General features: G+C 31.1%; 3 protein-coding genes across 4 annotated transcripts; 1 reads left to right on the top strand and 2 right to left on the bottom strand.

Annotated features, from left to right (window-relative positions):
- Window positions 1–68590: 68590 nt before the first annotated feature.
- On the bottom strand, window positions 68591–266937 carry LOC142328285 (uncharacterized). Its single transcript, XM_075371989.1, has 4 exons — window positions 266919–266937; window positions 264758–265066; window positions 71137–71211; window positions 68591–68622 (listed from the first exon to the last, which is right to left on the bottom strand). The coding sequence occupies exons 1-4, from the start codon at window positions 266935–266937 to the stop codon at window positions 68591–68593; spliced, it is 435 nt and encodes a 144-aa protein (XP_075228104.1).
- LOC142327608 (uncharacterized) lies at window positions 117647–131153 on the top strand. 2 transcript variants are annotated; one of them, XM_075370808.1, is made up of 6 exons: window positions 117653–117739; window positions 121595–121661; window positions 122823–122972; window positions 124326–124475; window positions 128533–128581; window positions 130045–131153. In XM_075370808.1, exons 3-6 carry the CDS (start codon window positions 122826–122828, stop codon window positions 130074–130076), a joined length of 378 nt encoding a protein of 125 aa, XP_075226923.1. In that variant the 5' UTR covers window positions 117653–117739; window positions 121595–121661; window positions 122823–122825; the 3' UTR covers window positions 130077–131153. The 2 variants fall into 2 exon arrangements, with proteins under 2 accessions (XP_075226921.1, XP_075226923.1); XM_075370806.1 differs by lacking the exon at window positions 121595–121661 and having other exon boundaries at window positions 117647–117739; window positions 128533–131153.
- On the bottom strand, window positions 154615–257608 carry LOC142327807 (uncharacterized). The gene is made up of 19 exons (XM_075371144.1): window positions 257470–257608; window positions 256287–256522; window positions 247708–247878; window positions 241563–241737; window positions 239539–239581; window positions 233197–233337; window positions 230251–230413; window positions 228498–228614; window positions 228080–228228; window positions 224315–224496; window positions 215502–215605; window positions 211705–211825; window positions 188329–188335; window positions 182364–182448; window positions 174893–175828; window positions 174415–174548; window positions 169068–169177; window positions 165195–165295; window positions 154615–154933 (listed from the first exon to the last, which is right to left on the bottom strand). The coding sequence occupies exons 1-19, from the start codon at window positions 257606–257608 to the stop codon at window positions 154802–154804; spliced, it is 3246 nt and encodes a 1081-aa protein (XP_075227259.1). The 3' UTR covers window positions 154615–154801.
- Window positions 266938–288358: the final 21421 nt, after the last annotated feature.

The following is a 288358-nucleotide window of genomic DNA, read 5'->3' as shown; positions in this document are numbered from 1 at the left end:
ATGAAGGGTGGAGTTAGTTTTTTATATTGGTTAATATATTGGACAATGAACCATTATCCAATATAATTTTAATTTTATAAATGTAATGTTGCAACATATAATTTTTACTCTTTGAACATATTTAAGATTTATTTAAGCCAATGCAATCTAACCTTTTTCAAAGGGGAGTGCATTAACTGTACGCTCGCCTATTTACCTTCTGCTGTGTTCATTTACTAAAACACGAGTTCCGCTCTGACTCTTGCCATAAATCATTAACTGAAAAATTTTATTTTCATAAAATGAAATTCCCATCCTTTCCTTAGCAGTCAATATTTCTTATTTAATAATATTTTAATCATTAGATTCTAACTGACTGAATAAGTGTGTTGGAAACAGTCTTTGAACTAAGTGACCGAGGCTGCGATTTATTAATTTTGAAAGGCGGGAAATTTACTTTTAATAAAGTGTTAAATGAATTTCGCCTCTACAATATTAAAATATGTAAATCGCGCCAATTTGTGGATACCGGGATCAGAAAAAATTGGATCCATGAGCTAATTACAGCACATGAACATAGATAAGTGTGCATTTTCATAAATTTAATTGTTCCTTTTTTTTGTTTCTAAATATTTTTTCACAGCTACTTAATTGGGCACTTTTCTATGCTTATTTAAAAAAAAAGTTATGTTTTATTATTTTAATAAAAAATAACTAATGATCAACAAAACCTTGTGCGTTTTTTTGAAATTTTCGATGCAACTGTCCAATTTATATTACTTTGAGTGTTATTCTTCCCGATAAAGTGGCTTTACTGTAACTAAAAATTTGAATTTGGATGTAATTTTGATTTTTTGACTTGTCTTTTAATGTTTAGTATTTCTTCTATTCTTTTAAAGAACCGGGATCGAAAACGATTAAGTGTGAGTAAAAGACGGGAAAAACGTAAAATTCTTCGTAAATTAAAAATAAAGTGTACAAACTCTGTTACTTATATGACAGGTAAAAATTAGAATCATTAAATTTATAGATAAGCATTTTTTTCTTGTCGTACCAAAGAGAAATGTAATATATAGTGTATTTACCGAGCCCAACCTGCAAATTCCTGACCTACGAACTATCTCAATTATTCGCATTTATATGTTTATTATGGTTTTAAACGATAGATTTATCACCGGTCAACAGATTTCAATGTATCATTACGAGAGTTTGTAGAATGTTGGTTCACTGGTGTCTTAGCGGAAGGGCTGGATAAGGTATAGCGTGGTAACGGCCTGTTTTTTTAGGTTATGAATGACTTAAGAAAACATTCTTTATGCATATTAAGAACTCATTTGTATTTTCAAATTCAAATTAACAAAAATTATAATAAATAGATAAAAAAAAAAGTCAAAGTTTGGGATATCGGTAAGCGTACCGAACATAGGACAAAATAGTTCCATAGTTAATGTATTACTATAAATTAAAAATAATATTTATTAGATAAAACAATATTTATTTACAAAATAAATTTTTATTTTATTTATTCCGTCGATCTCCGTGAAGAGATGTAGCATCTCAGCTTTTCATCCGGAGGTCCTGGGTTTGAATCCCGATCAGACATGACATCTTTCAATCGCTACAAAATTTCCATTTGTATATTCCTACGTGCAAGCTTTTCGCAAACTTCCGTTGTGAATTAATTCATCAGTTCATTATAGAAAAGGTTGGTTATAGATTATTTTATATGATAACTATAAACTTTTTACAAATACCTTAATTAGGAATAATGAGATTCTCAGCACGTGGTAGAATTTCGTTTGAAATTAACCCTGACATTTTTAATTAATGATTTGATTTCTTTAGTAAACTGAAATAATGTTATACATTGACGTGTCAACCCCATTTTTATATAACTGATATCCGGCGTTTTACCAGTTAATAAAAGTGATTTTTTTTATCTGATGTCAATTTTTAATATATATTTTTCCATTGTTTTGTTATACAAGTAATATTTTCAAGGTATAATTTTATCTTCAGCGTCAAATTCTTAAAAATACAGTTGCCCGAATGCAACTTGGCCAACATTTAGAAATTGGCCGTTACCTGAGAATAATACGAATATACTGGTAATACATAAATCATCTGGTTAATAAGTGAATGTACATATATCAGATGAACTTGGAAATAAACCTAACTTACATGGTAGATTATTTTTTAAATTATGTTTGAAAATTAAAAATTAAAATTTATTTAAATATCATGGTCGAGACTATTTGTTTTTAAATAGTTTTAGAATATTAAAATAAAATTATACGTTAGTAAAGTTGCATAGAAGAATTTTTTACATTAAAGAAACTGCAACTGGAATTATGCAGTTTCATTTAAAACTAAAGGACGTTTATTTATTGAAATTTAAAAATAATTTCACAGATAGAAATTACTTTTTATGTGTACATAAAAAAAATATTTATTAAAATAATAACACTAATTACAGTTTATATTTGTTATAATTATTTTTCGTCTCATGTTTAAAATATTACTTAGAGAAGTACCGTTAAACCAGTTTAAGTCGTGTCATCAATTCTTCGATAATAAATCATTTCATTTCAATAAATAAATGTAACTCGTTACCTCAAATATATTAACTAATAATTACTAGCTATGACTGTCTTTATGTTATATATTATAAAGTTGAGATAGGTCAGGTTTTTTATAATTAGTTATTTTAGTTGTGCAATAAAGAATTGTTATTCAACACTACTTTTAATGGGAGGGAAGAATATTTTTCGCATTCAATATCTTAGTTCAGATTTTAGTATTATTTGTCAGTTACTTTAATAAACAATTTATTATGCTTTCTTTGTTATAAAAAGAAAGGAAAATACTCTTTTACTATTAAAAGTAAAATATGAAAGCTGATTTTTTTATTTACCTATGTAATTCTAAGTACAACATTATTACAATAAGTTGAACATTTTTGGATTTTTGCCTGTAATCGCAAAATTATTAAATCTGTTTTAAATTGAAAAGTCGAGAATCGAATATCATGTATTGGTCTACGATATAGATATATAAATGGGCGTTTTTTAAAACAGAAATGTATAAAAGAGTCTGCAATAATTTTTAAATCTGAAATTTCTTAAAAATGTACGATAGAAGTTCAATGAAAAAAATATATAGCTGAAATAATGTAGGTAAACCTGCAGTATTCCACTGATAAAATTTTCCAGTACCGGAACGTTTGATTTTGTTTTATAGCAGATTGGAAGAATGTAGTCCACAGCCATAAGCAGCTGGTTATATGACATTGTTATGAAAAATGGACGTTCATTTCGATGCTTACATTGGTAAGATGCAAAACTTATCTTTTTTATGTCAAATGTAGGAAGTAACTTTTTACTTCCTTGTACGAAGTAAAGGAAACATTGTTATAGCGAAAAATTTAGGTTTTCAGATTTCAACGTAAATATCCATTTTGATCATCCCTGAATCCATTTTGACTAGTTTCGGCGTGACGTCTACACTATGTATCTCGCATAACTCAAAAACGATTAGCCGCAGTGGATTGAAATTCTGGATTTAGAACTTTTGTAACATCTAGTTGTGCACCTCCTCTTTTGATTGTAATCGACTGAACCAAAAGTTTCCAAAAAAGCCTAAAATAAAAAAAATAAAAAATTGGATTTTGGACTTTTTTCAACTATACTATTAAGCTCTCATTGAAAGCTTTTCAACGATATCATAAATTGTACGTATTTTCATTAGTTTCAGAGTTATAGCAAAATAACATTTTAATTAACGAAATATTTGGATCTTAGGGGAAGGCACATCGGTTCGAGTCAGACTTCATCTCCCTTTCTTTTAACATTTTTTTTTAAAATTTAAATATATTGAGTTATTAATTATTAACCTCCGATTGTAAAATAATTTTTACAAAAAAATATAATTCAATAATAAAAAAAAAAATATGAAAAAATATCAGAAATTATTAGTGAAATAAAATTGTATGTACTTATCATTTTTTTTAAATGTGTATATGTAATTTATTAGGCGTACAAGGAAGTATATGGCATCCACATCAGATTTGGTGAAACATCTGATTATTTAATATTAATTGAAAATTATAATTTAGAGTCTTATTAGAATCTTATGTGCATTTTTATTTAAAAAATGTGTATATGTAACTAAACAGGAGGTACAAGGAAATCATGTGTTATACACATCAGATTTCTTTTCGTGAATTAGATTTTTACGTCTTGATATCCAAAAACAGAACAGAATTTATAAGTACGTTATATTTTTTAACGGCAAAGCTGAAACAAATTTTATGTGAATAGATTTATTTTTATTTCTCACAAAATGCAGTACCGAAACAGCGTACCGGCACGTTTCGGCACCAGAGCACCCCTAATGACCGGCTGTGATTGTCATAAGCTGCTGAAAATTGAAGGACTACATATAAATTAAAGCGATAAAAACAAAACGGAGTGAAAGGTTTAATAATAATATACTTTTCTCATTTGTTCAGTCTAAATTTTTTTTTATATTAGATAGTCGTTATAATGAAATTCATACCATTTTATGGAAATAAATTTCTTAAAAATAGAATTTTATTTTCGCGCGTACGTCATCCACCGACTAAACTAAACTATTCCAACTATACTTGTAGGACACTAAAAATTTGAAAATGAATACACCAGTCTGTGTGGACTACATATTTTTAATCTGTAAAATGTACACATATTTTATAATAAAAAACCATTAAATTCATTTAAATGTTTTTAATTTGTTTGCAAATAGAAACGGTAAAATTACAAGTACATTTTCTAAAATGTGTTAGTAAAAAAAGTATTTCAAAAGTTTTACGATAAAACAATTTTGCTTTATTTACAACGAATCATGGGAACTTATAAATTATAAGACTGTGGAATAAAACAGAATGCAAGGTTAAGAATAAGGTATCAAATCCATTGAGTATACCCATATTTATTGCGTTACGTATTACAGCAATCATGACACCAACGTTTATGCCAGTTAAGCTGGCAATTAATAGAATAATTTATTTTGAAATAAATCTAAAACTCCTTTTAATTATTAAATAATATAATAAAGTTATTTCGTTTCTTATAAAACTATTAATTTTCTTTTACATTCTAGACATAATTTCTATTTAATGAAAATACGATTGGTTTATAAAAAAAGGATGTGTTTATAAGGGTATAAAACTACGTAATTTTAATTATATGTATTGCAATTATTCGTATGGTTTTTAAACTGTTTAAAAAAAGTATAGATCGTAGCAGATCTTAAAACAGAACTATTTTCGACACAAATTAATCGATACTGAAAATACTATCGATTATCCATTTAGAATCGTATATATGACTTTTTTTGGTCTTTCAGATAAATTAACATGCATATATACATACGAGGTCTGAAAATAAAATAATGGGATTATTTTTTTTTTGTTGGCAACTGAAGTTGCAACACTGTAAAGTTACTAGTAAATATATGGTTATATCCACAACTAATTTATATTAGGTATTAATATTTTTAGTCTTTGCTGCCACGTGAGACGTAATAAAACTTTTCGTTAAACGAATTTTTGTTGTGGGTTACAAAAATGAGTGATACTGATTTTGAGCAACGTTGTGCAATCAAGTTTTGTGTTAAACTGTGTGAGAATGCTACTGAAACATTTTAAAGATTGAAAAGAGCGTGTGGAGATGACGTTCTGTCACGAGCTCGAGTTTTTAGTTGGTTTAAAGCATTTTCAGATGGCCGGGAATCAGTTGCGGACGATTAACATCAAAAAGTGACGACAATGTTGAGCGAATCTAAGACTTATACGGTACGACTGTATTGAATTTGAACCATATCTCGTCCATCAAATTTTGACAAACAATTCGGACATGAAAAAATTTGTCCCAAAAAACCTCACTGTTAAACAGAAAAACAACAGGGTGGATGTGCACTGCGATCTTCTATGGCGAATTGAAACTGATTCTGATTTTCTATAAATGTTATTACTGGTGAGGAGTCTTGGTTATTTGAATCGACCCAGAAACAAAACGCCAGAGCAAGGAGGGACACACTTCAAACTCATCACATCCCGAAAAAGCAAAAATGAGGAAATCAAAACTCAAAACCATGTTAATTTGTTTCTTCAATAGGAATGACATTGTCCATAAGAAGTTTCTGCCTACAGGACAGACTGTAAATCAATATGTTTACCGCGAAATTCTTGAAAGACTGCGGAAAAGAGTTGCCCGCGTGAGATCAGCCATCAAAGACAAGTGGTTGCTGCACTTGTGACAAGGTGGTTGCACCTTGTCATACTGCACTCTCAGTTAATGAGTTTTTGGAAAAAGATAAACATTCCTGTACTTCCTGAACCACTTCATTCACCTGACTTGAGTCCCTGGGACATTTTCTTGTTCCCAACTTTAAAAAACACCTCAAAGGACACCATTTTGAAACAGTAGAAAACAGTAAAAAAATGTAACCCACCATCAGAAGGATATTCCGGTTTCTGAGTTCCAACACTGCTATAAAAAGGGAAACCCGTTTGAAGCGTTGCGAGGCTTCCCAAAGGACTATTTCGATGGTGTAGAATCCTTGTATATTTGGTTTGTAAATAAAACTCTTTTCTGAACCATTCTCATTACTTTATTTATAGATCTCGTATGACACTCCCACTGACGTAAGGATTCTAACGCGGGGTCATACATAAATAAATCGGTTGAGCTGCTACGGTGGAATAAACATACATACATACAAACTAAAAACATTACACTCCTTTTTGGGCAGTCGTATAAAAAAGTATATTATAATATCCTATGTATTAATTTTAAAAGATATAAAACCTTTGCTCTTATCGCATTAAACCTTTAATAAAATCTATTTTAAAATGGCTGTGTTATAATCACAAAATATGTTTTCAACTGAAAACATATGGTATTACATATTTGTAACATTTTAATAGTTAAATTAACAAAGATTTAAGAAATCATTCTTTTACATTCCTTACATTAATGTACAATTGTAAATATAAAAATCCTTTTTTGTATTTTTTCTTTTACAAAACTGATGATACATACATCCATCCAGTTTACATATTGACATTTCAGAACATTTTTGATGACAAATTGAACATTAACAGATTATTAAATATAAGTTAACTAGCCGGTCAGGAGCTCTGTCTCTTTGACGCACCAGTGTTCATTAAACTCTTGCTTGTGAGAATAATAATGATAAACAAAAATTTTAAAGCCTGTTCAATTTATAAAAAAATGTAAGTCTTTTGTAATTTCTTCAGAGCAACAATTTGGTCAGTACAGCATCCGAAATTTTGAAGATATGTTAACTATTCTATAAGGTGGGCAATATATAAAATATGATAAAGATACAGAAGTATGAGCGATTGCACATGAGAATATCAATTTTTTTTTAAACTGAACATCAAAAAAATTCCTCATACATAATGATTACAAAAGAAAAAACTAAAGTTCAAATGAAATAGTTTGAAGTTCAAAAATTTTAGGATGGGTACAAATACGACAAAATACTGCACACAACACATAATGAGAAACAACCTATTTTCATTCACATTCCATTTAATACAAAACCAAAATTTGGTATGAAGATTTTTTTTCAACACAAAAAAATAACTGGTAACCGTAATTTCTTCCCTTTGCGTTAAACGTTTTCCGCTGTTTATATAACTGAAGTTTTGTTTTTGTATTGTGCACAATAAATTTTCTATTTTGTATAAATTTGAAACATAATTAGCCCGTTTTGTTTGTTAACTTATATTTTCTATTTTGCTGTCTATTTGACCGCTATCAGTTATGAATGTTTGAACTGATTTTTGGCGTAACATAACAAGATAACTATATTTTTCTAAGTACGTAAGTGCACTTTATCTTTTTTATATAAGTGGACTTTATTCGTAACATTTTAATCAAAAACAAATTCTCTACAATTTTTGTTAATAATGACATTTTTATTATCAGTTTAACAAAATTATCTTACACAAAAATAAATTAATGTGTTTTTCGATTCCAATCTTTTGTTTTACCCCAAATTTCTCAAAAAGCACTAAAAGTTCTGGAACTTATCTTTTTCAGTTTTACAGATCAGATTTCATATAAAAAATCAATAAATTTACCCCTTCATTTGGTTCCCAAGAATTACAGTTAGTTTCAATTTTATCGTAGGGGCAGAAGTCAGGGCGAAATCTACCCTAGCCGACACTCACTAACGAAGCGTTTCCTAACTTAGGTTTATATGATTTTTTTTTTCTTTATTTTCAGTAGTAGGAAGTTAATTTCATTCTTCGTGAATTACCTGCTTATATATAAATATATTAGCATCTGCGTCTCGGCTTCAACCGCACTATATGGTTACTAGCGTTTTCCGTCGCGGTCAGGTGATATTTAACAGGTCAGGGCTCACTTCATTCAACTTTCTTGTCTAGCCAGGACTCCTCTGAGTTCATTAAACTCACGCTAGTGAGAATAATAATGACAAATAAAAATGAAAGATTATTCAATTTATAAAAAATATCATTGTATTGTAATTTCTTCAGAGTAGCAGTTTTGGCAGTACAGACCCAAAACTCTGAGTATTCTGAAGAATGCAGCTTTCAAAACAGTAGCCCTCTATCTTAAAAATATTAGTTATAACTGACTACCCATCCTTGTACGAGTAAAAAAGTATATTGCGCGGTTCTTAGCGTTATCCGACAAGCATCACTAGGAGGTGACCGTACTTCGTTTCTTATATTTAAAAAAAATTTTAACTGCAGAATTATCAGTTTAATAACTAGTAACTGAATAACATAAAGGTTGATTCTCTTTATTTTCCTGTTGTTCAGAAATTTTCAAGCACAGTAGATAACAAAGAATTTTGTTTAACAATAATGTAATATAAGAGAGAAGTAAGAAATATGCAATCGGAGACATGTGTCAATAATTCATGGGTGCTTCACCCATAAATCAGTAACTTCATGATGTTGTGCCACCACCATGTGTTGGTCAAAATACCTGCAATTATTGTTCTTAAACCTACTTTCTAAAATTTGCTCATGAAGTTTTTTTTATTACTACTATTTTCTTATTTTTTTTACAAATTTATAATTAATTTGAAATGTTTTAAAATAACTGAAGAGAACAAAGACAATTTGCTACGGGATCATACTCTTTCACACCAACAGAATTCCACCAAGTTTACAAAGAGAAAATAAAATATTGAGATCAGTGCACTAACAGTATGAAGTATTTTTGAAGGTATATAAGCTAAAATAATATTTAAATTACCAAATTAATCTTTTTTTAAAAATATTTCGTTATATCCAACCCTTAAAGAGATCAAAATCTATATTTGAAGACAAAGAAAGACTATATTTGATATATGCTTAGAAATGTAAGGATGAAACGACCGATTGTAAATATATGAGAGAGAGAGAGAGAGAGAGAGAGAGAGAGAGAGAGAGAGAGAGAGAGGTTGCTTTACTAAATGCATTGCTTCAAGCTTTGTACAAATTTTAAAATTTTATTTCTTCATACGCTTTTAAAATCAAAAATAATTGTATAAATGATATTATTTTACTATAGTAAATTAATTTTTTTCGTTCACCAAGTATCATGTAAGGTCATTTAAACATGTATAAGTAATTCATCATTAATTTCCTAACAACTGTTAAAATAGTTTTACTGCTATTTCCAAACAAAATTTATAATTAATTTAATGTACCAATTTAAAAAAATTACGTTTATTATGTTTTTTTATAGGTCACACTTTATTCATGAATTACATTTTATAATAAGATTAACGTGCTTCTTAACTTAATAAAGTGTGATTTAAAAAAATATGTTTAAATGCAGGTAAATTTTACACACACACACGCACAAACATTATATATATAGTTTTTTGTATGTAGGATTAAGAACCGCATATTTTTTGTGGTTTTGGAAAAAATTTCATAATCTTTTTATTAAATGTTTACGTTAGTTTCCTCTAGTTATTTTTTGTACTTTAGTGCGTATTTTTTCTCTTATTTACTAAAATACTTACCTAATCATTTGCAATATTGTTACAAGAGTAATTATGGTTTTATAAAAAATTTTGCAAATTAAATAAGAGCATATGATATTAAAATTTCAATGGAAAAGAAAAAAGTAACCACATTTATGACATAATGTCTATATAGTTCATCTACGTTTAATAAACTGTAAATTATTACGTTTAACAGAAATACAAATAAATGTTCATCCGAGTCTGTTTAGTAAAGGAATTTTGTAAACTTTATTTTTAATTGTATATATATATATATATATATATACGCGCGCGCGCACCCACACAAAAGAAGGTTTTAGTTTAAAATTAATTTTTTCTTCTTAAATTCGTTTCATTTAAATTAAATGTGGTTTAATGATGAAATACTTTTATTTTTTGTTTTTATTTTTTAAGTAAATTTTTGGTAACTTTATATTCTTATATGTCGACAGTTAAAATGAAAATAAAAAATACTACAACAATTAAATATATTTTTCCTTAATGTTATATGATTCTTTACTTTTTTTTAAAATGATTTTTATCTTTTTTATTTATGTATATTATTGCTGTTTTATTATGTAAACACATTATAAAAATAACAAATATGAAAACTGATAGTAGAAAAAAAATATATATATATAAATTAAAATTCGCTATTAACGATATAAATGGTAAATGAATGTTATTTATGATAAAAAAAAACAACAAGAAACAAACAAACAAAGATTGTTACAATAAAATAATTATATAAACATGTAGTTTACATAATTTTCATATCTGTAAAATAAAATATATTTTTTATTATTATATTTCTATTTCTCAGCTTTCTTCCTACTATCAGTTATAATAGCCGGAAGGGAATTCTCAGTTAAAATTGCGAAAAATATTTCCTGTAGAAGGTGTTTTCGAGTTTTATTTACTTTGAATTTTATCTAAATATATTTTCATTGTTTGTGTAATTAACACAATTTTACTTAAATATGTATGAAGAACTTCCCTTTAAAATAACAAAAATTGTTTTTCCTCAAATCTTTAAATAAAAATTTTGCCGGCTTTTGTTTTATCCTGTTATTATGTATTTTTTTTTATTTTGTAACTGGTTGAGCTCGTAATTTATCGCACCTACCTGCTATTGACCATATGAACTTTTTTTTTAAGCTCCGGGACTACCGGTACGTATTACTTCAGAGGATGACATGAATGATATTTTTTGTAACGTGTGAAAATGCCATGTCTGACCGGGATTCGAACCCGGGACCCCCGGAAGAAAGGCCGAGACCCTACACTTCGCGTCACAGAGGTCGGTGACCATATGAACATAGGAGTAGCACAGTTCACTGTATCCTTTATAGTTAATGTACCTTACAGAATGATTGATAACACTAATAGAGTTTGCACATCGATCAGCTGTAGTTATTTTATTGCCAATTTTTCAAGTAATTTATTATATTTTTGTCATTAATAAAAAAAAATTATTATTTAAGTAATTTTATTTTACAGTTGTGTAATTTCAGGGTTTTTTTTAAATTTTTAATAGCAATTTTTAACAGTAAATTTTACTGTAAAAAATTGTTCGCATCACCAGAAAATAAATTGGTTTTTGTTTATATTAAATAAATACTTTTCTGACTGCTTACTTTTCTTAGCTTCATTCTTTTATCACTTGTTGACGCGTTTCGGAATCACTCCATTCTCAAAACTTATTGTACTCTAGTAGTAATATACAATAAGTTTTGACAACGGGTTCCTTACGGGTCAACAAGTGATAAAAGAACCACCGGATTGGTCTAGTGGTGAACACGTCTTCGCAAATCAGCTGTATCGAAGTCGAGAGTTTCTACGTTTAAATCCTAGTAAAGGCAGTTACTTTTATACGGATTTGAATACTAGATCGTGGATAACGGTGTTCTTTGGTGGTTGGGTTTCAATTAACCACACATCTCAGAAACCACACGACCTGAGACTGTACAAGACTACACTTCACTTACACTCATACATATCATCCTCATTCATCCTCTGAAGTAATACCTGACGGTGATTCCTAGAGGGTAAACGGGAAAAAAGTGATAAAGAATGAAGCTAAGAAAGGAGATCAGTACCTAAATATGATCTTAGCAGAAAAGATAATAGTAATTAACTAATTATCTTAACAATTTTTACTTTGCTGACATACGTAATAATATATAAATCGTAAATAAAGCATTTTAGGTTATGTGTTTATACAAATTTTTTTTATTATTTTCAGGAGTACAATAGGTTATGAAAGTCCCAGGAGAACTTCGTGATACAGTCTCTATAACTTGGGTAAAGCACGTCCCACAACAGAGTCATATTGGGCTGCTACTGTAGTTCTTTTTACGTATGTCTCATCGCAGAAAAAGTAATAGAAAAATCACACAAAAAGATATATAAACCGTTTTTTTTTTTTTAAATATATATGTAGTTGTCATTCAAATTGTATGAGGAAATTTATTATAAGAATTAATTTAATGAAAAGAAGTGTTTTAAAAGAAATATTTCATAAATAAAATTAGGAAGCGGTCAGATTAAATATACCTACAGAACTAACGTGTATTTCCTATATATATATATATATATATATATATATATATATATATATATATAGGGAATGTCAAGGAATATGGAAAAAAGCACAAATACATAAGGATTGATGAGAATGTTAAGGTTTATTTGTGGTGTTACCCGGAAGGACAGATTTAGAGTTGTTGTAATAAGGAAAAGAATGGATATGGACATGATAAACGTTGCGATGTTAATGACAGATTGAAAAACCGAACATAGAAAATTAAGAGTAGTAAAGAAAGAAAATTGGTTGTTTAATCTATTGGTTTAATAGAAATGTGCTCAATGTGGTAGAGTTTAGTAACATCAAGTAGTTTTAAAATATTTTAAATTTTATATCATATTGTTAATTGTATAGGTCAGTTAGATAAAGTAAAAGTAATATATGAATTTAATTAGAATGAATTATTACCGGTGGGTACTTTAGATATTGACCTAGCTGTTAGAGGGAACAATTAGCGGTCGGCTGTTGCGAAGTAGGGCGTGTAAAAAGCGGTTTGATTTAGCTATTTACTTCGGTAAACATTTAACGAATAATAAACCACAGACCTTTTTAATAGCAGGTTGCTTCGGTAGAAATTCAAAACCATGACCTTTATAAATTATAATCCATTGCAACATATTTATTTTATTTTCGTAATGTATTATTTATCATAAATTTGTATTATTAATAATATAGGTTATTTAACGTAGTATTGAATATGTATGTACCTTTTTTTGCTTTAAGGTTAAGGATAAACGACGAAACCAATTATTTTACAGTCGTATTTCTTTTATTGGATTTATAGGATGTAAATTTATAATTTATACAAGAAATGAATCATAAAGTGATTCAGTTTATTCTTAAAAGTAATAAATTTGAAACCCAGTTACTTAATATTCGGTTTGGTTTACACGTATTTATTAATTTAGGATTAAGCTACCTTACCATAATCAAAAGAATTTGTCCTGATCTTTTTAACGCATGTCATCTCCTTATGTAATTATAGTTACGATATTAGGAAGAGTTTGCATTTTACATATAACGTTTTATATTGGGGATCCTTAAAAAAATTAAAGGAATCTTTCGGTCAGCCTATTATTTGGTGCCTGTAAACATTATTCGTAATAAAGAATTTTTAATAAATTAAAAATTGTTATTTACTTGCATTTATATTTATGACTGTGCTATCTTAACCTCAAAAAGGTAATTTATTCCTAAAAAAAATAAATATAAAATCAGAAAACAGAATTATCTAAAATATATTTCAAATTACATAAAAATGTAATTTGAAATATATTGATCTTCTCATTTAAGAATATCAATATTAATTTGTGAATGTAGTTTCAGTTTTCTTTTAATCTAAACTGAGGTATCTGTTCAAATGTTTTTTAATCAAGGCCGTCAGAAGTCATTTTTTGCTCTGAATTGATTTTATATTTTTACACGACTGCCCAAAAAGGAGTGTAATGAATTTAGGGTGTACGTATATATGTCTGTTCCAGCGTAGCAGCTAAACGGCTGAATCAATTTATTTGTGTGACATCGCGTTGGAATCCTTAAATTACCTGGATTATCATAGGCTACATATGTGTGTGTTTAAATAAATTTAAAAAAAAATTACTATACACAAATATCGCAGTAAAATCAAAGCAACAGCATTTATACGATATGTTCCATCCTGAGGACAAATATAATTTTGAGGAGCAACAGTAATTACAATCCTAATTTCAGCTACCCCACATGTAGGAGAAATAATTGTTCAGTGAACCTGAGGTGGATTCTCCTCAACATTAAAATACCCAACATATGCCGAACGAAATGAACAATGTCATTTCCAAGAAATAGGCTTTTCTTTTTCCAGTTTAGCCTCCGGTAATTACCGTTCAGATAGTACTTCAGAGGATGATATGTACGAGTGTAAATGAAGTGTAGTCTTGTACAGTTTCAGTTCGACCATTCCTGAGATGTGTGGTTAATTTAAATCCAACCACCAAAGAACACCGGTATCCACTATCTGGTATTCAAATCCGTATAAAAATAACTGACTTTACTAGGACTTGAATGCTGGAACTCTCGACTTCCAAATCAGCTGATTTGGGATGACGCGTTCACCATTAAACTAACCCGGTAGGTTCCAAGAAATAGGCTACGGGAAGTTACAGTACATGGGCATTTTAACAAAGTTAAATATTTTAACAAAGTCACTGGCCTCAAGCCTTCATAGATCTTATGGCAATGGTCCGAAATTTAGGGACTCCGCACTTGTACATTACAGTGTCTTCTAATGATCTGCACTGGCCGGATATCCAACTTTTCGTAGTTTTTTTTTTGGCAGTCGTGTTTTAATTTTTAACAGATCAAAAAAGTATCTTATCATATTATAATGTTATTACGTAAAATTATGTGTTTTTTTTTGTGTGTTTTTAATAAACATCAAAATTCTTATGTTCGTATTTAGTTTTTGTAACTTTATTTATACCGTTTTACTCAGAATCAAATTCTCTACAAGTTTTATTTATAATTTTGTTTTTTATTTCCCATTTAACAAAATTATTTTACGCCAAACATAAAATAGTGCATTTTTGATCCACACTCTTTTGCCTTGTACCCCCAGATTTCTCGAAAACTACCAAAACCCAGTTCTGGAATCTGTTTTTTTTTCAATTCAGATTTCATATAAAACCACTGAATTTATCACTAAATTTGAGTACGGATTAAGAATTACAGTCTGGCTTAATTTTACCGAAGGCACAAAAATCAGAGGGAAATATTTTGCCAGCCAGCTAACAAAGTGTTACCGAACCTATATTTAATGTAATTTTTTCTTAATTTCCATCAGTGAAACATGTTTTGAAAGTTATATTCTTCCTGAATCACTATATATAATAATAATAATTGTGTTTTTCGACAAATAATTCTTCTAATAATTGTTTTCTCCGATATTTTTTAACAAATAGTAGAAGTTCCTTTCGATATCGGTATACTATTCGATAATCAGGGTTTCTCCTACTAAATACTAGTGGAGTCGAGCCTTGGCTGGCTCAGGTCACATAAATTTTAATGTAGAACTGAATACACTTAAAAAGAGAAAGAATGGATTAGAATCGTATAGGCCAGAGGGCAACATGTATTAAAGTGGACTCTGCAAGAAGAATTATATATATGAAATGTCACTCACTCTTACATAACGTAAAATATTCATATACTGAAACTGTTGTCAAATCTATCATATATAATGCATCTTTATACGAACAGTTTACTGTTTAAAAATAACTGGTTATAGAATTAATATTATAAGCATATTCCATCACGGGTAGGTTTTCTTATGAGGTATAAAATTGCTGGAAAACTCTGGAGAAGAAGTTTGGTTCAAAGTAGAATACAAAAGAATAGATTTTTAAGCATAATTTATCGATACTAGAAATTTAGACATTCAGAAGTATCCGATTTGTTATCAAATGAAAGATTTGAAATGAAAATCATAGAAGAAACCGGTATAAGTATTACGCAAAACAGTTAATTGAAAATTTACGATGTAGAAATCTAATATATATCTAAAAATTATTTTAAGTTTGGCGTAGAACTTAAAAGATAGAATAATTAACTTCATTCAGCGTGGTGGTGACGGATGAAAAAATGTTAACAAACCAGAATCCAATAATTATGTTTGTTACTTTCTTAAAACGAAATTTAATGATTTTTTTTTAATATTAAAAAATTTTTCAAACAATAATTGGTGGAATAGTTTTAACTTATAATTCGTGAAAATAATTTACCAATATTAAGGATTTTTTTTAACTATAATTATTTGTCAATTCCTATTAGTAAATAATGAGCTGTATCCCAATGCATATTTAGGTCAAGTATTTAGGTTATATCAACATTCTATTTTGTGCACCTGACATCCTTGGATCTTGTTATGCGTGTCCTTGTTTTTCTAATATGGTTCATCGTCGCATAATCGTGACGCTATGGTACAGATGATAACAGATGCATCAAGAGAATCCTACGTCATCATTATGATATTCTGTTTCGACTATTATGTTATCTCCTTGCAAATCTTATTCGTGGTTTACCAATAAAAATAGAATTATTTCATTTAAATTTTTTAAATATTTTAAAAGTTACTCAAGAAAATTCAGTGGCGTAGATTAAATCATATGTATTATTATTATTTTAATATTATTACATGTATATATCGTTTTAGAAATGTTATATTACTACTTTCTATAAATTTTTCTTTGCGAAAAGAACAGTATTACATCTGGTCGCACGGTGCGAGTGTGAGAGGGATGAAAATGAATTTTCTTTACGTTTTGAGTTATGCGGAATACAAAAATACCATTCACTTAAATTTGATTTCCTTTTATATATGTAGGGGTTATGTATAAAATTTTGTGGCTCAAAAATCTCCAAAAGTACTACATAAGTTTCATTGAAATTCAGATACACTACTATAGTGTATCTGAAGTTGTGCATATGAAAATTTGATGGAGATTGGTTGAGTTACTCTCAATTTAAGGTCGAACAAATTTGAGCGTGAAAAGTTAGAAGCTTAGTTCGTTATGATACTGCATGTTGGAACGTTGATCTTTCTTTATCTCCGGTATCTGTTGTTAGCAATATTACACCAGATTAAAAAAATACTAAAACCAAATTAAATTAACGAAGAGTCGGTCTCCGCAAGATTTTTTTAAGTCATCGCCAAAATAAAAATGATACAGTTAGCAACAACATACCGAACCATAATTTAGTCCCGATTTCAAAAATATGAAATTTAATGGATTGAAAACATTAGCTCGCTTTTTTTGTTTTATTTTTAAAAAAAGTCTTGCGCAATACTTTTTAGCGCAAGAAACCAAGTTTTGTTATTTTATTTTGTATAATTGTTTGCGCAAGAAATATCAAAAATAATTTAAATGATAAAAGTAAAAGATACAGAAGAATTGAGAGGAGAGTGGAAGAAGTGTTAGGAGAAGACCAATTTGGTTTCAGGAAAAGTATAGGGACAAGGGAAGCAATTTTAGGCCTCAGATTAATAGTAGAAGGAAGATTAAAGAAAAACAAACCAACATACTTGGCGTTTATAGACCTAGAAAAGGCTTTCGATAACGTAGATTGGAATAAAATGTTCAGCATTTTAAAAAAATTAGGGTTCAAATACAGAGATAGAAGAACAATTGCTAACATGTACAGGAACCAAACAGCAACAATAACAATTGAAGAACATAAGAAAGAAGCCCTAATAAGAAAGGGAGTCCGACAAGGATGTTCCCTATCTCCGTTACTTTTTAATCTTTACATGGAACTAGCAGTTAATGATGTTAAAGAACAATTTAGATTCGGAGTAACAGTACAAGGTGAAAAGATAAAGATGCTACGATTTGCTGATGATATAGTAATTCTAGCCGAGAGTAAAAAGGATTTAGAAGAAACAATGAACGGCATAGATGAAGTCCTACGCAAGAACTATCGCGTGAAAATAAACAAGAACAAAACAAAAGTAATGAAATGTAGTAGAAATAACAAAGATGGACCACTGAATGTGAAAATAGGAGGAGAAAAGATTATGGAGGTAGAAGAATTTTGTTATTTGGGAAGTAAAATTACTAAAGATGGACGAAGCAGGAGCGATATAAAATGCCGAATAGCACAAGCTAAACGAGCCTTCAGTAAGAAATATAATTTGTTTACATCAAAAATTAATTTAAATCTCAGGAAAAGATTTTTGAAAGTGTATGTTTGGAGTGTCGCTTTATATGGAAGTGAAACTTGGACAATCGGAGTATCTGAGAAGAAAAGATTAGAAGCTTTTGAAATGTGGTGCTATAGGAGAATGTTAAAAATCAGATGGGTGGATAAAGTGACAAATGAAGAGGTATTGCGGCAAATAGATGAAGAAAGAAGCATTTGGAAGAATATAGTTAAAAGAAGAGACAGACTTATAGGCCACATACTAAGGCATCCTGGAATAGTCGCTTTAATATTGGAAGGACAGGTAGAAGGGAAAAATTGTGTAGGCAGGCCACGTTTGGAGTATGTAAAACAAATTGTTGGGGATGTAGGATGTAGAGGGTATACTGAAATGAAACGACTAGCACTAGATAGGGAATCTTGGAGAGCTGCATCAAACCAGTCAAATGACTGAAGACAAAAAAAAAAAAAAAAAAAAAAAAAAGTAAAAGATGAATAATTTTTTATCTATTTAACGTAAAAATATATTTTCTGTTTATAAGAAAATTAAATTATTATACCGTAATTTGATGAAATAATTAAAAATGACGTAGTTTTTGTAGATGCACAACGTTTGTTTCGACGCCACTTTAATAATCATCAAAGTGATGCGGTGCAGTCAGCCCGTGCCCGTGAAATGTAGATGCAGAATTTTGAAGAAACTGGTTTTTACCTTTGAATAAGAAACCTTGTGGTAAATAATGGAATTAACGAACTTCTGAAAAATAATATAGATGTTAGATCTGCTATTTTATGAAGACCCAAATGGTCTGTCCGAGTTCATTTAGATTTACTCGAGTTGTAAAACGTCAAGGTTTGAAAGAATTTTCATAAGAATGCATCTGAATAAAATTCAATTAATACAGACAGGTATTAAATGACTTTAATTAAGTTAATGCCGATCTCCGTAGCGGAATGGTAACTTCTCGGGCTTTCATCCGGATATCCTTGGTTCGAATCCTAGTCAGGCATGGAATTTTTCATTTGCTAAAAGTTTCCATTAGGACTAAAATAACCAAAGCAGTCGATGCCAGTAAATCATCAAAAAAAAAGAAAAGTTAAGTTAATCTTTTAGCCTCCAATTTTTATATCTTATAAATATTAATAAATACGTTGTTTATGATAATGATGGAATATATTTCTACTTATGGGAAATGTAAAAATGTTCGATATCCGATAAAAACAACCCAATTATTTTTTCAATCTAAAGTTATTACCATAGGTATGTAGTAGCATATTCTAGAATTGTCTGTCCATGTTTCTTTGATGACACTGTTGCGAAATGCTATTACCGTTTCATCAGAACGATATCTTTGAATCATTACATACGTTTAGCTTCATAGATAATGGAAAACCCGAAATCAATAAGACATGTTGTCAACAGGACAGAGTGACCAATAATATATCTAGGTAATCAGTGATTCCAGTTAAATGATTGTTTCCAGACCGCTTGATCTTCGGCGATCTCGCCTCTGAAGATCACCGGATCTCAAAGCACAGGGTTTTTTTCTTGCGGGATTATTTGAAAAATGTGGTATTCATTTATTCACAGCACAAAACGTTTAAAAAGTTAAAGAAAAATAAAAATGGTCCGAAGTTAATTTATATTTAAGAGTGTAAATAAATTTTTTTATTCATTATTAAATCGGAGGGTTTTATGGCTAACCGTTATAAAATTACCAAACATTTTCAGATCTTTTCCGATAAGTGGTAGCATTTGCGTTTTTGTTAGAATAATGTAAACGCGCCTCGCTATAAGCTAGAATGACATCATTATTGCATATTGCAACATAGGAGAGACTGGCCCGCTGGCCGTGACAGATTATTATCAAAACAATACAGTACTGGATTGATTATAAATGTTATTGATTACAATAATGGGAAGAATCGTGAACGAGGCGTTCCTTCGATTCGATTCTTTGTACTGAACGAAAGAATCGAGAATCGGTTTGCGGGAGAAACCGATTCAGTTTACGATTCTCAACAATGAATTCGATTGGCGATAGGAGACCAAATCTTTCTCGGTTACAATTCGATTCGATTCATAGCAATCTATCTTAAGGAGTTGAATAAGAGTTGAAAAGAGAAGAATCGAAGACATTTAGTAGGTATGCATCAGTTGAGTCGAACAGGAGTATGAAGAGAGATGAATCGCTAAACATGGGTGAAGAAGAGAAAGAGAACATGCGCATTAGAGTTTACATTACTACTAGTGTGGTGGGGCAAGTAAAACAATCGTTGAATCGGACGAACGATTCTTTTTTACGAAACCTTTCTGAGAATCGAATCGAAAGAATCGATTCCTGAAAAAGAATCGTTTATCCCACCACTAATTGGTTATTTTAATCTTTTAATTGTTGGTTTTTTTAAAATTGATATTTAACTATATTTCTTAATAAACGTACACTATACAAAAATAAACATACATAAAAGAAATATAAAAAAAGGAACGAAACTAAGAATATTATATTATGGGCCGATAATACAGAACGATAATAGTGTAAAATAATACAAAATATGAAGGATAATCTATTTGTGCTGCATAAATTCTACCTGAAGTTTCGTCAATTTCGATGTGCATGTTAGTTCCACCAATCACCAACGGATTTTTAGTACGAGTAAACTGCCTCCGTACACCTCATGCATATAACTGTTCAAATTGAAGCAAGTTCATTTCCAGATCTTCTCAATGGTATTTGACCAAAGTGTATTCTTTACTCCAGCAGTAAATGAATAACACGACAGTGCGAAAATCTAACCGTGATTTGATGAGCCACCTTCCACGTCTCAATTGTTTAGACTCACGACAGTCTTTTCTGGAACAAACCCAACGCCCTTCATTCGAGTATATGATTCCATTTCATGCCCATTATCATATAAGCGTAGATTGTATAAAATTACCGTAAATTCATTTTAGTAAATTAAAAATTACGTTTTTCTGAAAATAATGAATGAAGGCTGCAATTAGTGTGAATGATTTCTCAGTAATGGAATATTGTAAATAAATTAATTACGGCGCGGTGGCGGCGGTAGTGCGTTAAGATGGCTTCCATCCAATACCTAGGAGCGTTTACAGTATTCTCTACAAAATACAAATGCTGCCACTTAACGGAAAATATCCATGTTTTCTTTACTAAAACGTTTTTATTACTTTCTTATACGCTGCAGAATTGCAATTTTAGTATTAAAATACAGCTGTCTCATGAAAAATTCTAATGTTGAAGAAAATATTATTATTTTATCCTCAAAAGATATCCAAAAATAATAATTCATTGTTAAATACATTTTATATGATTAAACTAGAAAAAAAGGTGGGCCTATAGCCCGCCTTAAAAATATTTCATGGTTTAAGTTTTATTACACATGATTTTGTTAAATGTTTTCGCCGACTGTAACTAAATAACGTTCATGAATTGCGTACTAACAAAAAAAACCTTTACAACGAAAACCTTCAATATCCTGAACATTATTAGCTGTTTCTTGAATTGTGATTTCTTAATTCAGCTCTAATCCCAATGTTTTCCCTTTTTTATCCCCAGAACATAAATATAATTTTACATAAATAATTCGTATAAAGAAGTATAAATCGTTCGAACGAATGAATCGTTTGTGCGCTGCACGCAGCGCCTGGCGCACCACTTGGTCGGCTGTGCGTCAATAACAGCTAAAATAAAAATGTGAGCACGTACATCAAACTAATGAACAAACGAACCCACGCCACGCACAGTATTTTTTTATTTGAAAGAATTATTAAAAAAATTACATGATTTGTGTAAATTATTAACATTTTTTAACGTCCTTAAAATGGTTATAAATATGATAAAAACTTTTACGATAAAAGTTTTTTTTTATAACTTCTGTAGTAAAATTTTCAGTGTATTATTCTTCTAAATCTAATGATTAAAGTAAGAATCAAAGACAGTAGACAATAGATTAGAATAAGGAAACATACGACTGATGTTAAAAATAGACTTGATGATGTAAAAATTATTTGGAAATTAAAAAAAGAATTTACCAGGTACCACTATAAAAATAAAGTGTAAATTATAAGTTTGGAAGAATAGTTTAAGAGGTGACGTAGTTATTATTTATGCTACGGAGTATGTTAAACAGTTAGGGTGTCCGTAATTATGTCATATTACACTGATGAGAGTGGGTTTCGTTATTTATAACAGTTTTTGTTAGGTTAGGTGAGTGTGACATCACGAACAACAATATTAGAATTGTTAATTATTTTCAAACAAATCATAAATTATTTTTTTGATTATAGTCATTAATAAAATAACTTTTTTTTGTTGCCTATTGTAATAATGAATTAAATTTGGAGTATTGCGTACAAATATATGATGTAAATACATGGTTTGGCTTAATGATTGAGAAAATGTTTTATTATGTTATTATTTAAAATAATTTAGGGGTTTATAACATATATTTTTTGGCTAAGTACATATATATATATATACACGCACGTGCGAACGCACAGATTCACACTTATTTTTCTTACGACAGTCCTTATATTTTAGTAAAATTTGTAAATTTGTAATGAAAGATATTAGAATGGTTCATACGTTTGCGAAGATTTATAACAAGAAACAAGAAGCAGTTAAGAATTTTCAAAATCCAGTATAATTTATTGGCAGCGCTTTAGGTTTGCCGATGAGTTGAAAAGATAAAAAAGGTTTCCTGTGAGAATTGAGCTAAAAACGATGTTAAGGAATAACCGTGGTTTGAATACGTTTGTTACCATTTTATCTTTTAAGTATCAAGTCGTCTACTTAACTAATAAGCTTTTTATTATCCGTTTAAAATACTTTAGAAGAATAATATGATTGGCATATTACACATATTTACAATATTAAGAGATAAGATCTTATAATGGTGGATATTTCATTTAACAGAATTATAAAGGGATAGCTTCTATATAGATTACAGCAAAGTTTGGTGTACAGAAGACGAACCGAACGAACGAACGTGAGCGACAACTACTTAAAAGGTTGAACCGTTCTTCTGAAGAAAAAAACTGATACGATAATTTTAAAAAGTTAAGAATGTATTAGGGTTGCTTAAATTTAAATTTACTTATATAGCGCGTTTCTAAAGTTCGTAGAATTTTGTAAATTCGTGAAGTTGCTGTGCAGTGGAACTATGAAAGTGTATTGACGAACTTTCTTAATTATTATATATATATATTTCATTATTATATAGCAACAGGTATTACAATAACTGGAGTAGTCTATAAAAGGTGTTGAAAATGACCTCCTCCAATATCAATACAACACTGCACACGATTAAATTTGTTTTCAAACACGTTAACCAGCTGATGTACTGGAATGTCTCGTACGTTTGCCGTTGTTGCGGTTTTTAGTTCGGGAGTTGTGCGTTCTGTTGGGACACACTGCTTGTTTCACTGTCCCTCCATAGAAAGTAATCTGGGGGAGTCGGATCGGGCGATCGTACAGACTACAAACCTCTCGAATTGATTCGTTCAACAAAGACATTCTTAAAAAACTAATTGACTCATATTAGCTGTGTTGACCCGCTTCTGTTAACTGACTAATGAAGTTTGTTAAAACAGCACAGTAATGTTCACTGTTAATTGTATTTTCAAAAAATGATTGGACCCCCATTGCTTGTTCTACTCACACCGACCCAGACTCCGATTTCCCCTTCGTGTAAAGATTGTTCGTTTAATTCAAGGGGGCTAATTGCCGACATCAGTGGTGTATTTTGTGAATTAATATATCCTCCCAGATGAAACCGCGCCTCATCTGTAAAAAACGTAATGTTAAGGATACTTACAATAAAACGTGGTCAATAAAACGTTTAAACCGTTGAAAATAGTAGTCTTTTGGCACTACATGTATGTAGGTTTCAGTTCTTGAACACAGATTACTTTGCAGAGGAAAAGTTTTAGTTCTTTTCTTACAGTAGAAAGATTTTTCGTTGTGGCAGCAAGTATCTTGCTGCTGTGCTAACTTACGCGTTAACTTTGATGAACTTTCGACCACAGCATCCGAAATATCAAGCAGCTTCTATTCATTTAATTCAGGTGGACTTCCACTTCGATCAGCATCTTCAACCGAGTCTGTTGCCCGAAATCTTTCGATAAGAGTTCGTACTACGAGTACATTGTGGTGAGGAATTGGAGAATTTGGAAGCTTTTCAGAAAACTTGCAACTTCACTAAATCAGTATACTTGTCACCTTCACGAAAGACGTGTTCATCAAGAAAAATGGTTTCCTCTACCGAAAGAACTATTACGTTTCTCGCAACCATTGATTCCGATAAACGAAACGGAGTTGGTTTATGACCAAGCAACGCCTAACTAGCCCACAGGGCAGTTAACCTAACGCCGAAAGAAGAGAATGCACCACGTAATTCTAAAGCATTACTGCTCGGCGACTTTCGGAACTTATTGTATTTGCCAAAAATAAAGATGTATTATCTTTTTATTTTGTTAATAATTTTATGCCTAAAGATTCTTGCATCAGAAATCACACGGTTTCCTTTTATTTCTCTTTCATATCATTATTAACAAATAGATCTTTAAATTAGTTGTAATCTAATGTTTATAAATACGTTTAAAAATTTAATCCAATGATTAGATCTTTAAATTACATTTAATATTACATATATAATAAAAATTAAAAGGAAACTCCTTTATTATCTGTATATTATACTATCTTCTCACCTTGTCGTCAAATCTAGAGAGCTGCCAAATTTATACCTTTATGTACTACTGCTGGTAAATATTTTCATTTCTTTTTGTCCCAACGTTTTTGGCTTATTAATTGCCTCTTCAGGAATATGTCGCGTATTTTAAATTAAAATAATATAAATATGTAACGAACATAAAAGAGCTCAAAAATATGAGAATCTTAAGTCTAAATAATAAAATAATTGGAAATTTTAGAAAACTGTAATAATCAAATATAAATTAAATTAGAATCATATAAATTAAATTATTAATTAGGAACAACCAGGTACTATTGGATGAAAAGCAACTACCACTTCTTCAGGAAGATCGGCGTAATTCGTGAGAAAAATTTAATTTAAATTTCCACAAATTAAACTTAAAATTTATTAAAAGAACAAGTGTGATTTGAAGGTAATAAGACATTTAAAATACACTAAAATAAACAAATTAATTTATAGTTGTATTGAAATTATCATTTGTTTTATAACATCGATTAAAGATGATCATCCAGCTTTATTTTTCTTTAGAGGTTTAGTCGGTAGTGCGCAGGTATACACACGCCTTTGGTTATAATTGGCGGAACCTGTTAGCGAGCCCGACACTGCTTAGGCGCCCATAAATGGGGTTCCTCCACCTCTTTAAAGCTTTACTTTCCTGGCATCATAGCTCTGGCGGGTTTTGATTTCGCATTTCTCGACGTTTCATGACAGGGACCCCTAAAAACAAAACAAAAAGTGTTTCCTACGTATGTACGTATATTGGCATAAAGCTTAATAAATTTTGACTGGATTAACCGAATTTTACGAAATTGTGTACACTCGTATATACGAGGAAATTTGTTAGAAAAAATGTGGAGTCATTATCGCCAGTGAGTTGGGTAGATAATTTTTTGCGGTCAATATTCTAAAAAGTTTTCAAACATAACTCCACTTTATATTAAGTTCAGTACCCGCGTGCACGCTTATCATACCATTTTTAAAAAAGACTTTGCCACAAAATTCTCTCTTTCTCCGATAATCGGAAAGAAATATCTTTTTGTTTGTTGCATATTTTCTAACCGAATTATTTTGTCTTCCTAGGCATAGTAGTAATACCCCCGAAAAAATTCTTTGTGGGAGATAATGAAAGTGGAAGAACCGATCAAAGTGTATTTTTTTTCAATACCATTTTAATATTATTAAAAGTTAAACTTTTAGTACTAAATTACAATAAAAGTTCATTCTCCCACCATCAAAAAAAAAAACTTAGGCAACTTTTTATTGGTTGTACATATTTTAGTGGAAATGTTTTTTAGTTTCTTCCATTTAAGATAGTAAACGTAGAAAAATCAAACAACTTTCTTGGAAGATGATTTTGAAGGTGAGGTAGCAGAAAAAATCGTCTTTTTAAAATTTTTATAACTTATTTTGGTTTATTTAATCACAATAATATATTTACAATAAAACTTCATCATAAATTACACCCACCCTAAAAAAGAAATCTTAGGTAATTATTTCATGTGTCATTATTCTTCACTATTTAAGTATAAATAACCAATGCCAGTAAAGTATTAAAACTTTTTTTTAGTTTTTTTAAATATTACTTTTGTTTTATTTTTAATTTAAGTACGTTATATGTCTAAGGAAGATAGTTAATTAGCCGAAAAAGTTTCAGTAAAATAATAATCACCATTGTAAACAATAAATAAATATATATATATGTAACATTGATTATTATTTCTAGATCTGTGAAATAAAGACTTGAAAGAGGGGTATGGAGAAATTATCTTCTTTAACAACGGTACATAAGGAGGTGAAATGGATTACACCAACCTCGATTGCCTTTAATATGTTTTCTACTTTCCTAATATCAATTTATTAATTATTTTAGTTTAATTCACTCATAATAAAGATCGCTTTAAGTTTAATGTGGTGTTTCTTTCGTACGGTTTTAGGTAGGAATGAGGATGATATGTATGATATGTAGGAATGAGTGTAAATGAAGTGTAGTTTTGTACAGTCTTAGTTCAGCCATTCGTGAGATGTGTGGTTAATTGAAATCCAACCACCAAAGAACACCGGTATCCACGATCTAGTATTCAAATCCGTGTAAAAATAACTCACTTTACTAGGAATTGAACGCTGGAACTCTCGACTTTCAAATCAACTGATTTGGGAAGACGCGTTCACTGCTAGACCAACCCGGTGTGTTTTTATCCCCTACTTAGCACCGGTGATATCTCCGCCTTCCGGCGTGCCAGAGGGGATTTTTTTTTAATGCTATTTTGTCTCAAATTTTTATTAGAGATTTAAAGAGATTTATCTTGTTCGAGATTTTTTTTAATTGTAAATAAAAAGGACGAAATTTTTGAAAATATTTTATGAACATTAATTTTATTATTACAGCATTCAATTATTAATTATGTTATTTTTTATTTATTTTAAATTTAATTTTATGAATAAAGTAAGAAATTGTTGTATGACATAAAATAAATAACAGTGTTTATAATTTTATCTGTAAAGGAATGCAGTAAATAAATATTTCCTGAATATGAGTTTATAATAAATTCATAAAGAAAGAAAAAAATAAATGCATACAAACTAATTGAAGGAAATACTTATTTTATTTGTCAATTGTATAATAAAGCAGTAATCTTCGTCGTTGTTATTATTATTATTTAACTAAAGTAAAAAGTAAAGCAGGGTTAAGAAATTGCATGACTAAACTGTACCTTCAATTAACCTGAATCCCACGCTTTGTTTTTACTTTACTCTCATTAGTTTACATCTGCTTAGTTTGTTGGCGTCTTGAAAAATAAATTTATTAACTAATTTTGTTGAGATGATTGCAAATTTTAGGATGAGCTCTAGATTATTGCAATGCAATTTATGTTGCATCTTGCATTAAAAATTTTGATGAATTAATATACAAATATTCGTTATTACCTGGTCTTAAAACCACTTGTGTAAGAAATAAAACCTCAGTTCTTGGATAAAAAAATATGCATGATACTAATTTTATTTATAACGCTTTTACTTATTAAAAGCGTAATATTATCTCATTTGTGCGGTTGAATTTTGTAAGAAAATAATGAAAAGAAGTTCATGATTATTTTTAAAGAACAGCATACAATTTATAATCTGTTAAGAAAATGCATTTAGCTTAGATGAAGGAAATAGATAATTTGTTTGCCAAGTATATAATAATAATGTATCAAATATAATCTGTGTAATAAATAAAATAAAATATTTATTTATGTAATAAATAAATTGTCAGATTGTCTTTTTTTTCACTTTTGACAATTTTAAATCAATTTTTGTATTATATTTACGTTATGAAAAAAAAATTAAATTTACAGTTTTTGTAGAGACCAATTCGCGGTTACACTTGCGAGTATTCGTTGTAAAATGTCACTTTTCTGCCCTTGGTACTTCATGAATTTAACCAAATACGAACTCATGCAAAAAGACCGAATCCCAGCTGCCTGTGCGGGGCCTTGCGTCCTTCTGAGTTAGTTTGAGGCGAAGGCATCCCCTGGAGCTGAGTTTATGCTTAATTGTGTGTCCGACTCCGGGAAACTACAGATGTATAAAAAAATAATAAACACACGAATCCAGAAGTGCCCTATTAGTGTCGCTTTCCATCTTATTACAGTATCTGGCAAAACGCAAAGTAATCACGGTAGACTGCGACAGGTTTTCATTTATTTATATATTTACAAAAATATACAAATGGTTCACTGTTCTATAAAAATATTCCCATTGATCATTTTGTATCCCCCCTGTACGACCGCCATTCATCAGGTATTATAGTAGATCGAAATTATACTCAACTAAATCGGATTTATTTTTGTCTTCATTCATTTGACTGGTTTGATGCAGCTCTCAAAGATTCCTTATCTAGTGCTAGTCGTTTCATTTCGGTACACCCCCTACATCCTACATCCCTAACAATTTGTTTTACATATTCCAAACGTTACCTGCCTACACAAGTTTTTCCTTCTACCTGTCCCTCCAATATTAAGGCGACTATTCCAGGATGCCTTAAGATGTGGCCTATAAGTCTGTCTCTTGTTTTAGCTATATTTTTCAAAATGCTTCTTTCTTCATCTATTTGCCGCATCACCTCTTCATTTCATATCACTTTATCTACCCATTTGATTTTTAACGTTCTCCTATAGCACCACATTTCAAAAGCTTCTAATCTTTTCTTCTCATATACTCCGATCGTCCAAGTTTCACTTCCATATAAAGCTACACTCCAAACATATACTTTCAAAAATCTTTTCCTGGCATTTAAATTAATTTTAGATGTAAACAAATTATATTTCTGACTGAAGGCTCGTTTCCCTGTGCTATTCGGCATTTTATGTCGCTCCTGCTTCGTCCATCTTTAGTAATTTTACTTTCCAAATAACAAAATTCTTCTACCTCCATAATCTTTTCTCCTTCTATTTTGACATTCAGTGGTCCATCTTCGTTATTTCTACTCCATTTCATTACTTTCGTTTTATTCTTGTTTATTTTCACGCGGTAGTTCTTGCGTAGGATTTCATCCATGCCATTCATTATTTCTTCTAAACCCTTCTTACTCTCAGCTAGAATTACTATATCATCAGCAAAACGTAGTATCTTTATGTTTTCACCCTGTAATGTTACTCCGAATCTAAATTGTTCTTTTACATCAACAACTGCTAGTTCTATGTAAAGATTTTAAAGTAACAGGGATAGGGAACATCCTTGTCGGACCCCATTTCTTATTACGGCTTCTTTCTTATGTTCTTCAATTATTACTGTTGCTGTTTGGTTCCTGTAAATGTTAGCAATCGTTCTTCTATCTCTGTATTTGAACCCTAATTTTTTTTTAATTCTGAACATTTTATTCCAGTCTACGTTATCGAAGGCCTTTTATTATCTGACACCTTTTCTTCAGGCTTTTAAACCCCAATCTACATTTCATTATCACCAAATTATGGTCGCTATCAATGTCTGCTCCAGAGTAAGTTTTGCACTCAACGAGTTGATTTCTAAATCTTTGCTTAACCATGATATAATCTACCTGATACCTTGCAGTATCGCCTGGCTTTTTCCATGTGTATATTCTTCTATTATGATTTTTAAACTGGGTGTTGACAATTACTAAGTTATACTTCGCGCAAAACTCTATAAAACTATCTTTCATTCCTTTTGCCCAGCCCGTATTCATCCACTATATTTCCATCCTTGCCTTTTCCAATGCTTGCATTCCAATCTCCAACTATTATTAAATTTTCATCTCCTTTTATGTGTTTAATTGCTTCGACAATTTCTTCGTACACGCACTCTACCTCATCATCATCATCATGGGCGCTTGTAGGCATATAGACGTTAACAATCGTTGTCGGTTTAGGTTTTGATTTTATCCTTATTACAATGATTCTATCGCTATGCATTTTGAAATACTCTACTCTCTTCCCTATCTTCTTGTTCATTACGAAACCTCCTCCTGCCTGCCCGTTATTTGAAGCTGAGTTAATTATTCTAAAATCACCTGACCAAAATTCGTTTCCCTCTTCCCACCGATCCTCACTAATTCCTACTACATCTACATTTATCCTATCCATTTCCCTCTTTAAATTTTCCTACCTACCAACCTTTTTTAAACTTCTAACATTTCACGCTCCGACTCGTAGAATATTATTTTTTAATTTTCTGGTGACCCCTTCCTTAGTAGTTCCCACCCGGAGATCTGAACGAGGGACTAGTTTACCTCCGGAATATTTTACCAAGGAAGGCGCCTCCATCATTGCTATATGAAAATGCAGAGAGCTACATTTTCTTGGAAAAAAAGCAGGTGTAGTTTTCCATTGCTTTCAGCTGCGCAGTATTCAGAGGACTGAGTGATGATATGGCCATTTAAGTCGTCCTGACTTAAAAACTACTAAAAGAGCTGCTACCCTCTTTCAGGAATCATTTCTTAGTCTGGCTCTCAACAGATACCTCTCCGATATGGCTGCACCTTATATTATTATGTAAAGAAATTCTCCTTTGATAAGTAAATAATAGAGAAATTCTTATTTTTCTACTTTTTTTTGTTTTGCTTAATTTAGTTTTTGAATATTTGATATCCTCGCAGTTATTCCTAATTTCGTTTTTTTTTCTTGAAACAAAAACTTATTGTTTCTTTGTTTCTTTTTATGTTATGGACTTGATCAATGTTCTTTGGACGCATCAGCATATTTAATTGTTTATCTTTATTACGTACTTGAGTGTACTGTATAATATATACAATACACATGCGCATACATGTATAATTGCATATATAAATGCATACGCATACATGTGCATTTACAATTCTTGAAGGGTTTTAATGGAGACCTCTCTTTGCACGCATTTGTAATCAGATTTATTTATGCTTCCGGTTTATTAGGACCGATTGTAAATAAAGATAACTTTGCTGGGAAGAAAATCGATATTTTTAAACTCTGATCGGCTCTCCTCTCAATACTACCCGCAAAGTATTTTTTGGGCCACTTTCACACTACTATGCTTAGGAAGTCATAAAAAATTGGCTAAAAAATATACAATAAATAAAGATATAGCTTTTTTAAATTTTTGGGGGAGGGGAGAATTTGGGGGCAATTTAAAAAAAAATTGTAAGATAAGGATGTACGGATGTACTGACCTTAATAAATAGCGGGGTTATGTTTTCAAAATTCAGTGAAAATTGACCCCAAAGAAATTCTCTACCCCATCCCTAGGAAATATTGTATCCAAATTTTTATCAACAAATTGTCTCATATACATGAGTCTCCGTGCCAAATTTCATCAAAATCGGTTTATCCAGTCAAAATGTATTAAGCTTCAAACATGCCAACATACGTAGGAATATTATTTTTATACCTGTTTTTTTCTTGTCTTCAGTCATTTGACTTGTTTGTTGCAGCTCTCCAAGATTCCCTATCTAGTGCCAGTCGTCCCATTTCGGTATACCCCCTACATCCTACATTCCTAACAGTTTGTTTTACACATTCCAAACTTTGCCTGCCTGCACAATTTTTCCATCTATTTACACCTGTAAAAAAATAATATTATTTACTCCACCTGTATGGCATTTTTTTTTGTTTTTTTTTTTTGGGTCCCTGGGTTATCAAACATCGAGAAATAAAAAAACCATACCCCAGTTTTTGACTGATTACCTTTCTTCTTGCAGCCATATCCTTCTGATACTTTTCTTCTTACAGCGTTGTTCTAGCTAGAACTATGATGCCAGGACAGTAAATGTAAGTTGGTAACTACAACGTGAGCGACATAAAACTGAACCCATAATGAAACCGCTACCCAACACTATTTATGAAAGACTCTCACATAACTAGCGCGACTAGTGGATGTATCAGACAAGGCGTGGTTTCATTTATCCAGCCATGTTAATTCGCAGAACACCAGGTATTAGATGGCGAGGAATCCTCACGAGATATTCGATAGTCCACGATGAGAAAATTAATGTTTGCTGTACCGATTCCGGTAATCGTATACAGGACCAATATTTTTTGACCGGACTGTCAATACACAAGTTTACGTCAAAATTTTTGAAGAATTCTATGCACAGTTAACTGATAATGAAAACTACAGCTTCTTCCAACAAGACGGAGCAACGTGTCCCACATCAAACGTTTCACTGAATCGCGTTCATGCAGCTTTCACAAATGAACGAGCTGTCAGCAAAGGACGATGACCTCCACCTTAGGAGTTGTTTAGTTGCGATTTTTTCCTTTGGGGCTACTTAAAGGAGAGAGTTTATGCATAATATCCCCCATATTATTATTGAACCATAATATTAATATCCCCCATATTATTTATGCATAATATTATCCCCATAATATTGATGAACTGAAGGTGAACATTCAACGAGAAATCAATGATCATATTGACTCTCAATATGATCAGTCGAGCACAAAAAAAGTTCATCGATAACCAGGGTGGTTATTTTGAACGTCTTTGAACATTAAGGTAAATAAATGTAACAACATTTAAATTACGTTTGATGTTTTTCTTATTTTATTTATCCGTATCATTCATAAAATTTCATTCCAACATAATCTACCGATTTGTAGCAGTTACATTATGGGTTCGGTTTTATGTTGCTCACTGTGTGTAATATTGTGGTTTTTATTCATCTATTTGGGAGAAAATGTTTATATGTTTTACTTTTGTTTCTACTCTTTCTTTTATAAAATTTTCATTTATTGTTTATTCTAAGCGCTTCTCAACCTTTTTCAAATTTCAGTAATATTTTAAGTTTTTCTGAGAATAGAATTGTAAAATTTTTAAATATTACTATTATAGCGTATCAAAGTCAAAGTAATTCTTATTTAGTTAAGGCATAATCTAATCATTTACCAATTCCCATGTATAATTTTTATGAATAAAAGGTGTATTGTGCTGCGGTATTCTGTTAATAACAATAAAAGGAAAAGAGTAGTGTTAATTCTAACTTCCGTTATAATATTATAATACAACTGCTGCGTTTATTTATAACCTCTATATAACAGTATTCTCATGTTAAGTACTAAAATGATTATAATTGTGTTGTGTCCTGTGTTATAAGTGTTTTTAATACAGACCATTTAGCTCTGATATTAGTCTATTGTATAACAAATATAAATGAAATTAAAAAGAAGACGGTACTGTACGTATATGAATAAGCTAAGTTCCGGTCAACCGCTGAAGTACTAATGATGTGACGTAATTGTTTTGATGTATAGTACTAGATGCGAGAGAGTAAATTCTTGTATATAATAAAAGATTAGTTTATTCACTCATATATGAATGTGCACATGATAAATTATTAAAAGATAAATAACTGTTTTTATTTTATTTTCACTCTTATAATAAACACTTTTAACTAATGACTTAAAAGTGATGATTTTTTTTAATGACCTTAAACGTGTTTAACATACGCTCATTCTTCATTACACTTATTCTTTTTTAAAGATACTTTTTTTATGAACCCTTGTTCATTTCAGAGGAAATTCTTAATAAAATTGGCAGATTTATATTAAAAAATCGACGTCAATATTCATATTTATTTAATTTGAGTTTTTATTGTTTTGACCTTTATTCAGGCAAACAATAAAAACTAACAACAACGGTATAAGTAAGAAATCAAGGGTACTAGTGGCTGGAAATGACTGCTAACTCAATAGCCAACTAATGAATGCAATTCTCTTTTGTGGTTAGTGATGATGATCAACGACTCATTAGTATCAACTAATTAATTTATTGTTATCCAAAAAATATTCCTGATATAAAATGTTCAACGATTTCTAAAAGGTGTCACAAAATTATTGCAGGATTTATATTCGGCGCCATTTTTTTCCGTTGGGTTGGCAACGCTCCTGAAGCACATGTGCTAATCACATTCCGGTTAGCAATAAGTTAGTCGTGATTTATTGTGCTGAAAGTGTAAATGGTCGACGTTATCACTAGATGATAACAGCATTTTTATGGCTTCAGTTGGAAGCCATGGACTTCGGCTTTAATGTTGATGAGATCCAGCAGGATGATGCCACACGTCATGCGGTGCAAAAAACCATTGAGTTGTTACCGCAGAAATTTCATGAGCGGTTGATTTCGCGCAAAAATGATCTCAGTTGGTCACCAAGGTCTTGCGATCTTGCACCGTGTGACTTTTATTTCTGGGGATTTGTAAATTTCAAGGTTTACAGCAAACGCATACCAACCATTCCGGAATCTAACAACGAAATCTGACGTGTTATCGCTACAACTGAACTACAAGTCTGGTAAATTTTGATTGCAAATTTTGTTAAAAGATTGTGCAAGTGTCATGTGAGACTTGAAGGACATTTGCCGTATATTATTTACCATATTTAATCGGAGTGTTTACTTTTTTAAAGTATATCACAACTTCGCCAAATATGTATAAATAAAGGTTCCTTTTTACATGACTGCCCAAAAAGGAATGTAATGTTTTTAGGGTGTTTTTATGTATGTATGTATGTTTGTTAGTTAGTTTGCTCCGTCGTAGCAGCTCAACGACCGACCGATTTCAAGCCGATTTAGATGTATAACCCCGCGTTCGAATCCTTACATTACGGGAGTGTCATATGCTATATAAATATGTATATAAGCATGTTCAATTGTAACTACAAGGCCAAAAAAATAATCATATATACGATTATAAATGTAAATCGATAGTAACTTCAGTTTCGATTTATTGGAATCGAAAATAGTTGTGTTTTAAGATCTGCTACGATATTGAATGAATGAATTAGGATAGTAAAATTTCCGGTGTTCTTTGGTGGTTGGGTTTCAATTAACCACACATCTCAGGAATGGTCGAACTGAGAATGTACAAGACTACACTTCATTTACACTCATACATATCATCCTCATTCATCCTCTGAAGAATTATCTAAACGGTAGTTTCCGGAGGCTAAACAGGAAAAAGAAAGAAGGATAGTAAAATTTATTAATTTTATAATTATTATTATTGTTGTTATTTGTTTATAAACAGTTAAGAAAAATCTTATGATTTTTTGATGGGCAGTATGTTCGATTATGTAAGTATGTTCTTTTTCCTGCTAAATATTAACTAATAATCAATCGCTTTCTTTTATTGATAAAATAAATAAATAAATAAATTCAAGTACAAATTTAAATATAAATAAAAATAATCTACGCTTAGAAATTAAATTAAATTATCTGTAAATTAACTGACAACGGACTGCTTCTAGCGGGAGAGAGTCGTGAAGGAAGCCGTGTGCAGCCGCCCGGCGCACTAGCATTTTTCCGTTTTGTGTCAAAATCTTTTTACGAAGTATTAACTAATTTTTCTTTTATTTTTTATACGACTGCCCAAAAAGGAGTGAAATGTATTTAGGGTGTATGTATGTTTGTCCAACCGCAGCAGCTCAGCCCGGCCTCCGTGGCGCGAGTGGTAGCGTCTCGGCCTTTTATCCGGAGGTCTCGGGTTCGAATCCCAGTCGGGTATGGCACTTTCGCACACGCTACAAATCATTTAGCTTCATCCTCTGAAGAATGCCTAACGGTGGATCCGGAGTTAAATAAAAAAAAAATTGTAGCAGCTCAACTTCTACGATTTAGATATATGACTCCGCGTTGGAATCCTTACGTTACCAGGAGTGTCATAGGCTGTATAAATGTGTATGTATATATATACATACACATTTTAAAATCTGTCATGTGAATGAGTCGTTTTTTTAAAAAGAACGATAAAAGTCCAGAGTTTGAACAGAGTTTAAAAGTTTGAACTTTTTCTTAACTGCAGTAAATCCCTCATAAATGGGACCTATTTTCATTGGTTTCAGAGTTATAGCCAAATGCAATTTTAATTAATGAAATATTTGGATTTATAAGGGGAGGGCACATCGGTTCGAATCAGACTTCATCTCCTTTTTTATTTTTTTAACTTTTTTTAAATTTGTTTTACTTTTTTTTAAATTAAATATATTCATTTATTTATAATTAAAATTTTAGATACTTTTAAAAATATTAGGTCGAATCTTAAATAACTTCCGTTTTTTTTTCTTTTTATTAGACATTTATCTTGCTTTCATTAAATAACAAATTTACTCGTATATTAATTTATTAAGTATTCACCACTATTATGTATGACCTTCTCCCATCTTCCTGGCAGCTTATTAATTCCTTCCTTGTAAAATGTGGTTGATTTGGACTGGAAGAAATTTTCAACAGCCTGACTGACTTGCTCTTCAGAATTGAAGGTTTTTCCATTCAAAACGTTTTGCAAGGAACAGAAAAGGTGTTGGGGCAAGGTCAGGGAAGTAAGGTGGGTATAATAAAACTGACCATCCAATTTCAAGAATTTTTCTTAAGTCGCCGCCCTTGCTGTACGTGGTCCCGCGATGTCGTGTAAGGGAATTATGTTTTTGCGATTGACGAGTGCAGGACGCTTTTGATAGAATTATCCGCGGTAATCGTTAAATTTGACTTCAGAAATCTGTGATAAATTATTCCTCAACAATCCCACCATACACACAACTTTATTCCGTTCACTTAGATTATGAGGTACCAAAACTCCTAACTTGCTTACTTTCCCTAATCTCTCTTGGTGGCAGAAAACAGTTGATTGTGATGTATTCAACCTTCCTGCTACATCTCTTGTTGATTTAAGTGGATTTTGCTCCAATATTGCCTTTAAAAGGTTGTCAAGGTAGGAAGGACGTCCCGTTCTCGTTTCGTCCTTTAAGGTTGTATCTCCCCAACGGAATTTGGAAAAACCAATTTCTAACTGCCCGATTCCTTATTAGACCTTCACCGTATACACTGCATATTTTTCAGCTGTCATCTCTGCCTTCCATCCAGAGGTTTTGGTTTCAAATCTCACTCAGGCATGGTACTTGTTTATAATTTTTTTTAAATTGTATTTGTGATTTTGGTTAGGGCAACGCGCACTTACGGGCAGCGACCACGGGCAGGAAGCAGCTAGCTGCAAGCGGCCAACTTGTATGGAACTCTTTTGAATGAACGCGCACGTGGCCGGTGCAACCAACTGGCCCCTGCGGCCAGTTGTTTGTCGTTCAGGCCGTTACGACCAACCGAAATCTTGCGGCCAAAATTTGTATTAATTTTAATTGGACAACGCGTGTATTAATTTTCATTGGACAAGGCGCACACTAGACGGATAAAATTTGCGAACCTGTTCAGCTTTGTGTAAACGTATGAAAAATTGTATAAGTTGTAATTTTAGTGCGTAATTTAGCAAAAAAATGCAGACTTATATTTTTCAGATTCGTTTTTACTCTTCATTATTTTTTTAAAAATACTGATATAATGTCGGAAATTGATTTCGGTACAGAAAAATTCATTTTTGATGTTAAAGAAATGTTAAAGTTTATGGAATCTGTCTTCCGATGAATATTCCAAAAAACATTTGTTATGCACAGATGCAATGATATGTCTATACTTATATTGTCTGCAGTTTTATTTAATAAACCATCAAAACTCTAAACTGACATTCTTGTGAAATTAAAAAAAATTTTTCATGTTCACGCAATCACAAAAAAAATTATGAAACATTTCTTTTGATAAACGACTTTGTAAAATGGGATGTGCTCAATACTTTTCTTTGCAGTTTCAAGTGGTTTTTTAAACACACATCTGCAGATATCTCGGTGACATCCATCTTATGACTGGACGGCTGAAGCGTAGCCATCACCTTGCTGGCCGCGTGTTCGGCCGTATGCAATGCGGTCACTACCGAACGCAAAGTTATATTCAAGAACTCTACAAGCGATTGTTTATTGAACTTTCTATCATCATTTGACCGTTTCAAATGGCGTTTTCAATCATTTTTATTTATAAAATTGTTTTTATATTTTTTTAAAAAGCTTTTATTTAATAATAAAAATATGTCATTATTTGTATTTGTTAGTGTAACTTTAAATATAAATTTAAGTAATACAAGGTTTTAATAAAAATAATTTTAAATATTATGATTATACGTATAATTCTGATTATATTTGTTTTTAAATAGTCTTTTTACTTAGGAGCCCAACTTCCAAAAACAGCTGCATTAATATTTTACATATTTGACGCAATCACACAGTGGTTTAAAATACACTCGTACATTCTTCAAACATAAAAATAACTTTTGTTCGAAAAATTTTCATATTGTGGTTAATGTTTTTATATATGTACCCTGTTGAGGTGTAATATTTAAATTATCTGAAATGAAAGTTTTAAGTGAAAAAAATGAAATTCTAATACGGCAGGAAAGTTGAAATTAATACAAAAGGTTTGCTAAGTAGTAAAAATAATTATTAGACTGCATCGTGAGAAATTCTGCAATAATCAGCAATACACTAACAATAATAACAGTACAACAGCCAACGTAATTGAGAATAAACGGTATTAAGTAGAATCGTTACGGAAACCTAACTCCACGTGCGTGAAGAAGTAATATAACATATTCGTACTTTATATATGTTGTAGATTTCGTAAACATTACCGCTATTCGCTTTTGTTCTTATCGTTTTAACACAGTGTCATAGTACGATTTAAAGATTCGTTAATTTCTTTAAAAGAAACTAAACTTGGATTTAAAGCTCCAACAGGCTGCGCTGCTGTTTTCTCTAATCACATGTTTTCTTCTTAAGCTGATAATTATATTGCTGCAAACCATCACACAAACATGTTTTATTTTATTTTATTCAAACTAAACTACTTAATTTAATATGTAGGTAAACATTAAATTATGAAAACTGCTTCATTATTTCAAAACTTGATTCTGATACAAGACGGCGGACAAAAATATCAAGCATTCTATAAAGTAGTAATTTTATAACTTTGTATATCCGTACTTCTTTCTCCTAGTTTCCCTCAGTTTTAAAATATAAAACCTTTTCCAAAGTTTAGTATTACCATGTATACATTTACCAATGTAATTCAACATCTTAATTTCTTTTTTAAGTGATTTTTAGTAAAAAAAATACATTTTGTTTTTGAAATTAAAGATAAACGCTTAAGAAGTCACACGAAGAGAAGCATTTTTAAGCGAATTATTTTTTTAAAAATTAATCGGTTAGTAATTCAATCGAAAGTAATAGAGCTGTAAGAGTTTTAATTTAAGTTACGTCCATTTTGTATATCTATACGAGACCTCCGGATGAAATGCCGAAACGCTACCCAGTAGCGCCTTGGAGGCCGGCTCCATCACTTAGTTTAGTTTATAAATAATATTTAATTGGTAGACATCTACATAATAATTGACAGAAGATATTGAAGATCATATTCATCCACTTCTATGCACTTGTCAACACGTTTGACCAAGTTCCTTAATTACTCTTGTTCTGTACCCTGTACTTTTCTGAATGGTATTGGTAATGTTTGTTTTCAATTCAAGCACGGTGTGAAGATTGCTTCTGTAACAATTTTTTTTTTTAAGTAACCCCCACAGAAAGAAGTATGGACTAGTCAGATCAGGTGCCGCAATTCTTTAGAAATGATTTTTCTGCTAAAAAATACCTGTAGCATCTCCATTGTAGGGCGAGTTGTATGATTAGTGGCGCTGTCCTGTTTGTATCAGCAGTCACGCCCATCCTCCTGCAGTAAGATTGTAAACTGTTGGATAATTTCGTTATAGACGGCAAGCATCATCAGTTTACTATTATTATATATATATTTTTTCATAAAACAAGGGTCCTACAATTCGTCGTCTTGAAACCGCACACAATTCACCTAATTCTTTGGGTGTAGGGGAGATTCAAAGAGAATATGCGTGTTTTCAGTACCCTAGGTCTGCTAGTTCTGACTTGTTAATATACCCAACAACGTGAAACCACGCTTCAGGCATGAAAAACAATTGATCTAAAAACACCAGTGTTGCATCTAATGAAGTACTTTAACCACTGACTGCATACCACTAACCCCTTTTAGTATAATCAACATTAGTTTATCTCATTGAAAACCTGCATTCGACACGGATAACATTTCAGCATTCTCATTACTGCATTAATGGTTAAACCAATGAAAAGTCTCCGCAAAGATTTATGAAACGATTTTTAACTGCTGTTAAAAATATAATTATAAGATGTGTGTGGTTCTTAGATGAAATGGAATGGAAAGACCATTCCTGTGATGTGTTGTTAATTGAAACCATACCACCAAAGAACACCGGTATCTGTGATGTAGTATCAAATCCGTGTAAAAATAACTGATTTTACTAGGACTTGAACGCTGGAAGACTCGACTTCCAAATCAGCTGATTTGGAAAGACGCGTTCACTACTAGAATAACCCGGTAGGTGATGGCGCAGGCTTATCTAAAAATAAGTAAACGGTTGAGGTACCGGTATTACTTGGTTTTAAATAATAGTAAAACTCTGTGAAAATTTATTAATCATTGGCTCCTTCAAAACAGTCACTTAACATGCGTATACAAAATCTTGTACAACACAAACAACATTCTAGCCCTCTCATACCAATGCTGATATAAAATAAACAAATGACAGTACACATTTATACTTCCCTATCGCAGATATTACTCTTACGTTTCACCGTTCCCAAAGATTGCTTCAGAACTAACCAATCAGAAAATAGTATTTTCGTAACCAAACAACATTCTAGTCCTCCCATTCCAAAGCTGATAAAAAATAAACCAATGACAGTACACATTCATCCTTCCGTATTACCGCCCCCAAAGATTACTTCAGTAACTAATTAAACAAAATACAGTATTTTCCTAACCAATCAAAATTACGAAAACGATTGACCAATCAAAAAGTCACTAATTCTCACCAATCAGAACTGTAAAAGAGACTGACCGTCCCTAAATGATGATAACACTTTATCATACAAGATTAAAATACTCTAATTTTATTGGGCACAAAGAATGACCACCTCCAGACAAGAACTGTTTTTGACCAAACAAAAAAAGAGAGAGCGGGAGAGTGAGAGCGTTATCAAAATTTTTTATTCCAAAATCATAAAAGCAATATTTGTTAACCAGTACAAATCCATATATTATTTAATAACTGTACAACCCACTTTGCACATATATTGTGCAAAGTGGGTTGTACAATTGCATTATTTCAATTTTCTATGCGAGAAGTCTGTTTTTAAACATTTATACTTTTTTAAAAGTGATAAAGGGGAACTCGTTTGTAGGCTGTAAACCGTATTAAATCGTTTTTTAACGTAACACCTATATCTCTGGCAGTCGTTAGAATAGGGTATGGATTTTCTTGGAATTGAGAATTAATTTCCAAATTTGTAATTCATTTCACCTGTTTGTTTTACCAGTCGAAAAAGCAGTCGATAGCAGTTTTTTGTTTGTATATCTCGCCGGAAAGAATAGTTGATCAATTTACGACGTTGTAAAAAAGTGTAAACGTTGAGAATTTTACATAATTATACGACAGAATATTTAGTTTTTAGTAAAGAATCGCGAGTGGGATGACTTAGTACCTCTATATTGAATTACTCACTTATAATATTTATTAACTGTTGTAATTTATATATTATATATTTATATATTTAAAAAAAATTATATTTAAAAAATATAATGGGGCTCATCATTTTCCCCCCATCAATTTTACCACAAGATAATTAGGAACTAAACAGCTACGTGCCTGTTGGGTATCCCAAATGAAAAAGGGGTACCGTTGGATTATTGTTAACAAATTAACCAGCTGCTAAATCTGCAAGAATATATTTCCTTCTTACTGTATTTTATTACAGTTTTATTTTATATTTTTGAAATTTTATTTATAAAATTAAATAATGTTTGTACAGGTTATAGATTTTAATCTTTGCCTTTCGATATAACGATATAATTCTCTATCTCAAAGGTATAAACATTAATTTATACGTAAATATAGAATATCGAGAGTATCCTCAATTATATTATCTAAGTTTGTACTTTTGTTTAAAAAATGTAAACTTGTCTAATAAATGGTATTTTAATAATCTTTTTTCTTATTTTTTTCTGCATAGCTTTAACGAGTGGATAATTGCTTAAATATTTACATAAGAAAGAAGCATAAAGTAACAAAATTTTAGTAATTTCTACTTGATCTAATGTTTTAAGAACAGTGAACTTGATTACGTCTCGATGTAACTACTCCCTTAATAGCTATATTTACATGGTAATATTTGTTTAGTACAGTTTTACACTACGCATATATATATGTTTACAAAAAAGAGTTTAACCAATCTTAAAAGCATCAGTTAGTCGGTACTCGGTTAATTTACATTATTACGATTACATATGGGCATGCATATTATATGTTTGTGCGCGCACGCCGTTTGTTATCTAATATTATTATTTCAGTAATTATAATTTAATGAGGTATTTTATCTATATATCCTACTAAAGGTGCTAGTGCAAAACTATAAACATCTTTTAAACATTTTTACGATAGGATTGAATAACAAAACTGTTACGTAAATATTGTTTTGTAATAGTTTTCATTTTTTATCGTAGATAGTCATGTGTATCTTTTATACATCATTATGATTAACGCTTATTTTGTAAAAGTGTAAAAAAATTTATTATAATTTTTATACCGTCGTGTTGTGAATTAGTTATCCCTATGTAGTTTAGTTTTATTACATTCTTTGTATACTTGTCTCGGCTTAATGTAAAAAAATTAAGCGCTGGTAAAAATCTTAATAGTAATATTTGAGTGGATTTTTATGAAGTGAAGTGTGCCGCTGTATGAATTTATTTATTTTCTAACATTCATTCGTATTACATCCACAGATACGGAAAGAAAAATATGTTTTTTACGCCGTCCGTCATTTCTTGACCTACTGACTGTAAATTCGAGAGAAATTATATTATTATTGTAAAAAATTACATTATTGTCACAAAATTCCGGAGGTGTAAAAGAATGTGAGAGTATTGGGCAAAGAAAAATTCCCAGAAGTGATCTACCCAACATTGACTAGAATTGCTCTAATTAGGACCTAAACTACATAAAAAAAAATAATTTTATAAGTGAAATGCTCCTTTTATTCTTGGTGCAATCGTACTTTAGTTTGCGCTACATATCATAAATTGTTGTTATTGTCCTTACAAATAAACTTATAAAATACCTTCCTTTTAACATTTAATTTTATCTTTAGTGTTTCAGAGGACAGAGGCCAGTTTCCTAGACATAGCCATGATAATGGTGGAGTTGTGATTTTGTAAAATATTTTTTCCTTGTTGTTATGCAAAGAGCAGTGTGCAAATTTTTATACATGCTTTATTTTTTGGTGCATACACATATAATAATAAATGATTTTATTCTTTTTACTAGTTAATTTTAAATAAAAAATGCTAACTTTGATTTACTTTAGTTTCATAGATAAATTTAATGTTTTTGTTGGCAAATTTAATTTTTTAAGAAAATTTCAATAAGATAAATATGAAAAACAGGAATATCATCCACGTATCTCAACCAAACTCACGGAAAGTTTGAAAAAACTCCTTTAGCTTCCAGTCCTAAGTTACTTATTAATAGAGTGGCTAGGAATCAGACAGCGGATTTATCCATTGCTGTTATCAAAATCTTCTATATACATAAAAATGAATGTTTGTTTGCCCCTTATGAATTCCAAACCATTCGTCCGATTGCGATGAAATTTTGGTGAATTGTGCGCACGCCCGCAAAGGTTTCTTTGGACCCGCTAGGTGGCGCTGGGGTCGAGATATTTATGAAACAAAGAAATATACAAAAAGACCAGACTACTTCTTCTATGTATATATATATATATATATATATATATATATATATATATATATATATATATATATTATATATAGATATATATACGATAATATATATACATAGAAGTAGTCTAAAGTAGCGGGTCCAAAGTAATTCAGAAACCTTCGCGGGCGTGCGCACAATTCGCCAAAATTTCATCGCAATCGGACGAATAGTTTGGAATAATATATATATATAAAAGGTAATGTTTGTATGTGTGTCCATTATTGACTAAAAATTACTGGACCGATTTATGCGCGGGTTTTTTCAAAATGGTACGCATTGTTCGGAGAAGGTTTAAAGCTATTGAAATCCTCGATCTGATCAGTAAAAAAAGGTTAGGGGAATTTTAAACCGACTGTTATGTTTAGAGAGTAGTTCGAGTTAAATCCGATTGGTAGTGCTGTTTAGACAATTGGATTTATTTACATTCTTACTTAAAAAGTGAAAGGTTAAATTTTGTGAAGTCCCGTAATGTTCAGTATTAATTGTGATGATTTTGCAGCCATATCAAACTTTCAATTGTGTTCATTTAATCTATATATATATCTAGGTATATATATATATAAACGCCCTGTGTATATATATATATATATACACAGGGCGTTTCATAATGTTCTTCGGAGTTTCGAAAATTCATTAACAAAAAACTATTTCACTCATAAGAATAAAACAAGTACTGTACGAAAGAGTACTTCAAATAGTTTTTTCTACATACACTAGGCAGTTAGTAAACCATTTGCTCGCTAGGCGTCGACAGTAGAGAAAATGGTTGCCACGGGAAGGGAGAAGTCCTTTTGTGTGTTAGAATGTCATTTGTCAAAGTCAGTAATTTCTGTGCAACGTGCGTTTCCGTTGAAATTTCATACACCATGTGACAATCCAATTCGTGCACGACATAAACAATTCAGTGAAACCGGTCGCTTGTGCAAGCGAAAATCAACCGGTCGTCCATCAACCTCAGAAGTCAATGTCAAACGTGTGCTTGCAAGTTTCATTCGCAGCCCGTCAAAATCGACTGTGGCTGCAGGCAGAGAATTTGGAATTCCAAAAACAACAGTGTGGAGAGTTCCCCGTAAACGTTTATTATGCAAACCGTACTATCTTCAATTAATCCAGCGTCTTTCTGATGGAGATAAAATACGTAGGCCCGATTATTGTTTACAGTTACAGGAAAAGATGTTATTAGATGAAGGTTTTGTAAACAAGATAATTTTCAGCGATGAAGCTACTTTCCATATTAGCGACAAAGTAAACCGTCATAACGTGCGAGTTTGGGGAACTGAAAACCCACACGCTTATGTGGAACGCATTCGGGATTCTCCGAAAGTAAAGGTTTTTTGTGCGATCTCTCGTAAGGCAGTGTATGGGCCGTTCTTTTTTATGGAAACGACAGTAACCGACATGATATACCTGGATATGTTACAATTATGGCATATGCCTCAGCTACTCAACGACTTCATTTTCCAGCAAGATGGTTGTCCTGCCCGTTTTCATAAAGAGGTTCGATAGTACCTTAACACAACATTACCTCGGCGCTGGATAGGATGTGCGTCTGAAAAAGACCAACACATTATGCTGTGGCCACCAAGATCACCAGACCTCACGCCATGTGATTTCTTTCTCTGGGGATACGTGAAAGATAAGGTGTTTATCCACCGATGCCACACGATATCGCTGAGCTAAAGGATTGCATAATCAATGCAATCAACTCTATGGAAATAACATGTTAGAACGAGTTTGGCAAGAGCTAGACTTTCGTGTTGATTTGTGCCGTGTCACCAGAAAAGCACATATTGAACATTTATAGATTTTAACAAAAACTGTTTGAGTCCCTGCATCACCTTGTACAAATTTCATTTACGTAAGTGAAATACTTTTTTTATACTGAATTTTTGTAACTCCTAAGAACATTATGAAACGCCCTGTATATATATATATATATATATATATACACACTCAAATCTAGCTATAGCGAAGCATTTCCGTGTCTGCTAGTAATTATTAAATTTTAAAGTGTTTTGTTTTATTCATAAACCTCAACCTTATGTACTCGTATATTTTACAAAAATCAATGGATTTGACGATCAACCAATCTTTCAAAATTTCCGTTGTTTCCTTGGTAGGAATATTGGGATATAGTGCAGTCCTATCAAAAAATCTAACCTATCTTCATATTTAAATTTACAATTTAGATCAAGTTATATTTCAATATAAAATATATTGTTGCTATAATTTGCTAAATTTATTTAATAACTATTTTACTTCATGTTAAATAAAAGAACTTTTTTCGAAACGATTAGACGCATTTGATTACCTGTTGATTTTTTTGTAGATTTGAGCAAACAATATAATATCGGCATTACCAGACCAGAAATTTTTTCAAAACCTCGTTTAGCATAAATTTTTATTTGTAAAAATGTGTGTTTTAATATCACTGTTTCATCTATTCAATTAGAATATTCGATTTGTTCATAATTTATACCTCCTGTTTGATGTATTTTTAATGTATTAAGTTTTGATTTTTCTTCTTCGTTATTTGTATTTTTTAAGCTTGCACAAAACAAAATTTTATTATAAATAAACTTTTAAAGTTTTCTCGGATTGTTTTAATATGCCGATCTCATGACGGTATGGTAGCGTCTCGGTCTTTTAAGATGTCCCGGGTTCGAATCCCTGTTAGGCCATTTTTCACAAGCTAGGAAATTCATTATCATCCATCAATAACTATACATTTTTTAACTCCTGTTATTATTGTATAAATAATAAATATTTTAGCATTAATTTGTTGATAAAATTTTAATGTAAATATTAAAAGTAAAATTCAGCCACTTAGTAAAAAAAATAATTCTAGAACTTTCATCTGTTGCATAAATGTATTTTGATTTTTTACAAAGATGGACTAAAACATTTGTTATTTACTTTTTATAACAAGTGTTTTTAATAAATTATATCATCTGAGGATGATGTTTACCGAAAACATTTTAGCAATGTTATTTTTTATTAATATTTTTACATTATATGTTGTTAAAAATCTGAAAAGTTAGATATGATGATGTTAACCTAACCGTCCGGGTTGATCTAGTGGTGAACTCGACATCGCAAATCAGCTGATTTCGAAGTTGAGATTCTTAAGGTTCAGATCCTAGTAAAGGTAGTTAGTTACTTTTATACGGATTTAAATACTAGATCGTCGATACCGGTGTTCTTCGGTGGTTGGGTTTTCAATTAACCGTACATCTCAGGAATGGTCGACCTGAGACTGTACAAGACAACACTTCGTTTACATTCATCCTCTGGATTAATACGTTACGGTGGTTCAACAGACTAAACAGAAAAAAAATAAAATGAGAAATGATACTAACCTAAGAAGAGATAATCTTCCTAAACTGATTTGTTCCAATTTCGGAGTAATTTTTTTCTTTGGTAAATTTCGGGTTAACTATTCAAATTCTTACCGTGAACATATGAAAACTCTAATGTCATATAAAATCTTTCATAGATTAGTTAGTTTAATTAGAAATATTAATTATAGATTAAATAAGTCATTAAATATACCTACCGCGTTTTTTTCTGGTTAGTTTAATAATGGCAAGAAACTTAACTTTTTAATATATTATAATTTTTTTTGTAAATAATTATTTAAATTTTAATATAAATTTTTATTTCCGCTTAATTTTTTTTTTTTCAATTTTTGAGATTTTAATTCTTACCTTAATAAAACATTATTTGAATTTAAATGAAATTCTGTGATAATTTTAACTATTACATATTTCAACAGTATTATCTTTTTAAGTACTGTGTCAAATGTTTGACCTTTATTACAATAAACTATTACCGTCTTTCTTTGCAAAAAGCGTGATTGTTTATGTATTATTTATATAATTCTTAATAATTATTACTTTCATTTTCAACCTTATACAGTTATAAATAACTTAGAAATGTAAACGAAGAAGTATTATTTCAAAATTTAATAATTATGTTATTTTTTCTTGAAATTACCGGAAATTATTCAATTTAAATGTTAATAATTGTTTACCTTCTATTGTTAACGAAATTTTTAACTTTTTTTTTAATGTTTAATCTAACCCACTGTTTAATTCGGTGATATATGCACATTGATGAAAATTATCACCTTCCATTAGTCTTCACTTCTCTTTCGTTATTTTTTATAATGGTTCAAATTAACAATAGAAATAGCAAGTGACGCCTGATTACAGTTATTTTTTCTTGAATGATGATGAAAATAATTAAACAATTATATTGCAGTCTTTTATAATAGTTAAATATTTAGATATAAAGTATCTTACATCGATTTAAAAATAATATAATAATATATATCTGGGGTTACTTGAAGCGATTTATTTATCTGGTTCAGTTACATTGATAAAGTTACTTTTAATATCATATTTATTATATTTGATCTATTTTTAGATTATTTATTATTTTTTTAACCTTTTGAGTTAAATCTTCGATCTCGGTGCTTAATATCTGAAGCGAGCTGTGTATGAGGTTTATAAAATCTGCAGTCTATAAAATTTATTTATTATTTCATTTTACATAGTTATGGTCGTACTTATCGACCAAATTATACTTATAATTTTTCAACATTAAAGTATAACCATGAGCCTATTCGAAAAATAAATTAAAGTAATTATTTCGATCCGAGTAAATGTCAGTCTCACAATATTTAATTAATAACTACCTAACTTTTAAAATCGCTCTACATACCTATAATATCATTGAACTTTTCATTTTATTTCGGTTAAAGATGTTTTAAATATTTCTTAATAGTTGAATGTTTATTACGACCAAATATTTCTACTATCGACATTATCAGCTAATAAAATTAGTTATTTCTAGAATATATCACAAACTGTCATTATTCAGCCGAAGATAAAATTTGTATTAACAAATCCCGATACATCCAATAAAAAACAGAAAAGTATGGTACTATAGTGTTATCATTAATAAATATTAATTATGTTTTTTTTTTTTTTAATAATAAAAATTAACAAGAATGAGAGAAATATAATATTTACATCAAACTACTTTTAACTATCTTTACTTTGTTCAAGATTTTTTTAATAATTTTTGTTTTAATCATTGATATCTTCTAGTGAAAAAAATCCATTCCTAATCTGTTCATTAAATTTCTCATTAATAGTTTTTTTAAATGCTTCAGTATTTCCAAATTGTCCCATTATTACGTTTTATAACTGAGGTCCAGCATAATTATCTGATTTTCTTTAAAATTCTTAATTTACTTTCGGGAACGAATCATCATCCCCGCTCCTGCATTCTACGTAATATTATGAGTTCTGTTTTAATATTTTTACATTTACTGTTAAAGTAATTTAATTATCCTACACATATATGTTTATATATATTTTAATAGAAAATTATTAAAGCTTTTAAAAACCGGCAGAAAGGTTTCAAATTATTTTTCTTATCTATAATTCTTATGATTTTCTTTTGTGCTATTTCAAAAAGATTAACGTTTGTTGTATACGTCACATATCGACTGCTTTTACCATACTGAAGTCTATATTTTATAATTCCATCTTATACCGATAAAACTGTATTTGTGGAGTTATTCGATTTGAAATTTATAGTATACGCTAATAATGTTTATAAAAATATTTGTATGTGTGATATTTATTAAGTTCGTAAGTTTTAGTACCTAATTCCCAATTAAGTGCCTAAATTCCTTATCGGCTAGAAAATCTACGTATGATGATGATGAGAATTGAAAAACCTTACTCGACAGTTGAATTCAGAATTAGCTGAAAAGATATACTGAACTCTACAATTATTTGATCATCTAAAACTACGGAAATTATGATAGCTTAAAAGTCTACCAAAAAAGAGCTGACAACACAGTTGTTTCTGATGCACGGCTTACACATACAACTTAATTTAAAATATTTACAATTTTATTAGAATACAATATTTTTTCGTTTATTTACTTCGATAATTCTATCTAAAGCGCGCGCGCATACTGTATATAATTCGCGCGGGTGTGGCGGTACTAGCGGCGATGGTGGGTACTAACTAATTTCACAACTTACACGGAAGAAAGTTTGCTTGTACGGTCGGTAAACTGGTGTAGCCGCGAGGCTTAACGCACCAAGTTCCGAATTAACCGGGCGATCGAGTTCAAGACCCAGCCAGATCGAGTTACCTTTTTAAATTTTAAATATTATTCTTTCACAAAAGGCTGTGAGTTATGCTGAAAGGCGTGTATCCAGTCTGCTGTTTAAGGTGGAGGTATTTTAGTTTTGGGTGAAAGCCCAATACTACCGTCTTGCGCGAGCAGACGGTGGCTGAAAGAGCTTTTTCCTCCTACGAAAAGAAAAAAAATTATTCATTTAGCAGATGATTACAACAGCTTTTTTTTTGGGTGGTAGGGAGATTTTTCAAAAAGTTTTTTTTTTGAGAATATTGTCATTTTTTTTGTTAACAAATGTGCGTAAGAAAAATATGACCTTAATTAGGCGAAATTTCGAGATATTGAGGGCGACTTTGCTCTACAGTCTCTCCCCTTTGACCTTTTAAGTTGTAGCTGGTGAAAACAGCATATGCCCAAATTTGACCGATTACAATATTCTCCCTTCTCGAGCTATAATTCTGATATACGCTATCTTGAAAGTAAACAAAGTAAAAAAGCTGGCAACACATCTGTAATATTTCCCTGATATTAGTTATTTATTCTTATATAGTGGAAAAATAATGAGACATGTAAAAAGTTTAAAGATTACAAAGAAAATCTATATTTTTTATTTTTTTCTGTTTCCCAATACCAAAGTCGCCTCTTAAGAAGGTCTTTGGATAAATAAACGTTTACTATGTTAAATGGAAGAAACTGAAAAAATTCCTCCACTAAATAATGTACTACCAAAAAGTTATTTATGATTAATTTTTGGTAGTAGGGGATGAATTATGATGAAATTTAATTGCAATATTATTATTTAAAATTTAAATAAAACAAAAAAAGTTTTAAAATTTCCAAAAATCGATATTTTTAATCTTTGATCGGCTCCCCTTCCCCCAGTATTACCCCCAAAATGTTTTATTTTTGGGTCGTTAGCACTTCTACTATGCCTGAATTTGGTTAATTAATATGCAATAAATAAAAAAGTGACTTTTTCGATTTGAAGGGAACAAATAACATTAGGGAGCAACATTTTTCTTTTAATTGTAAGATAACCATGTGTATATGTACTGAGGTCAGTACTCGTATAAAGTGGGGGTTTGTTTGCAAAATATTGGCCCCAAAGAAACTATCTACCTGCTCCCTGGAATTTTTGACCAAATATTTTTACCAAAAAATTGCTCCATGTACACGAGTCTCTGTGCCAAATTTCAGCAAAATCGCTTCATCCAGTCAAAAATTATTAAGGTTCAAACACACGTACATACCCCCATTTTTTCTGTTTTTTGTGGTCCCTGGTTCATGAAATTCTGAGAAATGCGAAGTACTATGCCCAGTTTTTTGACTGATTATTATATTCTCCTTCTTGCAGTATAACTCTAAGAGTTGTGACGTCAGGAAAGTAAAAACCTTTGATCATTGTTTACCTTTCTTCACCGCTTTCAAGGTCGAACTTCGAAAAATGTAGGGTTTTAGATATTCACATGAAGATTACACATCCAAAATCAAGTTGATTTCTTCATTTATTACCGAAACATTAAAAAAACCCTGCTTCAAAAAAAAAATTCAAAAATCCATTTTAACCTTTAAACTCGGAATTTTAAAAAATCTAGAAATTGTTATTTAGGTAATCACATGAAGATTACATATTCCAAAAATCAAATTGATATCTTCGTTTGCTATCGAGAAGTTAAAAAAATAGTATGTTATCCCATTTTAATCCTTTAAACTTGAAATTTCAAAAAACCTTTTTTTAGTGTGCACTTACATCCTAAGAAGACACATATACAAATTTTTATCAGATTACTTAAAGTAGTTTTTGCTTGGCGTTGATGAATCAGTCAGTCAGTCAGGACAAGTTGCTTTATAGGTACAGATTATATATTATATTATTATATTATATATATATATATATATATATATACCTTATATATACCTTATATATATATATATATATATATATATATATATATATATATATACCTCTCAGGAGTGGTCGACCTGATTTGTTCCAAATTACATGTTGATCGATATATTTACACTTACATTGTATTACGTTGCAGCTATGTCAGGTTTGGTAAACCGGTAGCGATAATTGCATTTGCCTACAGACCCAGACTCGGCAGTAATGGAAAAATTGGTTGGAGAAAACAACGTAAAAAACAATGTTTTCTTTCTGAAAAACGTACTGTTATTATAAAACGTATTGATTTTATTATACATTACGAGTAAATACTATTCAATATAGAACAAAATTGGTATAAAATCTGAGTAAATAAAAATCAGTTTTGAACGTACATTTTATAAATAACTAGAAAAAAATTTATTATTACATCAATATACAATTTTTTGATTTCATTTTCTGATATACGAAAGTTTATCTTCTTTGTTAGCTGTTTTAAGCCACTTAATTTTTTTAATAAATTTTATGTTAAAACATAAATATAATAGTGTCTAAATTATAAAATCGTTAAAAGTTATTGTTACAATCTGGTGGACAGATCACAAGAAGTCCGTGTATGATGGGGTGGCTGTTTTTGGTTTAGAACATCTTGACTCTGCTAATACAGATTTTTTTTTAGTAAGTTTTAATAAAACATTATTTCTATTTTTTACATTTTATGCATTTCATTGTGTTTTTTTTTTACATTGTCACTATTCGAAATTTTTTGTTACTATTTTTTCTAATTTTCCGTATTTCTCTCTTTTGGAATGCAGTTTTAAATGTTGATAATTTATTTTTTATTTTTGTGTAATAAATTGTAAATTTTTAATTTTCATGAGTAGTATTATAACAAGCTAAATCTATAAAGCAATAATAAGAGAAAAAAGAGATAATCAAATAAAATATTTACGTATTTAAAAAAATTAAAATTTATAATCTACCATTAATTAAACATTAATTAAGCATTATTATAGAATCCAGTTTTGAAGATACAGTTGAATCATACAAGATACAACTTGTTTTTTAATTAAAATGTACAATGTGGTGTAATAAATTTAAACTGGTTATAAACAAAACTAAAGGTAATTACTCAAAAATTAAAGGTAGTTGTTACCGATTAACCAAGATGTGCAAAGTATAAAACTATTAATCTGGTCTGATAACAGCTACTGAGAGGCGGGCAAGGCATGTTTACAACTATTTTACAATCCATTTCTCAACACTAACCGCCTAAATTAATTATAACCTAATTTTTAGTTTGGTTTTAATTTAAGCATTGCCCAGTAACATTAATACTAATAGCAGATTTCTTAGGAAGAGTGTACCCTCAGGCTACCCAGAAAAAGAATGATTTAGAGTCATGAAGATTACCCAGTTATCAAGAAATTTGCTTAAAGATTATATTTACTGTAGTCTACCAAATGAAGTAACGGCTTAAATAAAACAAATCTTATTCAGTTGAATAGCTTTTCAATTAAACCTAAATTAAAAAATTAACGTGAGATACGAAATAATTTAAAATTATTAATAAATCTGTTAAATTATTTATATATATATATATAAAACATATTAAATTGTTTATTTTTAATGTTGAGGCAGTCCTCCTAAAATAATTAATGTACGTTTATAAAGAGTTAATATCGTGATAATATAGCAACGTCATCGGGCTATAACTGTACTTTAACGCAGGAAAGTCCGGTTCTTATAGCAAAACAGGCCACTGAAGGGAAGTTTTTAAATAAATTTGATTTTTAATTGACTTCTTTTTTTTTAAAAATCCAATCCAAATTTATGAACAGATATGATGAAATTTTATTGTAATAATATTTAAAAATTAAAAATAAGATGGATATTTTAAAAATTTGATCGCCTTTCCCACTCCCGATTTTGCGCCAAAGTATTTTTTCGGGCCACTTGCACTACTTCTATGCTTTTTTTGGAGGAACCCCATTTACGGGCGCCTGGGCATTGTCGGGCTCGCTAACAGGTTTCGCAAGATGTTATTAAATGCATATGTGTTCCTGTGCACTACTGACCAAATCTCCACCCCTGGCTACCCACCCATCCTGCTACAGCTGGTATGCACTTCAGGAAGGGGGAATACGCCATTACAGACAATCAAACATCACAGTCAACAGACACGGTCCTCACACCCACAAGATACCAAACATCAAACTAAAATCTCACCACACACTCCACGACGATCACTCAGAAAACATACCTCACGCCGCACACTCCACGCATCACATCAAAGCCAGTCACATCCAGACACATTGGTTAGCTGGCATCTCTCCCGCCACCACCCCATTCGGTCGCCCTAGAGCATAGACCAAATGTTCCGTGCCAAAAAACGGCTACTGTGCCTCAAAACAGATTTGCGACCTCGTTATTCCTAATGCTCCTAGTGAGCTCCTATCTTGCGTGAGCGGTTAAGCTGGGTGCCGTATAGCACCCGCTTACGTGTCCCTACCGCTCACTTGTCAAATTAAACTAGATCGGGGAGGCGCACCCCTTGTTACAAATTAAAACTAAAAAGGTTACAAGTTAAAAAGACGCCAATTTAAGCCGCCACGCCTCGGTCGCTGTCAGCCAGCTAGTGCCTGTCCACCATTTAAAGCGCTTGGAGCTTTTACTGGCTGGTGGCCAGCCATTATTTCGGATAAGGACTTCCCACAGCTCCGCTAAAGGAATCAATAAATCCCATTTAAATTAAAAATCTAACGATGACGGTTGAACATCGCAACCTCATCGAGGAAACCCCACACGGTTTGACAATGCGGCTCTCGCCACATCGACTCGCCGTTTATGAGCGGCCAGTTTTCCCCCTGACCTCTAAGTTCCAGGGTGGCCCGGTTTCTGCCCCCCCCCCCAAGAGCAGGGCAGTCGAACATAAGATGTTCGTTCGACTGGACCTCCCCGCAGACACACAACTCATCAGCCGCTAGGCGAAACCTAAACAGATATTGCATCAAATTCACATGGTTGGTGAGCACTCGGGCACCTGACGCCCTTAAAAATGAATTCGAGGCATACCATACCCCCAGATCCTGTATAAATCTATACAGGGATCTTCCCTTATTCGTGGTGTGCCATTCATGCTGCCATGCATCCATCGCGAGGCTCCATAGCTTCTTCCGCAGGCGGGAAATGGGCAACTGAACGAAATTTGGACCCGGTGCATTGTGATAGTCGTTCCGCTCCGGTTCTAGCCCGGCTCGAAACCGCATCCCAAATACCTCGGTTTCCCGACCTCTTCGCAACTTCCACATGGCTGCTCGAACTTTCACCACTAAATCGATTGGGAGAGCCTTTCCCAATACGGTGGTAGCCTCGTAGGAGGTTGTTTTAAAAACACCAGTGCATACTATTAAGGCTCTGCGCTGGGCACTCCTTAAATTTTGAAGCAGTGCTCTATTTCTATCCAACCTATGCGCCCAGACTGGCGCCGCGTAGGCGATCATACTCTCGAAGACACCTCGGTACACCAAGTACATTTGGCGACCCGACAGCCCGTAGTCTTTCCGAGCAATCCTTCTAAGTTTGTGCATCACAGAGACAGCGTCCGCCGCAACTTGCTTAATGTGGTTGCTAAAAAGCAACTTATCATCAAACAAAACACCTAGGTACTTATGAACCCTTACTCGGCTGATTACACAGCCTTTATATTTAATGTGGGAGTTTCGACTGGTTGATAATTTGTCTGCACCCTTCAGAAGCATAAACTTCGTCTTGGGCACAGAAATCTTTAAATTTTGCATATCCATCCAGCCCTCGGCGGTTGACAAAGCCGCCTGCGCTCTACTTTCTAGATGCGGTCGTGAATTACCACGAACTAAAAGGAGACAGTCATCGGCGAAAGCCTGGGCCGTGACCCCTTCTGGGAATGTCAACCCCAGAAATCCATCAAACACCAGGTTCCACAGCAGGGGACCGAGAACGGAACCCTGCGGGCTTACCCTGGTGACGGATTTTTCCACAACTAGGTGCGCATCTTTAAACAGTGCCGTACGGTTGGACAAATAGTCTCTTACCACGGCCTGCAGGGCTCTGGGAACATTGCGGCGTTCCAAAGCATAGAGGACAGAACTCCAACACAAGGAAGGAAATGCTGCCTCTATATCAATAAAAATAGCCTAAACATATTTGCAGTCGGCGCTTTTCACTTCGGTAAGAGCATTTAAGATGCAATCCTCGGTGCCAACCCCTTTCATGAAGCCATATTGGCCTCGATTTAATATCAATGCTCATATCAATGCTTTCCTCGAGCCGTTCCACAACCAGCCTTTCAAGCAACTTGCCGAGAACCGGCAAGAGGCTGATGGGTCGATAACTGCCGACCTCACCAGGATCCTTTCCAGGTTTCAGGAGTACCCTTACCAAGGCCACCTTCCAGCAAGCCGGAAAGCAGCCCCAGCTTAGGCATCCCGTGAACAGTCTGCCAAGCGGCTCTCTTATTTCAGGCAATAGATGGTAAAAAATATCCGGGTCAAGTTGGTCAATCCCCGGTGCCTTCTTCAGTGCCATTCGAGAAACCACTCGGTCTATATCATCAGGTTCCACGGTTCGAATGCCAGGGAATGGTGTTTCACCCGCCCTAACGCCGATTTCCGCTTCACCCTCCGGAGCATCTGGAAACAGTGTATCCAGGAACGCCCGGTAAGTCGCCACAGATGTTAAAGTGTGGTCACGACCACCTAACCCGCACCGGACGCTGGACAACACGTGCAATGGCCTTGGCTTGTAACAAGTCTTTGCGAGTTGCCAGGGTCTCGCAAATTTATCTAGACACATAAACAAACACCTCAATCGAACGTTACAACATACTTACCTCACGGGTCACCGTCGGACGCAGGAGTGGAGTGTCCACGACCTCATCGCATCTAGGAGACCCCCAAACTACGGGGAACCCCCTCGGCTCTCAGCCGCGTGCCTGCCTGCACCCTCCGACAACCCCTTTTTCTACCCCTGCAACACTCCTCCCAGACATCTTCTCCATGGTCCTCTTAGCAAGCCTTGCTACAGCCTCCAGTTTCTTCGCTTTCCAACATAATCTGCTGCAGTTCCTCTGGGAGGAACATTTCCCTTCTACATATGGTGTCCAATACTTCCCTCCTTGCATCCTTAAATCGGGGACAGCGAAAGATGATGTGATATGCTGTCTCTACCTCGTCTACACACACCGGACAACTAGCGGACTGATCTTGAATTAACCTAAAAAGGTATTCTCTGGACCCCTTCATGGCTCGCTAGAAACTGTGTGAGACAGTAATCCAGCGAGCCATGGGCCCTCTCGCACCAACTTCTCAGGCTCCAATTATGCGGTGTGTCCATCGGCCTCTATCACTAGTGTCCCACTGCATCTGCCATTCTCTTCTCATTTCTTCCATAATGGAGCTAGCCATTCTCCTTTTTTCAGCAGGTGTTGACGCCTGTTGCTCTTTAATCTTCTTCCTGTAGGTGATCTCCAGATCGACAGGTAATATTTCCGCCAATACTTCGACTGCCTCTAGAGAAACCGTGCGGTATGCAGCTATAATGCGGAGGCAGCTCTTTCTGTGTATTGATTCGAGAGCACCCCTGTATGCTTAGGTAGACAAAAAAAAGCGGTTTAAAATATGCATTAAATAAAATTATAGTTTTTTCGATTTTTGTGGAAAAGAAAAATTTGGGAACAGTTTTTTTTAATGGTAAGATTTTTTTAATGGTAAGATAAGCCTGTACTTACTGTTATGGAGTATGGAGCGGAGTTATGTCTGCAAAATTTTGAATATATTGATCTCTACTCTATCCGTTGGAGATATTGATCCGAACATTTTACCAACAAATTGCCCTATATATACGAGTCCATTTGCCAAATTTGATCAAAATCGGTTTATCGAGTCACAGGTTATTAAGATCTAAACATGCTCAAAATACGTACATACGTACGAACATTACCCCCGCTTTTTTGTTTTTTTTTTTTTTAGTCTCTGGGTCATGAAATATCGAGAAATGCAAAAAAAGGACATATCCATTTTTGATTGATTACCATACTTTCCTTCTTGCAGGATAGCTCTAGAGCTACGTTGCCAAGAAAGTAAAAAATGTGTCAGCAAAATAAAATCTTTATCATTTACGCCTTTCATCCGGAGGTCCCAGGTTGAATCCCGGTGAGGTGTGTTATTTTTCATAGGCTGTAAGATTCACTTATCATTCATCTAGTAACTAATAGGGGTAAATTTATAATTATGTAAATAAATAAAAAATGTTCTTTGATTTATTAATCAAATAAAAATACATGTTGTATAATATCAAATCTAGCCAAAAAGATATTAAAATATAATTTTTAATCACAATACTAAAATAAAAAAATTATTAAATTATATCCTTGAAAACTCTTTTTAAATCATCTTTGGAGGGAACAACCAGTCCGTTACGAAGCGCAAACTTAGATTATCTTTATGTAATACTAGATCGTGGATGCCGGTGTTCTTTGGTGGTTGGGTTTCAATTAACCACACATCTCAGGAATTGTCGAACTGAGAATGTACAAGACTACACTTCATTTACACTCATACATATCATCCTCATTCATCCTCTGAAGAATTATCTAAACGGTAGTTACCGGAGGCTAAACAGGAAAAAGAAAGAAAGAAAGATTATCTTTATGTATATAGGGTTTAGGTTTACAGAACTGATTTGATTCACTGACCTTTTTTTCTTAATTGACATGTAAAATAAAACAATGAATTCTGGTAAAAAAAGATGTGTATTTTATTATTAATATTGTTTTTTAATCTTTTTTTTCTACGTTTTGTAATATAATTAATATTTTGTCAGCTTATTTGTTTTTTTTTTTTTTTTACTTATTTCTAATTTAATTGAATTATTATCCTTTCACCTTATAATTTGTGGTTTTACACGTGCTTGCGGCTGCAGTTTTCTTGCAACTTAATTTTTTATTTAATTTAAATTTTTTTATGCAATTAAAATTTTCTATTTTAACTATTACTCTTAGTGGATTTGGCTGTTCTGAGATTCAGCTCTTCATGTTTTTGTTTTCCTGTGGTGATGTTTAGTCTTGATTGAATCGGGTTCATTTCTGTTGTTTTATTGTATCTATTTGTGATATTTAATTGTATTTATAGTGTTTTATTTTTCTTTCTTTATATTTATTTATAGCAAAGTATTTAACGAGCCCCTGGCCGATTGTCATCCATTGTACAAATTGACGGGTAAATGAAAAATTAAAAGTAATTATGTTAAAATCTGAAGTCGTCTTATCGTTAACATTTTAAAATCCCACAAATTTTACCTAACTTTATATTACATTAAAAATTATACATTTATAATAATAATTAGTATACGGATCGAACATCATTTATGTAACACATATATACTTTCTATTCCCTAGTATAAAAAATAATAATATTTGATAATTTGGTATATAAATATAATGAAAAATCTTCAAAACCTTCTGTGTTTGCCGATGGTAGAGATTGCCGACGGTTGATGATTTTTGCATTTTTAATAAAAAACAACAAATAATAATATTAATAATAAAGTACTTTATTTCTGAACACTTAAGAGTATAATAGTCTTCGGTTAACTAGGCCAGCGAAGAATTTACTGAGCAAATTAAACAGTTACAGTCTTTAACGATGCAACTATAGTTCCAGTTCTACACAAAAAATAATTTTTGCACGAATTTTATTTATTTTTTTTAAATTCGAACCTCTACAAACAAACCAATGGGTTTGTTTGAATGAATGATTAACGTAAAAACTATATTAAATTCTCACTGCGCTAGTCGTAAAGTCGATATTTTATACATTTTTAAAGCCACATTACAGTTGTATATAAATTATAAATGCGAAAAAAAGAAATGATTAAGCATTAAGTAATTAGTAAACATTAGCATGTACATTACTTTAACTTTCAACGTAAATAATGTACTGTATTATAAAAGCTAGTTTTGTTGGTATAAAATAATTGTTAATCAAAACGTAATTTCTAAATTAAAAAGGAAGTTTTTAAATAAAACATAATGCTAATAATTCTGCTTAGGATTCTTTCAACTGAAATGCTACTGTTATTGCAATCACCCTACAATAAAGATAAAAAAAAAAAAATTATTTTAATATAAGTGTAGTAAAGAATGTATTCAGTAATGTGTATTACCTTGTGTTCTTGTAGTACACGGAAAGAATAGTGTGATTTTTTGTTTATTATAAGTCTGTTTTACTTCAATAAAAAAAATTATTTTTAAAAGTTTCTATTTACCTTTTATTATATAATGTAAATACAGCCTTACATTAATTTTCTCAGAATTAAATTCTTTTCAAGTTTTATTACTAAATCTTCCGTATTTATTAGTCATTTAACAAAGCTACTGTACTACAACAAACCTAAAAATAAACTTGTTTTTCGATACCGAATTTTGTGTTTTACGTCGGATATCTTAAAAATTACTGGAGTTACAGTTCTGGGACCTGTTTTAACCTATTTCCCAGTTTAAAACACATACGAAACCACCACCAACTTTACTCCTTAATTTGGGTCCCAAAAATTATAGTAGGGCTTCTTTTTATTAGAAGAGCTAAAATCAGGGCGAAATCTTTTACTAGCCGTAACTGGAAAACAAAGCTTTACTAGACCTATATTTATATGAACGTCATATTTATTTTTGTTTATAAATTTTATATTTATTTATACAGTTTTATTATTTGAATAAAATATTTGAATGTTCCATTAATTAAAAATATTTCTTATCCCATTAATAGATAAGTGAAAATTCTTTTATTGGTTTATAGTAAAATTATTCTTTAATTTATATTTTGATAAAGGAAATTAATTATATTTCGATGAAAATCAGCTACAAAATTACCCGTATCTATGCCAATTTAATGGTATTTTATTACCTAATTTTATTATGGTGGGGTGGGGGGGGGTACGAAGAACGAAACAGTTTTTAAACTAATACAGTAAAATATTTTGAAGGTGTGTGTTCGGAATGTGGAATTTATGTGTTATAGAATTTCTTGTCTGAATTACTCGGTACTGTTTTTACCGAATTTTTGAAAAAAACTACGGTATTATTCTCGATCGCACAGTGGGACTGGTAAAGGGGATAAAAATGGATTTTCATTACGTTTTGAGGTCTGAGGAGTACGAAAATACCATTCACTTAAATTGGGGTTTCCTAATATATATATGCCTGTATAAAATTTTGTGGCTCGAAAATTTCCAAAACTACTCTATTAATTTCATTGAAATTTAGGTGTCCTCTGGTAGTGTATCTGAAGCTTTGCATGTTAAAATTTGATGAAAATTGGTTGAGTCGTTCTTGAGTTACGCTCACATGTTTAAAAAAAAATTGAAAATTTTGTGGCTTGATAATCTCCAAAACTACTTCATCAATTTGATGAAGTTGTTTTAATGTATTTGAAGTTGTTAATGTGAAAATTTGGTGATGATTGGTTGAGTTGTTCCTGGATTATACTGAACTTAAGGTCGATAACAGACAACATAACCTCAATTTGAGATTATGTTGTATTCTGAAAGTAGGGCGTTATATTCTGAAAATCAGTGTTGTTTTCTGACTGTGAAAGAGTGAGGGCGTTGGAAACGAAAAGTCGGTCTTCATATGCAGAATTTCGCAAGAGTTTTTTTTATAGACAATTAAAAAACATTTTTATTTAATTTAAACTGTTATATAATTAATATAGAAATCGTCGTAAATGTTTCTAATGAAAATGTTTTAATAGAAATGCTTATTCATTGATCTTACCAGATGTTTAGTTGTGGAAAATACTTCTACATAAAATTAGCTTTAATTCTAAAATTGATCTTCGCGCGCGCGCGCGCGCGCGCGCGTGTGTGAGTGTTCATAGATTTCTTATTATCTTATTCACGTTTCAAGTGTTCGATGTTTATTGGTACATATATTATAGATAAATTGGTGGGTGGTTTTTCTGGAAAAGATCAGTTTATTGTACTTTATTATGTTAACTATATAATGACACTTGTAATAATACTACTGAATGACGTCATATGGTGTCACGTTCTTGTACTTCTTGTTGTCGTTTCTTGGTCTTTTCCTCTTTTTTTCTACTGTTAAGTACCTTCTTCAACCGGTATGCTTTATTATTGTTATTACATATACTGTTACGTTTATTCTTCACCAGTATTCACTACTCAAGGATACCGTGAAAGGACGAGTGGTAGTATATTCGTTAGGATGAAAGAAATCGTGGTCTCGGCATTTCGTTAATGGGAATATTTATAAGGCTTATTCTTGCTTCATTCTTAATTAACTTGTACCTATATAAAAACGTGTACGACTAAATATTTGGCCCCTGTTTATTTATTTTTTTAATCTCAATAACGTTTTCATTTTTTCTGTTTAGTATACTACTTAAATATTTTACTTAGCGAGGTACTATTCATGTGTTTTATTTTTGTTTTTACGGAAATTTACTATTACGTGATATTTAACTTCATTTGTTTTCACTCTTCCTAAATTTTTTGTTATTTTAAGCAATTATTTTGCATGTAGATTTTTATCTGTTATTACATTATAATTTTGTCATATATAAAAATTATTTAATAAAGGATTTGTTATACGTTGTTATTTTCGTACTAGTAGTTATTTATTAACATAACCTTTATCACAAACAAAGAATCCAAACGTGATGGATAATATCATAAAACAGCAATTAAAAATTCTAAAAAAAACCAAAAAAACTACTTTTTAATAGATGAGTAAATCCATATCATCCTTAATCGCCTCGTATATTTGATTAATTTATTTTATTTAATATTTAAAGCTGATTTCATTAATATTTATCTATATGCAAAAGATTAATTTACGATTTTCACTAATTTCAGGTTAAAGATTAAAAATATTTCCCATAAAATCTACATACCTGATACAATTTAGACATGGTATTTAATGTCATAAGTTTTCCGGGTTGAAACAGAGCAGAAGTAGTGATTTATATTACTGGGATATCTAACATTCAACATTGTAAGTGGTAATCAGAAGTCGTTAAAAAATATATATATGTGTGGATGCAGAGTTGTTTTCAGTTAAAACCCGACATTTATGGCATATTGTAAATTATTTATCTAGTGATGTAAATTTTCGTAGTTAATTTTTAAGCGATATATTCTCCAAATTGCTTAGTATACACTTAATAATGATAATTATGATTTTTTTAAACATACTTGTATTATTCTAATTAGTTTTATGCGCCATTAAAATTCTGCATTTTCTAATTACCTAAAATTTGGCTCACCTCTTCTATGTGAAGGAGAAATGGAGAATGTGTACTTTTCTATCTAAATACATAATTTATATTTCATACATCCTTTCATGAAGGAAATATATTATCCGATTCTGTTCCCAATTTAATACCCAACTTGCTCTCACGAACATCTTATGTAAATTAAATTGATCCGTAATCGTACTTCCTTAACACTTACTCATTATTTAAAAATTTAAATCATCTTATTGTACGTATTGCTCTTTTGAATTGTTTTATTTTTTATACATGAAATTATTATTTATTTATTTTTTTTATGAACTAGAACGCGTTGAGATTTTCTTATTCTTGATATCGCAGGTTTCTATTTGTTATTAAATTGCACCCTTAGAATTTTTTTTCTATATAGAAATTTTAATTGCGCTATTTTTTATATAAATTTTGTTTATTTTCATCATTTAATTACTCAATCTGATCCTCTTAGTTTGTGGGGTGTAATCAATAAAGATTGACAACTCTTTCAAAAAATGTTTGAACGTACGATCTTTAGTTTAAAATGCTACTGAGCTGAAACTAAGTTACTTTGTTCACTTAATGCTCACCCATATTACTCTCTAGTATTTTTTTGTATTTTCAGTTGCTATAAATTTTTAAACTGTTCAGAATCATTAAGATTGCAGCTGAGGGAATCCCCAACTAATTATGATGACGTCATCAACAGGTTACAGTATGTTACAATGAAATATATTAAATAAAGAACTACGGCAACTGATGCAGAACTTCAGGGTATATTTTCCATGATGAATTAGCGTTTATTGGTAAATTTACCTAGTAAAAGAGTAAATTTACTGAAAAGATACACGGTGAAAGATATTTTGAGGTGGAGGAAAAAATACATTAAAGAATACATTAAATAACAAACTACGACCTATCCGTATTACTATGTAGTATTTTTATTTATCTTAAATAGCTATACATTTTTAAACTGTTCTTTTGAAACAGTTTATGAGCATTATGAGTGCTATCGAACAGTTTAAATTCTCAGCCTAATATTTTTTTGTTGACTTAATATTCTTTTAATTTTTTTTGTTTTGATGTAGTTCTCTCATCGCATTATCATCTATTTGCTGTTTATACCATACCTCTGATGCACCCTTTGTTTTCAAAGGTTTTTAAAATTTAGAATGATTCGTTGTAAATTTTTTTCTACAATTTCAAAACGTTGCACTTGAGCTTCAAATCCGTCAAATATTCTGTTGTTCTTACGAAGATGAAATTATACTCGTACTTTCTCATATTTTTACAATCAGTTGCAGTTGCAAATTCATACACAATTATTGTATATTCGTATTTTATAAAGCTAAACACAATTTAAAAAGTTTAAAATTTAGCTTTAATTTTAGATATTTATATTTTGAAATAATAAATACAAAACATATTTGTAAATACAAGAAATGTTATACTATATTTGTAATTTAGTTAATAGATAAATCTTTTATCTTGATCAGTACAAAATAGTATATTATACAGATTACGTCATTGTATGAAAAATTAAAATAAATTGTAAGACAAAAACTCTTGCGCAGTTAAGACCGACTTTTCCTTAATTTTATTTATTTTTAATATTTTTTTAATTGTTTTAATATTGCTAACAATAGATACCGCAGATAAAGAAACGTCAACGTTCCAACTTGCAACATCATAACGAACACGCTTCTAACTTGCCCCGCTCAAATTTTTCGTACTTAAATTGAACGTAGCTTAAGAAAGACTCAACCAATCTTCATAAAATGTTTAATATACAACTTCACATACGCTACTAGTAGTAGAGTATATCTTAGTTTCAATGAAATTGATTTTGTAGTTTGAGATTTTCAAGCCACAAAACTTTATACATAGGCCTTTGTGTGTGTGTGTATAATATACACACACACATATATATATATGTGTATATATATATATATATATAAAACTCTCTCTCTCTCTCTATATATATATATATATATATATACATATATGAAACTGTCTTTACTTTTTGATAACCTCTCTTTTACTTCACAGATAACCTATCGTATATACGAGAGGTTATCTTTGAAGTAAAGACAGTTTCAATGTAAAAAAGTTTATTCTGAAAACTTTATAAATATTTTTTTTCTCTTAAACTACATACTTTATACTACTACTCTATATTATCGCCACATGAATTAAGACATTCATCGTAGCAGTACTCCAACTTCAATATACCCTCGTCGTATTCTTCTGCCGACAGTCCATTTACCCATTGATTAACATTATTTTTAAGTTCATCGTCATCTGCGAATTGCTTACCGCTCAAAAATTCTTTCAATTTCCCAAACTGATGATAACCAGAAGGAGCTAAGTCCGGACTATATAGTGGATGATCGTAAATTACCCTTCCCATCCAAATATTCTTAGTAAATCACTTGTCGAACCCGCTACATGTTTACGTGCATTATCGTGCAGTAGGGCGACGCCGTCGGTCAGCCGCCCACGTCACTGATTTTGAATGGCGGGCCGTTACTTATGCAGAGTTTCGCAGTGGGCTTCTGCATTTATAGTCATTCCACGTGGTACCCACCGGGTTGGTCTAGTGGTGAACGCGTCTTCCCAAAATCAGCTGATTTGGAAGTCGAGAGTTCCAGCGTTCAAGTCCTAGTAAGCCAGCTATTTTTTACACAGACTTGAATACTAGATCGTGGATACCGGTGTTCTTTAGTGGTTAGGTTTCAATTAACCACATATCTCAGATATGGTCGAACTGAGAATGTACAAGACTACACTTCATTCACACTCATACATATCATCCTCATTCATCCTCTGAAGTATTATCTAAACGGTAGTTACCGGAGGCTAAACAGGAAAAAGAAAAAAAAGGTCATTCCACGTGGTAAGAAATCAATCAGCAGTATGCCAAACCGATTCCAAACGACTATAGCCATCAGTTTGCGTCCAAATGGCTGTGACTTGACCTTTTTGGCCTGGTTGGTGATTGAGAAACACGCCATTTATTTGAGTGCCGTTTTCTCTCTGGCTTATAATAAGAAATCCATGTTTCATCCCCGGTAACAATTGAATTAAGGAACTCTGAGCATTTCTTTGTGTAGCGCATCAAAAATTCCAAAGCAGATCCCTTCGGTTTTTTTTAGACGTTCCGTTAAGACGTGCGGCACCCAACGTGCTCTTGAATCAGGAAAAAGAAGGACCAGGTCGGAAATCGTCGAATGACGATCTTTTCTGATTTCATTATCGACGCGTTTCAACAAGTCCTCGGTGATTATCGAGGACCTCCACTAATGTTCTTCATCATGCGCATTAATTCTGTTATTTCTAAACTTTTTACACCATTTTCGGATGTTTTTTCATTCATTACATTATCACCGAACACAGCAACCAACTGCCTATGAATTTCAGCCGACTTAACGTTTTGATGGTTTAAAAACGTATGATTCCACGAATTTCACAGTTGGCGGCAACATAGATTTGCCTATTCATTTTATAATGTTACATTACTAGCGTGGCCATGAACGACACAAGTTCGCCAACCCTAGGGAGAAAACTTTCCCAGCGGTCTTTACTTTAGAGATATCCCTCGTATATATATATATATATATATATATATATATATATATATATTTATTTATATTACCTCTCAAACCGTAAAAAAGATTCATCTTCATCCCTTACTTCCAACATGCAACCGAAAAGTAATACCATAATTTTGTTAGAAAATATCGGTCGAAACAGTACTGAGTAATTCGGACAAGGAATTCTTAAACACATAAATTCCACATTCCGTACACACCTTCAAAATATTTTACCTAAGATTGAGAGAGACTGAGGGGGAGGGAGTGAGAGTGAGTGAGTGTGCAAGAAGGGTTATTAATTACTGTAATAACACATTTAAATAATTTATTACGATAAATACATTAAATATAAAAAAGTACTACTAAATAATTCACAATTTAGGTTTTTTTTTTTTTAATACTAGATAGTGGATAACGGTGTATTTTGGTGGGTGGGGGTTCAATCAGTCACACATATCAGGATGATCGGCCTGAAATTGTACAAGACTAGTCCTCATTTATATATACTCGAACATATCACCTCATCTCATTGGGCTGTGGGTTTGAATTGCTCATTGTTCACAAATTGAAGAGATTGCAATGTACACATTAAGAATAGAAGAAAACATTAGTATTGCTTAAAAGTTAATCGACAGAGTAGGTTTTCCGTAAATGAAAATCTTAAATTGTATTTTAATAAGTTGGTGATAAGATTTCTCAAAGGGTTAGAAAATTTACTAAAAAAGGTAACGGAAGTATAATAAGGTCCTTTCTTATAAATCGAAATTCTATGTTTAGTAAATGAAAACGGTTTCATTGTCTGGTTTGGCACTGAATATTTTAGAATAATTAAATATAATTTAATTATAATTATATTATTATATATAATTATTCAAGAGAATATAATCACCATTATTTAATCCGATAAGCGTAACAAAATATTTTTTAACCAATCCAAATTGGTTATCGTAAGTCAATCTGGCACCTCACTGGTCCCAGATATTGATCTAATAGCCCAGATGAAAATATATCATTGTAATAAATATTTAATTTTGATGACAAGGTTAGCGTTTAATTAAGTCGCCACAAAGCAAAAAATTACGGTTTAATTTTACTTCAAACAAAATTGATTTGATCATCCCACGAGAATTTAAAGAAATTTCACTGTTTGTGCAATAAATACACTTTCGTTATTATTAATGAGAATTTATTCATACGAACAGAGCTACCTATTAAGCACAATGCAACGGTTTTATCCCTATTTAATGTTAGATAGTTTCAGTCCATCCATAGAATAATTTAATAAAGCAACTTATAACAACATATTAAAAAAAAAATGAGTAAACAAATACAAGGTCTAAAATCTGTGTAATTAATATTAAAGTAAGCAACAGATGAATCCTTGACTTCTTTACAAGCTATCCGTTAAGTCATTCAAGATCAAGATCATTTCGCACTAATACTTAGATAATTAGATAAGTTTTATTTAATCAAATCAAGTTATAACACTTAATTTGTTTTAAAATTTTATGGTGCTTATTTTTTTATTCATTAAAACCTTTGATCATAATTACTTTATTTTGACATAATTATTACTAATTTAATTATTACACGAATTAATATTATATAACTGCAATAAAGATTAGTATTTAAAGTTCTGCGTTGAAAAAATAATACTTAATAACTTTTCATAAATTAATTTATTTAAATATTTTACAATTTAGCCATCATATTAGTTAAATAGTTGAAAATTTGTATTTTTTCCATTTTAATTGCATCTACTTACATTAAACACTAGTTTTTAAAATTAATAAAACTAATTATAGTAAATGTCTGTCTGATTTTCAAATTTAGAAGACATGTGGAAGAGATAACTTCTTGTTATCCAAATAACCTTATCCTATATGAGATAGGGGCTGCGTTACATCGGATTAAAGCTTGACAATGGGCTGAATATTTAATACAGTCGAATTTAATCATAGGTTAAAGCTATTACTATTAAATAATTGTTTGTGCTCTTAAAGACTCTTGATTATTGCCGAAATAGAATTTTTTTTTTTTTTTTGTCTTCAGTCATTTGACTGGTTTGATGCAGCTCTCCAAGATTCCCTTTCTAGTGCTAGTCGTTTCATTTCAGTATACCCTCTACATCCTACATCCCTAACAATTTGTTTTACATATTCCAAACGTGGCCTGCCTACACAATGTTTCCCTTCTACCTGTCCTTCCAAAATTAAAGCGACTATTCCAGGATGCCTTAGTATGTGGCCTATAAGTCTGTCTCTTCTTTTAACTATATTTTTCCAAATGCTTCTTTCTTCATCTATTTGCCGCAATACCTCCTCATTTGTCACTTTATCCACCCATCTGATTTTTAACATTCTCCTATAGCACCACATTTCGAAAGCTTCTAACCTTTTCTTCTCAGATACTCCGATTGCCCAAGTTTCACTTCCATATAAAGCGACACTCCAAACATATACTTTCAAAAATCTTTTCCTGACATTTAAATTAATTTTTGATGTAAACAACTTATATTTCTTACTGAAGGCTCGTTTAGCTTGTGCTATTCGGCATTTTATATCGCTCCTGCTTCGTCCATCTTTAGTAATTCTACTTCCCAAATAACAAAATTCTTCTACCTCCATAATCTTTTCTCCTCCTATTTTCACATTCAGTGGTCCATCTTTGTTATTTCTACTACATTTCATTACTTTTGTTTTGTTCTTGTTTATTTTCATGCGATAGTTCTTGCGTAGGACTTCATCTATGCCGTTCATTGTTTCTTCTAAATCCTTTTTATTCTCGGCTAGAATTACTATATCATCAGCAAATCGTAGCATCTTTATCTTTTCACCTTGTACTGTTACACCGAATCTAAATTGTTCTTTAACATCATTAACTGCTAGTTCCATGTAAAGATTAAAAAGTAACGGAGATAGAGAACATCCTTGTCGGACTCCCTTTCTTATTATGGCTTCTTTCTTATGTTCTTCAATTGCTACTGTTGCTGTTTGGTTCCTGTACATGTTAGCAATTGTTCTTCTATCTCTGTATTTGAACCCTAATTTTTTTAAAATGCTGAACATTTTATTCCAGTCTACGTTATCGAATGCCTTTTCTAGGTCTATAAACGCCAAGTATGTTGGTTTGTTTTTCTTTAATCTTCCTTCTACTATTAATCTGAGGCCTAAAATTGCTTCCCTTGTCCCTATACTTTTCCTGAAACCAAATTGGTCTTCTCCTAACACTTCCTCCACTCTCCTCTCAATTCTTCTGTATAGAATTCTAGTTAAGATTTTTGATGCATGACTAGTTAAACTAATTGTTCTGTATTCTTCACATTTATCTGCCCCTGATTTCTTTGGTATCATTACCATAACACTTTTTTTGAAGTCTGACGGAAATTCCCCTTTTTCATAAATATTACACACCAGTTTGTATAATCTATCAATCGCCTCCTCCCCTGCACTGCGCAGTAATTCTACAGGTATTCCATCTATTCCAGGAGCCTTTCTGCCATTTAAATCTTTTAATGCTCTCTTAAATTCAGATCTCAGTATTGTTTCTCCCATTTCATCCTCCTCAACTTCCTCTTCTTCCTCTATAAAACCATTTTCTAATTCATTTCCTCCGTATAACTCTTCAATATATTCCACCCATCTATCGACTTTACCTTTCGTATTATATATAGGTGTACCATCTTTGTTTAACACATTATTAGATTTTAATTTATGTACCCCAAAATTTTCCTTAACTTTCCTGTATGCTCCGTCTATTTTACCAATGTTCATTTCTCTTTCCACTTCTGAACACTTTTCTTTAATCCACTCTTCTTTCGCCAGTTTGCACTTCCTGTTTATAGCATTTCTTAATTGCCGATAGTTCCTTTTACTTTCTTCATCACTAGCATTCTTATATTTTCTACGTTCATCCATCAGCTGCAATATATTGTCTGAAACCCAAGGTTTTCTACCAGTTCTCTTTATTCCACCTAAGTTTGCTTCTGCTGATTTAAGAATTTCCTTTTTAACATTCTCCCATTCTTCTTCTACATTTTCTATCTTATCTTTTTTACTCAGACCTCTTGCGATGTCCTCCTCAAAAATCTTCTTTACCTCCTCTTCCTCAAGCTTCTCTAAATTCCACCGATTCATCTGACACCTTTTCTTCAGGTTTTTAAACCCCAATCTACATTTCATTATCACCAAATTATGGTCGCTATCAATGTCTGCTCCAGGGTAAGTTTTGCACTCCACGAGTTGATTTCTAAATCTTTGCTTAACCATGATATAATCTATCTGATACCTTGCAGTATCGCCTGGCTTTTTCCAAGTGTATATCCTTCTATTATGATTTTTAAATTGGGTGTTGGCAATTACTAAATTATACTTCGTGCAAAACTCTATAAGTCGGTCCCCTCTTTCATTCCTTTTGCCCAGCCCGTATTCACCCACTATATTTCCTTCCTTGCCTTTTCCAATGCTTGCATTCCAATCTCCAACTATTATTAAATTTTCATCTCCTTTTACGTGTTTAATTGCTTCATCAATCTCTTCGTATACACATTCTACCTCATCATCATCATGGGCGCTTGTAGGCATATAGACGTTAACAATCGTTGTCGGTTTAGGTTTTGAATTTATCCTTATTACAATGACTCTATCACTATGCGTCTTGAAATACTCCACTCTCCTCCCTATTTTCTTGTTCATCACGAAACCTACTCCTGCCTGCCCATTATTTGACGCTGAGTTAATTACTCTAAAGTCACCCGACCAAAGGTCGCCTTCCTCTTCCCACCGAACCTCACTAATTCCTACTATATCCACGTTTACCCTATCCATTTCCCTTTTTAAATTCTCTAGCCTACCAACCTTTTTTAAGCTTCTAACATTCCACGCTCCGACTCGTAGAATGTTATTTTTTACTTTTCTGGTGACCCCTTCCTTAGTAGTCCCCACCCGGAGATCCGAACGGGGGACTATTTTACCTCCGGAATATTTTACCAAGGAAGGCGCCTCCATTATTGCTTTTGAAAATGCAGAGCCACATTTTCTTGGAAAAAAAAAACAGCTGTAGTTTTCCATTGCTTTCAGCTGCGCAGTACTCAGAGGACTGAGTGATGTTGATATGGCCGTTTAAGTCATTGTGACTTACGCCCCTAACAACTACTGAAAGAGCTGCTGCCCTCTTTCAGGAATCATTCCTTAGTCTGGCTCTCAACAGATACCTCTCCGATATGGTTGCACCTTCGGTCCAGCTACTCTGTATCCCTGAGCACTCAAGCCCCCTCACCAACGGCAAGGTCTCATGATTCATAGAGGAAGAAAATAGAATTAAAATAACCTTATTTTGTATGAAATGTATGTCCATTATATTCAGTATATTAAGTATAGAGTAAGCATTATAAAACCGAACACGAAATAAAGCCGCTACCCAACACTATTTATGAAAGACTCTCACACAACTAGCGCGACTAGTGGATGTATAAGTTAGTACTGATTGTTGCTGGTGGTTTCGTATCAGTGCAGTATACGTTTTGTTGCAGTGCAGTATTGTGAGTGCAGTTGTGTTTGTGTAAAATGCCTTATTCAATCCAGGAGAGGATAGCTATAGTTGAGGCCTACATTCGTTCTGGATCGTTTGAAGAATCACGTCAAGTATTCGTAGAAAAATTTCCGAATCCTTCTATCCCAGCGAAGAGCAGCATATGGCGTACAACAGGATCGATTTCAAATGCAAAACGAAATAGGCAACCTTCGGTTTGGACTCCACAGGGCATTGCCGATACTGAAAGGAGAATTACTGCCGGTCCAAAAAAATCATTACGCAAGTTATCCCAACAATCTGGTGTTAAATACACATCTTGTCGTAAAATTCTTCATGAATTAAAATTGAAACCATACCGCGTTGCAATTGTGTAACAACTGAAGGAGACAGACCACGAGCTGTCAGCAGAGGACGGTGGCCTCCACGTTCCCTAGAGTTGTTTACTTGCGATTTTTTCCTTTTGGGCTACTTAAAGAAGGAAGTTTATGCATCTAATCCCCACAATATTGATGAACTGAAGGTGAACATTTAACGTGAAATTAACGCAATTGACAACGTTTTGCGTCAGACGGCTCTCAATATGATCAGTCGAGCACAAAAGGGCATCGATGCCCAAGGTGGTCATTTTGAACATCTTTTCCAACAATAATGTAATTAAATGCAACATTTAAATTAGGTTTTATGTTTATTTATCCGTATCATTTATAAAAATTCATACCAACATAAACTACAGATTCTGCAGCGGTTCCGTTATGGATTCGGTTTTATGTTGCTCACTCTTTATATTTGTTATAGTTTTCCCTGTATGTATGGATTTTTGTTATTATTATTATAATTATTTTATATTTAACGTAAAAAGGTCATCCAGAAATTAAAAACGTTTTTTTTAATCACAAATTTATTGTATTTGTTTTAACTTTATATATGCATTATAATCTACATTTTTTAAGTTATTTTTCTACGTAATCACCTCCTAAGTTCAAGCATGTATCGTTTCCCTAGCTTTTGTCAAATAAGTCCGCCGCCAGTCCATTAGCCACTCACGAATGACGCTGTGTTAGTCACTTCCATAGCGTTCCCGCCAAGAAATTCCTTCAAATTTGTAAACGGATGTAAATCGCTTGAAGCAAGTTCTGGAACGTATGGAAAACAGCAAAAGCAAACACACTCCACGAGTCGAAAGACCTCGCCGGTGATTTTGGATTGCAGGACAAAGTTTCATCAAAATTTTCAATTTAGAGTCGGCATTAATTGTCTCTCCGCGAGACGTAAACACAAACAATAAGACTCCGTAGCGATCCCAAAAATATGTGGCCATCATTTTGCGTTTTTAAAGCTCTGTTTGAATTCTTTTGGCTATGAAGGTAATCGAGAATGATGCCACTGATGTGATGTACAAACCATCCATCCCTCTCCGGTTAGTGTAGTGCGAAACCCATGTTTCCATCACCAGATTCAACATTTCATCGCTGTCTCTAAGGTACCGCTTCACGAATGACAGTAAATGATTGACAGGAATGACGATATTTTGTGATTGTCTGTCAACATTCTTGGGTCCCATCGATCAAAAATTATACGCTAATTTAGGTGAACAGTTACAATTTCATGTAACAGAGACTATGAACATACAGGAAATTTATCAATAAGTTCGTCTAACGGTTAACGCCGGTTCTCTTTAACATGTCTGTCAAACTGCTCTTTCAGTTGCTCAGTAATGAGATAGGCGTTCTCTATGCTGCTCGTCATGAACAGATGTTTTCCCTCCCGTAAATAAACTACACCATTTCCTTATGTTTCCCTCATTCATTACATTGTCACCATATACGGCAGTAATCTGACGTGAATTTCCACAGGAAGAGCACCTTGCACATCCAAAAAACTTATGACCGATCGTATCTCCAGCGGGATTTTTAATATGCTTATTTCTTTTTTTTTCTTGTTTAGCCTCCGTGAATTACCGTTCAGGTATTTAGAGGATGAATGAGGATGATATGTATGAGTGTAAATAAAGTGTAGTCTTGTACATTCTCAGTTCGACCATATCTGAGATATGTGGGTAATTGAAACCCAACCACTAGAGAACACCGGTATCCACGACCTAGTATTCAAGTCTGTGTAAAAAATAGCTGGCTTACTAGGACTTGAACGCTGGAACTCTCGACTTCGAAATCAGCTGATTTGGGAAGACGCGTTCACCATTAGACCAACCCGATGGGTTTAATATGTTTATTCATTATAAACACAACGCAAAATCATTCCGTGTCATACATAGTATAGCTTCTAAATATCGTACATTGCTGGCAGAACAACTGAGACCATCTGGTCTTGACCCATTGTTGTAAGTGAAGCTGCGCACATTGGATGCGCAAACGATTCTTTCTGGACGACTATAGTCGACCATAGCATATATTACTTTATGTATCTATCTTCAGATTACATATTGTAGTATTTTACTGCATTGACTGTTTTATGCATTCTATTGTTACGTTCCAATATTTACGATTTTCATTAGTTTAAAAAACGAGGCCAAGCCTCTCTAAAGAAAAAAATAATAATGGAAAATAGAAAAAAAAACTTATGTAAAAATCAAATAAAAAAAATAATAAATTGTTTTTGAAAGTAATGAAATATCGTAGATTGACGACGAAGTTTGGTTAAAATTGTTCTCACATTAAACAGATATGCATATATTTCATGCTTTTTGATAGCTGTTCTAATGAATCTACAGCATGTAAAACAATCAAGTTACTACAGACGACAACAATCAGTAATGATTTAAAAAAAAATAACAGCGTTCGCTGTGCAGCCGATCCCTGCTTTGAAAATTTAGATTTGTAGTACCGAATGTCACTTCTGTTTTAAGGCATGGCATGTTAATTTGTGATGATATATTCCGTCGAAGAACAACTACTTGGCTGTTTCTTCTTCTTCCCTATCGTACCCTGGAATGATTTAGTTGCGCTGTTTATTTAACGACCTGAATATTTTACTGAGCTAATTTTAAAAAAAATACTGTGCAAATTTTAAATAAAATACTGAGTATTTAATGCTTTTCACCGAGCAATAAGGTATTACAATACTGGATATTTGAATGCTATCCTTAAAACAGTGTAATTATTTTTTTCGACTTCTTGAACCGAATGCCTTATGAAATATGGAGGAGTGCACTTATAAAGCCATAATTATAAAAAAAAAATATATATATAAAATCTAACATAATCTTCAAGATTATCTCATTCACAACATTTCTTTAAAAGTTCTTTTCTGGAGTTGATGAATTTTAGTTGTTTGAAATATAAAAATTCATTTAAAAAATCTTATTTTGAAATAAGCGCAGACAAATTTTATTTTAAATACCCTGTAATTAGCTTCGGTATTATTATAAATTTACATATACATTTTAATATTGCAAAGGTTCTATGGTGGTGAGGGAATAGATGACACGATAAATGACGTAATTAATAAATAGATGATTATTTTTCTATTGTGTCATTGTGTTATATCGTACGGGTATTTATAAATAATATAGGAGAATAGAAGTAGTATTACAGTAATAATCATGAAATAGCTTAAGTTAGACGATGTTGTATCGTAATACGTGTGTGATAATAACTGTGAAATTATAATTACTGATATATCAGTTACATTACATCAGTATAATACCTCATATGGAGTGCCTAATATAAACTTACCCGTAATAAAAAATATATGTATAATAATAATTTACATTTATCATAACCGAATAATTATCATTTATTATATAAGGTTGAAGTTTAGTCATACAGGAACTTCTAAACAATAAATATAATTGTTATATTTTAGTAAATAATGTATGTAATTACACAAGTATTCGTACTATATTTATAAACATTTTACGCATTTACGAGTTATTGTTTGCTAATAGAGTTCCATTCGTTTTGTCATTCAATCTCAGCACGGTTGTGGTCTATTTATTCTTTATACTAAACGCTTAAATTGCAATATTTTGTTAATTATATCGGCACGTAGCTTTTCATCTTTTATTTTCAACAATTTATTTTAATGTCCGCTACTAAAATTTAGCCTACGAGGATTCGTTCCGGTTTTTTATAGCTATGAAAGTAAATAAAGCAAGAGATACCGAACAGAGTTGCTTTCTCTGGTAGTAATGATGTTCATTTTACAACTAGTCTTCCTGTGATGAAAGGTTTAACTAAATTTCATTTTTCTTTGTAGATTTATATAGTGATGTTATATTTGGCTGAATGAGAAGGCACGTATTTTCACCTGTAAGTCCAACATTCCAAGCCTTCATAATCCGGTTGATATACTTGAATCTTGATCTTCTAGCATTCTTTCCTTATCGTTCTCTTTCTAATATCGTTTTAGTCAACCGGTCGTGTATTAACAGATTCTCAACCCAGTTGGCCCTTCTTTGTTTTAATTCGATCAAGAGGCAAGGTTTACGGATGCCAAAAATCCTTAATGACTCCTCATTAGTCACTTTATCTATCCATCGGATTTTTTTCATTTTGTTAAACACAATTTCACAATTTCATTTTGTAAAACACATTTTGTGAATCACAAAAACCACGCTTGAAAAACTTTATTTCACCTTTAATTCTGAACACTTTAGACGTGGTTTTCACCACTTCTGAAAAACTTTAATTCACCTTTGGTTTCCACTCTTAGAGTCCGTATCTTGTTTCCATACGAAAACATACTCCACACAAAAGTTTTAAAACCTGTTCTTGAAGACTTCATTATGTTTGAAATGGATAGAATAGGTTTTTTTGTTAAAGCCATTCTTAGCCTGGTTGATAAGGCTAATTATTTTCTTTTTTTGAACAGCTAACTGACGTTTAATGCCCAAACATGTAAAGCGGTTCTCAATTTTTTTTCTCTAAGTATATTAGTCTTACTTTTATTGATGCACATATTTCCTATACTGATCAAGAATTCTACTTCTTTCAACATTCCATTAAATCCTGGTCATTTTCTCTGAATTCTGTTATATCGTCAGCAAACCTCACCATACCTACTCTTTCTCGTTGTATTCTTACTCCTCCCACTTCCGCAAACCTCTCTATTACTTCATTCAGCCCTTTCTGTAAATAACCAATGAACAAATAGGGTGATACGTGCAGCACTCTGCCATACACTTCGGCCTCTTCTTGATGTTCCACAACTTATCATTGACGTTTCACATACGTACAAAAGATTTCATTCTTTTGTTCCTATATTTCATACCCGCCACCGGCCTTTCGCGATTCACTTTTTACATTTATTTTTATTTATTTCTTTATATCTATTGGAGATGATTTTTTTAAACAATCATAAATAAGGGTATTTGATTAAAAAATCTTGCCGATATTCTTTGATACAAAACATCATAGAACAGACCAATTAACTATTTCTTAGTTAAAAAGTGTTGCAAAACACATAAGGTTTGAAAATAATATCAAACAGATATTTCAATTATAAATTAAATTTATTACATATTAAATAACTAACAAAAAATGGCATTAAACCTATGGATGACATCCATGGTTCGTCTGAAAATTCTTGCCCCTTCTGCGAGGTCTTTATCATCAGATGAATCTGATTGACCACCTGTTTCAGCGGGAAGAAGCCATTTCAACAAGTTTCTTTGAGGAACGGTTTTGTCATTTTTTTCAACAGGAAATAGATAAATAAAATAAAAATATAAGTACAACCGTTAATAACAAATAAACAAGAAAAGGGAGGGGCGTCAAGTAAAGGGAGGGGCGTTGACTAAACATTATATAAATACTAACAGAAATTTAAAAGTACCAGTACAATAATTTTTGACAGTGAAGTTATTCAAAAACTCGTCAACACATAATAAAAGAATGAAGCTAAGATTCGTAAACAGTACGTTGAAAACGTTTTTAAAAGTATGCGAACAGATATTTTTTTCGTCATATGGACTTTTTTTTTGTTGGCCTATTTGTTATTTTAAATAAAAATAAAATTAAAAAATGTAAATAAAATAAACTTGAAAAAAACTCTTTTTTTCTCTAAATCATCATTACCTTTATATGATTTGAATTCGATGCCAAATTAAAAGTTAATAATTTATTTTTTTTTAATCTGGATCCCGATGCAAGATGTATAAATTGAAAAATATTAATTTTATTTGCAGTTGTTTTTTTCCAATTGTTTGTTTTTTTAAGTCTAGTTTATTCAATTGTTATCCTTTTATGAGAAAAAAGGCAATTTTTATTTATCTTAATAGAAAAATATTTTCCTTATATTAAAATAACGTTAAATTTTTTATTTATAATTTCAAATAATGGTCGAGGAGAATTCGTTACGTATTCTGGTGTATATCTACCCTATGAAAGAAATGGAACTCTCCTAAATGTATTTTTAATTAATTCTGTTATATAACATAAATTGATACACGTTTCATCCATTAAATATGATATATATTTACTGTCGTGAGTTCTGTTATAGGTGATTAAGCGAATGGATCTAGTTGTTAAGATAAAATGTAATGTTATTGTTAAGTCCCTTATACATATGTATGTGTGCGCGCGCGTGTGTGTATTATTCGTTTAAATTAGCTATTTTATTTTATCAGTGATAATTTATGTTTGGATAATACATAACCTACTGCCCCCTTATGTAGTTTACTTATATGTATACCAACTGCTACTTTATAAGTTAAGTGCTTCTGATTCCGGGAAATTATTTCGAAGACATTTTTTTTCAAATATTGCCAATATTATAAATATTTTATATATATATACAAATATTTTGTTCATATATGTTGCACGTAGCCTACTTATAAAGTAGTTCTTTTTAGTGATGTCTCCTGAAACATATTGTGTTTAGAAAGAATATTTCGTAATATCGTTCTTTTGTATCTTTTACATTATTACTATTTTTTATCTTATGTTTATATATATATATTCTTTTCTTTTTTTTTACGAGTTATTAAGGATTATAATTTTTTGTAAATAACTATTATTATTAAAAAAAATTGTTGATGTACGTGGTTAAACGCTTCCTGTCTCTTTATATCCCATGAATATAATATCTCGAAACAAATCATGAGCTGACAATGACCTAATTTTCTTCTTATGTAGAAAAACAGTTCATCTTTAATGCTTAATTATTATAATTAAAAAAATATATATATATTAATTTTTTCCTTGTAAAATTATAATTTTTTTTATAAATATTATAATTATAATTAAATTAAAATGAAGTTTTGTTTACGTATATTTTAAATTAAGATTTCATTCACTAGTACTAACAGAGGTAATTTTATGTCAACTTTAATTATCTAAAATTTATTTTAAAAAAAAGAGTAAAATATTTTTATTTATTTTTTCTAAACTACGTGTTATGGTGGAAACAAGATTTTATCCTATTCAAGGCTTGTGTGTGTATATACATACACTGTTATTTACTTCCTTTTTTTGATTGCGCATACTTTTTTCTTCAGTTTAACTATTATCTTTATACCATTTTAACTTTTTTTTTTTTGAAAGGGAGAGATTATTATAATATACAAAAAAAGTTTTACTCATTTCATAGTACAAATTAAAAAATCGAAGGTAATCTGTTATTGATTTTCCGATCACTTTTTATTATTAAGGTATGTAATTTAATTTCCTTACTGAAATTTGTTTTAAGGGAAATTTTTAGAAAAACAAAAAATTTCACTTTAATCTGACTTGAACGTACGTCCATGTGAAACGCCCTAAAAAATAATTCTAAAATAAAATTATGTCCCAGTGTTCTCCCATTTTTGGATCAACGTTTTTCCAATTATCGGTTATTTTTCAAGTAGTTATAATAACTATTTCAATCAGATAGGAATCGTATTTTAATTGATGTGATTTTTTTATAAGTTGAAGAAGAAAATTTATAATTTTTTTTTTAAATAACGGTTTTATTACACGAATGAAATATTTCGTAAAAAAAAGTGTTTAACTATTTGGCATTATTACCGTCAGTGTACAGTAATGTCCCTTTGAAAATGATCAGTCAGCCTCTACTCTTAGGAGGAGTAGTAGCAGTAGCAGTTATAAAACCGATATAACATTTATTACAGTACTTTACTCTCTGTAGCAGTTATTAATTATTTTCTTCAAATACCTTTCCGTTCCCTTAATAAAAATTATTATCTTTAATTATACATATTCTTTGTTTATAATTTATATTTCACTGGAAAAAAATCAGATTTATAATAATACATATAAAATTCTCAGAATTTCTAAAATCTTCATTGAAATCATCAAGTATATATTTTTTAAATAGATCTCCTTGAAGTAAAAAAAAAATTAAATAAAGCAGATTGTTATTTTTAGTATCTATAATTCAAGTCAGACGATAGTAACACCAAGCAGTGTAATCATATTTTACCGAATTATATATAAAAAAATAAATCTTTCTCCTTTATTCATTGTCTTTATAAAATACGTATTTTCAATTACGTCGACGCAAATTAAAAACAATTTGAATGAAAAATACGCTTAAGGATTTTAATGACATACGGGAATTTTTACACGTTTATACAAACCTAACCTGAACAGGTTTTTTGACCTAAACAGTTTAAAAAAAATAATGTAAACAAATTATTGAACAAAATTTAACAAAAAAAATAAAAAAAATAAAGAAAGGAAATGTCTCACCTTATTTTAATACAAAATAATTCTATTGTTCAGCAGTACTGTACCATATTGTCTCTCTGGTCTTAAAGTAATTAAAAATAATTTTTTTTAATTTCCATCAAATTTTTATAAGAGAGGATAGATTTTGCAGTGACAACAGGGAATGAATAATTTTATTAAACTAATTTATACATTAAATAATATCACATGAGGCATAATGGAAAGGTCTGTTATTACACAGATTTGCTTGGAAAAATCCAGAAAAAATAATTAAAGATTTGATTTGTGCAGCGTTATAAAATATAAAATTAACATATAGATCTGTTCCGAAAATAATCGAACATTTTTAATTACGCGCCAACGGAGATATTTAGTGACATACGGTTAGCAGCATTATGTTTCGCAGAACCTCCTCTGTAACCACATGTTTTTGGATTGTTGATATCTCATTTATTTTTCGTTTTATTGTTATTTGAGTGCAACGTGTTAGTAGCGATTTTTTCAATATGCGATCTTCGGGAGCAACTATGCTACGAAACTCTTTCGTGAAACTGTAGAAAACTTTCACAGAGATGTTTCAGCTTTTGAAACAAGCTTACGGAGATGATGCGCTGGATCGTATGCAACGTTACGAACGGTTTTTACGATTTAAAAGTGGTCGTCGTCTATTGAAGATGACCCTCGGCCAGGAAGGCCTTCGACTTCAACTGATGACACCCGCATTTAGAAAATCAACGAGCTGGTGCGTGCAAATCGCTGATTGACTGTCTCAATTGAATCATACCGTGACATTTTGACAGAAAAATTGAACATGCATCGAGTTGCAGCAAAGTTTGTTCCTCGTTTCATTAACCGAACAACAGAAAGATCATCGAGTGGACGTTTGTCGTCAACTTCTTGAACGAGCGGATTACGATGAAAAATTCATGCAATGGATCATAACGGGAGACGAAAGCTGTATTTAGGGCTACGATATTGAGACAAAAGTTAAATTATCACAATGAATTGGCAAAGGTTCTTCACCCCAAGTAACCACGTCAGTCTCGATCCAATGTCAAAATCCAATGCTTTCTATTTTTTTTACGATTTTAATGAAATTGTGCATTTTGAATTCTTGCCTCAAGGTGAAACAGTAAACCTTGCGTATTATCTAGGCGTTCTAAAATGGTTACGTGAAAAAATCTCAGAAAAGAGACCAGAGTTGTGGCGAGACAACACACGGTTCCGTCATCACGACAATGCGCCCGCATTCTCAGCTTTGTCAATTCGTCAGTTTTATGTCAAAAATTAAATCACTGTTCTCCCTCAGCATCCCTTTTCGCTAGATCTGGCTCCCTGCCATTGTTTCTTATTTTCGAAATTAAAATCAGTGATGAAAGGACGCCGTTTTGATACTATTGATGACATTAAAGAAAATTTGTCAAGGATTTTAAAGGCCATTTCAAATGAAGCTATCCAGGACTGCTTCGCGAAATAGAAACACCGCCGGGAAAATGTGTGAATAAAGGAGGGGAGAACTTTGAATGGGGCAAGGACCAATACTCTGTAAAATTAATAATAAATATTAAAAAAATGAAGTTAGTTTTTTTTTTCAAACAAACCTCTACATGAGAACTACAAAAAACACAACACATGTGATAAACATGTCACATGTTTACAACAAGATTTATTATCACTTATCGTTATACTATAAAAAATTACGCAGGAGGAAGCCATTTATTTTATATACAGCTTAGTCAGGACGACGCAATATAGGAAAGCTAATCGGCTGTGATATTTCATGAAAGGAGAAGGTTGATTAAGAGCCTGCTAAATTTGCTATGAGTAGAGGGTGCAAAAAGGAGAGGCCGATAGAATAAAAATTATAGACTACCTAAAAGGAAATACCGCTGATCTCCCTAGCGGAGTGTCTCGGCCTTTCATCCGGGGATCCCGAGTTCTAATCTCGGTCAGGCATGGCATAATTCATACGCTTCAAAATCCATTTCCATATTCCCACAAACAAGATTCAGAAAGAAGCTTTTGTGTTGAATTATTGAAATAATTCATCGCTACAAAATAAATAAAAAATAAACATTAGAGGTGTCAGTACCTTAAACGTTTAGTTGGGAATAAAAGAGAATTGAAACAGACATAATGCAAGGGACCTACCTAAAGGCAGATAACAATATAATGATGAAATCTGACTATCATAGGAACAAAATGTTTAAAAAAATATTAATTTTCTGGTTTTCCTTTTTTAGTAAAATTATCTGTTTACTTTTAATGATTAATCCACCGCATAAGTTAAAAGCTTGTGCTCGAGAATAAGGTATATGAATATTTGTAGCACATGAAAAATTATCAGCTTGATCGGGATACGAAACCGGATGGGAAAGGCGAGATGCTACAACTTCAACAAAATAATGATCTGTTATTAAAATTATGAATCTATGATTGATTAAAGTGAATTATTTAACATTTTTGGCTTATGCTTAATAAGCTTTAATTTTAAATATATGTAATGCCGTGTACTTATGCTTCATTAAAATAGTGGAATAATCTAATTTAGCAATTGAGAACTTTGTAGGAGGTAATTGAAAAGTTACATTTATTTAATTGGTAGTAGTATTTAAAACCCACCAACATTGATTTAATTGAGGGAATATGTGGAAAGAATGGAGATCACTTTACTCCTAAAATTAATTATCTACCCTCGTCCTCTTGGAAAGATCAATAATGGAGAAAAATCAAGGAAAAATTTATATATAATTCTTTTGTTAATTAGTTTATGTAACAAAACTACCTTGAATTCTATTTATTTCTTTTAATTAAGTTAATTGAAAAGAAGAGTTAATATTTATATCAAAGTATCAATAATGAGGTGATATAAATTTGTAAGTAGATTTTTTTTTTTTACTTTAATAGTAATCCTATTTAAAGACACTATTTTCTTTTTGTCTGTGAATAACCGTTTGACAGGTGTATAATTATAAACCTTGTATCGTTCGTGCTGATGACCAACAGTCGATTATAGCAGTAATGTAATAATAGTAATAATAAAATGGAATATAATCGTAATGGAACTAAACTGTATGTGAGCTTGATTCGTGTCAAAAAATTAAAACGAATCGCAGACATAGACAAGCCGAGGTGCAGAAATGTGAAGTACAGTATAATGTGAATAGATGACAGGTGGCAATTCAGCCTTGAATTAGAAAGAAATAAAATGACGTCATAGCTTCTTACAGTGGTAGTAACTGTGACGTCACAAGATAGTTCTTCATTTCGAAATTATATTCTCACGGTGATGCTCACGACACGGATCTGTATAGCGGTTTAGTGCAATATATATGCATTACGCCCTTGTCACCTGGATATTTTCATAGTTTATTCTTTAATGTAATATTAACATTATTATCAAATTTTTAATGCAATACACACTCATTCACACTGAGAGGGCGTCGGGGAAGCAAGTGCTCGTAATGTCTAAATATCCTCACAAAAATCTGTCATTTTCATTATTCTTTGCACCTATAATTATTTAATATTTTTCTAACCAAAACTAACATGCAATTGAGATAACTCTCAATCACATAAAACAATAATTTAGGAAATAAGTTTCCTAACTTAACATCACAACCGACACGTGTTAAACATTAGTGGAAAAATAAAGCTACACAGACTAATAGGTACTTTTCCCCTCTCGTTTATGTTTTACATATTAAGTTTAAATTAAGTGTGCATATAACGGGTACTATCTCACTTCATAGGAAACTCAAAATTGGCTGACAGTATTAACCACACAAATTAATGTTAACGTTAACAATCATTTTCGATAATTTAATTATTATTAATGATGAAAAGAAAACAATTTTATTTTATTTTTTTATATTTGACAATATCATTTATAGAAATAAATCAGTGATTTCACTGTAAAATAAAAAAATGCAAACCTTATAACCAGTTAAAAATTAAACAACATACACAACTTATACATAACATAACAAATAATAATCAAATTAAATAAAAATTGAAAAACACGACTGCCAAAATATAAATATAAATAAATAAATTGAACTAATAAATTAAACTAATAAATTGAACTAAAAAAACGACAATAAATCGAACTAAAAAAAAGAAAACAAGGTGTGAAAATAAAGAATTAAACTTTGTTATACAGTATTTAATTAAATAAAATAATGGAACCCACCAGATTGGTCTAGTGGTGAACATGTCTCGCAAATCAGCTTATTTCAAAGTCGAGAGTTCCAGCGTTCAAGTCCCCTAGTAAAGACAGTTATTTTATACGGATTTGAATACTAAATCGTGAATACCGGTGTTCTTTGGTGGTTGGGTTTCAATTAACCACACACCTCAGGAATGGTTGAACTGAGACTATACAAGACTACACTTCATTTACACTCATACAAATCATCCTCATTCATTCTCTGTAGTGATACCTGAACGGTAATTCCGGGAGGCTAAACAGAAAAAAAAGAAAGAAGCGAGAATTTCCGTAGAATGGCTAGTCAGGCTAGGGAATCTCCGGCCATGGCAGAATTCACCGTAGTTAGGAAGTCCAGGCGGAAAAGGAAACCAGAGCCCGTTCTTTCGACTTTGTCGGAGATCGAAGTCGCTGATATGGACATAGGAATACCCGTCCGAGTTAAACCCAATCCGACGGTAGAGGCGTTTCGAAAGGTGAAGGGCAGACCTAGCAGTTCTGCCCTACTGGTCAAGGCAGCCCAGAGTGACCTGGACTAATTCATTGAGTTTATGGAACAACCCGGTAATCTTGGCTCAGGCGTGAGGAAGACAATTTTTCCTCATTTGACCAACCTGAAAGAGGTGCTTTCTGCTTTGGCAGAAGGCTACGAAACCCTGGCCTCCAAGCCCATGCAGAAGCCAGCTCCTGCTACAGCACAGCCCAGGCGCTATGCTGAGGTCGTCTGTGGTAAAAGGGAGGCCAGCAAGGCCAAAAAAACCAGAGGTTCTGTTTGTAAACAAACCCAAGGTATTCGGATCTCAAGAAGGACTTTCAGGCTGCCCTTCGCGACAGCCGAAAGGGCCTTAAAATAAGGGACATTAAAGAGACCAGCAAGGGTCTATTTGTGGTAACTGACAATAAGGAGACAGTCCGAGTCATCCAGGACTCTCCTGCAGTGAAGAAGCTTGAGTCAAGGTTGACCCCAAGAGTGGTCGTAGGCCACGTGTCATAACTTATGACATTGACCGCAGTCTTTCCGATGAGGAAATTCTGACCCTGAATTAGAAGAAATGCAGGTTTGTCTTCAAGACAGAGAAGCGTGATGCCCCACGTATCATGGAGTGTTCGAGTTAGGCGCTTATCAAAGGGTAGAGTCTTTTTGGACTTCGCATCCTACCGCTCAAGGAGTACCTTGATGTGCAGCGATGCTTTAAGTGTTGTCTCTTCGCCCACAGGGTCAGATTCTGCAAGTATGCGTTGGTCTGCGCGCATTGTGGTGAGGAGGTCCAGGCGCGACGACTGTCCGCAGAAAAAAAGAGGCTCCGACTTGCGTCAACTAAAAGGTTGACCAAGAGCCATAGGCACTCTGTGAATAGCAAGAAGTGTTGTTATTACAAGAGAGCAGGAGAGATTTATTTCAACTCTAGATGGGTTGATTCGGTCAACTAAATGCCCAGGGTGCCTATGTAGTCCAAGTTGAGCTAGGTGAAGTTGTCGAAAAACGGAGCCTCGATGTTCTTCTTCTAGAACACCCGTACCTGATCAAGGGTATTCTGCCAGGCTTCCCAGATTGGAAGAAACCTGGTTTTTGCGCCTCGTCTCAGCGAGACGGGGCTCAATGAGCACCAGATTCTCAACTTGTGCTTAGCAACCCAATGGCGTGCCATGGTTCCATGGTACAGCCTATCCAGTGACAAGCCTCCGTGACAGAATACATTTTTCATGTCTTCTGCTTTCAAATTACTAAAATAAATATGAATTTTATTTTAATATTTTTGAATGGTTGTTATGAAACCGTATTTGTAATAATTTTATTGTTATTTTAATTTTGTATAATTTGAATTATCATTTTTATATACAGTGTATAGGTTTTACTGGTATCCACATGATGTAGTTGATAATTACAGTTATGGATAGTGGAAATTTCTTTTCCCTCGGTGGTTGTCCAATCTAATTATTTTTTACAATTTAAATAGTAATTATTTTTATTTTACTTAATTTAATATTTCAAAGGTTGGTAGCACTGCGACTCGATCCCAGTTTTGACATTTATTTCAACGTTAATTTTTCCGATTATTGCCGATTCACAATTGTAATAATTCATTAAATTTACGTTGTATTTTTCATTATTCAGACGCGAAAGAAAATCAAAGTCGTCTGTCTAAGAAAACCATGTCACGTGCATTCTCAATGTTTTCTTCATTTGTGGCGGTAAACGGTCGTCCGGCTCGTTCGTCGTGCGTAACACTTGTGCGACCATTTTTGAATTTTTTAATCCATTCGTAGACACTCCGTTGCGGTTACAAAAAACCGATCGCTGAAAGTTGCTCTTCTTTGGTGCAAACAGAACGCGGAGCAGCCATGGTTAACGGTAGCGCAGCAATAATGGAACTAACTTAGCAGCAACAAACCTGCACAGACATAACAATTAAACCACGCATGCGTCATCTACGCAACCCGACAGTACTACCTACATAAACAAAAATATAATTAAATTGCGGATAATAATTGACTTACCCTAGTATTTGGAAGAATAACGTACGATCAACAGTGAGTACCATTGCTAAAAAATAAAGTTGAAACCTACAGTAAGGAGGAAGTTTCCTGATTCTCTTTCAAGGTAATTCTGTGTGATAACGCCCACCCCCATAAAAGCTTCCGTTAAAAAAAGTTATTTTTAAAGTGTGGTGGGAACGTCTCGCAATATTTTTGTTTTTGTTTTTACGTGATATCAGTGGCTAGTCAAGGATGGCCCATACACCATGATGACAATTCTGTATTACTGAAATAAGAACGCTCACAGAAAAACTGGACAAGTACCTAAATGAAGCCTGGTATTATGTTGAACAGTAGGATTAGTTAGTTACATTGTCATTGAATAAATAATATTTTTTCTACAGTCACTTTTCTGTTTAATTTTTTAATTACTCCCGCACATAATCTAATGCAACCTAAGTCGTTCAATTTTAAAACTGCCACCTACCGCCCCGAACTGAATCTGACTGAAGATCTGGTCACTAATGAAATACCATGATGGAGTGTAACTTTTGTGAGAGAAATCGACGTCTCCTCTAAGATTAGAAATTGATATGTGAACTAGTTAAAATGATGGCACAGTATTTGTCAAATACCGTAATAAATGACGGCAATGAAGATATTTTATGGACGTGAGCAAATAATAAAGACTTGCTAGGAATTAACACGACTATTTACATTGGCTATTTACAATTAAACAGATAGTAGGATACAGTTATCAATATTGTGTCAAGAGTCAAATTCGCTTTTATGGCAACAATAATACAGCAATTCTTCATTGTTAATTTCTACAATCCTACTACATGAATAACACAGTACCCGTGAAAAAATTCAATACGTTATTTCTACACAAATCCAAATAAGTTTTAAAAGTTCATCGTTACGGTTTGCTACTACTTTATTGTACCATACTACGCTTAAATGTGGTACCATACTACCACATAAATAATGTGTCCAAATTATATAAATTCCTTAACCTGTATCTGGTATTAACAATGTTTGTTATAAAGAACAAGCAGCATTAGATAAATTGTCTGCGGTCAAGAGCTGTGGAGAATTGACCAGTTCCTTTCTTATTTAGAAGCGTAGAAAAAAATTGTAATATTTACAATGATTTAAAAGATGAGGTTTACAAATGCAAATACTTAATTTTATGATTAATTTTAAATACTACACACAGCTTAAACTACTGTACTGTAATCGATGTATACTTATCAATTTTTCCTTTTGTAGAGCTGACATTTATGATACTGTAAAGGAATAGAAGTTCATAATTTTTGAGAATTGATCATAACCGTCTTTTTCCAAATGTAATTTTCTGCGTTTTTATTAATATTAAAATTCAATAAAGCTTAAAAATTCTCTGCTATGAATATACTTTTATTATTTTTTTGAGGCAGGGCCCACCCGCCTCCCTACCTCACACAAACCCATTCCATCGCAGACTGAATTTTTAACAAAATATTCGTTACTAAGGTACTGCATTAACAATGTAAAATTTATAAATTGTTTTTTATTTATTTTATAACTAAATTTCACTAGGCGATTTCTAACAATTAAAAAATTTTACAGTAAATTAGTATTTCGGAAGATACTTCATTTTAAATATTTTAGGAAGTTTATGGATACTGATCATCACATTAAAAATAATTCGTCTTTTAAGAAAAGATTTTTTTTAAAGGTTTACAATGATTCAACGGAATTACCATCTAAAAGAATATTAAAATATTTAGAACTATGAGATAGGGTCATACCTCAATGAGTATAAATTTACATACAGTATTACAAAATAAAGGCGCGCATGTACACGCGCATATACACGAGTGTATATATATATACATAGCATAAAAATACTATATATATATATATATAGCATAAAAATATCTTTTAATACAAAAAAATATACCTGTTTATTTACGTAGTGACTTATATGGGTCTGAATATTCTATATTCCTGTTTAATATATATATATATATACCCGATGAGCAACTTAAAACCCAAATGAGTACAAAAATGAATGAAAATATTTTTTTTTGCTTTGATTAATTGTTTTCTATACAAAAATAATAACTTTTAACAATTTTTATATAAGGAAAAGGAAGAGATTGGCAAAGTATTTCATGATTTTCCCAGCTTCGCCGGGAATCATACAATATTTAAAAAAAATAAAATAAAATAGCCTTAAAAGGGTCATATGTTCTTACACAATTTTGTCGTATTAAGTAACTCTTTTAATATGGTTAATATTCACCAAAATTAGTTTTAGTTACGTCGAGATCGAAAAAACTAAAAAAAACTCTTACGGAATTTTTTATAACTTGGAAGCTAAAGTGTCAAGGGAGCTTTTTTTTTAATTGTTTGGCCTATATAGGACCACTTTAACAATTTTTATAGAAGGGATTTTACAGTTTCCTATTAGCCCAATACTAATTCATTCTTTTGGATCTTAACTTTCTTTCTTGGTCTGAAATCACCCTTCCTATTGTTTGTCTGTTGATTTTCGTTTCTAGTCTAGTTTGTTTGTCTTTGAGTTTTTTAATTTTGTCTGTTTTGCTCTTCAAATTTTCTACTGTAATTTCGAGTTCCTTCATGTCTTCTTAGATTTCTGTAATCGATTTTACGTTGGTTTTGCTATTCCATATTTTGCTATTATTTTCCTGATGATCCCATTTTCCGGTGTTCTGATTAGGTGTGTCCCAAGAATGAGATCCATTTCTTTTTGATTGTTCTGGTTCTATTTTTTTGTTGATTGTTTCGTTTGAAGCGAGCCTCCAGTATCCATTCTTTTGTTTTTGCATGTTCTGACTAACTTTCTTTCTATTTTGCGGATCTTGCCTATTGGTTGTATTGAAGATGGTCTCACTTGCATATGTAATTTCTGGTTGTGTGACTTTTATGTTTTAATTGATATTGGGGCTTTTTTATTGATATGATTATTACCAAAATAAGACTTCAGCATCAAAATTTCCAAATTCTGAATAAAAGATTTTTGACTTTAGAAGCTTCCTTATTCTGTGGGGAAAAATTATGAAAAAATTGTTTATAAAGAAATGATCCGTAACAAAAAAAATTAAAAGAGAATTTTTTAAAAATATTGACAAAATAAAGTATGATTTTTTTTGAAAGTAATAAAAAAGATTGCTTCTCATTTTGGGTTTAGATTGTAATATATTAGGTGTCAAAGCTACTTTAATTTTAATACCCCTTTAAGTGATGAAGAAAAATACAAAAAAAAAAGGTTTTAAAAAAAAAGTTAGAGCAAAAAACCAAACGAGAAAAAAAAAAAAAAAAAATATATATATATATATATATTTAGAGGCGGGGAATAAATTTTAAGAAAACTTTTCTAAAAATATGCATATATGGATTAAGCTTAACAAATTTTCTTAAATAAAGTTTTTTCTAAACCTAATACCCCTTCAATATAGGCTAAAATAAGAAAAAGAAAATGTAAAAAACTTTTCTGCATTTTAGGTTTTGGATCTATAATTTTAAAAAATCTGAACTTTCATGATTTTTTAGAAAAGGTTTTGGCATTAATAAAGGACAGAAGATTAAACTAAAAAATTTTATCTTTTAGTCTCGCCTACTGATTTACTTAATGGATTATCTAATTTTTTTTTCTTCATGATAAATCTTAATATTTGGCTGAATTTGTTATGTTTTGTCGTTATCTGAACATCTTATTTCATAACTGTTACAGTTTATAAAAACGCAGGTACAATGTTCTTATTGAGTATTGTCGCGTGATTGCGGCTTGATCCTGATATTGAGAGAATGACAATTGAAAATGTTTATATAATTAAACATTTTGTAGTAAGAATTAGCTTTGTAGTAAGAATTCATAATGGGTGCTGTTATTGTAACTGAAATACAGCAAGATCATTAAGATTTGATCGCACTCTGTGTGCTTTTTTAATCTTTGTTCTTTAAGAAACTTCTAATTGGAATGATTGGACCTTCATTTCAATATTACACCCATGTTTCACATCACCTGTTATGACATGTTTGAGTAATTCTGAGTCATTAGCAAAGTCAGGTGTTGTTTTTGTGGAAAATTCAGTTATGGAAAAGATTTTGCTGCTACTCATTTATAACCAAAATGTCAAAAGTCAAAACTATTTCATATGAGCCGCAAAAGATTCCCACCACTTCAGCAACTTCTCTAATAGTAATTTAATGATTATTATTGATTATGTTATCTTTTATTTTGTCAATATTTTCATTGGTTGTTGATATATTAGGAGTGTAATCTTTTGTCATCTTCAACGCCTTCTTGAAATCTTTTGTACCACATATAAATCTTTGTTGTCGACATAACATCGTCTCCAAAATTCTCTTCACTCCATTCCATTTTCATTGCTAATACTTCAGTTTATTTTATTATTTTTAGTCACTTGTATAAGTCAAATCGTCACTTGTAATAAATACATCAAAGTTACTTGGCAGCCAAATTTGAACTATGCATTTAATATGACTGAAAATTATTACATACATTAAATATTGATTGTGCTGCCACTGTGTGGGAAAAAACAAACTCAGTCAAAAAGACAGAACATGCAGAGTAAAAAAATTCTTGTTATTATATTTTGTCACATCTCTATAATTATAGTAAAATTATTTTTTACTTCTTGTTTAGTATTGCTTGCTTTTGTTAATGAAACATATTGAGTCATGGAATGTTATTAATTTTTTTTTTATATTTGATTCATATGATGTGCAGTGACATCAGCTGATAAATGTTATTATTGAAGTGAAATTGCATTAGCTAATTTGAATCTATTAGATTATCGTGATGACTCTCTTACAAAGTTAATGCTCAAATTTTGGAGCGTGATCATTGATTTAGTGGTGATGAAGAATCAGCCAGTCTAGATGATTTTTTTTTAATCTTTATTATTAATTTTACAGATTATTGTCCTTCACTCCTCCAAAGTACTCCCCTCCCCTATTCACATACTTTTCCCAGCGGTGTTTCCATTTTGCAAAGCAGTCCTGGATGGCTTCATTTGAAATACCCTTTAAGGTCTGTGACAAATTTGCTTTAACATCATCAATAGTTTCACAAAACGGCGTCCTATCATCACTGATTTAAATTTTGGAACTAAGAAAAAATTCCAAGAAGCCAGATCTGATAAATAAGGAGCTGAGGAAGGACAGTCATCTGATGTTTAGCACAAAGCTAAGTGTGTGGGCACACTGTCATGGTGAAGGAACCATGAGTTGTCTCACCACAACTCTGGTCTCTTTTTGCGAATTCTTTCATGTAACTATTGTAAAAAGCCTTGATAGTATGCACAGTTCACTGTTTTACATTGAGGCAAGAATTCAAAATGCCCAATTCCATTAAAATCGAAAAAACAGAGTGAACCACTTTGATAATGGGTCAAGACTGACATGTTTTCTTGGGGCAAGTAGATCCTTTGTCAATTCATTGTGATGATTGAATTTTGGTATCGATGTTGTAGCTATTAACCCAGCTTTCGACTTCCATTATGTTCCTTTGCATGAATGTTTCATCATCAAGTTGTTCAAGAAGTTGCCGACAAATGTCCACTTAATGTTCTTTCTGCTGTTCAGCCATGAAAAACAAACTTTCCTGCAACTCGATGCATGTTCAATTTTTCAATTAAAATGTCATGGCATGATCCAATCGAGATACTAACCTCTTTTACAAGTTTTCTGACAGTCAATCAGTGATTTGCACGCACCAGGTCGTTAATTTTCTGAACATGGAAGTCATCAGTTGAAGTCGAAGACCTTGCTGGTTGAGGGTCATCTTCAATTGATGACCATTTTTAAATCATGAAAACCATTTTTAACATTCCGTACTACCCATAGCATCAACTGTGTAAGCTTGTTTCTAAAGTTGAAACATTTCTGTGAAAGTTTTCCCCACTTTCATGCAAAATTTTTCTTTGTATTGTTGCTTCTAAGAATCACACATTACAAAAATTGCTACTAACACTTAAACACATTGCACTCAAATAACAAACAATAGCACGGACTCTAAAGAAGATATCTACAATCCAAGAACGTGTGGTTATAGAGGAGGTTATGTGGAACACAATCCTGCCAATCCCACATCACTAAACGTTTCTGTTGACAGGCAAAACAAATGTTCAGTTATTTTCTGAACAGACCTCATACAGTACCAATGCGTTATTCTGAACTGTAGTAATCCAGACTATTTGGTAATCCAGCCCGGTCATATAGAATTAACAATTTTTTTTTGTGAATAATAAACTTTTAATGAAACTAATTTTGTGATAAAATGTGAGAAAAATTATTATATAAAATGAGTAAATAATACTTTGTGATAACAGTAATAAAACAACTTTTAAGAATGTGAGTAATAACGAATGTTGTGACATGTAGAATGGGTGAATTGATTCTTGTGATTGCTTGAGAATGACTTCCTTAACAGAGAACTTTTATTTGTTTACAAAAATATAACAGTGTGGCTCATTCGTAATCTTTCCTTTATCCTGCTAACACCAATCTTTATTTTGGCTACAGTATTAGACTTTTTTTTTACCATATGTTTCATTAGTTGATACTGTGTTTGATTACATGACTATGTGCTTATTCTTTTTTGTTAATATTTATTTGTTTTTTTTTGTGAAGAAGAGCACTAAAAGAAAAGTTGACAGTTTCAATGGAAGAAAGGCTAAACATGTTATTTTGTATATGCAAAAGGGAGAGTGCCTCAAATATTGCACTTGAATTAGGTAGGTGTCAGGAAACAAACTATGTCCAACTGGAAAAAAATAAATAAAATAAAATTGATTTAAGATTTTTATACTAAAATGCTAGCAAAAGACAGTATAAGAGATAGAGCTACTATAAAAAAGTCAAAAATTTAGTTGAGGCTTTATACTTCTGGTTCTGTCAAGAACGTGAATAAGGAAGGAGTTCTGTTTTGTTTGAGTTCCTTTTTTGTGTCAGATTATTCAAACAAAGGCTGTACGCCTAAACAAAAAATTAGGTGGCAACCTGTCATTATAGTGAATTTTGGGTGGCTTTCAGAATGGAAAGAACATCACGATATTCTACAGCTAACAATTTCTGGTGAGTCTTTTGAAAGATAATGACGTTAGTGAAGAGTTTAACAAAAGATTTATAAGCTTGTTAATGAAGCAAATTTTTTCAATCTCAAATTTTCACTGCTAACAAGACTGGTTTAAAATTTAAAATGTTATCAAAAAAAAAAACCTGGCCTCTAAACTTAACTTTTGCTAAAGGGAATAAATCCAACCAAGAAAGAGTGACATTGCTATTTTGCGGTAACATGGAAATTAAAGTTACTGCTGTTTATAATAGGGAATCTACTAAGACTACTCTTCCAGCAAAAATCAGCTTGAATGAGTGCAGATTTCTTTAAAAATTGGTTTTTCAATACATTCGTTTTATTAATTAAAAACTTTCTGAAGAATCAAGGGTTAGAAGACAAATCAGTTTCATTTATTGATAACACTCCAACCCATCCAGCAGAGCACCTTAGATTTGGTATTTATTTGTAAAACTTCTGCCATCTAATGTAACACCTCTCATACAGCCACTTGATCAGGATGTAATAGAGGCTGTAAAGCAAAAATACAAAAAAAGAATGATAGCCTCTATTAGAAGTACAAGCCACACTAGAAGGAAAATCAAGCTTTATGGACCTTCTTAAAAAACTGACATGAAGGCAGTAATTTATTACTCTGCTGAAGGTTGGAATGAGATTGAATAAAAAGCCTAGTAAAATGCTGGAAAAATCTTTGGCCAGATAATCTGATACTACAAAGATCTATCAGTAAATTAAATATTTCTTTTGATTTTGATGGTACAAAGAAGAGGGTTTTTTACATTATTTAAAAAATTAGAAGGCTGTCCAGATGATATGACAAAAAGATATCACTTCATGGATGTCTTACAACTGTGACATCGGACATCAGATTTTCAGCAAAGATGATACTGTTGAAGCTAGTTTATTATCTTCAAAGGGTTCAGAAGACCGTAGCTCAGATAATGAATAACATGAAGAAACAACCCAATTTAGTTGAAGCCACTGGTGAATATGTTTGAGTAACTACTGACTTGTTTGGGAAGCAGGAAGACTCATCAGTTGGCGAGCTTTTAATCTTGAAGCGTTTACAAGATTCTACAGCTGTAAAGTTATTTAAAACAACCAAAGATAAGTGAATATGTGTTTTACAGTAATTAATTTTGGTACTTACGTATTAACGCCACCGCAGCTACAGCTTTATTTAAAAACAAAGTAGTCAATCGGATTTCGGTGGAAAATGAGCCGATATAGAGTTTAACATAGATTCAAAACAGTCTCTTTATTAATTTTAATAATATATTTATTTTATAAATATAATTTAACCAAATTTAACCTACGCTCACTTCACTCGCTAACCTTGTTTATTTAATAAGTATTTATTTAATAAATTACTGAATTTATTAAATAAATACTCAAAAAATTACGGTGTTAATTAGTCAAGGTTAGCGAGCGAAGTGAGCGTAGGTTAAGTTTGGTTAAATTATATTTATAAAATAAATAAATATAAATAGCCATTTTTTTTTTTTTTTTTTGTCCAGTCATTTGACTGGTTTGATGCAGCTCTCCAAGATTCCCTATCTAGTGCTAGTCGTTTCATTTCAGTATACCATCTACATCCTACATCCCCAACAATTTGTTTTGCATACTCCAAACGTGGCCTGCCTATACAATTTTTCCCTTCTACCTGTCCTTCCAATATTAAAATAGCCATTTATTAAAATTAATAAAGAGACTGTTCATTTTCCACCAAAATCCGATTGACTACTTTGTTTTTAAATAAAGCTGTAGCTGCGGTGGCGTTAATACGTAAGTACCTTAATTTTTTTAATATAGTGCATTTGTGTACAGTCGGTTATTTTTTAAGTGTGTTGTCTTTATTAGGAGTAAGTAGATGGAATTTTCATAATTTTACTATAAAGTATAAAACTGTTAAAGTATTTTATGTAATAATTTTAGCATAATATGCCAATAAGAATATTATTTTTATTAAATTAGCAGTATTACAGTTTTAATACCTTTTTTGGATTGTTTTATATCGGAAAATAACCTAATGTATAACATAAAAATATTAGCACTGCTTAATCTAGACTTTCGCTGGTCTGGACCAGGAGCGATTCTGTCTAGTCCGCAGTAACGTGTTTGTACTGTATTGTAAATAGAATTTTAATCTGTTTTATCATGTAGTGTACTATCTTTTTTACATGTTTGTAATAATTGAAGGCAATTTTCTCAAAATTATTTCATGTTAATGCAGCAGTTGGTTTTTTTCTAAAACAATCCATTAAAAAAAATTATATTGTTCTTAAATCATTACATGATTGGATAAATAGCCATTATCAAACAGCTAAGAGAAATACACCCAGAAGCTTTGGCTAATTAAAAATTAAGTTTAATATAGTCTTGTCTCTTATTGAAAAATAGTTTTTCCCTGATTTTCAAATTAGCAAGTTTTTAGGTTAAGGATTTTGGTTGTTTCATAGAACTTTAATTTTTTGAAATCCATTTTAATATTCAGATTTTGAATACCATGAAAGAATCTGAATGTAGTTGATTGTCATGGGAAAAAAAGAACATATTATTTTTAAAGCACATAAAAGAAAATTAAATATATTGGTAATAGTTAAATACAATTTTTTTTGTTTATTTTTTAAATGTGTTGTAAACTTAACTAATTATAAGTATTAAAAATGATTTAACAGCAAAATATTTGTTTGTAATTCTAGGGTTTACTTTAAAAATTCAATGAATTAGTTGTGCGCGACTGGTTGTAATGCTATTTTTGATACTGGTTCCTCTGTAATTGAAGTACCATCAGCTGATCTGACACAGCTGAATCGTCGTATTGGTGCATATGAAGTTCCAGGAACTAATCGATATCAGGTATGTATTCATTTATTTCCTTTATAATTTCTTCCAATTAGACAGACAATATAAAGAAGCAAAGAATATTACGACTTGGTTAATACCAAAAAAAATTAAAAAATAAATTTTTTTCAGAAACTACATTTTTAAACTCTTTAATATTTATAATATAATGTTACTCTTATATTAATATATCTTTATAATAATTGTATGTATGGACATTTAGATAGATCAGCATAGCAATAAACTCATTAGGGAGTTCTGAATTAGTTACTTTTCTAACAGGTTCATCTGATGGATTATGTACTTAAACCTCAATTTTATTTAGATTTTTAGCCTGGTTAGATGTGCTTTTATTTCTGTTCAAAATATTTACTGGTGGCTGTAACTTGGAGGTTCATAGAGCTCCCTTTTGGGGGGAGGATTTCTCCTCTTAAGGAAAGGTGTTTGGCTGCTGATGATTTTTCTTGCTTCAGGGTAGTTGACATTTGTAGTATTTACACCTCCTGAATCACAGTTTCTGGATCAACAGTTGTGCTGCCCTTTATGGTCGGCACAAACAGAAGGTTCTCTGCAGAAGCATCTTCATGATGTCTCACCATATGCACAGGTTTGTTGTCTTTCAGATCTATCTGCAATGTATTCAAAGTATTGTCATTTAAAACATTGCATAGGTTATGGTATAAAGCCCCTTCATTTAAATTATTCATTCTCAAAGTGGGCAATAACATCCCCTTGTGGGCACTGGAGGCCTTCAAGGGAACAATAGAAGGCCTACAGACAACAAAAAACAAATACATTTTATTCAAGTTATATTTAGGCTTTTGACATTCTATTGAAATTTCATAATACATTTAACATCAAAATGTAATGAAAAAAGTTTCAGTTTTTGAAAAAAATTATTATTGAAACTTAATTCATAACTGGAGGATTAACAGTTTTCTATTTTATAATTTAAGATTACCTTATCTTATAAATGTGTGTATATATATACTTTTTGTCTGGTTTTATGTAGATTGATGTTGGACCTTACCACAATTGTACAAAGCTTTTGTTGAATCACCAAAAGGAATGCCAGGTCTATGGACTCTTGGAGGAGCTTTCATGTACAGATACTATACTATATTTGATGTTGACAAGCAATAAATTGATTTAGCCAATGCAAATGTGTAATAATGTTAATTAAAACATATTAATGAATAATTCACATAATTAAAAAAATTGTTGAACAACAATTTTATGTTTGTCAAATATTTTTATATTTAAATAAAAGTAATATGAAAAAGTAGTTTTGCAAAAATTGTCTTGTACTGAATTTTGAAAATATTAAAATTATATATTTTTAAAAATGTAAAAATCTTGTCATTAATGAATAAATATTTAAATATTGTTGATGACTTAAAAGTTTTGGATCTACATAGATGCTTTTTGTCTATAAAAGTATTTTGTATATGTATTTATATAAGGGTTACTTGAGTCTGGTTTCTGGTCTTTGGCAGTGTTGGCTTGACTTGACAGATTGTAGTATAGGAGTTGCAGCTCATCCATTGTAATCGGACGGAGCTTCCCCCTCACAGTAGCAGTTGGGTTCCCATTACAGCATCTGATGTAGTAGTGATCCCCAGAGCCCCACAGTGTTAAGTCAGCATCAGTTGTCTTTCTATCTGAGTGGGGCTTGTCTGGTGGCTACACCTCCTGGCACTAGTGGGCTTCATGCTGGGTGAGCCAGACCTGCTGCTTTGGTGGGGATGTTGGCATCTACCACGGAATGCCACATCAGGCCAGCTTTGGGACTTCTTCTTGATCTTCTCCTGGTGGTGGACCAAGAATGAATGCTCTTGCATTACTGTGCTGCTGCTGCTTATAAAGCCACCTGTGCATGATACGGTGTTGTGTTGTTAGCTGGCTTGGTGGAAGGAGCACGTGTGCAGGCATATAGGTGAAGTGCAAGCTTCCCTCACATCTAACAGCTAGCATTGCGCTCAGCATTAGGAAGCACACCATGCGGCAACAATATATATATATGAAACTGCTTTATTTTACTGAATAATTGATTTTAGCTGTTCTTTGATTTTTATTTATTATATGTAATTTTTTTGACAAACTGCCAATTCCTGTATCATCTATTGTAACGTAGAATAATATGTAATACTAATATTTAATCTATAATTTTATATCATTAATCAAAATTTAGACATCCTTGTATGTAATACTTTTTATATTGTATTCACACTCAATTTGGATTTAAGACTATGCTCATATCTTAGTTATACATTTTTACTAGAGATGTATTTGTTTTCTGAAATTATATAAACGTGCTTTTAAAATTTATAGTCATGAGTCTATGACCTTATATTTAAATATGCTATTAAAGAAATAAAAGACCCTAAAAATTATACACCTATAAGAAAAACAAAAGAATTATGTGAAAAATTCAGAAAAAAACACAAAATAAAAGAAGTGTATAAAGGTAAGGTTATCGATAATAAATTATGTACTACATTTAGAAGTACTTACAAAATTGGTATTGTCAATTTACATGAATATAAGAAATTTAATTGATAATGAAAAAGGTAAACAGCACTAATAAAAATATTGATACAAAAATAAACAAAATGAAGAATCATAATAGCAATAGATTCAATGGAAAACACAATTTATATCAAAAGGACTTTAACAAATTTAAGTCTCATAATAATTATAATAATCATCAAAAACATGAAATGCAATTGAATAACAATTTTAAAAATGTAACTAATATATTTTTTAATAATAAAGAAAAAGTAATGACCACAAATACTTTCAAATTTAATTAAACTGGTGGTAATAAAGAACATTACAATTACAGTTAATGTAACATTTTGGTGAAATGGATAGATAGGATAAAAAAAAGCAAAATAAATACTAAACAAATGATAGCAAAATATGAGGTTATCAAACTAAAGAATAAACTTCATGAAAATTATCTAATATTATTAAAATCAGATCAGACTAATATACCAATTATTATTAACAAAGACAAATCCAAAAAACTTATGAATAATTACATAGAGGGAAATAATTATAAAAAAAGGATCAAATATTTAAAAAGAAACAAATATTTAAGAAATGTAAAAGATTTAATATCTACATTTAAACAGATATTTAATTATGGTAACACATTAAATAACCAATCACCCCCCCCCCCAAACACGCTGCCATCACCCCCAAAACTCACTGGACTTCCAAACTTACATAAAATAAATAATCCTTATAATAGCTTTAATAAATTTTAAAACAGCACCTGCATATTTCATAGCTAAGATAATAGATAAAATTCTAACCCATAAATATAACAAAAAAAAATAGTTACAAAATGAAACAAATAGCAGTATTTAATAATTTTGATTGTGAAATTATAGAAAAAATTTATTAAAAAGCAGAATAATGTATATCAGAAAATTATATCAAAACAAAAAAAAAAACACAATGATTAGTAGTAGTTTATTACTAAAAAAACAAATACACAAATAAAATAATAAAAACAAAAGATTATTAATGTTTATGATGAAAATAACTATAAAAAAGCACATAAACCAAATAAATATAAAATTTAAAAAAATAATAATTATAACAGGTATTTAAACAGATATTTAATTACGGTAACAAATTAAATTACTGTTCATGATTATTTCCCTGTATGCCATCATCTCCAAAACTCAATGGACTTCCAAATTTAAATGAAATAATCCTGTAAGACCTTTAATAAATATTAGGTACTTAGCATAGAAGTTTATTATACAACATGCAAAAGTAGAAAGAGGTGTAACTAATGTAACTGACCATCTGTTAGAATGCAAACATAGCATTACAGATTGTAAAAACAACTTAGATATTTTGGAGATTTATGATAATTATAAAAAAAAGTGAATATACTCGAGAAAATTTCATTTATAAATAAAAATATAAAGTGATGAATCACCTAATCAAATATGAGGATGATTTAATTAATATTATTTAAACTACAACAATGGAAAAATATTACATTTTCTAAAACATGATAAATTAAAAATTAAGTGTAATTTTGCTATTCTACATGGCAAGCAGTTCTAAGCTAGATGGCGAAGTGGGGGGTTAATGTTCAGTGTGTTAGAAAGCAGAAATCAGCTTGGTTAGCTCTTCCACTCAGTAAAACCCACAGAAATTTTAACTTGTTTAAAGGTACAGTTTGGGGACATTACACTGTCCCAGAACAGAGTGTATACATGGACCAGACAATTAAATTGGAAAAAACACACTGGGAAATCCTTGACCACCCTCCCTAAAGTTCAGATTTGTCCTCCTGTGACTATTTTTTGTTTCTGTCCTTGAAAGAATCGCTTGGAAGGAAACGAGGACTTAAGGAGCGCACACGCAATTAGTTGATGTCTTGTCCTCATACTTTTTATGAACAAGGAATATTCAAGGATTCAAATCATTGGAAAAAGTGTGTAATATTAATCAACAGATTTATAAAAAAAAAAATATTGTTTATGTTTGATTCACCCTTGTGTAATATATTTAACCGTATGTTATATTGTGCACAGCCAGATAGAAATGTGCACTAGAGAATTATTATACCACACTAGTCAGCCAGCACTGCTAAAGCTACCAGGAAAGAAAGTAAGCAAAATGGCAGTGGACCAAGTAAGAATTGAGACTAGGTGGCAGTAATTCATTTTATGCCTTGAAAAAAGACTCAACAGAAGCTTCACTGAGTGGAACCTGGAAAAAAAATGGGAAAAGAAATTTTATTTTTAGAATTCACCTAGAAGTTCAATAATTCATTTACGATTTAATAAAGTAATACATAGTTAATACTATTTTGTTCAACTCATGCGAAAATTTAGATAAAAATATGTGGAGTGTTCATTATTTTCATATTACAATATTATTCAACTATTTACATCACAGCACTAGTGAATGATGTATGGTGAAAAACAATGTTATTACATTTTCATAGTAAATTCATAATATATATATATATTATGAATTTACTATTTATATATATATATATATATATATATATGTATATATAAAGGAGATTCCATTATCAATTAGTAAATAATGTTACGTATGGATAGGTGTATATATATATATATATACCTTACGGTGGTTCAAGAGACTAAAGAGATAAAGCGGGGCATAGGCGTCAGGAATTTGAATTTTTTTTTGAAGGGGGCTTAGAGAAAAAAAAAAGCATAAAGTATAAAGTATAAGTTACGAAATGATATTATATAGTATAGTTTAAATTTATTTATAAATATAAAAGTAATTTATTAATGAACATATAAAAAAAACCTTGAGGCAATTCTTTTATCATATTTAAAAAACTCTTCTTTTCAATAAAAGAAATCACTGTTCCTCTTATCAGTCTAGACCATCCAAAATTTCTCTAAAAACAACATTTTTCACTTGTTTATTTCTATGATCAGAAGATAATTTCACTTTCATTCCACTCCATGCTTTTACTCTTCGTAACGCAACAAACAACTGTCCATGCCCAAAAACTTCTCTTCTTGAATCAATACCAACCAATTCAAACGTTTTTTAATACAAACAGCTAATAATCGCAGAGGAAACTGAAGTCTCTTCAATGAAAACCCTTTTGTACTCTCATCAGTCAAAGTTATTCTTGGAATATACACTGTTTCTCCTTGCTTACCTCCAGTCAAAATTTTGTACTTTAAAACACTATTCTCCATTCTTCTAACAATAAATCTCGTTCCATTGCATAAACCATCTTTATGCTCAAATTTCTTAAACACATGACAATTGAATTCTTCTTTAACTGCAAATCATAACTCACTCATAATTTAAAAAATATATTAATAACATATGTTTCGCATATATTTTGATTAAAGAAATAAATATATATTACAAGTATAAATAATAAACACAAGTAATAATATATAATAATATAAAAAGTATACACCTGACCACCACAGGACATCTACTAACGAATCAGGATTTTCCGTTACTGATCCATACATTCCAGTGCCTGTAGAGTAGGATTAACATTGTTAATATTATAAAAGTATGCAATTTTTTTCAAAATAAAAGTAATAAAAAAATAATAATCTAAGATAATCCAAAAATTTTATTTTCAAAATAGCAATTAAATAATTAAGTTTTATCTTCATAACAATTTTCAAAATAACATAATTATTATTATTGTTTTAAAAATTAATCAGCGAAGATATTCGTTCAACACTTCTAAAGTAATTATTGTTTAATGCATTTGTCTAAATCTTACAAACATAAGATTTTAATAATTTAGTTCAGAAATTAAAAAAATGATAGTACCTATTACGAACAAGTAACAGAGTTTACGTTCAACAAAGGCTAGTTTTCAAAGTAGGTGACATGGAGACACAATATAATGAACAGTGTCAGTATTGGAAACCGCAAAATCAGCAGACAAACAGTATCACATATAGGAAATTACAGTTTAACCGACGCAACAAATAATAGTATTTGAAAATGGTAGTCGGGGTAAAGATTGAGTGAGAAGAAATAAATCTTAACTGACAGTAGGAAAAGACATTATCGGTCAATCAGACAGTCGATATAGCCAACTTAAAATTTGAAATGCAGTCAAATAGTAAGGAGAAGGGTAGAGAAATGGCTGAAATGTCTGAAAAGCAACAGCAGTTTAGAATTTCCTTCCCTTAATAATGTTAATATAGATCCTGACCGAACCTGGAACTGACAGTTGTATTACTTAAGAAAGAGCTGCCGTGTGAGTACTATCATCTCATCTTATTTATTCACACCTCTTCTACAAGTAGTGGTGTATTTTAACCTGCCTACTTTCATTACTCTTCTTGTTTGTTTGATTACAGGTGTTGTTAATATGTACCCTCTAATTACCACTTAACTCATCTCTTTCTCTTTAATTTTGAGTTTCATTTAGTTTCACATATAACAACACATTCAAATCATGCTAAAACATTCGTATTTAATAATTAAAATGACATGCTACCAGTATTAGAAAAAAATAATAAATTAAAAGATAATAAATTTTACGTAGTTTTCAGTCCTAAATTACTTCATACAATAAATTTTGAAAGCATAACCATTCTACAAGAAATACTCAAAATGTTTCTCCTTAATAGACTATGGAAGTGGTAAAATTGAATGAACATAATTGAAGTGAGGATATATCTCTATCAGGGTTGACATCCATGTAAGCTGGTCAAAATAAAAAATATTAAAACACCTTTACGCCCAAGGTAACTCCATGGATGAAAGTTAAACCTGTGTCCAGTCCCCTTATCGAGTAGGATTCTACTGAGCATAAAGGGATGTGATTTAATGAACCAATAATTTTGAGTTCGCTAACAAATAATCAATAGCTACTTAAGTGGAATAAGAATCTATCAAAAAACTGTACAAGCAGGAATTGTTCTCACAATATACTTTTATAAGGCTATTGCAGATTTTACACGTAAACATGTAAATTATAAAATTTACAGCACAGGTAAACCACACTATGTACTCACAGACCATTAACACACCACACCGAAACATAGTGCACCAATACATCCGCAGTAGACCGACCAATCGATAAATTTCAAATTGTACATGTGTGTACTCTTTCTGTATGTGACCGTTGCAGTGACTCATCACTTATACTATACCCATAACGAGAAAGGAACTACTAAGCGATACTAGTTACTTCGTAGACCTAATTACGGCAAGTCCTTCAATGACCCACCAACTCTATGATATATCTCCATGAGCATGTTTTGTATGGAAATTGTAGCCACATACATCAGAGAAATGAACCATTAATTGACCAAATAGCGAATCGTAAGAAACGTCAATTTGATCTAGAAATACATCCATTCAAATCTGCGTAAATCACATCGAGCTTCCACCATGACCAGGGGAACATGTAAACATATTCGACCGTCCCCAAGTGTCACAAAATGCAATTTACTTATCCTAAAAGGATCAATCTTATAAAAGCATGGAGTAAGATATGAAATGTTACCTATGTAGGACGCGACAGAATATGGCGTGGTAAAATTGAAAGAACATATAAATTTAAATAATAAATATAAATCAGCAAAAGCGAACTTAGGCGGAAAAAAGAGAACTGGTAGAAAACCATGGATATCAGAGGGTATATTGCAGCTGATGGATGAACGTAGAAGATATAAGAATGCTAGTGATAAAGAAAGTAAAAGGAACTATCGACAATTAATAAATATTGTAAATTTGAAGTGCAACTAGCGAAAGAAGAGTGGGTTAAAGATAAGTGTTCAGAAGTGGAAAGAGAAATGATCATTGGTAAAATAGACGGAACATACAGGAAAGTTAAGGAAAATTTTGTTTAAAATCTACAATAATGAAACGGCTACAGTAATAATTGAAGATCATGCTTACAGATGCAAATATTTAATTTTATTATTAGATTTTAAAACTAAATAGAGCATAAACTGTTGTAACTGATGTATAATTATCTTTTTTCTATTTTTTAGTGCTGAAATTTATGTAACTGTAATGGAATCGAAGAAACTCATAATTTAATAAAATTAATGCAAATAATTTTTAGACTTGATTATAGTCTAATTTTGGTCTTCTTCCAAAAGTAATTTTCTATGTTTTTATTAATATTTAGATTCAGTAAAGCGTATAAATTCTCTAATACGATAATTCTTTTAATATATTTTTGAGGTAGGGAAATCTCACACAAACCAACTCCATCGTAGACTGAATTTTTAAACAAAATATGTGTTAATAAGATACTATATTAATAATATAAAATTTTTGAATAGCTTTTTATTTATTTTTTAATTAAATTTCACTAGGCGTTTTTTAACAATTAAAACATTTCACAGTAAATTGGTATTTAAAAAAAAAGTATTTCAGAAAGTAATTTTTAAAATTTTAGAAACTTTATGGCTACTGATAATCACACTATAAAAATATTTCTTTTAAAAATGGATTTTTCTTTTCAAAAAGGTTTACTCTAGCTTCGCTCGGTAAACTCGTCTATTAAATATACAAATTGCCCATGTTTTTTACAACATATTTACCAATTTCTTCAACATTGGAGATTATATGTATTAACTGGTAATTATCCGTAATACCGTATTAATCAAATTTACCGTAACATATACAGTGGATGAAAAAGGCTCATTGTTAAATAGATGCGAACACATATAGCCATTTTTTCAGTCTGGAAACAGACTGAAAGTGAACAGTTAAAAATTTTACACTTATCTGAAATTTTATTATTTTAATTTGTAATATTTTTTTAAAAATGTATTGTTTATGTGAAAGTTTGATAATCAGAAAATTCTTTGTATTGGCAATTTTTCATCGTCAGTCAATTTCAAGTGAGATTATTTTCTTTCAAGAGCTTGGCTAAATCTTTACAATCACCTATTAGGTAAAGTCGGCTGAAACAGTACAACCAGGTACTTCTGAAATTTTACTCGGCTGTTTACACAGGCTTTACAGGTAAAGTGGTGGGTTACGGCTCTATGATAATTTTTCTGCGCCCTTTGGAAACATACACTTCGTCTTGGGCAAAAACTTTCCATCCACGAGTATTATTTACAGCAGCTGCATCTACGATCCATCATCGAACTCAAGACTTCCAGGTCGAAACACAGCTGCGAAAATTCCTCGGCACCTGAAACTAGCTGCGAGAATATACCCAGACACTGGTAATGGACAGACGCCCAGCCTGAGAATTCGAAATATACAAAATAGAAGCTAGTTGTAGTTGCCGACTATTTAGAGGTAAAGTTATTTCTGACTCCCTCGATGTAAGTAAAACCGAAATGAAAGGAAGAGGTGTTCTTAGGTCATCGTGTATGATATTGATGGACGTTTATTTGTGGAAGAGTTAATGTTTCTCACGCGGGATCAGATAACTCAAATGGCAGAGGCGGCCTTCAAGGTAATTGTCAATTGTTATTCATGATGGGTAGGCGCAAGGCAGAGCGTTACCATGTTGTCTTGTAGGTGAGTTTTGAACTATTTTAAGGCATCCAATCAGATCGCAGGTTGTTTACTGACTTCTTTTCATCTAAGGCCAAAATATTTGTAGATGCTCAACGTTATTACAAGTGCTGCCTTTTCAACACACAGCTGAACTATGTAAAATCTGTTGATATTGTGCTTCCACTTTTAGGGATGAGAGACATAAACGTGAGCAGTATCCTAAGTAGTCGGTGTGCTCGACTTGTGTTAACTGCAGGCATCTTCGTAAGTACTGTATGCACTCTATAAATAGTAAGTATTGTGCTTGTTATAGGGAGGCTGTCGTAATGAATTACAATTGAATGTCGTTAGATGGTTAAAATTCAGCAATTAAATGCGTAGGGTGCTTACATTGCGCAGATTGAACTTGGCGAGATCGCCATGCGTAGGGAGTTGGAGTTGGATGTTGCCTTGTTGCAGCATCCTATGTTGTTTAAGGGTCATCAACATAAGACGTCGTTTAGCTCGGAGAAGACCACGATGATCCTTCTTAAAGCCCGTTTGGAGGTGAGGGGGGCGAGTCGGCGTATCGATGCCTAGAACACGAAAAATATTCTAAGATCTCACAGAGACAATTATAAGGCGCCCCCTTTTTCTCATTTTTCTCACTTCCTGTTCGTCCCAGACAAAAACCAACCCGGATCTCCACCGATCCGGTTTTTATCTCCTGATCACAAATCCAAAAAACAGCAAAATTACCCTCCCCTCAAAAATCTTTGTCAGGCCAAATCCTTCCGTTTCTCGGCGTTTCACACCATTTATAACCTATCCGACACCTGTCCCAAAATACCTCATCCAAAAGAAAAATCGTGAAACCTCTTGAAACAAAAGGATTTGGCTTGGTAAAGATTTTTTTTGGAGGAGTAATTTTTGGGATTTTTTGGATTTGGGGTCAGGAGATAGCGGAGGCTCGGATCGGTGGAGATCTGGGTTGGTTTTAGTCTGGGATGAACAGGAAGTGAGAAAAATGAGAAAAAGTGATCCCCCTTATCACTTGTCATCCAAACTTTCTTGTTACTTTTGTACATAACAGGAAGCGATTTCAAATTTTTAAAACTTCGGTATTTAGCACTTTTCTCTATAACCAGAAGTTTTTTTTTGTCAGTTACAGTCGGATTTGTAGCAATTAGTACTGTTAGTCTTTCTTTTGATACTTCCCCCCCTGAACACGTTTTGCCTTTAAACCGAATGGTTCTTTCTGGCAGTTTAAAAAAAGACTGGGTTCATCTATATTATAGTCTATCTGAATAGCCATATTTTAATTTTGGCCAAATAGTTTCTAGCCATTTTTCTGACACACTGATTGGGGCTGCTGCAGCCTTGTCGCTTGTTCTCTCCAAAATAATATCGTAATGCTGATGGAATTGTTGCAACCTAGCTGGAATTATTTAACATGGTTTACCAAATTTTTCAGAAAATTGTTTGCCTTAGTTTGCAATATAGGGTCACTAATAGGAACATACTAGCCCTCTGGTATTTAAACCATTTTAACAGCACTTGGTTTACATCATTATGTTGACTAGGTTGTAATTTTTTTGATTTCATAGAATTTGTTTCAAAATTTTTCTTAATTTTTTCACAGTTCTTCCATATTACCAGTATTGTCGAATGACCTATGTCTAATGTTTGGGCAATGCCTTTGTTAGTTTCACCATTCTCCAACTGCCAGATAATTAGCACCTTTTTTTCTATCGTTAATGTTTTTTAGCCAAGTCATAATTAAATTGCTATTAAATGAATTACACAGGATACGTAAAATAAAATGCTGTACCCACACAATGTGATACACTCACAGCAAAAAATTAATAACCCCTGAATGTGGCTGTTTCAGTTTACAATAATCTGGTACAAGAAGTAGATAAGAAAAAAAAGAACTATAGTACATATAAAAGAAAAGGTGACTCATTTTAACCGTCAAATTATTTCTGTAGCTACAATGAAGATATACTACGTTACTTACGAGTTACTTCCGTCCACCATTATAACTGCTGAAATTTTGCATTGCAGTAACAAAAACAAGACATAACAATCGATATGTAATTATAAACAATATATATACTGTATTTATGTATTAACAGTATACCAAACCAACCAAGAGACAAATTTTTGGTCACTATATCTGATATGTCATTTATATTCGATGTCACTATTAACGATACTTATTGTACTTTATATTTTGTTGTAGAGTGTGGATGCACCAACTGGTAATTCATTTTTGGATGAAGATCCATTATTCTTCACTTTTAAAAAAGAAATCAAACATAAAAAAAAGCAAACACAATATTTGTTTGTACCTGTTGCCATAACAGATGATGAACTGGAAGTATCTAAACGAGTAAGCCGTTTTATATTTTAACTTGGCTTAAGTGAAAAATGTAAAATCTTATTGTAGGAATTCTAAATTGTTCTATTCAAATAGATGTTTTTATTTACTGTGTAATGGTCTACAAGTGTTTAACATTCTTGTTTAACACTAGATATTTTGACTAAAACAGTGATTAAAACAGTAAGCGGAGGGTTGTAGCTGACCTGACATGAGTCACAACTCACTACTAAATCCCGTGGCTTTTAGAAAACAAAAATAAACATTCCATGACAGGTTTCATAAAAAATTTCCTGTTGCCATCTTTATAGAGCCAAGATATACTACTGCTCATCACTCAACAAACCTACTGATATGTAGTTGATCAAGTGAACCTCTTGCAAGTGAACATGTAGTAATATCCATAAATTTTTTAACAACAACTTGTTTATTTTCCAGCAGATAGTGTGTTTTATTATGGCTGTCGAAACATCCATAAACACAGAAATGAATAAACATAAGAAATATTATACTTCTTAACACCATTCCTATTAGTCTTTGATAAGAGCTATGAGGTTCTATTATGGCTGTTGAGACATCCATAAAACACAGAAATGAATAAACGTAAGAAATATTATACGTCTTAATACCATTCCTATTTGATAAGAACTATGAGGCTACATTTCCAGGATCTATATACTTCATGTATTTTTAGTGTGTTATGTTTCTATTTGTTTCCTAGGAATTTTTTAATGTGATTTTATGCAGTTTGTCTGGGATTTTTCAGTTTGTCTGGGAAATCATTCATAATAATATAATTTAATATATATATATATAATATTTTTATATAATATTTTTAATATTATATATTTAATATATATATAATTTAATATGATGTATGTAATAACTATTAATATTGCATAAATCTTTTTGTTATGCTCATTTCTCTGGAGTTGTTCATTACTCATTAATTTGAATCATTTTGTCGTGGATATTAAATTATGTTATGCAATAATTACATTATAATAAAATGATTATACAAGAGTAATATAATTACTGCATAATTTAAATCTGAAAATGAGCAGAATGTATGAAATTTATGCATCAGCATTTGAAATCATGAAGAATCTACTGATGGTAATACTGTGGAACCAACTGTTACAGAACCAGAGCTGAAAGGAGAAAAACTGAAAAGAGACTCGTTGGTTAACCACCAACTGGATTTATAAACTTTTCCCAAATGACAAAAATAATGTAATGAAGTTGATGATTTATTTTCCATCCCAGAAAAGTTTATTTCACTTTTGTTACATTTTTCATTGTTGATGACAAGGTGATGAACTGCGTGTCTAAATTTAATGCAGGATCCCAAAATTGGTGAAAATAATGTTCTCAGCATGGGAGTCAACACTTAAGCTGAACTGAAGAATGGAAAACTGTTAAGGGCATCACTAAAGCACACTAAAAGAATTGGTGCTGTTCATTAGGAGATTCAAGAAGTAGAGAAAACAAGTGGAATGATATTTTGCAATTCTTATGTGTTGTTACTATCTTTTTACCAAAATAAAACATACCTTTTTGAAAACATAGAGCATCAGCTTTCTAAAAACAATGGAAACGTCTTAGTTTCCTTCACAGAGAATTGAATACATATTTAAGTGGTAGTTTAAATTAAATGTGTGGTTAAATTGTTGGCAGACTATAATCATGTTTTATGTGTGCATATCTCACACATTTGATGCTAAAGCAAGTTGATACTAAAGCAAGTCAACAACTGATATAAAATGATGTTCACTAGGTACCAATCTTGTGTATTGTTTATGCTGCAGCAATGCAGCATGTTAATTAATTTTGTTATGTATGAAAAGATCTAAATTTTGTCAGCCAAACTATTCTGTTAAAATCAGAAAACAGTTATAAATTATTTAAATAAAAAAATACATCTTAAAAGTTAACATTTTGACTTTTACTATTTTTATTAAACACTTAAAAAGCATCAGTGAAGGATTAGGAACTAAAGAAAATAATGCGACCCATAGGACGAAAAAAGGATATGGGTGGGAATTAATGAAATAATAAAGTCGGAGGACCATAGAAATGATGGGTATAATGAATGATACCATTTAGATAGAAAATTTATGTTTGGAGATAGTGGACTGTATAGGATAATGTTAGGGCTGGAACAACCTCTTGGACTGGTATGAGAATGACAATACTTGATATATAAGATAAACGATATTTAATAACAAATTTACTGAACTATAAGACATTGTAAATACAATTAATGATACACTCGCTGATGGAGCGACAATGAAAGAAGCGATGGAAAGACAATGTTGCTTCTGACAAATATTATGCACAACTGTTTTAAAGATTGATTACAACCAAACCATAATGTAGGTTCTCCCACCACTTCTCAATGTCCAACAATCAGAAATATACTTTTCTAATCTGTCACAAATTGAATAACTAGGATCAAAATGTGTAAAAAAAAAATAATTAACTGTAAATTATTCTTCAGCAAGTTATAAATTGAATTACAAATGTATAAATCTAGTTACACATGATTTAGAAACATGATAAAGTTTCTTAGTTTGGGAATTGTGTTTTATTTTGTTACTTAACTTTTAACTGCTTATCAGACAGTTGTTTGCAGAGATATTATAAGAGCACCTTCTACAACAGCATCCCATTTGCTACTAGTTTGTGATGATTGGTTTTGCCTCCCACGAGGTGTCCACATAAACTCACCACTTTAGCCTCACACGCAGTCCCCACAGGAAGACCATTTTTATACAGAAATATTTTTAATTTATATAATAATATTTAATTTAACATAAAATTAATTCTGTTATTTTATAATATTCATTCAGTTCAAACTCACACAGTGATAAATACTCACTGTTCATGGATTCAGTTAAATCCATTTTACAAATACAAAAACAAAACTGTAAGTAAATGGGATAACTATAAAATTGACATTAAAAAAAGACAGTTTGTAGTGAAACTAAGCAAGAACACAATTCAACATGCAAAGAAATATGAAATACAAAATTGACATTAATGATAAATAAATTTCTTTAGATATACAAAAAAGATATATTAAGTAAATTTAAAAGTAAGACAAGCAGAAAAATAATGTCATTAAAACGTTATATACTAGGTCCAAAACATGGTGCTGTTATCCAACAGGTTCACAGCAAGGCAGTTGTCATTCCTGTTCATAGTTGAATAACATAGACGAACCATGGTGCATTTGTTATATTTTGAAGTAGATTGTTTTGGAACCGCTGAGTAATTTCGATATTCCTCTTGCTTGTCGTTCCCCTTAGTTGAATACCATTGGTCCAGATTGGTTTTAAAATTACATTGTAGAGTAGATAGTTATCTGTGACCATTTTCCAAGTAACCAGTACATGTGTACTGGTTAGAAGAAGATTTAGAGAAATTTATTAAAACTTCCTTTATAATAAATTCTATATTACATGAATCATATTTGCTTTATAAGAATCTATAACATAATCAGCCAAGTTTTAAATTCTGACAAAGGTCTTCATTATTTAGGAGTAAATAAGTATGAATATTAACACTGCACGTACATTCATGTATATCGGTAAATGTAAAATAACACGTGAGTCGTTCACACTCAATGCCCAGAAAAACTACTGAAGATAAATTGATGAAAATTTGTACACACATTTATCTTAGAATGTAAGTGCACACCAAGAAAGGAATTTTATTTGAAATTTCCAATTTAAAAGGTTAAAATGAAGTAACAATGAAATATACTATGGATTTTTTTCGTTTCTCTGTAACAAATGTAGATATAAATTTTATTTTTGGTGTATGTGATCTACATGTGAATATCGAAAATCCAATTTTCTATATTTTCGAAATTTAGCCTTGAAAGGAGAGAAGGTAAAAAAATGTTGAATGATTGCAAATTTTTCCCATTTCCGATTGTACTAAACGAGATATTCAGTAGATTTTAGTTTGCAAATACTTCTTAGATAAATATATAAAACTATTTTCGGGAATTCAAATTTCGGTTTTTTATATGGCGTGGCAGCTCAACTAACACAGCTATTGCGACCTAACCCACCGGGTTGGTCTAGTGGTTAACGCGTCTTCCCAAATCAGCTGATTTGGAAGTCGAGAGTTACACCGTTCAAGTCCTAGTAAAGCCAGATATTTTTACGCGGATTTGAATACTAGATCGTGGATACCGGTGTTCTGTGGTGGTTGGGTTTCAGTTAACCACACATCTCAGGAATGGTCGAACTGAGAATGTACAAGACTACACTTCATTTACACTCATACATATCATCCTCATTCATCCTCTGAAGAATTATCTAAACGGTAGTTACCGGAGGCTAAACAGGAAAAAGAAAGAAAGCTATTGCGACCTGCTGCACCTGCATCCGGTTACTCATCTAAAAACATAAAATAAAATAGAAAAAATTACCGCGATGGAAAATGCAAGTAACGATACAGCGCGGACAAAGCCGCTTCGAGGATGCTAGTCTATTTATGTAACAGGCTGAGGGCCTTAACGACCAGTATAAGTTACTATTGGATGATAATAAATTTTAGTCGTATGAAAAAATACCAAGCCTGACCGGAATTCGAAACCAGAAAAATACGAATGAATTTCAAAGACTCTACGCAATTGTTATTATAACAATCGACATTTGGTAATAATAACAATAGCAGTGATAACGTTAATATAACTGTAGTTATAAACATTCCAGTAACGATAATCCAATAAAATCGAAGCATAAACTATCCTTAACAACAAATTATAAATAAATTTTATTTAAAATTAATGACATAATTTAAAAATTGTACCTATAATTTTTAAACGTAATATTTTAATTTATTCGTATAATATACATTGAAATCATTCAAGCAATTTTATATCTCATTTAATTGAGTTTCAAAAAAATGTTCTATCTCGGCTTGGGAAAAAATATGGGGCTATCGTTTAGTCCGTTAGATACGTACGTCGGGTAACAGAAATTAATCTTTTAAATCTTCATAAAACTCGTGCAGCGGTTCTGAAGTTACAAGGAATAAAAAATATTAAAAATAGACCCCTACATTTGTAACTATAATTTTTCCTGTTATATCTGAATAATTTTTTTTTAAATAATTTCTTTCAAATAAAACAAATTAGATTTTTTGAAATTAGCTTCAAAAATAAAACAAAAGCAATTAAAACAACTAACCGCCGATTTCAAAAAATCCGCTTGGAATTAGATAACTTACTTGGTAAAGCCAGAAAAATTCTGGCTACCAAGAGTTTTACTGTCAAAAGACTTAATATTCAGGAGAAACCTTCCATGGAAAATAATTACTCAAGAAAAAGAAAAAAATAGGCTTATTACTTGATCCCGAAATGAAATTTCGAAAATCCTTAACCAAAGGGATATACGAAAATATTGAATTTTCTAAATAGTACAAGAATGTGATTGAATTTAAAAACTAGAAAAAAAAATTAAAAAAGGGTTTTCTTCTAATGCCACTTTATATGGATTTGAATAAAACAAAACATCGTCAGAAAGTATCTTAACTATGTAAGGATCATTTAAAATTTACCTACCTTAAAGTAAATGTTGAGATATGGAATCTTTGTCCCCCTAATAAGACCACCAAGATTAAATGGTGTTAATGGCCCATATACTGAATTCATCGCCAATTTCATCCAATTCAGTCCATCCAGTCGGGAGATAACAAATAAAAAAAAAAAAAAAAATAGGCTAAAATAGTTCCATAATTTTACTGTATAACTATTTAGCCGAGAAACTAAAAATGGAACACGTAAAACCATTCCTACAATAATCTGTATACCGTTAGGTAGTGTTTAAAAAATAATATTAAGTTACACAGAATACGATAAAAAAAAAAAAAGAAATGAATAAAATATTAAAAACCACTGTATTTGTACTCAAATTTATTTACATCTAAATTTTTAAAACACATTGACTTTTAAAAATAAAAATGAGTAATATTTTCATGCTGAATTATAAAAAAATTGACAGCAGTTTTATACAACAAAAACGTGTATTTCCGTATACTTACAACACATATTTTGTAATATTCACTAATATATATATTATGTAAATATAAATATGTAAATTGAATTCTGACTCTTTACAACATGAACTATTTTTTATCAGACAAGATATAATACAAGTTGTACCGAAATGTATATATTTTTTCGTTGCTCGTTATGACAGAAAGTAATTCACATTATGCATTAAGATCCAAAGTTAAGATAGAAAAACAAATAAATACATTTTTTAAATTCTATTAAGAAATTAATCAGGTTTAAAATCTTACAGGATTTTAATTCTGATTTTATTTTATAAGACTATATATACATACAGGGATTTTTATTTATAGCAATTGCTTCAGAAGCCATTACAATTTAATAGCGAGTTCCACAAGTGACCCTGGCTTCTTACTGTACACTACATCTTTGGCTGTTCCCCACAAGTAAAAATCTAGGGTTGTTAAATCAGGCGAACGGGAGTGTTCTGAAACAGTTACTCTGCCCTATCCAACGCACGTAACAATGTTATCCAGGTAACAGCGCATATCTAAATGAAAGTGTGTCAGGGCTTCTCAGACATTCTCGAACGTCCAATATCAGTTCAGAACGTTTATTTCACGCTGAAAATGACAGCCGTGTTTGCGCCATCGCTGCTCTTTCTAAATTGATTACTTTGCATCGCATGGTTAACTCTAGGTGACCCAGATTTCAATTTTTGTAAAAAGTAAACAAAAAAATAAATCCATAAACCAGAAAAAAATTGCACAAATTTTCCCAAAATGATCGGCAAGAAGAAAGATTCATATTAAAAAAGAAAACCTTGAGACATTGTGTGACAAAAACGAACACCGAGTGTGAGAGTAGAAAAAGGCTTTCCACCATGTCATTAAAGGGAAAATACAAGCCACTGCAACAATTTTTTGAAAATTGATCGGAAGACAATCTTTGATAATTTTGGAACTCAGTTGGGTGTAAAAAAAAGTTTTAATATTGCCACTTATAACCCAAAGAGGAGCAAAAGATATCCTTTATGACGTTACAGAACAAGACGTTACTAGCTTAACCATGAAGGAAAACATAAACATGTGTCACTTTGAAGGATGGTGGTACAAATTTTGTACCACTCTTTTGCGAATGTTGGATGGCGATACGGATAGTGTACCACGAATTTAAATGTGTAAATGTAGTACGGTGAACGTTTTGTGTACCAGATTAAACTGACTTTCCTGCGTAGTTTCTGTTTCTACCACCAGGCTTGCTTTTTCAGAAATTTGTGCTTTGTTTACATCTGTTAATAATGCTAATGTTTGCATGTGGTGTGTTTAGTGTATCTGGTTAGAATAGTTTTAACTGTAAATAGTACAGGATTTCCTATTAATTTCTTGGTAAGTAATTTCTTATACTTTTAATGATACATTATTGCTATAATCTTTTCTATAAATATTCAAAAAAATTAAATTTTCTGTAAAATTACAGTATCAAAAATATGTACCACCATAACTGGCGGCATCACTATTTACACATAGACTTTTTTAGACGCTAAATAAAATTCGCCTACAATTCCTATTATAAATATCGTACAGAAATAATTAGTAAAACAACGAATATGTACTGTATTTAAAAATTAAACTTAAAAGTTTATATTTATCGGTTGGAAAATTTCAGGGTACAGAGCTCCTATAATAATTAGGAAACTAAAGTTAAAACAAAATACAAATTCAGTCATACTTTTATTAATTGTAGTTCTAAAAGAAAATGAGTTTTCTAACAAAATTATATGAAACAGAGCTTTTAGAAATCCTGTCTGACCTCATTCCGTTTGATCAAGAATCTATTGATGCCAATTTTTCTGTAACTAGTGATTCCGAATTAATGAAATTGACTTGGCTCCAATAAATGAACAATCTGTTACTGAAGAGCAGCAGTCCAATAATGATACATCATTAGCCCTTCTTCATTTTACAACACCTACGGATTTTCCTGCAGTTTAGTGGGGATAAACTGAGTTACACCTCCAGCAAGTACCTGTGAAAATGGTTCAACGACACTTGTAAAAGAGATAGATTACCATGAATTATCTCCTGTAAAGCCATTTCAACTTTTTATTTCTGATGATCTTGACTAATTAGTTAATCAGACAAATTTATATGCTCAACAAAATGCATTGACTACTTGAAAAACTTAAAAATCTACCAATAAAGAGGAAATTAAATTGCTTATTTGTATAAATATTTTAATGGAAGTAAAGCAGTTTCCCAGCTGTAGAGATTACTGCTCCTCATCCCCAGACTTGCATGATTTCCTATGTTAGAAAGACCATGAGCATCCACTGCTTTGGTTGGCTACTTTTTTATTTACATGATAATAGTAATGCTAAAAATGATGACCCAATTTATGACAGATTGTTCAAATTAAGACCATTGATTTCTTCACTTTCCTACAACTACCTGTGAAATAATGTCTGTTAAGGAGTTTATGGTCTGATTTAATGGCAGATCATCTTTTAAACTGTATTTGCCTACAAAATCTATAAAGAGGGAGTTTAAAGTTTGGTTGTTGGCCAATAAAACAGGGTATTGCTTGAAGTATTATATGTACGCAGGGATTATTCGTGTGTACATATTTAAAAAAAAATCTTGGGGAAACTATCATTAAATCAGTAACTGAAGAGATAAAATAGAAAAACTATAAAATTTATTTTGCTGACTATTTTACTAGCCCAGCTTTACCTAATGATTTGAAATTCAATGATATTTATCCTTGTAGTACAGTCAAACCAAGTTGCAAGAATCTTCCAGAAGTGAGAAATCCATGAAACGGGGAGACTGTGACTGCGCTACAAGCAGTCATGGGTTGGAGATGGTAACATCAAGGATAATAAAGTAGTGAATATGCTTTCAAATTACCATAATCCAGAATAGGTAAAAGAGATGAAACGGAAACTGAAAGGTAGAACTCTAGTTATTATTAATTGTCCGGCAGTAGAAGTTGATTATAATCAAATTACGAACTGGGTTGATAAATTTTATCAGTTAAAGAAAACATACAAAATAGATCAGAAGAGTAGAAAGTGGTTGCTTTATCTCTTCTGGTATCTAATAGATGCTAATTTTGCAAATGCATTAGTTTTGTGCAAATAGATGAATCAAGATAAAATATCTATGAAGTACTTAAGAAGGGAATCTTCAAGAAGTTTGATGACAACTGCTGTTGTTATATGTAGGAAAAACTCGAAATCAACAGCGAAAAGAGAAAATAGGTCTTATTCTGTCAATATAAATTAAAAGTAAGAAACCATATGTTTCTGGAAAATATATGAAAGGAAAGTTCTACGCATCAGCCAGTAAAATCTACCAGGAGATGTACAAAGGACAATCAAGTACGAACTGTTTGGATGTGGTCTATATGTAATGTACAGTTTGTTTAGGGAAGACTAAAACAGGCTTTCAAGATTATCATAGTATATGAAGTACAGTATATAGTATTTGTTGGTACAAAAAGTGTACCAACTGTTTTGTATATTAGTTTTCACTGCAAATAAGTTTTATACATGTTTTTATATATACACTAGATTTAAATAGCTATGTATCAAAACCATTTTAATGTAATATTTATTTCTCTAATACTAGAATAAGATTATTTTTGGAGCTCCGTACCTGAAAGAGTTTTAACAGTCGATATACTGCGTCTCATAATCTTCTTTTTATTGTGTTGTTTTTTCTTCTTTACATTTCTGTTTTTATCATCATCCACTCGCTATTGATGTATACAAACCAAAACCTTGATTGTATCAAAAAATATACAAACATAAATTCTCAAACATTCAGATCAATAAATAAATGCACAATATACAAAATAGTTAAGGCTGATATTGTACTTGAGAAACGAAAAATAAATGTTTGTGCGCACACACACACACACACACACACACAATTGATTGGATGTAAAATTAAAATGATTAAATTAATTTTCATTTATGAGATTACATTAGACTGTCTGTGAACTGTTGTTGAATATAATGAGTGTCTGATCATGTGAACACATAGCCAGGATTGCTGGTGGCAGTATTTCCACTTGTAAAGTTTGTTTATATCTTCTGCAAAAAAATTTTGAGTGAGTGTAATTTGGAATTTGCATTATTTTTTTAAACATATGTAAATGTAACAGTTAATTTGTGTTGCAGAAAGGTTTATGTTAAATAACATTTCAATTGCATATTCCCACGCACAAGCTTCAAAGCTTGTATGGGTTAATTACTTATCCAGAAAAAAATGAGTAAATAGAATGTATTAGAGTTTTTTTTTAAGTTCAAGTTTTACTTGGTATTCTTTAAATGTATTTTACATTTTTCTCATGTGAAATTTTTATTCTTTGTAATTTAATTTATATTATGTCTAGTCACATCATAAATTCATGTAACTTTTATTTAAAATTTTTTTTAATTTAATTTTGCGATAAATTCAAATAATTGGTAATAAATTTGTTTAGCAGGTCCTGAGGATACTTTTCTTGTGTTTTAATTTATGTTGATCTCAAATCGTGTGATAGTTACATTCAAATAAAGAGCCATAGTTATAGGAAAACTATGTATTTAGCCATAGTATTATGAAACATGTTTCATAACTATAGGTACATATAATAAATTTTTGAATTTATATTTTAGCTCTTTCTGGATGAAGTACTTATTTAACATTAACATGTCAACTATTATGTTGTTTTTGTTGGATTTATCATTAAAATTTTCTTTCTGTATTGGTGAATTTGATAACCAAAGAGTTGGGAGTAGCCTTCTACACTTGTCAGTGATGTAACTTAAGTAAAACATAAATTCTAAAATAGTAATCTTTCTTCAATAATATTAATATAATGAAATGTAAATTAAAATTTTGTAATAAAATCTTCATATTTAAATAACATAAGATTTAATGTATGCAAGAAAAAATTGTAAAAGCACTAGCCAAATATTCTAATAAGTTTATATAAATTTCAGAATTTTTTTAAATAGCATTTTCCATAATCACTACTACTATAAATTACAGAGAATAATTTCAGGTCCTAACAATTGTTAGGACCTTTAAAAAAATTCCTTAGAAAATTTGTGTAGAAAACTAGTAGCGTTTTAAAAACTTGTATTATTATGTTTTATAGAACTTTAAAAATAACCCCAAAATAGTTTTGTTACTGTTGTACATAAAAGAAAATTGTTAAAATTCTAATTCCTTGTTAATTTTCTCAAATAGGTGGAACAATAGCATCACTGATACTTTTGAATAATCACTGACCTCTACGAGTCGGCCAGTTATTGTTGTAAGTTAATATAGTCATTGACAGCCTAGAATTTTTAGTGATTAGCACAAAGTAGTACGCATAATATTAGTAATGATGTGTATGTTCAATAAAATATCCTTATTTTATACGATAGCAAAAATTTTTTATTTTGCCTTCATATGAATCAGTCTATATATTTGTTTCTGTAAGGTGCATCCAGAAATCAAGTACAGTTGTGCTTTTAAATTAAATCACATCTTATCTTAAAACAGTTATACAGTAACATTATAAAAATCATTCAATAAAGTAGTTACTTAAAAGTATAAAGTAGTTGGTAGTTATTCAATAAAGGTGAAAGGTGACCTTGTATGGTTTGTGCTGTATACCTTGATTTTTTTATTAAGCTTTGCCACTGCCCAGTTAAATATAAAATTTTAAATTGCTTTTTTATTCATTTGATTAGGCTGATTCATAACAACTTAAAATTGTTGATTTAATAGGTAAAAATAATAAAAGAAATAAAAATTAATAAAAAGCTCTGTAGATAGTTTTATAATGAAAAATAATGCAGTTATTACCAGTTGTATAAAAATTGATTAAATTATGAAATAAAATATCTTTCTTTTTTGGAAATAAAAAACACTCGTAGATCAGTGCAAAATAGTTATCACCTGACTTGTTTTTATGTTAACATCAATAAAGCAAATAAAGTCAAAGGAGCTTAAAATATATGAGGCTGAAATAGATAATGACTAAAGTATTTAATGACACTTTTTAATTATTGCAGAAAAAAGTAAAGCATTATTACTTATATGTAATAATTGTATGGATTTGGCTGGAGTAACTTTTTATAATAACCTTCTCATACTATATGTTTTGAATTCTATATTTTTATTCCTTGTAGTCTCTCCTTTGAAGATTGAGTTTTCATACTTATTAAAATAAACTATTGTAGATCCATTTTAACGAAAGGAGATTCAAACTTTTATTTCAAGATTACTTACTTTTACAGGCTGCAGTTTTACAAGACATGTTACTACATCAGATTTATTGAACTTGGAAAGAAGCTTGTCAAAGAAACTGAGCAAGCCTGAGTAGTATGCCTTTGTTAGAAACATGGTATAATGTGTTATACTAACTTACAATTATAAGTCTCACCATTATAATAAACTATTATTATTACTTTATATGTTGTTGCAGAGTATGTATGCACCAACTGGTAGTTCATTTTTGAATGAAGATCCATTATCCTTCACTATTAAAAAAGAAATCAAGCATGAAATAGAGCAACAAGAATATTTGTTTGTACCTGTTTCCAAAACTGATGATGAACTGACAATATCTAAACAAGTAAGCTATATTTTAACTTGGTTTAAGTTAAAAATGTGAAACCTTATTATTGTAAGAATTCTCAAATTTTCTATTCATCTAGATGTTTTCATTTACTGTTTAGAGAATATTTTGAGATAATTTGAAATCCAATCATAAGATATTTTGCTTAAAAGGGCCAAAAAAGTTATTAATAGAGTATGTGGAGGTAATTAGCTTTGATGAAACAAACTGCTCCTACCATTTTACAGTAGATAAAAATTATTTACAACAGTGTCAGAAAAAAATACAGTGAACTGATGCCTTATCCTATACACAAAGCTGTGTAATACATTTTTCATTTTACACCATATTCAGTCTTATTAACAAAGGTTATCAGTAAAACAGTAGAAATATGACCTTCCTTTTATGAAGCATATTCAGTTACAAGAAGTTTTATCATAGTTTTTGACAAGCCCAATTCTAGGTCATTGCATTTTTGTTTTCAAACAAGATTGATGGGTTTCTTTATGTTTCCACCTGCGAACTGTGTCTTTTAACAAATCATTTAGATAGTGCTTAGATGCAAACATTTTTCTATTGATCTATTAATTTAATACCAATGCCTATAATATTCCTGTGTTCTAACACTAGAAGGCCGCTGCAAAAAACTTATTGATTCCTGAAGACTATTCAGTACAGACCTTGAAGATCCATGTGGTCCCTAAGACACAACCTTATATCATTATTTTTACACTTATTGTATGGCCTGTGATGAATGATTATGAACAGTGCAGTAGCAAAGTAGGAATACTAATACACACTCCTTTCACGTGCTGTCATCTGTTGACAACCTCTATATGAAATGTATTCTGTCAGTTGGTGTTTGTTAGTGACTAAAATTACGTTTACAGTTTCTGCTGAGTGAAAGAAGTGTGTATTATTTACATGCCACCAAAAATAATAATATAGTAATTAGCATAACGTAGTAATCATTGAATTACTTATAGCCAAGTGGTAAGGACACATTAGTTAATTTTTTTGTTGAAATAATGGAATATCAAACTGAGACCAAGTCAAACTCACACTAGGAACGGAAAATTGTTCATGAACAACAGACAGATATTCAGAGTGATATGAAGATGAAATAATTTGATTTAAAATTAATTCTGTATAAGATAAGTATATAAGGTTCTTGTGCACTTTCAATAAGGTGAGTATTCAAAAAATGGCTTTCACAATGGTTTCTGTGAAGTGAAAAAATCATTGCAGTGCATTTTATTTAGCTTCAGCTTGTAACTTCATCAAATGTTATTTTACAGTAGTATTTCATTAACAATGTTAAGTTTAACGATTAAAATTTATTATTATAAATTACTTTATATTTTGTTGTAGAGTGTGGATGCACCAACTGGTAATTCATTTTTGGATGAAGATCCATTATCCTTCACTATTAAAAAAGAAATCAAGCATGAAACAGAGCAAACAGAATATTTGTATGCACCTGTTGCCACAACAGATGATGAACTGACAGTATCTAAACAAGTAAGTTTTTTCTATTTTAACTTTGCTAAAGTTAAAAATGTAAAACTTTATTGTAGGAATTCTAAATTTTTCTATTCGAACAGTTATTTTTATTTACTGAGTAATGGCCTACCAAATTTTTAGCATTCTTGTTTAGCACTAGATATCAAGATTGTGAAATCATGAAGAATCTACTGCTGGTAATACTGTGGAACTAACTGTTACAGAACCATGGCTGAAAGAAGAAAAACTAAAGACAGACTGGCTGGTTAACCACCAACTGGATTTATAAACACTTCCCAAATCACAAACACATTCTAATGAAATTGATGGTTTATTTTCCATCCCAGAAAAGTTTATTTCACAACTGTTACACTTTTCAGTGTTGATGACAAGAAAACTGCACATCTGTATTTAATACAGATCCCAAAATTGGTAAAAATAATGTTCTCAGTGTGGGAATCCACACTTAAGCTGAATAGAAGAATGGAAAACTGTTAGAGGCAACACTAATGCACATTAAAAAAATTGATGCTGTTCATTAGGAGATTCAAGAAGAAGAGAAAACAAGTGAAATGACATTTTGCAATTCTTATGTGGTGTCACTACATTTGTAGCAAAACAAAACATACCTTTTTTGAAAACATAGTGCATCAGCTTTCTCAAAACAATATAATCATAATTTCCCACTACATATTTTGGACTACATTTTCTATATTAATGAATCGTGGTTCCATTTATTAGGAAATATGCACACGCTAACATGTTTATGGTCTGCCAACAATTTAATTTAAACTGCCATTTAAAGATGTATTAAATTCTCTGTGAAAGAAAATTCTAAGAAATTTCGTTTGTTTTGAGAAAGCTGATGCTCTACGTTTTAATAAAGGTGTTTTTTTTTTTGTTAACCTTTTCCCATCACAATGATCCATGGTTGATTAGCGCTCCGTGAAAATATGTTGGTATCTGATTGCCTCCCTTCATAGTCTTATGCTACCCTCTTGTGAAAAAAATTAAAAAAAATTACAGTATATTAAAGAGATTTAACAGATTCTGACAAAAAAAAACCATTATGATTGGATATTCTTTATGCCTGTAACAAAAAAAAAATTGAAACAGTACAAAAATTCTGATAATTTAATTGCAGAATTTTTTAGCGCATTTCTATCATGTTTTTTATTAGCAAAATTTTTTTTTTGGTTTGTGTTTATGAAACATAGTTTGCTGATTTTAAAAATAATACTTTCAAGCAAATCGGTTGAAAATTGGGCAAAATATGATGAAAACCCGTGTCATAAATCACAGATTAGTAACACATGTTAGTATAAGTGAAAGTAGATTTAGAAAGCTACTTTATATAAAAATCCCCACTACTCAAAAGGCTATTCAGATTGACAAAAAATCATTTTTACTGTATACTGTTATTCATTATGAATCGATGTGTGTTACATGTTTACCAATATCATTTGTCAGAAAAGATATTTATAGACCTCAAGTAAAAGTGACATATTTATGTCCACAAATTCCTTTTTTTTGTGTGCCATATACATAATTTATTATGTGTTTCAATACATCGATATGTTGCTAGTAAGATAAGCTATTTTTGTAAATAATAAATCCATAATCCTTATAGCAATTATATTTGGGAGAAAAAATGGTCATATTCTTTCTAGTCTAAATAAAACATTTTACATCGTATAAACGACGTTCAAATTGTTTAATAAAACTGATTCCTTTGTGAATATAAAAAAAAATAACCAACTTAGATCCCATATAAAATGATTTTGTAACAGCGTTTTAAAACTGACGCCGCAGATAACCAGTTCCAAGGCTACATGATCTGAAAAGGTTTAAAAAAATAGTGACACCACATAAGGATTGCAAAATAACACTCCACTTTTTTCTCTCCTTCTTCAATCTCTTAATGAACAGCATCAGTTCTTTTAATGTTCAGTAGTGTTGCCCCGAACCGTTTTACATTCTTCAATCTTGTTTAAATGTGGGTTTCCATGCTGGGAACATTATTTTCATAATAATATTTTACACTTTTTGTTGTTGATGACAAGAAAACTGCACATCTATATTTAATACAGGATCCCAAAATTGGATCCTATATTAAATTTAGAGGTGCAATTTTCATGTCATCAACAGTGAAATGTGTAACAATTTTCCATTGCTCTCTGTTGAAATCATTCACAGTATTGAATTCACTTTCCATAGTCTGTGGCCAATAACGATGGTTGAATTCACTTTCCACAGTCTGTGGCCAATAACAATGGAATCGCTTTCACTTTATATGGGATGAGACAGAGCTTTTTACAAATTGCTTTGTGTGCAGTTGTCTTTTCTGTTCAGCCAACTTTTACATGGATTGTTGGACTTGTTGGGTCTACGCAACTTGACAGCTTGATATTTCTTATTCTTTTTCTTTATTGAATACTTGTGATCTACCACATCACTCATTGTTGTTTACCGATCCCATTTCCATGACGTCTTCAGTTAGTACCTTACACTATATCGATTAGGAACCAGTATACTTGGAAATCTAGTAGAATACGAATCTTCCACTGTCATCTTATGAAAGATGTATTGATGAGAAATTCACAATTCTAAAGTTCATGTTATTCTGTGTGCACATGGAAAGAGACAGCCTCAATTGTTCAAAGACAATGAACAAACAGTGACAACAAAGAATCTCATCTTGGTACATCATTCTTTATGTGTTGAGACATCATGTCTCAACATTCTGATTGCCTCATGGAAGCTAACTGCACACAATACAAGATTACCAACCAAAATTTGTAGAAAACATGTCTCATATTACACAGAATAAAATCCTCAACTTATAATTGTGTTTTTATATATTTTTAAATGCACTGGATTATGAACTTGTTCATAGAGCTCATACTTTAGAATGACATATTTTCATCAAGTTAGATGGTAGCAATGAATTTACATTGACAGAATGTGATATTTGCTGAGTATTTTGTGTACAAAGATGCTAATCATGTTATTCAAAATGTCACCAAAACAGCTGTGAACAAAATGTCTGTGTGGCTTAGTGTGTACTATAAAGGATGAGAAAGATATTCTTCCTTCTTCTTTGACAATTACCATGAAATACAATCTTCAATTCAGAGATTGGTTTGCCCTATTGACCAATTTTAGACATCGCAAACAATAAAATTTACAGAATTTATTTATGAAGAGATGCTTTTATCATTACAGCCAATTTGGTCAATATTCATTGCTGTAGAAATAAAAAGTAACTTAATAATAAACTAATTTCTTTCTAAAAGATGTCTTATCAAATTTGGATATAAGGTGTTAATTAAATGCTAAGATGCTATCACATTGTTTGGCTAATATTGCACAGGAGATTTTTTAGAAAACCTTGACACAATGAACTATGGCATTGATACTACAACAAATCAACAACTGATGTGAAATGATATTCACTAGTTACCAGCCATATCTCTTGTTAATGCTGCTGCAATGCAGCATGTTAATTAATTTTTTTATATGTGAAAAGATCTAAATTTTGTCAGCCACACTATTCTGTTAAAATCAGAAAACAGTTATAAATTATTTAAATAAAAAATACATATAAAGTTAACAGTTACAAAAGTTAACATTTTGACTTGTAATATTTTTACTAAACACTTCAGAAAGAAATATACTTTTCTAATCTGTCACAAATTGAATTAGTAGGATCAAAATGAGTCAAAAAAAAAATTATTTGTAAATTCTTCTTCAAAATTTATAAATTGCATTGCAAACTTCTGGTACATAGAAACCTAGATATACGTGATTTAGAAACATGATAAAATTTCATAGTTTGGGAATTGTGTTTTATTTTGTTACTTATTTTTTAACTGCTTATACTAATGAAATTTTTTGTTTTTCTACTTACAAACAAACATATTGCACTTGCTATTATTAATTTTTACAATTTGGCCTAAATTTAAATTGTTGCTCTTTATCTTCATATTTACTATTAGATTATAAATTTTCAATTTGTTATTGCCATTATTAAAATTAACAAAGTTTTCAGTTAGGTTTTTTTTAATTTTTTTAGGATCTTGGTGAAGAAGCTATCAACGATGTGGAGGAAAGAAGTTTTGAAAGTAGGTTACAGACAGCAAAATGTGTGATTTGCAATAAATTAAAATATAACTGTATATGTGATAATGTCATCAGTAAAAAATATGATGATTTCAACAGTTCTTCTTTTAAAGAAGAATGCTTGCCGATTACAGAAAAAACAGTTGAAGAAAGGAATATCATATCTTCTCATCTTCCTATTCACACATGTGTTTTTTGTCAAGAATCTTTCACTCAGAGATCTGCTTTAGAGTCACACTTATCTATTCATGTTAAAAAAAAAACATGTAATTTTTGTGAAAAATCTTTTAGTACGCAATCTGATTTAAATACTCATCTCTCTATTCACACTGGTGAGAAGAAATTCATTTGTAATATTTGTCAAAAAACCTTTATGCATAACTATACTTTAAATAGGCATCTCTCTATTCATCTTGGTGAGAAGAAATTCACATGTAATTTTTGTGAAAAAACTTTTAGTTATAACCATAATTTAAAAATGCATCTCTCTATACATACTGGTGAGAAGAAATTCACATGTAATTTTTGTCAAAAAACCTTTAGACGAAGCAGTCATCTAAAAACACATCTCTCTATTCACACTGGTGAGAAGAAATTACATGAGAAGTTCCAATGTAATTTTTGTCAAAAAGTGTATAGTAACCGCTTTAATTTAAAATCACATCTGTCTGTTCATACTGGTGTGAAGAATAAATTCACATGTAACGTTTGTCAAAAGGTATTTACTAGAAGCAGTAATTTAAAATCACATCTGTCTATTCATACTGGTGTGAAGAAGAAATTCACATGTGATTTTTGTCAAAAAAACTTTATGTATAGCTCTAATTTAAAAAAACATCTCTCTGTTCATACTGGTGAGAAAAAATTCACTTGTAATTTTTGTCAAAAAACCTTTCGTCAAAAGTATGATTTAAAATCACATCTTGTTATTCATACTGGTGAAAAAAGATTCACATGTAATTTTTGCCAAAAATCTTTTAAATGGAGAAATAGTTTAAGGACTCACCTCTCTATTCACACTGGGGAGAAAAAATTCACTTGTAATGTTTGTCAAAAAACCTTTATGCATAACTATGCTTTAAAAACACATCTCTCTGTTCATACTGGTGAGAAAAAATTCACTTGTAATTTTTGTCAAAAAACTTTTAGTCAAAGCAATAATTTAAAAAGGCATCTCTCTATTCATACTGGTGAGAAGAAATTTACATGTAATTTATCTCTTTGTTCATAATGGTTAAAAAAATTCTTATGCAATTTTTGTCAGAAGTAGTAAATTAAGTAATTGAAGTAGTAAATTAAAAAATCATCTCCATTCATACCAGGAAGATCATTTTCGCAGAGTAATCAATTAATAATTTAAACATTTCATTTTAAATTTTTTAGTCGTTTTTTTAGAAGAAATATGCTTATCAGTATTTACACCGCAGGTTGAAAAACATGCCTAATGCTAGATTTCTATTTTCAGTGATTTTTTTACCTGGAGAACTGAACAAGTAATTTTGGTTTATTGTATTTCGTACAATTCATACACATCAATGAAGTTGTTAATGTTATATGCTATACTTAATTAAAAAAGATTAAATTTGCAATAAAAACAAATAAGTATTGAAATGAGCCAACCAAACCATATGTATAATGAAATAAACAGTTAACAATTTCACATAATGAAAACAACAATTTATAAAAATACCTGATTAAAGAATATATGGGACTCGTGGCATCAGTAAAATGAGGTAGGTGTTGTAAAGCATATGCTACCTTCAATAAGAGTGCTGTTAAGAAAAAAACCAAAGGTTAAGTAATAGTAGCACATAGAACCAACATATGCATATATGTAAATAATTTTTAGTTTCCTAACTAGGAAACTGTTTGAAAAAGTTGTACATACCCATGTTTTAAAATCTTTTATAGACTTATATGCTTTAAATAAACAAGGAATATTTTGTTGATCAAGTATCACTGCAAAGCAAGTAATAGTTGTCAAATAGAAGAAAAAGTTAATTCTTACAGAATCAAAACGGTAAGATGCCAGTAACATAATATCAAACCTTCCATTAACTATCGGAAGTTTGTCAGTCAAAAGGGGTGTCCTAACTTGACCCTCATTATAACTTTCTCACACAACCTTCTCGGATTGACAAATGCCAGGGTCAATGTCAGTGTTATACCATGTTCCTAACACAGGTATACCATTCAGCTTAACCAGTTTCATTGACAAGCTTCTTTCCATGTTGGTTATATCTGACAGTAATATGTCTTGTAAAACTGCAGCCTGTAGCATGCCACTATAAAGTCTTAATAAACATATTGTAGATTTTTTGGATGAAAATCCCAGGAGAAGAAAGCAATTAACAAAAATCTAAATTTATTACACTGCTTAATTTCATCTGGTACACAGAAACCATTATGAAAGGGTTAAAAATTTAATAAGAAAAATATGAGATTATATCTTCTTATACAAAGTTTACAAGAACCTTGTACATTTATAGGGATTTGAACAATCAGAACCAGTACACTAAATTTTCATCAAAAATGTAATTTATACTTAAGATATGAATTCAATTTAAAAACACAAGCAGGTGGAAAATTGTCTGTATATTTCCATAAATATGTTAAATTTTTTTATTGTACTTGTTTGAGAATACATGAAATTATTTCATTTTCAGAATCACTCTGAATATCTCTCTGTTGTTGTTATTTTGTTCATTAACAATTTCCTATTTCCTAACAGCATGAGTCTGACTCTGTAGTGGTTTAGGTTTCATTATTTCACAAAATATAAGTAAGTTATTTACCATTCAGCTTCTCAAATACGATTCAATATTTATATAGTAATTACTGTATTATTTTTAGGTATATTATTATATACTTATGACACATAAATAATATAATCTTCTTTGACTGTAAAAAACAGTAAACAATCTTAATCACCAACCAGCACCAGGAGACAGTAGATTTCATATAGAGAGGTACTGAAAGTACCAATAGATGACAGCACATGAAAGAAATGAGTATTAGTATACCTACTATGCCACTGGAGTGTTCATAATTATTCATCAAAGGCCACAATATGTGTACAAACTATGTATTAAGGTTGTGACTTAGAAACGTCCATGTATCCCTCACGGCTTGTACTGAACAGTCTTGTGAGGAACCAATGTGTTCCTTGTAGCAGCCATTGTGTTAATCACAAAGAATTAATTCTGTAAGTTTTACAATATTATTACAGTCACAAAAAAAAAATACATCAGTTAAAAATCACAAAAACCTTTCACCACATAAAACAATAACTTTTATGTTGATCTTGATGAAGTGGTAGCATCTCAGCCTTTTATCCAGAGGTCCTGAGTTTGAATCCCAGTCAGGCATGGCATTTTTCGTACACTAAAAATTTACATTTTCAAAAAGTGAAAAAAATAGTTGATGCTTGTCATTAAAAAAAATATGTATACAGAGTGTCCCATATAAAACGCAACCCAACCTTATATTGGTAGGTATTGCAATAATAAAAAGGCATATGTAAATGTAATTTTTATTATTACCACCATCTATTACCTTACATTTAGAGTAAATTTTGGAAGTGGTCGCCATCTTCTTGAATACAAGCTTCAATTCTTTTTAGAGCGTTTCTTGCAACTTTTTTCAAAGTTTGTGGCTGGATATTTAATACAGCTTGTTCAATATTGACTTTCAAGTGTTCGTGGTTTGTTGCTGTAGGCTTTTTCTTTGAGGTAACCCCATAGAAAAAAATCTGCCGCAGTCAAATCTGGAGATTTTAGTGGCCACAAGCCTCGACCGATAACACGATTACCAAAGATTTCCTCAACGAAATCAGAAGTTGAACCTGCGTAGTGCGATGTCGCACCATCATGTTGTACCCAGCAGTGTCTGTCTTCCTCTTCCAAGAGTGCAATGAACTGAAATAAAATATCCTGATATCGTTCTGCATTAATGGTGTACTCGAAAAAAAATAGGACCGATTATTTTCTTGCGCGATATCGCGCACCACACGCCCGACTTCTGTGGGTGTAATTGTTTTTCGTGATAAACGTGGGGATTTTCAACACTCCAAATTCTACTGTTTTGGCTGTTTACATAGCCATCCAAATGAAACCGTGCATCATCTGTGAAAAATAACGAATCCATAACATTAATTCCCTCATGCAGATATCGACGGAACCATTGACAATATTGTAGCCGTTTTTCTTTGTCGGGCTCAAGAAGTCGATGAACCGTTTGAATGCGATAAGGTCGTAATTGTAATTGTTTGGTTGCTCGATGAACAGTTGATTTAGACAAATTAATTTCAGCAGACAAACGTCTGATCGATTTATTTGGCGAGGCGAGTAATCGGTCTTTGATTTCAGTGACTGTATCTGTATTCAACACTGAGGCAGATCTTTTGTGTTCCTTGTTATTAACAGAATCAGTCTCTCTAAATTTTGCAACATCTTAATACTGATGTTTTGTTAGGAGCTGGTTTATCTGGGTACTTATGACAAAACAAATCTTGCACTGCAACCACTGATTTCGTACTGAAGTACAACTCAACAATGAAAACACGTTCATCTAGCGAAAACACCATCTTGTCTCTAGCAATACACTGAACGTTATGATTGCATTGTTGTTACTATCGTTAGTGTTCTACTGCGTTGCCGCAATGTTCAGATGTTGGACAAGTCCATTTCAGTAACGAGTAGGGGAGTAAGCTTGACTTTTGAAATTTCATGGATGAGTGATTGATGGGTTGCGTTTTATATGGGACATCCTGTATATATATACTAGCTGGTCCATCCCTCTAGCCAGAACCTGGAATTGTGGGATTCAGGTCAGCCCAGGCAAATCCCTGAGCCACTCAGGGGTCTACCTCATGAATGCAGAGCTTGCCATTCACAATTTTCCAGGAGGAATGGCGTCTTGGATACTGCATATCTTGCTTTGGTCACCATTCCCATCTACCAGAGGGCTCCATCTCCGCACTGTATGTTATTCTCATGGTTATGAGACTAATAATTATACTATTCATGATTTACAGAAACCTGAAGAAAAATAATGACAAAAGATAAAATAATTGTGATAACCAAAGTACTCAGTACTTTGACATAGAAAAATTAATAACTTATTGATTTGCCATGGTGGCAGAAGTAAATAATGAAGTAAAAGGATTAATCTATTTTATCCTTAATGAATATCTTTAATTCACAACTTTATTCTTTTTGTGGGGAGGGTGAAGAAATGAATTTTTTAAATATTTTAACCTTCAAGGAAGCTAGAACTCTGCGGTCGTTGGTTTGAAACTCAGACAATTGTTTGCAGAGATATTTTAAGAGCAGCTTCCTAGGGGTATCCCATTTGTTACCAGTTGATGGTGATGATTTGTGTAACTACACACACAGTCCCTAAGGAATGCTCATTATTGTTTTAACAGAAATATTTTTACTTTATTTAAAGTAAATTTAATTGTATTATTTTTGTAATATTATTCATTCAGCTCATACAGTGATCAAAGACTCACAGTTCATTAAATTTTGGGCTTCAACTGTCAAATCACTACTACGTATATATAAATTTTATATATAAATTTTTTTCAGATGAAATTTATCTAAAAACCTTCTCAGTTATGCCATGAAACATGGATAATAATTTTGTTCCGTGTAGTTTTTTGTTTATCCCGAACAAACAAGATTTTTCTTCCTCTTTTTAAAATAGTGTAGATATGTATCATATAAATCAGAACATGTGTATACATACATCATGTATAATTTTATATTACAAGTAAACGTTTCTAATGATGTTTCCATATAACTTGAGATTTATTGACGATCTGAATGTTAGAAAAAATTAACATAGTCTTTGTTGAACTTTGAACATGGTGTTGCACATGAAGTTATAAATTTATTAGTAGGTGGAGACAATAAACTTTAAACAGACATGTCATTTTTTTGGTGTAATAATAATTTGAAGGTTCAGTTTCTGTGAGTGAAATAAAAATAAAATGAATTTATTTTCCAATTTCATTCATCAATACAAGTAAGATGTTTAAAACATAACTATGATTTAATAGAAGTATTTTTGTACTGTGATTTTCTAGGTGGGTGAGTGAAGTTTTTGTGCTTCAATCGACAAAATACATTATCAGAGTTATAAACATAAATTACCATCGCATCGCATTATCAAATCTCAAAGATTGAATTAATAACAGTACTAAATACGAAATTTTTTTTATTAAGTTTTTATTTACAATAAAAAAAGTTTTATTGTAAAGTTAAAGTTTTTTTTTACAAATAAAAAAAAAACTTAAGTAAATGGGATAACCATAAAACTGACATTAAAAGAAACAGTTTGCAGCAACACAATTCAACAAGGCAAGAGAAATATGAAATACAAAATTGACATTAATGATAAATAAATTTGTTGAGATATATAAAAAAGATATTAAGTAAATTTTATATAAGACAAGCAGAAAAATGATAAGATGTCAAACTTTATAATCTAGGTCCAAAACGTGATGCCGTTTTAACCGGCGAACCGTTACCGTTATCCAGCAAGGTAGTTCTTATTACTGTTCATAGTTCAACAACATTGACGAACCATGGCGCATTTGTTATATAGTAGTGAATGTTTTGGAACCGCTGAATAATGTCGATATTGCTCTTTCTTGTCGTTCCACATAATTGAATACATTGGTCCAGATTGTTGTTAAAATTACGTTTTTAACTATATGACAGCTTCCAAATAAGCAGTACTAGTTACTTGGAAGAAGACTTAGAGAAATGTAAAAACTGCCTTCATAATAACTTTTATATTACGTGATTCATATTTGCTTTATATTAATATGTAACATAACCAAGTTTTAGACTTTAACAAAGGACTTCATTATTTTGAAATAAATAAGTACTAATACTAAACACTGCATGCACATATATCTGTAAATGTAAAATAATTTAACCCAGTTATATTAACCCATTTATATCTTTAGCCTGTAACAATTTGTTTTAAATATTCTAAAACTTGCCTACTTGAATAATATGAATTCAATCATTTGACTGGTTTCATGCAGCTTTACAAGATTCTCTTTCTAGTCCCAACTCTTTCATTTAATTAACCCATTTATATCTTTAGCCTGTAACAATTTGTTTTAAATATTCAAAAACTTGCCTACTTGAATAATATGAATTCAATCATTTGACTGGTTTCATGCAGCTTTACAAGATTCTCTTACTAATGCCAGTTCTTTCATTTAATTAACCCATTTATATCTTTAGCCTGTAACAATTTGTTTTAAATATTCTAAAACTTGCCTTCTTGAATAATATGAATTCAATCATTTGACTGGTTTCATGCAGCTTTACAAGATTCTCTTACTAATGCCAGTTCTTTCATTTAATTAACCCATTTATATGTTTAGCCTGTAACAATTTGTTTTAAATATTCAAAAACTTGCTTACTTGAATAATATGAATTCAATCATTTGACTGGTTTCATGCAGCTTTACAAGATTCTCTTTCTAGTCCCAACTCTTTTATTTAATTAACCCATTTTATCTTTAGCCTGTAACAATTTGTTTTAAATATTCTAAAACTTGCCTACTTGAATAATATGAATTCAATCATTTGACTGGTTTCATGCAGCTTTACAAGATTCTCTTTCTAGTCCCAACTCTTTCATTTAATTAACCCATTTATATCTTTAGCCTGTAACAATTTGTTTTAAATATTCTAAAACTTGCCTACTTGAATAATATGAATTTAATCTTTTGACTGGTTTCATGCAGCTTTACAAGATTCTCTTTCTAGTTCCAACTCTTTCATTTAATTAACCCATTTATATCTTTAGCCTGTAACAATTTGTTTTTAATATGCTAAAACTTGCCTACTTGAATAATATGAATTCAATCATTTGACTGGTTTCATGCAGCTTTACAAGATTCTCTTTCTAGTCCCAACTCTTTCATTTAATTAACCCATTTTATCTTTAGCCTGTAACAATTAGTTTTAAATATTCTTAAACTTGCCTACTAGAATAATATGAATTCAATCATTTGACTGGTTTCATGCAGCTTTACAAGATTCTCTTTCTAGTCCCAACTCTTTCATTTAATTAACCCATTTTATCTTTAGCCTGTAACAATTTGTTTTAAATATTCTTAAACTTGCCTACTAGAATAATATGAATTCAATCATTTGACTGGTTTCATGCAGCTTTACAAGATTCTCTTTCTAGTCCCAACTCTTTCATTTAATTAACCCATTTTATCTTTAGCCTGTAACAATTAGTTTTAAATATTCTTAAACTTGCCTACTAGAATAATATGAATTCAATCATTTGACTGGTTTCATGCAGCTTTACAAGATTCTCTTTCTAGTCCCAACTCTTTCATTTATTTTACCCCTTTATATCTTTAGCCTGTAACAATTTGTTTTAAATATTCTAAAACTTGCCTACTTGAATAATATGAATTCAATCATTTGACTGGTTTCATGCAGCTTTACAAGATTCTCTTTCTAGTCCCAACTATTTCATTTAATTAACCCATTTATATCTTTAGCCTGTAACAATTTGTTTTAAATATTCTAAAACTTGCCTACTTGAATAATATGAATTCAATCATTTGACTGGTTTCATGCAGCTTTACAAGATTCTCTTTCTAGTCCCAACTCTTTCATTTAATTAACCCATTAATATCTTTAGCCTGTAACAATTTGTTACAATTCAAATCTTAAAAAAGATTAATTTCAGTAAAGTAATATATATACATAAATATATAGAAATATCTTTTTTAGATATTAAATTTCTCAGTAGAAAGAAATAAAGATGGTAACAATAGTCAGACAAACATAATTTTTACACTATAGGTGCTAAACCTATATTTTAGTCTTTAAGCTTTCTTGAGTTTGTTGGCTTCATAAACAGTTTTTATGATTTATTTGACTGTATTGTTTATACTACCAAGGGAGTGTTTGTTGGTGTTATAAACAAACATGTTGGACTGCCTTAAGGAGTTGCCAACGCTGGCGAGAGCAATCTCCGCCATTATAAGAGGGCGCCTGTCAGCCAAAAGTACCAGGCTCTTTGTAAGGCTGCAGCTAAGCAGCGAAGGCGACTTCAGAGAAGTGTAGAGTTTTCTGAATTCCAAGGGAGTCGCCATTCACTCCTTTCAGCTCCCAAAAGATAGCGACCTCAAAGTGGTTATCCGTGGCATCCCGAAGAAGTAAAAGAGGAGCTGACCTCGCTCAGTTACGAGACAATTTCAGTTAAAAAGCTAACGACAAGGGACGGAAGGGAAACGGTTAGGCAAACTCTCAGACTGCTACAGTGGAACGCCAATTCAGTAGTAGGCAAGACGGCAGAACTTTGCCGTCTGGCTGAGAATCTACTAATCGACGTGATTGTCTAAGACGTGTCTGAACGCGAACAAACAACTGACCATTCGGAATTACTTTACGTATAGAACGGATAGGCCAATACGACCCGGACGTCCTGCCAGCGGCGGAACCACAACTTTAGTCCACAGACGCCATATACACACGCGGGTCGACCTCCACACTAACGTGATGGAGCAGACTTGTGTACATGTGGAGCATCTAAGCACGGTGTATCGGCTGATTTCGGCTTATAATAAACCAAACTCAGCGGTACCCGACGCAGATCTAGATGCCGTGCTAGAAAATTGGGATGGGCCCATGATACTCATGGGTGACTTCAACGCTAAGCACGAGTCTTGGAATAACAATCTGAGAATTGCAAATGGCAGGTTGCTATACTGACGAGCACACCGGTTAGTCGTCATAGGCCCCGAGGTGCCCACCTTCGTTCATCGAACGGGCAGATCAAGACCTCATGTATTCGACATCGCAATTATGAAGGCGGTAACAACTCCGGTCATGATTGAAACGATACAAGACCTCAGCTTGGACCATTCTCCTGTCTTATTGGAGTTGGACCAAGCAGGGGGCGGCCGAGACCTCCCGACTATACTCCGAAGGTCAATGAATTGGAAAAGGTTCTATGAAACTCTCCTACGGAATTACAGGCCAGCGCATCCTGAACTCCTGACCACACCGAAGGAAATCGACGACACGGTCGAACGCGTCATATCGTCAATGACCGAGACTCTGTCCAACAGCTCTACGGAAAAGACCACGAGGCCTATCCGTAATAATCTCACACCTCACGTCTATGATGCTATAGCAGAAAAGCGCCGACTGAGGAGGAGATACCGAATCACTCTGTCCCCCGATGATAAAAGGGCTTTTTATATTCAAACGGACAGAGTGAAACAGCTGCTGGTACAACATCGAGAGGATTCGCGGAATGAATACCTCGCCTCGGTCTCAGACGACCACTCCTTGGTGTTCAGGCTAAACAAAAAACTACGAGAAAGAAAGAAGTCCCACCACCCGTTTGTGAGGCAACAAATCCTTCTGGCATATTCGGAGACGGATAGGGCGGAGGTTTTCGCCGACATCCTGAAGAACCAATTTACTCCAAACCCCACTCCCGCCTCGAAGGACGACCACACAACCGAGGTAGAGTCCTTCCTCATAGATTATTTAGCACAGGTGGAGGACCCCCCACCAGAAATAGACCAAGTCACTGAGGCGGAGGTTTCCGCTACAATCAAAGCCACAAGCCCCGACAAGGCTCCAGATGTTGATGGGATCGGTGCCCGCACATTTCGGAATGTTTCACCCGCTCTTATAGCGACCATAACCACAATATTCACGTCAATTTTGTACGTTGGATATTTTCCGAATTGCTGAAAAACTGCAAAGGTTGTATGCCTACCCAAACCTGGGAAAAGTCTGCTCTTTCCCTAGAATTACAGGCCGATTTCCTTATTACCAGTGTTGTTAAAGTTATTCGAAAGGATTTTCCTGGAAAGACTTAGGCGACATTTGGGAAAAGGAGTACGGCCTGAGCAATTTGGGTTCAGGGAGAGCCAATCGACGACCCTCAAACTGGTTAAAATAATAGTCTTGTCGGAGGCCTAAAAAGAAAAGCGGTACCTGCAACCATTTCTCTAGATGTAGCTAAAGCCTTTGACAAAATTTGGCATAGCGGCTTGCTGTATAAATTCGCACATACGACGATTCCCTGTCGCTATGTCAGATTGATACGGTCTTATTTACTAGACCGACAATTTGTTGTACGCGTAGGGAAAACAATCTCCTCAACCATAGACTGCCGCCAACGAGCAGTGCTTTCGCCATTCTTGTACACGGCCTACGTCAACGATATGCCGCTGTCGGAAGGAGTCAAAACAGCTCTATAAGCAGACGACACGGCATATTATTATGAATCCGGAAGTGTAGATTACGCGATCGAGAGACTCCAACGGCAATTGGATCTAGTAGAGCCGTGGCTCGATATGTGGAGAAGCAAGGTCAACGGTGAAAAATCGGTGACAGTGATGTTCATATACAAGACACATGCTCCAGCCAGGTAGCTGGAAATCTCAGGAGAGAAAATCCCCTTTGGGAAAACAGTCAAGTACCTGAGAGTAGTCCTGGATAAACGGCTCACCTTAGGAGAACATGTTAAACATGTGACCCAAAGGGGAAAGGCCGTCAGGGCCTCACTATACCCAGTACTGAACAGTGCCAGCCCATATCCACTGGCGACCAAATTGCTCATTTTTCGGCTATACGTCCTGCCGATTCTAATATATGCTTACCCGGCTAGGGGAGCTTTGTTGAACTCCACACTGCAAAAGAAATTAGAAGCCGTCCAAAACATAGCGTTGCGGACGATATTTGGAACACCGTGGTTCGTCAGAAACGTCACTCTTCGCTACGATGCGGGACTACACACCGTATCCAAGGTGGGCGTGGTGCAGGCACGCAGACTGTTGGGGAGAGCGGCCGTGTCTGAACACGGCCATCTCCGGGAAATCTGCCGAGAGGACCGTACTCCACAGGGTATAAGAAAACGGCCGCTTGCCGTATTAAACGAACCACCGTGAAGAGGCGGTAAGAGAGTCAAAAAATGACAAACCAGGCTTAGGAGCCCGTGTATCGTGTAAGCTATAAATGGAAACCGCGCGAAAATGACCGTTTTCACAATTAAATTTTGTTAAAACTATAAAAGGCTAGACAACACCCCACACTGTCCCACGAAGAGACCACAATCTCATTTAGTCAGCATATGCGACTCCCTCTGGAGAACAGGCTGCATTTCTCCCTCCAAATAACTATGGCTCATTCCTGCTAGCCCATAGGTGCTGGTACCAAAGGACTTCAGCGGATGGACTGAATCAAGCCAGGATTATTAGGTTCAAAAGCTTAGTCTCCCACGATCAGAACCAGTAAATAAATTCCACGCTGGTCCATATTGATAGGAGAGCAAATTACCAACTCTGTCCATAAATAACACTTAAAATTTATAACTGCCACTAAATAATTGACGAAACCCACCCGATAATAGAAAGATACAGCAGCAAGGGAAATTGTCCAGGCTCTGCGATCTGTAGGGAAAAATATTGAATCCCCCACCATTCTTGTGTTCCATATAAACAATCTTTTATTCATTAATCATCAGTTATATAAATAATTAATAACCTTTGCAGCAGTCTACATTGTAATACAGCTATTAGTTCACCAAAGGATAGTGTTTCTGCTGAGCACAGTATAATAAGGAAACTACACTATATTAAAGAAAATTAAATCTTTAAGATTTATTTAATTTGTATAAATCAATTATTGTTCTATAACCATCAGCCCAATTTAGCTCAGTTTCTGTCTCATCAAAAACATTTCATGTAACATTTTAAGTATTATTAATATTGTAATACCATTTATATTTAAAAAAATAATTATATTTCATTATAATTTTATTTATTATAAATGTTTTTTTTTTTAAATGTTTGTGTAGTTTTACTTTGAGTGGAGATAAAAGGAATGAAAATCAAATCTTGTATAAATATAGAATTTTACCATTCATCAGTGCTCTTAGATATGGGACAATAATTATACAAAATTCATGTTGGCACGTTGTGTAACTAGGTTTATTGATAGATTCATTTTTATATATAAATGAAACTATTTTGGCTATTTTTTGTGATAATTAAGAATAAAAATTTTCATTATCATAATACAAGAATTAAAGACAGCTTACTCAAATTTACTAACATATTTTAATTTAAATGTCCTGATCCTTTGCTGCATTTTTGAGCATCAAAACTAAATTTTTCAGATATTTTTTGAAAATCACTGGAAATTTATTCTTAGTTTCCATCAGTTTAAGGCAATTTAACAAGTTGCTACGCCATCAACAACTACTATTTTAGTAGTATAAAAACCTTACATTCAACTGCCATGTTGACCTCTGACCCTTGAAAAATTTTGGCGATCCAAAATTTGTTGGCATACGTCAGGAGGTCCCACGTTGAACTGGCCAGGGAACTTCTTCTTTCTTCAGCTTCTTCTCCAGGCAGTGATTGAAGACAAATTGAAGATTCACTCTATTATTGGAGTCTGTGAGTGGTGAGGCCGCAGCCCTGGGAGAACTGCAACTACTAAGTGGGGATGACACTTGTGCAGGTGCGTACATATACTCTCGCTGACATCTGAGCTGCTAGCGTTGCGTTGACCGATATGAAGTTCAGCATGTATGTGGCAACGTCATGTAACTGGTCTGTTACTTTGTGCATGAATAAATAAACGTATTTGTGTCAGTATGTTTGTTGATGGCTATGTGTGTTTGTTCTATTTATTACAAAAAAGTTTCTGCTATCATGTTGGAAATGATATGCCATATGTAGGTATTACGGTAGTGTGTAAAATGCTTTAAGATGCAAAGTGATTTTGTTTTATAATAATATTTAGTCTGTTTGTTGTTTCTCAGATGTCTCTACTAGTAGGTATAATTGTAATAGCAACTGCTGATTAGTTGTATCGTACCTTGGAGAAAAGAAAAGTATTAGATTTGGTGGAATAGCAGCAGTAGTTATTTATTACATTTTTGTAGAATAGATAGATATATTAGTTTTAAGTTTTGTTCTTTAACAATTCTACAATTATTTGAAATCTAGGATTTAATAAAATAGAAAAATTATTCTGTAATGGAAATTCTAGCATTCAAATTAGATTGCATATAATAAACTAATCACAATCTCTTTTTTGTGTCCATTGTTGTGGTAAGAGGGTCACTGGAACATCTGTCTGTAATTATTGAAAGTCCAGATGTAAATTAGATTTAATTTTGTTATAAATCTACTACCTTTTACAACTGTATGGAATTTCAAAAATGCTCCAGGTCAGATATTAAATTCACTATTATAGTTTAATGGGGATTTTGAACAGAATATTTATAAGTCTGCACAAATTTCTTGTGGAAGTTTTACTTTTTTCTAGGATCTATATCTTTTCAGTAGTAATAATTTTTCAATTTGGGTCTACCATGAAATTTAGATTCCCCTTTTTCCCATTAATTTTAAATTACTATTCAACAAGTTTGATTGTAGATTTGTTAAGCAAGAACAAGAATATGCTGCATGAATTTGACTGCAAGTAGCAGTATGTAGATATATTTCTATTTTATGGTGTGAAACTTAATCAAGCATTAGGTTTAAATAGACTGCTTTGTTTATTAAAAAAATGCATAAATTTCTTTGCTGAAAAACAATAAGGCATCAATATCTAACAGTTTTCTAAATTTTAAATTTATTAAAAATCTTTTTGTGAAAGTTTTCTATCATAAGAACATTAAACAGTTATCTACTCCTTAAATATTGTTCATGGCAATGGATATGTGTTTGATTGGAGTAAGGTTCATGCTATCCCAATCTTTCTAGAGATAAATTTTTATCTCATTCAGCTTAAAAGGAGTATGAATTAGACTGTGGTGGCAAATTGAGTCAAAGGTTTAGTTAATGCTGTTTCTTTAAATTTATGGTTTCATTTGGGATTACTTAAACAATTATTTATAATTTTATTCTTATTCAGAAAACATGATTTTTAATTATTTTTTCCCCTAATTCATTCCTAGTTAACTTCTAGTTAACCTTCAGGAATAGATTCTGAACTTCATAAATAAACATAGTTGACTAAAATTCTTTACTTATTTTAACTTTTTCTTTCTACTGAAATGATTTGTATAATGTTTTATTACTACATGCTTTAAGTCTCTTTACAGATTCACTTGATGTGTTATACTAGAATTGCTTATGCCTCTGGGAGGCATAAGCAATTCTATTAGAAAATAAAAATTTATTTAATTCTAATAAAAATTTATTAGACAATTTTTTAAATAAAATATGATTTTTCATATATTTTTCAATCATGATTAGATGAAATATTTAGACATCATGTAAACTACAGAGCGAGCAAGAAGAAAGGTCTTTCAAAATGTTTGATATGTACATTTATTGCAATTAACAATTATTAGTAATCGTAAAAATTATTTGTCTCCCAAATTTATTATTATTTGCAAAACTTACCATAATTATTTATATATTCATATTACATCATATACAGAAAAGGTAAAAGAAAAACAAAAAAAATGATTGAGAGAAAAATATATTTATGTGTAATTCCATAAATATCTCAATTTAGTTACAATACAAATACTATTTATAATTTAAAAAAAAATATTTTTATAAAAATCTACTGCATATGAAAATAACATTGTGCAATATATTTTATACAAAATTATCTTGACATCACAATAATAGGTGTTTTTATAAAAAGAAAATTGTGTAATCATTATAAAAAAATAAACAAATTTACTTATTTTCATAAATAACACAAGTAAAAACATTACTTGGATTTTTATAAAAAGTATACATTTTTTACTGTTTTAAAAAGAATAAACAAATAACTCTATATGAAAATTAAGAAAAACTTAAAAAAAAAAGTTTAGCTTTGAACTGTTATTAAGAGAAAGGAGTTAAAACTGAATGAAAAAATACAAATACCTTTTAAACAAGGGGGGGAAGGAAATTCAGCCTTTCTGATATTTTTATGCCACTCTTGGTGATTCTGTGTCATTTCTGGCATTAAGCCGAACATCAGCATATCATTATGGATGGTTCACATCCAGATAGTCAGTGGGCACGAACCAGAGATCATGCTACTATAATGAAAGAAAAATTCTGAATAAACTCAGTTTAAAAAGAATCTTAAAAAGCATATGTTTAAAAGGTAGTTTAACATATACGTATATAATCTGAATAGTGTTCAAAATACTTCATATTAAACTTTAAATTAATGCTAATACTTTAAATCCAACATTTTTATTTACCCCCTCTTACAGCCATGGGCCATTTGTGCTTAAAACTCCTTCTCCTTTACCTCTCAGATCATATACGAGCAATCTATTTTTATTATATTATGTTAAAAAACAAAGATTCTTTACCAAGTTAAAGAATCTACTTGTCCAGTTTTGCATTTTGTTACTTTCCATTTAATTTAACCATATTGCTTGTAATTTATTGAATAATTTAATGATGTCCTATAAAAAAATTAGAACCATTTTTTAAAGAAAGTATTTAAAAACAAAAAAAATTAACATTTACTGAAAAATTGATGATACAAAACTTTAAAAATAGCTGTTTACATTTATCATAAGTAATGACTAATTGAACAATTTTTTCAAAAATTTTGTTTTTCTTGATATTAATTTGTAAAATTAGAAATAATCAATGTTTTTATTATTATTTTATGTTAAAAATTGAAGATTCCTTACAAAGTTAAAGAAGTTACTTGTCCATTTTGCATTTTGTTACTTTCCATTTAATTTAACCATAATTTTATCCACATACAGTAATTTTTATGAAATACTAGAATCGAAGAGGGAAAATCTATAACTGATAATTTTAATAAACAGAAATAGTTAATTAGAGATAATACAATTCCTAAAAATTACTCTATCCCAGTGTAATTAAAATATGATATAATTTACACTAACAGGCTACTTTCAAAGCTTCTTACCTTATATTTGGCATTAATGAAGTATCAAGTAAGATATTAATGAAGTATATTGTATTAAACATTACCCTTTTACAATATTTAAGTGACTAGTTTAAAGATAAATTACACTGTTTCAATAATTACAATATAATTTTACATAATAGTCTGCATTGATTTGAAAATAAAACAATTTAATGGATACTTTAAAGAAAAAAAGATTGACCTCATGAATTTGAATTACATATATATATATATATATATATATATATATATATTACACTGCAAAAATCCAGGTATGTAGTATAGCTTGTTTGAGTTGGGAAGTTTGGTCCCTTATTCATGTAATGAGTATATAATATGTGCTTGTTACTTCTGGATCAGCAGGCTAGGATTTGTAGTTAATTAGAATTAAATAATAGTATGGTACTGGAGATAATATCGAGCAGCTGTCATCATAAAATATATCTAGTATGGTTAATCCCTGAACTGTTAAAAAAAAAAAATACTGATAAAATATTAATTTCACTGGATTTCTAGATATTACCTTTTGGAAATATCTTTTCAAAACTATGATGCAGTTCCTTTTTCAGTGGTGTGGCAGATGGCACTGCTGTTAGTGACACTCATTTTACAAAGTGGTTAGAAAGTGTACTTACCATACGGGAAAATAGTAAAATCAATCAGTATTGTGTCTGTAAATTCCATACTGTTCAATAGTATTAAGTTTATGCCCTTATTTGCTGTTTGTAAAATTTGTATACTGTTATTATATCTTTGTAAATATTATGAATTTGAATTAGATGATTTTCAAATATTTAGAGAGAAAGCATTTATACAATTTGCAGGGCTAAGAAGGCCTTTTTTTAAAAACCCATCTGGCAGTAAATTATAAAAATGATAATTATTTCAACTTAATTATTATAATATAGCAAAAAAAATAACTATATTAATCTTTTCAATAAAAACAATCTTAATAACATCTCTTTTAGCATACAGCTAAAGCTATATGAATATTGAAAATTTAAATATAACAATAATAATAAAAAAAATAAAAATATAACAAATTATTTAATTGTATAATTATGTAAACATTAAGTTTAAATACCCCTATTTTCCAACAGAAAAAAAAAACGGAGTTTAGACAGAAAATAATTATGATTAATGATTGCTAAAAAAATATGACTAAATAATAATATATAAATCTTATGTTAATTTGCTACTATATAAAAGTAGAATGGACAGACAATATCCATTTACAAACTGAGTTAAAAATAATAAAATAGATTAAAACTTGAATGATAAAGAAATTTTTTCTAATGAAATGACTAGAATATTTTTCTTATGGAAATACAAATACTTAATGTAGATGGTGATTATCAGTCAAATATATATATTATATATATATAAATGTATAACAATACTTAAAAAAAAATTAATATAATTATATACAATTTAACATTGTACTAAACATAAACTATAATAGATCTTAATATTTAAATGTATCTTATAATTATTAAGGCAAAATTTTCATCTTAATTATATAATAGGACATTTGAACAGAATGAATACAGAGGATTATTATGAGTAACCTTCATCGGCAAAGTTTTATTAAATATACAATGATGAAATTATATTTATAAAAAGAAAATCTACATTATAATTATTGCTTTAAATACACTAAATCAGAAAGTAATAATAAATGCGTAGTAATAGGAAGATATTATATAAAAATTTTGATTAACTGAATCGCAAAAAAATCTATAATGTAAAAAGATGGAACAATAGCTAGTTTATCTAACATTCATAAAAATGTTCTTGTTAGTAATTACAAATATTAAAAAATATCAAAGTTGATAATGAAGCAGAAATAAATGTAAAAATAAGTGGATTCTCTTAGATTGTTTGGCAAGGGATGTATCAATGTTGAAAATCTACCTCAGGATAGTTATGAATTCTGATAAAAAAAAAATAACAAGAATGTTTAAACTGCGCACACTGTATCTTGTCAATTGACAAAGTGAGTTGATTTTTTTTATTTTCTAAGGAGTCAAGACTGGTCAAATGTGAAAAACCTTCTAACCATTTTCTTTGATTACAATGGAAGGCTTATCACAAATTCATACTGCAAGATCGTACAGTCAATAAGAAGTACTACCTAGAAGTTTTATGCAATTCACACGAGGCAACCCAGAGAAAACAACCCAAACTTTGGAGAGACAATCCATGGATTTTGCACCACGACAACACATCAGCACACACAGCTTTAATTATTCAACAATTGCAAAACATAATACTGTTGTGATGTTACAAACACCCTATTCTCCAGACATGACTCCCTGTGACTTTTTTTTATTTTCCAAACTTAAAGGACACTAATGGACAATGTTTTTCAACAGTAGATGAGATAAAGGTGAAATTACAAGGCAAGCTTAAGGCGATACCTAAACAGGCGTTTCATCAGTGTTATTCAAACTGGAAGCTACATTGGCTTAAGTGTAAAATATCACAGGAGGAATACTTTGAAGGGAACGTAATAAATATTGAAGATTGGATAAATACTCTTGAGAAAATTAAAAATTCCTTTTTTTTAATCGAACCAAGAAAACTGAATAATGAATTTGAAAAAGAAATTAAGACTATATAGTCTGAGTTACAAGTTTTGATCAGATGAATCTAGCTTAGTGAATTTGCCAAAATGGTCAGCTTGTTATATTATGTTTAGTATAGCTATTTGCTCTCATAAACAATTATATTTAAATTTAAATTCTGTAATACTACTGCAGTACATTTTATAAAAAAATTTCATATAAGAAATGAGTCGTGTATGTATAGTAGAAAAGAAATTATTTACTGCAGTTCTAGTTTTATCAGTAATAATAGCTGTACTAACACATAAAAATTTAGATGAAAGGATAAACTTATCTCTAACATCAGGATCCAGACTTTTTCAGGTTAATGTTTATTTACTCATTACAGAATATCTTATGAAGAAAAACTTATGCATCTGTTAACTCATATGCTTGTGTTCAATATTTATGTTTTCCTATAGCACATTGAAAAGACACTATGGTGTGTAAACTGTCAAGGCCAAAATCAAAATAACTCAGTATTCCTTTACATCTGTTTGACAACTACAAATATTTTCTTGGAAGCAGATATAAAATTATTAGCACCAGGCAGTGATTCTGCATTTAGTAACTGTACCTTCTGCATAGAGTAACTTTAATTAAAAACAGAAAGTGGTTTTCTTTACCTTTACAGCTGTGGTTCTTTCTGAAGTCAAGAAATAATCCTAATCCTGTCTGTGTTAAAGTAATGTGTCTGCCTGTATTAAAAGGTCATTTAAAGTGAAAACTGTTTTGATGAAAAATCACTTGCAGAATTGCTTCTTGTGTCGAATGTTCAATTTAAGAAGGAAAAATTCTGAGGAAATTTTACTTGCACTGAACTACATTATACAGTCAGTTTTTAATGAACATAAATTATTTAATTTTAAAAGAAAAGTGATTTAAATATTAATGGGAGTAAAATAATGCTTCAACAATTAATTAAGCTATTAAGAATTCTTTTAATTTAAAAAAAACTGTTTTCTGCAGCATTTACTCTCTTTACACATCAGCAAAACTAAAATCTTCTTTTTTAAGCCAATTAATGAAAAGTTTAAACATTATTCCTCGAGACAAAAATATATGTAAGGGAATGACTTAAGAAAAAGTTGTGGGAGAAAGAGAACAGTTATAAATATGAAATTATTAACTAACCCCATTGAATACAAAAGGTAATCATTCTATATCAGAATACAGAACAGTTTTTTTATGAAGAAAACCAAGATTTACAAAGAAAATGTTACATGTGTACATAATGTAAAATATCAGAAACAGTGCAGCACTGCAAAGTCTTTGAAACTAGTGAATTAGGAAAATTGTTTCAAGAGTATATCATATGCAAACAAATCTTTAAAAAATACTGTGCTATAAATTGTACAATAGTGTAAACACAATAAACAACATATAAAAGAACATCTGGGGTTAGTAATAACATGTTTTCTTTATATTTTATAAAATCATATTTTACACATAATTACATAGTAAAAATATTTAATCCTGGGAGTTACATGAATGATAAAGTAATTTAGATAACAAACAATAAGGTTTACACCCACATAATTTTTTTTTATATGCAAAATATTAAGAAAAGTTATAAAAAATTCATGCATAGATTAACACTTTCATTGCTGAACAATTTTATTACCATATGCATCCTTTGTGCTCAAATGAGTTTAGTTTCTTTGTGTTTTTTAAATCTTATTACCATAAAACATGACTAATTAGTTTTTTGTGAACAAAATTTATTATGACAGAAAATACAAGTTTACTCTCTGTATCAATGTTTGATTCATGATTCTTAAAATTGTATTTGTAATTTAATGCTTGATGACCACATTGCTGGGTGTTTGATCTTTAACTACAGAGGTCTATCTCATCTTGGTTAATATACAAACATAATAAAACAACAATACATAATACTTATCATAATTTCACACACACGTGCGTGCGAATATTAACTTACATATATTTATTTAAGTTTATTTTCCTCTTGATTGGATAGAATTAAATACAATAAAGACATATTTTACTTTAAAATATTACCTTTATTAATTTCTTGGGTTAACAAGCAATACTTATAAATTAAATACACAACATTTCACTTAGAATTCTCTATAAGCTTCCTCAGGTGACAATACACATTCACACATACATCATACAAAATTCTCTTACATACTAAGAAATTAAATGGTCCACCCATCCCTAGATAACAATATTTTATCCCCACCTTGTTGTAATAGATCCCCCCTACACATACTGACTCATCTTATCTTTAGAATATTATCTCTTTATATAACCTAATTGTTATTTCCTGGGTATTGAAAAACCTTTACAATGGACATATTTTTACAAACATTACAAACTTAAAAATTACAAACATTATTTTCCATAAAACTAAATTTACAATATAAATATGATTTTTCAAATTAAATTAACATATATGTTGCTTAATACGGCTACATCCATTCTATTGTTGACAGTGTTTGTATTTTTCTTGATGTAAATCTTTCTAGGGTGATCCTTTTATATGTATTTTGTTCTTTGTCTAATATTTTGGTGCTGTTGAAATCTAACAAGTGTTCATGTTCTATTGTATGTTTTGTGAGCGCTGTCACTTCCTTTTTTCTATATTTATGGGCTTCTATTCTTTTTTTAAGGTATTGAGATGTTTGTCCAATAAACAACGCGTTACAATCTTTACACGGAATGCTGTGTATACTACGTTGCCTTGTTGATTTTTTTTTTTTCATCAGTGATTTTAATTTAGAAAACATACTATTCAAATTGCTGTAATTTTGTTGGGCTATTGCAAAATCCTTTTGTAGCAATTTTTTAGTCTTTTCTGACAGACCTACAACATATGGTAATGCAACATAATTCTCACACCTATTATTTTTGTTAGATTGGTGTTGGCTGATGTATTATTATAGTGTTTATGAATTGTATTTTTAAATATATATATTTTTTTTTAAATATTTTATTTATGACAAAAATATTTAAAAATACTATTCATAAACACTATAATAATACATCAGCCAACCATCCTAATAAAAATAATAAAGCTGATAATTATATTGCCGATAGAAAAAATCAACTAGTCAACATAGTATACAGCATTCCGTGTAAAGATTGTAACACGTTGTATATTGAACAAACATCTCAATACCTTAAAAAAGAAAAGAAGCCCATAAATATAGAAAAAAGGAACTGACAGCGGTCACAAAACATACAGTAGAACACAAACACTCGTTAGATTTCAACAGCACTAAAATATTAGACAAAGAACAAAATATATATGAAAGGACCACTCTAGAAATGATATACATCAAGAAAAATACAAACGCTGTCAACAATAGAACGAACATAAGCAACATATGTGTTAATTTAATTAAAAAAAATCATATTTATATTGTAAATTTAGTTTTAAGAAAAATAATATTTAATGTTTGTAATTTTTAAAAATAATATGTGCATTTTGAAGGTTTCAATACATAGGAAATGGCAATCAGGTTATATATATATAAAGAGATAATTACCTAAGAATAAGATGAGTCAGGTATGAGGAGGGGGATCTATTACAAGGATGGGGATAAAATATTGTTATCTAGGATGGGTGGACCAGTTAATTTCTTAGTATGTAGATTTTGTATGATGTGTATTGTCAGCTGAGGAAGCTTAGAGAATTCTAATTATAAGCTTAAGAATTCCACAATCTAATTAGATCGTGAATACTGATATTCTTTGGTGGTTAGGTTTCAAACAACCACACATCTCAGAAATGGTCGACCTGAGACTGTACAAGACTACACTTCACTTACATTCATATTTATCACCCTCATTCATCCTCTGAAATAATATCTGATGGTGATTTCCAGAGACTAAACACAAAATAAAGAAAAGAGAAATCTAAGTGAAATGTATATTTAATTTATAAGTTTGTATAGTTGATTGGTTAACCCAAGAAATTAATAAATGTAATATTTTTAAGTAAAGAATGATTTTTATTTTATTTATATATACTGGGTTATGACTGAAGTATCCCACAAAAGAATAGCACACATGATTTGATTAACAAATGGGAACTGAGTACCAACTTAAGGGAACAAACAAAGCAAAATGTCTTAATTATTGCGGTGGATTTACAAAAGCATTGTTGATGGACATATAGACCTGATTTTCCTTTTCACATCAAACAAAGGCACTATTTTATTTATAAGGGCATGTTAAATTTGTACAAACCAGATATCAGTTGACTGAAAATCCTCATTTGATATCTGAGCATCCACTTTACAATGTGAAAACTGGTGTATGAGTCTTGTTTCTGGTAACCGCATAGCAAAGCCAATATTTTTAGACTAGATTGTCAATGCAGGAGTGCGCCATACAATTTTCAAAGCATTCTATGCTCAGTTAACAAACTGAGTATACTCAGAATGTAAAAAAAGTAAGGCTTCTTCCAACAAGAGAGCAGTGTATTGTACATTAGTTTCACCAGCAAAAGCTCATGAGGCTTTTTAAAAAAACAAGCTGTCAGCAAAGGAAGGTAGCCTTCACGTTCCCCAGATTTTGTCTAGTTATGATTTTTTCTTTTGGGGCAATTTGAAAGATAGACTTTATGAATAAAGTCTATCATTATTCATGAATTATTCATATAATTCATCATTATTCATATATTATTCATGAATTGAAGGCTATAAAATAATAATAAATAATTCATGAATTCAATGAGAAATTGAGTGCATTAACAACAACATTTTGCATCAATTATCCCTCAATATGAACACTTAAGACAAAATAGCATCACTGTGCAGAGTGCTCACTTAGAACATCTTTTGTAAAAAAGTTAATGCAGAATTTAATTTAATTTTTCATTTCTTTCATAAAATGTTATGTCACAACTGTGTTTAGTCTGTGGCAGTGCTGTTTTAAGTTGCTCACCTGTATATGAATATCTCAAGAGAATAACAGTAACAGAAGTTTTTTTTAAGTTGTTTATTGCTCAAAGAAAAAGATATTTAATGTTTGCAGCAAAGGTGTTTTAGTTTTGTAAAATTGGAACACCTGGAAGCTTAACTGTTATTTCTATGAAGAAAAAAAAAGATAAATGTATAAGAAAAACTAGACCTAGAGATTCTTGTTTTCTTCAAAAATAAAAAAAAGACAAATTCAAAAGATTTCCAAATTGAATAGATTATATAATTTATGCCTGAAAGAAATTTAAATTAGATAAGTAATCAGAGTTGATAACTGGCTTGTGATTAGAGTGAATGAGTAGAAAAAATTTTTAAGTCTTTAAAAAACGATTTAAATGTTTTTTTAGTCAATAATGGCAAAGGTAGTGCAATTATATGTGAAAACAACAAGATTTAATGATATAAAAATCAGAAATAAATGAATAAATGGTTCAAAGATGAATTATAACAATTAAGCATTCCATCCTTGCTGGTCTCTACAAGGTTAGATGAAAAGAGAAATATCCTACATCACATCAGATTGATCATTACATCGAGAGTCTGCATACTTTCAGATGTAGCAGTGACCAAGTGCAAAGAGAACTAATTAACAAGTAATGTAACTTCAATGAAGCTTTTCATTTAATAGAAAATGGAAAAATAAAATAATGATCGCATTATATGTAACGTGCCAGTTCTGTAATCTTGCAAGTGTGTGGTGTCATACTTTTCAAATGAATAACTGAGTAAGTACAATATTATCTGTATGAATCACCAGCTTTTTTTCCAATTGTCCTCCTGATAACTCAGGTTGAAGAAGTGGAGTGTTGTAAATAACATTAGATCTCTAATACACATCATGCTGTACTTTTGACCCTATAACTAAGTTATAGTGAAATATTTGACTAAGATATAAATCTTTGATATGTTTTTACTATTTATATTTTCAGAAAGAAAAATATATATAATTGATTTTCTGTCAACATTGTTTTTACACTTTCTAATGAATATGAAAAACATTTAATGTTGTAAAATATATGTATAAATTTACATAACTAAAAAATTACCAATGAAGAACATCAGTTAAGAGATTTAACATTATAATTAAACAGTTAACAAACATTAAACAATAAAAAAATAACATTGTTCAATTTATATACAAATCAATACAGATTAGAAGCAAAATAAACATAAAAATTATTAGTTAATTAAATTACAAAGTATACAACAGTGATATGTTGAATCTATATTCAGTAAAAATCGCTTAATAAATTATTAAATAATATAACAATTCTTACATTATTCTTTGTATCATCAGCACTAACTCTATGTGAGTAAAAAATTAATTTAATTAATTATAAAAACTATATAATATATAACAAAAATAGTTTTAAAACTAGTTCTTAAATTAAATTTTATGATTAGCAAAATCATAATGAAACAGTCCATAAAATATGAGTATGTAAATACTTAAGAAACTGCAATAAAGTAAACAAAAAACAGCAAATATACGTGTATTATATCACTTCACTACATTGAACGTTCCATAAATTTTAACAATTTTTAATTACATAGAAAAAAAAAAATTGGTGCAATAAACCAAAAAATCTATACAAAACAAAAATGCTTTCTTCTAATCATGTTAAATAATATACATATATATATATATATATATATATTTAAGTCAATAAAAAAAAAAACAACAAAAAACATCTATCAACATCCCTAGAACTATCCAGTGGTCAAATCCACTTCTATGCTAAACTTGAAACTGTGGCTTTATCAGATGTATATCTTTGTTCTAGATTTTGACATTCAGCAACAAGTTGGCCGTTTTCTACATAAAGATCTTTAACTAGGACATCTGCTTTTGTCAATCGATCCATCTGAAAAAAAAAATGTATAAGTTATAACAATCTTGTTATTCTTTTTACTATGTACATCTACCGTAACTTAAATCTAACTGGTTGAGTATGGGACTCTAGTAAGATGATAACACTGCAAAGAAAGGGACAGGATATGCGTTTCTATTTTTCTTACAACATAAGACTTCATTTTAAGCCAAGGTGGTCATATCTTAGAAAATGGCGCCCTACATTTAACATGTTATGTTTTCAGAAGACGACAAATTTTTGTTTATTGGAATGCTGAATAATTAGTTGCCTAAATATTTAAGTAGCAAATTCCCAATTCATTTGGGCAGTCAATTAGTTTTCAAGCAGTCTAAGTAGTACTAAACCATCTTGCAATTTGTCATCCGTGGCCCAATTTTCTATTTTATTATTACCTTATTTCTACTGTTAATGTTTGTCAACTATCTGTGAGAAAATGACAAAAAAATGGTTACAGAAAGTCTCAGCATAATAATTTCAAAACTAAATTTTAATTTTTCTAACTTTTTTAATGTTAAAAAATTTTAACTTTGAAAAATATAAACTTCAGCTAAAAGTATTGTAAAATATCAGTTACTGTCTATTAATATGTTTCAAATCATTATGTTAATTAAATCTGAAATTAACATTTATTTTAGTGTTTGGTTTAAAATCAGACACTCAGTGCTGCCTATGGGCAGCTTTAGTATTAAGAACATTCTGTTATACTAGTTAGTCGGAGTTAGTGTTAGAGTAATCATGCACGCCAGTACGGCCTCTGCATCATAGTAATATAGTTTAGTTTTTTTTTTTTTTTTGGTTGTTTGTGGGTGAAAAACGCTTGGGCGTTTATCGCCCGGTAGTTATTATTAAAAGGGTAATATAACTCCAAAATAATAAGCTATACAAGGTGTAAACTTTAATATTAATCATATAATAAAAATGTACTAAAACAAGCCAAGAAGGCAAAATAAAACCCAAAACTAATATCACAAAGTTGATAAAATAATAGAATAAAGAAAGTATAAAAACTTACCTAACTCTGATGGGTTGTGCAAAAATCCCCACCCCGGTTAGTAAAATTAAACACATAGAACTAAAAAATCAAATCGGAAATAAAGGTTAAAATTATTAAAAAACTCTCCTTACAGAAAAACATATATAAGTATATTAAATCCTTTGCAGTAACCCAGTACTATGCAAAAAGAGAAACATTCGCTCCAAAACCCTGCCATCATTGCCCAAGACATCACAAATGCTGCTGGATATATTAAACTGATGACGCAACGCTGCATAACATAGCAGTCCATGAGAATATGGTGCACAGTCATGCGGCAGTTGCATCGTGTGCACAGGGGTGGGTCTCCTCCTGACATTAGATATTCGTGTGTGATCCTCGTATGCCCCAACCGTAACCGGCAGAGGACAACTTCCTCACGACGAGAGTTCCTGCAAGAGGAGCCCCACGGCAACACTGAGTCTCTAATCCGTCGAAGTTCACTATCGACGGGGCAGCCGTCCAGCCACTTTGCCACCTTGCTCGCAGTGATTATTTTATATGATTAATAAAATCAAAGGTAGTAACTCGGGTGGTGAAAGGAGGCTGAATACACGCATCTTTCGCAGCAGAATCTGCCCTCTCATTACCAAGACTCCCAATGTGGCTAGGGATCCGCAAAAACCTACCCCCTTGTTTCGTTTTTCTAACTCAGCGATTTTATCATAAATGCCAACGACGACAGGATGTCCAGAATAAAGGTTTTCCAACGCCTGGAGAGCACTGTACGAGTCACTGCAAATAAGAATGTTCCTATATTTAGGGCCAATGATACTTAGAGCCCTATCCACAGCGAGTAGTTCCGCAGTGAACACACTCGTAACACCGGGTAGGCCAAACATATAAATCTGTTCATTGAAAACAAAAGCACAACCAACGTTACCGTCATGCTTCGACCCATCAGTATATACCACTACGTCTGGGTTCGACTTGGTGAGGAGAAACTGGAACACCTGCTGGTAAACAATAGGTGGCGTTGATTGTTTATCATACGTTGTAAGATCACACATAAAATTTACATGGTTTATTCTCCACGGGGGATTCGAGCACGGACATGATGGAAAGAACGAGGGAGTTCCAACATTCATATGCTGCAGCAGACGTCATCTACGGACACCCACAGGCGCAGTACAACGTGGACGGTCCTCATACTTCCTCAAATTAGGATTCTTAAGAACTGGGTCAAAAGCTGGGTGATTCGGCTGTCCGCTGAGACGGGCAAAATAAGATAACAAAAGCTGGTTTCGTCTATCACAAAGTGATGGCTCGCCACTGTCTACAAGTAAGCTTGCGATAGGGCTTGATCTAAACGCACCCGTGGCAAGACGAAGAAAAGAATGATGCACACCGTCCAGCATCTTAAGTACAGTTTGACGAGCTGAGGAATAGGCGACACAATCATAATCCAAACGGGAACGAACAAGGGAGTAGTAAAAACATAACATACACGACCGATCGGCCCCCCAGTTGGTGTTACTTAGGACCCCCATCATATCCGAAAGTTTGGAACACTTTGTCCTCAAATCCCTCATATGTGTGACCCAAGTAAGACGGCTATCAAAAAGCAAACCCAGAAACCTGACGTAAGTAGAGACAGCAATAAGCTCCCAGTTCAGAAAAACCCGTGGATTAGAAGGGTTCCATAGCCGAGAAAAGACTACACATTTCGTCTTGTCGGGTGAAAATGTGAAACCAGTAGTCCCTGACCAAGCCTCAAGGAGAAATATAGTGTTCTGCATCAGTCGCTACGCAGTGGGTGTAGAGTGGCTCGCAATGTAAATAAGAAAATCATCAACGAAAAGACAAGAGACAGGAGCCTGTACACAATTGGTAATGCTGTTTATGGCCACAGAAAACAAGGTGGCACTTAATACACTACCTTGCGGTACCATATACCTTATAAATATAGTATAGTTAGTTCTCAATCAGTGTGTAATTATTTATTTATACAGTTCATTATTCTGCTATAACGAACAGCCCGTTACTTTGGTCCTCCACCCGGATATATTTTATTGTGTGTGCAGAACATAGTTTGCGTTTATGTTCTTAATTCCAGACTAGTGCGTAATATTATCGATAAGAAGTGCAGTTAATATCCATGTGTAATACAGTAATTACTATCACGAGGGACAGTCTTCGCGGCGCCCGTCTAATTCGACTTGGAATGCAGACATCGACCTTGGTGCTAAGTAAACAGCCACTTCGTCATGACCTTCAAGTCAGGCTAGGTGCTACCAGTCGCTTATCTTAATTGTTTCAGATAAGTAATAACAAATTGGGAATTATCAGCTCCTTATTTACATACCTATCTTTGATATAGATTTACATTTACATTCCTTCATCATTCACATTATTATTTCTTACTTATTTATTCCATCCATATTTTCTCTTGAAGTAGAAATTACAACTTTGAAAAAACAACTAGGAGTATGTAAGGCTCAATTAACACGCATAAAAACATTTCTCGATAAATGTAATAATGAGACACGAAAAAGTAATATTAAAGTTAGATATGATGCAATGTCAAATATTTTAGATAATTTTAATAAAACAGCGTTTGCTAGAAGAACAGGACGAGAAAGATTACGATACGCATTTAGAAGATAGGTTAGATTTTGAAGACAATTACTATGAAATTAGGGCGCAAATGGAAGAATATTTAAAGGAAACATCAGTTTCAGAAACCCAGCACTTCAACTCACACCAATCTTGCATTAACGAAAACAAACCTTCAGTGAAATTACCAACAATCAATTTACCTCGTTTTAACGGTACGTACGAAAATTGGATGCCTTATGCAGATGCATTCAAGGTATTGGTTCATGACAATAAAAACATTAGTCCAATTCAAAAATTCTACAATTAAATAAAAATCAATTAATAAAAAATAAAATAATAAAAAACTTAGCTGTTACTGATGCTAATTACCCCGTTGCTTGGAAATTGTTACAAGACCGATACGAAAACAAGAGATTGATTGCATCGGCTCATGTTAGAGAAATAATTAATATTAAGTTAGTTAGTAAGGAAGACGTCAACGAATTGCGTCAGTTCATCAATACGGCAATTAGTAATTTTAATGCTTTCAATGTTCTAAATATTAAAACACCAATTCATGAAATAATTTTAAGTCAACACTATATCGATAGACTAGATGCAAAAACCAAACGAGAATGGGAATTAAAAAATTCTACACAAGATTTTCCATCTCTCAAAGATCTTTTTGAATTTTTGGAAAATAAATGTCAAGCCTTGGAGGCTTTAGCCTCTTCAAGCAGTAATAAACAAAAAACAGTGGACGAACGGCAAAAATATAAACCTGTTCGACATTCTAACTCGTATGTTACTACTGAGTCCAAAGTATGTGAATGTTGCTATCAACCTCACACTTTATACAAGTGTTTGAAGTTTAGTAATTTAAGTGTTTCTGATAAATCTAAGTTTGTTAAGGATAAGAAGTTATGTTACAATTGTCTTAGATTAGGTCATTTAGTAAGGAATTATTCCTCTAGAGGCTGTCGTATTTGCAAGGGCAAACATCACACCTCATTACATATAAGTTCACAAAATAATTTGTTTAAATCTAATAGCAATAATGATTAAGATTCAAACCAGAAAATTTCTAGTTGTTCGCAACACAGTCCAGCTTCACTTCATAGCTCTTCTAACACATATTGTTCGCTCAAATCAAGAGCGCAATCAAATATTCTTCTTTCTACAGCGATTGTTAAGGTCCAAGATAGTCAAGGAAGATTACAACCATATAGACTGCTATTAGATTCAGCTAGCCAATCAAACTTTATTACTGAAAACTGTGTTGAACGTTTAGGTTTAAGAAAAATTCGTCAGTCAGTTCCAATTATGGGTATAAATAATACTCCTACTAAAACAAATTATAGTGTAGACGTACAATTATTTTCTACTTATAACGCTTTTAGTACAAATATTTCTTGTTTAATGTTACCACAAATAACTAGCAATATGCCATGCAATGTTATCAACTACAAATCATGGAATCTGTCTTCGAATTTAAAATTATCTGATCCAGAATTTTATAAACCAGGAAATATTGACATGTTAATAGGCGCTGAGCTATATTTTGAAATTATGAAATGTGATAAAAGGGTAAGACCAGGTGGGTTTCCAGTTGTCTTTGAAACTGAATTAGGATGGATTCTATCAGGAAAATATCCATCAGAAAATACCTCTTCAAGTCCTCAAACCAGATGTTTAACATTAACAAATGATCAGCTTCAACAACAGCTCAAACAATTTTGGGAATTAGAAGAGTTGGTTGTTCTACCCAAGGCTAAGGAACAAGACGATTGTGAACAGTATTATCGGAACACAACAACCCGAGATTCTTCAGGTCATCTTAGCGTCAGACTTCCTCTAAAGCCAGATCATTTACCTTTAGGAGACTCATTTGATCAAGCAAGTTTGCGATTTCAAGCGTTAGAGAAAAGGCTTCAAAGGAATCATTCACTTAGTCTGGAATATTCAAAATTTCTTCAAGAATATAAGGAACTCGGTCACATGAAGCCTACTTACCTCTTAAAGGTAATGATTGTAAACAACAGTTCTACCTTCCTCATCATGCCATTTTTAAGCAAAATAGTACCACAATTAAACTTCGGGTTGTTTTTGATGGTTCAGCTAAAACATCCACGGGAACTTCTCTTAAAAACATCCTAATGGTTGGTCCTACTGTACAGTAAGAATTATTTTCGATTATGATAAGATTTAGAACCCATGCCGTTGCGTTTACAGCAGACATTGAGAAAATTTACCGCCAAATTAAAATTCATCCAGAAGATTGCAGCTTACAACGTATTCTTTGGCAGGATTCACCAACTGATCAAATTCAATGCTATGAGCTTCAAACGGTTACTTATGGCACTGCCTCAGCTCCATTCTTGGCTACAAGGTCCCTACAACATTTAGCAGAAGAAGAAAAACACATGTACCCAACTGCAGTCAGAATTTAATGTCGTGATTTCTACGTGGATGATTTAGTTTCTGGAGCTAATGACATCAACACAGCTCTGGCAATCCAATCAGAGTTAATAGAGTTGTTAAGGTCTGGTGGATTTTAACTGAGAAAATGGAGTTCTAATCATAAATCACTTTTAAATTCATTACATCAAGAACTTGTTAATACAAAAACATGAATTCAGCTTGAGAAAAAAGATAGCATTCAAACTTTAGGCTAAGTGGTTTCCTCAACCAGATGTGTTTTCTATTTCTTCCAAAATTCCACCATTTAAAGACGTAGTAACAAAAAAAGACGTAGCGTCTACAGTAGCTTCCATTTATGATCCAATTGATTTAATTAGTCCTATTGTAATCTCTTACAAAATATTTTTGCAACGATTGTGGCTTAGTGGTATTGGTTGGGATGCAAACTTACCATCATCATTGCTCCAGAAATGGCATGTTTTGGTGTCACAACTTTCTTTAATTGATGATACTAAAATAAATAGAAGAGTTATTATCAATAATCCTACAGATATTGAAGTTTACGGTTTCTGCGATGCATCACAGCATGCATTTGGTGCTTGTCTGTATTTGCGTTCTGTCAATTCTGAGGGAGAGATTTCAGTTCAACTACTTTGCTCGAAATCTCGTGTCGCACCAGTGAAAACTGTCAGAATACCACGGTTAGAGTTGTGTGGCGCTTTACTGTTGTCAAAATTGTTATGAAAAACATTACCAATCCTGAATTTGTCGATTGAAAGGGTTCATCTTTGGACAGACTCCAAAATCTGCTTGGCATGGATTTCAGCTCCTACATCGAAGTGGAAAACGTTTGTTGCGAATCGAGTTTCGCAGATTCAAGATCTAACAGACATCAATCACTGGAAACATGTCGCTTCGTCAGACAATCCTGCTGATCTCATTTCCAGAGGTTCCAATCCAGAGAGTTTAGATAAAGGCATCTGGTGGTATGGACCAATCTGGTTGTTTTTACCCTCCAGTTCTTGGCCTAATTCAGACAGTATGATGTGGTCAAAATATTCCAGAAGTACGACAACTGGAAACTAGTTTGACATGTGTTTGTCCACCAAATGACGATTTAGTTTCTAAGTTTTCAAGTATTCTAGATTAACACGAGTAGTTGTCCTATGCAAGAGATTTATTTATAATTGTCGTAATAAAAAGAAGAAAACAGGAAATCTTAATACTGCAGATATTCATGATTCATTACAAACATGCATCTGGACCTCAACTTCTGTTCCTAAAAAAAGTAAGCTTCTTAATCTTCATCCTTTTCTCGATGATCGTAACATAATTCGAGTTGGACGAAGGTTGAATAATACTGATCTTGCGTATGATATTAAACATCAGATTATTTTGCCACCAAAACACCATCTTACGATGTTGATCATCAAGGCTGAACATTTGAGGTTATTGCACGCTGCACCTCAATTATTGTTAGCTTCACTAAAACTCAAATATTGGATACCACGAGCTCGAAAGGTAATTAGAAGTGTTATTCATAACTGTGTAACATGTTTTCGATTTAAGGCAGCCTCGGCTAATCAATTAATGTGTCAGCTGCTCAAACACAGAGTAGAGATTAGTCGTCCTTTTCTTAACTCAGGAGTAGACTATGCGGGACAATTTCAAATCAAGTATGGGAATCCGAGAAGTAAAATAACAACCAAATGTTATGTTGCAATTTTTGTATGTCTTGCAACTCATGCTATTCACATAGAGCTAGTCAGTAATCTTACATCACAAGCCTTCCTCGCAGCCTTAAGACGTTTCACTGCAAGAAGAGGTCACATCGCCCACTTGTATAGTGACAACGGCACCAATTTTGTTGGAGCCAACAACGAGTTAAATTCATTAAGGAAACTCTTTCACGATAAAGAATTTAATACAGACATTGAAAATTACGCTGCCAAGTCACAGCTCAAATGGCACTTCATACCAGCTAATTCACCTCATTTTGGAGTCATGTGGGAAGCAGCTATGAAGTCAATGAAATACCATCTCAAAAGAGTCATAGGTAAAACTTATCTAAATTTTGAAGAATTTTCTACCCTTTTATCCAATATAGAAGCTATCCTCAATTCTAGACCTATTTCTACTTTATCCGATGACCCTAGCGATCCATCTTACTTGACACCTGGACATTTTCTTATTGGTAATCCTTTAATAGCACTACCTGAACCCAATTTGTTAGATATAAAATGTAACAAGTTTTTCAGATGGCAGCAGCTTCAGAAGATACGACAGAGTCTTTGGTTACGATGGTCTCACGATTATCTCCATCGTTTGCAGCAGCGCAGAAAGTGGAAGTCACCCTCCGAAAATCTTCGACCAGGTCTAGTAGTACTAGTGAAAGAAGACAACTTACCACCTCAATTTTGGAAAATGGCTCTAATACACAGTGTTTTCCCAGGTAAAGATGGTCTAGTACACGTAGTTCAGTTGAAGGTAGGCAGCACGTTTTTCAAGAGACCTATTACTAAACTTGTGCCATTGCTAATAAACTGAGACAATGTAATTAATATTGATCAAAGATCAACGTGCGGGGAGTATGTTTGGTTTAAAATCAGACAGTCAGCGCTGCCTATGGGCAGCTTTAGTATTAAGAACATTCTGTTATACTAGTTAGTCGGAGTTGGACAGTGTTAGAGTAATCATGCACGCCAGTACGGCCTCTGCATCATAGTAATATAGTTTAGTATTTGTTAACCTTATAAATATAGTATAGTTAGTTCTCAATCAGTGTGTAATTATTTATTTATACAGTTCATTATTCTGTTATAATGTACAGCCCGTTACATTTAGTTTTTCTTATTTACTATTTGTTTTTAGTAAAATGGTTAGGAACTCTATTAATATTTGAGCTTTTATTAAACACTGAATTTATTTTTTGTAAGCAATGCAAATTATTATAAATATTACTTTAAAATAATTATCTAGGTTTTTTAATATTAACAACTGGCTATAGAATCAATAAAATTGTTGAGAAAAAACTAAGTAGTTTGCTTCACATTGGCACTGTATTAAAAAAAATAGTATAAGCAACCGATTCTAGAAATATTATATAACAAAACAAAATTATAATGTTTTAAAACATTTTAAACTTATTATAAATGTTTTAAAACACTGTTTTCTTTTTTTTTTGGAATTCATATACAATTAAAGGAACTTGGTTTGTAGACTATGAAATGTATATTTGCAATTGTTACAAGAAAAATGCAGAAGATGTAATGCAATTGTTTGTTTATATTTGCAATGAATGCTAGAACAAAAGCGTTTATCTGTTTATATTTCATTTACGTCTGTCTGGTTAAATTTTCTTATTAATAACTGATCATCTTTTACATATTTTATTCAAAGTTTCAATGTAAAAAAATGGGTAAGGAGAGATATACAGTTAAAAAATTCAACTAGAACTGATATGGAGTGACCATGTTAAGTGGGTACTGTATTATATCTGCATATCAAACCAGTTACCCCAACAGGCTAATATATTTAATTCATAATACAGTACAAGAAATTTTCCTTTTACTGAAATCATATTTCAGTTCATTTAAATCACAAACCAAATGGGAAGTATGAACCAAAAAGATAAGAATTTGAAAATAATATATATTTTGTTAGCATGTATTATAATAAATTCTATCTATAAGAAACTTCCACTTCGATTGTAATGCTGATGAAGCTGCCAACCTGTAACCATGCTACAGGTACTGCCAGCATGAAAACAACTATCTGAATGAGAAATAAACACAAACAAATTAATGTTTTAATTTTCCTTAAATTTGTTCCCATCATAGTATCATATCAGCCTTCATATTTAAAAAAAAAAAAAAAAAATACCAAGGTACCTATAAAACCAAGGTCTTCAGCTCAGATCCCACCATCTCTCAAGGATTGATAACAGTTATAGAAAAAAATTAATATCTTCCTAATAATAAGGCTACTTATTACAGAAAATATGAATATGCAACTACTGAAAAGTCATTAAAATGGTCTAAGCTCAACGGGTAAAATTTTATGAGTCAATACATTTTAATGGAAAAAATTGGAATTTGCCAATAAAGAATAACAGTGATCAAACCATCTGATGTATAGTCTTGAGATTAAATAGAAAAAAAAAATTATGAACTCATTTATATATATATATATATATATATTTTAATAATTAAAATTTTAATTATTTAATTAAAATTATTTTACTAATTAAAAGGTACTCACTAATTCTTTTGTAACCCTTAACTGCTGCTGCAATTTCTCTTGAGTCAAGTTTAATGTTGCTCTTAAATTGACCAAATCTTTTTGATGTTGCTCCCAGGAGACTAAAATAATAGAAATAAATTCAATTAATTGCTTAATATAATAATTATCTAATTTTTAAATTACAAATATTACTCCTATTCTACAACAACTATGTTGTACAACAGTATTGTATAATATTAATAGTAAAAAAAAAAAAATTCCACAGTCCATACAAAAATCAATTCAAATGTCAATTAGAAAATGATTCAGTCAAATTAGTGATGAATCAGTTGTCGGTGAGTAAAGTTGTAGATAAGACTGCTCTTCTGTCTACTTTCCTTATTAAATTATATTTTTTAATATGATTATAAATGAGGATTTCATATGATATAATAATGCAATAATTTGTTAGGTTACTAAATTAAAATTTTTTTGAGTGTTCTGGTTTAAGTGAAGCAAATTAAAAAAAAATAAATTCGCAAAAAGTGGAAATGTATATAATATAAGGGATTCATTTCTAACTCAAAAATAACAGAATAACCATTGAGTCTAGGGAGTAGTTATTGAGGGAGGTAAGACAAACTTTAACTTCTGATTTATAAATTATTCAAAATGAGGTTATACAAACCAACCATGGTTCAATGAGCTTTGTAAGTCTGTTGATGTTTTTTCTTCTAAAATTGATGAATTTATTATAAATATAAATTTTTAAAGTAATATTGTTTGATAAAAAAGGAAAAGTTAAATTTAAAACTGAAAATTACCCAGCTTGAAACACAAGTTCTGGAGCTTCAGCAGTGTAGCCGTTCAAATAATTTAGAAATCCATGGGATTCCTTTATCTAAAAACACATTTCAGATATACTGAAGGATACTGCTAAATATGTTTAAATATATCCAGCAGCGTTATTGGAGGTCATTAATACTGCTCATAGAATAGAATAAAAATGAGGATAGACATCCAATCATAGTTTTGTTTCTAGATTTGCTAAAGAGCGATTGGCTAGATTTAAAAAATTCAAAAAGAAAAATGGTAACTTTTTGATGAAGAACATAAAGAGAAACCTTAAAGAGCATCAGGTTTACTTTAATTATCTGTCTCCATACTACAAAAATTTGCTGTTTGAATGTAAGATTTTTGCAAAAAATAATAACTTCAAGAATTCTTTGTTATTAGTGGAAGAGACCTATTAGGATCAGTGAGTGTATTGATGAGTTCTTGTATTGGTCATATTTTTATAAGAAATCATGGTTTTTTTTTAAGCCCAATGGATATGTCTTAGAAACAACAATCACAGATCATTTTTCTATTGTAGGATCATTGGAGACTGTTAAAAAGGATGGTGTTACTGGATGTTAAAATAGTACAGTTTTAATTTAAATAATGCTACAAATTGTTGTTCTTGTATTGATGAGATGAAACTCTAAAGGTAAAGGAATCCTTTACCAGAGATCCTGCACCATTTTATGGTGCAGGATCTTTAAACCAGGACGTACAGATGTTCATGATGCAGGCGGTCAGGGAAGTAAGTGAGTGTCAACCGATGATCTCGTTGAGCGAGTGGATGAGGGAATTTGAGAAAATCGTTGGTTCACAATTTCTGTATTGAGTGATTCATTTCCTGAAATTTCAAGGTCAGCTCTCTACACCACTGTGCGTGAGAGACTTCTGTACCGCAAACTGTGTGCGAGAGGGGTTCCCAAGATGCTGTCCGACCATCACAAAACAATGAGAATGGACGCCTCCCTAACGTTTCTCCAGCGCTACCACAATGAAGGAGAAGATTTTTTGAACAAAATTGTCACAGGGGATGAGACACGGGTCCATTTCGAAACTAAAGAACAATCCAAACAGTGGATGCATTCTCATTCTCCCAGTAAACCAAAGAAGTTCAACTGAACCTTCTCCAACAGAAAGTGTATGGCTACTGTGTTCTGGGACCGGAATGGAGATTTCTTGGTGGAATTCATGGAACGTGGCATGACCATCACTGCAGCCTCATACTGCGTGACTCTTCAATGTCTATGAAGGGCAATTCAGAATAAGCAGAGAGGAATGTTGTCATCAGGCATTGTCTTTCTCCATGACAATGCTCGGCCGCACACTGCAGCTGTAACAAAGTAGCTCCTGCAGTGTTTTCGTTGGGAAGTGTTTGATCACCCATCATACAGCCCGGACTTGGCTCCATCCGATTTTCACCTCTTTGCTCACATGAAACGTTGGCTAGGACAACAGTTTGGCACAGACATTGAGCTGCGTAGAAACATGGCTGAAAACACAGGTGGCTCTGTTCTATGATGAGGGTATTGGAAAGTTGGTACCACGCTATGACAAATGTCTAAATCGGAGTGGCGACTATGTAGAGAAATAGCGTAACTATATAAGTACTTGTTACAAATAAAAATTTTTTTATTTTCACTGTGGTTTTAATTTTGTGACCGATCAGACCTTGAAAAAAATTAACTCTCGTATTTTAATGAAAGTTACATTTTATTTTAAATTCATTTAGTTAGTCTCTATTATCAGTATATTTATTTTGAATTAATAGAATTAAAATTTTTCGTTTTGAATCTTTTTTTTTGTAATAGTAGAATTAATTCCTCCTCCATGTGCAGATTTCCTTGTTGGAGGAACTTATTATTATTATATATAGTATATTATTAATAATATAAGCAGAATTATATTTTATGCCTAATAAAAAAAAAAAGCTAAAGAAATAAGAGATTTATTTAATTCAAACTGAGTAATTATAACAAAAATCAACTTGTTAATGCTATGATTAATAGGATATTTTTGTGAAAATTATTTTGTTCAATGAAGTTAAAAAAAGAACAGTGTACTTGTAATGCCCCAAGTAGTTTTTTTAAAGATTTTTGAACCTCAGTGGAAGATAATTTAACATTCCCTGATTTACAGGTAATGTCACTTTAAAACATAATAGATATAACAACAGCAATAATAAAAAAAGAAATAACAAATAATAACACATGGATTTAGATTTGATAACTTGTGTTACTGAAGACATTGAGAGAGTTAAGTACGATAGTGATAATCAAAATAACAAATCTACATACATCATACATTTTTTCTTTATAAAATAATAATAATAATTTTACTAGCCATTATTTTTCATAAATATTTTAAACACAATGACATTTTTTAAACTTTATTATGCAAGCTAGTTTATTTATTCAGTAAATGTTAAAAAAATTTAAACTGTATTTTCTATTTATTTGAAATATTATGGAAGTTTGTCAACAAATTATTTTAGTAATGTTTATAGTTACTATATTTTTTAATTACACTTATTAGTACATTACATCAATTTTGAGAAGCTGAGATTTTTAATATTTCCAAATACGTGATCAAAATTCTTCTTCCCTTATTATTAGAGAAATTTTTTTGTACTCTTATGTGGTATTTTATTATTTTAGTAGTCAAATCTTTTTTTTAAGATAATAAACAACATTAACAATTTTTGTTATGTCTATATAAATTAATAAACTAAAAGACAAGTGTTTTGAATAAATATTTTTTAACTTTTTTTTTATTTAGTGATCTATAAACTTTTAAAAGTCTAAACTAATTAAATTAAAATTCAAACTAACTAAATATTATTCTTTTTGTTAGAAGTTTTATTTAGTTCAATATATATAATTTTTACTTTTTTCACATAAAATCTCATTAAATTATGTTTTAATATTTAAATTAATCTGTTCAACCAAATAAACAAAAAAATGTATAATGTATTTTATCAAAAACGTTTTATGGTTTATTACAGTGACATAAAACTATTCTCAGAAAACAAAATACAGAATAACAGTTACTTATTACTATATTACATAAAATCACCTTGAATAGCTTTTCCCATCTGTCTTTGCTGGTATTTTAGTGCTGATTGAAGGTGACGACATCTTAGTTCCTGATGATGTAATCTTGCAGCCAAGTTCTGCATAATTTCTCTTTCACACCAAAACAAAAATTATTTTTATTAAATAGTACATCTATTTAATAATGAGATAAATAAATTCCGATGCCTATAATAATCTCAGTGTAGTAAACATCATACATCTGCGAAAGTATACGCATTCTTTGAATAGCATTAGGTGGATAAGAAATGACACTATAACTAATATATGTATTATGATATATTAAAAACACAGAAACCATATATTTTATCTGTAACTTGTTATTGTTGTATTAATAAATACATCAAACTATTCATGAGGAAACTTTAATCTCAACAACTTAACCTCGTATTTTAATGATATTACACCCAGGTGCATGCACACATGCGTGTACAAACACAAACACACACACAAGTGTGTGATAATATAACTAAAGGTATTTACAAAGAAAACAGTTTAAGTTTATTATAAAATAGAAAAAACCCTCTTTTCTTAATTTCATTAGAAGGCCAATGGATGACTCATGTATGAAACAAATAAAAATCATTTTGGCAAACGATCAGCTTATGTTCAGAATCAATTATATATATATATATATATATATTAGGTAAACATTATCAATGTGCTTTCAAAAATAAAATCTGACAAAAAGGTTACGTAACTTTCTGGACAGATTTTATTTCAAATATGTCAAAGTTCTTAAATATAAATTACTTAATTACGCAGTATTTAAAGTACAATTACAAAAAAGTCAAAATATATAATAATAAAAAAAAAAAAATTGGGTCTGATTTGACCACCTTGATCAAATGATGCTCGAACATTAAAAATTATGCCGTATTAAGTCTAATTGTGGAGAAACAATAAAAATTAAGTAAAAAATGTTGGGTCCTAGTTGATTCCCTTGACCAACTGAGTATTTTTATCATAAAAATTGATGTATTTAGAGCATTGATAAAAAAAAACTTTAGTAAAAAAATTTGGGTCTCATTTGATCCCCTTGTTTTATTGCTACTTCCATAAAACGGTTTGTAATTTACAAATATCAGTCATAACTTTAAACAGATAAAGCACTGAATCAGATATAAAAAAATGTTCAAGTTGGGTCTTATGGGACCTGCTTTTTCAAAACGTTTTCATGTCAACTTTTCTTGTAAACAAGTTATCAAAATGAGAAAAAATTGTTTAGAAACAACAACATTGAATATTTCTCCATCCCTAAATCCCAATGATTTAAAACTCTGGAATTGTAAATTACTTAAGTACTTTTATCATATTAAAACTCAAATGGACAAATGTGGATATAGTAGGAATTAGTGAGGTTCGGTGGGAAGAGGAAGGCGACTTTTGGTCAGGTGATTTTAGAGTAATTAACTCAGCGTCAAATAATGGGCAGGCAGGAGTAGGTTTCGTGATGAACAAGAAGATAGGGAGGAGAGTGGAGTATTTCAAAATGCATAGCGATAGAATCATTGTAATAAGGATAAAATCAAAACCTAAACCGACAACGATTGTTAACGTTTATATGCCTACAAGCGCCCATGATGATGATGAGGTAGAGTGTGTATACGAAGAGATTGATGAAGCAATTAAACACGTAAAAGGAGATGAAAATTTAATAATAGTTGGAGATTGGAATGCAAGCATTGGAAAAGGCAAGGAAGGAAATATAGTGGGTGAATACGGGCTGGGCAGAAGGAATGAAAGAGGGGACCGACTTATAGAGTTTTGCACGAAGTATAATTTAGTAATTGCCAACACCCAATTTAAAAATCATAATAGAAGAATATACACTTGGAAAAAGCCAGGCGATACTGCAAGGTATCAGATAGATTATATCATGGTTAAGCAAAGATTTAGAAATCAACTCGTTGACTGCAAAACTTACCCTGGAGCAGACATTGATAGCGACCATAATTTGGTGATAATGAAATGTAGATTGGGGTTTAAAAACCTGAAGAAAAGGTGTCAGATGAATCGGTGGAATTTAGAGAAGCTTGAGGAAGAGGAGGTAAAGAAGATTTTTGAGGAGGACATCGCAAAGAGGAGGTCTGAGTAAAAAAGATAAGCTAGAAAATGTAGAAGAAGAATGGGAGAATGTTAAAAAGGAAATTCTTAAATCAGCAGAAGCAAACTTAGGCGGAATAAAGAGAACTGGTAGAAAACCTTGGGTTTCAGACGATATATTGCAGCTGATGGATGAACGTAGAAAATATAAGAATGCTAATGATGAAGAAAGTAAAAGGAACTATCGGCAATTAAGAAATGCTATAAATAGGAAGTGCAAACTGGCAAAAGAAGAGTGGATTAAAGAAAAGTGTTCAGAAGTGGAAAGAGAAATGAACATTGGTAAAATAGACGGAGCATACAGGAAAGTTAAGGAAACTTTTGGGGTACATAAATTAAAATCCAATAATGTGTTAAACAAAGATGGTACACCGATTTATAATACGAAAGGTAAAGTCGATAGATGGGTGGAATATATTGAAGAGTTATACGGAGGAAATGAATTAGAAAATGGTGTTATAGAGGAAGAAGAGGAAGTTGAGGAGGATGAAATGGGAGAAACAATACTGAGATCTGAATTTAAGAGAGCATTAAAAGATTTAAATGGCAGAAAGGCTCCTGGAATAGACGGAATACCTGTAGAATTACTGCGCAGTGCAGGTGAGGAAGCTATTGATAGATTATACAAACTGGTGTGTAATATTTATGAAAATGGGGAATTTCCATCAGACTTCAAAAAAAGTGTTATAGTTATGATACCAAAGAAAGCAGGGGCAGATAAATGTGAAGAATTCATAACAATTAGTTTAACTAGTCATGCATCAAAAATCGTAACTAAAATTTTATACAGAATAATTGAGAGGAGAGTGGAAGAATTGTTAGGAGAAGACCAATTTGGTTTCAGGAAAAGTATACGGATAAGGGAAGCAATTTTAGGCCTCAGATTAATAGTAGAAGGAAGATTAAAGAAAAACAAACCAACATACTTGGCGTTTATAGACCTAGAAAAGGCTTTCGATAACGTAGACTGGAATAAAATTTTCAGCATTTTAAAAAAATTAGGGTTCAAATACAGAGATAGAAGAACAATTGCTAACATGTACAGGAACCAAACAGCAACAATAACAATTGAAGAACATAAGAAAGAAGCCCTAATAAGAAAGGGAGTCCGACAAGGATGTTCCCTATCTCCGTTGCTTTTTAATCTTTACATGGAACTAGCAGTTAATGATGTTAAAGAACAATTTAGATTCGGAGTAACAGTACAAGGTGAAAAGATAAAGATGCTACGATTTGCTGATGATATAGTAATTCTAGCCGAGAGTAAAAAGGATTTAGAAGAAACAATGAACGGCATAGATGAAGTCCTACACAAGAACTATCGCATGAAAATAAACAAGAACAAAACAAAAGTAATGAAATGTAGTAGAAATAACAAAGATGGACCGCTGAATGTGAAAATAGGAGGAGAAAAGATTATGGAGGTAGAAGAATTTTGTTATTTGGGAAGTAAAATTACTAAAGATGGACGAAGCAGGAGCGATATAAAATGCCGAATAGCACAAGCTAAACGAGCCTTCAGTAAGAAATATAATTTGTTTACATCAAAAATTAATTTAAATGTCAGGAAAAGATTTTTGAAAGTGTATGTTTGGAGTGTCGCTTTATATGGAAGTGAAACTTGGACAATCGGAGTATCTGAGAAGAAAAGATTAGAAGCTTTTGAAATGTGGTGCTATAGGAGAATGTTAAAAATCAGATGGGTGGATAAAGTGACAAATGAAGAGGTATTGCGGCAAATAGATGAAGAAAGAAGCATTTGGAAAAATATAGTTAAAAGAAGAGACAGACTTATAGGCCACATACTAAGGCATCCTGGAATAGTCGCTTTAATATTGGAAGGACAGGTAGAAGGAAAAAATTGTGTAGGCAGGCCACGTTTGGAGTATGTAAAACAAATTGTTGGGGATGTAGGATGTAGAGGGTATACTGAAATGAAACGACTAGCACTAGATAGGGAATCTTGGAGAGCTGCATCAAACCAGTCAAATGACTGAAGACAAAAAAAAAAAACTCAAATTTCTAAAACTACACCAAAAAATAAAAAATAGTGAAAAATAACCTTTTTTTCTATTTTTGTCCAGAATTTAATGCCATCAGTACCCCATAAATTCTGTAGGTTTGGCATGACACATGCAAAAGGGCAAATTTTGTGTGTTCTTTTTGTAATAATTGTGTTCAAATTCCAATCCATGAAAACAAGGAGAAACCATTTCTTTTTTCTGATGTGCTTATCTTAGGATGACTATGCTTATTTTAGGAATGATTTGTCTCATGTCAGATAGACTGTCTGGAATCTTTTAGTGAATATGGTACTGACAGATAGGAAGATCAATCTCATATTTTAGGAACGGAATGGAACGCAAAAGTGGCAGGAGTATCACAATTCTCCCTTCGAATTGCAGAGCCTGGACAGTGTCCCATGCTGCTGTATGATTCTGTAATCGGGCGTGTTTCAAGGGTTAATTTTTAGTGTTGGTTATAAGTTTTAAGTTTTGTTATATTTATGGATGGATTTGTGATTAGCGTTCCACATCCGTTTTGGACCCGCATTCTCAACCCATTACTGGCTCCGACCGCAGGAGACTAGGCTTTTAAAACCTGTGCTCCCGACGTAATTCCCCTTCAGACCATCCGCTGAAGTCCTTTTGGTGCTAGCGCTTCATAGGCTAGCCGGAATACGCCACAATGGGGCCCTAGTTGTTTGGAGGGAGCAATGCGCCCCCTTCTCTGGAGGGAGTCGCAATTGCTGATTAAATTAATTGTAAGTATTAAACATTTTTAATGTGTGGATAAATATTTTAGGGAATGATAGTGATAAGTGGCTTGGCATAATAAAAACCTGTCGTGATGCTGGATTATTTTAGATGTACAGTGTACTCTTGAGTTCTGAATAACTTGAACAAGATTTAAACTTTATCTAATGAGATACAAAAGATGAAAAAATTATCAATTCAAGCAAAGATCAATTCCTGGATCATTTGTTGGTCACATTGTAATTACAGAAGTATGCAAATTCCTTGGTTGCACAAGAAAAATTTGTATGGAATGACAAGGACAGGATACGGTTGTACTGGTAAACCCTGATCAGAGACAGTTCCTTAGTGGTTTGAATTTTCCTTTCCTCTTTTCACCTCTTTCTTCATCCTTTATTCTACGAGTTTATAACATAGAAGCTGGATCAGTGAGTGGCCTTCAATGTTCCAGCTATGGTGCCATGTTACCTTCTGTTAGCTAGCAGAGCAGCCACTTGTTTACTAAGTTTCTTTAACAGAAACTTGTTGAGGTAGAGACCCCATATCCTGTGAAACTGTCCAAGGACAATGTTAACTATCTGAGGGGTGGCACAAAATCCAAACTGTTGGCTGAATGTGTAATAAGTAAAACTAAAACGACTTTCTATTAATATTCCTAATCAATACACAAAGTACTATGTATTGGTGTAGTAGGCATATGATGAACACTTTAATACAGTCTAAAAAAAACTGCCTCAAAGCTTCCAGTGAGTTACACCTGCTTGTGCACTACATCAGATAAAAAATTATTTTTAAATGACACAATTTATTAGAAAGAGATAGATCAATTCACTATTTTCTTTTAATCATATAAAACTTTTCTTAAAAAATCAGTAAACTATATAAAAATACTTTAAATACATGGAAGTAATGAAATGTAATGAGATAAAAAATTTCTTTGACTTACCTGATCATATATACGTCGTTCTTCATCCAGTTTGTTCTGCCAATAATCTTCACATTTTTCATATTCAACTCTCATCATTTCTAAGCATGATTCAAGATTATTAAATTTTTCTTTAAGATCTTTATTTTCATTCATTAAACTATATAAATTTTGAACACCTTTGCTAGTCTGGTCATTCTCTTCTTTTACATCATCATCATTATCATTACAAGCACCAACCATATCACTTTGCTCATCAGATCTAAGGCACAATGGTGACAATGATTTAGTTTCTAAAACTGATAAATCTTTATGATCCAAATCTGAATCATTTAAATTATTTGTTATTTCAAAAGCAAACTGTGAAAGACTACTAAAATTAAGTTTATTATCTTTCATATCATCATCTTTGGTATTATTACAATCAGTCTGTTTAAATAATAAATAATTATTAGTGCTTGGTCCAGATACGGTTGAATTGCAACTGGATTGTTCATCACTAATTTTAGTGATTGTACTAACTTCAACTACTGGGATGGAACAATTATAATTATTTTTTATTTCATTACGTTCTTTATTCATAATAGTTTTTTCAGTCTGTTGTACTGAATGCGAACTCTCCCAAGAAATATTGTCATTAAAATTAATAGGACTTTTATTACAAAAACTATTAGTTAACATCTTAATTTTCTCTTTTAAAGTAGAATTTTCTTCATCGCATGATTTTTTATCATTAATTATTTCTAAAATTTTAATCTGTACTTCACTTAATTTTGATTGCAACTCTTGACAATGTTTTTCTAATTTATCAACTTCTCTAGGATCTTCTATTGATGTTTGAATCTCCATCTCCATCATTGGTTCTCTTTGGCCAAATTTAAAATCAGTAGTTTCACAAGACGTTTCTTTATCAATCAATTTTTTATCACATGTTTCTTTATTTGTAGTTATTTGTCTCTGAAACATAAAAAAGAAATAACCTAGATAAGCATAACCACATTGTAACGCATAATATAGGTGGGAAGAAAACCTATCAATTGTTTATTGGTTATTGTGCGCTTGTGGGGCTTATAGGAGGGTGGGATAGTGAGCACTCCACTCTCACTAGCTGCCATTTTAGTTATCATGCAACTGTGGGACGCTACGCATCAAGATCACTGCAGAAATATTTTTTTTCAACAACAATGATTCTGTCACAAAGAGAAGATTCCTTCAACATTTCAGTGTTGGAAGCCATGGTATTATGTCTTCTCGTATCACTATCATGTTACGGGTGAAAAATTCCATTAGGCAGTGTTGGCATCAAAAAGAAAACCATCAGGTAGGCTGAAATCCATCTGATTGCTTAGGAACATTGAACAGCTAACAAGGCATAAGACAAGCAGTTGAAGATAGTTCATTCTTGGCGTTTGGCATTTTGACATACCTATCAGAACATATCCCAACTGGATTGTCTGAACAATACTATATTCTGACTTACATTTCCACCCCCTGATTAATGTTCAATAACTGATCCCTTGTGATTGGGACAAGCGCCAAGATGTTGATGGAAATGATGACAGAAAAAAGAATCTTCACGAGTGACAAAGCCCATTTCCATCTGTCAGGTTGTGTTAATAAACAAAATTTCTGATACAAATTCAAGTTAGCTTCAAGAGCACCCACTTCATTCACAAGGGTCCCAATTGTGATGAGGGATGGCAACGTTTAAGGTAATCAGCTTCTATTTCTTTGAAGAAGGCAATCAGATTCACAATCAATGCATAACAGTACACTTCAATCTGAAGAACTTCACACAAGGCTCATAAACTGAGCCAATCTGTGGTTCCAACAGGATGGGGCAATTACCCAAGTGGCTAGGGTTTTCATGATAGTATTAAGAAGGGTGGGTGTAATGGAACATTTAGTTTCCCTATATGGACATATCATCTGGGCATCACATTTACCCATCTCTTGGAATGTGATTTCATCCTACTGGGTTATTTAAAATACAAAGTGTACATTAGAAAGAAAACCATGTTCAATACCTCAACTAAAGGCAGCTATTCAACACAAGGTGGCTGCCATACCGAATGCTATGAAATGTAACAAGAAATTTCAGCTCTGTGGGGACTAAAGTGGACAAGGTTTGCAAAATGTTATTTTCCATACTTAATATTGGTGTAAATCAAAAAATTGATTTTTCAACAATAATAAGACACATGTCTAGCATATGAATAAAAACAAGCTCTTTAAGATTACTTACTGTTAACTACTCTAAAAATTATCAGCTTTTCCCCATCCTGGGGCAAAAACATTGACACATATTATGATTGAAAAAAAGAAAAACGATTATTAATACACCTTTTTCTTTAATACATTTAAATAATACATAAACTAATGTATTACATTTCTTACTTGAAAATACAAGAGCCTTCCAAGGCCACCAACTGACCCTTATTACCATTACTCTTATAAAGAAAAATTTTTAGAACATAATCAACAAACAAAACTCTTATGATATTTTTCTGATAAGTGTCTGTCGGCCTCACTCACTCAATTCATCAGTCTTAAAGCTTCTGAATTACAGAAACCAGAATTGATACTAACTACTTCATAGTAAATGATGTATCAATGCAATATAAACTTTCCTTAGCAAAGGGTAGGAACGTATATACAAATATACTTATACAATATTTATCTATTTTTCCACGATAAACTTTTATTGAGTACTAATCCAAAATCCTTAACACAATTACTCTTCTGTCTAGTTCATTTCATAAATGGTTTTTCACAATTGTGATTATCATTTAAGATCTTTATAAGTAAATCCCTCCTCTATGAATCATAAGACCTTGCCGTTGGTGAGGGGGCTTGAGTGCTCAGGGATACAGAGTAACTGGACCGAAGGTGCAACCATATCGGAGAGGTATCTGTTGAGAGCCAGACTAAGGAATGATTCCTGAAAGAGGGCAGCAGCTCTTTCAGTAGTAGTTAGGGGCGTGAGTCACAATGACTTAAACGACCATATCAACATCACTCAGTCCTCTGAGTACTGCGCAGCTGAAAGCAATGGAAAACTACAGCTGCTTTTTTTCCAAGAAAATGTGGCTCTCTGCATTTTCATATAGCAATAATGGAGACGCCTTCCTTGGTAAAATATTCCGGAGGTAAAATAGTCCACCGTTCGGATCTCCGGGTGGGGACTACTAAGGAAGGGGTCACCAGAAAATTAAAAAATAACATTCTACGAGTCGGAGCGTGGAATGTTAGAAGCTTAAAAAAGGTTGGTAGGCTAGAAAATTTAAAAAGGGAAATGGATAGGGTGAATGTGGATATAGTAGGAATTAGTGAGGTTCGGTGGGAAGAGGAAGGCGACTTTTGGTCAGGTGATTTTAGAGTAATTAACTCAGCGTCAAATAATGGGCAGGCAGGAGTAGGTTTCGTGATGAACAAGAAGATAGGGAGGAGAGTGGAGTATTTCAAAATGCATAGCGATAGAATCATTGTAATAAGGATAAAATCAAAACCTAAACCGACAACGATTGTTAACGTTTATATGCCTACAAGCGCCCATGATGATGATGAGGTAGAGTGTGTATACGAAGAGATTGATGAAGCAATTAAACACGTAAAAGGAGATGAAAATTTAATAATAGTTGGAGATTGGAATGCAAGCATTGGAAAAGGCAAGGAAGGAAATATAGTGGGTGAATACGGGCTGGGCAGAAGGAATGAAAGAGGGGACCGACTTATAGAGTTTTGCACGAAGTATAATTTAGTAATTGCCAACACCCAATTTAAAAATCATAATAGAAGAATATACACTTGGAAAAAGCCAGGCAATACTGCAAGGTATCAGATAGATTATATCATGGTTAAGCAAAGATTTAGAAATCAACTCGTTGACTGCAAAACTTACCCTGGAGCAGACATTGATAGCGACCATAATTTGGTGATAATGAAATGTAGATTGGGGTTTAAAAACCTGAAGAAAAGGTGTCAGATGAATCGGTGGAATTTAGAGAAGCTTGAGGAAGAGGAGGTAAAGAAGATTTTTGAGGAGGACATCGCAAGAGGTCTGAGTAAAAAAGATAAGCTAGAAAATGTAGAAGAAGAATGGGAGAATGTTAAAAAGGAAATTCTTAAATCAGCAGAAGCAAACTTAGGCGGAATAAAGAGAACTGGTAGAAAACCTTGGGTTTCAGACGATATATTGCAGCTGATGGATGAACGTAGAAAATATAAGAATGCTAATGATGAAGAAAGTAAAAGGAACTATCGGCAATTAAGAAATGCTATAAATAGGAAGTGCAAACTGGCGAAAGAAGAGTGGATTAAAGAAAAGTGTTCAGAAGTGGAAAGAGAAATGAACATTGGTAAAATAGACGGAGCATACAGGAAAGTTAAGGAAAATTTTGGGGTACATAAATTAAAATCTAATAATGTGTTAAACAAAGATGGTACACCAATATATAATACGAAAGGTAAAGTCGATAGATGGGTGGAATATATTGAAGAGTTATACGGAGGAAATGAATTAGAAAATGGTTTTATAGAGGAAGAAGAGGAAGTTGAGGAGGATGAAATGGGAGAAACAATACTGAGATCTGAATTTAAGAGAGCATTAAAAGATTTAAATGGCAGAAAGGCTCCTGGAATAGACGGAATACCTGTAGAGTTACTGCACAGTGCAGGTGAGGAAGCGATTGATAGATTATACAAACTGGTGTGTAATATTTATGAAAAAGGGGAATTTCCGTCAGACTTCAAAAAAAGTGTTATAGTTATGATAACAAAGAAAGCAGGGGCAGATAAATGTGAAGAATATAGAACAATTAGTTTAACTAGTCATGCATCAAAAATCTTAACTAGAATTTTATACAGAAGAATTGAGAGGAGAGTGGAAGAAGTGTTAGGAGAAGACCAATTTGGTTTCAGGAAAAGTATAGGGACAAGGGAAGCAATTTTAAGCCTCAGATTAATAGTGGAAGGAAGATTAAGAAAAACAAACCAACATACTTGGCGTTTATAGACCTAGAAAAGGCTTTCGATAACGTAGATTGGAATAAAATGTTCAGCATTTTAAAAAAATTAGGGTTCAGATACAGAGATAGAAGAACAATTGCTAACATGTACAGGAACCAAACAGCAACAATAACAATTGAAGAACATAAGAAAGAAGCCCTAATAAGAAAGGGAGTCCGACAAGGATGTTCCCTATCTCCGTTACTTTTTAATCTTTACATGGAACTAGCAGTTAATGATGTTAAAGAACAATTTAGATTCGGAGTAACAGTACAAGGTGAAAAGATAAAGATGCTACGATTTGCTGATGATATAGTAATTCTAGCCGAGAGTAAAAAGGATTTAGAAGAAACAATGAACGGCATAGATGAAGTCCTACGCAAGAACTATCGCATGAAAATAAACAAGAACAAAACAAAAGTAATGAAATGTAGTAGAAATAACAAAGATGGACCGCTGAATGTGAAAATAGGAGGAGAAAAGATTATGGAGGTAGAAGAATTTTGTTATTTAGGAAGTAAAATTACTAAAGATGGACGAAGCAGGAGCGATATAAAATGCCGAATAGCACAAGCTAAACGAGCCTTCAGTAAGAAATATAATTTGTTTACATCAAAAATTAATTTAAATGTCAGGAAAAGATTTTTGAAAGTGTATGTTTGGAGTGTCGCTTTATATGGAAGTGAAACTTGGACAATCGGAGTATCTGAGAAGAAAAGATTAGAAGCTTTTGAAATGTGGTGCTATAGGAGAATGTTAAAAATCAGATGGGTGGATAAAGTGACAAATGAAGAGGTATTGCGGCAAATAGATGAAGAAAGAAGCATTTGGAAAAATATAGTTAAAAGAAGAGACAGACTTATAGGCCACATACTAAGGCATCCTGGAATAGTCGCTTTAATATTGGAAGGACAGGTAGAAGGGAAAAATTGTGTAGGCAGGCCACGTTTGGAGTATGTAAAACAAATTGTTGGGGATGTAGGATGTAGAGGGTATACTGAAATGAAACGACTAGCACTAGATAGGGAATCTTGGAGAGCTGCATCAAACCAGTCAAATGACTGAAGACAAAAAAAAAAGGGAAGTAGAATTACTAAAGATGGATGAAGCAGGAGCGATATAAAATGCCAAATAGCACAAGCTAAACGAGCCTTCAGTAAGAAATATAATTTGTTTACATCAAAAATTATTTAAATGTCAGGAAAAGATTTTTGAAAGTGTCGCTTTATATGGAAGTGAAGCTTGGACGATCGGAGTATCTGAGAAGAAAAGATTAGAAGCTTTTGAAATGTGGTGCTATAGGAAAATGTTAAAAATCAGATGGGTGGATAAAGTGACAAATGAAGAGGTATTGCGGCAAATAGATGAAGAAAGAAGCATTTGGAAAAATATAGTTAAAAGAAGAGACAAGACTTATAGGCCACATACTAAGGCATCCTGGAATAGTCGCTTTAATATTGGAAGGACAGGTAGAAGGAAAAAATTGTGTAGGCAGGCCACATTTGGAATATGTAAAACAAATTGTTAGGGATGTAGGATGTAGAGGGTATACTGAAATGAAACGACTAGCACTAGATAGGGAATCTTGGAGAGCTGCATCAAACCAGTCAAATGACTGAAGACAAAAAAAAAAAAAAATATGTAAATCAAAATTATAACAAAGCAAAAAGTTACATAAACACTTATATCATTACTAAAAGAAACGATATAACCAGAAAAAAGTGTAGAAATAAAAATCTTCAATACAGTTGGACCACGGATGGATCTTGTGGGACACTTCCTAACATTGCTGATTTTAACTACTTGATTATATTTGATGTATAAGATTTATGACACTTAAAAAATAGTACTCAGAATTCAGTTTACAAGATTGTTTATTAACAAGCTATGCCTTAATTGTTTACTAACAAGTGTCAAATAGAATATCCAAAAACAGAGCTACAGTTTTGCTTCTTGAAATTTCATTTAAACCGTGTTAAATGAAAGTTAATAGAAAGGAGACTTTGTAATAATAACCATTTATAACAATGTGATCTGCTCATACAGTCATCTCCTAATGGATGCTAAAGCATTTTAAATACCTTTGTGAACGTTTCTAGTTAGAAGCAAAATTTTACACTACCATGTTCTTCATATCTTTCATTTTTACTTTGTTAAGGATCTGATGAGACATGTTTATTCCAACTGTTGTAGCTTGCAACCTATCAATGGTAGTATGACACATCAAATGGAGTGTTTCTGAAAACTGCCACGAGTCAGTGCCAGCCCACAGAACAGCTGTTGTAACATGCTCTGTGTACTGATTGGCATACTATAACATAAGTTCAATCTTTTTTTAAATAAACATAGTAGATTGCTTATGGCACAAAATCCTTCTAATTACCATTACATTAAGTTATGGTTTCCTTGAATTAAAATATTTAACTGGATCCATGTAAAAACAAAAAAAATAAAACTAAATAAAGTAATAGTAAATGAATCTTACATTATTCAAAACAGTTTGAATTTCTGGTGTATAATTTAAAACTGTCTGAATCTTCATCAGATGCTTCAGGTCCAAATTCGTAAACCTAAAAGAAAAAACAAACTAATGTAACTTATTTTTTATAATAATTATATTTAAATTTAAAAATTAATAATAAATGACTAAAGTTTTAACAATTAGCTATTCAATAGGGATACTATAGAAAAAAAAAACTGAAGGGGATTGCCAATAAAAACCAATTTGAAAAACAGGAGAAAGATTACAACCACTACTATCACACTACCAAACCAACTTCTCTCATGTGCCAAAAATATCTTTAGATGCTACTGTACTTTTAACAAATATATTTTGGTTGTAGATGCATTAAAAATAAAATATGTATACTACTTTAAAAAATCAGTGAAGCATATTTAGGACTTGCCAACAATTAGTTTCTGTCAAATTAAGAAAAACTATCAACACAATATTCATACACATAATGTAAAAGTAATATAATGAAATTGTGAAGTATTTATAAAAAAAGTTCTTAATATTAAAAAAAAAATTAATGATATTATTTATAAATAAAAATGCAAAAAGAAGGAATGACCAATTCTGTTTAAAAAATTTATTTACAATTCATTCATACAAACACATTACACTATAAATAATTTTTCTTTTTTGTACACAAAACTGATATAATTCTCAACATCTATCTTAATATTCATTCCAACATATATTTTTTTGTTGAATAACATTTAAAATAAAAATAAAATAACAAATTTCTAATATTCTGTTTATGCTATTCTATTATTATGGACTTTGTACATTTGGTTCATGTTAAGTCATAAAAATGCAGAAAAGTATAACTATGAATTAATTATTCATTGTTGTGTTATTTGACTATAAGAAAGGGTTTATTATATGTACATTTCATATTATAATGACAAAATTTAGCTAACGATGTTATAATTAAAGGATTTTTTATTTTTAAACTTTTACTATTATTTTTCTTAAAATTATGGGATTATGTTCAAGGGCATAGAGAAATGGAATCTAATCATTACAAAAATCTAATTTCTTAAGTATCACTGACAAAAAAAAAATTTCTTCATAAATAATGTGTCACTAAAAAATAGTTTTCACTCATCTTAATGCTGCAGGGAATTATAAAAGCAAAATTGCTGCAACCCTTGAATTGACTGATTAATTCAGACTTTCTTCATAATTATATAAAAATTCAATAGTGTATCTTTTTTTAACATCTCATTAAATTTTTTTTAGATTTGCAGTGTTTAATGCCATTTATTCTATGATTATATTTGACAAGAATGATCTTTTCCGAGTCTCAGAAAATTGTGGCTGTAAGTTTCTGACAAAGGATTTTGTTTCAACTTCTTAAGAAAATTTAAACAGCCATTGTATTTTCTGTTACTTCATCTCTATGAATATAATAGCCAATTTTCATTTCCAGCAATGATCTGGGAATGCAATTAATTTTTATTCTGAGTTGCTGCTGAGATTTACCAGCTAAAGAATTATAAACTTTTCAGCAGTACCATTTACTACACAAGCTTTTAGCTCAGCTTTTCATACTTTTAGCTCAGTCAAATTAACATACATGATAGACCATTAATAATTTGGAAGGCAATTAAAAACCAATAGTGATAGTTTGCATTATTTTTTTCACAATATAACCTACTATTACTGTAGAACGATAATGTCACTCCTTAACATGAATATTTATTTATTCTTAACAGAAACATTACTGTAAAAATATATTGCATCTGCCCATGAATTTCTTTTTTCCTATCAAGAATCAGATTACAGATTGAACTGCAGTTGTGGGACTATTTATTTTAACATTGATTATAAATTTACCTAGTAGAACAGATAATATTTTAATAAGAAAACTTACCACTTGTATGGAGAATTATGTTATTATACACTATCTTGATTTCAAGAATAAATAGCTTGAAAATTTAAAACATCTTCTTTAAAACACATTTCTTTACGTGTATCTAATCAAGACCATAATGGATAAAAGTAAAGAAGGTTTTCATGTTTTGAAGCAGACAAAAGGCATTTGCAAAAAACTTACATAAAAGGCTGGTTACGGGAAAAAGTCTTAAGTTTCTAATGTTTAAGAAAATTATACTGAACTGGAATGCTGAAGATATACGAGTCATAATGTAAACTCGCATAACTGTTACAACAATTACAATAACCTTTGAGGTCAGGTTAAATTATACATACTTGTTAACCTATGTTAACCTCTCAGAAGATAGATCCAAAATTAAATGAAAACCGACTCATTTTTCAGAAATTACGATACAAAGACTAATTTTTGAAATTATGATAACTCTATTTCAATGGGAGACTGTAGCAAAATTTATAAAAACAATTATATACATTCAGTTAGAAATACTGGGAGTGAATAAACATTCAGAGAAGAAAACTGTGCTTTTCTAATCAAATATGCGAGTTATTAAATAATTAGGCATAATCAAGTCTATTAAAAAAGAATTACAAGATAAATTTCACTTATCTTGTAACCTTTTCTTTTTAATTTTTTACGTAGGCAGCTCTGATTCACAAATGCTTTGTGAAATAACTGACAAAACACAGTACGCGTTCTATATCTAGCTTACAGTCTGGATTTAATACTATTTGAATTTCATCTATTTGGCGCACTAAAGAAGCCAAAGATTTTGGCAGCAGTAATAACCCATTGTGTATATTTCTTTGAATCATATTGTATCTTTTGATAAGTGACAATACTTTTCTTTTACAAATCACTGGTCTCGCACAAACTTTACTGTCTTTTTTTCAAGCAAGTTATTTGATGGTTTTAATTCATCTTTTTACAACAGAGGGAGTTTTTACAAACCTTGAACTTGAATTCTTAATTAATGATAATTCTCATTAAGTCCTACTCTAGAAATCCTTTTTTCTTAACACAAATATAACCACTTCCAAATGGCATGGTTAACTTTCTTTTTATTATTAGATATTGTTCAATACTTCAATCAATTTTTAAGTCTGACTAGTCACAGTTTATTCCATCTTTACTGTATATTTTTTGTTGTAATCTTTTATTATTTCATTTTGAGTTTTATACTTCCAAGCATTTTATTGAAAATTAAAAATCAAATTAAGGATGGGCTAATAGAATTAAATTAATCAAACCTGAAAGAGAATAATTATTTAAATGGGAAAAAATTATACATTTATAAGCAATTAAGTGTTTGTATAAGTTTACTAAGTCACACACTACACTGCACAGGGTGTCTGTGTACACTGCTGCTCAGGAAACTAATCTTCAACATCTTTTGTAAGATTTTGTTTGCAAGAAACATATAAAATAGAAAATTATAAAATGCAGACTAAAGCTACTTATCAGATCTTTTGATGTTAATAAGCTATATATGTTCTTATTTGATTTCTTAAATCTAGCAGCCTCAACCAAAAATAATCACCTGACTGCAAAACTACTTTTTGATAAAATGCACTTATGGCTGAGATTCATAGAGACAATGTCAAGGATAAATTTAATATTCTGCAGAACTGTCCAAGATTTGACAACAGCGATAGTACAAAAGAAAGACAAACAATGAATAGATTTTTTACTATCTCAAAAATCAGGGAAAATTATAAAACCAATTACAAACCTTTGGTATATTTAATTAGCGGCATTCAAAAGCCACTGTTCATTCAGAATTTATCTTCTAAAGCGGATCATTATAGAATTAAAATAATGCTCAGCGATAATGTGATGAATTACAAGATTGATGTGAAATCACATTTGATAAAGGGAGTGTACTTTCAATGAACCTAACGATGGATAATTGGTTTCATTAACTTTCTCTTAACAAAATCTTTTTTTATAATAAGGCAAACTCAGTGTGATAGGAAGTATTAAAAAAAATAAATATGAATTGCTTTCAAAATCTATTTATCCAAAATCTAATCAAAGGAAATTAATTTGTTTATTTTTGTTCCAAAAAATGATGTCTCATTTACATCATGGTGAAACATCAGAATGTTTGAAGTTTCATCTGCTTATGAGGTTGTGTTGATAAATAATTGGTAAAAAAAAAATGCAGTTAGTTCGTAATTATTAAAACAATAAAAGAGGGATCAATGATTTCGATTTGCCACAGCAGTAACTCTGGAAGAAGAACCAGAAAATGTACAATGGCCTATTTTTTCAATTTGTTAAATATCGCACATATACATGCCCTTGTTTTAACTCGCACTTTTTTGTCAGAAATAATAGAAAATGTTTTTCTAGATCAGAATTTTTGCTTTCGTTAAACAAACAAATATGTGAACCATTAGAAAGAGTACTTACTTGTGTTTTACAATTAGGAAAATTGTGGAAAAGCAAAAATTAAGCCCGACAATATGCAGGATTAGGTTGCAGATACTTCATAAAAAGTTAAAAATATTTACAAGAAATACTGTGCTTGGCAAGACTATAATAATTAATAAAAAAGTTGTTTTAATAGTAATTATTGTGTTAATCCATTACTATAAAAGAAATATTTTTTTTTTTAAATTTTAGATAAGAAAATACTAATAGTAAAGATCAGACTTTTTAAAATGAAATCGAAGTCTATCCTTTCAATTATGTTTTAGGTTAATATAAAAATAATTACGATAAAGAATGAAAAATAAATGCCAAAGAAAAAGAAATATAAAATAAAGATTTGTCAGTAAATTTTGCCTGATGGTATGTGAGTAAACTTCATACATCTTTAATAATAATGGATAATTTGAAAAGTTTGTAATTAAGGATTAAAGCCTACCATAAAAGTGGCTGTGAGAGATGGACTGGCTTTAAGTTGCTCATTTGCAAGTCAAAAGTTACAGATATAATAATCTAATGTTTGTTGTAGAACATCAAACTTTAATAAAATCAAGAGAAAAAAATAAAAACCTCCAATGAGGCTTATAATAAGTTTTCTTTGTTCTCTTTAATGTTTCATGATAAAGTGGTTCCATAAAATATACCCTTCAAATAATCATGGGATAATATATACAGACTACACTAAAATATATAAACATGTGTAAACAGCATCTTAGGCAGTGTTAATTTTCTGGGTAAGGTTAAGCTCGAAATGTTAGGATAAGTTTACGGCAATAATATGAGCAGTGAGGATGGAGTTAAGTTTATGTCAGTATTATTTTAAAACAAAACAAAAATACTGTGTGGTTATGACTGCTTTGAGAAAAGTGTCTACCACTCATACTGTATCATGTACAATTATTTCTCATGAAATATAATACAAATCTATTGTTTAATCAGTTAATGAATTTTTTTATCATATAAACTGATTACTACTGCAAGTAATAAAGGTTTAAGATTTATAAGAATGCAAGGTACTTTTAAGTTTTTTTAAATTCTTCCTGTGCTGCACTACTTCAAGTTTCTAAAACTTTCTTAGGATCATTTCAATTAGATTACATTGAAATTTAAGGATTTTCTTTGGTAAATCATACGACTGAATCCTAGTAAGGTTTAAATCCTAATAAAGGTACATTACTTTTATAAGGATTTGAACACTAGAGGTGGATACCAGTGAACATTGGTGGTTGAAATTCAATTAATCAAACACCTAAGGAATGGTCGGCCTGAGTCTGTAGAAGACTACACCTCATTTCATTATGCATTATGACAGGTTAGTTTATTGTTCACAAGTTGTAAAGATTAATGTGCATATTAGGAACAGAAAATAAAATTAATAAGAACTAATCTAAGATAAAAATAGGTGTAAACCTACATTTTCAACTGGTTTACTCTTTGTATAGGCATGATTAAACAAAGAAAATACAATGCCTGATTAAGTGGTGAACTAGTTACGAGGAAGTTATATCAATAGTGTTTTTGGTTTTTCTCAGTGATCATCTGATGGTTTTCCTATATTTCAGTTTTTTATCATTTTAATGTAAATATTTGTAAAGGTAATTACAATGCAAGTACCTTTTTCCTAGTGACAAAACAATTACAGCATGAATAAACAAGAAATTCAAAAGTTCTTGCCCAGTGATATGTTGAGTAGCAAAACATGTACTTTATAAGTCACTGGATGGACGTCTTTATAGACTGATATAGGCTTTTGTTATATGGTGGAGGGTTGGGTCATAGCAAAACCCAATATTATATCATAAAATTAATCTAACTATCTGAAAATTATATAATATTATGCAAAAGTATTTTGTATAGAAGAAAATAAAGGAGATAAAAAACTCTTGCACAGTTCTGTGCAAGAAGACTGACTTTTTGTTTCTGACGCTCTTACTATTTTGCAATTCAACTCACTGATTTTTAGAGTACAATGCACTATTTACATTTGATTAACAAGTACACCCTACACACAAACACCAAGTTTAAACTCACTTGCCACTATGACTTACTGCTTAAGTGCATATGAAAAATGCACCAATATAAAGTTGTTGACATTAAATTGAGTGTAACTCAAGAACGACATAACCAATCTTCATCAAATTTTCACATGCACAACTTCAGATACACTAGTACAGCACAACTAAATTTCAATGAAATTTATCCAGTAGTTTTGAAGATTTTCGAGCCACAAATTTTATACATAGGCATAATTATATAACTACTAAGTTACTAAACAAATATACAATATAAGAAAATTATAATTGATGTGAATGGTATTTTCATACATCTCATACTTCAAAACATAAAGGAAGTTCAATTTCACTACCCAATCCCACCATATGACCAAAACTAATACTGTAGTTTTCTTCAAAAAATCGGTAAAAATATTAATTTATCTTAGTAATAAATAAAGAAATTTGTTCCATAAATTACTCACATTAAGATTAATAAAAAAAAACATATCAGTAATAACATGCGTTTTACAAAACCTTTCCAATGATCTTGTGACAAAGTTCAGAGTTTATACATCGATTCTACAGTATTTTATTAACAATTAAATTTTATTTATAATTATACTGTTATTTCTTAAATTTTAGTTTCCACACCTGAGAAAAATGTGAAGTCTCATTTACAGTGGGTGGACTACTGCTTTATACTTTTAATTTACAAAACTAAGCTGTAATGTAGATATACAGCTTATCCTAATACCTCTTCCTTCATTGCTATTCAGATAACCTGAAGCTCGAATCATCAAACATTGTATAACATGGTGATTAATTAGGACAGCTGAGAGAACAGTAAGATAGTAATGACAATGAAAGGGCAATCCTAGACTTGCCTTCACCAATAACTAAGTGCAAACTTAAAAAAAAATACAAGTAGTACTATAATCACAAAAAAATCTTCATTGTAGACTTTCTAATCACTGCAAGTATTATGTATAAAATTTTTTTCTATTTAGTGTTTTAAAGAGCACATGGTGTCGTAAGAACAAAAAAAAACTTAGCACACCATTAATAAATGCTAATATAAATATTTCTAATCAAAATATTACAGGGGAAGTAATACTTTCCTTTTAATATCAACATTAAATAGAGATTATTCACTTTTATAAAGTTTTCAATAACCATTAATAAATACATTAAGTTAGTTTTAAACTGGTTTTAGGGTCATGGCAAACACCTTTACAAAATATCAGTATCTAATAATCACATAGCCAAAGTAAAAAAAGTTAAACAAGCAATAATTCAAAATAAATAAAAAATTACCATAAAAGGAAAATGAAAAAAAATAACAAAATAAAAATCAATAAATTTTATTAAAAAACAAAAAACAAATACAAAATGCAACTCGCATGCACTTAAAATTAATATAAAATTTGAAATAAAAAATAACACTAAGAGAAAATAAATAAAAAATGTAATACTGATAAATATCTATGGTTTAAAACCTCAATAAAAGTAAAAACTAATCATTAAAAACATAATTACATTAAAAAAAAAACAAACAAACAATAAAGTAATAAAACAAAACAGTTTTATAATTTGAAACTGGCTTATCAAGATTAATATAACATAATATTCTTCAGAAAATGAATAAGATGATTAGAGTAGACTAAAGTAATCCAACCATCTTAAGATAACAAATTTAAAAATCTTGAATGAAAAAAAATTCACTGTCAATCAACAAATAGATTTTTTAATTATCAGGAATCAGTGCCCTGACATTAGAAACCTGAAGATGGCATACGATTCTTGTACTTTACAGCCTAAGTACATCTAACTGAACACATACCAGAAAAAAAATGAAGTTTTTTTTGAACTATCTTCACTAAATTGAATATATTATTGAAAATTGTAATATTAAATCCACAGAAACAGTTGACAAACAAACTTACAAATGATGTTTATCTCTGCAATGGAAATTAATTATACAATGAAAGAACATTATTTACTTTTAAGGGAAAACACAATCCTGATGTGATTTTTGAATATCAAAGTTTAACTACACTTTTTATTCTTGCTGATTTCTGTTTATTTATATCTTTTTATTCGAGAGAAATTTTTGTAGTTGAATAGAATGAATTTATAGTATTACTATTTTTTAAGCTGAAATTGGATGTTTTACTAAAACCTGAAACAATTGAAATTTTTGTGTTTTAAAGCGTGTTACTTAAGTCAATTCAAAAAAAAATTAGGAACTGCCGTTTGGAATTAAAATTTGCAAGTTAAATAAATAAAAAATTGTTCTTATGAATAAAAATGTCAAGACTATTAGTCTTGACATTTTGAATGCAATTAATACAACTTAAAAAGGGCTAAATTTAAAACTGAAGTTAAATCTATGAAATTTAAAAAAAAATTAATTAATTTTTTTTTTAGTTAAAACATAATTAGCACCATTTTAGAAATATTTACCACAGTTACTTCATTTTAATGGAAAATCCAGTAAAACACCCATTCAAAAGTAAAGATAATTTTTCAAACAGCATTATATACATTTTAAAAGTGTACATATCCTTTTCAAAAAGATGTACATACTTGCATGCAAACTTTATAGTTTGCATTTTTGTAAAACTTTCTTTTGGTGATCCCAAAACAACTAACCTTCTACTTCAGATATATATAGGCATGCTTGTGCACAGTTTTTCTTAATATTAACAATTTTGTTTTAATCAGGTTAGATTTCTGAGTTTACTGTAATTAAATATTATTAACTTACTAATAAATTAATTGACAAATAATGTCACATGCTAAATCATTTATGGTGCATTAATATAACATAAAACATGTATTCACAAATATTATAAATAATATTACATAATGAACAATAAACCTGAAATCTGGTATGACTTCTAATAAATAAAATTGTTATATAAAATCTGAAAATCTAACAAAAATAAATATGTTACAAAATATAACATTTAATTATTATTGGAAGAATAATGATTAACAAAGTCTCAAATTAACTTCATATTAACTTAAGTATTGCTTTATATAATTTAAATTCACTAAAACTATACACATACCAAGTGGAAAAAAACAATGTCAGCACTTTTATCTTAAATATAAAAATATTAAAAGCCACTACTACAAATTGGATTATTGAATAATGGTACAAAAACCTTATGAAAACCATGAAAAAATCTTGGGAAATTTATTATTTAAATAATTTTGGTTACGCTACCTTTAAAAGCCTAATTATGGTTTAGCAGTTGTTCTTAGGCCGAACACGTATGAATCAATGCAGTTAATTAAAGCAGGAAAAAACTGATGACTACCAAAGTTAGTAAAGACATTTTGTCGGCAGACTTTTTGAAGCTGGATATGACAATAGCTGTAGACATTTATTATAAAACATTAAAAAAAACTTAGAATGATAAGGATAAATGGCAAGGGATGCTACCAAAAGTAATCTTTTTTTGCATGAAAATGTATGAGGCGCATGAAGGATTTACAAAACAAGTTTAAGTAGCAGATTTTTTACAATCTCCCTTACAGCCCTGAATTGGCAGTTTGATTTTCATCTGTTCACAGAATTTTAGAACTGGTTGGTATTCATCAATACTTCAAGGCACATGGATGGTTGGAGTCAACCAACAGAATAATAAATGGACATAGCTGATGGGGATTTTGTTGACAATTAATACAAGTATGGATGTAACTTTGTATATAGAAAAAATAAAAAATTTTTTTGTTTATTTTTATTATTTGATTCAAGTTTAATTCTAAACAGTCCTTGTACATTACATAGTAATTAGAATTACTCTAGTCACAGTAAAAAAAAAGATAATAAATTACTTGAAACATGTAACAAAAAAATTGTATGAAGAAAACTAAGGAAAAGTTTTTAAATGGAATAGTTGATTTTAAGATAACTTTGGTTTTCTATGAAAATCAGTTTAATTAAAACACGACTAACATAAATAAGTTAAGAAAAAACCCAGTAAATCCCGTGTAAAACAGAGAATGAATAAATTTCTGGCTGAAACCTTAATGTGTAAATCTGTTTATTTTTTATCACTGTGAACATAAAATGCTAAAAGTTAAAATTACATTTTAAAATGTTTTCTAATAGAATAGTTGTAATTAATTTTTAACATCTCTACTATACTACAATTAAAAAATAAAATATATATTTTTAAATATTCTATTATCATCATCAATCCCCTGCAAACATAGATAATAAACAAGTTTTAGTGTTCACTATCAGAAAAATTAAAAAATGTCATAGCTAACAGACATTTTAAATATACATTTGGATTTTGACAATGAAAAAATTCTGAATTTTGACAGAAAAAATTCATGTTATTTTGTCATTAATAAAATGTGCAATTATACTGGCACTGTGCATCCTTATTGAATTTACAAACAATATGAATGTATAAGAAAATAATTTAATCTGCTTATAAAAAAGAAATTAATAAAAAAGAACAGCTCTTCTAAATAAGCTGCTCTCTTGCACAGACTTATAACCTGGCCCTATCCATAGAAAAATAAGGTGAGTAGGAAAAAAAAGGCTGAATTTATATTTTAAAATAAAAAAAAAATAAAAAAAAAAAACATTTAAAAACTACATCTAAATAAATAAAAAACAATATAAATAAATAATGCAAAATATGTATTCTATATACATAGCCAAGAGAAAATAAAAATGTAATTAGTCCAAAAAAATTTCAATTTATTTTTAAAACTGTTCAACTATTATATTGTTTGAAGTAGAATTCTATTGTATATTGAGATAATGTATTGAAAATATAAGGGCAGAGAGACAGCCTGGCTACACTTCATTCAAATCAGAACATGGAGAAAAAAGTAAAGAAATTACCTAACTGGTACTCAACGTAAATAAATATGTAATGTCATTATCTCCCTCTAACAACTGGGTAATCAATATACAGCTGATCTTTCATCTCCTTTCAAACACCTTTTTGAATGATTGACAATACTAGATTGTTAAAGGCAATTTTCAACAACTTTTAAAGGCTTACAATAATATCTGAGGTGAAATGAGCACTTCATTAAATAAAATTTCAATAGTAATCCTCTTTAAAAGTTTAACATGTACATTTTATTCATACAAATTAAATATACAGAGAGGAAAACTGCTCCCCTGATTTATGAGAAGTTGAGACAAGCAAGTGCTTAACCAAGTCACATCTAGCATGCTCACATTAATATCAAAACAAGGTATGTAATTTAAGTATAATTTAAATAATGAATTTTAATTGTTTAGCTAAAAAGGTTGTTATTTATGTATTATAAATATTGTTGCATTTCTATGTTTGGATATGGTTTAGAAAAATAACTTTTCTTTTAATTATCACTACCAAGTATCCTGGGTTGAAAGATGGATTCGCAGATCTACAGCATCTAATCAAAATTTAATTCCATCTTGAAACATAAGCTTCATTATTATTTATTATCATAAGAAATTAAAATGTATTATGAAAATTATTGCATCAAGTAAAATTTATAAATAACTATACGCATAGTAGACTTTATAATGCCTACAGTATTAATATAACACTTGTAGTAGCATCTCTTATTATAACAGAGAAAGAAATCACAGAAGAAAAACAATTAATTTCTAATAATCATTGCAACAATAATACTAAAATGAAAGATTAACTTTCTAACTTAAAAAATAATACATATTTTGTATATACTAATAATAAATAATATTATTATTATAATAAAATTATTATTATTTATAACAATAAAAACTTATACTTAATTTATTATTTTATATGAATAATTTGTTCTTATTCTTTTATAATTAATCGATATGGATAAGGTAATTACTTAAACTTCTGGAAAAGTAACAAATGTAGATCATAGATGTAGACCAATAAATCAGTGAAAGTTATTCATTAATTCAACACAAAGTGTAGGCCTGAATGAAAGTGTGGATTCTGTTCACGTAATTAATGAAAGGAAAGGCAAAGGATTATAATTCTATACAGTTAATTAAGAATTAATTTAGTTGGTTAATTAATTGACTATTGTTAACTTCTTGGGAGCAGTTTATATGCCTTTATTCCAGAACATATCATGTGCACATCAGAACTTCAGAATTCTAAAAATATTAAATCTCTATATAACACAAAATGTTCACCCTCTTTTTATCGAGAAAGTTTCATTTTGAATAAAATCTAATACTCCTTTTACAATGATTTACAAGAGCGACAAGTAAATGTGTATGTCAATATTTTCATTACAATTTTGGGTATATGTAACACACGTATGTCTACATTTTGTTTTAAGTGAAGCTACAAATAATATTGTTTACATATTTGATCAAGAATGCAGTATTTTGATCTAAAAAAATAATAAATTATATTGCCACATAAGACAGATTAAAGATTTCTCCTTATAGGCATAAAACACATTGTCCAATTTTTGCAATAAAAAAAGAAAGGTAAACATAAAAACTAAATTAATGTAAAGGTTATTCAAAATAATATACTTTAAAGCAGAAATCTTAATAAAGTAAGTTTAATGAAGAATACTGTTGAGAAAAAAATAAAAAGAGACCTCAGCCCTCTCCAAAACTTTACTGCTGTGATGTGGTGTCTATTGCTTATAAAGTACACATACTAGAATTTCCTGATTTGCACTAATATATTAATATACATATTATATGTATGCAATATGACATGTAACTTCTGCATAACATTGTGATAATATTAATAAAAAACAAGTTTTCATTAAATTTTTAGAAGAATCTTACTATTAGTACACTATTTTTAGATAGTGTTTGAACAAACAAAACCATTATTGAATTAAAAGGGCAATAAAAAAAATCCAAATTTCAAAATAATTATACAAAAGGAGACTAGATGAAGTTTCCATTATATTTTTCTCACTCTTACCAAATCGTGAAGTGCTAACTGTCCATGTGCTAAAACATGCATAATAATGTGCGGTTAAAAATCTGAACCACAACTACATAAGTGATCCCAGACATTTTATAAAATGTACAAGACTATATCAAACTAAAACAAAATTAAAAAAAGATAAAATATAATAATATAACATACAAAACAAATAAATTACAAGCACACAATATTATTATCAGTAATACACAGAATTAAATCAATACAAATAGAATGCTAAAAATAAAACTAGGAAATTAAATTTTCTTTCCCTATGATCAATAACTACAAATAGAACTTTCATGCTAAAATTAATATTATACATGAATGCATAATACATTTAAGAAATAATACCTGTAATAAATCTTTTCCCCCTTTTTTTAATTAAAACTTTAAATAAAAATAATTTATATAAGCAGCAATATAATTCTATTAAAATTGAAAACATCTTTGTCTTTTAAATTACACAAATTTTACCATTATTGTCATCACTGGTTCCACGTTAAAATACAAAATACCAATTTTACCTAACATAAAACTATTAAAATTATAAACAAAACGTATCTAAGAGAAAACAACAGTAAGAAAAAAGAAACAGCAAATACAGAAAGTAAATAAGGCTAAACTAACATAATGAAACTGTCTAAGAGACCATATTATGATGACAAATCTAACTAAAAGAAAAACATACAATAATGGATTAAAGCAGAAATGAGATCATTTAAAAAAGTAAGCTACTGCTGAAACAAAGTAATACTTGATCACGAGTACATAAAAAAGAAATTAAATTTGCTACTACTAATAATAATAAAAAATAAAGCTAATAAAAATTGTACAAATTATGTTAATGTGTAATGATGATGGATCATTTATTAAAGAATTGTTTAGAGAATTACTTACACAGCAATTTAATAAGCTAAAAATCATACTATATTAATAAGATTACATAGGGTCACAAAGTACTGCATAGAGATCAAGTAAATATTACTAACTCTAAATGTAAATGCATTTCAATAGTTTGGTAAACTGTATTCTTGAATGATACTGTTTACACTTTTATTGTTAAACATCTCTAGCCCTTTAATTTTATTACAGTTGGGTTTCAAACTTTTAATATTTTTCTTGGCATTGGTATTGATTATTAGCCTTTTCTTATTTTGAATCATTAGGAAACAATTTTATAAATCAATGTCAAATATTTATCAGATATTTCTTGGACTCTGTTTCTTTCAATTGTTTATTATAAAACAGTAATAAATCTAGTTTTCTTAACTAAATGCGGCTACTGCTACAGATAACAAAATTAAAAATTACATTTATGTTGATTTAACTGTTCCAAACTCTTTCCAGTGAACTAATGTGGGGTAACTAGTCACATAATCTATATTCAAGAATACATAAACTCAATCTTGCGTTGTGATCCGACCTAGACTCCTAGTCTGTATCAACAACACTGAGATGGAAGCTGCCATGTATTTAACAAAATATATTTAAATGTATCTTAAATGTAGCTGCCATGTATTTAGCAAGGAGATTATTTAAATAATCTCCTTGTGGAAAACTGTAAAATTAGTTTTTATGTATTCTACATACGTTAAATATCAGTATCCAGCAGATGCTTAGAAGGTATTTAATATTCTAAGGATAAATAATTTTGCCATTTATTTTTTTTTTATTTTTTTTTATTTTTGGGCGAAAAACGAATGGTCGTTATCATCGCCCGGAGAATCGGTAAATAAATAAAAGTAATTAAAACTTAAAACTACTATCACAGGAAATCAAATCTGGAATGGGTGTAAAAGGCCCATTCTCGGATAACAAAAATACTAACATGTAACTTAAAACTAATTACTATGTTAAAAACTATCATATTAAAACTAAATAAAACTTAAAATTAAAAAAGGAGATAAAACTTACAACTAATATCACAAAAATCTTACAACTAATATCACAGTCAGTCTTTAAAATATTAAAAAATAACTTATAAAATTTAACAAATTCCGATAAGGAGTGTAAAAGGCTCCTAATCGGATAAAAATATCAAACATTCAGAGAAAAAAAAAAAAATATAATAAAAAAAATAAACTTATTAAAAAACTAAAAGTATTAAAAAATATAAGCAACAGTATTAAATTTTTTGCATTAACCCTATACTATGTAAAAATATAAACATCCGGTTTAAAACCTCCTTATCGTCACGCAAGATACCACGGATGTTACTAGGTAATTTAAATTTACGACGCAATGCCGCATAACATATGCAGTCCACGAGTATGTGGCGCACAGTCACGCGGCAGTTGCATCTTGCGCATAGAGGTGGTTGTCCTCTTGTAAACAGGTACTCGTGTGTGACTCTCGTGTGTCCTATCCGCAATCGACAGAGAACTACTTCCTCACGCCGGGGTTTTCTGTATGAGTTCCATGGTAACACAGAATCTTTAATCTGACGGAGTTTATTATCAACAGTAGCTGTCCAATCACCTTGCCACCTTGTTCTTAATAATTGTTTTACATAGTTAATGAAATCAGAAGTAGCAACTCGGGTGGTGAAAGGAGGCTGGTTACATGCTTCTTTGGCAGCAGAATCTGCATGTTCATTACCTGGAATCCCTACGTGGCTAGGGACCCAGCAAAAACTTAATTCTGTGTTGCGATTATTCAACTCAGCGATTGCGTTGTAAATTTCAATGACGATAGGATGTTTGGAATAAAAGTTCTTTAAGGCTTGGAGAGCACTACACGAGTCACTGCAAATAAGAATTTTTCTATATTTAGGGTTAATGATGTTTAGAGCCTTATTTATAGCGTATAGTTCAGCGGTAAACACACTCGTAATACCGAGTAGACCAAACATATAAGTTCTCTCATTAACAACAAATGCACACCCAACTGTATCATTTTGTTTCGATCCATCAGTGTATACAACCGCGTCTGGTTTCATCTTGGAGAGAACACACTGAAACATTTGCTGAAAGACAATAGATGGTGTTGATTGTTTATTGTATGTGGTCAGGTCAAAATTAAAATTTATAAGGTTTATTCTCCACGGAGGTTATGAGCAAGGATATATAGGAAAGAATGACGGTTTGTCAACATTTATATGCTGCAGTAGACGCCAGGTACGGATACCTACCGGTGCAGTACGACGTGGATGGTCCTCATACTTTCCTAGATTAGGATTTCTAAAGACTGACTCAAGAGCCGGGTGATTTGGTTGTCCTCTGAGACGAGCAAAATACGATAATAAAAGCTGGTCTCGTCTATCCCAAAGTGATGGTTCACCACAGTCTACCAGTAAGCTTGCGACAGGACTAGATCTAAACGCGCCTGTGGCAAGCCGAAGGAAAGCATGATGTACACTATCCAGCATTTTAAGCACGGTTTGACGAGCTGATGAGTAGGCCACACAACCGTAATCTAAACGGGAGCGAACAAAGGAATAGTAAAAACGTATCATACATGATCTATCGGCTCCCCAGTTGGTGTTAGTAAGGACTCGCATCATATCTAGAATTTTGGAACATTTTGTTTTCAATTCTTTTAAATGTTTGACCCAAGTAAGACGGCTATCAAAAATTAAACCTAAAAACTTGACGTAAGTAGAGATAGTAACAGTCTCACCGTTCAGAAAAATTTGCGGAATAGAAGGGTTTCGTAGCCGAGAAAAAACTACACATTTTGTTTTTTCGGATGAAAATGTGAAACCAGTAATCCTGGACCAAGCTTCAAGGTGATATATAGTGTTCTGCAGTAGTCTCTCTGCTGTAGGTGCCGAACGGCTTGCAATGTAGATAGCAAAGTCGTCAGCAAATAGAGAGCATGAGACAGGAGCCTGAACACATTTGGTAATATCGTTTATGGCTACAGAAAATAAGGTGGCACTTAATACACTACCTTGGGGCACTCCATTCTCCAAGATGACACTATCTGAGAGCGAATCATCCACACGAACACGAGCCGTTCGGTGATTTAAGAATCCCCGGATAAAAGCAAGCATATTGCCCTTGATTCCCCATTTTTTGAGAGTGTTAAGAATACCACGTCGCCAGGCTGTGTCATACGCCTTTTTTATATCAAAGAAGATAGCGACGAGGTGTTGCCGATTGAGGAAAGCGTTTTGTATGGCTGTTTCTAGTGACACTAAATGGTCAATGGAAGATCGTCCTTGTCGAAAACCACACTGTTCTGGAGATAGAAAGCCATGTTTCTCCAAGTACCATGTAAGTCTGCGGTTTACCATTCTCTCCATTATTTTACACAAAACGCTTGTTAATGAAATAGGGCGATAGCTTGAGGGGTTCGTCTGGTCTTTACCAGGTTTTTGTACTGGTATAATAAATGCTTCTGACCAGCCGGGTGGGAAGACTTGTTCGGAGAATAAACCGTTGAAAATATTCAAAAGTTGTTGTAGTGCCGAATTAGGAAGGTGTGAAAGCATGGAAAGGCGAATGTTGTCCGGTTCAGGGGAAGTGTCCCGTGAATTTTTAAGTGCATGTAACAATTCTTTAAATACGAATGGAGTGTTTAATTCACCAACCGAATCACCAGTGTTTAACGACAACACCTCCATTTGTATCTTGTACCGTTGAAAATCGTTATTATATGATGAGGTGAGAGACACCGAGCGGAAAGATTTTGCTAGACTATTTGCCACTTCCGAGGATGATGAAAGGAGTTCTCCTTCATCAATAAGACCAAGAATAGATTGTTTCGGTGATCCGAAGATTGCACGAATTTTCTTCCATACAGTAGACGTGGAAGTAGTGCGTGAGATAGTGCTCACGTATTTCGTCCATGAATTCCTCTTAGCGTCCAAGAATACTCGACGGCACACCGCTCTAGCCCTGCGGTATAAATTTAGATGTTCTGTTGTAGGCCTACGATTAAATTTACGTAGTGCCTGCCGTCGATTCCTAATAGCATTTTTGCATTCATCGTTCCACCATGGAACGAAAAAACGTCTAGGATTACTCGATGTTTGTGGGATATATCTGTTGGCATTCTTAAGTATCATGGACGTAAAAGAAGAATATTGGTCGAGGATGTTCGCTCCATCGTCATACTGAGATTGGAATGCTTTATGGTATCCGTTCCAATCTGCCTTTTCAACAATCCATCTCCGTGGCCTTCTTTTAATCTCGCAGTCTACACCGAAACTAATAATAATTGGTCTATGATCACTGCCGTGAAAGTCATCACAAACCGACCAATTAAAATGAGGGAGCACATTCGGTGAGCATATGGAAAGATCAAGGTTAGATACAGTACCAGTTGATAAGGACATAAATGTATGTGATCCATTATTCAGTAGGCAAAGGTCAAAGTCTTGTCTCAATCTGTTTATCATATTTCCTCGAGTGGAGCAGAAGGTTGAGCCCCAGGAAATATGATGGGCATTGAAGTCTCCTACTATTAACGATGGAGATGGTATTTGTGTGAGGAGATTTGAGACATCTAAAGCACTGAACTCAGTGTTCGGTGAGAGATACAGATTGCAGATATGCAATTTGAAGGGAATAGAGATCTTTACTGCAATAGCAGGAATGACAGTGGTTAGTTGAATTCTTGTAGCTGACACCCCATTCTTCATGAAAATCGCTACTCCACCACTCTCCCTACTGTCTACTAGGCAGTCGTATCTCTCGCAGAAGTATCCTCTAAGTGTAATTCGGTCATGTTGTAGAAGGTGAGTTTCTTGGAAACACATGATTAATGGATCATGTGTGTGCGCTAGTACTCTAATATCTTCAATGCGGGACCGAATACCTCTAACATTCCACTGAATAATGTTCATAAGTGTAAAAAATAAATAAAAAAATAAATTTCGGAAATTATATAAAAATTAGTTGTATGTGATTCGGTTTTTATTTTTTGTATTTTTTATTTTAAAGAACTCCGATGCCCTAGGGTCGGGTGGTTCTTCAACCATATCCTCCAGTATATGAGGTGATGGTGGAGGAGATTTATTTGAATGGGATGTTGTAGTTGACATCCCAGAGGAGATAGTTATATTGGTTCCCTTTATGGGGAGCTTATTAGGTGGCTTGCTGCCAGCTGTGATAGTCGCTATTTGTGGCGGTACGACTTTGGGAATAGGAACTTTCGTATGCATCACACTGTTTGATTCACTAGCTACGACGGAGGACTTTTTATTCATTTTTGTCAGCTCTGAGATGGTGGCTGTAAGTGAAGCTACTTGATCAGATAGCATCTGAACAAGTTTTTTTAAGTTCATTGCAGGATCCGCACTGCTGATTATTAGCATTTGTAGGAATTTGTTTAGATGTAGCGGTGACAAAAGATACGTCTGGTTTAACCAGGTTCCGTGAATTGTTTATCTTTTTATATTCTCTACGTGCAGCCGGAAAAGATAGTTTTTGCTCCGTACAGATTTTGAGAATTGCCTTTTCTTCTTTAAAAGTTGGGCAATCTCGGGAGCGAGCTGTATGTGGACCACTGCAGTTTGCGCATTTTTCACTTTCTTCGCAGTTAGTGTCATTGTGACCTTCTTTAGCACATCGAGCACAGATCTCGGTTTTTGTACAAGATGTTGTAGTGTGACCAAAACCTTGGCATCTGAAACATCGCCGTGGGTTGGGTATGAATGGTCGTACCCGAACCGAGAGGTAACCCACTTTAATCTTCTCTGGTGGAACAGGGAGATTGAATGTTAATATAAGAGACGGTGTCGGTTCTTCTGTTCCGTTCTGCCGTCTCATTATACGTTTCACCTCAACAACATCTTGGTGGCAAAGCTCATCGACTATTTCCGAGATATCTATATCCAGAAGGTCTCTACAAAAAATTACACCCCTGCTCGTATTTAAAGTTTTGTGGCTTTCAGCACTTATATTTATACCACCCATATTACAGTGACGTAAGATTGATCGACTCTGTTCGTCGTTGAATGTTTCAACCAGAATCGATCCGTCGCGTAATTTCCTGATATTCTTCGGGGAGCCACTTGCACCTGTTATGGTTTTGTTTATTAAAAACGGTGAGACCTTTTGAAGGGAGCCACCTTCCTGACTATTTCTGAGAACAACGAATCTAATGTTTTTATATTTTGATTCTAAGAAATTCTCTTTTGTAGGACTTTTATCCTCGTCAGACGAAGCTGATCGAGGTCTCTTCGCAAGACTTGAATTGCTGGTTTTTTCAGATGGACCACCAACCATCATTGTGTTTGTTAATGGAACTGAAATTTTGGTCCCACTAGTACCGGCGAAAAATGGACCACTCCAGCAGAGCGCACGCGTACTGGAGCTAGAGCTAAATACAACTGGGTTCGCCCTGGTGCCCAGAGGACATCGTTCGAGACTCACTACGTAGAGCCATTCACCCATCGGCACGATTTGTTCCCACCTTGGGTTACGGTTGCGTTTCGTAAGATGTCGCAACACCACCGAGTGTAAATGTAAGAAATATCAGTGTAGGTTGTTGTTGTGTAATTGTGTATGTGTGTATGTTGTAATTTATGTAGTGTTCTTGGTGTAGTATATGTGTAAAATGTAAAGTGTTCTGCAGCTCATTGTATAGTGGGAAGAAAAGCTGCGGAGGCTAGGCCCGTGGGGACGCCAACCCCCAAAGTCTTAAAGAATAAGACTCCCCGTCGGGGTTGTCATTTATTACTTAATTGGTGAATAAAGATAAGATCCTACACTAAATGTTAAAACACTTGTTATATTTAGGAATGAGTCAATGAGTCATTTGGGAATCTAACCTTGCTTAGAAAAAAAAATTGTCTTCCATTATAACTTTTTCTTACTCCATCTGACCCTTACACTATAGACTGCTTGATGTTTGTAATGCTAATTCATCACATTAAAATAAACATGGAAGTACTTTTAAATAAAAAGCATGAAATGAAATACATTCATATGAGAATGATTTTGGTCAAATAATGCAATATACTAAACTGTATTATTAAGAAAATATATAAGTAAAATCCGGAAACCCATATGGCCACTATGTAACAAAGAAAGTACCTGATCAGGTGGACTTTGGTAAGGTTTACATGAAAATGATTTTACATCCCTTTGAGCAGTGTAAAAAAAAAAGCTTTTGTATAAGTATAAGAACAGAAATAAATGAAATGGTACGAACCACCTAGAAATTTTAATTAAGCAAGGATAATAATTAATTAAATAAGGTCTTATCCACACTTCATAATAAATGGATAATGTAGTAAACATGATTTCCATCATCATGCAACAACACAAAGTTATATATAATTGACCCTGAATGCGCCTGTTACTCATTAGAAACTATTATATAGTTATTAGTGAGTAATACAGAGAATAGTTATAAAAGTTACACATAGAACTTTTTTTTCACTATCAAGAGTCAGAAGATAAACTTATGTATCTTCTATATGTAGACTTATGTATCAGTTAAATTTAATTTAAGTAAATAACCTTCAAAACTCCAGAGAAATCAGTAATACGACCATTATTGACAACTAAGTGTTTCAATTACTTGGTATGCTTTCATAAGGTATGCATTTATGACAATGTAAAAAAGAGTGAGTACATTTCAGGTAATATGTAAAGATACAGAAAGGATTTAGGGAACATGCCAGAACAAAAACTGTAATAATATTTTTAAATAATATAATAAACTCTTTCCTAAGGAAATTAAGCATGCATGAATTATTATGAGAAATTAGGAAAAGTAACATTCAGGCTGCTGAGATAAGATTCTTTTTCATCGATAAGATTTAGGGTAAAAATATACGAGCAGAGTTGAATACTTATAGAAAGATCATCTAAGCAGAACATACAATAATAGAATACAAGATATATGTAATCTTGAAATTTTACAAATGTAAAATTCTAGTAATGTTAACAACCAGCAATTTTAAAACAACTATAGTATCGATGACAACCAGAGAAACATATCTCCAAAAATGAGTTTTTCGGTTTTATACTGATATATGTTATTCTTTACATACTATTTAGTAACAGAACGACATATCTCCACCATTATTATAAAGAAAGTTTTTGGAATTATGTTTTATATAAAATTTTCTTGCTTTTAGACCTATAAACATAGTTCTTTGTTTATTTAACCTTGATCAGTGTGGAATATTTTAACATTTACAGGAACGTATGTGATGATACGTTTCTACAGTGCTGAGGAAATGCAGAGTTAAGTTTATGTTTTGTTCAGAACCATATAAAATCAAGTAACAATAGGTTTATCTGGCACTAGCAAAACTATTACTTCAAGTTATTTTATTGTGATATATATTAAATCTGTACAAGATAATATCAGTAGTAAATAATATCTATAATCTGTTGGAAATAATATGCTACAGTGTATACACATGTATAAATGTATTAATATAAAATCAACTATTAAGCATTCAATTTGTTTGCTTTGAAAATTTGTACACTAAAATTTATTTTCTATAAAAATGCTTTGTAGAATATCAACTTAAATCATCAGTGTAGAAATTCTTTTTCTTTAATATTTTAAATATAATGAAGTTAGCCTCATACGAAAAAGTTGATTTCTTTAATTCATCTTTGAGACAGTTCATTATATTACAGTGTTTGGCATATATATATATATTACAACACAAATCTTTTGCTTTCAGATTAAGACCTTAAAGCATTCATTAATATTATCAGTTACAAGTGATACAGATCACTGGAAAAGATATACAAAAGTGCTTTAAATTTTTATGTGCTTGTATAATGTTTTGTGGCTACTTGGCTGCAGATATTCAATGGAGCTTCATGCGAAATACATTTTCAATGATGTAACGCAAAATCTGCATTTTCAATAACATATTTTTGTTAAAATAAATGGCTTGTTCTGTATTTTGTTTAATAAATAGATGGATTATGTTACAAATAAATGCGTTATTTATTTGTTTTTTTTCTCTTCAGGATGTGACTGATCATCAACATTTAAAATTTATGAGAATGAAACTGATTACAGTTCATCTTTAAACCAAGAACAAATGGAGGTTGTTGAACGAGTAGAAAAGCAAATGAACTTAGTGATTCTTTGGATGACTACCATCCTCTTAAAATTCTCCTGCTTCTTCAACATTTGATGATAATTTGAAGCTTAATCCTAGGAGGCACACCAGTGTTGTAGCACCCCAATAGTGTCTTGAATTCCCACCAGGGGTGCTGTATACGCTCTGGTGCCATGATGTTCTGTGTATTCTCAGTTGATGTGATTATGTTTACATATGCTTTTCTAATTTTAGAATTATTTCTGAGATTATTGTGGTATTTTTGTGATTTGGTGTGCTGTAGAAGAACCCCTTGTGTGCTTTACAGAGTGTTGGATGAAAGATTCAAGATATTTGTTTCTTTTATTGTATTAGTGCAATTAATTAAATTTCATGATGGATAAATGTAATTCTTCTTCCAGTAGGTTTAATGTCTTCATCCAGTGTAATTTAGACATCAAAGAAGAGTTCAGTAGTGAAGAAAATATTAGTGAGTGTGAAGACGTCACTGAAGAACACAATTACAACAGCGATGAAATTGCTTATTTAGATTTAAGTGAAGATGAAGCTGGCAGTGATGAGGATGTTAGAGGAGCATTTATACAGGGAGAAACGGTTATAGATAGAGCAGTGATCCACCAGCTTGGGTTGCACTGCAAGTAGAAATATTGTGGTGCAAATACCAGGAAATAGAGGCAAGGCTAGAAATATTGTCAGTGAACTTGATGCTTGGTAGTTGTTATTTAAGAAATCATTGATATGATTGTAAATTTTACAAATATTGAAATAAATATTCAGAAAATAAATTATTATTTAAATAAATTAAATAAAAAATATACTTATAATTGAGTGAATCATCTGATTCACAGAATTTAGGTAACAAATAGTGATGAAATTCATGTCTTTTTGGTTTATTGTAAACTACAGGCGTTTTGAAAGCAGGACATTTGAGCACAGAAGAAATGTGGAGTTCTACATATGGTATTCCCCTTTATAAGTTTTGTGACATAACAGTCACAAAATAGATTCAAATTCTTACTAAATTGTTTACGATTTGATGATCGATTGACACGAGATGACAATGAAAAATTTACACCAATTTGAGCTTTTTGGAATATTTTTATAGTAAACTGTAAAGAAAGCTATACTCCTCATTCATATTGCACTGTACATGAACAGCTACTTGGGTTCTAGGGTAAATGCCTCTTTAGAGAATATATACCTTCAAAGCCAGAAATATATGGCATAAAAATAGTTTGTCTTTGTGATACCAGAATGTACTTCATGGTAAATGCAATACCCTACATTGGTAAAGTGGGTCGCCAGTGACAGCCACAAGTACTGAATCTTGTGACAAATATAACAGAAGCAACAAATAATACTGAACATAATATTAAGGTAGATAATTGGTTTACCTCTATTCCTCTAGCTGATACAATGCTAAAATATAAGCAGACACTTGTAGGGACTTACAGAGAAATAAGAAAGAAATTCCTCCTTCATTTCTTCCTTCAAAAAGCTGTGAGATACTCTCATCAAAATTTTGCTTTGATCAAGAAAAAACACTTGTAAGTTTCTGTCTAAAGAAAAACAAAACTGTCATACTCGTATCAAACATGTATAATGACAGAGCTGTAAATCAGACAACAGAAAAGCCAGAGATGATTCATTTTTATAATAAAACAAAAGGAGGGTTCGACATATTCAACCAGCTCAACCATTCATTCAGTGTTTCAAGAAAAACTCGAAGATGGCCTCTTCGTTATTTATATGGTATGTTGGACCAGGCAAGTGTTAATGTACTCGTGTTGTTTAGGAATAAACACAACAGTGAACTTGCAAAATGAAAGAACTTTCTCAAAATTCTTGGCTTACAACTTGCTGCTAAACCTTACATATTGGACAGGCTCAAGACACTGAATTCAAAAGAACTCTGAAGGCATACAAAAAAGTCTTTGTGCTCAACCACAACCTCAGCGTGATCCAAAAAAGGGACGTCCAAAACAAGCAAGATGTGCTGTATGTCCAAGAAACAGGGATAGGAAGACCTACATCTAGTGTAAGAAACCAATATTCTCAGAACACAAGAGAGAGGTTTGCAAATTTTGTGTTGATTAAAACATGAACAGTTTGTAATCATATACCTTTTATTACATTTGGAAATGTGTTTGATGTTTTTTTAATGATATGTAACAATAAAATATTTTTTATAAAAAATATTATCAATTATTTACCTTGGGGTGCTGTGGTACCCCACATGTGCTTTAATAGACTATAGATTTGTGTGTGCATTCAAAAATTAAAATCAACAAACATAGGAAAATAAAGAAAGATAATCTACCTCTCTAAAAAAAAAATTAAAGGAAGTTGTGCATTAATACAGTTTTTATTATTAGTTATAAGATTCCGAAATATAATACCAGCAACAATACTTTGTACAGATCTTTAAAAAAATGAATTCAGGACAAATGTAGAAAGGTGTGTCTTATGTAGAAAATGCGGGAAGTTGTTGAGGGTAGCTGATGAAAGGCAGTTGATTAAAAACATGGAGAGCAATGTTACTTTCTAATGAAGTTAACAGTTACTGTAGTCACAACACTGGGAAAGAAAGTACAAAGTCCAGATGATGTAGTTGCTGCAAGTAAAGGCTTTTATTTATTTACAGTAGCTAATACAACAGATGCTTCCATCAAGGACACAAGAGGGGAATTGTTTGCAGAACAAGTTGTAAATACAAGAGATAAAAAAAGTACGAAAAGTTGTAGAAACTCTCTTACATGGAAAAAAAAATCTGGGAAAATTGTGTCAATCAGGAAAGGCATATGTTTCCATCTTCAGTAATAGTTTCAGAACAGAAATTTGTTAATAAGGACTGTTCAAAATATTCAAGAAAGTGTAATCTCAGCTTTTAACTGAAGATGAGAATAGACTGATTTTTGAAAAATTCTGGGCTGTGAAAGATATCAATAAACAAACAGTATTTTGCTTCATTGATGAAGGAAGTTCCTAAGGAAAGAATTTGTGCAACTTTTGTAGATTTTCAAAAAGTAATAAAAAATTATCATTTTTTCAAAATTAACAAAGTACTACAAGTATGTTTGACATTTTTTCTTAGCATTCTTGATGTCAAAAACATTTCCCAGAAATATAATAAAGAAATGAGATATAAATAATACAACGTAAGTCATGTCCAAGTGTAAAGAGACCTGAAGAATGTAGGGAAAATAGTAAAGAACATGTAAATTCATTTCCCTCAATTCAATTGCATTATTGCCATGTTGACAGCTTCAAGAAGTAGTTGGCTGGTGATTTAAACATCAATATTATATACGAGCTGTATACACAGCAATGTAAAGAACGCAGTGTGAATGCAGAAAAATTATGGTTACACAGAGAAATCTTTAATACTAAATTTAATTTTGCATTCCACAAAGCAAGAAAAGATGAAAGTTATCAATGTTTTTGCTACAGAAATTTACTCATTGATCAGCAAGCACAAGAAAAACATTTTATGAAGACAAATAAACAAAAACATTTGCTTGTCACTTAAAAACAAATATAAGGAAGAAATCTGTAAGAAAATGACATTTATTTGATCTCAAAGAAGTCTGGTACTGTTGTTCAATTTCTTAAAAAAATTTTTACAAACACAGATTGGCTGTTTACAACCTTATTGTATATAATGTGGCTACAAAACATAATACAAATTACATTTATAATGATGGGATGGCTACATGAGGTTTTATTGAAGTATCATATATATATATATATATATATATATATATATAAAACTGCAATATGTTGCTGATAGACGTCCAATTAATCTGTTCTCCGACAGTTGCAGGGGACAAAATCACAATATCATTATGCTTTTTCATGTTGTACAATCTTTAAAAATTCAATCTACTGATCAGTGTTATTTTGAACTGGATCATTCACAAATGGAATGTGAAATATTCAAAGAATGTAGATATTTATGATCCATCAGGATAGTTTCACTCTTGTAAGAATGGCTTCTAAAAATAGAAAACATGATGTAATAGAAATGGAACAAAAAGAATTTTTAGATTTCAAGTCAATGCAGACCTCTTTTAAAAAGTGATGATGTTAATACTGTTAAATTTGTGTTAAACAAACTCGAAGTAAAAGAATAAGAAAAAATATTTTTCATAACAATAATAAGTATTTTTAACTAATAAAAATTGTATTTTGTCATATAGCATTGTATTTTTTTTTGGGGGGGGGGGTTATGATCAGAAACTTTTTCTTTCTTTAATAAAATAATACTGTCATTGTATGTAATTAATGTTACTCTTAAATAAATCTAATTTTAATACAACTAGATTATCCTAGTTGTTATATTTTCTTACATTTTATTATATTTCTTTCTTTATTTTTTCTTTCTTTTTATTATATTTTCATTTATTTTATTATATTTCTTTCTTATAACATTTTTTGACTTGGTTCTGTTTAGAAATTTTGTTTTTCTTTATTAAAATAATAAAAATCATTATACTTTTTCATAATATTGTACATAACTGTTATGTTTTAAATAAATTTTACTGTAATGCAACTACATTATTCTTTTAATATTTATATATCTTATGACTTGGTTCTATTTACAATGATTTTGTGTTGTCATATTAAAGGGAATTCAAGGAATAATTTAAAGAATAAGCAATTAACAGAAATAAATTGTTTAGTGAAATTCTTTCAGTTACACTATAACTCTAGCATTATCTGCTATGTATGGCATAAATATTTAGAGCCAGACAAACGTAACTCCAAATGTAACAATAAAAATTAATTAAAATTATTGATTAAATAAAATTTTTTAAATCTTTATCATCTAGTAAGCAATAAAAATAGATAATAAGTCAACAGCTGCTCTTTGAACATCAAAAAATGTTAAGCAGCACAGTTATTTCTCCTCTCCTGACAAGTAGCCAGAATGGAGTTACAGTTACAAAAGTGTATTATCTATATCCATATATCAAAGCCATAATATATCTATAATATAATAATAGATAACAAAAAAATGCTAAGAACCATCTTTCTAACTGAAGAACTGAACGTTTTGGTTTTTATTTTTGAAATTGATGAAAAATGTGAGATTTTCTCATGACTAGCAATTCTAAAACAGTTTTCACAACTAAATAGATAAAAGAGTATTTTATTGTTTTATTAGAAGTAAAAGGATAAAAACGTTTTAAGATAAGTTAGACTATAACAAAGTCATGTTGTATAAATGATAAACATTAGATCATAACAATGGTTTATAATATGCTAGGTAATATGAGATTATCATGAAATGGTCAGCAGTGGAAGAATATCCTTGCTAATCGCTACCACTTATTTTTATTAAAAGATTGAATTACTATTCTAAAATCATTCATGGAAGAAAAGTGTAGAAAAGAACCAACAAATGAATTAAAATTGTGCAATTATCATCGGATCTAAGCACTATAAAACATCTGTTCAGTATGATATACATTTATACAACAGCAATGAAAATTCAAAATTATTTAATCTATCATTATTGAAATATTACAACTAGCTATAAAGCTGTAATAAACAAGTTAAATAAATAATAAAAAGAAACTTACATACACAACATGCATCAATATTCAGTTAAAGTAAGAACAATTTTTTAATACAGTATTAAAAATTAATAAGTAATTTAAGCTTGTAATTTTCAGAAATTAAAAATTTTCAGATATTTATCCTTAATTCGACAGTTGTAAAGGTGTTGGCCATGATAAATGTAAAAACCACTTTTTTTTTTAATTAGTAGTTAAAATAATTTTAAAAGTAAGATATCAATTAATAAAACTTTGGTTCATCATTTCTTTTTTTGTTAAATTGTTAAAAAAATTATATACTATATATGATCAAAACAAATTATTATCATTTATATAATGAAAAGTTCTATGTATATAAATATAATTAGAAAACAGAATATAAATATTTATAGAAATAACATGTCATTAAAGTGTATGATAAAATTTTACTAGCTTACAACGCTGTCAATATATAAAATATAACACTATCAAATATCAATACATAATAAATACTATAAAATTAAATTATTAGATATCATTACTATTAGTTACCGCTAATTTTAGTCGATATTGTTCTACCATATGTTCTAGTTCAATAATATGTGCCTGAAGTTTTCCAACATCTGCATCCTTGCTTGCATCACTTCCAACTTTAAAACTTATCTGAAATTAAGAAAGAAAAAATGTTATATTTAATGAAAAGTTCTTTAAAAATTATATAAATAAATAAAGATTATCCAAAGATAAATAATAACCCATTAAAACATAAATTATCATCGTTTAAATGGTACCATTATCATAGTACATATAAAAATGAATAACAAAGTGAGATAATTATGAACAACTGATCTTAGTCATCATATTTCCAATGAGGTTTACATTACAAAGCATTAACTTTACAGATTTTTAATAAACTAAAAATCATTTTTGTGAAATGAAATTGAGACATTATAATCTGGATAATGCATAAATTTGATATTTCAACACCCAAAAGAAAAACAACAAAAATGAGACAACATGCTATTCTCAATTTCTTTCTGTTTTAAGCTAATTGTATTACTTCAATATATTTACTACATCCTTATTGCTTGTTTAATAAAATCACTTCCTCTTCCATTTTTCTGTAATGAAATGATTTTCTTCCATTTTTCTATAGTTATTGCTTTCTAAACATCCTATCATAAAGTTAATTAAATTTGAATATCTTAACACACAGTCCACCAACAGTTCATCTTTTTACAAAATTCTGTCATAAATTTCTCACCTTTCATAGTTATCGAAGTCATTTTCATTTCAAATTTTATTAACTACCTTAATTTTCAATATTCTTCATAACTCAATATTTCAAAGGTTCCTGTTCTTTTCTTTTCAGTAATTGTCTTTTCTTTTCTTTTCATCATAATTGTCCATGTTTCACTATCATGAAGTATTAAACCCCATAAAAATATTTTCAAGAATTTTTTCTAAATATTCTTATACTTTATACATCGGTAATAATTAGATATCTATATTTGTTACTGAAAGTTTCTTCTCTGCAAGGAAGCTTTCTGTCGCTTGTGCCAATCTGTTTTTGACACCTGTATTACATTATACATTCTTTGAGATTTTAGTATATAAATAGTAGATTTATCCCATGGATAAATATGTAGCAATTTTTTTCATTATAAAAAAGGTATAACCTTCGATTTTTTTCCATATATGTTGGGATATAAAAGAACTTGGATTAGAAAAAGTAGAAGTTCAAATTTTTAAGACTAACATATGTCACTAATTAAATATAAAACTTTGTAAAAAATATATTTTTTAATCAATAAACACAACTTAATAAAAACTGTATTCTTTTCAAGTGCGTACAATGAAAATAAAAGCTTGTACTGGAGAAGATTAATACGTAATTATTACTGAACCTAGAAACATTTACACCCATCTAATAGGATAACAATAATAATTGTACTTTTACTTATGCATGTTCAATTTATTACAGTTTTCATGTTTTATTAGTTATATTATTATATAATTAGTATTAATAATTCAATAAATAGATAGCAAAAACAAGAATTTTAATTTAAGTGTATTTTTAAATTAAAAAAAATCTTAACTAGTGCTTGAATGTGTATCTGTAAATGGACCAAATTAGATGTATAATTATTATTATTATTATTACTATTGTACAATTCTTTTTTTTATAATATTTAGAATTTTCAATTTTTTTTTGTATGGTTGGTTGTTTTCATTTCATTGTTGACTGTAATATTATTATTATCAACACTTACTTGAAGTTTGCATTATATGTCCATGTCATTATATGTCCAGTTCCTCTGCAATTTCATAATCTTCTCTGTCTTCATCAGAATAGTCACTTTCATCACTACTATCTAGATGTGGTAAATTTATCCTCATTTTGTCAATTGGTAGTTCCATCTTTCTAAATTCAGTTTCAGCTTTTTTTTTACATCTTTACTGTTTGATATCCAATCATCCTTATTTATTTTATTGAATTTTTCCTAAGCTAATTTTTAAATGTGATAATATTATCACATTTATGTTTTCAGAACTGATCATAATATCTTGATCAGATTTAAATCGGCATGATAAAATGAAAGTTGCAGAACCTAATGCCTGTGTTTTTTTAACAGTTCATAAAAATAGTACATAATTTTTTAATAATGTAATTTAATTATGTCACACAGTTGCGGTTTTAACATTGCTTTATTAAATGGAATATTGTTCTTTTCTAACCAATTAATCATGCCACTTTTCTTATTATCTGAATTCAGAGGCTTCTCTAGAAGTGAACTGTGGTATGGCGCATAACCAAAAAGAACCACTGACTGGGGAGAAAGACCAGGAATTAATTTTTCAGATGCCTTAATTTTTCAAATGTTAATGCTGTCGTGATAGTTACCACTTTTTGAACTCATTTTCCCAGTTAACATTGCATTCAGAATGAATCCCACTTCTCCTACAGTGTGAATTAATATAGATCACCTTTATTAATCAGCACTTTTACTCTCTAGCACTATCATTCGATCAAATAAAAAATCAAAGAATTTCCTTTTCTGCAATAAAGTCATTTTACTTTTATGGATTGAGGGATATTCTATCCTCTTCCATCAGATGTCTTCTTTTTCAATTAAAAGTTTCCATTATTATCATCAATTTTACATCACTTAAGCCCTAACTCTTTCAGGATAGCTGCTAGTGTAGTTCTAGAACCTTTAAATTGAATACTCTTTTGAAGTTCTTCACGTAATTTATTTAATTTAGGCAGTCAATCAAAGTTGTCTAATCCACTAACTGGTTTTGAATATTGTTTAGACTTTTTTTGGCTGCAATTTAGATTTAAGAACATTCCTCTTTTCTTTTCACAGTTTTACAACTTATGATATTGAATTTCCACAAGCTACAGCAGTTCTTTCTTCACATTTTTGTTTGTCTTTCAATTTTATAAAATCATATTTGTTATTAACTATTTCATGAACTTGACTACAAACTTTTTATACTTAATTATGGATTTAAATTCTGCCATTCTAAAAAAAATTTACTAACACAGATGTGCAAAAAACATACTAATTCATTAATGCATACAAAACATTAACTAGCACGTCACATATTATAGAAGGAAACAACTGTACATTCGTACAAAGACACGTCAAGAACTGAACTAAATCATTTTATTAAAAATGAAAAGTAACATTAGTATTGAATATTAGTAAACAATGAAAAAAAAAACTTACTTAGCTGTTCTATGAATACATATAAAATGACTAAGCTATTGTTAAATTATTATAAGTTGTAAGGTGATGTTCATTACTATAACACTTCAGTTTCAGGAACATTTCAGTTTTATGTGGTATAAAAAATGATCCACCGTACCATGTTTATGTAAGAATTTATATAGGTGGTACACACTATCTGTACCACTATTCAACATTTGGAAAAATTAGTGGTAGAAAATTTGTACCACTATCCTTGAGGGTTATTTAAGCATACTAAATTAGAATTAACATATAATTCAGCATCTGACAAAATTGAAAACCCCTTCATTCCATAGTGAGTTTATTTTCTTAAATATTTGACAACAGTGTAGTGTATTATCATTAGAAGTTCTGACCAAAGAGGAGAATGTCTGTCTTCCCTGGAAGTATTAGTGTGCACAAATCATGTCTTGATCAGATACTAAATATAATATAAAGTGTACTATTTCTTTTACAGCATTTTGATACACCATATTTGATAATGAATATAATAAACAGTCTGATGTTATAACTTTTATATAAAAAAAAAAAATTCATAAGTAACAATTATACATATATGTGTAAAAAAAAAAATTACTTACCGTATTGTCACTACAGTTAGAAAGTGTTAAAGAATCATCCAAAGTATCAAGATCAGCACCCAAACCACTTTCACTGTGACGCAGTGGTTGACAGATAACAAGACCTGCCAATAAATAAACACTGATGTGTTTCTAAGACATATATAAACATATATATATATATAAACATATATATATATATATATATATATATATATATATATTAAATTCTATTTACATTAATTAACATGTACATATTAATCTTTTTTATTACTGATAAAAGATCAATAAATATACTATTAACAGGGAGATATTAATAAAAAAATACTGATTAGCAGAAAATAAATAACTATGTGCAGATGCAATACATTTGCAATCTAATTTTGTAATAAGAATAAAATAAATTTAAACTCATTTAAGCAAGTTAGATAACACATTTTCTATATTTAGTTTATGATAAAAAAAATATAAGCTCATAAAAATGACTAACATGTACACTAGTTCTGCCACAGCATATAGGACTGTTATATCACTATGTATAACAATGAAGTAATAGCAAATTTTATGACAAATGTGCTATTAAGTTTAATAGTTCTTACATAGACTGTATGGAATAATCATAAAAAGTTTCCATTAATTATTTATAACTCTTCAATGTATTGTTTATCAGAGTGATTTTTTTTGTTGTGTTTACTTGGACGTACAAATTTTGAAGATTTTTTTTTTTAATCAGTCATTAAATATATTTCACTTATAAATATTAGAAATTAGATTTTAAAGTTTACTGCTTTATTGTTTATTGTTACTTATTGCACGTGGATAAACAATAATTATAAATTAATGCAAGGTAAACTACAAAAGTTTAAGGTAATTTTTCCAAATAAGCATGATATTTTTGACTTCCACAAAACATAAATTTTACTGATTATTTATCAGCCACATATTTATACATTTTTATAATAACCTCATTTTGGAGTACAATAAATATCAGTCATAAGTAAACAAATGTTTACTCAACACATAGTGGTAAGTTTAAAATTACCAGTTGCAGTTCTGCCTACATAAAAGGGTGATCAAAAAATAATGACAACTTTTTAATTTAAGACAATGTGCATTATGTCTTTTCGACTAAATTTGTCTTTTTGTCATGACAGCAGCATTGTCTTATATGTATATCAATGTTTTTAGCTCATTTGGACACTTCAAATATGTCAAGTGAGTAATTAGGATATTTTTATTACGAGTGGTGATTTATTTTGTTTGAAAATGACAGGAAAAACCTACTAGATCTGCATTAAGTTTTGCATTAAAAATGGGATAGAGTGCAGTAAAATAGTGAGGATGTTACGTCAACACTAAGGGTTTTGAGTGGTAAAAGTGGTTTCAAGGCCATGGAAAATAAAAGGGTAGAATATCTGAACAGATCAATAACTGAAGAAAATATTAGAAAATAAACATCATTGTAACCAATAATAAATCACTATTTGACAAATTGCTGAAAAGATGGGAATATCTTATGGCCCATGTGAAACAATTTTGACTGACATTTTGAGTATGAAATGAGTAGCAGCAAATTTTATTCCAGACTTTTCAACAAGGGCAACATTTCAGAACAATTGTTTGCTGACATAGTTGATAACTCAGAATTATTCAAACGTGTCTTACCATATGACAAAAGGTAGGTGTACAGTTATGACATTGAAACAAAGATTCAATCATCCCAATGAAAGTTTCCAACAGAAATGAGACTTTACAAAACATGTAGAGTTTGATCAAATGTTTAGATTCTCTTCCCATTTTTTTCGACTGCAATAGTATTGTCCATTTCGAATTGCTACTACGTAAAGTATCAACTAAACAGCATTACTTAGTCATTTGACAGTAAGTTTACATGAGACAATCTGAAAGAAAACTATCACAAATGTGTGCAAATTATTCTTGGAATTTGCACCAGAACAATGATCCTGTTTACACTTCACTACTAATTTGCTATTAATTTAGCTAAAACATACATCACACTGATACTACAGCCTCCACATTCTCCCGACATGGGACTCTGCAACTTTTTTTTTTATCCCCACTAATTAAGAGAACACTGAAAGGATTATTTTCTATGATAGATGGAAAAAAAATCATTGCTTGGTGAACTTAAAAGCCCATACCGAAAAATGCTTTCCACAACTGTATTGAAGGTCACAAAACACTCTGGGCATAAACATGTAGCAACTCTGGGGGATTGAAGGGAAAAATGTCAATGAGAATAAATAAAGTTTTTTTGATAAAATTAAAACTTCCATTATTTTTTGATTACACCTCATTCTTTACAGACAAAAAAGCATAGAATCTTCATATAGGAATACATAATTCTACATTGTAAGTATGCTTATTCAGAGTTAATATGTAATAAATATATATAATATTTTTAATACCACTTCAATATACTTAAAATAATTCTACTTATATACAAATGTAATCATCACTGATTTTTTTTCTTTTAAATCTTTATAAAGAGCAATGATAATTTTATCTTTTATTTACTTTAATAATACAGAAAATCATGTGCATAATTTATCACCTACATTGCAAGTGATAAGATAATTTAGACAAACTTATTACAAACAATAACATTTATAAGTAAATAAATAATGCACTAAAAAGTTTAGAAATAATGATAGATTATATTTTTATCAATATGAACAAATTTATTTAATTATAACAAGTTCAAATTCTACATGTAGTTCCATTAGGAAGATAAGATGAAAGAGATAACCAGTGAAAAAAATTCCAGATGTACCTTTTCTAATATAAAATTTCGTTTATGTCAACTAAAAAATGCTCAATAATAATTGGTTTTTAAACTCTTTTCTTACAATATGACAAATCATATATATAACTTTCTTAAATTGCTAAAATAGAGTTAGTAGTAACTTAAGGTCCTGTGGTGGCCCATCATCTTTGGAGGCATAATTTCTAAATGAACATTAAAAATATAAGAGAATGTTTACATTTGGCCAGAAAATTCAAACTGAACATTATGGTTCAAAGCAGTTGATTATTTTTATTAATAGAGATGGTAACATAAATCTTAATTAAATATCTTTTAACTGATATTCATTTAAATTTAAATAACCATATAAGGTCAATAATTTAGAAAATTTACATAAGTATTTATGCATAGTTAACTGGAGGCATTATAAAGAAATATTTTTATTAAACCAGTTAATAATGGGAGTCCTTTTAAGCAATATTTTATCTAAAGTATCCAAACATCTGGAAATGATGTCTAATACAATCATATGTCATATTAAACACATTATTTTGTTAAATAGATTAAATTTATTAAAAAATAAAATCTTTTATTAAAAATTAAATCACTACAAAAATGGAAAATGATAAAATAACCTTACAGCAACTGATATAATAAAAAAAAGAATAATTAACAAGAAAAATCATCCCATCTACACTCACATAAAATGGTAGGAAATTTTAATATTATGTATGAGCATTATATAACATGTGTTTGCAACAAATTAAATTAGGACATAAAAACATGCAATTAAACAAATGGTTACAATAGTAAAGAGACTAATAAAAATAAAGCTAAATTTAGAATAAATTTACAGCATAAGATAAAATAAAACACTTTAGAGCCTAGACAATAAAAAAATAAAGTTTATTTCACAAACATAAAAAAAAAATTAACAATACAGACTCATGAAATAATATATAAAGTGTCCGGGAGGATTCTGCTTCAAAGGTGTATTTCTCTCATTAAAAAAATGGGCCTAAGAACTGTATCACCATTATTTTATATGAAACAGGGTGTAACAAACAAAAAAATTAAGTTGAAAAACACATTTTTTTAGCTTTGATGTAAAATAGCTTTGTTAAATTGTAACTAAACAAATAAAACTTATTGGTTAAACTGATAGAGAATTTAATTCTGAGAAAATTGATGTAAATTATCTACCAACACATTCCACAACAGCAATTTAGTAGTACTTCCATGAGAAACAATAACAGAAAAAATACATTAATAGTGTAACACGAACTGAGTAACGAATTCCTACCAATTAAGAAGAAAGTAGTAGAAAATATAACGGGAGAAATCCGGAAAGGAGCTAAAAGAGACCCTTTTACTAAAGGTTTGTTTAACAATCGTCTTTTATAATACTGCCCACTGACATACCTAAACAGATGTTGCTCCATAAGATGGGTTATCAGGGTAGGAATTTCATGGGATATGTAAATCGTATGTAATACGATTCTGTTTTGTATGTAATCACTGTCTGTTATTATTATTGTTGTTGTGATTACTAAAAATTATTATTTCGTTTATTATTGACATTTATTATTATTATTGTTTGTTGTTGCAATTATTGTTATTCTAATTATTATTGTCGCTTATTATTATTATTGATTTGTCTTGTTTTACTTATATTCTTTAACTAATAAATTGTAATTAAACATTTTCAATTGTCAGCCTCTTGATATTCTGATCGAGCCATGAACACGCAACAATATATATTTGTCTGTCTGCAGTATTATGATGTTATTTCTTAATCATTAGTGCATTAATTCTCCATTAGGGGGTGCTGTAATGATGTACAATATTAGTAATCTGTGTTTTACCTACCAAAGAGCAATGCTCAACAAACAAAATTTTCAAACATTGTTATGGTTATGATTCAGAATCTTGCTTCGGTATGCTATATTTGTTACTGAGAAGTTATTTTCAATATAAAATTCTATTTAATTTGTGAAGTTTGCATTTGTGATTTATGTGTTTTTAAAAAGTTCATTTGCATTGATTTAAGCTATTGAAAACAATTAGCAATTGATCTGTTCTGTGGTAAAAGAGAAATGCTGTATAAATTTACAAATCAGGAATATGTTGACATTAATTTCATCTATGGTTTCTGTAACAGCAATGCTACATGAGCTGTTGAAGAATATAGTCAAGAGATTTCTCAGTTGAAACATTCCTAACCGGCAAGTTTTGCAGATACTCACTGGCACCTAAGGGAAAGCAGAACATTTAATATTCACACAACAGTATATGGTGGATTACACAGTGAAGATTTATCCATATCATCCTCAAACAGTTCAATGTCTTGAAGGTGACTACAATCTGTGGCTGAATTATTGACAATGGTTATTACAAAACAATGTGCTTCCACTGCTGATATTATTTACAGATGAAGCAACACTTATATGAGATTGGAAAAACAATACACAAAACAAACATTTTTGGAAACACGACAATCCTCATGAAACTGAAACTAATTTCTTTTTTATTAAATATCTGGTGTGGGATAATAGGTAATATTCTTATCAGACCTCACATTTTAAACAGTAGACTCACAGGCAATTGTCTACTGCCTGAACTTTCTTCAAAATGAGCTGTCATTACTTTTAGAGAATGTTTAACTTAGAACAAGAACTAATATGTACTTCCAACACATATAATTCTGCATTAAGAAAAAATAATTTTCTTACACTATTATTTATTTTTATTGACTTTATTTAAATGCAAGAAGAAGAAGATTACTGGCGGACAGCGAAGATCATGGGAGAAAAGTCCAGAAGCTGCCCGACAGAAGAGAGCCATGGGACTATTCAAGGTTTACAGAAAGGCTGGCTGTAAAAGAACAGAAGAAAAAAAGAAAGAAGAATGAAAACTGGCCTGCTAACATGAAGAGGAATCGACACGACAGAGCCCAGCAGAGATGTAGCAGTGAAGACAGCCTGAGTGAAGTAAGACTACAAACTTCAACTTCACCTTCACCTCACCTATTATCCCCAATCCACTTTACCTAAACACTTACAAATATGGCCCCAGCTGGCACATGCATCTCCCATCGGAAAGAGGAGCGCATTGCTTCCTCTAAACACTAGGGCCCCCGAAAGGCATATTCCTGTTAGGCCGAAAGGTGCTAGCACCAAAACAATTTTAGAGGACGGACTGAAGGGGAATCATGCTGGGAGCATGAAGCTCATCTGCGAATAGTCTCCCACAATCTGCCACAGTCAATTACTTCTCCTAGTCTACAGGACTAGAATGAAAAACACCAACTTCATCCATAAATAAAACACAAAAATATCTATAATCGCCACTAAATAAATAATGACCTGTCAGACAAACGAAAGACACAGCAGCAATAGACATTTGTCCAGGTTCTGCAATTAGTAAAGAGATAATTAAAAACTCCTGCTACCCTTGGATTCAGTTCCGAATCCACCAAAAATGCATAGCTATACTATTATTAACAATTCTATAGGTATGTAATAGTTTTTCATTTCCAGTTTTATGAAGACAAAGTATTTACAAAGTACAAAACTACTATTATGGACCTGCCTTAAGGTAGAATACTTTATAGGTGTTAAGTTTAAAAGAAATTCATTTCAGTAAATTAAAAAGTCTCAGATTGATAACTTTATAAGTCCATGTACACATTAGAGCAGAATTAAAACTGAAAGAATAAGTATATATATATATATATATATATATATATATATATATATATTATTTATTTTGTGCATGTGTATGTCACTGAACTTCTCCTAAACGGCTGGACTGATTTTGATGAAATTTTGTGTGTGTGATTAAGTTGATTCGAGAATGGTTTAGATTCACAATTTGATCCGATAGAAAATGTTTTTTTAATTAATTAATTTATTTATGTGTTGTTGCTGATCTTGCGATGGTTAAGGTTCACAATTAAATCCGGTAGGCAGCACTGCGATCGCGTTTTAGAATTTTTTTTTAATTTTTGGCATATCAGTCAGAACCAGTAGTTGGTGGTGCGATCGGATTCTAGGAAATTTTTTTATTTTGTTGCTTTTTCGCATATCAGTTACTTGCATCATAGCTTAATGTTGTTATTACATTAAAATTCATATTCTTACCAGTGTACTGTGTTTAGAGAGTAGTTTGAATTAAATCCGACAGGTAGTGCTGTTCTGACAATTGGATTTACATTCTGACTTTTATAAAGTGAAAGGTTAAATTTTATGAAGTTCGTAATGTTTTGTAAGTTTCTTAATGTTGAGTATTAATTGTAATGATTTTGCAGCCACAACCCTTATCGTTAAAAAATTATTTTTCACCAAATACTGTGATTAGAGAGTGGTGTGAATTAAATCCGATAGGTACTGCTGTTGTTTTGCCATTTGGATTTATTTACCTTCTGACTTTTATAAAGTGAAAGGTTAAATTTTGTGAAGTTCCTAATTTTCATTGTTTTTAAGGTTTTATGAAATTTTCAATTGTGTTCATTTAATTTGTATGTATACTCAAATCTAGCAATAGCGAAACATTGCCGAGTCTGCTAGAATTGCACGCTTATTGAGAATATTATTTATTTAAATAACGTTATAAAGTGTAATTAAAAAATATACATTGTGCAAATTTGTAAGATGCAGTATTGAAGTGAGTATTTTACATGATTTTTCATGAATTTTAATCATGTATACACCTGCATTCAATAACAAACAACTTAACCTACAAATTTAAATTGTCAGTTCTCATTTGATTCTATGCAACTCTATGCAACTTATGAAGTATTGAACGGGTTCTTTGAAAATAAAAATGTCAGTTTGTAAAATAAATTATAACATTTATAAAATTAAAATATAATTTACATATAATAATTATAGTTTAAAGTATATTTAAAAAATTGAAGTTATAATTTTTGTAGCTGATTAATTTTATAAAAAATTTTCTAAAATTGTTTTTAATTTACAATTATCTAAAATTTGGTAAAATAGATGTTAAAATAAAGAATGAGAAAAATTTCTACTAAAATTTTAACAACGTTGCTTTTTTTACAGTGCTTTAATTTTTTATTAATTGATTAATTAAGCTATCATATGGTTATGAAACTTCAAAATTATTAAATTAAAAAAAAATGCAGGAGGTACTTTTTTAAAATGATCTTAAGTGAAAATTAGAAGTAACGTGGATGAAAATTTAGGCACTTACGTATTAACGCCACCACAGCTACAGCTTTATTTTTAAAAAAAGTAGTCAATCAGATTTCGGTGGAAAATGAACAGTCTCTTTATTAATTTTAATAAATTATTATTTATATTTATTTATTTTATAAATATAATTTAACCACACTTAACCTATGCTCGCTATCCTTGATTAATTAATACCGTAATTTTTTGAGTATTTATTTAATAAATTCAGTAATTATTGCAATTATTTATTATTTAAATAATCAAAACACTCCTGTTAATTAGTCAAGGTTAGCGAGCGTAGGCTAAGTTTGGTTAAATTATATTTATAAAATAAATAAATATAAATAACCATTATTAAAATTACAAAGAGACTGTTTTGAATCTATGTTAAACTCTATATCGGCCCATTTTACACCAAAATCCGATTGACTACTTTGTTTTTAAATAAAGCTGTAGCTGCGGTGGCGTTAATAAGTAAGTACCAAAATTTATTAATTACACTAATTATTAATTTTACGATGTTTCGATTTTCATCAGATATCTCAATATTTAGTGAAAATAAATATTAACCATACTACACATAATTAATCAATATACCCATTACAATAATGCAACAATCACAAACTGATAATAGTCATATTAATGAAATTTCATCCACATTCTTGCTAATTTTAACTAAAATAAGTTACTTATATTTATGTGTTGTGCATTTATTACAGAACAATGCCACGTCAGGACAATGTCTGTCGGGTCCGCTAGTATATATATATATATATATATATATATATATATAGCATTAAAAACTTTTAATGAGATATTAGTTATAACTTTTTAAATAAAAATAAAAAAAATCAGAAAGATGGAAATACCTTCCATTCGAACATTATCCAGGGACAGATCATTTTCTGTACAACATCGTCTAACTTTACCCTGACGAGGACTGGGAGACACAGAGCACCAACTGCCAGAATCCAACAACGTACCAGGTGGAGAATGACCTCTGCGCTTTGTACCACCCCCTCCTCGTTCCAATGATACACAGCTTCCTTGTCTGTAAAATGAATAACAGAAAAGGTTATTACTAACAAATTACGAATAAAAATAAAGAACTTAAGCTTATACATGTCACATACTGAAAAAAAAAGGTGCATATTTCTAATTTATAGATGCTCAAAACTCTGCAGTCAATTGGATCAGTAATATCATCTATTCTTCTAAACAGAAATGGGAGATTGTATTCTTGATGATCTAACAAGGTTACTAGGAAGACCAAGCTACAGAATTTCTAAGCGAAAATACAGCGCATGTTCCCCACAATGTTTGGTGGAGACTTGCATTAGCTTTTGCAAAATGGATAATTCTAGACAATGGGGAATAAATATTACTAGTAATGGAATTAATTAGAAGATTAAGAGAAAAGTACAATTATTATAGTATCCAGAAATTACATTTAAAACTAATACCAAAAAGTAGGATTTTGAATGAAGTAGTAGTGATATTTTTTTTAAATCTTATGCCTCCAAACTTAGTAATCTTTTTTTGGGTAAATAATAAACTAGCACACCTCAGTTATAAGGATAAAATAGTTAACTGCTATGCACAAGGTTAAGTCAATAATTAATAAAATGTTTCTGAAGAATTTTTTAATCCAATGCAAAAAGAGTATTTCATATTTTAATGAAAGAATTAAATGAATGTATATGAACATGCATGAAACCATGCATTTTGTTTATACAATATATTTGTAATTTTATTTATATAACAAAATCATCTATTTTTACTTTTATTTCAATTTGGTATTCCATTATAAATAAAACACATCTTTTTACACTAAAAAGTGTGTGTAAAAAGAAGAATGTTAGTGTCTGTTTGTCTTTTATAGAAATCTACAGTTTTATTCACATTGTGATGAAATTTTGCACGCAACAGATCCAAACTGAGAAAAATTGTAATCTACATTTTATTTTGAAAGAAAACTATCCTCACCCCTGTTTTACACCCCTTTAAACAAAATTTTAAAGTCTAACTTTTCATATAGTACTCATGCGAAGTGGGAGATAGCTTCCAGTAATAAATATAACACATCATATATGGGCCTCCAAATAGTGATAAAAACCTTTTTCTTCTATATAATGGGCAATTTTAGATTCTAGTGAAATAATAAATCAAAAAGCAGATAAGAGATTTCTATTTATGAACAAATGTATGGAATAAGGTCAGATTGGATCCATTTTTTATTATTATTATTAAGATATAAAACAAATTATGTCTTTATGATATACTATAAGTATAAGTAAAAAAAAAAACTCATGCCCCAAAATTATGCTAAAACCTAAAACCTCTCTCATTGTATTGACAAATAAGAATTCATTTCATAATGATCATGCTTTTAAGATTCATTACAGTGAATGTAATGACTGGCAAATTACATGGTGGTCATGAAATTTATTAAAATTGCTAAATAAAAAAAAAAATTAATCTTTTAATGTTTCTTTATTAATTTGTTGGACCCAAAAGGTATGATGAATTAGAAGTACATTATTAGACTATATACAAATCAAATAAATCATTTGTATAACTACATAATAAATTAACAAAGAGAATTTGTTTGGAATAAATAAATTAAAATAATTTTGTTTATCGAACTGATGTTAATAAGTGAAATATGTAAATGTTACAAATAATGTAAATCCATTTCTTTTCTATTGCTGCAGGTATTTGCATTAAAATATTATTTTAAAATAAAAAGTAAGTTATCTAAAAAATTAATATAAGCAAAAAGTATTTTGATTATATTAAATAGAAATTAAACTGTAATATATTAATTTATAACTTAAACGAGCTAGGAGCTTGTAAATGTAAATAAAAATCAAATTTAAGAAATAGAAAACAGCTTTTTATCTGATAAAAAAACTTATTTTCCCAGTTTATAACCTCCACATACAGCTTTCCTATTTAATAATAATCTAAAAATTTTTTTTCTTTATCACTCACTGCTGAATATTCCCAGAACATCAATCATTATTAGTATTTTCAGGGCATTTAATAACTGTTTTTGTATCATTTTGTTTTAAATCATTGGTTCTTTAACCTCAATCCCTTAAACACTAGGGAAAATCTTGACATCCAGTGCAAAGGCAAGGTTTCAGTCAACCATTACACTTTTGAGACCCAATACCTGTTACAAAACAGAATGGTATGTAATCAAGGATTGTCATGTCAGAGAATCCAGCTGTTGGTAAACAGATTGTTTGTCTATTCCCTCCTCAATTTACTGTACCTGCTTTATAATGCAGTATGCAAGGCTGCATGCACACCTTCTTAATTTCTCAAAGATAATCATTCACAACAAAGTGACATTTAAAAACATTTAGTGAAGCATAAGAAAAATATTAACTAACATATTAAAAATACATCATATTTAAAATGTATGAACTGTTCCATTAAGCACAACACATCGTCAATACGTAAGCAAGTACGATTGTAGTGGTTAACAATGGATTTATAAAATGCTAGATAGTGATACTGACAATCAGTACTTATTACTGTAACAGGTGTTTCTGTTAAAATAAGCTTTTACAAACATATTTGAATAGTGCTTTTATAGTAAAAAAAATTTCACACCATTTCATAGGAAATTTGAATATCTCTTTTTCTTAGGGACTATTTTTGTAGAAAAATGAGGTAACTCTGAGGCACAAAGCAGAAATTAACAAAAGAAGATAAAATAAAGATGGAACACCCAAACTTGCTTTCAAATACATAGTTATTACTATTGACAATTTAATAAATATTATAAAAAAAAATATTAATATAATTTTGGGAAAAAGTAGTCCACTAAAGGATAAGTTTTTACATAATTTAAGTTTTTTATAAAAGAAAATTTTTTTCTCATTTTTCAATGAAATTGAATTATTTATTTTTTTAAACAATTCTACAACATTAAGAACAGGATCAGCAATATAAATATTAGAAAGATGGATTTTATTTTGTTTGTTGTTGTCAATTGGGTTTAACTGTAAGAGAAAGTTGGAAGTGAACTGATGAATCAATTTTATAAAACCGCAAAAAAAATATTAGATGAAGAATATCTAAACATTAGAAAACAGTACTAGTGAAAAAAAATTGATCTGGGTTTTCTTCCATATAAGGAAACATAAAATGCTTTTGAGTTACTCAGTAGAAATAGAAACAAGTAACACTTTATAAATGATTAAGAAACAAACTTTAAAAGAAAAAGTTAGGTTCAAATTAATAAATATCTATTTATCTTTTACATCATCACAAACATAACATAAATCAACATAAACATTAATATAGATCATAAAGGTTTCTAAATGAGAACTGGAAACATACACTTTCTTATGTAACTTCTTAATTAAGAATGCTTTATCTACTGGACAGAAAATACAAATAACTTACAGAATATTTATGGACTACCAAAAAGTATAAAATAATCAAAATAAAAAAAAAGATTTTTAAAAATCGGATATTGTCAGTCTAATAATAAGCACTTTTCATTTAAAGTTAAAAATTAAAAGTTACAAATATGGTAAATTAAATACTAATTAATCCATAATCCTGAGTGCAGGGAATACAATACAGGCATAAAGTACATAAGAAATTTAACTTACTTCCGATTAGAAAGACGTGTAGACAGAGATTCAACCTGAATAGCGAGTTCATCATTTCTATCACGCAATTTTGTATTCTCTTCTTTCAATTCAGCCAACTGTTCCACAAGCGAAGCAACTTGGTCACTGTTACTCTCCAACTCTGATAACTACATTGAAAATAGAATAAACTATATAAAAAAAAACAACAGATTACAATAGAAAAAAAATTCATTAATAATGTTTTAATGCAAAACAGCTTTCTAATTATCTATAAATTTGTAAATAACACCTGTACTGAAATTTTTGTAGTTGAAGTAAGTGTAATACAGTAATGTGAGGGTATAAAAGGAGGAAAAGTTTTGTCCACAGGAGGGGAAAAGCATCTGCAATTATATAAGCTAACAAGATAAAAATAAATTTAAAAAAAAATACTAACTCTTAACTGCAAGGCCTCCATTTTTTGTTCTTGTTCTTCTGCTCGTTTTTGTGCCATGTCATAATCTGATAACTGCTCAACTAGACTTCTATTTTCCTTTTCCATATTTGCACATTCCTTTAAAAAAAGCATAACTGGAGGTAAAATATTAAAGACATAGCTAACAAGCTACTTAATTAATTGAATTAAATTAATAGTTTAACTTAAATAATGAATACTAAATTATTAGTAATAGCAATCTAACAGATCAGAAAAAGTAATGTTAATCACTTAATTCTTAATCCATTTAATACTAACCTAAAAATTGTAAACTTACACAAGTTCCATATGTTTTCAATGTTATCATTACACAACAACTTAATTTTTTAATAACAATTAGTACTTTTTATTATTGATAAAATAATTTGTTTTGTTTTTTTAATTAAAATTTTTAATTCTTTGCTATTTAAAACAGCTAAAGACTTTATTTACAAAATTTATCTAACTAATTATTAATTAACTAACCTTAACAGTAATGCAAAAGTAAATAAAAAATAAAATTTTTTTATAAATATTACAGAATAAATGTAACCCTATTGCTGATCAATTTTTACTGAGCTGTCAGTGTCTACACGGTCACTCCTGTACAGACAAAATTAACTCACAGAAAATGATCTAACAAGGAAGGTTTCATTGTAGTATTTATGAAGAAATAAATTTTATTTATAATATGTCTAAATTGAAAAGTATAATTTTCATAATGAGATAAACTCAAATCTGATTAGTACAATACAGGCAGTAGAGAATTAATAAAAATGTTATAAAAAAGTAAAAATTAAAATATTCTTACCTATTAATTAAACATTTTTTTAGAAAAAGAAATTTGAAGATTTAAATCACAAAAAAAGAATATATATATATATATATATATATATATGTATAAAACTTTCTGAAAATCCAAATAATCTATCAACATACTGACCACCATACCAATCAAAGTGAAAAACAACAACCATTTGTTGCAATATAAGTATAGTATTATTGATTATAAATATAATTTAGAAATTTTTGAAATCTGTTAACAATAAAAAATTAGTATTCTTGAAAAATAATACATTTATGAATTTAAACAAAAATATGAAATGATTCACCAACAGATTAGATTGCTATGAAGATGATGCTTTAATTAAAGTCATAGTGGGTTGTAGCAGTTTACAACAATGTTTATGAAATTGTGTGATGTTTTAAATTTATATCATCCCAATATGGCAGTGAAGCTGTGTTGTTTATGTTTTGTGGTTGTTAGGGTTTGTTTTCTAAATTTTTAAGTTTTTACTTCTTTTTTGTTTTTGTGATGTAATTCTAGAATTATGTACTGACTGATAATGCGGGATCCTGTGAAAGTCGACTTTTGGTATTAGATTTTTTTAAAGTTTTTCTGTTACTTTGATGGTTAAGTTGTTGTTTCCTGATATATATATATTTTTTCAAATACAGCAAAAATCCAATATTGTTTATCTAAAATGTTACGTTCATATTTTGAATAACTATAATTGATATAATAACATGTGTTCGAAGATGTTGTTGAGTTAAAAAAGCAAAATATTTTTTAAACTGCACAGAATGTTTAACAACATCCTAGTAAAGTTGTTAGTATATCAGGTTTCATGACAAATTATAGCAACAATTGGGTTAACTAAGAAAGTGCACAACAGATCGAATTTATATTTAGATATGACTGAAAAATTTCATTAGATATGAAAAAATTTCTTACAGATTGTAAAGCTGCTAATTCAGAACGTAATCGAATTTCTTCTTCTTGTACATCAGCTAATTTTTTCTCTAATCTAAGAGTAGTTGCAGTAAGCTGTTCACGTTCAGATACAAGTTGCAAACCTAATTGTTTTACTTGTTCTGCATGTCTTTGCTCCAACAATCTAAAACATCAAAATGGTAAGCGACATTATTATAAATCAAATAAATATTTTGATATTTAATAAAAAATTTACTGCAATATATTTTGAGGAAGAAAAAAAATACTGCAAAACAAAATTAAAACTTATCATTAAATTATCAATATTTTAAGTTTATTCAATATTATATTTAAATATTCTACCTAATTCTGTAAAAGAGTACCTGATTCCCAAAAAAGATTTGTTAAGTGAAAAATTCATTTTAACATCCGTAAAAATATTCATTAAAAGTTTCTGTACAGATAATAGTCTCTATTAATAAAATCACAATGACTACAAATGTTACTGTTACAGCTTTTTAAATTATTTCCCCTTAAATCCTCTATTTATAAAAAGACACTTTCCTTTCACCAGACATTTAACTTTTTTTAAGAGAACAAGGCAAGGTTATGTGACAGATATTTAATGTAAATAAAATGAAATTTTTAAATAAAACTCAATTGATGCGACACATATTTCTTTAATTTTAAAAAAAATTTCTGTTTCAGACACAAAGCTAATGAGATTCTGGCAACACAATATATAGATTTCTGTCACTTTTGAAGATAAGAATGCATAAGTGTTAAGTAATACTGTACAATATCTTGCAATCAGAAATATTTAGTCCGCAGATCCTACCTAAATGAAACTAATAAATCTCAGAATATACATAAACAAAAAATTACATTAGAGATTGCCATCTATACAGTTTTCTTAGAATTGAAAGACAAAAAGAAAACTGTCAGTAAGTCATCAATCCAGCAAGAATGATTTCCAGCAGAAGGACTTTGGTAAATAGTGCCTCTACCTCAATCTCAAACGTGAGGATGAAATAACAGAGGTCATTAACACCTACCACTTCAGTAATGTATATTTGTCAAGTTTCTCAGTGTCTATTAGGTCTTAAAACCCTGTTTGTTTATTTGCACTTTTTCTGATTTATTACATGGTTTTCAAAAATGGTGAATTATATAAATTGCTATACGGTAATGCAGTATAAGACTGCTGTTTGCTAATAATAACAAACTGAGAGTTTTTTGTTAGTGAAATGCTGGGGAAGGAAAAACTAAAGATAAATTAGGATATGAATGCTTCTAGGCATGCTTTTATAAAGGTTAAATCTACATACCATTAGAAACTTTCCCGCACCTTCATGTGGAAATAAGTAAGAGTTAACTTTTACAAAAGTATGGTGTGGGACAGTTTCTAATGATAATGATTTTTTTCTCTTAGTTTATTATTCTATGTGAGGTCTGTGAAGTAAAAAAATATAAAAATACTTCTAAAGAACAGTCTGAGGAAGTCATGGTTGAATGCTTAAGACTATGCAGTAGCACAACTCATTGTTCATAGTTTTATGTAAATGACAAGGAAGCAATGCTACTTACTGCCATAAATAGGCAACACTGCAATGAATTTTGACAAACCAAATACTATATAACCATTGCAAAAAATGAGTCGTCAACCATAAACGTGGAAGAGTATGTTCTGTCTAATTTTAACTGTGATGGTAATGTGAAAAATTACCAGCTTACATAATTTTCACAGAGATGATGTTCAAGATTCTTAAACAGCTATAGTAAATTCTTATTTGAATACATAGGGATGGTTCCAAAAAATGATCAACCAAGTCAAATCAGTCTGGAATAACAAGAACTAAAAGTTTAGTAGTTCTGGTTATCAACATATTCTAATGTCATGCTACTTAAGAATTAAAATAACTTTTATGGCGGAAAAACGACCAAATAATCATTCCTGGTAGGCTTTCATTCATTCATTTTTCAGCCTCAATGTGTGTGTTCAAACACATCAATCAAAGACAATTTAAATCATCTTTAAATGAACTGGCTGACAAATGCTGAACATCAACTGACAGAGTGTGGTAAAGATAGAACTCTTGCTTGATAATAAAAAGGTAGGATGACTATAAAAAGGGGACAGTGGCTTAAAAAAAGGAATTTCAAAATGTGAATGACTCAATCCATTGCTATCACAACTGGACGCCAGCAATAAAGGCGAGAGAATTTTCTGATGTGGACAACTAACTGTGATAAAGTCTGCATAAGAAAATAATAATGTTCAACTTCTTGTTTTCTTGAAACCAAAACAATGTATTTTCATAATTCATTTTATTCACATTACAAAAAAATTCTGAAAGACTATTTCAGAAACATTATAATTTTTTACAATTAAAAATATATACATCATTAAGTAAAATGTACTGATAGATATTTTATTTTACTTTAAATAAATGGGTTGGTTTTCCTACTAAAAAAATTGTTTTTCTTCTATAAAACTTCAATTTTTAGACTATAAAACATGACATTTAATTTAGTAGGTACATATTATCAACAATTTTTTAGTACAAAAAGTATGAACATTATGCTGAAAAATAAACTAATGCTTAGTTTTATGCTGACATATTTTTCAGGTTACCAAATGTTACACTCTCTACCATTGTGTACAAATCTGCATATTTCCTGTGATTTAAATTCAAAGTAGGATGATTCAGAGTTGAATTTGCATGTAGTTCAGGCAATGGGAAACAGCTTCACTATTTTCTAATAAGCCTGGTAGTTTCACATTACTTGTGAAAGACCTGTGTTTTCATCAAACTGCCTAAAATTGGTTATTGGACTTAGAAGATTTACCCATTCTCAATGAATAGTTAAAATATTTAAAAACCTATATCTTATATAATATGATTTACATATGTAATCAGTAAGTATTACAGAGTAATAGAAGTTTGTAAGTATTCGTATACTCACTTTACTTGAATTTGTGTAGAACGTTCCATTCGAGCATGTCTGTCATCAACTTCCTGTGCAAGAAGTGTAGCTCTGTGGTTAGCTTCTGCTAGATCATTACGTAATTTGTCTCTCTCACCAGTCATTTGTTCAACTGAAGTTCTGAATATACAAAAAAAAAATTAAACTTTCTTCAAATTCTTTAATCAATAAATGAACGCATGTGTGCATACATGCACACACATACTTGGTACAGCATATAAATAAAATGTACAAAAGTTATTTTTTAAGTAAGAAATACTAATAAATCCTGCCCCTTTAAATGATCTGATGGTACAGCAATTAGTTCATCCCTCTATGATGAACTAATGAGTTCATTATATAATTTTTTTGAATAGTTGTAACTGTATTAAAGTAGAAAATATTTAGTTATTTTGAAAGGTAATCTGGAATCCAGTCAATTGTGAATTTAAGTAAATATTCTGTTTGCACTGCCAAAATCTGTTATCATGTTGAGTGTTATTTGGAATTTTTAAGAGGATTATGCATAAATAATATTTTTTGTTTATTACGTAAAGGATATATGTTCATGTTTTTATATAAAAATAGAGTACCCACTTACCAACAATTGTGAGTATTGACTATCCAAGCGCTTTCGGATTATTCCTCCATCATCACGGATTACTGATTAATTATCAATTTTATAGTTGTACACTTAAATTTTTATAAATGGGAATTAAAATGAAAATAAAATTTAAGATTATTATGTTCATAACAGTTGACTGTCAATAGTTAAATTAAGTCAATGTTACATGAAAAACAATGTCAGCAAGACATTTACAACTGTTATGCAATATAAATTGAATCAGTTACCCAACCTAATAATTATTGTATAATTTGCTTGAATAAAATATCATTATCAAATCTGGTCTGTTCATTTATAAGTTTATTATTATTATTCATATATATAAAGGGTTATTCACGGGAACCAAATGTTTTTGAAGTGGGTTGTACTCGGGCGTTCGTGGTGGAGGGGCACGTGGCTGGTGTCTGGCGTTTCCTGTGTTCATAGCATTTACATTTTAGTCGATGAGATGGAGCCGTGGATGCTAGACCAACGCCTGTACGTGTATGACGAATCCGTAACTGCTGTTCAGTGAGATTTCCGCTGTCAGTTTAATAACCATCGTAATGCAAGTGTCCCTTCTCTAACACAATATTGCGATGGGTAAACAACCTTCGAACAAGTGGTTCAATATTGAAGAAAAAACCACCGGGTCCCTGACAAACTGCTAGCACTCCGGAGAACATCCAATGTGTAAGGGAAGCCATTGTCAGAAGCCCATGCCGCTCTATTCAGAGGCATTCAGCAGCGCTTCAAATGAGCTCAAGTACGGTAAGATGAATTCTGCATACAGACCTGCATTTCCATCCTTACAAGATAGCCGTTATGTAGCAGTTAGAGCAAGATTTCATGCAGCGATTACAATTTTGTCAACAAATGCTTACCATTTTTGAAGAAAATGAAAATTTGTTATTGTTAATGACTCACGAAGCCCATTTTCATTTGAATGGCTTCATCAAACAAACAGAATTGCCGGTATTGGGCAGAAAGAAACCCACATCAGCTTCACGAGAGACCACTTCATAGCCCAAAGGTGACGACTGTCTGGTGTGCAATAGGAAAGGTCGGTGTTATTGGACCATATTTTTTTGAAGAAAATGATGCTGCCGTAACTGTAACAGCTGATCGTTACATTGCGATGTTGAATACGTTTTTCATCCCTGAGTTACGAAACCGGGGAATCAATTTTCAAAATGTGTTATTCCAGCTGGATGGAGCTACAGCGCACACAGCGAGGGCAATGATGGCTGTTCTCCGTAACTTCTTTCTGGGACGGATCGTTTCCAGATTCGGCGACATTCCTTGGCCCCCTCGGTCCCCCGATTTGAGTAGTTGTGATTTTTTTCTGCGGGGGTTTCTGAAATCGCGTGTGTACGGCAATAAACCGCGTACATTGGAGGACCTGAAGATCGCAATTCGTCATCACGTCACCCAGATTGATGTAGACATGCTGCAAAGAATCGAGGCCAGTTACCGTGAAAGGCTACAACAATGTATTGCCCAAAATGGACATCACTTGCCGGACATCATTTTTCGTTCATGAGTAAGTAACAAATGCTTTGATTTAACAAGTGTTTCAGTACCAATAAAACTTTTTTAAAGTAAATATTCAATTTTTTATGATTATTTTAAAAACACCCGGTTCCCATGAATGACCCTGTAAACATGTCAATGTTTCATATATATATATGAAATTTCTTCAATATACTTGTTTTATGAATTTTATTAGTGTATTCCAATATTTCAAAAAATGCATTTGTATACTGTATACGGTATACTGGATGAAGAACTTAGAAATCTACGGACTGATATCGCTAAATTATCTGTTAGTCCTCTAGTCACATATCTTAGTGCTGCATTAAGTTTATCTCATGTCCAAATTAATCAGTTAAGGTTAGTATTACATCGTAATCTTATTGATTCTGATTTCTTATTTAGAGATTCATAACAACCTTTCTTATTCAAATTATAAAGTTAAAAAAGATAAGCAAACTTTTAAACTCTTAGCAAAATTAGAGTTTTACACATAATTATTTCAAAGCAAACTACTACTGTTAAGTACAAAAATACTGTTGTCCATAAACAGCTAAAATTGTAATACTTATATAAAATATAACAGTTAGGTCATTTTCAGTAAAAAAGGTTTTATAAACAGAAAATTTAAAGTAGGTTAGTGAAATATTTACAGCTTAATATTCATTTTTCTATATAAAACATTTTGGTTGAAGCATTTTTTAAATGCTTTGTGAGGTTGTTATTCTACATTTTAAATAACACTGCCATTAGCCATCAATTTAATATACCGGGTGGGCCAGAAGTCGCTTCCTACTGTAAACGTTAAGATAAACATGATCTTCCCATCGATTTTAAATTACCTCCTTTTGTTTTCATCAGATAGTTATTGACAAAAACACCATAGTGCACTGCTGTTCAATCAGACATCTGTTGTATACAGCTGTTATTATGTTCATTGGACATTTTTGATTGTAACTTTTGAAGATGTTTGTTAATGAAGAGTTAGTTTGAAGTTGAAGAAATATGAAGAGCCTTAAAAACCTAGTACAAAGGTGGTTATAATTTCATAATAAATGACTGGAATAATCATTTCAACACTGTTCCACTGACACAGAAGGCTGTTTACAGTTTACGAAAATGTTTTGGGAGAAATGCATCTGCAGTGGACTGCCTCAGGTCAGGTAGGCCATCATTAAGTGATGAAAGTAAGGTTAACATTTTTCAAGCGGTTATCCAGAGCCCTGTCTAATCATAGGCTATTTCTCAAACAGAATATTTCTAGAACCTCTGTTCGAAGAATTATACATCAAGCTAAATTCAGATATTGTATACCTCATCTCATATATGGCCTATTAGAAGTTGATCCTGATGGTAGGCTTCAAGTTTGCGAGATAATTTAAATGAAGTAAGAGAAGATGATAATGAGTTGTTTTCTAAGATAATTTGGATTGATGAAGCAACTTTCAAATTAAAAGGCCAAATCAACACAAACTGTACCTATTGGTTCAAAGAACCATAGAATTGTTTTTGAGAGGGAGTTAAATCAACCTGGTGTTACCATTTGGGGTGTAACTCATGTTGTGGAGTAATTGAGCCTTGCTTTTTTGATGGAATAGTAACTGGAGAGAAGTACCTCAAAATGTTGGCAACCTATGCCATTCCCAGGCCAAAAATGAATTCTGGTACTTCCACCTACTTTAATTTATACATGATGGAGACCCATCCCATTATCAAACAGCTGTGCAGAACTACATTGGTAATTTATTTGCCAGGAAAGTTATTGGATGACGAGGGACAATAAATATGCCACCCAGATCTTCAGATCTTTCATCCATGGATTTTCTCTTTTAGAGGATTGTTAAAGATAAAAGCCTATGCTACAAAACCACAAACTATTGGGATCTTGAAATATGCTATTCAAAATGCTTTTGAAGAAATAGATTGCAACACACAACTGTGCAAACAAGTATGCATAAGTTTGCCAAGTCATCTGGAGAAATGTATAGACAAAGATGGAAAACAATTCAAGAAACAATGTAATAAATAATCATGTAGATTCAATAAAGTGTTAGTTATGAATTCAGTTTGTTTTTGTTTTGTATTCAAATAATAATCGTCAAGGGTTAGTGACTTTTGGCCCACCAGTATGTTACATTTTTGCTACTTGTTTCCTTCCACTTGCCATGTACAAACTTTTTTGCAGTACACATTTGCCATATATAAAGTGTTGTGCAGTATAAATTCAGTCAGTTAGCCAAATACAATCCAAATGCATTTTTTGAAATATTGGAATACACTAATAAAATTATCTTAAAATAACATAGACAAACATGCATCTTCAGCCATGTAAGAAAAAAGTGAATTCTTAGCCAATTGATTATTCTATTTCTAGTGTAACCTATTATTTTGTCTATAAATTACTGTTTATATTTAAATTACATCTTGATAATTGTGAACTGAATGAATAATAAAATTAAATTTGTTACATAGTTTTTCCAAGCTAACTTTCATTTCCAAATTTTAACAGCTCATTAATTACACTATAATTTAAAATATGTTTTTTCTGTAAGTGCTAGATTAAGGTATTTCTTTTGTTCAAAATATTTTTAAAATTAGAATATGAAGCACGGTTCAAAAGTAAGGCTGATTATTTTCAGAAAAAAATTTATAATGGTTTCAAATACTTACATATTTACTTTATTTTTCTACACAATCACCATTTTGTTCCAAACACACTAATATAATACACTGTCATTCACTCGTGCCATGGAGGCTGGCTCTCCCACTTCTTTGTAATTCTTCATCTCACCCAGTGCTGGGTAGACTTCTTTTATTGTGGGAGGGTTGATGTATTCTGGTGGTGTTGTTATTGGGGTGTAGGTGTTGAAGTTTAACCCTCCGGGTTGGTCTAGTGGTAAATGTATCTTCGCAAATCAGCTAATTTCCAAGTCAAGAGTTCTAATGTTCAAATCCTAGTAAAAGGCAGTTACTTTTATAGGGTTTTGAATACAAGATTGTGGATAACGTTGTTCTTTGGTTGTTGGGTTTCAATTACACAAATCTTCGACCTATAAGAGATATGGTATGACCTATAAGAGGTATGATAGGTTGGTCGACCTATAAGACTGTACTTCACTTATACTCATATATATCATCCTCTGAAGTAATAACTGATGGCGATTCCGAAAGGCTAAACAGGAAAAAAAAGGTGTTGAAGTTTGTCCCAGATTCGAATCCCAGTCAGGCATGGAATTTTTACATGCTACTTGTCATTAATTTCAGCCTCTGAAGCAATACCTAACGGTGGTGCCGGAAAAAAAGATGTTTTGAAGTTTAGGAGTTCTGTCGGTTCTTTGCAATTTAGGAGTTTGTTGAAATATTTAGCTAGTTTTTCCTAGCTAAATATTTAATACTTTTATTACTATTTCAACATGGATTTCCGTGTTGTCTTTATTGTTATGGGCCAGTTCACAGTTTTCATTCTTTATTATAATATTGGGGGTTTGTATTTTTAGAGCTGATTTTTAAAGGTTTTGTAGTATCTCAACTATGTTTTACTGAATTCTTCTTCTATTGACTTCAGAGTGTCTTTATGGTATTGTCTTTTTATTCTCCTTAGGGTTTGGGTGGTTTCTTTTCTTTGTTTTACTAGATTTAGAAAGGATATTTCTGATTTTTGGGATTGGTGAAATAGCCATGCTTGATGTCTTTTTTCCACTTTTTCATCATACTTGCTGTCCAACATTGATGTTTTTTATGGGATTTTATTGGGGCGAATTCTTCTGCAATTTGTTTAAGGTTGTTGACTAGATCTTCAAGTTTATCTGTGATTGCTATTTTTTCAGTTGCTTTTTGGTAATTTTCATTCTTGATTAGTTGGGTAGGGGTTCATTTTTCTTTTAGTTTTAGGGGCTTGGTTTTGTTGCTTTCTTTTAATTAATCTCTTGAATTTTATATAGGCATTTTAGGAAACAAATATGCTTTAATACTTTTCTCTAAAATGTCTATGAAGAAAATCAAAATTGGCTTTTTATATCACCCTTAATGAATTTAAAAAAAATTAATATAGTCAATGCCTTATATACATAAATATTTTACCTAAAAATAAGAAAATTGGTCAGTCAATCCTGAGATATGAGGCCAAAAGCAGTGCAACACACATATGTTTTTTTTTTTATTTTTATTTAGTTAAGATGAACTAGTTTATGCAAAAAACTCTATACTCTATTTTTGACATGATAACCATAACTATTCTAGCTATATTAACTGGGAAAGCAATACAATTTAATAACAAATTGCTATATTTAACAAAACATGATTAATATATTATTACACTACACATTATATTTTATGGTGTAAAAAATACTCGACGAAAGAAATAGAAAAACATTTTAAAGTATACATATAAGTATACATATAAAATTATGTATAATTTTATTATAGTACACTAATTTTCTATTTTAAAATATTTTGTTTAAAAACGTTCTTTTGAATGCAATTCAATTTTAGAAACAAGCAAGCTGTTATGGGCTGTTTGTATGCTTTTTATACTTATTATAATGGGAAATTATCTTATATGTTGCAATATATAAGCTGCATCAGTGCAAACACACACACAACAAAATAAATAAATATATATATATATAAGCAAAATAAAAAAAACTTCTGCCATAAAAAAACACATCTCGCAAAAATGTGGTTAATATATTGTTAAGTCAATACAATAATAGGGGTTGCGCTTCAATCATTCCAGATGCCTGACCAGGATAGGTCCCGGGTTCAAATCCTGGTCAGGCATGGCATTTTTATACACGTTACAAATCATTCATCTCATCTGAAGTAATACCTAACAATAACCTAATAATAAACTGGAAGTTAAAAAAAAAAGAAGATGCAGATAAACAATATCTTGTTATAATACTTTGTTTTATTAAAATAAGTATGTAAATATGTATACGTATTACAGGATTATCTAAATAAATAAAAACTACACATGTATAATAACAGCGTAACAGCAAATATGTTAATTAAGCGGTTTTCAGAAGATTAGGAGAGTCGTAACCTTCCTAAACATGTTACTGATGCAATTTCTATTTAGAAGATACAAATACTAGAGGATGGGCCTAATATAAATAGTTTTCTTGTAAAGGGGTTTACAAGAAAAATATCTATCACAGTTAATTTTTCATAGTCATATTGAAATCACTAGAAATGCTTTGTGGAACAAATTTAATAGAAACAATTTAATAGTGATTAGGAATAGTAAAAAAAAAAGAAATGTGAAGTATACATACTTCATTGGCAGCTCGTTCCATCCCAACAGATCCCAACTGACTTCAGTTGACAGAGGTGTATAGCGACATGTGTATGTCTGTTCAACCAAGCAGTGGCGTCACTCAGGGTCCCCAGTTGCAAACAAGTTCAAACAAACTCCTTCTCCTGGCAAAGTCATGGCCAGTGTTTTTTGGGCTCTTAAGGGTATACTGCTGATCGATTTCATGGAACCTGGGACAACAATCAACTCAGTTATTGTGGAACACTAGGAAAACTCAGGCAAGCTATCCAGAACCGCCGGCGAGGATGACTGACAGCTGGTGTAACACTACTTCACGACAACATCCGACCTCACATCTCCCGTTAAACCCAGGAACTTTTAACATACTTTGGGTGGACTGACATGCCCCACCCACCTTACAGTCCGGACCTTGTGCCTAGTGATTATCACTTGTTCTCAAAGTTAAAGGAACACTTGAGTGGCCAATGCTTTCGGAGTGACGATGAAGTCAAAGAAGAGGTGAAACGCTTCCTCAATGGGTTGGTGGTGGAGTTCTATAACATTGGAATACAGAAATTGGAGCATCATCTACAAAAATGCGTAGAAAAAGATGGCGATTATGTAGAAAAATAGAGCAAAGTTTCTTCTTTCCAATGATGTAAATTTCTATTAGAATAAACAATGTTGTCTATTTGTAACATTGATGGGAACCTTATTTCTGGATCTACCCTCATATTTTTAACGACAACATTTCTATTTCTGTAATTCTATCATTTCCCATTTCTGACTGCTTCTTTGAAGTTCTGTAATACTTTAATTCCCAAGTATCTACTGATGATAACTGTTTGGCAATGAAAATGAACATCCAATTTTACATTTTATTGTTTTGTTAATAATTTTTGAGTTTTCTATTTATGAATTTAATATACCTGTATTAAGTAACTCTCATAAATATGAGATAATTAAATTTACCTGGAGATTTTCCAGCACACTGGCCCTTAAGATGGTCAACCGTAAAGAAAACATCTGGTATAAACTGCAAGAAAACTCCTTTTGCTGCTTCAACCATACGATTAGAAAGTGCTGGTGAAACTCGTAATGCAAACATTGTTCCTCGCACATGTTTTATTTTTCCCCAATCCTTTAACTAAAATATATAAATAAAAAATAATTAATAAACATTATAATATAAATATAATTTGGCTGTGATATTACAAATTCTTTCCCTGCATAGATTAAATGAATAAAACATCTTACATTGGTAATTAAATTATTATGAAAAATTATAGGAAGTAAAAATTAACAATTCAATTATCGTTAAGTTGAAATGAAAATAATCTTTTAACACAAAGAATATGAACATACTTATCTAAGAGTTAAATATATTTTTTGTATTTTCAATTAATGTAAACTATACTACAGCAATTCAAACATTTTGAATATATGAAAGAAAATTTAGAGAGTAAAAATCTTTCAATTGTCACAATTTAATTATGTACTTAAATCAATAAACTTAAGAAATGAAGACGACTACTTTTTGATATACAACTACAAAACATTTTGAAGTTGACAAAAAATTTATATTTAACTTTAATTATAAAATGGTTAAGATTAAAAAAAAAATGTAAATTATAAATCTGTTTGAAGAAAGGCTGTAATTTTTTGTTATAATTCTTATTCAACTGATACAAATTTAAAACTATTTAACTATTTAAAAAAAAAATTATAAAATGCGGTTGAAAAACTAACAACCAACAATTACACCAGATATATTTTTTATTTTATACAACAATTAACTAAAACCAAAAGCAGATTTACAAAGAAAGATCAGAATTCATTTCATATTTCATGAAAATCATTTAACAAGTAATAAAGAAACAGCTGTAGAGAGACTAACATGGTTTATTTCTGCTATTTTATGATCTTAAGAATCTAAAGGAGAATTTGTGATTGTTTGTTTGTTGCAAAGTCAAAAAAATTACAGAAAACTTTGAAAGTAGTGCATAAGAAAACTCAAAAAATACTCACAGATCACATAAAAGTAATTTATAAAGTAATTCTATAATGAAGATTTACAACTATTTTATCTTTAAAATATTACAATGTTATTGTATTATAAAATAAAAAACTATATGTATATAACTGCTACATAATATCGAATTAGCCATTAAAAATATAACTTTCGTGATTATGGAACGCAAGAATGGCAGGAGTTTAATTATTTCTCCCTACAGATCACAGAGACTGGACTATGTCCCTTGCTGCTTTATCTTTCTACTATCAGGCGGGTTATTGGGTGTTATTTAGAGGCGGTTGTAAATTTTAAGTTATATTTACGGACCAGCATGAAAATAATTTACTGGGTCTAACTGTGGGAGACTGGCTTTTGAGCCTCGTACTCCCCTTCAAGGCATGACTGAAAGCGTGATTCCCCTTCAGTACGTTCGCTGAAGTCCTTTTGGTGCTAAAGCTTTCGGGCTAGCAGGAATACACCTACCGGGACCCTAGTTATTTTGGAGGAAGCAATGCGCTCCCTTCTCTGGAGGGAGTCACATGGCTGACTGATTTTGTAATTAACAGATAGTTTTGTATTTTAATTTGAACTACAGAAGAATATTAAAATACATTTCATAAAAAAACCGCACTAAGAAAAACCTATTCTAACAGTTGATTAACCAAAGTATTAATGGCAAAGTAACGATCTACTGTAACAACATACCAAACGACGATTTATTAGTAAAAAAAAATTAATATTTGTTGACCAAAATCCACATTTTAAGTAAATGAAAAACAATTATTAAAAGATCAACAGTTTCAGGTGGTGGTCAGAATTCTATTATCAAAATAAGAAAATTTTATTCATTTATAAATAAAGATTAAAAATTACTACACTAACACTGATTCTTGTCATACACATGCAAATTAAAAGTCCAAACATAAGCAAATTTATAATATAAGCATACAAAATAAACAAAAAGTAAGAGCTATGCTGAACAGCTCTAGAATAAATAAAATGCTGAAAAACAGGTTATAAAAAAAAATCAGAATCTAAAATTTTCATTTTAGAATAAAAGTTAGAAGTATTTCTAGATTTTTATTAGTTCTTTACAAAAATGCATTCTGGATATCTTCAATTCATAAATTTATAGAAAATATACCTTTCACATAAAACAGAAATGGATGAAAGAAAATCAACAATGTTATATAATAAATTAAGCACATACCTGATTACAACAAACCTTAAAGGGTTCATGATGACTTCTGTCTGTTTAAATCTTCTATCTGTATCTGTCTCCTTTTCAATCTCCCACTGATCACAGTCACTGCATTTCTAGTATTCTCTCACTTCTTACTTTTATCAAATTGCATACCCATCTCATTTTTTTATCCTTAAAATATAAATCTAATCATACCTTTGTAATATAGAATCCAATGTAACTGTAGAGCTTATATTTCCTGTTCTTTTTTATTTTCTGTAAAATGGAAATATCATCCCTCTCAGTTTCATATTCACAGAATTTATTAATTTTCTCTCATCCCCTTTTATTAGTACTCATCAAGAAATTATCACTGGATATTTTTTCCACTTTACTACATTTTATTACATTTGCTTTACACATTCTTCCACTTCAGTAAGTAACTAAGATTATTACATAGCAAAACCCTTTTCATTTGTGCATTCATTTTCATATGTTCCTCGAAAATAATTTCCCTAAATAATTAATATCCTTAACTTTCCTATTAACTTTTCCTCAGTGATACAGAGTAGCTGGACCAAAGGTGCAACCATATCAGAGCGGTATCTGTTGAGAGCCAGACTAAGGAATGATTCCTGAAAGAGGGCAGCAGCTCTTACAGTAGTTGTTACGGGCATAGGTCAGGATGACTTATACGGCCATATCAACATCACTCAGTCCTCTGAGTACTGTGCAGCTGAAAGCAATGGAAAACTACAGCAGCTTTTTTTCCAAGAAAATGTAGCTCTGGACAGGCAGGAGTCGGTTTCATAATGAACAAGAAGATAGGGAAGAGAGTAGAGTATTTGAAATTGCATAACGATAGAATCATTGTAATAAGGATAAAATTGAAACCTAAACCGACAACGATTGTTAACATCTATATGCCTACAAGCGCCCATGATGATTATGAGATTGACCGTGTATACAAAGAAATTGACGAAGCAATTAAACGCATAAAAGGCGATGAAAATTGAATAATAGTTGGAGACTGGAATGCAAGCATTGGAAAAGGCAAAGAAGGAAATATAGTGGGTGAATACGGGCTGGGCAAAAGGAATAAAAGAGGGGACCGACTTACAGAGTTTTGCATGGAATATAATTTAGTAATTGCCAACACCCAGTTTAAAAATCATAATAGAAGAATATACACATGGAAAAAGCCAGGTGATACTGCAAGGTATCAGATAGATTATATCATGGTTAAGCAAAGATTTAGAAATCAACGCATCGACTGCAAAACTTACCCTGGAGCATATATTATAGCGATCATAATCTAGTGATAATGAAATGTAGATTGGGGTTTAAAAACCTGAAGAAAAGGTGTCAGATGAATCGGTGGAATTTAGAGATGCTTGATGAAGAGGAGGTAAGAAGATTTTTGAGGAGGATAGCATGAGGTCTGAGTAAAAAAGATAAAGTAGAAAATGTAGAATGGGAGAATGTTAAGAAGGAAATTCTTAAATCAGCAGAAGCGAACTTATGCGAAACAAAGAGAACTGGTAGAAAACCTTGGATTTCAAACGATATATTGCAGCTGATGAATGAACGTAGGAAATATAAGAATGCTAGTGATGAAGAAAGTAAAAGGAACTATAGACAATTAAGAAATACTATAAACAGGAAGTACAAACTAGTGAAAGAAGAGTGGATTAAAGAAAAGTGTTCAGAAGTGGAAAGAGAATTGAACATTGGTAAAATAGACGGAGCATACAGGAAAGTTAAGGAAACTTTTGGGGTACATAAATTAAAATCCAATAATGTGTTAAACAAAGATGGTACACCGATTTATAATACGAAAGGTAAAGTCGATAGGTGGGTAGAATATATTGAAGAGTTGTACGGAGGAAATGAATTAGAAAATGGTGTTATAGAGGAAGAAGAGTGTCGAAGAGGATGAAAGGGGGAGATACAATACTAGATCTGAATTTTTAAGAGAGCATTAAAAGATTTGAATGGCAGAAAGGCTTCTGGAATAGACGGAATACCTGTAGAATTACTGCGCAGTGCAGGTGAGGAAGCGATTGATAGATTATATAAACTGGTGTGTAATATTTATGAAAAAGGGGAAGTTCCGTCAGACTTCAAAAAGATTGTTATAGTCATGATACCAAAGAAAGCAGGAGATGATAGATGTGAAGAATACAGAACAATTAGCGTAACTAGCCATGCATAAAAAATATACATGCGACATAATGCCGAAAAGTACAGGAGAAACAAGCTTTCAGTCAGAAATATAATTTGTTTACATCAAAAATTAATTTAAATGCCAGGAAAAGATTTTTGAAAGTATATGTTTGGAGCATCGCTTTATATGGAAGTGAAACTTGGATGAACGGAGTACCTGAGAAGAAAAGAAGCTTTTGAAATGGGGTGCTATAGGAGAACGTTAAAAAATCAGATGGGTGGATAAAGTGACAAATGAAGAGGTGTTGCGGCAAATCGATGACGAAAGAAGCAATTGGAAAAATATAGTTAAAAGAATACAGATTTTTTAGGCCACATATTGAGGCATCCTGGAATAGTCACTTTAATATTAGAAAGTCAGGTAGAAGGAATAAATTGTGCAGGAAGGCAACGATTGGAATATGTAAAATAAATTGTTAGGGATGTAGGATGTAGGGGATATACGGAAATGTAACGACTAGCACTAGATAGGGAATCTTGAGAGCTGCATCAAACCAGTCAAATGACTGAGGCAAAAAAAATTTCCTATACCCTCTCTCTTTCCCTGTTAGAATATTGTTTCCATTTTTACTTCCAACTGTATATGCAGTTTTGTTTATATTTATTCCCAACCACTTTTCAGTTACTGGATTTCTCTTATGAAGATCGATCACTTTATCTTGTTAATCTTTAACTACATATATCATAAGTAGAAATATATAGTCTTATTTTCTTATATCTGAGTCTTCCTTACTGCCTCTATAACGATTCTCTTTATGTTAGCCTCCGGAACCATTATAAGGTATTACTTCAGAAGATGAATGAGAATGATATATATGACTGTAAATGAAGTGCAATCTTGTAAGTCTCAGGTTGATCATTCCTGAGATGTGTGGTTAACTGAAACCCAACCACCGAAGAACACCAATATCCACGATCTAGTACTCAAATCTGTATAAAAGTAACTTCTTTTACTAGAATTTGAACCTTAGAACTCTCGACTTCGAAAGCTGATTTACAATGAAGAATTTACCACTAGACCAAGCTGGAGTTGATCTACATTAGGGCTAGTGTTGTATATCAGGATATACAAAGGATTAACACTTGACTTTCTAAATAGAAGGTTGATGTTGAGATCAAGCTAAAGCACTTGTGTTTTAAATTTTAATTCTATTAGCACCTTGATGCTGTCTCTTAGCCTTCACTCTATTGACAAATTTGTTTATGTGATTGTAATAATATTCTAGTAACATAAAATCTGATACTTTATTTACAAGCTAGGTGTTGTATAAGCAGAACACTAAAACATAATCATACGCTAAGATCTTTTTGTAAAATTTATTTTGAGATAAATTTTTTAAATATTATATGAATATTATGGGTTTTGATTTTCTTATTTTCATTATTATTTCTCTTGTTGAAATGCAATATAACTTGTCAACTACAAAAAGCTGGCTTCAAACACATGCCTTGTTTGAATCAATAATATTGCTAGATGACAACATGTTGTGTCATGTCAAGAGAATAATAATGAAAATTATAAAAAACATCAGCCTGATAAATAATGTTAGTCAAACTAAAAATTTTAAATAGCTATAAATCAGAATGGCTAAATGTAAGGGATTTATAAAATAACTATGTTTTTTCTTTATGATATTGAAGTAAAAACGTACAATTAAGTAAACATAAACTGATTATGATTATGAAACCCATACCATAATTGGTTTCAACTGTTTGATGTTAGGACAATTTAAGGTGACTTCTCCACCACCCTGAGGTTCCATTCCTCTCTTTTTGATAATCAATTCAAGACCTGGATCAACAACCATAAACCTTCGTAAAACTGCTAAAGCTCCATTTTTAAATGCATCTACTGAAGGGTCTTTCTATATAAAACAGAAACAACATTATCAATTATGTGTGTATGTATATATATATATATATATACATACATATACCATACATACTATATATATATATATATATATATATAAATACACACTGGATGAGCAACTTAAAACCACACAAAATTGGTTCAAACTGCAGTAATTTGAGTGTCATCTAAAACGCTGCTAGCGTAGCTGCTATTACTACTGCCACTACTGATTAAGAATGTTACTTCTCTTGTCTACTATTATCAATTGTTAACTACTCATGCTTCAGTGCAGTGGAGTTTCTTCTGCAGTTGTATTCTTCTAAAAGCTTATTCAATGATTATTATAGTGGAAGCTTATGTACACTCTGGATCTTTTTAAGAAATGTGTCAAATATTCATAAAATAACTTCCAAATGCCAGTATCCCAGCAGAGTAGCATACATAATTTGGTTAACAAATATTACACAATGGGTCGGTTTAGAATGCAAAACAAAATAGGGCAGCTTCCATTAGGGGTCCAGAGGCTATAGCCAATATTCAAAGAGAATTTCTGTTGGTTCAAAAAAAATCTATTATGCAAGTTCTCAAAACAAAGAGATGTAAAATACACATCTTGTCGTAAAATTCAAAAACATTGACAATGAATAGAGATAAACCGATACTCTATTTACGCCTGATGAGACATGGTTTCATTTATTTGGGCAAGTAAATTTGCACACCAGTACTGGATGACTGAAAATCCTTACCAGATGTTTGAACCAAAACATCATTAAGTAAAATTTCATTTCAAGATGAGAAAATCTGTGTCTGTTGAAGTGCTGTATCTGGAAATCATATAGTGGGGTGTCAATATTTTTTAACCAGATTGTCATCCCAACCCTATAGGGAGCTAACTGATTACATCACAAAGTCATTGGTCGGAACGCACCAATGTAAATGCATCAGCAGATATTTGCATCAGTAAAATACAAATCGGATTTCGCCTTCACATAGGCCTCAAACGGACATCTTCACATCCAACCTAACATGATTCCCTCAAACTAACCGACGAAACTGTGGAAGCGCAAACCCCTTGCCTAGTCAAAATCTGACAGCACCATTCGTGACTGTGAATGCTTCAGAAAATGAACGAGGAGTTTAAAGTTAAATCAGTGCTACACTTATACCAATCAAAATTATGTCTTACGCAACATAGACATTCAGACCTAAACCCAATTAAATCGACCAATTTAAGTCACCTAACAAGGGGAATGCAACCCCATTCTGGTCCACGCAGGGGCCAGGGAAAAACCCCGCACCCCCACCCGGTCGCATCATGGTGTCTCGTGTGGCATTACCAAGTCATGATCACAACCGCCATTGGTGGAGGGAAGCCACGCCCCCGGCCGTACGGGTTAACATACCCCAGCAGCGCAGTCACCCCCATAAGCGGAAGTCCCAAACCAGACTGTCAATACATAATTGTCCAGTACAATTTTCAAAGAATTCTATGCACAGTTAACAAATCATGAAAAAGAGGGTTCTCCCAGAAGATGGAGCAACATCTCAAATATCAAATGATTCATGTAGCTCTTACAGAAGAACAATCTGTCTGCAGAGAGTGGTAGCCTTCACAATTCCCAGATTCGTCTAGTTATGATTTTTTCTTTCCGGACTGTTTGAAGGATAAAATTTATGAATCAAATCCCCATAATACTGATGGACTCAGGCAAATTTTCAACAAGAAATCGATGGTACTAACAAAAATGTTTTATATGATCACAAGAGCACAAAAGTGAATTGCTGCTGCACAGGGCTCATTTCGATTATCTTTTGTAAAAATATGGTAAGTATGTAAACTTTTGTAATGCAAATACAAAATTTATGTTGCAACAGTGTTTAACTGTATCGGTTTGGTTTTATGCTGCTCAGCCAACACACACACACACACACAGTAATGTGCAGATTAATTCGAACACAACAAAGTAATTTATTAAAACGTAACTTTATTTTTTTAAAAAAATCATACGTGTACAATTTGAGTATCTAGTAATTAAAATGCCCTCCTTTATTCTTCATCACTTCATAAACATATTTTGTCATCTATTTAATACTGTACTACACAATTGTTTGATTTCTTCATCACGAAACCATACTGATAATATTGCTTTAATGAGATCATTTTTGGGGTAAAATTCTTTAGTCATTTTTTAACTATTGCTCAAATATTTTCAACTGGGTTTATGTTATCAGTCCATGGGAGCACCTTAATGTTTCATTCTTCAAAATATTTTTCCACTTTTTCAGCAGTATCGTATGGCACCAGATCTTGTTGGAGCACTTCATTGCCTAGTAGAAATTTGTTTTGAAGTTGTGTCACAACCCACATCTGAGGGTCTTCAGTTGTGAAACAACTCCAAAAAATTTTTTTCTGGGGATGTTTAACTGATTGTTGGATATGAGCCAGTATATGTATTTTCATCTGATGCTTTTCTACAATAATGGTATGGAATCCTTTGCCCCTGTAATAAAAATATGACTCATCAGAAAACACAACATCTTTCCAGTCTTCCTTGATTCAGTTAGCATGTGCTTTAGCTCACAAGAGCCTTTATTTGCACTTTGTAGTGTTAAAAGCAATTTTTAGCTGGCTGACAAGCTTTCTGTCCAGCTGCAGAACGTTGGCATCAAGCAGCTGTCACATGTAAATCTGTTTCACTGGCTGCTAGTTCTTGATTTAAGTCCACAGTAGACAATTTTGAATTAAGTTTACTTTTTCTCACTAATAACTTATCCGTCTTGGTGTAGTTTTCCTTTTACAGCCTCATTCGCCTTCCCTTTGAGGTGAAAAGAAACCAGTTTCTTTAAATTATTTAAAAATACCATTCACTGTCCCTAGTCCAAAATCACATTCAGAAGCTATTTGTCATGCCATACTGGTATACGCAGAAAGAGAAACAACTTTTGAATGCTTTCTAGGAGTTATGTCTGTTATTATATATTCAAGATAACAGAACAAAAAATACGATTGTGTAATAAAAAAACTGATGTGGGCACCACATGACTTCCTTGTATGCCTATTAAATTACATATACACATTTTTTGCTGTACTTAATTTAAATTTATTTCATTTGAAAGCGAGATATGATCTTCCAACTCTTTAATAATGTAGACAGTTACACAATTGCATTTTGATGGATATCACACTGCATCACATTTTTTTGTGGTGTCTGTATCAGCATTTTATATTAGTTTATAAATTAATTTTGTTTTACATTGCTCTAGTAGTTATGTGGTGTAAGTGAGAACATGTCAGAACCGTAACCATGCACACATCAGTTCCAATCCGACTTCATATACACATATTATTTTTTAACTTTTTTTTTTAATTTAAATAAATTGATTTATTAATAATTAACCTCTTTAAAAATTTTTGAATTAAAATGAGAAGAACATAAAATTTTATTTCTCTAACAACTTCTGATTTTTTTCATTTTTTTTTTTTATTGTTACTATTGAATTATTATTTATTGCAAAACTTTTTTTACAATCAAAGATCAATAATTATTAATAAATTAATATATTTAAATTTAAAAAAAAGGTTAAAAAAGGAGATGAAATTTGATGTGAACCGATGTGCCTTCCCCATGTAAGGTCCAAATATTTCATTAATTAAAATTTTATTTGGCTATAACTCTGGAATCAATGAAAATAAGTACCACTTACGTATGATATATTTTTGAAAAGCTTTCAATGATGGCTTATTACTGGTGTTAAAAAATGTCCAAAATCTAAATTTTTTGGATTTTGGGTTTTTTTAGACACTTTTGTTCCAGTAAACTCAATCAAAGTGGGAGATGCACTAGTTTCAACCGCAGTCCTAAATCCAAAATTTCAACAACTTATGGCTAATTGATTTTGAGTTATGCGAGATACATAATGTATGTATGTACGTACGACGTCACACCGAAACTAGATATATCCATTGAGATCTGGACACCGAAATTTTTCAAGATCACAATACTTCCTCCTTTACTTCTTAGAAGGAAGTAAAAATGAAATAAACTTCCACAAAAGACTATCTATAAAATGAAAACTGGTAAATAAACAAAGAACAATAATGTCAAATTACACAGACAATAAAAGAATGTGTGTGTGTGGTCAAGTAGTGACCACACTTTTTGATATAAACAAAAAAATTAATTGTATTCAGATTAATTTGCATGCTACTATATATATATATATATATATATATATATATATATATATATAAGATAGACAAATATGATATTAATGTAATAATCTACTTTAATGAAAGTTTTATTTATATAATACAGGTTGTAAAAATGAAATATTTTGATTGTAAATTTGGCAGAATTTTTAGCTGATACTGGCAGGCTTATAATGGTGGCAGTTAGATTTCCTAAATAAGCCATTTAGTACTTACAGAACAGTAGCAGGAGAAACAGATGCCTTTCCTATTAAACAATTTTACAAAAACGGTATGATTTTTATATAACTTAAAACTTATATGATTTGAAGCTTATGAAATGTTATTTCCAGAATTTTTTACTAAATAATTTTGGGGCAAATGCAGGAGTTACAGTATAGGATGTGTAAACAGAGTTAAGAATGCAGGAGTTACAGTATAGGATGTATAGAGTTAAGAATGCAGGAGTTACAGTATAGGATGTATAGAGTTAAGAATTAAGTTTACATCTGGTTGAAGTTGGACATGCTTAGTTTCCTCAATGAAGTTTTGTGTTTTTCAGTGAAATATAAGTGACTTTTTAAGTTCATTTTGTATTAAAGTGTATGCTCATCTGTTTCTTTATCATCCGTGTTTTTGTAAAGCAATTTAAGCCAGTAAGTAGTATTTTATTTAACAAAATGAATATATTTAGGTTAGTTATGAAAAAAAAATTACATGCTATACATGTCGTACACCGGAATAAATTGGCTACAGGCCAGTTTGGCTGTATTACCATGACGTACATGAAATAGGGCTGTTTACTGTTATCATTGTTTACTTTCCTACTTTTTTTATGATAAACTGCCTAACTATTTGGCATATTTCGCAAGTACCTTTATTCTTATTGAATTTCACTCTTTGTTCATTTAATGTTGAAGAAACATTTTCATCATTAAATTATTTAATTTACTTTAATGCCCAATTATACTATTTTGTTTGATTTGTTGAAAATGTCAGTGAACCTCAACAGTTATCATTATTATTGGAAAAATTAAAAGTGGAAATCAAAACAGAAAACACTACTTTAAGTAATTATTGTCTACTCCAAGAACAAAACAAAAGGCTAGTTGATTTAAACATGGAAAATTAAAAAATTCCAGTTAGAATTATAAAAAAAAAATTAAATTCATTCATTAAATTGATTCGATGAAGAGGGAGACAATACAATATTTTACAGAATTGCAAAAATGTGGATAATTGTGAAAAGTAAAAAGGAAAAAAATTAGATTTATGTAATAAGTTTATGATAGTCTGCATAAAAGATCAGAAATTAATTCTGTAATAAGATTAGGTATTGAATCAGGTAAGAGAATCGATTTTTTTCATTGGCTCTTGTAACTATTTAAAAGAAAATTACAGTTCTGCACAACTGTGGAAAGCTTAAGGGTAGTAAAATTTTTATCTCTACATTTTATAACAAAAAGTGAATCAATCTAAAAACTTTGTTTGAAAGAGGAAGTATTTACAGAAAGCATACTATACCCTGAATCCCAGAATAAACGAATCTTTATAGATGAAAAATTCTATCATTACAATGAACTCTGCAATGATTTCTTCAATAAAAATGTTATTTAGGAAATTGGAATATGGAAAAAAAATTTAGGAAAAGTAAAAGAATTTCTGCTAAAACAGGTGGCCGGTCATGAAAATTATCAACTTTTTTTCATTCTGAAGTAGATCAGTATCTTCTAGTAAATCAGTCTAGAATTAATGATAAACCTAACACTGAAAGTATCAATGAATAGAAGTACATTTATATTAATTATCTTTTTTAATTTACCCGGTATTTTAGTTAAACTACAGAAATTCTTTTAGTTAACCACAAATCTGTTTATAATTTGAAAATTTTATTTATGACAAAAGACATTTCAAAGTTAAAAAATAAATTTTCAACCTACGAAGTAATTCAGTATTCTGCTGTTAAACTTCTTTATTCAGGCAGGCAAGTGGAGGCACTAATTACAGAATCATAAAAGGAAATAAATATGATAAAGTATTTAGATTTTGCTGATAATGATATCATAGAATTGAATTTGGATTCTCAAGCAATATATTTAATTAAGTGTGAAAAGTAGAATTTCTTGATAATGGGGAATTTTAATAAAAACTCTGTGATACAACACGTTATCCTAGAGAATATTATTTTTAATATTCATCACTTGGAAAGAGTTAATAGAAACTCTTTACAGATAGAGTTAAATAATGAGGAAACTTTGTTGTTCTTTTTTTATGACTTTAATCTAATTTTATTGAATGGTCAGATAGCAGGTGATGATGAAAATGTGTACAGCTTTATGCAGTAAGTTTTTTGATCCTATTGTAAGAATGACACTGTTTGTACTTTTTGTAACAGTGTATTTGTTTTGGAAAAGGAAATAAAGATTGATTTTAAACCACTGAGAAACAAGAAAGTTGTAAACAACTAGTTGTCATGTTTTCAAAGAAAGACCAAGTAAGAAACAAAATGAAAACTGGTACAGATTTTAAGTCGCCAAAAGAAATTTCTATTGCTCATTGAAAAAAAAATTAAGAAAAGAAGTTTAAAAGAGCCATATATTTAATTTTTTGTAATTTGTTCTAATGAAATTCATGATCCTAAATCTAAGCATGGACCTTTTGATTTTATAGTGTATAAAAAACTGATTCTCTCATTAATACTTACTAAAAATTATTTTCATATTTAACTAAACTTCCATATTTAGCAAACTATTCATGGTTTTATGCAAAATATAACTTTTTTCATTTAAAAATTTTTCCAAATGAAGTAATTATTAATTTTTTTAAAAACATCCATAAGATTTCCAATGATTTATATTTCAGTTAAAATACTGATAATTATTTAGAAAGATAACGCGCATTCAAAAGTCAATAACCTTAGCTTAAAAATTGTCATTTTTACTGTGCTAATTGTAAATTTATTATTATACAAAGGGTTTCGTTTAATTTAGTTTTCTTGTAATTTAATCATGTTAATGTTTCATTACAATCTATCAATAACTGAAATTGTCGCAATTTTATTGAAATTAAGAAATCAAGAAATTCATGGTTAGAATTAGGTAACTAATGATTCTGTACAATATCAACATAACCTAACGCTCATTAAGGTCTAATTTAACCTCATTAAATATTAAATTTGGCAATTTAAAATGTAAAAACAAGAGAATACTGATATACAAATTCAAACATTACTCTCGCCGAATATGTATTTTTTGATAATCATTTTAAAGTCTTTATACATTAAAAACTACAATAAGGCAATAATTTCTTTTGTATATTTGCAATCAATGTGGAGCAAAACAACAATTTATGTCACGATTATTGACTTTTGAATACGTGTCATCTTTCTTAATAATTACAAAAAAATTCTTGCAAATTTTATACTTAATATTCTCTGGTAATTTCTTACTGCTTGTAAAACAAACAAAATATTACTATCGCAGATATGATAATATTAATTCCAATAAAGTGTGAATTTTATATACACTTTAAGAAGGTGAGAGACCCAAAAATTTACATAGGTATTTTTATTAGGATATTCTGTGAGAATAATTTACTCTCTCCAAAAGGGAAAAATATTCCAAATGCAAAAGAAAAAAATTGTAATCCCTTCAGATCAAGACTTCAAGAAGGAGAAAAGCTCCATTAAATTCTCAACTGAATTGAGGTTGAATTGAAAAAAAAAGAATAAACATAAATTGCGATGAGTGTTTTTAAACATTTTGCAATTGATGGTTGGTTATCACAAAGATTATAGTCGATCAAGCAAACAGTAAATTCTGGCTTAAATTTACACTAAAATGCTGTAAAAAATACACAATTAGCAGTTATTTAGGGGAGCACCACACAAAAAAAAATGTGTTTAACATGGATTGTAACACAATAGTTCATATGATTATCCTAATAACAAATATATAAGAACATACGTTTTGGGAAGTGTTACAATACGTATGTTTGACAATACTTATGTAATTTTAATACTTTAAATACATAATAATATTATCTATATTTACATTCTATTAAATAAACCACCTAGTACAGAATATTGAGATAAGACATATCTTTTATTTAATAGAATTTAAATATAATTTAACAGTACAGAGAAATAACATAAATCTTAAAAAAGATTAATTTCAGTAAAGTAATATATATACATAAATATATAGAAATATCTTAAAAAATAAACTTACTTGATTATTAGTAACCCCTCTAAGTGTAATATTGAGAGATTTTTTACAAAAAGGTGCTAATGCTAAAATTACTTCTAAATAATAACCTATACCACGTAGTCGACAACATTCATGAATAAGAGAACCACCAATCAAAGATCCTGGTGTAAAAGAAAATGCTGTACCAGTCTCATTAACTTCTAGCCACGTTCTATTTGACATTTTATCTAAGAGTCGCAGTAAATTTACTTCATATTCTGAAAGAAGATCATTAAAAAAATTCAATAGTATTTACAAGAGATAAAAGTTTAAAGAATTTAAATACAGAAAGCACTGTCCAGTGATAAGATGCACAAACTTCCATCAACACTGATATTATACCAAGTGAACAACTGAAAACTGAACTAAGCCAGCTCAAAATGCAGTTATTTGAGTATCACTTTTAATCCTGCTACTACTATTGGTTGTTTGTTACTACTTTTTTCTAATGTTGTCAGCATAAACTGTTCATGATTAAATATAGTAGTTCTGTTCTTTGCAGTTGTGTATATCTAAAATACCTTATTCAATCGAGGAAACGGTTGTTACAGTGAAAGCTTACAGCAGAATATGGTTAAAAATGGTGTACGGCCATAGCCAATATTCAAAGAAAAATTTCTACCAATCTGAAAAAACCTATACATAAGTTATTACAGCAAAGTGATAAATATAGTTCTTGCCTTAAGATTCTTCATGAATTTGAAACCATATCGTATAACAACTTCAACTGTGTGACAAGACTTAAGAGACACAGACAGAACAAATGTTTTTTCATTTTCTTATTAATTTTCTAATAAATCTTTGTATATATTTTTTTAAAATCCTGTATATTTGACATATAAGCTTCAATAAATTATAATTTAAGTAATAGCATATAATAAATAAGTCATTTAATAAATACAACCCCGATCTGTGCGGTAGAAAGACTAACTTCATCTGGGCTTGAATATATATACATACATGCCAGACTTAGTATTATACACAAGGGTAGATTTTTACACTGTATTCTTACCTCACAAGTTTTGACCTTACGAAGTAAATTAAATCAGTTGACAAAAAAGGTAATTAAAGCTCGACTTTCTTGACGAAAGTTAAGCATTTTTAGTCTTAATACTACCTTTAGAAAATATTCGAATTTTATACTTAAAAGCTACTCAAATCTTACCTTTTAAACCAGGTTCATCATCCCGAGTTCTTATATCGGTAATTCTGATAGCCTTACCACTGACAACCGATAATAAGAGTCGCTGTCGCATGTAATTGCTGCCCTTAAAGCACAGAACATTTGAATTATCCGCTGCCATAGTTAAATAATCAGTTCTGTAAAAACAGCAAAAATCTGGAAAGATCCACAGAATTATCTACTAATTAAACAGTAATCAAAATACAGAACTGCAAGTTAATCTATCTCAATAAATGTCATAACTTGATAAAATATACACATTGAATTCACGTGAAATGGTACACATAACCTTTATTTGATAATTCGTACACGAATGAACGGTATAAAGGATGGCAATCTTAGTGAATGGTAACAATTTGTTGGTTCGTTCACTCACTCTACTCAATCTATATTTTTCTTGGCACTTATTTCTACTTAAATTACTTGTATCTCAAAATACTATTAGTAAGGCCTCCAAATCTCTTCTAAAATACAAAATAAGTTGTAGTTCATCGTTCAAGCTTCCGGATCAGCTGATTTCTTTCCTTGCAAGGTTCACAATAATTTCATCTATATCGTCTTCGTTAAAATAAATATGTAGCACGTCGATGTCCGAATTACGGTCAGGCATGGCATGGCATGACATTTTCACGCGCTACTAATTGTTATTTCTATTACGGTCATAGCTCAATTGTTTTTAAACTGGGCCAGTAGAAAGAAATAAAGATGGTAACAATAGTCAGACAAACATAATTTTTACACTATAGGTGCTAAACCTATATTTTAGTCTTTAAGCTTTCTTGAGTTTGTTGGCTTCATAAACAGTTTTTACGATTTATTTGACTGTATTGTTTATACTACCAAGGGAGTGTTTGTTGGTGTTATAAACAAACATGTTGGACTGCCTTAAGGAGTGCAAGAGTAAGAGGGCGCCTGTCAGCCAAAAGTACCAGGCTCTTTGTAAGGCTGCAGCTAAGCAGCGAAGGCGATTTCAGAGAAGTGTAGAGTTTTCTGAATTCCAAGGGAGTCGCCATTCACTCCTTCCAGCTCCCAAAAGATAGCGAGCTCAAAGTGGTTATCCGGGGCATCCCGAATAAGTAAAAGAGGAGCTGACCTCGCTCAGTTACGAGACAATTTCAGTTAAAAAGCTAACGACAATGGACGGAAGGGAAACGGTTAGGCAAACTCTCAGACTGCTACAGTGGAACGCCAATTCAGTAGTAGGCAAGACGGCAGAACTTTGCCGTCTGGCTGAGAATCTACTAATCGACGTGATTGTCTAAGACGTGTCTGAACGCGAACAAACAACTGACCAGTCGGAATTACTTTACGTATAGAACGGATAGGCCAATACGACCCGGACGTCCTGCCAGCGGCGGAACCACAACTTTAGTCCACAGACGCCATATACACACGCGGGTCGACCTCCACACTAACGTGATGGAGCAGACTTGTGTACATGTGGAGCATCTAAGCACGGTGTATCGGCTGATTTCGGCTTATAATAAACCAAACTCAGCGGTACCCGACGCAGATCTAGATGTCGTGCTAGAAAATTGGGATGGGCCCATGATACTCATGGGTGACTTCAACGCTAAGCACGAGTCTTGGAATAGCAATCTGAGAATTGCAAATGGCAGGTTGCTATACTGACGAGCACACCGGTTAGTTGTCATAGGCCCCGAGGTGCCCACCTTCGTTCATCGAACGGGCAGATCGAGACCTCATGTATTCGACATCGCAATTATGAAGGCGGTAACAACTCCGTTCATGATTGAAACGATACAAGACCTCAGCTTGGACCATTCTCCTGTCTTATAGGAGTTGGACCAAGCAGGGGGCGGCCGAGACCTCCCGACTATACTCCGAAGGTCAATGAATTGGAAAAGGTTCTATGAAACTCTCCTACGGAATTACAGGCCAGCGCATCCTGAACTCCTGACCACACCGAAGGAAGTCGACGACACGGTCGAACGCGTCATATCGTCAATGACCGAGACTCTGTCCAACAGCTCTACGGAAAAGACCACGAGGCCTATCCGTAATAATCTCACACCTCACGTCTATGATGCTATAGCAGAAAAGCGCCGACTGAGGAGGAGATACCGAATCACTCTGTCCCCCGATGATAAAAGGGCTTTTTATATTCAAACGGACAGAGTGAAACAGCTGCTGGTACAACATCGAGAGGATTCGCGGAATGAATACCTCGCCTCGGTCTCAGACGACCACTCCTCGGTGTTCAGGCTAAACAAAAAACTACGAGAAGGAAAGAAGTCCCACCACCCGTTTGTGAGGCAACAAATCCTTCTGGCATATTCGGAGACGGATAGGGCGGAGGTTTTCGCCGACATCCTGAAGAACCAATTTACTCCAAACCCCACTCCCGCCTCGAAGGACGACCACACAACGAGGTAGAGTCCTTCCTCATAGATTATTTAGCACAGGTGGAGGACCCCCCACCAGAAATAGACCAAGTCACTGAGGCGGAGGTTTCCGCTACAATCAAAGCCACAAGCCCCGACAAGGCTCCAGATGTTGATGGGATCGGTGCCCGCACATTCCGGAATGTTTCACCCGCTCTTATAGCGACCATAACCACAATATTCACGTCAATTTTGTACGTTGGATATTTTCCGAATTGCTGAAAAACTGCAAAGGTTGTATGCCTACCCAAACCTGGGAAAAGTCTGCTCTTTCCCTAGAATTACAGGCCGATTTCCTTATTACCAGTGTTGTTAAAGTTATTCGAAAGGATTTTCCTGGAAAGACTTAGGCGACATTTGGGAAAAGGAGTACGGCCTGAGCAATTTGGGTTCAGGGAGAGCCAATCGACGACCCTCAAACTGGTTAAAATAATAGTCTTGTCGGAGGCCTAAAAAGAAAAGCGGTACCTGCAACCATTTCTCTAGATGTAGCTAAAGCCTTTGACAAAATTTGGCATAGCGGCTTGCTGTATAAATTCGCACATACGACGATTCCCTGTCGCTATGTCAGATTGATACGGTCTTATTTACTAGACCGACAATTTGTTGTACGCGTAGGGAAAACAATCTCCTCAACCATAGACTGCCGCCAACGAGCAGTGCTTTCGCCATTCTTGTACACGGCCTACGTCAACGATATGCCGCTGTCGGAAGGAGTCAAAACAGCTCTATAAGCAGACGACACGGCATATTATTATGAATCCGGAAGTGTAGATTACGCGATCGAGAGACTCCAACGGCAATTGGATCTAGTAGAGCCGTGGCTCGATATGTGGAGAATCAAGGTCAACGGTGAAAAATCGGTGACAGTGATGTTCATATACAAGACACATGCTCCAGCCAGGTAGCTGGAAATCTCAGGAGAGAAAATCCCCTTTGGGAAAACAGTCAAGTACCTGAGAGTAGTCCTGGATAAACGGCTCACCTTAGGAGAACATGTTAAACATGTGACCCAAAGGGGAAAGGCCGTCAGGGCCTCACTAAACCTAGTACTGAACAGTGCCAGCCCATATCCACTGGCGACCAAATTGCTCATTTTTCGGCTATACGTCCTGCCGATTCTAATATATGCTTACCCGGCTAGGGGAGCTTTGTTGAACTCCACGCTGCAAAAGAAATTAGAAGCCTTCCAAAACATAGCGTTGCGGACGATCTTTGGAACACCGTGGTTCGTCAGAAACGTCACTCTTCGCTACGATGCGGGACTACACACCGTATCCAAGGTGGGCGTGGTGAAGGCACGCAGACTGTTGGGGAGAGCGCCGTGTCTGAACATGACCATCTCCAGGAAATCTGCCGAGAGGACCGTACTCCACAGGGTATAAGAAAACGGCCTCTTGCCGTATTAAACGAACCACCGTGAAGAGGCGGTAAGAGAGTCAAAAAATGACAAACCAGGCTTAGGAGCCCGTGTATCGTGTAACCTATAAATGGAAACCGCGCGAAAATGACCGTTTTCACAATTAAATTTTGTTAAAACTATAAAAGGCTAGACAACACCCCACACTGTCCCACGAAGAGACCACAATCTCATTTAATCAGCATATGCGACTCCCTCTGGAGAACAGGCTGCATTTCTCCCTCCAATTAACTATGGCTCATTCACCTATGGCGCATTCCTGCTAGCCCATAGGTGCTGTACTAGCCCATAAAAGTGCCCTACTTGCCTAATATGTTAGTTAAGTCCATTGACTGGTTCTATGCAGCTCTACAAGATTCACTATCTAGTGTCAATTGTTTCATTTTAGTAAACAGCTTACATTGTAGATCCATAACAATTTGTTTTACATAGTCTAAAATTGCCCTACTTGCCTAATATGTTATTTAAGTCCATTGACAATTCTATGCAGCTCTACAAGATTCACTATGTAGTGTCAATTGTTTCATTTTAGTAAACAGCTTACATTGTAGATCCCTAACAATTTGTTTTACATAGTCTAAAAGTGCCCTACTTGCCTAATATGTTATTTAAGTCCATTGACTGGTTCTATGCAGCTCTACAAGATTCACTATCTAGTGTCAATTGTTTCATTTTAGTAAACAGCTTACATTGTAGATCCCTAACAATTTGTTTTACATAGTCTAAAAGTGCCCTACTTGCCTAATATGTTATTTAAGTTAGACTAACTAAGTCAGTCTCAAAAGTTTAAAGAACAATGGATTAAAAATGCCAGGCCACAGCCTAACATTTAACTAGCTTACAACTTATCTACTTTACTCATTGTTAATTGTGAATCACTTGGATAATTGCACTGATATAGACACCATTCTTTGACCGCAAGCATAAATTTCTGTTGTTCATCGCAGAGAGAAATCCTACCTTCTTTAAAGTGATCTATCCTTATGTAGATTTTTATTCCACTCAAACTCTATAAATTGCTGTATAAATTCCACTCTATAAATTGCTGTAGCATTCTATAAATAACCTCAGCTAGTTTCACTCCCATATTGGGATAATATATCCCTGTCAGTATTTTTTCCTTAGTGATATTGGACAAGGGGAGCATTCATTTTAAATTGAAATTTATCACAACCACAAACAGCTCTATGAGGTAATGATTTACAATAGAAGTTGGTGTTGCAAGATAAGAGATTGGATTAGAAATATAAATCTCTTTACTTCTGACTTTCCCTTATGTTATACTGCTTAACATTACTATACAGTAATAAAACTGGATAATCGGTAAGAGTATACCAATAAAGCAATGTAGCAAAAGAGAAGAGATGACTAAAGATTCCAATTGTATGGACAAAAGAGCTAGATCCAGAAATTAATGAATTAGATGCAGCAGGAAGATAAACATAATGAAAGAAATAGAAGAAAAATAACTCAAAATGATTTGTTTATGTACTAAAAAGAGAAAGAAAAAGAAAGAGAAAACCAAAAATATGACAGAAAAATGACATTTCAAGGTAGATTAAGAAAAGAACAGTGACCATGATGAAAATAAAGAAGTTACTCCAGAATGGAAAGAAAGTGAAGCCTTTGATACACCAATGTTGAACTGTGATGATATAATGATAAAAACAGACAGTAAAAAGTAAAAGATATCATAAAATAAAATAACCTATAAATACAAACAATAGCGATGTTTATTACAATGATAGTAGTTCTTCAAAAAAAGAAATTCACTATACCTTCACTTAAATAAAAAAAAATTACATTACACTGAAAATTAAAATAAAATTAATCAAAATGAACAAACAATTATAAAGAGATAAACTGGAAGTTAGTTCAAACATAATGTATTTTAAACCAGGATAAAACCAAATATATAAAGTTTTCTACAAATGCTGCTGGCCAGTATGAACATTAGATAACAGTTAGATCAGAATTTACACATCTTGTGAGGTGGTTCATGATACTATAAGTAATTGCAGTTCTGAATTAATAATAAAAGCTACAACAGTAAAATATCTGGATGCCATGTCTGAAATAGCAAACTTGTGTCAAATTTTTAAGTAACAAAAAGACACTTATTTTATCAGTTTTGAACAATAAAATCAGATCTTTTTGTATCATTAAATCAATGTACTACGTATAAATGGGGTAAAACACAGAAGCCCCTTTGTGAGTGTGGTGAAAATCAAACTGTCAGACACATCACAGAAGTTTGCCTTAGGACAGCGTATAAAGGGAATCCTGAAGATTTCCTGATGGCGACTCTAGAATCAGTAGCATATATTAGTTTGTTAAATCTTTGTTTGTAATTTTGACTGTAATTAGTGTTATGTTTTAGTGCCATATGCTAAATAAATAAATGTACTATGCATATGCTCATTCTTTGCTAAATTATTCCATAGAAATTTGGAATGGGGCATTTGATACTCGCTAAATAAACTTTTTACTATACAAAAATATATTCTTAAAGCAGCCTTGGTTAAGTGTAATCAATAGTCTAGCAAGTAAATTTTTAAGGAAATGGGTGTCCTAATAATAAGACTAACTTATGTAAAGAATTTAACTAACTATATTAATCTAAACAAAAAAGAATTTTATACAAAAATTTAACATATTATTTATGATGTGATGTGTATTTCAATGTTTTGAGGGTTTACATGATTACATGTAGGAGACCAGTTTCATTGTGCATGTCACAAACTAGTACACCGGATACATATTGAATTTACATTTTTGGGGTTAAGTAACTTTAAACTTAGGAAAATAACTGAATAGATATTGGATAAAATTTATTTCAAAATAAATTTTGTAAATTTGTCTTGATAGCGCTGCAGTTATTCAATCTATATCTATTTTGAACTCATGATTTTATTGTTGTGTGAAAATTTTTATGTTGTCTAAATTTACAATCAATATTATGTTTAATTTACAATTGTTTTACTGTGAGTGGTAACTATAAAATGATTGTAATTATATTCACTCAATAGCACCATCACTAGCATTCAAGTTCTCTTCTGCTAGTGATCCCTATTGAAATTATTATACTTGCATAATTCACTTTGTAAAGCGATTGATATGTATACTTATATATTTATGTACTACCACTGTAAATATATTATTTTGAGGGAGTAAATATTGACTGATCGATTCATTCATTGAAATAAAAAGAATACTGCAAAAGGATTTAAATACAAAGTGTAGCCTGCGCTATACTTGGACTTCGCTAATTTTTCTTAGTATTGCAAATTGTTAAGATAAAATAAATGGATATTTACGACCTGTAAAATAGTTAATATGTTCAGAGGAAAACTTAAAATGATACTTAAAAATGATTTTTCAGTAAATAAATGACTGAAAATAAATAAATAAAAAAAAATATTAAAAAAGTTAAACGTATACAAACCATTTTTAGCTGATCTTGATTGAGCATCATCAGTTATTCCAAGTTTCTTCATATTCTGTTCAACTTCTAATAAATCTTGTTTACTTGCCGTAAAAGTATCAGAAATAAATTCATGTAAAGGGCTATCAGGCACTTTACCATCACTAATATTAGTTACACTGCTATTAACGATATCATTACTGATAATATTAGATGTACCAGATGTTTTATTAGAGGTCGATTCAGAATGACTAGTGCCAGTCGCTTCTGTACTTGATCTGGAAGCAGCCGCATTCAAATTTTCCTTATTCTGTACTGATGCTTGGGTCACTACAACTTCCAGTTACTTACAAAATTTTGTAAGTTTTTAATTCAGCACCCAATATTTGTTAAAATCATCATGCCCAATTCTAGATGTGTTTTTTTTAATATTTTGCTGCGTTTTAAAAATTCTATTAGACATTTACAATACTTACTTTTTATTCAATCCAGATTTGAAACTACAGTTTATAGTAACTTTAACTAAAATTTTCTTTATCTTCCATAATCATTTTCTGCTTTCAATATTACATTTGAGAATCAGTAACCATTTTTTTTTTGTCACAGCTTCCATGAATTTAAAAGTACTCCCGGTACAGCACCTACAACTCAAAATCACTTGGCAAAAAGATTAGTAATGCACTTAATATGAACTGTTAATTTTTTTTTTTTTTTTTTTTTGTTTTGCGTAGGAGGAGGAAAAGCTCTACCAGCCACCGTCTGCGCCCGCAACAGACGGTAGTGTCGGGCTCTCACCGACTAAAAACCTCCCCCTTAGGGAGGAGAACCCTATTAGGGATTGGGATCGCGGACGCGACTTAACTAACTAATAATAAAATAATATCTACGTTGTACCTGAAAAAAAAAAAATACACAGCATATACAAAATTTAAATCTATTTTCATAAAACTTAATTTACACTGCTTATCTAAGTAATTTTAATATAAAATTTATGTTGAACCTGAAACAGAAACATACACAAAAGTAGACATAAAAAATTTCCTACAGGAAAGTTCCTATCAGGGGACCCTACTGGGACTAGGGACCTACCGCGATTTTATCAGAATATTATATTATCAACTTAAAAACTACACAACTTATTTTTAACATGCAAATTTATAATATTAAACAATAATAACAAAAGTAAGTACCTTTAGTAGAAAATTATCCTACAATAAAAGGGAGTACCACAATGTAAGGAGGGCCACTTACATGGCAGCTCTCCCTTAGAATATTAAATGAACCGTTGAGTTACCTGAAACAAAAGAAAATAAGACAGATTCAATTAACGGTTGTGAAATTAATATAGTTTTGTTTTAGTTATTAAATTCATTTCATTTATGATAGCATTGAACTTTTTCTAACAAAAATATTTATTAGGAATCATTAGGTGGTCTGTAAATATTTAACCTGACGTAGAACTATTTATATAGACATTTTTTACAGAAATAGAGTCGCTGGCTAGGTAGGTACATAAGAAAAGCTATACCCTCCTCCAGACTAGATAGATACCAAGAACACTGAATTTTTTACGTCCCCCACATCATTAGATATCCAGCAAGATATCATTGAAAAACACCCTTTTAGCAGATCAAGGTGGAAGAAAATAAAGGAAAAAAGTGGAGGTTAGAAAGGAGTAATCCACAGAAGATTGCTAAACAAGACAACTTGCTCAAAAAAATTCCAAGCCCCTTTTAAGGCAGCAAGGATTCCTCTCATACAAGATCAGAGTGCTTTACCAAGAATAGAAGAAAAAAATTATTTTGAAGTAAGGTTCACTGATATAGATGGTAACAGATCTATATTGCATCCAGGAATGTGTGTTATGTGAACTTACTTGGCCGAGCTAAAATTTTCAGCTAAGAATAATTGTAACAAAAATCGATACAGGATATCTGTATACCACCTGATGCTTTTACTAATTTTTATAATTCTTTTTTTTAAAATCATACTTAATATTTTTATAGAATGAAATGCATCATTTATTTTCTTATTATTTTTTACAATTTTATATAGGTTTCCACTTGCTTTGATTGCTCTGGTATTTAAAATTCTTGAAATATTTATGTACAATCTACTTTGTAAGTATATTCTACAAATTTTGACAAAGAGGTGCAAGCATGGTTTCATTAAATTTTCAAACTGTCTGGCAAGAGATTCATTGCCAAAGCAAGCAAAACAATAAAGGACCAAACAAAATTTACATGTCAAAAGAGAAAAAACTTGCGAAACCACTTCTAAATTTTCACACAGTATATCTTCTATTAAAATAATACGTTAAATGAAGATATTGCTTTGTTTCATCTATCAAAACCCATCTCTATCTGTAAACATACACAAAATTCATTTTTATTATCATTAAAAGTTTGGGGGTATCTAAGTGAAAAGATGACTATCACTACAATAATTTGATTCTTATTTAATTTATTTTACACGATGAAATCAAACAAAATCATTTGCCTGAAATCAAACACAATGAAATCAAACAGAATCATGGCTATTCTTTACATTATAAAAGAATAATTGAGTTAAATTATAAGTACATGTTGCATTGAAATATAAGCCAAGAAATGCACATAATAATATTATGAAGTTTCATTGCTGTAAGTAACAAAATTCATAAAAATTTGTATATATGAAATATAAACCACCTAAACATAGTAATTAGATTATTTATACTTACCTTATTTATTTCCAATAACCGGTTTGTGCAGTATCTTGCACCTTCAGTTGCTATTAAATTCTATCTTATTCTTTATAATTTATTTTTATGTAAATTATACATTTTTTCGCAAGTGCATTTATGTTCATTTTTTTGTCTTCGGTCATTTGACTAGTTTAATGCAGCTCTCAAAGATTCCCTATCTAGTGCTAGTCGTTTCATTTCGGTATACGTTGTACCTATTTATGTTCATAATATCATTTAAAATTTCTCAATAGATAACATTATAATTTATCATAAAAAAAGAGATATCATTAAAATGAATAAGTTTTAATGTAATAAAAAAAGAATTTAATACATACTGGAGATGCAGGGTACTGCAAAACACAGTCGGTGGAAATTAATATGGCGAGTTTAACTTATCTAATTTCTGTGTTTTGGTGGTTTATATTTCAAATAAAATATTTATCAGAGACAAATTAGGCATTGACCAGATACTGGCATTTCTTGATATGTAATGCAATTAAGTTTCTTTTCTTTATTATACTGTTGTTTCCTTTACTGCATTTATTTTGTAATTTGCCACACAAAATTTCTTTGTTTCGCATGACATTTAATGCCAAATCTACCTAAAATTTTTCAAAAATTTAGAAATAAAAGTAACTGCAGTATCAAAAGAGAAAGTTACCTATCAATGATGTAAACTGGAGTCTAAACTAATGGCCCTGACCTTCTCTTTCTCTGTTTAGCCTCTGGAACCACCATGAGGTATTACTTCAGAAGATGGTATGTATGAATGCAAATTAAGTGTAGTTTTGTTCAGTCTCACGTCGACCATTCCTGAAGTGTGTGGTTAATCGAAACAACCCTACCATGAAAGAAAACTAATATCCACAATCTAGTATTCAAATCCATTTAAACGTCTTTACTAGGATTTGTACCTTAGAACTCTTGACCTGCAATTATGAGTTAACCACTAGACTATAGTCTTAATAAATACTAGTATTATCATGAAATTATATGATGTAGTAAAGAATTAGTAGTACCTTAATATTTTACCATTTGGCAACACAGCTTTACATTTATCGCCACAGCTAATCCAAAGATCAAATCCATCGAGCAGCTGAAAGGATCGGTCGATCTGGTAGTCTGAAGAAATAGGATGCAGGATGAAGTGAAGAGTTGATGAGATGTGGAATGTAATCTGGTAATCTGTATTATTTCTAGTCTCATTTTTATATTTATAGTTTGTAAATTTGTGTAGTGAGGAAGATAATGTTAATTTCACACTTTGATCTTGATCGCACTTCAATTTCACACTTTATTTACACCAATCACTTATTTCCCCCACAATTTCAAAAATATGTAAAAAAGATAAAATAATTACACACTAAAAACCAGGGTCAGTTCATGTCTTTTAAATATGCAAGGCAAATAGATTACATATAAAAATTATTAAATTTTGAAGTAATTTGGATTTCTGTGTTATGCTAGATGGATTTTTTCACATTCTACTTAGGATTTTACCACAAAAAATGGTTAATTTTGCAAGTAAGTAAAAAATTAGCAAATAAAATGAAATAATTTATTATGGCACCTCTAAAATCAGCTGACCCTGGTTTGAAAAAATTAAACTACCATGCAAGCATGCATCTTCTTTGAAGCAGGTGGCTGAACGCTGATTGGGGAAAGCAAAGGGGTATTCAAAATTTAAAATATTTCAAATAAAAGAAAAAAATAAAATTTTTAAAACTGTATTTAGATATAAAAATGCTCTAACCTTCAATTAAAAAACCTACCAAAAAAATTTAAGAAAAAGCTTATGTAAAATAATAAATATCAAATAAAAAAAATATATTTTTAAAAATAAACATATCCTACATGAAACAGATTTAAAAGCTGAATTTAATTAAGAAATTGTCTCTATATATTTACTTATTTTTTTAATTTCATGAACTTATTTAAATGATTAATTTTGTCAATCAAATGAATAAAATTTAAATAATTTATAAGAAAGGGAATTTAAAAACTCACTCATTAATATTTCAAATAAAATTTTATAAAGCAATATAAACTACACAAAGGAATTTTTATGTGATTAAATTTAAAATTAAAATATAAATTTAAATTATAAAATTTAATTTTTTATGAATTTAAATTGATTTATAAGGAGGACTTCAGCCACTGGTAGCGAAGTGATGAGCTGAAAAGACAAAGAAACATAATAAACATACAATAATTATAAATATTATGAATAAAATATTTCTAACATTAATATATCTATATATCACACCCCCCCAAATATATAGACACATTTATATACACAGCAACCCCCAACCGAAACCCGATCAACGATATCGGGTGATGAAATACGGTCGCGACGCGGTTGACGCGGTACGAATGCTTTATGTACCAAGCAATCGCGAAAACTATTCATTGCATACAACATAGATATTTATAATTACAATATGTAATCAAGAACTATATTAAAAATAATAGTGCATCATATTTGGTACCTAATAAGCTAAGATGTGAATAATACACCCTGATCTGTGTAAGAGCATATCGAATTTACTATCCGTTAAGAAAAAGTTGTAATATACCGTGAACTGTGTCACAGCAATTTGCATTTTGTGAAGCAAAAATCTAAAAAAATACACCCTGAACTGTTTCAGAGCATATCAGATATGCGGTGTTGATAAAAAATCTAAAATAATACACCCTGAACTGTTTCAGAGCATATCAGATTTGCTATCTGTTGAGCAAAAATCTAAAATAATACACCCTGAACTGTTTCAGAGCATATCAGATTTGCCATCTGTGGAGCAAAAATCTAAAATAATACACCCTGAACTGTTTCAGAGCATATCAGATTTGCCATCTCTGGAGCAAAAATCTAAAACAATACACCCTGAACTGTTTCAGAGCATATCAGATTTGCGGTGTTGATAAAAAATCTAAAATAATACACCCTGAACTGTTTCAGAGCATATCAGATTTGCCATCTGTGGAGCAAAAATCTAAAATAATACACCCTGAACTGTTTCAGAGCATATCAGATATGCGGTGTTGATAAAAAATCTAAAATAATACACCCTGAACTGTTTCAGAGCATATCAGATTTGCTATCTGTTGAGCAAAAATCTAAAATAATACACCCTGAACTGTTTCAGAGCATATCAGACTTGCTATGTGTTGATAAAAAATCTAAAATAATACACCATGAACTGTTTCAGAGCATATAAGATTTGCTATATGTTGAGCAAAAGTCTAAAATAATACACCCTGAACTGTTTCAGAGCATATCAGATTTGCTGTGTTAATAAAAATCTAAAATAATACACCTTGAACTGTTTCAGAGCATAACAGATTTGCTGTGTTGATAAAAAATCTCAAATAATACACCCTGAACTGTTTCAGAGCATATCAGATTTGCCATCTGTGGAGCAAAAATCTAAAATAATACATCCTGAACTGTTTCTGAGCATATCAGATTTGCTATCTGTTGAGCAAAAATCTAAAATAATACACCCTGAACTGTTTCAGAGCATATCAGATTTGCCATCTCTGGAGCAAAAATCTAAAATAATACACCCTGAACTGTTTCAGAGCATATCAGATTTGCGGTGTTGATAAAAAATCTAAAATAATACACCCTGAACTGTTTCAGAGCATATCAGATTTGCTATCTGTTGAGCAAAAATCTAAAATAATACACCCTGAACTGTCTCAGAGCATTAGGATTTGCTATCTGTTGAGCAAAAATCTAAAATAATACACCCTGAACTGTTTCAGAGCTTATCAGACTTGCTATGTGTTGATAAAAAATCTAAAATAATACACCCTGAACTGTTTCAGAGCATATCAGATTTGCCATCTGTGGAGCAAAAATCTAAAATAATACACCCTGAACTGTTTCAGAGCATATCAGACTTGCTATGTGTTGATAAAAAATCTAAAATAATACACCCTGAACTGTTTCAGAGCATATCAAATTTGCTATCTGTTGAGCAAAAATCTAAAATAATACACCCTGAACTGTTTCAGAGCATATCAGACTTGCTATGTGTTGATAAAAAATCTAAAATAATACACCCTGAACTGTTTCAGAGCATATCAGATTTGCTGTGTTGATAAAAATCTAAAATAATACACCCTGAACTGTTTCAGAGCATATCAGATTTTCTGTGTTGATAAAAACCTAAAATAATACACCCTGAACTGTTTCAGAGCATTAGGATTTGCTATCTGTTGAGCAAAAATCTAAAATAATACACCCTGAACTGTTTCAGAGCATATCAGATTTGCGGTGTTGATAAAAAATCTAAAATAATACACCCTGAACTGTTTCAGAGCATATCAGATTTGCTATCTGTTGAGCAAAAATCTAAAATAATACACCCTGAACTGTTTCAGAGCATATCAGACTTGCTATGTGTTGATAAAAAATCTAAAATAATACACCCTGAACTGTTTCAGAGCATATCAGACTTGCTATGTGTTGATAAAAAATCTAAAATAGGACACCCTGAACTGTTTCAGAGCATATAAGATTTGCTATATGTTGAGCAAAAGTCTAAAATAATACACCCTGAACTGTTTCAGAGCATATCAGATTTGCTGTGTTAATAAAAATCTAAAATAATACACCCTGAACTGTTTCAGAGCATATCAGACTTGCTATGTGTTGATAAAAAATCTAAAAAAAATACACCCTGAACTGTTTCAGAGCATATCAGATTTGCTATCTGTTGACAAAAGTCTAAAATAATACACCCTGAACTGTTTCAGAGCATATCAGATTTGCTGTGTTGATAAAAAATCTAAAATGATACACCTTGAACTGTGTCAGAGAATATAAAATTTTCTGTCTGTATAATACAGTCTAATCTATGTGTTTTTACAGTTACATAATTTGAAGCTGTATTTCTAAAAATGAAACCGAATTAGAAGATTGAACTAGGGAAAAATTAATCAGAAGATGTTTGTTTTATAATTTTAATAGAAAAATGTTATGGATTTGAAGAAACATAACTTAAGGGATTTTTCTATTATTTTCAATATTAAAAACAGAAGATTTTTCAAAGAAATCAGTTACTCGGAGAGTATTTAATAATAATGAATTTACTTGTATTACATATTTCTTTTTTTCCCTTTTGTACTTGGCAGGTGTATGCATTACTATCCGGACCTCTTAATTACCCCTTTTAAGATTCTCTTAAGATTGCATTTTCACAGCATAATATGGCCAATCCTGGCTGGAATTAAAAAAAAGTCCATAATTTATATTATTGAAAAAAAGGTAAGTTGCTAATGATAGCAAATGGAATCAAGTTGTGATTGATGACAATGCAAGTGAAAAGGGGGTATTATATAATGCAAATACTGTAAATACTGTAAATTACTGTAATGCAAATATTGAAGCTACCTTTATCTGTCGGATGAAAGAAAAAAATTAAATTTTATTATTCAGTAATCCATAAGGAGGTCTTTTTTCATCAAAAATATGAAATATAATTACAAAGAAATTCTATATGTGAACAGTGGGAGGTGCAGAATGATTAATAGCAGGCGACAGGTACCGATTAAATTACAAATTCTAATCTCGTATAAGAAAGAGAATGTGCTCAATTTCAGTGTTACATGGTTTTGGAAAATGGTTTATAAAAAATATACATTTATAGAAATAAACTAATAATTTCAGTGGATAACCACCAGGCAGCATATGGCATATACTACTCTAGAAGACTAAAACCAGGGGGTTTATATATATAGTTTGCTCATACGAAAGGTTTAATATAGTGTATTTTTAGGTTGTAAAAATTATCAAAGGTAACACTGACTGATTCCTGATTGATATACTGTAATAGTTCCTTGATGGTTCTCTGCAGAAGTCCAGTATACTTTCAAATACTGTTTGATGGTGTCAAAAATAGATTTATGAAATGTTAGATGGTTAGGGTGAAAAGTTTTTTTAAATTAATGCCAAAAAACTGATGTGTTGTATTCTTAAATTTGTTTACATATAGATAATCAAAGGGACATTTTAGAATTAATTTTTTTGTTAAATATGGGTATTTATTTAAGAAATTACTTAGGATAATTATAAAATAAAAGCAAATCCACAAAGAAAATAAGATGCGAGGCTATTTTACACAAACAGATCAAATACGATTGAAAAAAGCCAATACTATGAATTAGTAAATCACAAATTTCTCCTTATTTAAAAATAATAAATTTAAACAAAACTGGAGAAATTGTATAAACAGCCTTTCAGTGGTTTATGTACCCTATTCCTTAAAATCAATTATATTATAATTTAACCTCTTTGAAGACAGTTATAATTTAATAATTGATAATCGATTTATATTACATTTAAATTTAGATATTCAACTCAAATGCAGCAGAATGAATGATATACATAAAATACCCACAAACTAAACTTAAATTAGTGTGATTAATGTTAGTAAGTTACTCAATGTTAGTAAAACAATTTTTTATGATAAAACAGTTATATTTCTAAGCTACATAAAAAGAACCTGCAATTACAAGCCACATGAAATTACTAGCTACATAACAAGTACATGCAATTACAAGCTACCTAATTATTTTATGTATATTATTAAAATTACTGTATTTGAGCCAACAAAACCGTGTAAACATAATTTGTATATAAAATATACATAGTAAAAACATTTATCTCTCTTCAAAGAGGTTAAATTTAAATATTTAATTAAAAGGTTAAGAAACTAATGCTTATTAATATTTTTGAAAAAATTGTATTGTTTGCATTACATTAAAAAACAGAGAATTCACATAAAGAACAAGATTATAGTGTACTACTTGTTATTATGAAAATAAATGGAACCTTTACAGTACATAGTCATTTCACTATTTTCTTAAAGGTATGAATATAAACTGGGATTGTATTTTTCTTCCTGTATGAAGTTTTACAAATGGCTATACATAAATTCAGTAAAATAATTGTAACTGAAAGAAAAAGCAGAGTAAAAAATTGTAAATGATTTCAATGAAGAAATTATTTTGAATAATTCGCTAACTTTTTTATATGAATGTGGTGACAAAAGAGATATATGACATCAGTACCTTAACCGCTAAAGTATCTAACCTAACAAAGTTAAGAATTACATAAAAAATATATTAAAGCGTAGAATAAAATTCACTTAGAAGAAAAATGAGTAATTAAAAAATTATGCCCTTATTTTTTCTTTCTACCTAGTCATCTGTATAATCAGAATAAATAAAAAATTTGCACCTGCTTGAAAATAATTAAAAAATAAGATTAAACCTTTTTGATTGTATTACAGTATTCAGAAATTTGTGTGCTGGTTGGCAATTCACTACAAATGATAATGGATCAAATGAAAATATTGAAAATGGATTAGAATAAGTATTACTTGGATTTGAATATTCTGTTTTTATTTATTAGTGAGCTGAAAAAAATTAAAATAAATTTAGCTTAAACAGGTTTGGTTGATTACACAATAAAACAGCTTTACAAAAGATTTCTTTTTCAGGTTACAATCGAGAGACCCAGGAATGAATGCAATTAACTACAACTGACGTCCAGGAAAAATTTAGAAATATGGGAAACAAAAGTAAATTTTAAATTATCTTTAATCAAGATAAAAGATAATTTCTTATTATTATAAACTCTTGATAAATAAAGGAAGAATACCTCTGCAATAATGGGAAATATTTGTACAAGTGATAATTGGCTTTTATTTCTAGAATTTTCTAGAGAATTACAGAAAAAAGAAATTGAACAACATAGATGTGAAAATGTGAGGATATCCAATAAGATTTGGTTCAATGATTTTGTATGAAAGAAAATTAAGATTGTTCAAGTGGGGAAATAACACAATTATTATGATCTGAAAAAAACTAAAAAAGAATAAGAGTATTTTAAATATGATACATAACTGCACATTGTTTTTTAATTCAAACTACAATCTTATCTTAATACAGTTTCTAAAAAATATTTCCTAATAATTAAAGTGTTCGATACATCAAACAATAAAATTTGATAGTTCCTGCAAGATATTCATCGTAATAAGGTATTGTACTTCTTTTCAGTAGACATTAAAGGTAGCCAAGCGCAAGAAAAAACATGCCTATTCAGTACATATAAATTACACTTAATTATTTATACAAGTAATGTATCCAGATGTAATATAAAAATTAGGCAATTTCTATAAAATTATTGAAAATATTCATACATTTTATAGCATTTTCTTGAATAAAATTCATTTTAGCTCCTACACAAAATTCATCGGTAATTAATTTTATAAAAATTTTGCCATGTTGATGAATCCATTTCAAAAAAAGATTACATCACCCCTCTTTTTTTTTTTTGAATAAAACAAATTTTGTAAAATGGAAGATTATTATTTATCTAGAATAGATTTTAAATTTTTTTTTTAAATTTCATTAAAAAAAAAATCTTTTTTCGTAAAAAAGATCATTTAAACTGTAGCAACGTGCTTTAAAAAATCTACGTTAAATTTTAATTTTCATTAAACTGTAATTAAGAAAAAAAAGTTTAATTTAAAACCGATATATTAAAAAAAAAATAAAACTATGTTGTATGCAATAAAATAAATGTCCCTCACTTTAAAATAATGTCCTAAATTATGTGGTTATCTAGTCTAGAAGATTGTTCAAGTTACCACATGAAGTAGTTGTACATAGTTCAACGATTTCAGCGACACTGTCTTTTACTTCGTATGAGGTTACAAGATATTGAAAAACAACTAAATTATGTTCTGCGTCTCTGATTGGTCAATCATATCGGAGTGTTTCGTTACAGACCCGAGCGACTCCCTCGTGACATATCTTATCTGTCCAACGTTAACATTTTGACAAACAACTATGTTATAAGAATTGAAAAACAAGTTAATTACTTTTCTGTGTGTCTGATTGGTCAATTGTATTACAGTTGTTTAATTGTTCTAATGAATCCCTCCTGACTTAACTTAGTAATCTTCAATATATATATATAATCGCTTTAAAATATATATTTGAATTTAAAATAAAAGAAGGAAGCAATTTCAAAACGTTTTTTTTTTTTTACTTTTACCTGTATTAAAATATTACTTAATAAAAACAAATACGTCATCACAATTGCCGATCTAGTCGAAAATTAACAGACATTTTTTTTCAATAGTAATTTACAGAACTGAACTTTTGTTTTTTGCACCGATATATTTTTTTCAGTTAAGAAAAAAAATTGGTAATATTATGTTCTCTAAGACAGAATAAGCTATTAATTTGTTAATTACTATCAGCGAAAATTGCTAAATATAAAATGAATTTTGTTATAATTTCCAGACATAATATTTTTTATTAAATGGGATATATTTGGTCCCGCCTTTGCTAACAGCAAAGGTTTCACACAAAAATTATTCCTATACCTAACTTCAATTAGACGATGCACTCAAATCATTTTTGATTGTGTCTTTAAACGCCAAAAATACTATCCTCATGCCAACAAAACAAGTGTTGCCTGCAACAACCTCGGTTTTGTCCTACAGTTTAATTTACTCAGAGTCCTCGAAACAGACTTACAAAGTAAAGACGCTTAGTAAGCGTCTGATAAAAACATACCCTTCTCTCTTTGCTCTGATCCGTATTTGGGAGTTAGGTCAATGCCTTATCACAGACAATGACTCGAGGCCTCCTTGTACATTTCTGATGCACCTTGACCTTCAGCGTTTTACTAACGACAGATTCTGAAATGACTGTCATTTCTGACTGAAAGCTCGTTTCGTCTGCGCTATTCGGTATTTTATATCGCTCCTGCTTCATCCATCTTTAGTAATTCTACTTCCCAAATAACAGAATTCTTCTACCTCCGTAATCTTTTCTCTTCCTATTTTTTTAAATTCAGTGCCCCCATCTTCGTTATTTCTACTACATTTCATTATTTTCGCTTTGTTCTTTTTTTATTTTCTTGTGTAGGACTTCATCCACGCTGTTCATTGTTTCTTCTAATATTTGTTACTCTCGGCTAGAATTACTATATCATCAGCAAATCGTAGCATCTTTTTCTTTATCTTTTTCTTTTGCACTGTTACTCCGGATCTAAATCGTTCTTTAACATCATTAAGTGCTAGTTCCATGTAAAGATTAAAAAGTAACGGGGATAGTGAACATCCTTGTCGGACTCCCTTTTTTATTACGGCTTCTTTCTTATGTTCTTCAATTATTACTGTTGCAGTTTGGTTCCTGTAAATGTCAGCAATTGTTCTTTTATCTCTACACTTCAACCGTAAACTTTTTTAAAATGATGAACATTGCATTTATACCTGGCGATTATGTTCGGTACTTTCGTTATATGCCACCCAAAAATTCTTTCCCAAATCACTCAAAAATAATTATCATGTTAAAAACCAATTTTAAGTCGAAAAAAATGGAAACAATTTTTTCAACAAATTTTTTCGATTTTTTCTATATATTTTTTTTAAATTATCGGAACGTAAAATTATAATTTTACATTTAGACCGTATATTGTAACAATCGGAGTGGCTATGCCCTCCCCCTCCCAAACCCTCCTGAACAATCATTATATTTCCTTGATTTTGGGCATAAAAATAATTTTAAAATGAAAAAAAATTATTTTTCCTCGCTAATCAAGTTTGAACATCTTAGTAACTCACCCAATATAACAATTTATATTAATTTATTTATTTTATAAATATAATTTAATCAAACTTAACCTACGTTCGCTTCGCTCGCTAACCTTGTCTAATTAACACAGTAATGTTTTGAGTATTTAAATAATAAATTCAGTAATTATGACAATTATTTATTATTTAAATAATGAAAAAATTTAATGAGAAAATGATATCAGTTGATATAATTTGTTGTTTCATTGTTGATTATTACTTATTGTTTATTATTACCAATATTATAGCATTGCACCTTGACTTATGAATGGAAAATGCAATAAAATTTTATGGCGTTTTATTATTAACGCCATTTTTCCATCATGAGTGCCATTTTTCCATTTTCCAAATTTGAGTGCCTTAAACTCGATAATGAAGGCGTTAACAGAAAAACGGCGTTTTTCTTGTAAAATTTTAAACCGAAATCATATATCATACATCAACCTTCCTATTTAAAAAATTAGTTTGATTCAATATGGCGGAAAAAATTAAAAACCCACCATAATACCGATTTTTTTAACTGTGATGAACCCATTTCTTTCTCTCTCCAAAGACCTCTCAGGTATGCAGTATAAAGCTATTTCCATACTTAAATATAACTCTGTATATAACAATTATAACTGCATTTCAAATGCTCTTTCAATCTTGTACAGGAAACGTATATTAATCTATACGTGTGTGCGTGCGTGCGCACACGCTTTTTTTCGAACTATAATATATTTACACATGTTTTTTTAATAAGGATTCGGTGTTTATATTTCTTCTTCGCTTCCGTCGCCCCAATTCAGCGAATATACTAGATGCAGAGGCGTGCCGTAGGCACGCCCTACATATTTAGACCCTCCAAACGGGTTGCCCTGGCGGACGGCGTCTCGGAACTGGATTATTAGGTGTCCAAAATTGATTACCTCTTGTGTAAAAACATTTTTTTTGAATGATGAATATTCATATAATGAAAGTTAAATAAGAAATTTAACTCTAGAAATTGATACTAACGAATCAGGATTTTCCGCTAGTGATCGGTACATTCTGGTGCCTACATTTTGGTTAGAGTTCATTACTTTATGAACATAAATAAATAAAAAGTATGTAAAAAAAATGTTAAAAAAACACCACTCTTAAATTAAACGCACTAAAAAGACGGTATCTCAGAATGAATTTGACTACAAGACTTGATGCTGATATCTAAGATTATGTGAAATCATAGCTTCCAATTAAAAATTTGATGTTTTTGCCAATCTTTTCTTATGCGTGTTTCAACCCCACTCTTTAGGCCATTCATCACGCATAAGAAAAAAATTGTCAAAAACATCAAATTTTGAATCTGAAGCTATGACTTTCACATAATCTTGCATATCACCATCAAACCTTGTTGTCAAATCCATTCTGAGATAGCGTCCTTTTAGTGCGTTTAATCTAAACTGTTGGTTAAAAATATTTTTTATTTTCTAATTTTTAGTCTTTATAAGTTTATACTTTACAGCTTCGCTAGCGCACATGTTTGAGCGTATTTAGCGAAACATCGGATCAGTACGTTTTACGTCGGGTGAGTGCAATCAAAACATAGGGCTATACGAATTAATTTCCGGATAACCAAGATCCGGTCGATCAAGAGTGTACCCGATGAGTTAAACAGTTAGCGCTCGATCTACTGATATTTACGCCGTTTGAATCATAAAAATCGGACTAGCGGTTGCCGAGATATTACGATGGCACCCCATGCACCCCCTCCCCAATTTCCGAACGGCGCCACAGGGGCACTTGAAAATATTATCGTCTGTCGGGAACCACTGGAAGCCGATGGGGTTACCGTCCAGGGGGGTTGAGAAAATTTTTCAGAGCGCTAGGACCGACCGTTTTTGAGATATTTGCGATTTTCGTCCGAAAATTCGGATCCGGTTAAAAAGTACTAAATTTTTCCAAAACGTCGATATATATGTATATCGATATACCGCATATATCGACATATATATAATATAGCAAGTATACACCTGACCACCACGAGACAAGTACTAACGAATCGGGGTTTTCCGCTAGTGATCGGTATTTTCGGTCAGATAAGCGGGACACTAAACCCACATACAAATGCTCTTTACTACGACAGCATAGAGTAAACAATAAATGTTACTGCTCGATCTTTAATCGATTAAAGATACTCGGTTTCGAAATTGAATACATATAATAACGATTTAAAAAAACTTTTATCTAAAACATCGACCTAGATAAGCTCGATTATAGATTGTTTGAACACAGATCACAGTACTTGATAATGGTTAAAGCCGTCAACATAACCAAAAAATTCCCTTTCGGCAATCCTGAAGTTGATTTTACCGGTGCTAAGTAGGAGATAATAAGATTTCCCCCTTAAACTTAAGAAAAACTTCAAATTTGCTCAATATGACAATGGTTGCATGTGAAAAAAGTTTCACGTGTTGAGCATACGACAAGCCCCATCTTCTTACAATTTCAGCAATATTTTGGTCATCCCTTGCCGTAAGGGTTGGTCATATCAAAACGTTTTACGTAATGTTTGGAGAACTAACGACCACTTTAAACCGATTCGATACTGTGCCTATTACGGAAGGAATGATTTTTGTCTTCGAACTCCATTTCTTCCATCCCCTGGGTCAGTGGTTGGTGATATCAAAAAACTTTACTTAAATAAATTTTAGGTACATACAACGTCAATTTTATATCACTATGTGCACTGTAATGATAGGTCTGTAATACAAACAATTTAAGCAAAGGGCAATCAACAAAGGAATATTTTAATAAAAATACCAATAACGAAAGAAAAAATTAAAGACGTGAATTTAAGGTTCAACTTTTCATTTAATGAATTTATTTCACTGTAAAATTTCGAATCTGTTAGAAAATTTATAAAAGCCTTTATTTTAATTTTTACCCTCAATTATACGAATATATACAAAATAAATTGAGGGGGGTCGAATCATATTATTATTATTTCTACGGCAATAGGGTATACTTTTGATTTACTACAGTTTGTTTTGTTATTATTTTTGTACAGCGAAAAGTAAATGCCTTGTGATACGATAAAATAATTTTAACTTCTAAAAAGAGGTTTTATTTCAATTTTCCCAACAATTATGCATTCTTGACCCAATTATATTGAATTACGTTAAAAATGAAGTAAATTTTCTTCGTTAATTTATTTCGATGTTACAAGTTCTTTTCATCTAGGTCTTATTCAGTTAGCTTATAGAGTTCAAGCAAAAAAACTGCGAATATGAGTGTTCAGGTGACCGATTCACAAACATCTCTTGTAAATCCTGATGGATATAAATGAAAACTACGCGACCAAAATATTCATTAACAACGCGCTCAGTGGCGGCTCGCGTATAAGCACTGTGGAACTGCAGCACCTCGTATTTCCGCTTGATATTATCGATAACATATAATATAATGAGTCTTTTTTTAAATTCTTTTTTTATACTTGTACAGTATACAATCCTCAAGTTTAATGACAGTAGCCATCCCCCAGCTTATGAAAAAGATATGAAATCTTTGTATGGAACTGTGCAATTCACAGTTCCAGCGGCGTGGTGTTTGGCTGTTGTGCGCATGCGCACTTACGAATGTGAGGCTACGAGAATGAGATAGCACTGTTGTTCCCGCAGTGACGATTCCGGCGTACTAGGAGAAGGTTTTTTTTTTTTTTACTTTGCGTGCGTGTGGAACGTTCCTATTTCTATTTTTAGTGGAAGAAATATGAAAGCGGTTTAACTGTTTTTTCAGTAGCGATCAGAAGATGGCGAAAAGCAAGGGCTCTTTGATCTCCAAATCTGTCCAAAAACGCGCTGGAAGGGCGAAAGAGAAGGTTATTAGAAAAAACTAATTATGTATTTGTTTCTGTGTACATAGAAATTTAAATTAAGCACCGTTGAACTGTGGTGTTTTTAAGAGGACATTTTATTAAGTTATTATCTAATAATACTAAAAAATATTATTTGAATTGACATTTTATTATTTATTCGGTTAATCCGAATACGGGTTTTAAGGACAATACGCTTGAAAACCGTGTACTATATTCTTGAATGCGATAAAGTGTAGAATTAGATTATTTTCCTGCTTCCAGCTATTCTATTTGATTCATTTTTTCGGTTCTTTTATTTTACAGAAAACTTAAAAACCTTGGCAATGAAAAAGCCCTGAAAAAATTTCTGGAACGGAATCCCCACTAATTTTAGTTACGAGCCCCACTGAACTAAAGAGCCTCAAACACGACCCGATTTAAAGAAATAGAAACAGATCTAAAAATATTAAACATTTCTAACGATTTATGTAAAGACATAGATAAATTTCGAAAACCGATATGAAAATCTAAGTTTCCAGTGAAAAAGAAAAAGAAGGTTATAAGCCTGAATAGATGGACCAAAGAAATTGGCGACCCAAATAGATGGACGGCGACCCCCCAACTCCCCCAGTTTAGAGATTTAATTAAATATTTTTTTAACTTCAAAGTAGTTTTCTTGTATTCCTCTAAGTTACGATACTCTTTCCATTATCTTTCATGAAACCTCCTTGATGTACTTGCCTCAATACTGAAAAAATCTGATATGGACACCACATGATTTCTTGAGGAATTGAATATTTTTTCTAGTCAAATTGTGGTCTGGTTTTCTTGATTTATTTGCTTAAATGTTAAAATAATTTGGCATAAAAAATCGTTTTTTTTGGTTTTTTTTTTGCAAAACAGTTGAAATAATGTACGCCCCTTGCATATTTTGGCGTTTCCTTTAGAGGTACTGACTTTGTCTTGTTCACTGTCAATTCGATCTTTTATAATATTTTTTTTTTTGTTTTCATCTCACTTGGGTCTCCGCTGCGGTATTTGACATTAAAGCTTATTCGATCGCAATTAAACTTGGCAGCTCCTCTGCAAAAGGTTTTTCCTTTTCCTGCAGACCTACGAAATATAGCCTAACTTACTTTTTATTGGGGTGACTGTTTTCGCTTTCAAAAAATATAACTGTTGTCACGTCGCTGGAACTGTGAAGCGCACACTTCTATACAAATATTTCTATATCTTTTTCATAAACTGGGGGATGGCTACTGACATTAAACTTAAGGATTATATTGTTCAAGTACAAAAAACAATTAAAGAAACAAGGACGCATTATATCAAATGTAATCGATAATATCAAGTGGAAATGGGAGTGCTGCAGTTACACAGTGCCTATACACCAGCCGCCAGTGATCAAAAACGATTACCCGTAGAATGTTGAAATTTTGGATTTAGGACTGCTGTAACATCTAGTTGTGCACCTTTCTTTTTGATTGCGATCGACTGGATCAAAAATGTTCAAAAAAGCCCAAAATCCAAAACATTTAGACTTTCTCTTAACTGCAGAAATAAGCCCTCATCGAGAGCTTTTTAACGATATATCATAAGTGGTACTTATTTTCATCGGTTCCACAGTTATAGGCAATGAAATTTTTGATCAATGAAATATTTGTATCTTACAGGAAGAAGGCACATCGGTTCGAATCCGATTTCATTTTCTTCCTTTTTTTTATTGAAATATATTGATTTATTAATAATAATTATTAACCTCCGATTGTAAAAAAAATGTATACGATAAATAATAATTTAATAATCTTAAAATACTTAATTTTAAGCTTATATTTTAAATCATTTGTTCTTCGTACGAGTGTTTTGTAGGCCTACTGAGGTGAGATTTCACTGTAAAAAAAATCTCAACGCGCCGTTCCGGTTGCTACCTCTTGGGTGGTATGGAAATGCAACAACAGTCTAAACCCCATACAGTAGTGTAAGACTATTTTTTTAGAAATAAAATTTTGTCGATCGGCATTACTGGATGAAGGTTCCAAGGACTGCGGTGTAATCCGACGTCAGATTCACCATCTGTTATCAAATTACACTCGTGAACGGTGGGGAGAGTGTTTAACACATATATGCATTTATTTGGGTGCGGTAGTTTTTGCGCGTAAAATTCAACGGTTTTCTTTCTTTTACAGAATGGATGAGGGTGCGCGCGCAATCACACGCAGTCATCGCACACTCTGGTTGACAAAATGGTGGAATCTTTAAAAAAAAATTTCGCAATCGTCGCCTCCCGGTGCAAACGCCACGACGACCAGGGTCATCCTCGAGGTACCTCCGCGACGGTCGGTCGATCTTCTTCGAACGCTAAACATCTCCGTGCCACTCCGTCAACGCACGCACGCCAACACATGCGCATACGCCGCCTCCTGGTGCACGACCCAAGTCGGGATCCTGGAGTGGCGGGTAGCGTCTCCCGGTGTATACGTCACGACGACCAGGAACATTCTCGACGTAGGTCTAAATTTTTATTCACATACACTCGCACATTGACATTCAAATATATATATATAAATATTGGACGGTAGGTGTGCCGTCACATACTAACAGCGGGACTATAATAATTAAAGAAGAAAATTTAACGATATTGTCATCGATCAATTTAATTTTTATTCACATAGAGGCAGCATTTCCTTCCTTGTGTTGGAATTCTGTCCTCTATGAGGGAACGCCGCAATTTCCCCGTAGCCCTGCAGGCCGTAGTAAGAGACTATATAATCGCTCGGCTCTGTTTAAAGATGCGCACCTAGTTGTAACAAGGTCCGTCACCAGAGGAAGCCCGCAGGGTTCCGTAATCGGCCCTCTGCTCTGGAACCTGGTTTTTGAAGGATTTCTGGGTTTGACATTCTCAGAAAGGGTCACGGCCCAGGCTTTCGCCGATGACTGTCTCCAATTAGTTCGTGATCAGATCGAGTATTTCAATAGCTCTAAACCTTCTCCGCGGACCATTTGCAAAAATCCGCGCGAAAATCGGTCCAGTAGTTTTTAAGTCTATAGCGAACACATACGAACGTTGCCTTTTATATATATATATATGTAGAAGAAGAAAGTCTGTATATTTGTTTGTTCCGTAAATATCTCGACACCGGCGCCAGCTAGCGGGATAGTTTTTGCAAAAATGTTTCTTTTCACTAACTAATGTACATCCTGAATATGAGCCAAATCGGTCCATAAATACATTTTTTCTAAACATCACGATCCCAGCGCCACTTAGCAGGTCAAAACTAATTCAGAAATTTTCGCGGGCATGCGCACAACTCAAGTTTCATCGCAATCGTATGAGTGGTACAGGAACACAAACAAATATTCATTTTTATATATACGAGTATATACAGCATTTAAATAATATCTATATACTTATAATAAATTAAATTATTAACAGTAATTAGGCCAATTTTAGAATAACTCAAATTTTTAAAGAAATCACCTCGAGTCGATATTTCTAATAAAATTTTTATATTCTATTAATCGATCCTAAATATGTGCTTTTAATGACCGCATGGAATCATTAGTTCTGTTAAACTAAAGTTAAAATAATTTTAATTAAATAATGTTACGTTTACAGAAAGGTATACATGAAATTTTAAATTTACATTACTCGTTTCGATCTTTCTAATTACAGTGATACATAATAAAGGACTTGAGGTAAAATGGGCACCGATATGAGTCGCTTTCTCTGAAAGTAATGCCGTTCGTTTTTCGGACAATCTCGTGTGTCGATGTAGAACGAAAGTGCTACTCAAAGGGTTGAATATTATTAGCATTCCAGCGGTTAGGCATATCAATATACAATCATATATTTGGCTCCACGAAGAAGGTAACAACAGACTGCTCTTCATCTTCATTTTTAAGCCCGGTATGGTACGCTTGTTATTCATAATGATGCCTTTGCGATAGCCAGGGGTTACTTAATTCATTTCAGGTCATCTCCAGACATTACGGTTATGATGTACTATTTGATTAAAATATTGTAGTGTGTTCGCAGTTCACTCAGGACATTCAGAGATTGACAATTTAGAATGTTTATATAATTACAGTTTATCAGTTTGTAAGCATAATTAGAAGTTATTCCGAATGCATTACTAACTTGGAAATGCCAGCTTGAAAAGTGGCGACTACCATGACAACATGAATACAGACAAATTCATGAAATGGGTGTAAAAAACTGATCTTTCACCAGTGTCAGTAGTAGTTGTTGATAATACCCCTTATCACAATACAAGTATTGATAAAGTACCAAATTTTAATTTCAGAAGAAAAGATATCACCGATTGGGTGGAGAAAACTCATATACTGTATAGTTCAAAAATGCTGAAACCATAGGTATATGAAATAGTTGTTACATAAAACAAAAGTACAAAAATATCACTTTAAATTTTTTAAAAACCATGGACATCATGTTCTTAGACTCCCACCGTACCATCCTGATTTGAATCTGATCGAGATGGTATGGTCAGCTGTAAAAAGACATGTGGCGAGTCATAACAACATTTTCCTTCTCAAATGTTGAAAAATTAACTGCAGAGAAAAGTAATTTCACGAATAAAGATGACTGGAACTCCTATAGTGAAAAAGAAAAAATTTTGAAAAAAATATGAAAAACTGATAGATGAAATGACAAAACATTATATTATTTGTGTAGACTTAGATAGTGAAAATGACAGTAATAGTGATTTGTATAGCGAGGATGAAGAACTTGCTGGACGTTTGAATTAGATGCATGAAGAAAATTCAAGTAAGCTTTTGTTTATTATTAAATATTAATAATTTAGTACAAATAAAAGCTACAAAAGAATTAATTACGTATTATTTATAATTAGTAAATGTAAATATGATAGTTATTACCATGTACAATATGATAATAAGTAATATTTTGATTTTATACGCAGAGTTGATGTTTTCAGGCAGAGTATAATATATGCAGTCTGCTTGTGATGTCACAAGCTCATACATTGGCTGACCTAGTATACCTTGCAAGAGCTAAAGCTCTCTGGATTGCCATATATGTATTACTTGTTTTATGCTGTTTTCAGTTAACTTTCTTGATTTTCATTCAATAATTAACACTGTACATCAGGATATTTTAGTATCATACTTTGACAATCCAATATTAAGTAATGATGACAAAAACGTCACCTGAATAACTTTTTATTTAAAAAATTGTTCCTAATTACCTGAATATACGGAGCTGGCAGATGAATCCTCTGGTGGTAAAAAAAAAAAAAAAATTTTTTTTAATCTGTGGAAAATTAAGAGATCTTTCACTAGCAAAACATATTTAGAAATGTAGCAATTATTTCTAATAATTTATTGTTTTAACTTTTTTTTGTATAATCTTTTTCTCACTAAAATCTGTAATTTAATTTTTCTATTTATATACTTTGGCTTTACTGATAACATAATTATGTACAACACCAACACTGAATAAATTGAAATAAAAAATTAAGATTTTTGTAAAAAAATTCAGTGAAATACATGTATACTACTAGGTACCATTGTCATCTTAGCTTTGTCTTGTTATAAGATAGCTTATCTTCTTAAGTCCTTTAATCATATTTGAATGACCATGCACTGTTCAAAACTGGTTCACTCAACATGAAGATATATTGCTAACTCGTAACTGAGCATAGAGCCTGTTTTGAAATGACATATTTTTAAAATAAGAACTTCATGATTAACAATCTGTATTTTCTCCTTATTTATTTATCTGTTGCACAATAAACTATTAAAATCATAATGCATTGAAACAAAAATATCATGAAAAACTTGAAAAAATAAAAACTGCAGTTTTAATAATTTTATTACAAATTATATATTGTATAAGAATACGTCAAGAAGGAAAGTTAGATTTAAAACCCATTGTTTTTATTTACATAAATTAAATATTTTCAATTTATTACCCCTACTTCTGTGTACAATTTCACTTGTTCCAACTTTTAACAAGCTTTTTGACTACCTTATAGAAAAAAGCTTTTTTATCTAATTTAGGCAATTTTGTGTTATTTACATAATATCACCAGAATGAAGAAAACTTCCTCATAGCTCTTCTTTCAGTGAGCAAAAAAAAAAATTGCTTGGAGTAAGTCAAGATTATATGGTGGTTGGTCCAGCAGCTCAAAATCGATATCAATGAGGCCAGTTGTTATCCTGAAGCAAAATCATACCTTTTGAAAGCTTACCGTGCTTTTACGATTTAATTTTTCCCTTGATTCTTATTATTCTCAGTATTCGAAGAAAGTCAGGTGCATAGAACTGGTCCTTATGTATCCCAGAATATTATCTACTTTCTTGCAGGTGTGATTTTGAATCTTTTTTATCAGAGGTGAGTGTATCTAGACTGAACTTATCTGTTGCTCTCAGGCTCAGTT

Source organism: Lycorma delicatula, chromosome 7, assembly GCF_047948215.1.
Source record: "Lycorma delicatula isolate Av1 chromosome 7, ASM4794821v1, whole genome shotgun sequence".
NCBI classification, from domain to species: Eukaryota; Metazoa; Arthropoda; class Insecta; order Hemiptera; family Fulgoridae; genus Lycorma; species Lycorma delicatula.
Note: the sequence above shows the minus strand (reverse complement) of the source record. Positions and strands in the feature narration are given on the sequence as shown.

Excerpts from the sequence above, each read along its gene's own strand:
- LOC142327807 (XM_075371144.1), bottom strand. The coding sequence starts at position 257,608 with ATGGCAGCGGATAATTCAAATGTTCTGTGCTTTAAGGGCAGCAATTAC. Across the intron at positions 247,879-256,286 it reads GAGGGGTTACTAATAATCAA|AAAGACCCTTCAGTAGATGC; the intron begins GTAAGTTTATTT and ends TGTTTTATATAG. Across the intron at positions 224,497-228,079 it reads ACACGTCTTTCTAATCGGAA|ACAAGGAAGCTGTGTATCAT; the intron begins GTAAGTTAAATT and ends TTCATTTTACAG.
- LOC142327608 (XM_075370806.1), top strand. The coding sequence starts at position 122,826 with ATGTATGCACCAACTGGTAGTTCATTTTTGAATGAAGATCCATTATCC. Across the intron at positions 122,973-124,325 it reads AACTGACAATATCTAAACAA|AGTGTGGATGCACCAACTGG; the intron begins GTAAGCTATATT and ends ATTTTGTTGTAG. Across the intron at positions 124,476-128,532 it reads AACTGACAGTATCTAAACAA|GATCTTGGTGAAGAAGCTAT; the intron begins GTAAGTTTTTTC and ends TAATTTTTTTAG.
- LOC142328285 (XM_075371989.1), bottom strand. Across the intron at positions 71,212-264,757 it reads ATCAAGATCAGCTAAAAATG|AAGAAGAATGGGAGAATGTT; the intron begins GTTTGTATACGT and ends TAGAAAATGTAG. Across the intron at positions 68,623-71,136 it reads AGGTGGAATAAAGAGAACTG|TATTAGTGCGAAATGATCTT; the intron begins GTAGAAAACCTT and ends TAATTATCTAAG.